At 50.1% G+C, this 238,050-nt stretch overlaps 3 protein-coding genes and 1 long non-coding RNA gene across 9 annotated transcripts; 2 read left to right on the plus strand and 2 right to left on the minus strand.

Moving 5' to 3' along the window:
- Positions 1 to 22,179: 22,179 nt before the first annotated feature.
- Positions 22,180 to 29,761, plus strand: LOC309793106. 2 transcript variants are annotated; one of them, XR_014291881.1, is made up of 6 exons: positions 22,180 to 22,699; positions 23,531 to 23,705; positions 24,348 to 24,622; positions 25,349 to 25,422; positions 25,685 to 25,784; positions 28,180 to 29,761. It is a non-coding gene; the product is annotated as an uncharacterized lncRNA (long non-coding RNA). The 2 variants fall into 2 exon arrangements; XR_014291880.1 differs by having other exon boundaries at positions 23,531 to 24,622.
- Positions 25,780 to 49,453, minus strand: DOC2B (double C2 domain beta; the record flags this gene model as incomplete). Its single annotated transcript, XM_082603362.1, has 9 exons — positions 25,780 to 26,631; positions 27,222 to 27,318; positions 28,102 to 28,183; positions 32,709 to 32,866; positions 35,471 to 35,597; positions 35,740 to 35,849; positions 38,260 to 38,334; positions 41,337 to 41,416; positions 49,081 to 49,453. 9 exons carry the CDS (start codon positions 49,451 to 49,453, stop codon positions 26,495 to 26,497), a joined length of 1,239 nt encoding a protein of 412 aa, XP_082459488.1. The 3' UTR covers positions 25,780 to 26,494.
- A 26,810-nt stretch (positions 49,454 to 76,263) lies between these two features.
- On the minus strand, positions 76,264 to 232,740 carry RPH3AL (rabphilin 3A like (without C2 domains)). Of its 5 annotated transcripts, none has more exons than XM_082603702.1 (9): positions 232,605 to 232,740; positions 164,316 to 164,427; positions 160,429 to 160,572; positions 157,596 to 157,725; positions 127,952 to 128,038; positions 101,816 to 101,990; positions 81,282 to 81,395; positions 79,694 to 79,838; positions 76,264 to 77,403 (listed from the first exon to the last, which is right to left on the minus strand). In XM_082603702.1, exons 2-9 carry the CDS (start codon positions 164,390 to 164,392, stop codon positions 77,373 to 77,375), a joined length of 903 nt encoding a protein of 300 aa, XP_082459828.1. In that variant the 5' UTR covers positions 164,393 to 164,427; positions 232,605 to 232,740; the 3' UTR covers positions 76,264 to 77,372. The 5 variants fall into 5 exon arrangements, with proteins under 5 accessions (XP_082459828.1, XP_082459825.1, XP_082459824.1 ...); XM_082603699.1 differs by lacking the exon at positions 232,605 to 232,740 and adding an exon at positions 218,896 to 218,923; XM_082603698.1 differs by lacking the exon at positions 232,605 to 232,740 and adding an exon at positions 190,713 to 190,756.
- On the plus strand, positions 231,379 to 234,471 carry LIAT1 (ligand of ATE1; the record flags this gene model as incomplete). Its single annotated transcript, XM_082603911.1, has 2 exons — positions 231,379 to 231,562; positions 233,764 to 234,471. 2 exons carry the CDS (start codon positions 231,379 to 231,381, stop codon positions 234,165 to 234,167), a joined length of 588 nt encoding a protein of 195 aa, XP_082460037.1. The 3' UTR covers positions 234,168 to 234,471.
- Between the last annotated feature and the right edge of the window lie 3,579 nt (positions 234,472 to 238,050).

Consider the following 238,050-nt stretch of genomic DNA (forward strand, 5'->3'; position numbering starts at 1 on the left):
TGACTGAGTTTTCCAGATAACCTAAGTCTTATTGTTCTTTAAAAGTTCATTGGGTTTTGGACATTTGTTTCTCACATAATTGATGTTAAGAATGTGTACTTGCACAACCCATGCGGTATGAGTCATGTCCGGAAGCTTTCTTCCTCTGTCTAAAGCTATCGTTGACCATTTTTTTCAGTTGTGCTGAAAAGTCTTGGAACTCATGCTTCCACCCCATATTGCTTGTTTCTGAGTCTTCCATGAAGACCCTTTTCCATTTAGAATTCTGGAGCTATAGGGTTGTGGTAGGGCTTATTTCAGCACCTAAGGCTTCTTTCCCATTAATTAGTGGTACATTTGTAGCGTTAACAGGCCACAATAACTGCTGAACTCCCTCAGAATTTGCTTTCAGCAGAGTTCAAGTAATAAACGTTTAAAAACTTTTTTCTTCACTTAACCTCATTCGTCATGAAGGATATGTAAGCGAAAACGAGATGCTAATTTCACCTTGTTTAAGATTATAATTATAGTTAGCAGTGATTAGATTTATAGAATACTTTGTTGTGGTGAGGATGTAGAGAATACATAAGACTTGTTGGTATTTTTTTAAGTAAAGTTTTTATTCAAGTATAAAAAATACATCAAAGGTGTACGTCTTAGAATTTTTACAAAGGGAACACACCATTTAACCACCACTCATATCAGGAAATAGGACAGGACCAACATCATAGAGCACTCCATGCCCTCTTCATTAATTTACCCCCTGTTACCCCTACAACTGGAACCAGTATCTTGATGTTGCCATTGATTAATTTTGCTTAGTTTTTGAACTTGGTGTAAATGGCATATATACATAAATGGCTTGTTGTTTGTTTCCTCTTAACATTAGGTTTGTGGGATTAGTCTGTATTATTGCCTGTAATAATAGTGTATTTTTATGGCTATGTAGTATTCTGTTGCATTAGTATACCACTACCTGTTCTATGGATGGACACTGGATTATTTTCAGTTTTTGGATATTACAAATAATGTTGCTGTGGCCATTGTTTTACATGTCTTTTGGTATATACATGTATGAATGAATGTTGCATGTATATCTAAGAATGGAATTGCTCGGTCATAGGGAACACATGTGTTCAGCTTAGTAGATACTGCAAAACAGTTTTCCAAAGTGGCGGTACTGTTTCACAGTCCTCCCAGCAGTGTATTAGAATCCCAGTGGCTCTACATCCTCACTAGCATTTGGTGTGGTCACTGTTTTTTGTTGTAGCCTTCTGGTGGGTGTGTACTGATATCTCATTCTGGATTTAATTTGTGTTTTCCTGATGACTAATGAGACTGAGTACTTTTTAATATGTTTATGGACATTTGGATATCTTTTGCCTGTTTTTCTGTAGGTTGTCATTTTCTTATTGATTTGTAGGACGTCTTAATATATTTAAGAATAGAGTGTGTCTTTGTAGTTATTGCAGTTATCTTCTCCCATTCTGTGTCCTGCTTTTTTATTATCTTAATGATGTCTTTTGATGAGCAGGAGTTCTTAATTTTAATATAGTCCAGTATATCTGTACTTTCCTTTAAGGTAAGTGCTTTATGTATGCTATTTAAGAAATATTTGTTTACCCCAAGATTGTTCATCTTTTGTTTTTCTAGAAGCATTGTTGGACCTATCATATCTAGATCTAGAATCATCTAGAATCTATTTTGTGCATGGTAATAGGGAGACGTTAAAAATAACACTTTTCCATATGGATATTCAGTGGACCCAGCAACATTTATTGTTCCATTGGTCTATTTGTCCTAGTGCCAGTGCAACACTGTAGGAATAAAATAATTCAATATTCAATATCTGGTAATGTAAGTCCTCCAGTTTTTTTGTTGTTCACGATTGTACTGATTATTCTTGGCTCTCTGCATTTCCATATACACCTTAGAATCAGCTTGTTAATTTCAATAATAGAACAGCAACAACAAAAACCTGCTGGGATTTTGATTAGGATTTTACTGAATCTATAAATAAATTTGGGAGAATGAACACAGTATTTACACAATTATGTTCTTTTAATCCATGAACATAGTATTCTTCCATTTATTTAGATCTTTAATTTTTTCCAATAATGTTTTTTCTTTTTTTTTTTTTTTTGTGGCCGTGCTGTGTGGCTTGCGGTATCTTAGTTCCCCGACCAGGTCTCCAACCCAGGCCGCAGCAGTGAAAGCACCGAATCCTAACCATTGGACCACCAGGGAATTCCTGTGTTTTGTGGTTTTCTATGTAGAGGTCTGGTGCTTTTTATTGGACAAATTTCTAGGTATTTGATTTTTTGTGTGTGTTATTTTAAATAGTATTTTTTTCATTTTCTGGTTGTTGCTACTTATAGTAATACTCTATTGACCTTGTTTTCCATGACCTTGCTAAATTAACTTATTAATTCTAACAGTTCTATGTAGATCCTGAGACAGGACAATATAAATGAAAGTTTTAAATGAATGCACCCTTTGCTTGTGTGTGTATGCTTACAAATAAATGTAAAATATGTTCACTTTGACATTATAATAGCAAATTAGAAATAACCTAAATGCCCATCAATTTTGGTTCACCCTTACTATGTATACTATGTTGCTGTTTTAAAAAAATGAGGCTAAAACATTTCTGCTAATGTTGTAAGTTGTTTGCATACAATGTTAGATGAGAATAGTAAGATACATAACATGCATAATCTTAATATGTATAAAACAGGACAATATTCTGTATGTGTATTAGCCTGTCTTTAGGAAATTTCTGAAAGATACAACTTCTTTTCATAAAACAGTTTTATTTGACTTAAAAAGTCATGTATGTAAACTATACAGTTTGAGAAGTTTTGGGATATGTATGCACTTGTAAAACCATTATCATAATCAAGATAGTCAATATTGCCTTCAACCTCAAAAGTTTCCTTGTTGTACTTTGTAATTTCCTCCCTCCTGTTTCCCCTTTCTTTCATCCCCAACCAACCACTAATCTGCTTTTTGTTATTTTACATTAGTTTGCATTTTCTAGAGTTTTATATAAATGGAATCATATAATTCATGTACTCTTTTTTTAGCGGGGAGGTGGTCTGGCTTCTTTCAGCATAATTGTTTTGAGATTCATCCATGTTGCATGTGTCAGTAGTTTATTCCTTTTATTGCTGGGAAGTATTCCACTGTTACGACATACCACGGTTTGTTTATTCACCTATTGATGGACATTTGGGTTGTTTCCAGCTTTTGTCTGTTACTAATAAAGCTGCTATGAATGTGACAAGTCTTTATGTGGGCATACATTTCCTTTTTTTTGTGCATAAATAGGAGTGGAATGGTTGGATAGTATGGTGTGTATTTAGCTTCTTAAGAAACTGCCAAACTGTTTTACAAAATGATTGTACCATTTTACATTTCCACCAGCAGTGTCTGAAATCTCCTGTTCCTCCACACCCTCTGCAGCACTTGGTATAGTTAGTCTTTTTGCAAGTCCAACACACTATCCATTGTACTGTAGAGCTGGCTTAGTCTTTTTAATTTTTCCATTCTAGTAGGTGTTTTTTTATTTGTATTTTCCTAATGACTAATGATGTTGAGCATTTTTTTATGTGCGTATCTGCCATCTGTATATTTTCTTTAGTGAGGTGTCTATTCTAATAACAGTATTGAGTCTTCTGATCCATGAATAAGGTATATCTCTCTAATAGTTTAGGCCTTTTAAAATTCCAGCAGTGTTTTATACTGTTCAGTGTACAGGTCTTTCACTTCTTTTGTCATATTTGTCCCTAAGTATTTCATAATCTTTAATGTTTTTGTATGCTTTTTAAAATTCAGTTTTTGATTGCTCATTGCTAGTGTATAGAAATAACATTGATATTTGTGTATTGATCTTGTACCCTGAAACCTTGCTAAACTCATTTAGTTTTAGTAGTAGTGTTTTGTTGTTTTTGTAGATCTCATCAGATTTTCTTCATAGACAATTATATTTTCTGTTAATATAAAATTTTAACTTCTTTTCTTCTCCTGCTCTTATTTGTTTATCTTGCCCAATTGCACTGGCTGGAACCTCCAGCACAATGTTATATAGAAATGGTAAGAGCAGACATCATATTTGTATTGTTTCTGATCTTACGGAGAAAAACATTCTTTCACCATTAAATATGATGTTAGCTGTAAGTTTTTCATAGATGTTCTTTATTAGGTTGAGGAGTTCATTTCTGTTCCTTGTTTGCTGAGAGTTTTTATCAAGAATGGATGGATGTTGGATTTGTCAGATGCCTTTTCTTCATTTATTGAGAAGAGCATGTGTGTTTTCTTTTTTAGTTTAATATAATGAATTATAATGCATATAATGAATTACAATGATTGCTTTTTAAATACTAAACCAACCCTGCATTCCTGGTATAAACCCCAGTTGTTATATATTGTCCTTTAAAAATATTTTTGGATTTGCATTGCTAAAATTTTGTTTAAATTTTTTTTTTTTGCATTTATGTTCATGAGCCTGAAAGTTCTGGAGTGATGAAATGTAAATAGCACCAAAAGTTTTTCTTCTGTGGAATTAAGGACAAAATAGAAGAGATGGATGGTCCTAATAGATCTTCAAGAAGGAATGGAAGAACACTTGAAATGGTAATATGAAGGTAAGTTATAAGAGACTTATTTCTCAGTTTCTTTGAAAATCTTACAAGTGTTTAAAGCAAAAATTATAACTATATTGGGGGATTATGTAGGTGCATCATATATATGGTAACTATAGCATTAAGAGGTAGCCAAGGGATGGTAAATGGATACATTTTATTGTAAATTTCTTATATTTTACTTGAAGTGATACAATATGAATTCTCAGAAGACCTTGAGAGGTTGAGAATATATATGGTAATACTTAGGGCAAGCACTATATAGAAATAATGCAAAGAGGTATAGCTAAAAGTCAGTAGATAACAAAGATAGAATTCTAAAAATTATTTAATCCAAAAGAAAGCAGGAGAGGACAAGAGCAGTTGTGCTCCCAAGTCTTCTCTCAGGGAGAGGTTGAAAGCTCAGTAAGACTTAATTTTGAGATTTGGGAACTTCTATTAGGTGGGTTTTTTTTGTTGTTTTTTTTTTTTAATGGCTGGAAAATTCTCAGCAGTGTTGACATTTGGAAATGAATCTTCTGAGGAATTCACAGAATTGTTCTGCAGATTATACTATGTTGTGCTTGAAATGTTAAAGTCAGCTTTTAAAAATATGCCTAATAATTTTCTCATTTAAAAGTCTCTTTGCTGACTGAACTGACATTTCGGCTGCCACCCATCATTGCTAGTGAGGCAATTTGCAATTTGATTTCAGTTGGGTAGCTGCCTGATAAAAATTAATAGTCTTCAGAGGAACATAACAATCTAGAGTCCCATTCTTTACAATAGCATGGATACAATCCAAAACTACTCAGCACATGAAAAAACAGGTAAACGTGACCCATACTCGAGAGGATCAATGGAGATTATCCCTGAGAAAACCCAGATAAGTAAATTAGCAAAGTCTTACTGTTATTCTTCCACCATAGCAGATAAGAATTTTAAAGTTTCTCGTGTAACTGTGTTCAAGGATGAAAGGGAAAATATGTTTGTGCAAATTAAAAGAGGAAATTTCAGTAGAAATACTGTAATTATAATAAAGAACCAAGTGGACGTTTTGGAACTATAAAAAATACAATGTCTTGGGAAAAAATAAGAGTTAAAAGGGAATTCCCTGGTGGTCCAGTAGTTAGGAAACAGCGCTTCCACTGCTTGGGGCCCAGGTTCAATCCCTGGTCAGGGAACTAAGATCCCACAAGTACAGTGCAGCCAAAAAAAAAAAAAGTTAAAAAGTACAATATCTGAAATAAAAATTCACTGGATGGGCTTCACAGCAGAATAAGGAAAATAACAGAAGGATTCGTGAGCCTGAAGTTAACTCAATAGAAAGCAAAAGATTAAAAAAGAGTACAGCCTCAGGGGAACCTGTGAGATAGTATACACATCAAAAGGTCCAGCATATGTGTAGATGTAGTTCCAGAAGGAGAGAAGAGAAAAGGATGGGAGGGAATTCCTTGGTTGTCCAGTGGTTTGGACTGTGCGTTCTCACCGCCAAGGGTCAAGGTTTGTTTCCTGGTCGGGGAACTAAAATCCCACAGGCTGCGTGGTGTGGCCAAAAACAAAAAGAGAAAAGAAAAAAATGGGATGGGAAAAGTATGCAAAGAATGACTAAAATTTTCTCACATTTTGTGAAAGACAAATACATAACAAGTCCCGTGAAAATAAGAAAAATACAAAGAAAATGAATACTTGCTCACATTATAATCACACTGCTGAAAAATCAAAGGAAAAACATTGAAAACAGCATACATGTATGTTGACAAATGGACAGATCATATACAAGTGAGTATCATTTCAAATCACTGACTTTTCATTCGAAATAACAAGCCAGAGAACAGCAATATTAAAGTGCTCAAAGAAGAAAAATCCAGCCCAGAATTCTATACTGCTGAAAACATCTGTCAAGAATGAAAGTGAGGGCTTCCCTGGTGGCGCAGTGGTTGAGGGTCCGCCTGCTGATGCAGGGGACACAGGTTTGTGCCCCGGTCTGGAAAGATCCCACATGCCACGGAGCGGCTGGGCCTGCGAGCCATGGCCGCTGAGCCTGCACGTCTGGATCCTGTGCTCCGCAACAGGAGAGGCCACAACAGGGAGAGGCCTGTGTACCGTAAAAAAAAAAAAAAAAAAAAAATGAAATAAAGATTTTCAGATAAAAGAAAACTAAAAATTATTTGGGAGCAGATTTTACAGTAGGGAATGCTGAATAAAGTTCTTCAGGCTGAGACGAGATGATACCAGAAGTGAAGATATTTAAGGAGTGAGTGTTTAAAAGAGTAATATAGAAATATTACTTCTTTAAGAGAGCATATGACTTTAAAGCAAAAATTGTAACATTGTACTTTGGGGTTAATAGCGTGTAGCTGTAATAAATAAGACACCAATAGCATAAGTACAAGAACTGATACGCTGGAGGGGTTCAACAGAAGGTTTGAGCAGGCAGAAGAAACAATCATTGAACTTTTGAAGATAAGGCAATTAAAATTATTTAGTCTTTACTTCCCTGGTGGTGCAGTGGTTAAGAATCTGTCTACCAATGCAGGGGACATGGGTTCGAGCCCCGGCCCGGGAAGATCCCCACACGCCATGGAGCAGCTGAGCCCGTGCACCACAACTGCTGAGCCTGCGTGCTACAACTACTGAAGCCTGCGCACCTAGAGCCCACGTTTCTCAACGAGAAGCCACCTCAATGAGAAGCCTGCACACAGCAACGAAGAGTAGCCCCCACTCGCCGCAACTAGAGAAAGCCCATGTGCAGCAACGAAGACCCAGTGCAGCCATAAATAAATAAATAAATTTATATATATAAAAAATTATTCAGTCTTAGGAGCATAGAGAAAAAAGAATGGAGAATAATTAGTAGAGCTTGAGGGACATGTGGGATACCATCAGACATACCAACATATGTGTACTGGAATCCCAGAAGAAGAGGAAAAAGGGAAAGGGGCAGAAAAATCATTTGAAGAAATAATGGCCTCAAGCTTTGCAAATCTGAGGGAAGACATGAATATACATGTGCAGGAAGCTCAGTGAACTCCAAGCAGGATAAACCCCAAGAGATCAAATTGCTGAAATCCGAAGACCAAGAGAATTTGAAATAGGAAGAGAGAACTGATTCATCAGTATAATGGATCCTCAATAAGATTAGCAGCTGATTTTTCTTTAGGAACCATAGAGGCAAGAAGTCAATGGGATGACATATTTAAAGTCCTGAAAGAAAAAACTGTCAAGCAAGAAATCTGTCTCTAGCAAAACTATTCTTCAAGAAGGAAGGAGAAATTAAGACATTCCTAGATAAACAAAAACAGAAGGAATTTATCACCAGTAGACCTGCCCTACAGGAAGAGCTAAAGGGAGGTCTTCAGGCTGAAGTGAAAGGACAGTAATTCACAGCCACACAAGAAAATAAAGAACACTGGAAAAGGTAACTAGTAGGTAATACAAAAGTTAGTGCTATTGTACTTTAGATACGGTTTGTAACTTCTTTTCCTTTTATATGACTTAATAGGCAAAAACATAAAACAATAATTATGAATACATGCAAATAGGCATTCAGTGTACAGAGATGTCATCTGTACCAAAAATAGTATAAAGGGGAGGGACAGAGGTTTTTGATTAAAATGTGTATTTCTGAAACTAAGTTGGTATTATTCAAAGTAGATTGTTAGTAACCCTCAAGGTAACCACTATGAAAATAACTTAAAAATATATAGGAAAGGAAAGAAGGGAATCAAAATGGTACACTACAAAAGATTACATATATATTTGAAAAAGCAGTAATGGTGAAATTGAGGAACGAAAACCATATAAGATATATAGAAAACAAATAGCAGAAGTAAATCCTATATCAATAATCACATTAAATATATGTGGATTTTTTTTTTCTTTTTTTTGCTTCACTGCACAGCTTGTGGGATCTTAGTTCCCTGACCAGGGATTGAACCCAGGCCCTCTGCAGTGAAAGCGCAGAGTCCTAACCACTGGACTGCCAGGGAATTCCCATAATTGTAAGTGGATTTAACTCTTCTATTAAAAGGCAGAGATTGACAGATTGGATTAAAAAATCCAATAGGACCCATATATGTGCCATCTATAGAAGACTCACGTTAGATACAAGGACACAAAAGAGAATGAAAATAAAATAAAAGGATGGAAAAAGATATTCCCTGCAGATAGTAACCATAAGAGAATTGGGATGGCTACATTATTGTCAGAATAAATAGAATTTAAATATAAAAAGATTACAAGAGACAAAGGACATTATATGTTGATAAAAGTTTCAATATAACTAGAAGATATAACATTTATAAACACATGCACCTAACAAATGAGTCCCAAAATATATGAAGTAAAAAATTGACAGAATTGATGGGAAATAAACAGTTCTACAGTAATAGATGGAGACTTCAATACCCGCCCTTTCAGAAATAGATAGTACAACCAGACAGAAGATCAATAAGGAAATAGAGAATTGGAACAACACTATAAACCAATTAGACCTAACCAACCAACCACAGGAGAATACACACTCTTCTAAAGTACATCGGAACTTTATAGGATAGACCATATATATTGGGTAACAAAGCCTTAAGAAATTTAACGAGATTGCAGTCATACCAATAACCTTTAAGCACAATGGAGTGAAACTAGAAATCAATAACAGAAGGAAAACTGGAAAATTCACAAGCATGTGGATTTTAACACTATTATGCAACCAGTGGGTCAAAGAAGAAATCACAAGGGAAAATAGAATACACCTTGAGATGAATGAAAATGAAAAGACAACATACCAAAATGTAAGAAATGAAGGAACTGCAGTGCTATGAAGGGAACTTATAGCTGTAAATGCATATGTTAAAAAAAAAGATGACACCATAAATTGCTTATTTGAAAAGATAAAAAAAATTGACAAACCTTTACTTACATTGACTAAGAAAAAGAAGACTCTAATAACTAAAATCAGAAATGAAGGAGGATGTTACCAATTTTACAGAAATAAAAAGGACTATGAGGGTACTGTGGACAACTGTACACCAACTTGGATAATCTAAATGAAATGGACAAATTCCTAGAAACATACAACCTACCAAGGCTGATTCATGAAGAAATAGAAAATCTGAATAGACTTATAACTTGTAAGGAAATTGAATCAGTAATTAAAAATTTCCTAACAACAACAAAAAAAGCCCAGGACCACATTGTTTCACTGGTGTATTTTACCAAAGATTTAAAGAAGAATTAACACCAGTCTTTCTCAAACTCTTCCATAAAATTGAAGGGGAGGGAATACTTCCTAATTCATTCTATGAGGACGGTATTACTCTGGTACCAAATACAGACAAAGAAACTAAAAACTACAGATCAATATTTCTTATGAATATTGATGTAATAATCCTTAGGAAAATACTAGCATACTGATTTGAGCCTCACATTAAAAGGATTATACACCATGACAAGTTAGGTTTTATTCTGGAATACAAAGGTGGCTCAACACATGAAAATCAGTTACATACAAAACCCCAAATAACCCAATTAAAAAATGGTCAGAAGACCTGAATCAATGTTTTTCCAAAGAGGGTATGCATATGGCCAACAGGCACATGAAAAGATGCTCAACATACTAATCATCAGGGAAATGCAAGTCAAAACCACAATGAGACATCACCTTACATCTGTCAGAATGGCTATCATCAAAAGAACACAAGTGTTGGAGACTATGTTGAGAAAAGGGAACCCTCTTAAACTGCGGTTGGAAATGTAAATTGGTGCAGCCACTGTGGAAAACGGTATGGAGGTTTCTCAAAAAACTAAAAATAGAATTACCATATTATCCAGCAATTCTACTCCTGGGTATATATACGAAAGAAGCAGAAACAATAAACCAATTCAGCAAAGCTGCATGTTACAAAATCAACATACAAAAATAAGTTGCATTCCTATAAAGTAGCAATGAACAATCTGACAAGGAAATTAAGACAATTTCACTTACAATTGCATAAAAGAAAATCAAGTACTTAGGAATACGTTTAAGAAGAGTGTGACGGACTTCCCTGGTGGCCAGTGGTTAAGAATCTGCCTGCAAATGCAGGGGATGTGGGTTCAATCCCTGGTCTGGGAAGCTCCCACATACCGCAGAGCAACTAAGCTCATGAGCCACAACTACTGAGCCTGCGCTCTAGAGCCCTTGAGCCCTAGAGCCAGTGTGCCGCAACTACTGAGCCCGCATGCTGCAATTACTGAAGCTCACGTGCCTAGAGCCTGTGCTCCGTAACAAAAGAAGCCGCCTCAATGAGAAGCCCGTGCACTGCAACAAAGAGTAGCTCCCAAGAGTAGTCCACGCTCGCCACAACTAGAGAAAGCCCGTGCACAGCAACGAAGACCCAACGCAGACAAAAAAAAAAAAAAAAAGAGTGTGAAAGACTTGTACACTGAAAACTATAAATATTGCTGAAAGAAATTGAAGACAGATAAATGGAAAACATCTCCTTTTCATGGATTGGAAGACTTAATGTTACAGCGTCAATATTATCCAAGGTGATTTCCAGATGCGATCCAATCTCTGTTAGTATTCCAGTGTCTTTTTTTTTTTTTTTTTTTTTTTTTTTGGTAGAAAAACCCATTCTAAAATCCATATGGAATCTCAAGGGACTCGGAATAGCCATAACAATTCTGAAAAAGAAGAAAAACTTGGAGAAATCAAGAATCCCTGATTTAAAAATTTATTACAAAGCTACAGTAATCAAAACACTGCTACTGGCCTAAGGACAGCCCTATAGACCCATGGAATAGAATAGAGAGCCCAGAAATAAGCCTTTACAGGTATGGTCAGTTGGTTTTTGAAAAGGGCGCCAGACAGTTCAGTGGGAAAAGGACAATCTTTTCAACAAATTTTGCTGGGAAAACTGGATATCCCCATGCAAAAGAATGAAGTTGGAACTTTACCGTATATTATACAGAGAAATTAATCCAAAATGAATGAAAATCAAACTTAAGAGCTAAAACTATAAAACTCTTAGAAGAAAACATAGACGAAAACCATGACATTGAATTTGGCAATGATATCTTAGATATGACAGCAAAAGTACAGGAACAAAAGAAAAAATAAATTACTCTTCATCAAAATAAGAACTTTTGCACATCGAAGGACACTATCAAGAGTAAAAAGACAATTCATGGAATGGGAGAAACTATTTGTAAATAATATATCTGATAAAGGATCGATATCCAGAACATATAAAGAACCCCTACAACTCAACAGAAGAACAACTCAATTCAGAAATGAGCCAAGGAGTTGAATGGACATTTCTCCAAAGAAGGTATACAAATGACCAATAAGCAGATGAAAAGATGCTCACTCAGCATAACCAGTCATTAGGGAAATGCAAATCAAAACTGCAATGAGAGGGCCTCCCTGGTGGCGCAGTGGTTGAGAGTCCGCCTGCCGATGCAGGGGATACGGGTTCGTGCCCCGGTCTGGGAGGATCCCATATGCCGCGGAGTGGCTGGGCCCGTGAGCCATGGCCGCTGAGCCTGTGCGTCCAGAGCCTGTGCTCCGCAACGGGAGAGGCCACAACAGTGAGAGGCCCGCGTACAGCAAAAAAAAAAAAAAAAACAAAAACAAAAAACTGCAATGAGATACCACTCCACACCCGTTAGGATGGCTATTATGATAACAGAAAACAAGTTTTGGTGAAGATGTGGAGAAAGTGGAACCCTTCTGCCTTGCTGGTAGAAGTGTATTATGTTGTAGCTGCTATATGGAAAAGTTTTTGATTCCCCAAAGAGTTAAACGTAGCTTTACCATATGTTTTAACAATTCTACTCTTAAGGTATATACCCCAAAGAATTGAAAACTGGACTCAGATATTTGAATAAAAGTGTTCCTAGCAGCATTACTCACAATAGCCAGAAGGTGGAAACAACCCAGGTGTTCATCAAAAGATGAATGGATAACCACAACGTGATATATTAATACAATGGAATGTTATTCAGCCCTAAAAAGGAACAAAGTTCTGATACATGATACATCATGGAGGAAACTTAGAAATATGAGCCTGAAATAAACCAGACATAAAATGACAAATATTATGTGATGCCAATTATATGAGGTACCTAGAATAGGCAATTTCACAGAGACAGAAAGTGAAATAGAGGATACCAAGAGCTGGGGTAAGGGGGAAATAGGAAGTTACTGTTTAATGGATACAGAGTTTCCGTTTGGGGTGATGAAAAAGTTCTGGAAATAGTGTTGATGGTTGCACTACATTGTAATATACTTAATGGCACTGAATTGTAAACTTAAAAATAGTTAAAATGATAAATTTTATGTATGTTTTACCACAATGAAAACATTGACAATGAAAAAAAAAATTGCATCTGCACTGTTTTAATCCTTTGTTCCCTTCACTCTCTATCACACATTTCCATGATACCTGTGTTCATAATTAAAAATGGGAACAGCTGCATGATAGTCTAGCCTTCAGATGGACCATAATGGAATTTATTCACTCTTTGTTGATCACTTAGGTCATTTTCTTGTTTTTTTAGTGTTTGCTCTTAGCTTTTTCTTTTTGAATGGTTCCTGTCCTAGGATACTTTGGCACTGCTCTTTGGCTTCTTTCCTTTCTTTCCCTGAGCTGGCATCTCTCCTTCCTCATTTCCCACTGGCTCAGGGACTTCTTGTGAAAGACACATTTGACCCTGTGTGCCTTGCCCACAGGCATGGTTTTATCCTGTGACCTCACCCTTGGGCTCTTTGACCCAAGGAGGTGAGTCATAACCTGGACTAAGTTGTTTCTGTCCAGAGAAGCTAAACTAAGAGTCAGAAAACATTCTTCGGTACCTATGGAGACCCAAGTTGAAAGCCACTACAACCTGGTGCTAGGCTACTATTTTGGATGATTTATGTGTTGATGCATCAGCTGAGAAAGTGAGTGTGCTGAGAGAGGCAGTAGGATGGAGGAGAGTGCAGAGGAGTGGAGAGGAGGCTTTGAGAGATCTTGGTTTCTCAGTTTTCTGTTTCCCATAATGCAGTAAATTCACATTGGCTCACAGTTAGCTCCTGGGAAGCCACACAAGTGCTCCCCAGTTAGTTCCACATCTTCTCCAGATGAGAGATCTTGCCTGGCTGTGGCCAGGAAACCCACAGAGGGGAATTGGGGCTTGTGACAGATGGGAATCCATTGGGCAAAGATGAGTGGTGCATTCGGTCGAGACTGACAGCAAGGGCCATGAGGGTGAGCCCTGGATAATCTTCCTCAGCAGAGTGAGACCCTGCTAGTTTTTGGAGCTTGGTGACGAGTGGGACCTAACCTGCAAGGGACCTGGTGGGACCTGAGAGTCTTCTACCAGGTCTGGCAACACCATCTCCCTCATCTAGCTGCATAGTATAGAAATAGGGTATGGACTGTGGAGATACAAGTCTTCAAATACCAGTTCTACCCCTTAATTATCCTTGGGCATCCTCCACTGTTCCTCAGTTTTCCCATCTGTAAAATGGGGATTGAGATATAATTATGAGGATTAGATGAGTATAACATGTAGAGCAGTCTGCATATCTTACTGAGATACGCAGTATATAGATACAGATATGCACTCTATATATGGGTGTTATTGCTGCTGATGCTGCAATTCTGGCACCTCCTGTCTGGTCAGTTATCTTCTTAGTGTCCTTAAGGACTCCTTTGTTTTTGGCCGTGCCACTCGGCATATGGGATCTTACTTCCCTGACCAGAGATCAAACCTGAGCCCCCTGCAGTGGAAGCGTGGAGTCTTAACCACTGGACTACCAGGGAGGTCCCAAGGATTCCCTTCACGTTGAAGTCACACAGGAACAAATTGCCTGCCCCCAAATAGTCCTTCTCTTTTTCCCTCCTCTTGTGCTCAGGGCTTGTAGGGGCAGTTGTGTGGGGTTGCTGCCTTTATTGTCGTGGAATATTTAGGGGGAGAGCAGAGTCCACCATAGCCTCTGCTGGTGCTGGAGCACCCTGGAGATTTGGGGGCTGTCCAGGGTGCCCTTTTGAGGAAACAGTGCCCTGACCAGGCCTCAGTGTCCATGGAGGGTGGTCCCATTCCCAGAAGAGCACGTCTGCCCACGTTCCATCTGTCACCTGTCCCTGCCTCATGCATCCCAGGGGCCTTTCACAGCCTCTGCGCCTTATGTTAGTTTTGCCATCAGTGCCTCACTTCCATCTCCAGACTCGTTCTGTACAGTTTTCCTGACCAGGAGATGATCTGTTCTAACAGTCCCATAAAGAGCCTAACACATTGCCTGTTCATGCCCCAATTAATCTTAGTGATCAGGATGTTTACTACAACCCTGGCTGCACTGGACCATGAGTCTGCTTCCTTATGCCCATTGCTGCTGGCCATGGTTGTGGAGACATGACCCTCCTGGTATGATTTGTTTCTAGATCCCCCTTCAGTGTCTGCCCGGAGCACTCTCCCCCACCACCGGATAATAAGGAAAGCCATATCTTCTGCCCATCCTGGGCTGCCACCTCCCCTGGGGCTCTGAGTATGCAGTGGAGCTGGCCTTCCTCACCCCTGCCTGTTTTCTCGGCCCTTCCCAGGCCCATTTCTGCAACCATTCCCTTCTTTTCCTCCTTAGTCCCCCTTAGCCCTCCTCCTTTCTCTTTCTCTTCCTCCTTTCACTCTTTTTCTTTTTCTGTTTTTTAATTGAAGTATAGTTGATTTACAATATTGTGGTTGTTTCAGGTGTACAGCATAGTACCTTAGTATTTTTGCAGATTATATTCCATTATAGGTTATTACAAGATAATGCATATAATTCCCTGAGCTGTACAGTATATCCTTGTTGCTTCTTTATTTTATATATTGCAGTTTGTATCTGTTAATCCCATACCCCTAATTTGTCCCTCTCCCCTTCCCCCTCCCCCTTGGTAACCACAAGTTTTCTCTGTGAGTCTGTTTCTGTTTTGCATATACATTCATTTGTATTATTATCATTATTTTTTGTTGCACTGCACGGCATGTAGGATCTTAGTTCCCTAACTAGGGATCGAACCCACACCCTGTGCAGTAGAAGTGTGGAGTCTTAACCACTGGACTGCAGGGAAGTCCCCATTTGTATTATTTTTTAGATTCCACATACAAGTTATATCCTATAGTATTTACCTTTCTCTGTCTGACTTACTTCACTAAGCATAATATTCTCTAGGTCCATCCATGTTGCTGCAAATGGTCCATCCATGTTGCTGCAAATTCTTTTTTATGGCTGAGTAATATTCCATATATATACGATGTATATATATATACGCCACATCTTCTTAATCCAGTCATCCATTGATGGACACTTGGGTTGCTTCCATGTCTTGGCTATTATAAATGGTGCTGCTGTGAACATTGGGGTGATCTTTTCAAATTAGTGTTTTCATTTTTTATGGACATATACCCAGGAGTGGAATTGCTGGATCTGTTTTTAGTTTTTTAGTTCCGTTTTTATTTCCCATCAGGGAAGTAACTTCTGTCCATTTTTTGATCAGATTTTTTTTTGATATTGAGTTGTATGAGTTGTCTGTATGTTGGATATAACCCCTTGTCAGTTGCATCATTTGAAAATATTTTCTCCCATTCTGTAGATTGTCTTTTCATTTTGTTTATGGTTTCTTTTGCTGTGCAAAAATTTTTAAGTTTAATTAGGTCTCATTTGTTTATTTTTGCTTTTATGTCTTCTGCTGTGGGAGACTGATCCAAGAAAATATTGCTACGATTTATGTCAGAGAGTTCTGCCCATGTTCTCTTCTAGGAGTCTTACAGTTTCAGGTCTTACATTTAGGTCTGTAAACCATTTTGAGTTTATTTTTGTATATGGTATGAGAGAATGTTCTAATATCATTGTTTTACATGCAGCTCTCCAGGTTTCTCTGTGCCACTTGTTGAAGAAACTGTCTTTTCTCCATTATATATTCTTGCCTCCTTTATTGTAGATTAATAGACTGTAGGTATGTGGGTTTATTTCTGGCCTCTCTATTCTGCTCCATTGAACTGTGTATCTGTTTTTGTGTCAATACCATGATGCTTTGATTACTGTAGATTTGTGGGTTTTTTTGTGGTATGCAGGCCTCTCACTGTTGTGGCCTCTCCCGTTGCAGAGCACAGGCTCCGGACACGCAGGCTCAGCGGCCATGGCTCACGGGCCCAACCCCTCCGTGGCATGTGGGATCTTCCCAGACCGGGGCACAAACCTGTGTCCCCTGCATTGGCAGGTGGACTCTCAACCACTGCGCCACCAGGGAAGCCCCGATTACTGTAGCTTTGTAAGTATAGTCTGAAGTCTCCAGTTTTGTTCTTTTATCTCAGGATTGCTTTGGCAATTGGGGGTCTTGTGTGGTTCCATATAAATTTTAGGATTGTTTGTTCTAGTTCTGTGAAAAATGTCATGGGTATTTTGATGGGGATTGTATTAAATCTGTAGATTGCTTTGGGTAGTATGGTCATTTTATATTAATTCTTCCAATACAAGAACACAGGATAAATTTCCATTTCTTTGAATCATTTTCAATTTCCTTCATCAGTGTTTTATAGTTTTCAGAGTATAGATCTTTCACATCCTTGGTTAAATTTATTCCTAGGTTTTTTATTTATTTTTGATGTGATTTTAAGTGAGATTTTTAAAAAACTTTCTCTTTCTGATGTTTCATTATTTGTGTATAGAAACGCAACAGATTTCTGTATATTATTACTCTTATATCCTGCAACCTTGCTGAATTCATTTATTAATCCTAATAGTTTATTTTTAGGTGGAGACTTTAGGGTTCCTTATATAAAGTATCATGTCGTCTGCAAATAGTGACAGTTTTGCCTCTTTCCTTACAACTTTGATACCTTTTATTTCTTTTTCTTGTCTGATTGCTGTTGCTAGGACTTCTAATACTATGCTAAAAGAAGCAGTGAGAGTGGGCATCCTTGTCTTGTTCCTGAATTTAGAGGAAATGCTTTCCTCTAAGTTTTTCCTCTAATGCTTTCCTCTAAGTTTCTCAGAGTGGTCTGTTGTATCATTTAAGACCTCTGTTGCCTTATTTTGTTTTTTGTCTGCATGATCTGTCCATTGATGTCAGTAGGGTGTTAAAATCTCCTACTATTATTGTATTATTGTCAATTTCTCCCTTTATGTCTGTTAGTATTTGCTTTATATATTTAGGTGTTCCTGTATTGGGTACCTATATGTTAATGAGTATAACATCCTCTTCTTGTATTCATCCCTTTTTCATTATATAATGCTCTTCTTTGTCTTTTGTTATAGGCTTTTTTTAAAATTTATTTTTTTATATTTTTAAATTTATTTTACTTATTTTTTTGGCTGCGTTGGGTCTTTGTTGCTGCACAGGGGCTTTCTCTAGTTGCGGTGAGCAGGGGCTACTCTTCGTTGCGGTGCGCGTGCTTCTCATTATGGTGGCTTCTCTTGTTGCAGAGCATGGGCTCTAGGCACGTGGGCTTCAGTAGTTGTGGCACGTGGGCTCAGTAGTTGTGTCTCACGGGCTCTAGAGCGCAGGCTCAGTAGTTGTGGTGCATGGGTTTAGTTGCTCCGCAGCATGTGGGATCTTCCCAGACCAGGGCTTGAACCCATGTCTCCTACATTGACAGGCGGATTCTTAACCACTGAGCCACCAGGGAAGTCCCTAGCCTTTGTTTTTTGTTTTTTTTTTTTTTTAAGAAGATGTTGGGGGTAGGAGTTTATTAATTAATTAATTAATTTTTGCTGTGTTGGGTCTTCATTTCTGTGCAAGGGCTTCCCCTGGTTGTGGCAAGCGGGGACCACTCTTCATCGCAGTGTGCAGGCCTCTCACTATCGTGGCCTCTCTTGTTGCGGAACACAAGCTCCAGATGCGCAGGCTCAGTAATTGTGGCTCACGGGCCTAGTTGCTCCGCGGCATGTGGGATCTTCCCAGACCAGGGCTCGAACCTGTGTCCCCTGCATTGGCAGGCAGATTCTCAACCACTGCGCCACCAGGGAAGCCCCCAGCCTTTGTTTTAAAGTCTATTTTGTCTGATATGAGTGTCACTACCCCTGCTTTTTTGTTGTTTCTATTTGCATGAAATATCTTTTTGCATCCCCTCACTTTGTCCTTTTTTTAAAATTTATTTGGCTGCGTTGGTCTTAGTTGTGGCACGTGGGATCTTCACTGCAGCATGCAGGATCTTTTGTTGCTGCACGTGGGCTTCTCTAGTTGTGGCGCATGGGCTCCAGAGCATGTGGGCTCAGTAGCTGTGGTGTGCGGGCTTAGTTGCCCTGTGGCATGTGGGATCTTAGTTCCCTGACCAGGGATAGAACCAGCGTCCCCTGCATCGGAAGGCAGATTCTTTTTTCTTTTTAAAAATTTATTTATTTATTTATTCTTATTTTTGGCTGTGTTGGGTTTTTGTTGCTACGCACAGGCTTTCTCTTAGTTGCGGCAAGTGGGGGCTACTCTTCATTGCGGTGCGTGGGCTTCTCATTGCAGTGGCTTCTCTCGTGCGGAGCACAGGCTCTAGGTGCACGGGCTTCAGTAGTTGTGGTGCACGGGCTTAGTTACTCCATGGCATGTGGGATCTTCCCGGACCAGGGCTTGAACCCATGTCCCCTACATTGACAGGCAAGATTCTTAACCACTGCGCCACCAGGGAAGCCCCTTATTGTAGGTTTTTGATTTGTGGTTACCATGGGGTTCATATATATTGACCTGTAATTATATCTAATTGCTTTAAACTGATAATCATTTAAGTTCAAACATTCTAAAAGTTCTACATTTTTTGCTCCCCTCCCCCACATTTTGAGTTTTTGATATCATTTTACATCTTTGTGCTTATCCCTTTACTGTTTATTTTAGTTGCTTTTTAAATTTTTTTAAAAATTAAGTACTGGCTTATTTAAGTGATCTTTAATCCTTACTATATATTTGCCTTGCCTATTGGGATTTTCCCTCTCCTATAGATTCTTCTTTTCCATTTAGAATAGACCCTTCAACGTTTCTTTTAGGGTAGGTTTAGTATTGCTGAATTCTTTTAGTTTCTACTTGTCGGAGAAATTCTTTTCTTCTCTTCTAAATGATAATCTTGCTGGATAGAGTATCCTAGGTTGCAGGATTTTCCCTTTTAGGGCTTTGAATGTATTATGCTACTTCCTCTGCCCTGCAAAGTTTCTCCAGAGAAATCCCTTGTGGGGATTCCCTTGTATATGACTGTCTCTTTTTCTCCTGCTGCCTTTAGAATTCTCTCTTTAATTTTGCCATTTTAATTATGATATGTCTTGGTGTGGACCTGTTTGGGCTCATCTTGTTTGGGACTGTCTCTGCTTCCTGAAATTGGATATGTTTCCCTCTTTAGGTTTGGGAAGTTTCCAGCCATAATTTCTTCAAGTACATTTTTTTTTTTTTTTTTTTTTTCTTTTTGCGGTATGCGGGCCTCTCACTGTTGTGGCCTCTCCCGTTGCGGAGCACAGGCCCAGCGGCCATGGCTCACGGGCCCAGCCGCTCCGCGGCATATGGGATCCTCCCAGACCGGGGCACGAACCCGTATCCCCTGCATCGGCAGGCGGACTCTCAACCACTGCGCCACCAGGGAGGCCCTTCAAGTACATTTTTGATCCCTTTCTCTCTTCTTTTTCTGGAACCCCTATAATGTGAATATTGGCACATTTTATATTATCCCATAGATCTTGTATGTTGTTTTCTCCACCCCCCCCTTTCTTCTGTTTTTATTGGGTGATTTCTTTTATTCTATCTTCCGGATCACTTACGCATTCTTCTGTGTCATTTAGTCCGTTGTTCATTGCTTCTAGAGTGCTTTTTATCTCAGAGATTGAATTATCAATTTTTGATTGGGTCTTTTAAATTTCTAGTTCCTTGGTAGAATGATCTGTGCTTACCTCTACTGTCTTAATTCAGTTAGCATTTTTATTACCAACTTTTTGAATTCATTGTCTATAGACGGATTATCTCTTTTTCATTATTTCTTCAGGGGTTTTCTCTTGCTCTTTCAGTTGAGACTAGTTCCTCTGTGTTTTCATTTTACTTAACTTTCTCTGTCTCTATGAATTCAGGTGCAACAGTTTATCTGTTATGGTCTTGAAGGGATGTTTTTATGTGGGAACATCCCTGTGTAGACTGTGTGCACCTAACATCTTTGGTGTGTGGGTTGAATTTGATGTGGATGCCAGCCCACTACTTTCCTCAGGATGTGATGACAGCTATCACCTTGATAGGGGGGTACGGCTGGCGTTGGAGGAGCCAAAGACTGTGCAGGGTGTGAGGCGAGACTTCCTGTCTCCTCACTGGCCGCAGTCGCCCTGTTGGGTGGGGTCTGCTCCCAAGCTGCTGGAGTGGAAGCCCTGAGGGTCGGGCTGGAGCTGGCTCTGTTCCCTTCAAGTGCGTGTTTTTCCTTCTCCCCACACTGGAACCTTTGCCCCGAAGGAGGGGAGTGCTGAAATAAGCAGGTTTTGTGTGCTTACAGATGTCCAGTGTGCTGCTTGTGTAGGTATCTGCAGTCACGCTCAGAACCAGACCAGGGTTGTCTTTTCCCCTATTGCGGTGGTCTCAGCTCTAGTGTTAGGTTGTGGCATGGAGTGGGTGGGGCTGGAGCGTTTGCTTGGGGATCATGGCATTGTGGTTTCAGGAATCGAAGTCGCTGCACTGTCATGAGAAGTCTGGGCTACTTCTGTGGTGCTGAGTAAGCGCCAGCAATGGCCGCCACTCAGCCTGTACCATATCCCAGGCCTGTGGGTCACCTCTGTGTCCCTAGATCGAGTCTTTTTCCAGGATGTGGCTGCCCTAGATTCAGTGCCAAGCTGTGGTGTGGAGTGAGTGGGGCCAGGGGGTTCACTCAGCTTGGGTCAGAGAGTGTGGCAAGGTGACAGCTGCTAGGGCAGAACTCTCTCCGCCCTGTTTGTTGGCAAGCCAGCACTGCGTACTCCTCACCAGTACAGCCTAGGCTTCTCCAGCCTTTCTTTGTGTCCCAGCTGTTCTTCAGGCAGCCAAAGGGTCTTGCCTCCTCTGTATAAGACCCCAGGACTAGAATGCCCAGTCTGTCTCTCAACCTGTTCACTCCCCAGGGTGAGTGTCCACCTGTATGATCTCCCTTTCCCTCTTAGTTCCCTCCCGGGGGCACAGGTCTCGACCCGGTGCTTTTCTTCCTATCCTACCTGGGATGGGATTATGGGGGAATCTTTCTTGCAGCCTTGGTTGTATAGGAGTTGTTCTGCCAGTTTCCACTTAGTTTTTGGTGTATTTGGATGTATTTTTTGATGTGGCGGGAGATGAGCTCTATATCCTCTTACTCTGCCATCTTGATCACCCTCCCACTCTTTCTTTCTCTCTCCTTTCCTCCTCTCATTCTCTCCCTTTTTCTACTCAGGGGACTCTGTGGTACTTGGGGTCATTTCTCATCTGTACCCCAGAAGTCTTTGGAGCTAACAGGAGTCTTGTGCATACTCACCTGGGCTTGGACCCGCCATCTTCATAACCACATGCTCCAGACTCATGGACTTGGCTCCTTTCAAACAGTGTCCATATTGGCAGCTTTCATCCATTCATTCAACAAATACTTACTCGAGGCCTGCCTTATGCTCAGTCCTGGTCTGGGGCTACTGTGGTAAACAAGACAGGTGTGGCCCTTACTCTCATGAAGGTTAGTGAGGGGAGAAAGGAATGAGCAAATACACAGGTGATTTTGGTGGTGCGTGCCGTGAAGAAAAGAAAGCAGGCTGATGCGGGAGAAAGTGACTGAGGTTGTCAAGACAGGCCTTACAAAGAGGTGACGCTTGAGACCTAGATGATCAGACTGCACCAGATCACCAGCAGGTTTCTCTGCTGAAAATAACAGGATCCGACTCTAGTTAACGTAAGCAGAAAAGGAATGCACTGGAAGGATATTGGGTACTTCAGAGAATGGGCGGGAGGCCTGGAAAATTAGGCCAGCACAGAGGCGGTTGCTAAGGGAGGTTGGCCAGAACACTGACCAAAATCATGCTACAGCTGGTTCTTGTTAGGACCCAGCCACCGCTGCTCTGGATACTGACCTCAAACCCTGGACCCACAGGCACACCACCACCACCAGAGGGACCTCCAAACTGGGCCTGATCACCACAGACCACAGGTTGTTCACAGGTAAGCTGGGGTTGCTCCCATCTCACACAGAGTGAAAGCCACAGACTTTATAATGTCGTCCTTGATCCGGTCCCCCGTTCCCTATGCTCTCATCTACCCTTCTCTCCTTGCCCCAACCTGCTCCACCCACATCGCTTTCCTTGCAGTTCCTGTCACACCAAGCCTGCCCCCACCTCTAGGGGCACTGGCTGTTCCCTCCACTTGGAGCACTTTTCTTCAAGTCTCCCCAGAACTGCCCCCTTCACCTCCTCCAAGTCTCAGCTCAAAAGTCACCTTCTCTGGAGGCCCACCACATCTCCCTATTTAAGCCCAGCCTCCCCTGCCCACAGGATTCCTTTATGCCTTTTTTTCCCTTGTCATCTTTTAACATGTTATGTTTACTGTTTATTAACTGTCGTGCTGATTAATCTGCCCCAGGTGCCTAGACCAGTGGCTGGCCTTGGAGTTAACATTCCACAGCTGTTGGTTGGATGTGTGGATGATAACATGGCATAAAATGTCTTGGGAGGCATAAGTTGAATCCTGGTCTGTCACTAACCAGCTGTGATTGGACAAACATTTTACCCATCTGTAACATGGGCACCTACCTCAAATGGATTCTTGGTGAAGAGTAAATGAGACAATGTGCAGAATAAGCCCTGGTTGCTGGGCTCTCGTTCTTTCCTGTTCACCCATTCAAATCTATTAAGATGAGTCTTCCAAGCCCATATGATCACAATGAACGTTTCCATTTACTTTGGATTATATGTTATTATAAATATTAACAAGACTTAAAAAGGACATCTTCGGGTAGGTCAGACAAAAGTACAAAAATTGTGTGTGGGGCTGCAGTTTCAGGACTGTATCTGCAGCCGTCACATGATAGCAAAACGGTGGTAAGCAGTGCACGAGTCTGCGTCGAAGACAGCCAGAGTCCATGCATCGGGAGGTTCTCTCGGTTGGAGAAGGAACAAAGGGAGGACATGCTTGGGCCAGGAGATGCAGTTCCTCGCTCTCGCCACTAGAGGTCAGGAGGTTACCGCTTCAGGGTTGGAAGACGGGCCCGTGGGGGATTAGCTATTGGTGGCGGTGGGTGCTGAGACTAGGCAGGGGGGTGGGGATGGCGGTGGATGCCACACCTGGTGACCCCCTGGTTATTGACATCTGACTTTGGAATGACTTTTTGTTTTGTTTTTGTTTGGTGTCAAATTCACCATCTTTGTGGGGCTGAGGGACCAGAGGAAAGATGCCAGCTTGGGGTCAAAGGGAGAGCTCACACTGCAGCTTCTCAAAGCGCCTTTTTCTCTAACAAACAGATACAACCTGTAAGGGGTCCAGAACAGTGCCAGGGTCCTAGTGAAGGTTCTCCCTGGGAGGTCTTCTACCCAAGTGCCCCATCCTCCACTCGGGCTAGCTGTCCAGGAGCCCCACCTCCCAGCCTGACTGTCCCTGTGGTCAGCTGGGACCATGTTTAAGGACCAAATCTGCTCTTGCACAGTCTAGGGCAGTAGAAGGCCTTGGACTAGGTGCCAGGTGTCCTGGGTTCTTATCCCAACTGGGTCCTGTGTAGGCCTCTTCTGCTTGCTATGTGTCTAACAAGGAAGTTGTACTAGGTGACGCTCTAGGTGTACTTCTAACTTGGCCATTCAGCATTTCCGTGTGTTTACAGGGAATTCATGAAGCTCCTCTCTGAATGAGAAACCTGCCCCCCGCCCAAAAGGCAAAGCTAAGACGATAACCCAGAGTTCACCCAGACACAAGGTTCCTCATAAATAGACTCAGCCTCTCTGAATCTCCTTCCTCATCTGTCAAGTGGCGATGGCAATTAAACCCATCTCACAGGGCTGTGAAGATTCATCAAGACAACAGTGGTTGTAAAACCCCTACCACACACAAAGCCTCCTTAGGGAAAACCAGGACTCCCTGACCAGCAAAGTTTGCCAGGTACTGTATGGGGGCTGGAGTCCTATTTCCCCTGCAAAATGGAAAAAGGCTGATGGGCACTTGGTGGGATTCACATGATCACCCCAGGCCTCAGATGGTAATGTGCTTTGTGTCTGCAGCATAAGGTCTAGCCCCAATGCCCCTGTGAGCCCTGTACAAGCGTTGGTGTGGGTGTGGTGTCCAGAGCTCTGGGCTGGAGGTGGTGGGGTAGGGGCCATGGAACCTGGTCTGCCCCAGCTGTGGTAGGGCTGGAAGGCCTCAGGTAGATCACTTTCCCTCTCTGGGCTTTGTTGCCCATCAGTGCAGTGATGGGTTGAACACAGAAATTCCTGGGTTCTGCATTTTGCTCATCCAGTGTTCCTGAAGGCCCCTTAGTCGGCAGGAAAAGTTCGGGGCTTAAAGCCTGAGCCCAAGATTCTGATGCCCTCAACCCCCTCCTGGAGACCTTCACCCAGGGTGCAGGGGGCTCTCTCTTAGCTTCTGGAAGACAGAACCAGCCCTTCCCAGAAACGAGGCCCTGGACTGCTGCTGAGTACTCCTGAAAGGGATCTCAGTAGGGCTAGGATGCAGGGGCAGCCACCTGGGGCTCCCACTTCCCAACCCTGAACCCAGAAGGGCCCTGGGTGGGGGGGGAGTGGGGGAAGGGGAGAGGAGGGTAAGGACAAGGAGGACTTTTTGCTTCTTTTCATGCAGAGAAAAACAGACTCTTTCTCTTCTTGACTGCAGCTGACCTGATGCTTAAGCTTGGAACGAGAGGCAGGATCCATCCTCCAGCTTCCTCAGGAGGAGAAAGATCAAAGGTAGGAGAGCTGGGTCTGAGAACTGAACTTGACCGTGCACCAACATCAGTTTAAGCCACTTCCCCTATGTCTACAAGCCCAGTTGGCCTGGCAGCCAGGGGTGGGAGCAGGACTGAGTGCTGTTGCCCCTAACAAACCCTGCTCCCTCTCCCAGAGAGACCCTGGGTCCCAGACAGTGCCCCTGGCCCAAATCACCTTTCCCCTCCAGGCCTTGTATATGGTTCCCACTGCTTACACTGCTCTTCCCCCTTTGTCTGCCTAGAAACTCCACTCACCCTTCAAGACCTTGCTAAAGCATCACTTCCTCCAGGAAGCCCTCCCTGCTCTCCCAGCCGAGTCAGCAGAATCCACAGAACATGCAGGTGGGTCAGGCTGGCCTTGGCATTCCTCACAACCCCATTGTAATGGTTTGTTTCCAGCTCCCTGACTAGATGGGGACCTCCCTGAGGGCAGGCCCTGGGTCTCATTCATCCCCAGGGGCCTGTGGAATCATTGAGTGAAGCGCTTGGCCTGTGCCCACATGCACTGGGAGCTCCAGGATCTTTACCAGACTCCTGGCTCTCAGGTCAACTTTTTTCCACCCACCCAGTCATGCCAGAGATGAACAGATGTAGTCAGAACCTCCTTTTGGGAATGAACTTTCTTCAGAGTCCTGTCTTGCCCCTGCCCAAACTCTCCTTCTCTTACTGCCCTTCTCCCTGATGGCACCCCTGCTCTCTCAGCCTGGGGTCCCCTGCGACTCACTGCTGACCTCTAGTAGGGTCCTTGTCTTCTGGACCGCCCCATCTACTTCCTCCAGGTGGGTGTTGAGGCCAGGGTCCTCTTCTTCCACGTCTGGCCCTCTCAGGCCCCAGGGGGCCGAAAGCAGGCCCAGCTCTCTGCCCCCGCTGTCCCTCGGAGGGGCTGGGCCTTCCATGGCCTCTAAACGGGGGCTGCAGTGGCTCTGTGTCCAAGCAGGCGTCCTGGATCTCCCCAAACTTGGGGGCGAGGCCCTTAGTGGCAGCTGAGGAAGCCCAGGGCCAGGCCTGTGCTGGGCCGGGCAGGGGTGGGTGCAGTGAGCAAGTGGGGTGGGTCAGTCGCTGAGCACGGCCCCCGGGAGCTCGTTGGTGAGCGTGTGCCAGCGCTCGATCCGCTTGTCCTTGTTCTTCAGGCAATCAAACCAGTGCTTCAGGCGCTCGCCCTTGGCATTGATGCCCAGAACCACGCCGCCTGCAGAGGGGAGCCAAGAGGCAGCCGGGACACGGTGACCTCTGACTCTCAGGGTCTCTCTGGAACCAGTACCCCCTGGCACCCCTCCCAGACTTTGTGCTCCAAGGCCAGACTCTCTTCCCTGCCCACCCACTCTGAGGGTGGACCGTGGTCTGACTATCACACTCTTGGAGCCCCCACCCCCCACTCCCCCAATCAGGGCCCAGGGATCCTGCTCTTCCTTTACCCAGGACCAGAGCAGTACCTGCGGAGCAGCACAGTGGCTTGTGTTGGTGCCAGGGCAGCTCCACTGTGCACAGCCACCAAGCCCATCAGAAATTTGGGGCCACAATGGCTCAGAGTCCAGCCTGAGGGGCTGACCATCACCTCTTACCCCTGCTCCACCACAGACTGCTGTGTGACTCGGCCAGGCCTCTTTCCCTCTCTGGGCCTCTTTCTCTGTCAGATGGGGTCAGGCTGGATCATGTCTATGGCCCCAACTTTCCCCACAGGCCAGGAAGGCAGGACTGTGGCCTAATTCAGGGCCCCTGCCCTTTGCTGAACCCAGGCTGGGCATGTTGCTAAAGAACATTACCATCGTGTCCTCTCACCGATGAAATCGTTGGATTTTCCAATGTCATAATCCCAAACGGTGATCTCCAGGGTCTTCTTGGCCAGGTCCCCGTGCTTAATCTCATAACAGAATTCCTAGTGGCCAGAAGGGGAGTGTCAGGACCAATGACACGGCCTGTAAAGTCGGCCGGTGGCCAGTGCACAGCAGTGGATGATAATGGATTCTCACCCATCTCACCCACTTCCAGATCCTCGGGGTCCCCTTCCCTCTGACCCACCTGCCCCTTTATCACTGAAGCTGCTTTTCTCAGGATCCTCAAGAGTCTCCTTATTGCAAGTCAATGCACACTTGGCGGCCTTGGCGTGCTTGACCTCTCTTGGGTCTGATTCTGCTGACCACTCCCTTCTTTGTGGAACCCTCTCTCCCACCAGCTTCCAGGATCCTTCAACATCTGGTGTCCCCCTCGCTCCCTGGCAGCACCTCCTCGGCCTTCTCTGCCTGCACCCGAGTCACTCAGGCTCTGTCAGAGGCTCCCCTCCCTCATCTCGTCCCTCGGAGCTCCTCTCCAGCTGCACCCACCCCCTGGGCTGAGGACCTGGGTATCTATCTGCGCCCACCTTCTTGGGGCCACTCACATCCTCACACCACCCCCTCCACATCCAACATGGCTACATCCCATCAATTCAATCCTCCGAAGAGTTTTCCAGGCCTCTCCTCACTTCTGTCTGCACCACCTTGGCCTGGTTCAGCCTGGCCTCACTTCTCCCACCAGTCCTCCTACCCCACGGCTGGGGGCTCTCCTGTCAGTCCCTCCCCAACCTCCAGCTCCCACAGTGACCCTTGAAAAACCCAGTCCTTCCGGGGTCCCCTGTCCTCAGGGAGAGTGAGTGGCTCAGGGCTTCACCAGCCTCTCGTACCTCGTTGAACTCTGGGTTTAGGGTTTTCTTCTTTACCGCTGTCTTATGTTTGGATTTCTTGTCCACATCTGGCTTCAGGTATCTGGAATTATAACCAATCAATAGGCAGAGGGTGAGAAGACACTCTGAGTACACATGGAGCCAGCAGGGCTTGGAAGAGAGAGATTCCCAGGCCTCCCGTTCATCCTAACCATCGGATGTCCCCAGCACTACTCTGTGACAAAGGTGAGCGGTCAGTGCAGTGGGAGAAGCAAGTGGGTCCTTCATCACCTGGACCTCTGTTCACAGCCCGTTCCTGACGTCACAGAGCCCCTCCATCCCCTAGGAAAGAGGATTTTATTTCTGGAAGTCTAATTTTCACAGCTCACATTTCCCACCAGAAAAACATTTTTAGCAAAGTTGGTCCCTTGCTAGAGCTCTTCTTTTTGTAATAGCAGATTATGGAGATAGAATTCACACACTATAAAATTCATCTTTCTCAAGTGTATAACGCAGCAGTTTGTGGCATAGTAGCTGGGCTGTACAGCCACTGCCACTACCTCACTGGAGCTTTGAGGAAGGAAAACAGGTCTTTTGGGCAGTGACAGCAGGGCTTCCTGAAGGGAAGGAGGGAAGCCGGCCAGCCCCCTCCACGGGCATCAGTCAGCTCCTTGGACTTCGATGCACAACAGCAGTCTTCATCTGGGGCTCAGAAAGGGGGAGGGACTCACCCAAGGTCACACAGCTGCTCAGCACAGGGATGGTGCTCAGAAGCCAGGCCCTCTCCTTTGCGAAGCTTCTTACCCTGTCCCTGCATGGACACTAGTGACAATTGCCCTGCTCCTGCGGACAGGACCACATCTGTCTCACCCACCACCAGCTTCCTGGTACCCAACTTGATGCCTGGCACTGGGTGGGATCAGTGAACACAGAAAGTGGCACCTCATTATTGCTTTTCTGTGCACTTTTTTAAAAAGTTGTGATTGTTATTACATAAGAAATACTGGTTCATTATAGAAACACTAGAAAATATGTATTAACAGAAGTTGGGGGTGGAGAGAGAAATGAATACACAGGTCTGCACAAAAACCTGTTCTTTAGCAGCTTTATACAGCCATCAGAAATTGGGATGACCTGACGGACGACTACTTGGCAATGCAGACCTACAGACCGAGCTCCAGGCTCAGGCACCACGCAGCTGGCTCCCCAGAGCGTTAGGTTATATAGGAGTTGCCTTTGTAAGTCAGTCTGGAAAAGGCAAAACTGTCGCAACAGAAAACAAATCAATGGTTGACTGGGGCCAGGGGACCTTTCTCGGGTGATGGTATCTGGGTCTTAACCATGGTGGTGGTGACAAGCTTGTATACGTCAGTCAGTCACACTTCAAAAGGGGAGAAACCGGGCTTCCCTGGTGGCGCAGTGGTTGAGAGTCCGCCTGCTGAGGCAGGGGACACGGGTTCGTGCCCCGGCCCGGGAGGATCCCACGTGCCACGACGCGGCTGGGCCTGTGAGCCATGGCCGCTGGGCCTGCGCGTCCGGAGCCTGTGCTCCGCAATGGGAGAGGCCACAACAGTGAGAGGCCCACATACAGCAAAAAAAAAAAAAAAAAAAAAGGGGGGAGAAACCTACTGGATATAAATTATACCTCAATAAAGATGACTATTTAAACAGGTTGGGGGGGGTTCCCTTAAACCCTCACCCAGAGATGGTGAATTTCTGCATTCCTTACAAGCTTCCATGCACTTCTTGTCTCGTCTTTGCCTGTTTTACTTTGGGGGCGAGGAGGAGGGATGGGGGCGGTCCTGCACAGTGGGAGTGTCTCCCAGCCCTGCCTCCGGAAGGCCCTGAAGGGACGCTGTCCCAGGCTCCCTCAGCGCTGCACAGCCAGTGTCCATCTAGTGATCCTCACGAGGCCCCAGCTAGGGGTCATCCCCTGTCCTGCCCCCAGGCCTTTGTCTATGCTGTCTCCCTGCCTGGAGTCCCTTCTCGCCTCACCTCACCACTGCAGGGGAGCTTCCCGAGGGAGTGTGGCCTGTGTGGGCGAGAAGTGCACCCTGGCCACGCTCCAGGGGCCCGCCCATGGCTGCTCACCCTCCCTAGCAATCAGCACTTCCTCCTGCCTTGGCCACCAGGGCTCATGGAGCCTCCCTACCAGTGCCACCGCTGGTCCCTTCTGCGCAGCGACTGCTGCTCACCTGAGGCCCCTAGAAGACAGCAGAGGGCTGGAGAAGGAAGGGGTTGCCTAGGGCAGCACAGCAAGTTGCTTTGCGCTTTCTCAGTGCCCCTGGGTGTGAGATGGAGATGGTAACAAGTACTGCACAGGGCTGCTGGGGGGCTTCAAAGAGGCCTGGCACAGCCCTGGCACCCAGCAATTACTCGGTATGTGTTAGTGATGATTGTTAACCATCATGAGACCCTGAAGAACTGGACTTGGGGTCAGCTTCCAGCCTGGGGAAACTGAGGTAGCTGTCATCTGGGGTGAAGTTTATAAAGATGATAAGGGTGCCAACAAAAGACCTTGGCCCATCTAGCTTTGCTCCTCAGCATCCCCCACCTGGCACTTCCATGTAGCTCTCTTCTCGGGGCCCCAGATGCTCTGCTCGGAATCTTACCTGTGCCTTTATTTCCCCTACTTTCAGCAAAGAGAAGGCCCATGGTCCATGAAGGGGCCTTTCAGAGATAGGGAGCTCTGAGCAGTAGCCCGTGCAACTCACCCAGGGAATTCCAATCAGATGTAGGGGTTTCTAAGCTGCTGGGGCCTCCCTCTGATACAGCGGGACACCCACAGAGCTGTCTGTCTGAAAGGCCCATGGCTGGAGGGTGGGCCCAGCAACTACCGCACCTGTGGCAGGGGAAGCCCCAGGCACGGTGGACAGGCCCTGCCAGGGCTGCCTCTCCCTGGCTGTGGGAGGTGGCTGGACCCTCTGTTGTACCAGGTGAGACCCTATTTTCTGGATAACCCAGCATGAGACCCTGGAATTCCTATCAACTTGGCAGGTGGGAACTGAGCCCAATTTAGAAATTTCACACCAGCCTTCCCTTGTGGCACAGTGGTTAAGAATCCACCTGCCAATGCAGGGGACACGGCTTCGAGCCCTGGTCTAGGAAGATCCCACATGCCGCGGAGAAACTAAGCCTGTGCGCCACAACTACTGAGCCTGCGCACCTAGAGCCCGTGCTCCGCAACAAGAGAAGCCACCGCGATGAGAAGCCTGTGCACTGCAACGAAGAGTAGCCTCCGCTCGCTGCAACTAGAGAAAGCCCAGCGCGCAGCAACGAAGACCCAATGCAGCCAAAAATAAATAAAATAAAAATTAGGAAAAAACCCTCTAGCATCACAGTTAGAGGGGGAGGCACCGTCCTCCCTCCCCAGAGACAATCACTACAGTATCACACTGGTGCCCCCCACTACAGTTTGCTTTGGGCTCAGCATAGCTCTGGCCACGTTCATTCACCTGGTCCTCATTTATTCACTTCAACCGCATAGTACTCCACTGTACACAGATGCCACATTTTATTAACCTGCTGATGAACACTAGGCTACTTCCATCTTATCGCTGTCACAAGCAATGCTGCAAAAGCAGCTTTACGCCAGGGCCTGGGTCTCTAGGACACAGACCTGGAAGGGAAGTGATGCGGCCACAGGGCATATGCATCTTTCTAGGTTACCGAGTATCACTTCCCTCCACTGTTTTAAGAGTCTAATTGTCTTCTGAGCTATTACAGCATTTCCGTTCCCAGTGGCCTCTGATCCACTGGAAATCACTGTCTTGCTAAGGGTTGAAGTTGGGGCCCAACATTGTTTTTTGAGCAGAAAACCAGTAGTCCTTGTGGTGGCCTCTGTCACCTGGGCCTCCTTACTGTCCCCTGAGGCCAGAGCCATCCCTGCTTCTTAACTATCTTAAACCCTCTGTCCCTTTCCCTGAGCAGAAACACCTCCTTTCTGCTGAGCCAAATTCCTCCCCAAGTCCTACCCTTCAAGACAACCTCACTACATCCATCTTTTGTTTGTGGAGCGCACCAAAGCACAGATGGTGGTCACCAAAACACAGGCTTTATCCCTCTCCAAACGGGATTTATCCCTCACCAGCTCCTGCCTGAGCTAGGATCACAGCCTGTCCTGACCCAGGTTCACGGCTCTGGGGCCCCGAGTTAAGTCTCTCCCCAGTGCTACCAGAAGCCCCACCTGGCAGGGCTTGGTGGACCCCTATCTGCGTCTGTGGTACCATAGAGCACTGCCCACATGTGCCCAGCCCTAAGCCCTGATGGAGTCCCTTCACTGGATCTCCTGGCCTCCTGTCCTCCAACCTGCACACAGCCTTTCCTGGGCCCCATGACCACAGAGAGACCTGCCAAACATCAGGAGATAACTGCTCTCTATCTGCGTGACTGGGCTGCCACTCAACTGCTATGGACGTCAGTTTCCTCATCTGAGAAATAGGTTTGGCCAGATTCAACCCACAGAGTTGCCCAAGGAGCATAGAAGAGTATGACCTCGTGGGCACAGCACCCCCGGTGCTTCACACAACTACTTGCCACACGGACCACTGATCTCGATGCACAGACCTCCCAGTCCCTGGAGGTGAGGAAGTGAGGAAGGAGGCGGCTGGCCTGGGCCGCACACTCACGTTTTCACGTAGGGATCCGAGTAGCCGTTGGCGTCCATGGCAGCCAGGTGTGCGCAGCGCACAATGCCGACCAGCAGGCCCTGCTTCTGCGAACTGTACTTGAGGGAGATGAGGATGCGGCCCCGCTCCTCCAGGGACTTGTCTTCTGTCTTGTCCACCTGTGGGGCAGGTGGGCGGTCACTCAGCTGTCCTTGCCTGCTCCCACCTCTCCTGCAGCCACGGGCCCAGGCCAAACGGAGCCCGGTGGGTGGTGAGGGGTCTCCCTGGAAGGTGCTTCTTGGAGCTTCTTAGGCACATTCCCAACCCCAGGGGGAGCTAGGAGGCAGGTGGGGTGTGGCCTAGGCCTGCCCTGTCTAGCGCCTGCCTCGGATCAGACCTCAACTCTAGGCCTCACTGTGTGGCCTCCCCACCCCAGCCAGTCCACTGAGACCATTCCTCACCCTCCTGAGACCACCTGTTTCTACCTTCCAGCTGCTACTCACCTGGAACCCCTTTCCTTTACCCTCTGTCCACCCAGCCTGAGCCCTATGACCCCCAAAGGCCCCTCCTAGGTTTCTCTGCCAGGCTCCTCTTGCACTCGGTCCCTCTGCTCTTGACTGTTCGCTGCCTGGCACTAAAACGGCAGCTTACGTGGCCCCTCATGGGCAGGGGCCATGCTTGCACCTCTCTAGAGATGGAGCTCCTGTTAGGTGAAGGAAGGACTACCTTCCCCAACTCCCACACCCAGAGCAGACATGGCTAGCTGATGACTGCGTTCACCCTGAGCTCAAATGCAGCCTCAGTATCTTCTCAACACAGCGCTCAGGCAGCCTGTACCCGTGGCTCAGAGGAGGCGGGTGAGATTTAACTACCTGCCACTCGGGCCTGGGGCTTTGTGTATATGATAGCCCCACTAAACCATGGCTCTTGTGGCAGTTGTGATGTGTGAAAATTAAACAGTATAAATGAGCCAGGATACTTTCAGCTGTTTCTTTAGGGTAGGATATACTTTGAATTGTTTCACATGAAGACCATTGAACTGGGCATCGTTCAGTATTTACGGAGAACGAATAGGGTTTACAAGGCTAAGTAAAATCTAAAAGGTATCATCAAAATTAAACTTTACTGCCGATTGATTATCCTGAACTGCACCCTTGTCATTGTGGGTCCCTGAACTGGACCAATGAGATCCTAGCAAATTCAAGCAAGGCTAAGCAAGCCCCTGATCACACCTGGTGCACAAGCATGCATGCTTTCACGCACCTCCCCGTGCATGAAACAGGTGCTCACACATACATTCCACGCTCACACACGATTCACACACCACACAGGTGTTTGTTTACGTCAGGGATCAAAACTCAGAAACACAACTCCAGCAGGAGTTGGTGTTGCCTTTTATAAGTGACATATATCATTTGGAGAAACTGGGTCACCTATGGTTAGTAACTAATAATAAAATTAAAAAGGTTATCTCCATCACACTAATATCTATGAGTGGGAGAGAATGTGATAATGGAATACAATTTGCTCAACTTATGCAAAAAGACAGAGCTGGGTTTCTGGGAGGGAGGTCTGACCTCAGGTCACTTGTTCCAGGCCAGGCTGCGCTAAGCATGTGTCTCAGGGCCCTGTGGAGGAGGGGTACAGGCACTCAGGGGACAGCCGCTGGACTCTGTCCTCTTGAGCTTTCCCATTGCCCAGACCTCTGGTAGGGTATCGTCCTGGGGAGGGGACTGTGCCCTGAACACCATGCAGTCCCTGAAGGCATAGGTTTCTTAGGGTCCCGGGCCTTGGACCTCTTGGCCAACCCCTCCCGGCCCTTCTGAACTGGGTGAAGGGAGGCCTGGGGAGGGGAAGGAACGGGGAGGGGAAAATTGCTCAGAGACTCTGGGAGGGCTCAGCTGCTGCCGACGACCAGGGGGCAAAATTGGTTTTGACGTTTTCAAACAATTGCAATTTCTAGGAAAGAATGATTTTGTCTCCTCTGGGTATCTCACAGGCACCTCACGCCTAACGTGTTCCAGCTGCGCTCCGAGCACCCCCAGCTGCTCCTCCCATGGTCCTCCGCATCCCAGTTAATGACCCTTCATCCTCCCAGGTGCTCGGGCCCCAGGCCTGAGGATGCTGATCTTCAGCCCTCCTCCTGCCTCCACTGCTGCCCCGCCTAGGCCTGAGTCCTGCTCCTCCCTCCACCCTGCTGGTCTACCCACCCTGGCCTTCCACTCCCTCCCACTCTGAGGAGCCTGTTAAAATGTCCTCAGATGCCTTGGCCCCTGCCTAGCACCCTCCTGTGGCCCATCTCACTCAGGGATAAGGCCAGAGTCCTCCCAGCCTCCCAAACCCCCAACCTCTGCTCTCAGCTCCCAGGACCCCCTCCCCTCGCTTGCTCTGCCCCTCTCATTTGACCTCTTGCCTGTGCCTCCCACAGGCTGGGCGCTTTTCCATACAGGGCTTTGCAACTGCTGTTCCCTCTGCCTGGAATATTCCCTGCTCGCCGAGTGAGCCCTCCCAGAGCACCCGTCTAACCCACTGACCCCTCTCATGCTTTCTTTCTCGGCCCTGATCCCTGCTGAACAGACTATCTGTTTGGGTCGTTTATTTCATTTTTGGTCTGTCTCCCACCCAAACTTCATGAGGGCAGGGAGATTTATCTGTCTCCCCAGCACCTGCACTTGTGCCAGGCACATAATAGGTGCTCAATAAATGCTCCTGGCCCTGCGCTCATGGCAGGGTGGGCCCTAGACGGCTGCAGAGCCCATGACTGGAGGTTGTGGCCCACTCACCGGCAGCTGCTTCTCCAGGCAGATGCTGAACGTCTTGGTGTGGTTGGGCTTCAGCTTCTTGAGGGGCACCCGCGTCTCCCCGATGAGCTCGTTGTGGCGGAATTTGTCCTCGTCACACACGGAGATCCTGGAGGGCAAAGGGGCCTCTCAATTTGCTTCCAAAGTCAGTGCGGATTTGCAGGTGGTGGGCCGGGGGGGTGTGGGGAGGGCCTGCCCTGTGGACAAGGCTGGGTGGGGTGGGGGAGCCGGCGGGCCGGGGTCTCACCCACCGCAGGGTCTTTCGGATCATGTCTTCATCTGTGATCCCGTAGTAAGTGAGGGTCTCGTTCCACGTGGGGTTCAGAGTGTTTCGGAGAGTTTTCGTTCTGAGCTTATTTGCCTGGAGAGAGCAAAAATGATCCTCTGAGTGTCAAAGAGGGTGACGGGCAATGTAATGGCCCCAAACACATCCCAATCCCCCAGATCCCGTACATAAGCGCTCTTCCCTGGCAAAGGGGGATTAACGCTGTTGTTAATCAGCTGACTTTAACATAGGCCGACTGGGGACTTCCCTGGCGATCCAGCGGCTAAGATGCTGCACTTCCAATACAGGGGGTTTATCTGGATGATGTGGGTGGGCCATGTCCCACGTCATCACAGGGCCCTTAAAAGTAGAAGAGGGAGGCGAGAGAAGAGTCCAAAGGAGCATGACAAGGGGAGAAAGTCAGAGAGGCGACACCGGCTTTGAAGATGGAGGAAGGGGCCACGAGCCAAGCAAAGGGGGTGCCTCTAGACGCTGGAAAGGAATGGCAAATAGCTTCTCCCCTCGAGCCTCCAGAATGGAACGCAGCCCTGCTGACACGTGATTGTAGCACAGTGGGACCTATGTCGGACTCGCACCCTGCAGAACCGGAAGGTATATGAGATTTGTGGTGTCGTAACCCAGCCAGTTACTGGTCATTTGTTAGCGCAGCCCTAGGAAACTACAACAGGAGAATCCTGCCTCCCAGGTGCGTGCCCAGGTGTGTGGCGGGGGGAGGGTGTCTGCAGGAGGCGTGGTCTGGGCAGCTGCGAAGCCTGGCTTGGACCTAGATTCTCTCCCTCAGCCTCCTCGCCTTCGCTCAGGCTGGCCCCTGCCGGGAAGGCACCTCTCCTGGAGGACGCCTGGGGGCTGCCTCCCCTCCTTCCTCAGTGCTTCCAGAGAGCTTGGTTCTCAGACTCCTTACCTGCCTTGCCCCCTTCAGACCCTGACTTCCGTAGCCGATTCCCTTTGATGTCCGCCACAAACCGGCCCAGGCTTTGAGGTCAGACAGCCCTGGGTTCAAATCCCAGCTCCACCACTTACATAAGCTCTGTGGAGCCCAGTGGGTTACTGACCCTTTCTGAGGGTTAGGCTCCGGGGCGTAACACCACATCTCTCTCAGCCTGGTTTTTACGACCTTCTCTATAAGGTGCTCTATGAAACTGCCCTACAAAGGAATCTATCCTATAGGGGGTCCCTAGGATTCAGCAGCCAGGTACTGCCGACTTGAGGTCCCAGGAGTCTAGAGACGCATGGTCACTGAGCCCCCGAGTTGGGCCCCTTCCACTGGTCACATGGCCTTCACAGCCCTGGGGGTCCCCCCTGCAGCATGAGGACAGAGAGGCCTGGAGTGGGGAGCCTGCTCCTCCAGGTGTAGTGGGAGGTCCACTGCCCTTTCTCCTGCAGCCCTGCCTTCCCTTCTGGGATGGCGCCCCTGGACCAGGGGGAGCCCGGGCCCCAAAGTTAACTCAGGCCCCAGCAGCCTGTGGCTCCTCAGCCCGGGGTGGCCACCTGGGGGTGGGACCCCCCAGTTGGTCTGCAATTGTCCTGAGCAGTGGTGGGGGAGGCCCTCTGCTCAGGGGGTTGCCCCCACTGCTGATTCTTCCTCTCTATCAGGTCACTCGAGGGCCAGGAAGGAACTCCCCAACTTTGGCTTCTAAGAAGGAGGCCAGGACAAGAACACCAGCCACTGGGCTCTGCTGCTCACGCTCCTGTGTCCTGTGTCCCCTGTCCCTCTGCCTCCGCCCAGGTCTCTACTTGGAAACAAAGCTGCTGGACTCCAGTTGAGTCCCCTCTAGCATGGGGTCTGCCCTACTCACCCCTTGAGATATCTGTGGGCTAGGGAAGGACCCAATTCTGAAAAGATGTGATCTTCCCTCCCATGACATTACAAATAAAACTACACTGAACTGTAGGACGTATGAAAGGAAGTCTCATCAAGTTCTGATCTTCTAGTGCTGAAGGCCACCTTGATGCTTTTCATAGAGAATTAAAAAAAAATTTTTTTTCCCTCTCCTTTCATAGATGCACCTGTTGGGCTGGTCTGCTTGTCAGGTCATCTGGTACAGGAACAAGGGTTCTGTAGTCAAATAATTTGGGCAGTTGCTGACTACCCCATCCCCCTTGTGGGGCATCACAGAGCAGCCCATCAACACATTAAAGGCTCTGGTAAGTCCTGCAGTAAAGAAACCTGTTTAACAATGTTTCCCAGTGTTATCTGGCCACAGAACCCTTTGTTTACACACAGTATTAACGTCCAGCTGAGAGTGTTTCTTATAAAACGCTAGCCTAGAAAGTCTCCCAGGGAGTTTCCCCAACTCAGTAGGCAGGTGGTGCTGACTCAAGGTCCCTGGGAGGCCTAGAGGGTGTGGGGGTGACTGGGTGCTCTGGGTGGAGGTGGAGTGAACCCCTCAACTTGCTTGGGCTCTGAGTGGGTGTGGGAGCTGTAGGCCTCCCTGGGTGCCCCAAGCCCAGCCTGGGCCCCAGTTACGACAGGCAGGCCCCTTACCTTACTGGCTCCTGGCAGCAGGTGCAGCTTGACATAGGGGTCTGCCAGCCCATTGTGGTCCATTGGCTTCAGGCCCTGAGCAGAGAAGAATGGCAAAGGGTGTAACTGGGGGCTTGGGGACACAGCTGCCAAGGCCTCCAGGCACCTGGGTCAGCAGGCATCCCTGCCCCCTGGGCCTCCTGGCTGGGTCCATTCACGACCCTCTTCACAGAAGCAATCCTGCCCCACACCCCCAGAATGGGGGGTGGCGAGGAAGGCTCCATGCTGGTGCGATCTCCCCCCAACCCCCCACTGCCCCAAACGTCTGGCCCTGGGCAGGCGACACGGGGTGCCTTTGTCAGATCAGCCTCTTTCTGTTTTCCTTATCTTGGAGGCCAGGTGACTCACTTTCTCTGAATGAGGCTCTCGTTCTCCTGCTGTGGTCAGGCCTTTCCTTCCTCCCGATCCCCCTTCTCCCTGCTCCCCATGCACTGCGACTTCCCTCACAGACCCTAGGCCCTTGTGACCCTCTGTCTGCTCATCCACACGCTTCCCTCTGCGGCCACGGGAAAACGTTCTGTGTCCTGGAGACCAGGCTCAAGTTCTCTCTGGCTTTGCCACAGCCCCCTGCCAGTCTGTGTCCCCAGAGGCCACACAGGCTGGCCGGCCATGGAGGGTCCCTCCACAAGGTGGCACCCCTCACTCACTCAACCACCAGTCAAGTGTGCACAGCCAAGGAACTCGCGGAACCATAAACAGACAGGGGCCTAGCTGACCTCACGCTCCCGGGACGGCACACGGGGATGGAGGAAGGCTGCTGGGGCACGTGTGGGGTAGAGATGGCAACCTCACAACCTCATTCAAAGATGAGGTACAAGTTGGCTGCTCATGACCAGCCCACCTCCCCCACTTCCCAGGGGAGCTGAGGCTCTTCTCCCCCCTCCCCACCTTGGTTCGGAGAAGCTCCCAGGTAGGGGCTGAGATCTGAGGTGGGGTCTTCCAACTTCCAACCAGCACTGCTCCGCTACTGGGAAGGGGCCCACGGGTTTTAGAGCCAGGCTGGCCGGGGTTCAGGTCTCAGCTCCTGCACTTATCAACTGGGTAAGTGGATGACTTCATCTGCCTCCTGAGCCTCAGCTTTATCATCTGTAAAATGGGTTAATAGTCCCCACATCTCAGGGTTGTTGGGGGAGCTGAGGAGGCAATGCTGACACGGGGCCTGCTGGTGGGGCATTTGCTTCCCCCTTCCCCTAAATGCCAGGCCCCTTGGAAGATGCCGGAGAAGCGGCTGAGGGTGGAGGCATCTGAGCTGTGCCGGGAGCTACCTGGGCTCCAGCTCTGCCCTGCTCCGTGGGGCCGGCTCCAGGAGGAGGCTTGGCCGGGTGGCCCTGCGTGCACCGTGGCAGAGAGGCAGACCTTCCCAACACAGGCCTCTCATCCCACCTCTCATCCTTTCGCACAAAAGTGGAACTTTCCAGTTCTGCTGTGGATATGAGTGCCCGTATGTGCGTGCGTGCGTGCGTGCGTGTGGTGTGGGGTGGGGGGTGTCTGCCGCCAGGCCCTGTCCTGCAGGACAGGATTAGGTACTGAGCACTCACTCATTTAATGCTCACAACCACCACATACGTGGGGATGATTAACCCTATTTTACAGATGAGCAAACTGAGGCAGCTGTGCTCACCTAGAGGGAGGGTGGCTCACCTAGAGGGAGGGTCCAGTGCTGGGGCATCTGGCATCCTCCCAGAGGATGCCTGTCGGCCTCAGCCTTCCTACCCGCTGGGGCTCCTCCCCACACCCCACACCCCAGCCCAGCCCCAGCTCCTCCGATGCCTGCACCGCCCCCTCCCCTGCAGAACTGGATCTAAGCAGAGGATGAACTGGAGAATGTGGGAGCGACCATGGCTCGGGGTCCTCCCATCCCCCATCTCCAATGCATTGAGTGATACAAACCCAAGTGGACACACGCGTGTGCACACACATACACACACACACACAGTACACCCCCATAGCCCCTCTAGAGCCTGGGTAGGGAAGGCGGGGCACATAGCACAGGAGGGGCCTGGAGTCTGGGTGGGGAGAAGGGACGGCTCTGGCCCGAGCAGCCTGGCAGCCAGTGCCCATTCCCAGTCCCCAGGCCTGGACAACCTCTACACAGCTGGGTGGAGGGAGAGGGGAAGGGGTCTGCCGGGGCCGTGCACCCTGCCCTCCACCTCAGCACAGCCGGGGGTTATCAGATTCCCAGCTCTGTACCTAGGGCAGGTCTGGAGCCCTTTCGAGGAGGGCAGGGAGGAAGGCAGGGCGTGCCCTGTCACAGCCCGAGCAGCTCCCAGAGGAGAAGGCAGGGGCGGGGGTGGTGCTGGCCCAACAGGGACACTGCTCACCCCTGCCACGGCGGCCCAGCCACGGCGGCCCAGGCCGGGTGGGGCACAGCCGGGCCGAACCAGGCAGCCTGCCCCTCTGGGTGAGCAGAGCCACGGGCAGGGCGGGAGGAGGGGCGGAGGAGCTCGCGGGTTGCGGGGCTGGTGGTGCGGGGCTGGGCGCGGGCAGCGATGCCGGAAGCTCCTCGCTCTGAGCCGGGCCCAGGCCCTTCCACTGCTCTACCGGGAGGTCTACCAGGCCGCACGGCTGCCCTTACCTTGCGGGAGAGCATCAACTTGGGCACCTTCCTCCCAGGGGGAGCGTCGCGGTGTGGGGACGAAGGGAACAGCGTGGCTGAGAACAGAGCTGACGGGGGCCAGGACCAGCGTGGGGTTTACAGACGCTCAGGCCGGTGCGACCAGAGACTAATCCCCCGCCTGGCGCGGCGTCAGCGTCCGGAGCCTCCTCGGGGAGTCCGGAGCACCCAAGTCCAACCCTTCCTCTTGGCCTGCAGGACAGGCCTGTCACCTCCCCGCCCGGCCTTCCCTCCTTCGACAGCTCCCCAGCTCTGGGGCCTCTGTCTCCTGAAAGCTGCCCCCCACCCCCGTTCTCTCCGGCTTCTCTGTTCTACTCTTTCCCCTGAAAGCCTCGCCGTAGGGGAGGCAGCTTCACCTCAGGAGCAGCTGAGATGACTGAAGCCAGAACTCCCTCCCCACCGTCTGCACACAGGTGGGGCCTACCTTGGCCTTGCTGATGGTGCAGTGGAGAGCGTTGTTCTCCTGGTCGTAGAGCAGGCTGAAGTCCAGCGTGCCCAGGGCGGCTGCAGACAGGGAGGGCTCAGGTCACGCCGGGCCCACACGGCGGAGAAGCGTCAGCCACCCCTGCGCGGCCGGACGGGGTGCCACGGTGACCGCGCTGACTGCCACCAGCAGAGCACCTGCTGCATACCGACCCCCCAAACCCTGGGGAGGAGGCTCGGGGGCGGGGGGGTTAGGCCCGTCACCTCCAGACACCGCGAGCGGTGAACTGAGAGTCAAAGCCGGGCAGCGGGCCCCTGACGCCTGCGCCGTGCCTCGCGGCCCGTGGCTGGTCCAGGGTGGGGCCACGTGTGCTGCGCGCTCAGCTAAAGGGGTTCCTGTCCTCCTGCTGCAGCCACCGGCCAGGGCTCTAGACCCCAGCTCCCCCTGCCTCTTAACGGTCCCGGGGTGTGCGAGAAGGCAGAGGGGTCAGGCTCTGCAGCACTGCAGGCCCCGGCCCGGCCGACTGGCTGGCCCACTCACCACCCGCCAGCAGCACTTGGGGTTGCGGCTCCCTCGTCTCCCTGGTCCCTCGGGAGCCCTGGGCAGGGTGTGAGGAGCGAGCCGGGCCCGCATGCTGCTACCCTCAGCCTCTGAAATACAGTGAGTGATTCCCGAGGGCGGGAAGAGGGCGCTGCCACCCTCGGGCGTGATCACACGCGGCAGCTGTGGCTTTTCTCACCGACACGGTTCCCGGCCTGAAGGCTGGGATTGTGGGTCGGAGCAGACCTCAGGGGCAAATCTCTCCCCTGCGAGGTACACATTCACAGCATGTCTTCAGAAGCCCAGATCCTCCTTGCAGGCTGCTGGGCTGGTCAACTGGCATCTCATTCATTCATTCATTCATTCATTCATTCATTCATTCTTTACCAAGTGTTTACAATATGCCAGACTCCGGGAACGAAGGTATCAATAAGACAGGGTTCCTGCCCCGAGGAAAGCACAGCTTAATGGGAGGAACAGATGAAAAGGGTTGGTCAGAACAAAGCCTAGTGGGCCAGGACTGATGGAGGGCTCAGGGGGGACGCCTGGCCTGGATGTGAACTGGGGCCATCAAGAAAGGCTTCCTGGAGGAAGTGACGCTTCACCTGAGCCATGCAAGACAAGTAGGGCTTGGCCAGTGCACCTTGGGGCTGGGGGAAGGGGCATTCCAACCACAGGCCAACCCAGAGGGTGGGGGGCGGAGTGGTTGGAGTGATGCTCTGGGGGAGGCCAGGGATCCCCAGTGTGGGTCTAGAGCAAACCACAGCCTGCTGGCCGAGCCCAGCAACTACTTGTCTTGCACCCCAGCTTCTAACACAGGGTCAGGCACACAGCTCACTGTCTCTGTCATTGTCTCGCGGGGGCACCCGTAGGGTGCGAGACCTGCCCTCTGACGTCTGACCCTGGGTTCATATCCTGGCTCTGCACTTCCTTGCTGTGTGACCTTAGACAGTGTATCTAGCCTCAGTGTGCCTCAGTTTCCTCATCTGCAAAATGGAGACACAACAGCATCCACCTCATGGCATTGTGCTTTAACACCATGCCTGGGGTACAGAAAGTACTCAGTAGACAATTATAGAAAGAGCAGATCCATTTAGGTGATTCTTCTAGATAACTGTACTTGCCCCTCTGAGACACTTTCTGGAATGAACTCATTCCGAATTGGATCACTCCCCTCCCAGCCTTCGTGAGCAGAATACACAAATGGTCACACTTTTCGGAATAACCTGAGTCATTGCTATGACTACGGTTACTGTTCTGTGTGTCAGAGTCCCAGCCCAGACACAGAAGGGCATGTGAGATGATTCCTCCACCGAGGGATCCCAGGTGGCCACTCTTTTTTGAGGTTTTCTTCATTTTTTCCGCCTCCTCCTTTGCCATCAGTTTGAAAATCCTGTTAGAGTACTTGCCCCTGGAAGCACAAACAGCTCTCTCTCCTATTCACTAGTTACTTGTTTCGTCTATGAAACCAGGTGAGAATACTTGTTAAAATTGTGTCTAAACTAAAAGTCAATAGGCCATGGGACTTCCCTGGTGGTGCAGTGGTTAAGAATCCGCCTGCCAATGCAGGGGACACGGGTTCAATCCCTGGTCCGGGAAGATACCACATGCCGCGGAGCAGCTAAGCCCGTGCGCCACAACTACGGAGCCTGCACACCACAACCACTGAAGCCCACACGCCTAGAGCCCGTGCTCTGCAACGAGAGGCTACCGAAATGAGAAACCCATGCACCGCAACGAAGAGTAGCCCCCGCTCACCGCAACTAGAGAAAAGCCCGCGTGCAGCAACGAAGACCCAACGCAGCCAAAAAAAAATAAAAAAAAGTCAATAGGCCTTGGGTGGAGCCTAAAGTCCTTTTCCCTGAGCAGAGCATGCGTGCTTTAGTCCAGGTGTATCTGGCCTTTTGCTGCCTGTATCTTAGCTCCCCTCTGTGCGGGTAAGCAGGTGAGGTGCTGTAAGACAGTGATCTATCACCACGTCTGTAACAACTAACAGCCAAGCTTCTCCAGGCCCAGGCTTTTGTAATAATAGTCTCTAAAGCTCTTGGCTTTGCGCGACAGTAAATCAGTCTGCTGTTCCCTTCAGACCTAACCTGTGGCTTGTGCCCCCCAGACATTAGCCTCCTGAGGGCAGGGACCATGCCTCGGCCACACCTCTGACACCAGCAAAGAGCAGATGTTCAATCCACACGGCCAGTCCATCCAAACCAACTCATTCTCCAGCTTCGCATGGGAGCAGAGATATGGTGTGATGCTCATCTATTAAAACAACACAGTCCACGATCTCTGCCCGGTTCCCAATTCCAGAGAAGGACAAGCCAGCAGACAGAGTCCCCACTGGGAAATTCAGCTCCAGGAGGGGAGAGGGGTCCCTTCCACTGGCTCTACAGACATCCGTGTTTAAGGAAGGCCCAATGCTGCTCAGTGAAACCAACACGGGACCAGTATTCGCTTCCCAGGAAGGAACAGCAAGCCCAGTGCTGCCCCAGGATGGGATTGATGAATTTCTTTGAACTCCAATGCAAGTTTTATAAGAAATAATAGTTTATAAATAGAAGCTCAGTCACCATTTTTAGAGACTTGCCGGTGGTGGAGCTCTCTGAGAGGGCTCATCGCCCAAAGTCTTTATTTCCTATTTGGAGAAATGAGGCTCAGAGAGGGGAGGTGATTTGGTCAGGGTGGCACAGCAGAGCTGGAAGCAGAATCCAAGCCTCTTCACTTCCATCTTGATAGCTCCTGCCTTAAAGCTTAGTGGCTTCCAAAAATTTTTTTCTGCTGCTTTGTTTAGCTGAACTCTTGAGAGGGTGCAACGGAGAAATGAAAGAGAGAATAACAGAATTGCTTTTGGGGTGTGGGGAGCGGGAAGGGCTCAGCCACCGCCCTGGAGGAGCCTCTGAGTTGAAAAACCCCCAGGCTTGTGCAGGCCAGGCGGGCCCCGAGGGCAGGTGAAGGTGCTTGTCTGTGTGAGCCACAGGGTCCTGTCCTCCAGCCACTCAGATCACACCTCCTGGCTGAAGTTAACAGCCTTGGATAAATAATGAGGCTTGGTCACTAATGGGCCTTTGAGAGTTGTCACCAGCTTGTTGATAATTATAGAGCTTTAATGGGGCTAATTCAGAGAAAATCAAGCTCCAGCCCCTGTCAGGTCCTCTAAGGCAGCACATCCCTCTGCTCTGCTGATGGACACTGACAGCATCATGTTGACCTTGGTTTGCACCTGGACTTTCCTCACCTGTACACCCTTGGGAGCAGGACACCAGCCCTGGTTTTGTTTTGTTTTGTTTTTTTAAGAAAAATGTCAGCCTCTGAAATAGTTTAAAAACAACAACAACAACAAAACCATGGCAAGAACCACAGAAAATGATCAAGCCTGCGTCGAAAGCGTTTCATAGCTGGGGAAACTGAGGCACTGACCAGGCGCTGCAGGGGGTACAAAGAGGAATGAGCCACACATCATATAGCCCTGCTTCTCGGGAGCTCAGAGGCAGAGGGTTAGGACTTTTATAAACCTATTAATTCCCCTGCTTTACATTGTTCAAAAATTTTCCACTGCCATCTGGACTCGGTTCAACCTCCTTGGTGTGGCATTCAAGGCCCACTGTGATATGGCCGCTTCGGCCTCATCATCAGAGGCCTTTGCCCCTTGCTCCAGCCACTGGACTCTTCCTCCTTCCACTAAGCCAGGCTGCGTCCTCCCTCCTCCCAGCCTCAGAGCACCCTCTCTGTGGGGGAACTCTGTGCAAGCCGGTGCTTCCCATTTGGGTTCCTGACTCCCTGTCCTCACTGCTGGGCTGCTTGTGTGTCATGGTTTCCATGAACTCCCTGACGGCAGAGATCATGTCTCAGGCATTCTGGAACCTCCACACTCAGCAGAGTGCCCGACACCTAGTTGGTCTTATAAGGTTAAATGCATAGAAATACGGTCCGGGTAGAATATGACTTGGCTCCAAGGAAAGGGAATCACAGCCAGTGGGCAGAGGGAAATTATTCGAGCTGAGGGACTTCTGGGCAGGCCTAACGGCGATTCTTCCCCTCCATCCTTGCTCCAGGCCTCTGTGGGGATCAGTCCTGACCTAGCCCAGGGTGAATCATGCAGGGGCAGGTGTAAGCATGGGCAAGAGATGTAATTCTGGCCAACGAGACAGAAGGACAGATCTCCTGGGGACTTCTGGGAGAGGCTTCCTCACTTTTAAACTGAGACATGGGAGAGGAAACTGATCCTTATCAAATTTAGGATCTTACTGTTACATGTGATGTCTGGACCTGCAGCAGCCACCTTGAACCATGAGGGAGGTCAGCCTAAGAGGAAAAGGGCATGGCCATGTGGAAAGATAGAACCATCACCACTGACGCTGCTGATGAGCAGCTGCATGAATCTACCCCAGTGCCACATGACCTCGACACTCCTCACTGTTTAAGGCACTCTGAATTTTTTTCTGTTACCTATAACCCCCAAATATCCTAGTCATTACAGCTTTGAAGAATGGACTGTTTCCACAGGTGGAGATTGGGTGGGAGGGCATCTCAGGCAGGGGAGCAGCACATGCGGAGGGTGGGACATAGGACCCATTAGGAGGGCAGCAAGCAGCAGAGTCCAGCTTAGCCAGGCTGCACTGTGGACCACTGGGAGGGGAAGGGCACTGGGGGGACACTTCTAACTATAACATTTCTGCATCTTCTCCCCATCAGCGCTCCTCTATTAGATCAATTTGGAACCTGTCAATTTTGTGCTTATGCCTTGAGGTGAATTAATAAAGGATGGGCTTTAAAGAGAAGGAACAAAAGGCCGAATAAATAAACAGCACTTCACTCTTGGCCTTGGACAACAGAGCAACCGTCCTAATTTCTTTTTGTTAGAACAGACATAATCCAATAATTAGGGCAGCAAATAGCATAACCCTGGCTAAAGCTGTAATGAACCATCTGGCTTGAATCATTTAGGCTTATTGTGGGGATCTGGTTGTCAGAGCTGAGACGGGGGTAAAGCCTGGAGTATTGGGCAGAGAGCAGCAGTTCTACCCCGGAACCTGGTCCCCCCATGGGCAGGAGCCAAGATTTCTGTGCTCCCATGGTGGGATGTTTGTTCGGCCACTGAGGGGGTCTAAGCCCAGGGTGGCTGCCCCTTGAAGGGAATGAGGGGGCCAAGCTGGCCCTGGCTCAGCCACACCCCGTCCTCCTTGGCTCTTTTCAGCAGAGTGCCCTGGTGACATGGGTGTGGCCAGCCCATGGTTCAGGCTGGCAAGGCTGTGTCGGACCTTGTACCGCTGACCTCAAGTGCGTCTGTCCCCTGGCAGGACAAGGAGCTCTCTGGGTCCGGGGCCCCAGCCCTGTTCCCTCTCTGCTGCTAGGAGAGTGTTCTGTGAAGACTGCTGAGTGGATGGACTGAAGATGGGGCGCTTTCGGGTCCCCTCCTTGCCTGTGGGTTCAGGGACAGCCAAAAGAAACAACCAGATTTCTCACCTCTTAGCCGTATGTCATCAGAGGGCCCTGGGTGGCACCAGGAGGGCCTGAAGCTCAGGCAGAAGCCCTGCCCTGCTCGCTTGCTCCCTTGGCATAGCGGGAAAGATGCTGGAAATGGGAACAAGTTCCTCACCCCTTCTTCTGGAGCTGGCTGAAGATTCAGGACATGCCAAGGGGTGACCTGAGTCTCAGTTAGGGCCTGCCCAAAGGCACAGCAAGTGAGGGGGTGCACCTTGCCCAGGGTGCCAGGAGCTGGGGGTGGTGGTGAAGATTAAGGGCACAGCCCGGAGGGCAATAGACTCTCCCGACCCAGTTTCCCCAGGCCGGCAGGAAAGTGGACGGAGAGGACTGCTTCCCATCCCCATGCCCAGAGGGCAGGGCCTCATTATGCCAGACTTTGGCCAGAGGGCTGTGGTCCAGGCCCAAGAAAGTGCAGAGCAGGCAGCTTCCCAGCACAGGCCCGGCTCCGAGCGACCCACGGTCTGACAGGCCTCCTCCCACTTGCACCTCCTGGGCCTCCCTAGGTAGGGTGATGAGAGGTCGGGCCCCACCTCTTCCCGCAGTGGTCACCCCCACTGTCAGCTTCCAGAGGCACATTTTATTCTGGGGGAAACTCCAGACCCCCAACCTGAGGCCCATGTGGGCATTCAAGCCAGACGCAGCCACCCTCGCTGCGCTGCGCGGGGGATGGGACCCGGGGAGCCTGGGGGAAGTCGGCGAGCGACCCCTGCCCCGGGAAAGGTCCACCTCCCAGGCAATGCCGGCGTCTGACTAGGGTTTTCCACCTCTGAGAGTGACGCGGCTGGGGCTACAGCTGGGCTGGGGGTCTGGCGAGCAGCGCTGCCCCACCCCCACCCCAGTCCCGCGTAAACCCCTCCCGCACCGCCCGGCGACCTCTTCGTTCTCGGTTTCCCCTCCAGTCCCTGCGCGGGCACCCTCAGAGCCCAGAAAGGCGCCAGGAGCGCCAGCCGGCTGGGCCTCGGCCCCGGAGGCCCCGGGAGCCCTGGTGCTTGCCTACTCCCTGGGGCTCGGGGCTCAGCCCCGGAGGAGGAGGCGCGGGCTGGGGTGGGGGACCCTTCCCGGCCGGGGAAGCGGGTGTAACAGGTGGGCGAAGGTCGGCGGCCCGGTCGAGCGCAGCGGCGGGACCAACGGACGCGGGAGGAGGAACCACCAAGGTTTCTCCAAAGGACAAGCGGCCCCGCGGTCCCCTGGCCCTCGGCCCCCACGCCAGCCAAGCCGCCGCGCTCTGCGGCCGCCGGCCCCACCAGGGAGGCCGCCCGGACCGGACCCCGGGCGCCCTCTGCCTCTCGCCCAGCCCGACCCTCGGCCGAGGGGCCGGTCCGCCGCGGGCTCAGGAGAGGGGAGCGACCGCGCGGTCGGCAGCAACTGGTGTCTCCCCGGGGCGCAGTTCCGCCCTGCCTGGGAACAAAAGCCGCCGCCCTCGCCGGGGCTCCCAGCGGGCGGGCCGAGAGGGGGCGCGGCGCGGGCTCCGGGGAGCTGGGCCCCGGAAATGGGACACCCCCGGGGGGCCCCCAAACTTCCCACCTCTCCGATCTTCTCGGGGGCTGTGTCGGGGCTGTGTGTGCCGGGCGCGCGGAGAGCGCACATCGCGGCCGGGGGTAGCGACACAGCGAGGGGTGTGCCGGGGGAACCGAGATCGCGGGGGATCCGAGGGCGGGCGAGGTCGGGAGCGCGAGCAGCCGCGCAGGGGCGGGGGCGAGAAGCCGGCGGGTGGGAAACTTACTGCAGTCGTCGGACTCGTAGCCGTCGGCGTCCGGCTCGTCCTCGGGCAGCTTGGCAGGCGGTCGCGCCGTGCTGCGGCCGGGGCCGGGGCCGGGGCTGGCGCCGTAGGCTCCAAACAGCTGGTCGACATCCTCGTCGTCGTCGCGGGCGCCGTCGGAGGGGCTGCGGCGGCCCGCGCTGGCCGCGGCCGGGCGCGCGGGGGCGTCCGGGGGTGCAGCGGCGCGGGGCCCGGCGGCCGGCGGCAGGCCCCGCGGGAAGCGGGGGAAGTAGTCGGAGATCTGCTTGATGGGCCGGATGGGGCCGGGGCACACGTCGATGGCCATATGCTCCTGGATGCTGATGGTCGCCTTCTCCCCGCGCCGCCGGAGGGTCATGCAGGCAGAGCGGCCCCGCCCGGGCGCGGCCCGGCCAGACTCGGCGCGGCCCCGGCCCGGGGGCGTTTCAGCAGGCCCGGCTGGGAGCGGCGGGGGCTGCGGGCATCGCCGGCGGCGCCCCCGGACGGCCCTGACGCGGCTGCTGCCTGCTCGGCGGCGGCCGGCGCGAGTGAGTGCCAAGGGCCGGCAGGCAGGGGGCGGGCCCAGCCCGCGTCACCGGCAGCCGCCGAGCAGTGCGAGAGTGCGGGCGGCGAGGGCGGCGCGGCGCGGAGCGAGCTGAGCGGCGCCGCACTCACTCGCACTCACACCGGCGCGCACGCTGGCCCGGGACCCCGCGCGCGCACAATCGGCGGGCAGGGCCACCGGGCGCCTTCCACTCACGCACCGCAGGACGGGCGGGGAGCTGAGCAGGGACCCGCACCTTCCCGCGCGTGCCCGCACTTTCTGGGCTCCGTTCACACAGGACACATACCGGTGTGCAAGGACACTCCCAGCGCACAGAAACGTGTGCAGACCTGGGCGGAAGCTCCCACTGCTCCCACCTGCAGGACACACGTACCCGTACAGAGTTGCCTGAGGCGGCGGTGGCACCGTATACCCCCCAGTACACACACATCCCTAACAGGACACACAAACAGCACTCGTCGAGGTGGTCAGGGGACCCAGGGCACCCCTGTCCCCAGCACACCTAACAGGACATACGAACACACCCAAAAAGTGATCAGGGGACTCAAGGCACCTCCCAACCCCCAATCTAGCAGGACACACAGCCACACTCCTAGGAGTGCCGGACAGGATGCTCACACACGAGCAAGACATCCACAGCTGTACAAGGTCACTACTGGCACAGTTTGTTCACCCTTCCTCTCAGGTCACATACAAACACACTCTCTGTAACCAGGAGTCAGTCTCTCACTTGGTCCGTGAGTAGGTTGAGGGACCCAGCCCCCGCCCGCCCCGCATGGGGACAGGGTGGGTGAGGACCTTGACCATAAGCCGTGGTCAGGAGAGGATGAGGGCAGGCAGGGCTGGGCATCCCCAGGGAATGATGAGCGAGGCAGAGGTGGAACGGCAGGGCGTGGCCAGCCCACAGGCTCAGGCTTCCCACATGGTCGGATAACCAAACAAACGCCCAGCCCTGGCCGCTGTCCTGCTTTCCCGGGAACAACGCTCTGTTGGGAACGGCTGCTGCTTATACAGGTGTGTCCCCAGAAAGCCCTGGGCACAGACGGAATCCTGCTCACTCTCTGGTTTCCACTGAACATCAGAAACGCTTATCTTCTTGGCTGGGTCCCTTCCAGGAAAACTGAACGCAGGACCCCAAGCCTGTGCCCCTCCACCCACCATAACCCCTGTGGAGGTGTGGAGAGCAGAGAGAAGAGAGAGGAGGCCTCACCTTCATCACTTCCTGTTGCATCATTCTGGCAGATCACTGGCTCTCTCTGAAGCTCAGTTTCCTCAGCTGTGAAATGGGGCTTCTTCCAACCCCACAGCATCGTGGGGAGGCCGCATCTAGCACAGAGCATGGCAGATAAGAGGTGCTCACCAGCGTCGGCTTTCTCTTCACCCTTCCCTTCGGGAGATGAGACTCATTGGTGAGACATGTGATGGAGATCCGCAAGTTGTTTCACGACAAGTTCTGAAATGGATGGTGAAGGTCACCACCCACCCTTGAAACCTACGGTATACTCTGTCAAGAGCCTTCAACAGCTGTTATCTCACTGATTCCTTTTATCACCCCACGATGTAGGCAGGGTACAATGTTCCCATTTTTCAGGTGAGGAGATTAAAGCTCAGACACAGTGACTTGCCCAGGTGACTGCTGGCTGGTGGCAGAGCTGGGGTCCTGACTTTTTGGAGGCTTCCACTGCCCCCATCCCCGCCTTTCCCTCCTCACCCCTAGAGAGCAGAGCTGGAAACACAGGTAAACTCTTGCTCCCCAGAGCTCCTCCTGAGGCTTCTTGGCTGGGGACAGCCCGAACTGAGGAGGAAGAGAGAGGGGGCCAAGAGTCTTAGGGGTTACAGTGGGAATGAACCAGCCTGGGGGCTCCCTAAGGACCATCTGGGATCCTGGTAGGAGAGAAATTCAGCCTTCCAAGAGTCAAAGGCCAAGGGAGGGACAGGAGAGCCTGGAAGCCTAACACAGTGAGTGGGTTTCCCATTTCCAGGAATGCTTAAGGGGATTAGTCCTTAAATAGGCACGGAGTGACATCTTCTGTGCTAGAGGTGGCTGCTTCACAAAGCGATTATGTAATGACACAGGGTACTAAAATACAGGCACTGAACCATCATTTCATAATTCATTCACTTGAGGAGCACGAGAGTGTTGTCTTACAGATGGGGAAACTGAAGCTTCAGGAGGTCGAGTGACTGGGAATGAGAGCCTGGATGTCCTGACCCTGTGCCCTTTTGATAGCAAGGCTCTGCCCGTGAGTTCACTGGGAGTGGGGACAGAGGGGGCTGATCACTTCCTCCTGGCTTCTTGACTTTCTGTGGGTCTGGCTTTCTGGAGGATCAGCCCCCGGCTCTTGGCTCGGCAGGTGCTGGCTCTAGGGAGGGTCTGGAAGAAGTGGGAGTGGAGGGCCCAGCCTCCAAAGCATCCAGTCAGTGAATGCCAGGATGACCACTGGAGAAACACGTGGCATATCTGAGACCAACCTCCCAACAGGGAGTCTGAAACACCCCACGTCAGGCATTGTGACTTCTTTCCTGGCTGAGAGCGACCAGTTAAAAGCCTTTCCTTCCAGTAGGTGAGAGGCATTTAGAGGAAATGACCTCGACCCTGCACTTGGCTGGACGTCCTTGGTTGGCGTCTCTGCTGGTGTCCGTGTGCCCTGGGAGGAAGGACCCTCCCTGGCCCTGGTCTAACGTGAACCCCCATTCTCCACCCTTCCCTGATTACTGGAGGAGCTCTAGGCTTGCTGTGCTGATAGAAGTTTCTCTGTATTGATAGGAAATTTTAACCCAAATTTAAACCAAACGAGGGGCTGTTGGAAAAATTCCAAGCACTTGCTGTTTGATGGAGAGGGGACTTCTGGGGGCCCTTGTCCATTCATTTCTCTAAGAATCCACACTGCAACAAATATTTATTGAGCACCTACCCTGTGACAGGCTCCAGGCTGCGTCCTGCAGGGGGCCTGATGGTGAACAAAGCCCCATTTTTCTTTCGATTCCAGAGGACAGAGAGCAAATCAGGAAGGGACGGGGAGCCATCCACTCTGGCCTCCCCTGCCTCTTCCTCAGCCCACGCCGGGGCCTCAGCCCGGGAAGCGTGTAAGTTGATGCACAGTGAGTCGATGGAAGTGGTTGCCATATAGCCTGTGGCTGCTGAGAGGCAAACTGGATATATTAAGCAATATTAAAAATGCAGCTCTTTCTGATAATTTATTATACACATTTCATCAACACATTATACTCGTCACAGTACATTTACTAGCACTGGGCCTACCTGTGAGGAAAAGTTAACACTTACCGAATGATGTTATTTCACAGATGTCAAATGTTCTTGGAGCTGTCGTGATGGGCTAAATGGCTCAAAGAGATGTCTCCTTTTCCTCCTGGGACACCTGTTCAGTGGTGTGCAGACCACAGGTCTGTCAGCACCCACAACTCCCACTTTCTGAGGCCTGGAGATGGAGGACCTGGCCCAAGGTCACGGGAGGCTGACCCAGGACTTACACCCAGGGGCTGAGGGGAGGGACTACGCTTCTCTCTCCCTCTCCACACAGGCCATGGTCTGGGCTGCTGGATTGGAAAGAGGCCGAGGGGAGAAGCTCACCTGGCAGGAGGGGCTTAGCCCAGGATCAGGCTGCCTCTGGCTGGAGATCAGATGGCAGGGAGGGATAATGCTGAATCCTTAGGGGAAGCTCCAGAAGTAACCTGCTGAAGGACAGGGTGTGTAGCCTGAGGCTTAGATGACAGCAAGGATGAGGCAGCACTCTCTGCCCCCACCCTAAGAGGCCTGGGGACTGCTGGAGCCCAGGGGCTGGCTCGAGTGTCTTCTAGAGTGGCGTGAATGTTTCAGCATTATGCATGGGCTAGAATGGGCAGGAGCTCTAACTGGCCATTATGAAACTGAGAGCCAATAGCCACGTATGTTCCCTCAAAGAGCTTTGAATTATGATGCAGTTCAGAAGATATTAACAATGCAAATGGTGGCTTCCAATTTTATTTATTTATTTATTTATTTATTTATTTAATTTTTGGCTGTGTTGGGTCTTTGTTGCTGTGTGCGGGCTTTTCTCTAGTTGCAGCGAGTGGGGGCTACTCTTTGTTGTGGTGCGCGGGCTTCTCATTGCAGTGGCTTCTCTTGTTGTGGAGCACAGGCTTCAGTAGTTGTGGCACGTGGGCTCAGTAGTTGTGGCTCGCAGGCTCTAGAGCGCAGGCTCAGTAGTTGTGGCGCACAGGCCTAGTTGATCCACGGCATGTGGGATCTTCCCGGACCAAGGCTCAAACCCTTGTCCCCTGCATTGGCAGGTGATTCTTAACCACTGAGCCACCAGGGAAGCCCAACTCATTCTACTTTTGAAATTTTTAAAATATTTCAGTCATAGAGAAAAGGCCTAGAGTATAACATAAAGACCCACAAGCCAGCCTAAAAACAAAACATTTCAGGTTTCTCAAAAAGCTAAACATAGAATTACCATATGACCCAGCAATTCCACTCCTAGGTACACACCCAAAAGAACTGAAAGCAGGGACTCAAACAGATACTTGTACACTAATGTTCATTGCAGCATCATTCACAACAGCCAAAAGGGAAACAACTCACCTGTCTACCAAGAGACGAATGTAGAAACAAAATGTGGCATATCCATACGATGGGATATTATTCAGCCCTGAAAAGTAATGAGTTCTGCTCTAGGCTACAACCTGGATGAAAGTTGAAAACATGTTAAGTGAAAGAAGATAGACACAAAAGCACAAATATTATATGACTTTCCTTATAGAAAATGTCTAGAATAGGCAAATTTATAAAGACAGAAAGTAGATTAGAGGTTACCAGAGTCTGGGGTGAGGGGAATGGGGAGCTTAATGGGCACAGAGTTTCTGCTTGGGGTGACGAAGGAAGTTTTAGAAATAGAGACTGGTGATAGTTGCACAATATTGTGAATGTGATTAATGCCACTGAATGCTACACCTAAAAATGATTAAAAGGCAAATTTTGTGTTTTATATATATTTCACCACAATTTTAAAAATTACAGATGCATTTGAAACCCCCTGATATTCCTCCTCCATCCCATTGCTCTCCCCAGGGGCCATCGCTGTCTTGAATTCCATAATTATCATTTCACGCATTCATTTTTATGTTACTCAATATGGATGCATCCATAAATATATGATATTGTCTTGCACATCTTAAAGCTTCATATAAATGGCATCATACTGTACACATCCTCATTCAGCTGATTTTTTCACTTACCATGGTTTGTGAGATTTATTCCTGCTGATGTGTACACTATAGTTTGTTTTCATTGCTGTGTAACATTCCACTCTGTGACTACACCGCAGTTTATTTCTCCTTAGTGTCATCATTGGACATTTAGCTTGACTCCCACACTTTGCTATTGCAAACCTGTTGCCATGGATAGTCCTATCTCCTGGCCCACACGGGAGGGTTTCTTTGCAACTTCCTGGATAGGGAATTGCTGGGCTGAAGGATATATGTATCTTCAGCTTGACCAGATAATGCCAACTGCTCTCCACAGTGGTTACGACCCTTTCATTCCTATCAGCTGTGTCTGAGGGTTCCGCTTCCTCCACAGCCCCATCAACACTGGATGTCGCCCACCTTTGGAAGTTTTGCTGGTCTAATTGGTGTGAAAGGGCATCTCATCATGTTTAATTTGTTCTTCTTGCTAACTAGGTGCTGTTGCATTTTTTCCCCACTAAGAGTGGGTGTGAGCTGACAATACATAAACGTAGTAAATTGAAAATTGAAGCATTTCTATTGATAAGGGGTAGGTTAAATACAGTATGACTCACCTTTACAATGGAATATTATTACGTAACCATTAAAAAGGACAAGGCAGCTCTGTGTGCACTAATATGGAGGATATATTGATATTCTGATGCACTAAAAATCTTTTCATCACAGATATATTGTCTAATAAAAAAGGAAGAGGGGGGCTTCCCTGGTGGCACCGTGGTTGAGAGTCTGCCTGCCGATGCAGGGTACATGGGTTCCTGCCCCAGTCCGGGAAGTTCCCACATGCCGCGGAGTGGCTGGGCTCATGAGCCGTGGCCGCTGGGCCTGCGCGTCCGGAGCCTGTGCTCCGCAACGGGAGAGGCCACAACAGTGAGAGGCCCGCGTACCACAAAAAAAAAAAAAAAAAAAAAAGGAAGAGGCATAGAACAGTGTGTTCTCTTTGTACATAAAGATACATATACACATGTATTTATATATGCATAAGACACCTCTGAAAGAACAAACAGGAAATTGATAAAAACAGTTCAAGGGAACTGTAGGGTCAGGGAAATTTTTTTGCTCTGTGCATTTACACTACACATATGTATTACCCGTTAAACAAGAAATTCATAGAGACAGAAGGTAGAATAGAGGTTACCAGAGGCTTGGGGATGGAGAGTGGGGGATTATTATTTAATAAGTACAGTTTCTCTTTGGGATGATGAGAAAGGTCTGGGAATGGATAGTGGCGATGTTTGTACAAAATTGTGAATGTATGTAACCCACTGAATCATACACTTAAACATGGCTAAAGTGGCATATTTATGTTATCTGTATTTTGCCACTATAAAAAAGTAGGAAAAATGTTTTTTAAAAAGTAGGAAAAGAATAAGCCCATGATGAAAAAAGATTTTAACTGTACACTTTAAAAATAATAATTATTTAAAATTTTGTTCCTTTCTGAATCTCCGGCCCCTGAAGATAAGTCCTAACCCTGGCTCCACAGCAGGGATGGTGGGAGCTGGGAGCCAGGACCTGGATCTAGCGGGCAAGGGTCTCCACTGGACGGGAGTTGAGACTTCCAGAGTCCCCCAGAAGACAGAGATGCCAGCTCCTGAGGCCTCACCTTGGCTGAGCACTGCCTAACTCCCCATCAAGACTCTGGTCCCATGAACTTGGTGGCCTGGGTGTCCCATGCAGCTCTGAGGTTCCCCAGCCCCACGCTTCCTTCCACTGCTGCTTGCCTCTCAGCCCCGTCCCCGTGGCTCGCAGATCCCTGCTTCTCTGTAAACAAGACCTCTGATGACCTGGGCCTCACCATTTCGCCCAGCTTGGCCCTCTTTCATGCCTTGGCACTGGAGTCTCCCCAGATCCTTCTAATGCTCTGCCCACGTATTGTGCCCTAGCGCCCACCCCCTCCGTGCCATTCTCACGGCCCCTGATGCCTTCGCCCCTCAACACGACAGCCCCAGCCCGGTACCCCTCCACCAGCAACCTCCCTCCCAAGGGCTTCACGTCAGCCACCACTTCCCATGGCCACACCCTGGGCCCTGCCGTGCCCTGTCGCTGCGCTACTTCCTAAATCACATCTGCAGCCCAGGCAGGGTGGGGGGATCAGACACCAGAGAAGGAAGACCTGGTTCACAGGGCGGAGCAGCTTCCTTTAGTCTCCCGGCTGCTGCGGACACCCTCGCCTGCTGGTCCCTGCATTTCCACCTGAAAACCTCCGAGGGTCCCAAGCCCCCAGCAAAAGCCCAAAGCACAGCCAAACAGAGGACACCCTGTAACCTGGCGTTCCCCAACCTCTGTCACTTATGCACCAGCTTCTCAACTGGGACCTGCGTTATTATTTACTTTAAATCAACGTGCATTAAAAAATGCTTTAAATACCCAGGTTAGCTCTGTTCTAACCATAATATCTGGGATGGGAATTGACGCGGTGGTTATACTTCTCCACTGCACATGGAAATAAACATATAATTATTATAATAAAATTGTTTTCATTAAGTAAATAAGGTTACGTCCATTGCCCAGGGTCTCACAGCCAGAAAGAGGCAGAGGTGACACGTGGCTGACATCACTGTTCTCCCAGCCCCCGTCAACCAGCCAAGTCTGCTACGCGTTGAAGCTGAAGACGACAGAACACAGCTCTGTGCAGGTGCGTTGCAGGGTGGGGCGAGCCTGTCTGAGGTTTGCTTGGCATCCTCGTGGCACCTGCCAGCTCTGGGCTGGCTCCCTCCCCACCCCCGCACACACACACACACACACACACAGGGCAACGGCCCAGGGGCCTACGCTCCCATGGGGCCAGGCCTTGGTGCTCACCTTCTACCTCATTGGAGAGCCCAGGGTCTGAGTCAGTTTAGCAGCATGGCAGCCCTACACCCCCTGCCCCCAGCTCTAGATCCCCAGCGACCGGCCGGCCCACGCAGGAGGCAAGGCCTTGGCCTCAGTCCTGAAACGTGAAGGCTGAGAGTTTGGTCAGCAAAGGGGGTGGACGGAGGAGGAAGGGGTCCCGGCAGAACGGCTGGCGGTCGCGCAGGCTGCAGCTTGGGCTGTGAAGCGGGGCCCTCCAGGGGCCGGGGGTGGAGGCCTGATGGCCCTGCTGAGCCTTACACCGCCCGCCTCCCTGGGGGCTGCTTTCCCGCGGGCTCCCCTGCCTCCTGGGTGAGTGTGTGAGCACTTTGCTGCATCCGCATTTAGAGTCAAAGACTCCAGGACGGTGCAGGGTCCTCACAGCTCCTCCAGCCTCCCCTCGCACTGCCAGCCCGGTGCCCAAACACGGTGCCCAAACACACCCATCGCCCAGCCGGGCTGTTCCACCTCTGCCTGCTGCCCTCTACCTCCCACCCCCGCCACCGCACACACCTGCGCTGTCCCGATGCTCAGGTGTTGTTCCTCCGAGGCCAGAAATTCTTTTCAGGATGCCCCCTCGTGGCTGGGTCTGTGCCGCATTAGAGAGCTCATCTCACTTTCCGTGACTTTTGTTCCAGCGTCTGTCTCCCCGAGTTTCTTGAGGGCCTCGAGGGACGGCTCCGTCTTTGTGACCCTCAAGCTGTGTGCTCAAAGTTGACATGCCTCGGGCCTCCCTGGTGGCGCAGTGGTTGAGAGTCCGCCTGCCGATGCAGGGGATACGGGTTCGTGCCCCGGTCTGGGAGGATCCCATATGCCGCGGAGCGGCTGGGCCCGTGAGCCATGGCCGCTGGGCCTGCACATCCGGAGCCTGTGCTCCGCAACGGGGGAGGCCACAGCAGTGAGAGGCCCGCATACCGCAAAAAAAAAAAAAAAAAAAAAAAGTTGACATGCCTCTGGAGCCCCGGGGGCTTTCCCAGGACTCACCCCCAGGAGACCAGGTTGCAGGCCCAGGGCAGGCCAGGAATCGCCCAGGGTCCCAGAGTTCAGAAGCTGGGGGCAGGCAGCCTTCCACAACACAGCCAATGTTTGTTAACATGGAAACCTAGGCCCAGAGAGGTGACCTGACCTGTCCAAGATTGCTCAGTAACTCTGAGGCAAGCCAGGGCTTGTGGCTCTGTGCCAGCCACTGTCCTGGGGACAAAGAGGGTGGTTTTACCCTCTCCTGCCACTTGGGATCCTTTGGGCGCAGCCTCCAGCTCAGGACTTGAAGCACATCCCAGATATGCCGGTGGGGTTTTCCTGCTCCCTGGGCCCTGCCTGGGTTCTGGTGGCCCTGGTGGTGACTGGAACTTGACCCCTTCCCACAAGGCTTTGGCAGAGGATGCTTAGTCCTGAAGAGGAATCCATTTCCTTTCCTTCATCCTATCCTCCTCTGCCCAGGCCCATTGATGCAAGCCTAGGTCTGCCTCAGGGCCTTTGCACTACCCAGCAACTCCTCCAAAATATCCTTGTACCACATCATCTCATGGGGGGCTCATTCCCACCTCTTAGATTTCAGCTCAAGGCCATCTCCTCGAGAGGCCTGACAACCCGAACAAGCCAGCTGAGTTCAGGTCCTGTTTACTGTTCATTGTGGGTGAGCTCATTGGAGGTAGGGACCCAGCACAGTGCGTTGCCCATAGCTGGCAGGCACTCAATTCACAGTGGCTGAAGGAAAGAATCAAGCACTTTGACAGCCGGGCCAGCCAGAACCAGCCGAGGTTGTTGGGGAGAACCTTGGGGTTACAGGCAGGGCAGCTGTGGAAGGAGGGAGGCAAGGCCAGCAGAGGCCTCGCCAGCCCACCCGGCTTCTCCCTGCCGCACAAGCTCCCACCCTGGGCAGGCGGTGGCCTTGGAGACAAGCAGCGTCCAGAGGGAGGAGGGAGGGAGAGCAGAGGGTCGTCCATCAGCCAGAGACGTGGAGAGCCTGATAAATCAGGGAGGCTGTCTGAGGCTCCTCCACCAAATGTCTGCCTGGTGCTCTGGACGTCTGGGAGCCTGGTGGGCAGGCGGACGGGCTGCTTCAGCCCAGCTCCTATGGGGACTGTGGACAGCCAAGGCAACACCCTGACTGAGGAAGAAGGACAATGCCCTCCCTCTCCCTGAACCCCCAGGCACCTCAGTGTATGGCCAATGGCCTTATACAACTTTCACCCCATCCTGCAAGGCAGGTCATTATTTTGTTTGACTTATTTTGAATTTCAATATGCAAGAGTATAGAGGTTGACATATCAAATCCCAAAACATACCCACCAAAATCAACATGTTCCTCTTTTTTTAGAGACTTTTTTTAGCTTAAAAAATGTGAACTATAACAGAAAATTGCATAAAACGCAGATGCACAGTGTAATGAATAGTTATAAAGCAAACACCAGTGTAATCACCACCATTTCATCACAGAATCATGAAGTAGGGAGTTACAATCCCCCGCCCAACCCGAGCTGTCCATGATGTGTCTCTCTCATTCCACGCTTCCCTTGCCCCCTACAAACTCTGATTTTTATGACACCACTGCCCAGGTTTCCTGGTCTTTTAAATATATAAATACAATAAAACATTACAGACAAAAATTTCCCTTCCTGAGTCCCACTCAGCGGGCAAACATAATTATGATACATCATTCCAGGCTCTGTCTGATGTTCTTACTATGCATACTTGTATTAGAGAAATACTGTTTTATATAGTCTAAAACTTTTCACAAGTGGCATCAATACTGGGTGTATTATTCTGCAACTTGCTTCTTCACTCATCTCTAAATGCTTTACCAAAAAACAGCTTTATTGAGGTATAATTTATACACCATAAAATTCAACTGTTTCAAGTGTATGATTTAATGGTTTTGAGTAAATTTACAGAGTTGTGCAACCATCTGCACAGTCCAATTTCAGAACATTTCCATCCCTCCAAAAAAGTCTAAATGCTTTCTTGTTTTCTCTCTTTTCCTCTAAACGCTTTTTTTTTCTTTTTTCTTTTTTTTTTTTGCGGTACGCAGGCCTCTCACTGTTGTGGCCTCTCCCATTGTGGAGCACAGGCTCCGGACGTGCAGGCTCAGCGGCCATGGCTCACGGGCCCAGCTGCTCCGCGGCATGTAGGATCTTCCCGGACCAGGGCACGAACCCGTGTCCCCTGCATCGGCAGGAGGACTCTCAACCACTGCGCCACCAGGGAAGCCCTCTAAACGCTTTTTAAAAAAAATAAAATTATTTGTTTTTATCTTTGGCTGTGTTGGGGTCTACATTGCTGCAAGTGGGCTTTCTCTAGTTGCGGCGAGCGGGGTCTACTCTTCGTTGCGGTGCTCAGGTGGCTCTCTTGTTGTGGAGCATGGGCTCCAGGCATGCGGGCTTCAGTAGTTGCGGCATGCGGGCTCAATAGATGTGGCTCATGGGCTTAGTTGCTCTGCAGCATGTGGGATCTTCCCAGACCAGGGTTTGAACCCGTGTCCCCTGCATTGGCAGGTGGATTCTTAACCACTGTGCCACCAGGGAAGCCCTCTAAATGCTTTTTGATACACATTTTAATAGCTGCCCTCTATAAAGCTCCTACTACGTGCCATGCGTTCTAAGAGCGTTACCTATGTCACTCATTTAACCCTTGCAGAACCTCTGTAAGATGAGTTCAGAGAGGGTGAGGAACCGCCCAAGGTCCCTCTGCGAGAAACCGATGGAACAGGCCAGGAACCCAGCCACCTGAGCCCAGAGGCTGCAGAGCAGTTCTGTTCCCCGGTGCTCTGAATTCCACGTTTTTCCTACTATAAGCTACGTTGGGCGAACTCACACAGATGAGACACTGCAGCTCAGAGGGGCCAAGTGACTTGCTTGATATTCCCGGGGTGGGAACCGGCAGAGCTGGGATTCGGATCCAGGTCTGTGTGATTCCCAGGCTCCCCCTTTTCTGGTCCCCTCTGCTGCTTTTCTCTTTTCATTACAGCAAAGGGAAAAGGGAGGGAAAGGACGGGGAGGCAGGGTAGAAAAGGAGAGAGAGATGTCAGAACCGACTTCTAAATTCGTGCATGTACCCACAAACACACTGACACAGCCGCACATGCGCACAGAGTGCTGCACACACCTGTACGGGTGCACATCCACCCAGGTGCATACGCACAGCTGCACACACACTCACCTGACCAGAGTCAGTGTTCAGAGGCCCCTTGTGCTCAAAGTGAAGAGAATGTCAGAGTGTGTGTGTGTGTGTGTGGAGTGGGGGATTCAGCCTTGCCGGGTCCCTCGGTGGCCCCTGTGTCAGGGTCCAGACCTGGGAAACGCTCCATCAGGGGCAGGGCCCCTCCCTGTGGGGGGGCTGGGCCTCCGTTCCTGCAGCCCCCTCGCCTGTCCCGGTGTCTGCTGAGGGTCTTTGCTAACTAAAGTCTCAGTTCCAGGGAAACGGAGCTGGGCGTGATCTCCGGGGACTTCACGGAGCTGTTGGAGCCACCGGGCCAGCCCGGCTCCTGTGCTGCCACGAGCCGAATCCACCGTGTCTCTGCTCACTGGCCTAGATGCTTCCTGTCCCCAAAGATCATTCCCGTCCCTGGACTCATTTGAACCTACACAGACATGTGAGGGGCATGGGAGCCCCGCTGAAAAAGCAAGAGCAAACACCGAGTGAGCATGCGCTGTGTGCCAGACATATGGCCTCGACGCAGGTCTGTGAGGCGTGCACGGCGACCACTACCACTTCAAACATGGGAAAACCCAGGCACTGGGGGCCTTCTGCAGGACCCTACAGCTAACAAGAGGTGGGCTCTGGATGCAAACCCGGGCTGTGTGTCTGTTCCACTTGGCACGGGGAATACCCAGCCCCCCAACCCATGCAACAGCACAGTGAGTTCTGGCATCCAGCCCCCAAGCCTTGGTCCTGCCTGGTGATTTGCAAAAGCTGGTAAGCTGACAGGTTCATGATGAGGTTTTTACCCAGCTGTGGCAAAATGGGAAAAACAGAAGATAATGTAGTTACTTTTTCACAACGTTGAATTCCCTTAATTCAAAAAAGATGGTCTTTTCTTGATTCTTTTTCCTTTCTTTTCTGAAATGAGAGTGATCTCATATGATGGTTATGCTTTTATATTCTTATTCGGCAAGATAAAAATGTGAGCAGCTGCATGCCAGCCCCCAAATCTGGGGGAGGTTTTGTTTCTGGTTGATGGACCCCCGAAAGTTTGGGCCTCTTCAGGGTCCCCCCCCACTCGGCCCACCTCAGCCTGGAACTGGGACTTCTCCTTCTGTAACAGTCCTCTCCAGTTTCATATTTGCATTTGCCAAAACAATCTAGTTGAGGAAGGCCTGTCCAGGATGTTTAAAATCTTTATGCCACCAGCTCAAACTCTGGATTGAGTTAACAACAAAATAGAGGAAAACTTTTTTCTTCTTTAGTAGTCAAGCTTCAAGGCAACTTCAACCTGGGAACTCAGCCAGTTCCTGGGAAGTGAAGGATCAAAGACCTCTGAGCAGTAAAAAAAAAAATGTCTTTAGAACAGAGCTCAGCTCGAGTCCAAGCTTTGGCCTTAATGGAAATTAAGAACAATCGTTTGGTAAAGCTTGTTTATCTCCCTTCCCCCAGCTAACGTGGCGCCCCCAGGGGCAGCGGGCAGGAGGTTGGAAAGGAGACCCGCAGGGCTGTCTGGGGCAGGTCTGTTTAGGGCAAGGCAGCGGCTCAATATACTGGGGCCATTTAGTACCGGGGGCCAAGGGATCTCCTCACATCCACAGCACCCTGAGTAGTCAAAGTTTACACGACACTTATATGTTGACCTGGAAAAAAAGGGGTGCTCCTAATACACCTCAGAAAGATTTCCGTGAAAGTGGCTAAAAAGCAAGCACAAAACCCAAACCAAAACCAAACAGACAAGGGAAAGGATAAACTTCAGCTGTCTGGAAGCTTCGGAGAGAGTGGAGAACACTATAGGGTGAGTGCCTGGGCTGGGTGGGGGGTGGGGTCAGACAGCCCTCCCCCACCCCCTGCCAAATTAGCAGTGCTGTGCAGGGGCCAGAGCTTACCTGGGGGAGCTGCCTCCTGGCACGGGCCGGTACCTCAGATGGTCCCAGGGTCATGTGTCCAACTGCAGTTCCCAGCCTCCCCTGCTGGAGCTTGCACCCGGAGACTGGGAGCCAGTCTGTCCCCCCACTGACCATGTGCAGTGGGCGCAGCCAGAGAGAGCAGGCGAGGCAGGGCATTTACCGCTGTTATCGTGACTGAGGCCCCAATCCGAGCAGGTGTCGTGCATTACTTCGTGTAATCCTCACTATTGTCATCTTCAGCAGACTGAGTCTCAGAGAGGTTAAGTTATTTGCCTAAGGTCACACAGCCAGCAGATGCCAGAGCTGGAAATAGAACACAGCTTTGTCTGACTCCAGGGCCTGGGCTTTCTGCCCCTGACTCTTCAGCCAGCTGGTGGCAAGTCCTGCCACCTGGGGCTTCTAGGGAGGACACACCTGCTTGGGCCCGGCTGTGCGCCAGGCCTGGGATTAACCTCACGTTCTCTCTCACCCCTGGGGCTGCGTGGACAGCGGCAAGCAGAATGCTTTCATTTCCCCTTCCCCAGATACCAGCTCTGACACCTCCAATTTCTACTGCAATCACCGTGTTTGCTGAGTCAAGCAGGGTATAAGGAAAATCGCTCTTTCCCTGGAATAATTTTTCATCTTGTTATTTCCATTAGCTGACTCTGTTTGAACCTGTTCCACACTGCACTGTTTGAATTCCCAGCTTGGAAATCCCTGGGCTGGGCGGGAAATACTGCTTCCCTCCTAGGAGTGGATGAGGGAGGTGCTGCCAGCAGATGGGGGGCAGGGCATGGAACACAGTGGGGAGGGGGACTGATAAAAACCAGGGCAGGAAGGAGGGGGCATTTTTGTTTCTTCTGACTCCAGAGGAGGGTGTGTGGTGGAGTTCCACAGGGCTCTGCTGGGCTGATGGGTGTGGGTGGCAGAGGCCTGCTGGGACCCACAGCCAGGGGGCCCAAGGAAGGCAAAGCCATTGGCAGGAAGGGGTGGGTGGTTCCAGAAAACTAGAGGACTCTAGACCCATGCCCCGGACCAGGGCACAGAGTAAGGCTGCCTGAGGATGCTGATTTCAGTTTTCGACAAGTTGAGAATCCTCAGGGGACCATGTAGATGAGCACAAGCTTAAGAATAGGGGGCTGGGCTTCAAATCCTCACTCCGCCACTTGCTAGCTGTGTTATCTCGTGCAAGTGGCTTAACCTTTCCCAGCTTCAGTTTCCTCATCTGAGAAGTGGGAGGAATATGTCTGCCTCCCACTGTCGTGAGGACTAATGGGGGTGAAGTGTGTGAGGGGCTTAGTCTAGCATCCAGTGTGGCCCGTGGGACCCAGATGTCAGCTGTTTACGGTGAGCAACCCTTCCCAGTGTGCCTGGGACCTTTCCAGGCTTTGACACCAAAAGTCCTGCATCCTGGGAAATCCCTTAGGTGTGGGGACACTGGGATGGGTGGTCATCCCGGCTGCGGTCTCCATGCTCCTCAGATCCAGCAGGGGAGCCTTCAAAGTCCACTTAGGTGCTCTGGGAAAGGCTGAAGCCTTTGCTAAGGTTTCTGCAAAACCTGGGGTGTTTGCATCCCCTCTGGCTCGGGGGTTTTGCTTTGGCCGGGTTGACTCCATGTTGTGGAGTGGATACCATTTCCACACTAAGATTCTGAACCACAGAGATTCAGATATGAAATTCAGCCCCTTCTTCCCCCAAATCCATTTCCGCAAGGTATGTGGGTGTGCAGGTGACACTGTGGATGTTTCAGGTGGGGTGGGAGTGGCTTATATCACTGCAGAGGAAACAGCATCACAGGGAACAAGACAGGCCAGTCCTCCGGCCCCCTTGGGGGCATGTGGCCATGTGGGGGGCAGTGGTGGCTTCACTCAGGGATCCCCAGCCTCACCCTATCTCTCTGGCATCACTCTCTGACCTCTCTTCCTTCCTCTAAATTCCTGTTCATTTCTATCTCCTCTGGGGCCTTGGGCACCGGTTAGACTATGTTCTCAGGATCTTCCACAATCAGCCTTAAAAAGTATTTTCCTAAACGAAGACTGTTCCTTCCCCAAGAAGAATGGTGGGGCCAACCATTCAGATAACAGCAGGTTGTTGCACATGAACTGTGTTGAATGAACTGTTTAGACTGGGAAGGACCTCAGAGTGGGGAAAGGCCACACTGGGGATCTGTTCCTGGTTGTGCAGGGCTCCCTTCCCTGGCTCTTTCAGAGACAGTGCTCCTGGGCTCCCACTGATTTCCCTCCTGGTGCTCCAGCCCCTGTAGCGGAGCTGCTGCTGTTGAGGGAGCCCTCCTTCCCAGGTGACACCTGCCCCAGGCTGGCTCTCACCCCGGAGCTACAAAGTCACCACCTTCAGGGCCAGAAGACCCTGGAGCACAGCTGGTTCAACCTTTTATTTAATGGGGAAACCGAGGCTCATGCTGGCAAAGCCAACCTGTCTGTACCCACACGCTCTGGAGGCAGCAGAGTCAGGGCAGTGAGGAGAGGGGTGCAGCCAGATGGGCAGCCGGACTTGCTTCTGCCACACCCCAGGCAGCAGCTGCTTTGGGGCCTGGAAGCCTGGCGCCCGGGCAGGGTACTAATGGAGGCTCCAAGGACCAGGTCCTCAGCAGCCCGGGTTTGTCTCAACATCGGCTCTTCCCTGGGAGCCTAGCAGCTGCTTGGAACTGAGTGAGCCCCAGGCAGGGGACCCCACAACTTGTGGAATGTGTAGGCTCCTGATCTGCTGGCCTTTCCCTGGGGATGGAGAACAGATGGGCCCTGGACTTGGGAGTGTTTCTATCCATCCATCCATCCATCCTCCCTCTGGACAGCAGTCCATCCTTCTGTCCATCCTCTCTTGTCTTTCAGTACACTGGCCCACACACTGGTCATTCACTTATCTTCCCATCCATCTGCACAACACTCCACCCATCCACCCCTCCCTTCCTCCCTCCATCCTTCCTCTCTCCCTGCCTCCCTCCCTCCCTCCATCCTTCCCTTCCTCTCCCTCCCTCCCTCCCTCCCCCTTCCTCCATCCATCCTTCCCTTCCTCTCTCCCTGACTCCCTCCCTCCCTCCCCCTTCCTCCATCCATCCTTCCCTTCCTCTCTCCCTGCCTTCCTCCCCCACTTCCTCCACCCATCCTTCCCTTCCTCTCTCCCTGCCTCCCTCCTCCCCCCTTCCTCCACCCATCCTTCCCTTCCTCTCTCCCTGCCTCCCTCCATCCTTCCCTTCCTCTCTCCCTGCCTTCCTCCCCCCTTCCTCCACCCATCCTTCCCTTCCTCTCTCCCTGCCTCCCTCCCTCCATCCTTCCCTTCCTCTCTCCCTGCCTCCCTCCTCCCCCCTTCCTCCACCCATCCTTCCCTTCCTCTCTCCCTGCCTCCCTCCCTCCATCCTTCCCTTCCTCTCTCCCTGCCTCCCTCCCTCCATCCTTCCCTTCCTCTCTCCCTGCCTCCCTCCTCCCCCCTTCCTCCACCCATCCTTCCCTTCCTCTCTCCCTGCCTCCCTCCATCCTTCCCTTCCTCTCTCCCTGCCTTCCTCCCCCCTCCCTCCCTCCATCCTTCCCTTCCTCTCTCCCTGCCTCCCTCCCTCCATCCTTCCCTTCCTCTCTCCCTGCCTTCCTCCCCCCTTCCTCCACCCATCCTTCCCTTCCTCTCTCCCTGCCTCCCTCCCTCCATCCTTCCCTTCCTCTCTCCCTGCCTCCCTCCCTCCATCCTTCCCTTCCTCTCTCCCTGCCTCCCTCCCTCTCCCCCTTCCTCCATCCATCCTTCCCTTCCTCTCTCCCTGCCTCCCTCCCTCCACCCTGTCCGCCCACTTACCCACCTCCCTCCCTGTTTACCCATCTCTCCACCCAGCAATATTTCTTGACAGCTAACCAGGACTCAAAGATGCATAAGACATGACCCTGCCTTTAAGGAGACGGGGGTGGGGGTAGGGGTGGGGGGACGGACTCTAGGGAACCCAGCTCAGCTGCACCTCATCTAGAGGCAGCGCCCAGGCGGCAGGCGCGCTGATCCGAGCAGGCTCTGCCTTGGGCGGGGGGCAGGGATGACAACACCCAGCTTTAGGTTCCCTTTTCCCCATTAAAGAGCCTGGGCAGAGGGGTGGAGAAGCCAGCAGTGGGGAGGGAGAGGCTTCACTTGTCAGCTGCTCAGCAGGTACAGTCAGATTTAAAATGTCCCCAAAGAGTGTCTGCTGAGAGGCAGGGGGTGAGCACGCTGAATTATTTCTCCAGTAATTGGCACTGAAGCAGCTGCAGACATCCTGTGGTCTGCATCAAAGAGCTCGGAGCTTGGCCTGTCTCCGTGAGGCCTTGGGGGCAGCTTGTCCAGGTCTCCCAGGGTTCTTCCAGCTCCCACCCGCCTCTCCCCTCCCCATCTCCTGGTACTGAGGAGCCGCCAGGCTCTCCCTGGCTTTCTGTACAAGGCAACCTGGGGGGCGGGGCTGGGCGCATGCAGGTTGGAGCCCTGGTCAACTGCTGGTGAAGGGACAGGGACGAGGACACTAGAGCACCGAGGCCCTTCACTGCAGGGGACAGCCTTGTGGGGGGGCTCTGCCAGTGTGTGTCTGGCAGGGTCCCTTTCCCCAGATGGTCTGGGCAAGGCCAGTGCCAGGTTTTCCTTTAGTCTCATCCCTCCCGTGTGCAGAAGAGCCTTTGCTGGCCCTTCAGATGAGCAATTTGAACCGACTTGTCACACGTTTTGTAAACGGTTGGACCTTTCTGTGTGTGCGTGTGCGTGTGCGTGTGCATGCTGTCCATCTCCCTTGGCAAGGGCCCCTCCCAGTGCATTTCTGGCTGGTGCCTGGGGCACCTCTCCCACTGCGGGGCTCTCCACCTGGTTTCCTTATGCCGGAGGCTTCTCTCTCTCCCTGGGGGCAGAGTGCAGGGCTGGGGTGGCCTGGGGCGGAGGATCCAGACAGCTTGGTCAGTTTCCAGAGGCTTCCTTCCTGCTGCAGAACCAAATAGAGAGATCAGGTCAAAGGGAGCCCCTAGGTTGGCAGTAGGGGTGGGGATGGGTCCCACCCCTGCCCCTGGGACTTCCCATCTCTCCACTCCCTCCCAAGGGACCTCTGGGGAACAAACTCAGAAAACTATTTAGTCCAGTTCTCTCATCTCACAGATGGGCTGGCAGCAGAGCCAGACAACCGGTGTCCCCAGGCTGCCCCTCAGCAGACAGTGTGAGGATCCTCCCCGTCAGGCCTTGACTGTGGATCTGGCCATACTTACAGGGTCTGCACACAGAAAGAACAGCCAGGCCAGCCAGGACCAGCTACATAATTTGCGGGGCAAGTGCCAAATGAAAACGTGGGGCCCCTGTTCAACATCATTGAGAATTTCGAGGCAGTGACAGCAGAGCCTGAAGCTGAGTGTGAGGCCGTGTGTGACTGTACGGGTTGTGCAAGTGCCCGTGGGGCCGGCTCCGAGGCCGGTCAGGTGCCAGCCGTCGAGGAAGCTGTTGAGGTCCCTGGGTGGCTGCTGTTCCCCATGCCATGAGCCACAGCGGGCAGAGAGATGCAGGACAGCATCCTGCATTAGAAGGAAAGGCAGAGCCTCGTGCGCTGCTGGTGGGAATAGACAATGGTGCAGCTGCCGTGGAAAACAGTGGTGATTCCTTAAAAAGTTACGTGTAGAACTACCACATAATCTAGCAATCCCACGCAATCCAGCAATACACCCAAAAGAATTAAAAGCAGGGTCTCGAACAGATACTTGTGTATCAATGTTCATAACAGTCTTACTCACAATAGCCAAAAGGTGGAAAAAACACAAATGACCATCAACAGATGAATGGAAAAACCATGTGATCTACCCAGTGGAATATTATTCAGCCATAAAATGGAATGAAATTCTGACACAGGCTACAACGTGGATGGATCTTGAGAACACTAAGCTAAGTGAAATAAGCCAGACAAAAAAGAACAAATACTGTATGAGTCCACTTACATGAGGTACCTAGAGTAGTTAAGCTATAGAGACAGAAAGTAGAACAGGCGTGCCTGGGGGTGGGGAGGGAGGAATGGGGAGTTAGTGTTTAATGGGCACAGGGTTCACTCTGGGATGATGAGAACGCTCTGGGGATGATGGTGGAGATGGCTGCATGGCAATGTGAATGGATTTAACGTCACTGAGCCGTACACTTAAAAATGGTTAAAATTTATGTTATGTGTATTTTACCACAATAAAAAAAAAATAAAGAGAATAAAGGAAAGAGGGGCAGGTGGTGTGGGAAGACAAGACAGTTGAGATGGGTTGGGGGCTGTGGAATTGCAGCTCCCAGTCCTGGAGCTCAGGGGTCATGTTCAGGTGCGGCTCCCACAGCCCTGGGAGGAGTTGCAAGTCCAGAGACAGGCTCTGGCTCCAAAGGTGCTGAGAGGCTATTTGATTGACGGAAGCTCCTGGAAACCCTCTAAGCCAAATCCTCCTACTTATACAGGCCTGAAAAGACACTGCTTCCCTGAACCTACCCTGGGTCTCCCGATAAGGGAGGATTCGGGAGAGCATGGCGTGTGCTCAGCCTCACTGGGCACGAGACAGCGTCCAGCGTGGGGGCAAAATCTCTGTGCAGTGACTGAACTTTATTCTCATTTGTTAATTAGCAGAAGGAAAATACCCCAGTGGGACAAGGGGCTGACTTTACCCTACTCATCTAGACATTTTATGATCTGTGTCTTTCTCTGCCTGCACATACCTCCCTCCCCGCACTGAATCCTGATTTGTTCTCACCAGACCACCCCCCCTGCTCAACCCAGCATGGTCTTTGGCATCTGACTGCTCTGCATGCAAATACAGGCACTCTTGACCTCCCTGGGCCTCAGTTTCCTCTTCTGTAAAATGGGAACATTAGAAGTATCTGCTGCATAGGTGGGTGAGGATCCCTAAAGCATGCAGCAGGTGCCTGACTCAACAGATGGTGGCCGTGACTATTATTACACAGCAAAATGCTTCATCTCTCCCAGGCCCTGGCTCAGTGGAATTGAGGGCTCTGTTTGTTGTCAGCAAACAAAGTGGTGTGAGGAGGCGGGAGCTGTGAGGGAAGCGAGGGAGGGCACCGCCTGGGGTCCTTGATGGGCCTCCAGCCGAGCAGCTCTCCTCTCCACTGCCTGCTGCTCCCGGGCACGGCACACTCGGGGAGAACACGTCAGAGACAGTTCACCGGAGAGGCAGGAACAGGAAGAGATAAGAGATTTCAGGCTTCTGGGAACCTAGGGATGTGATGCCAGAAAGTGGGCGTTTTCTCCTTTGGGAAAGGTACCAGCCCCCATCTTTGTGGGTAGAAGTGACTCTCACCTGCTGGGCCAGTGGATGCTCTTTGCTCCAGGGCTAAGGAACAGCTGGGGGCGGGGCCTCTGTCCAGGGGTGGGATGTGGCAGCAGGACTCGGTCCCAGGCTTGTCTCCTCTTCCAGTGGGGCGCTGTGTTTTCTCTGCCAGCCCGGTCCTCATCACCCGCCCACCGCTCCCCTGCCTGGGTCGGTCTAGGGGTGTCATCCAGGGAGACACAGGTAAACTGGTTCCACTAGATCCATGGGTCTTCAAAGTTGGTCTCCTGCACTTCCCTGGTGGCACAGTGGTCAAGAATCCGCCTGCCAGTGCAGGGTACACGGGTTTGAGCCCTGGTCCGGGAAGATCCCACATGCGGCGGAGCAACTAAGCCCGTGCGCCACAACTACTGAGCCTGCGCTCTAGAGCCCACGAGCCACAACTACTGAGCTCGTGTGCTGCAACTACTGAGGCCCGCACGCCTAGAGCCTGTGATCCACAATAAGAGAAGTCACCGCTCGACACAACTAGAGGAAGCCCGTGTGCAGCAACGAATACCCAACACAACCAAATAAATTAAAATAATAATAATAATAATCTGCCTGCCAATGCAGGGGACACGGGTTCAATCCCTGGTCTGGTAAGATCCCACGTGTCGTGAAACAACTAAGCCCATGCGCCACAACTACTGAGCCTGTGCTCTAGAGCCCACGAACCACAACTACTGAGCCTGCGTGCCGCAACTACTGAAGCCCGCACACCTAGAGCCCATGCTCTGCAACAAGAGAAGCCACCGCAATGAGAAGCTCGTGCACCGCAACACAGAGCAGCTCCTGCTCGCCGCAACTAGAGAAAGCCTGCGTGCAGCAATGAAGACCCAATGCAGCCAAAAAAAAAAGTTGGTTTCCCAATGGGGAGCATCAGCATCACCTGGGAACTTAAAAATGCATGTTCTCAGCCCCACCCTGGACCTCTGAGCCAGAAGCTCTGGGGTGAGGTCCAGTGACCTGTGTTTTAACAAGTCCACCGGGTGACTCTGATGCTGCAGAAGGGTGGGGGCCACTACTGAACCTCAGCCTCTAACACTGCGCTTGACACTTCAGCAGCTGCCCAGTCAATACTGGATAGATGAACCATTATTCCCCGAGGGGAAGAGCATGACCATCTGCTGTGTCCCAGGCTCCACGCAGTCACTGCACTTACCTTCTTACGTCAACAACTCTTGAGGCAAGGGCCACATCTGAATCCTACGGGAGTCATGACTAATAGCAGTGGTAGGAGTTTTACAAGTGCTTTCAAGTTTTTAATTTCCACAACAATCCTGTAAAGGAAGTATTATCCCCATTTTACAGATGAGGAAGCTGAGACAGAGAAGTACCCATAATTTCAGGTACTAAGTAGTAGAGCTGGGATTCAAAATCAGGTATCCGAAGTTCATGAGCATTCCACCTGTGGTCTCTTTTAAGGACTACTTGGGTCATCCAATATTTGGAACAAATCAAGTCATTTCTGCACTCCATGATTTTTACAGATGACACAGAACATCCTCCATCCCTGTGAGAATCTTAGGTTCAAAAGTTAATTTGTAAGTTGGATGCTTGAGACTCAGAAAGCAAGGATTTCTTGGTTCCCAGAACCACCATAAAGAACCCTTGACTCCTGGCAGCTCCCAGACCCTGGTGGGGGTATCTGCATCCCATCTCTGCCCGAAAGCTGAAGGCTTCCAGGGTTAACACAATGAAACTGCTTCAGAACCCCATCAACCCTGGGACACACCTCTAGGAAACACATTTGGAATTCACCCTGGAGGCTGTAAGGATTGGGTCCTTCTCCTAAGCTAGGTCTGGTCCAGGCACGGGGTTCTAGTGGGAGGTGAGTGTGGTGGCTTGTGCTACATCAGGTCTGAGGAGTCTAAAGCGGGTGTCGGTCCCAGCACAGAGGCTCCTGAGAGCCGGGAAGCAGAGGCAACAGCCCCTTACAGGCTGGGCATTTGGATGTAGGGGCCTCTGGAGCTGTATTTTCTCTGCTCGGCAGGTCCTCATCGCCTCTTTATCTTACTTTCCTGCTATGGCTCCAGGGCTCTCACCCACATCCCACAGGTTTATCCTGTTTGATATATATTTTTCCAAAAAAATTCCATGGTTAGAAATATAATTTGGTACAAAGTTAAAAACTGTACTATAAAGTTTATAACATAGGGCAGCAATCTCCTGCCCTCCCCATCCCCAACCCAAGTCCCTCTCTAGGCAATCCTTAGAACTCAGCCATTTCTGCTGGTGTTTACCTTTGTACTGAAACCTCATGCTGATTCTACTTCTTGATTTTTCAGTTTTATATATTATATGTCATGATATAGAATATCATGATATCATATTCAATCTCTCCAACACAGGTATGCTTCTTATCCTGTTTGTACATCCTTGGGTATCTCCCCTGTCCTCATGCTCCAATCTGGGTTGGCTGGCCTTGGCCTCTGGCCCACACACACAGCCACTGCCAACATCCTGGGGACTCTCTTTGCCCCTCTCCTCTGTTGGATCCTCAGCTTCCTGCATTCCTGTGTCCTGGTTTTCTCCCTTGTTTGGTTGGAGCACATCCTGTAGTAGCTGCCTGAGAAAGAATGTATGGGAGGTAAATTAAAACAAAACAAAACAAAACTTCACAAGTCTGAAAATATCTTCATTCTACAGTCATTAAGATTTGGGTGGATATAAACCCAGATTAGAAATTATTTCCTGCCAGAATTTGGAAGATACTTCTTCACTATGTTCTGGTTCAAAATTTGCTTTGAGAATTTCAAAGCCATGTTAATCCCTGACCCTTGGTATATGACGTGTTTCAAAATTTTTTTTTTCTCTTTGGAAGGTCTTAGGATTTTTTTTCTTTAGGATTTTTATCCTGGTGTCCTGAAATTTCATGATAAGCCTTGCTATAATTCCCTAAATTTTTATTCTGAAAGATTTCAGACATATAAAAATAATTCAAATATGACATATAATGAAATATTATAAATATTACAAACCCATCTATCCATCACTGAGATTAATGAAACATTATCAGTAAAGTTGAAACCATTCCTTGTGCCTCTTCTCAAGATGTATCTTGAAAGCTGTTGTTTATCCTTCCTATGCATTTTTTATTCTTCTACTGCATAAAATATATGTTAATATATAACATTTTTGCATGTTTAAAATCTCTATATAGATGGTGTCATAACATATTTATTTTTTCTGCCATCTGTTTCTTTGCTCAGCATTGTTTGTGAGAGTCATCTATACTGAGCGTGGCCTGACTATATCACAATTTATGGATCTCGTCTTCTGTCGATGGTATTTAGGTTGTTACCAGTTTTTAGCTAATAAAAAGGTACTGCTCTAAACATCCCGTGCACATCTTCTGGAGCACACATAGAAGAGTTTCTATAGGGAAATGGTTCTTGGTTCTGCCAGCACGTGGAGTCATCTGGGGAGCTTTACAAAATCCTAAAGTCAAGGCTGGGCCCCACATTGATTAAACCAGAATCTCTAGGGGTGCATCCAGCATGAGTGTGTGTAAAGCTGGCCAAGCGATTCCAATGAGCTGTCAGTGGTGACCACCACTGCTCTGGACCAGTGTTCCTCAGAGTATGTGGTCCTCCAGCCAGCAGCCTCACCTGGGAACTTGATAGACGTACATGCTCAGCCCCTGGCCCAGACTTGGTGGGTGAGAATCTGTTTTAGCAAGACTTCAGGTGATTGCACTGCACCTGCAGGCCAGGTGCATCTTCATCTACAGGTATTGCCACATGGCAGCTCACGATGGTGGTGGCCCACCGCACGGCTGTGGTTTTATGTCACTGTGCTCAGCACTTGGTGGGTTCTTGCTCTATGAAAGCTCCTTTCCTTCAGTCCTGGGAGATATTCTTGTATCATTTCTTCTACAATTTTCTCTCCTCTCTTTTCTGTTTCTTGGCTTGAAATTCCTATTAGTTGGAGGTTAGACCTTCTGCATGGATCTGATGTTTTAGTTGTCCAATGGTCTTGACTTTTCCTTCTTTGTTTCGGTGTTTTACTTTCTGGGAGATTTTCTCAAATCTTCCATCCCTTCTAATGCCTTTTAAAATTTCTGCTATCATACATTAAAAAAAAAATTTCAAGAGCTTTAACACTTCCTTTTAAAAAATGACACTCTTCCTGTTTCATGGGCAAATATCTTCAGAGGATTGTTCTCTGACCCCTTTCTTCTGTGTACTGGAGCCTCTGTACATTCAGCTGCTGGTTTTGGTCAACTGCTGGTGCCCCTGGCTGTTGCCACTGTGACTGTAACACAGCAAAGCTAACAGGAAGCTCTGTACATGTGTGTAGGGCTTGGGAATGGGGGCCTCATAGTGGTGACTGGGTAGAGACTGGGGAATTGGCAATTTCAGGATCTGTCCATCTTTTCTCTTTGCTCAGTTTCCCAGAGAGAAATTCAATAATGTCCTGCCTTGGGGTGGCTGGATGGGAACAGGCCCAGCTGTCAGCAGAGGAAGGGGGCTGAGGGTCTCCCTATTAACCATCGCTTCACCCCAGCCTTTGGCCGGTCTTGGGGTTCCCAATCCGGAATCCTTCTAGTTCAGCCTTGGCCAGCTGTACACCTGTCTTCTACCAGGATCAGAGAAGGGCAGTCGTGTGCCATCTGGGCTCGGGTCAAACCACTTCTTCCAACCAATACTATTTTCACACCATCTTGAACTTCCACCTTAGGGATACCTGGTCCCTCCATGTTCTGAGCATTTGGGGGATTCTGCAGAGAAAATGGGCCTGTTAAGGGTTGCCAGCTCCCTTAGACACTTTGGGGAGTGGGGGAAGCTGGCACTAAACAAGTTATATGCTTCCATCTTCCAAAGTTTTCAGACCTCTCTTACCTGCTGCCATCTTTGCAGTTCATGTCATTTTCATTCCTTTATGTCACTTTGGTGGGGTTTGGGGAGACGGAGGAAATACAGATGTGTTCAGTCCACAGTGTTTAACCACAAATCCTTGCCCATTTTACACGCATTTTGACACATTTACATATAAGTTCATATAACTCATTTTGATTATTTGTACTTTTTATTTTTACTTAGATGGCCTTGTTTTTCCCATTCAACGTTAGGTTTGTGAACCCTTCTAACCCACGCAGATCTAGCTCATTCCTTTTACTGTGGCTTAGCAAGTGTTCCAGCAACCAACGTACCACATTTTTTCCATCCATTTCTCTACTGATGCATCTCAGAAACACAAGTGATTGTGGCCTTTTGATCAACACGCTGGCTCAATGCAAATTCTCATCTTTATTGTTTTTATTCTGAAGCATAACTTGTCACAGGGAAACAGTGTTCTTATCACTTTTTTTTTTTAACTGTCTGCCAGCGACTAGGGCAAAAGAGCTAATGGTGGGGGCCCGAGAGCCTGGAGAAGAAGGCCCTTCGAGGACCAGGCACGGGGTGGTCAGGAGGGAGGGTGTGGGCGCCGTACACACAGAATCACGCATTCTCTCTCCTCCAGGAAAGGTCTTCCAGAAGCATCTGCCCACACTTTGAATTAAGTGTTTTTCTGCCAAACTGAGCCTACTGAAGAGGAGTGAATTAATGGCTTAGGGAGCTTCACGCCCAGCAGGGGGCTCAGCTGAAGGCTGCTTGCTCTCCAGTGAGTGAATTCACAGTGTTCACCAGAACCCTTTCCAGCTCCAGCAGCCCTCGGGGAGGCCAAGGAAGGCTTCCGAGAAACCTAACAGAGAGCCAGGTTCAACAGCAGCTCCTGGGCCGGGAGGGAGGAGGCTGCATCCATGTGCAGAGCCGCAGGGGAAGGGGGAGGATGGGTGGACCTCTCATCCCACCTGCTCTGGGTTCCTCTCTGGGGGCCACGCTCAGGTGTGAAGGGTCACGCTCAGGCTCTGATTTCTTTTTCCATGAATACAAATATGGAGAAAGCCCTGCCTGGCACCCTCTGAAATTGCAGTGCGTAGGGGAAAGCCCCAGAAGGTGGGTCTGAAGGCCCTTCCAGTCCAACTAAGACGAGAGCAAACTTAAAATGAACATAGGGGTAGACTGGAGGTGGGGCTGGGGGCAATAAATAAAGGTCACGGCTGAGGGGAGTGACTGGGGTGGCGGTGGAGAGGGGGGCTCCCAGGAGAGAAGGGGTGCAGAAAGGCACTGGGTGGGGGGAAGCAGACTCAGCCCCGCAAACACTGGTTTGTTGAGTCAGAGGTCACGTCCGGCAGGGCTGGCGGTGGAGGGCCCTGGGACTGGTCAGGAAGGAGCCGGGTAGGGTCTGGTTCCAGCTCTTTCTCTCTCTCTCTCAAGCTCTTCCACTGGAAAGTCTGCCCCATGCACCAAGCACGCCTCTGCTCAGGGCAGGCAGAGGGGACCGTCGGAGCCCACGTCAGCAGCAGGGGCTCACCCAGGTGTGCCTTCTACCTTTGGGGGAGAGAAAAAAAGGCCACTATAGGGGGAGCAGAGGCAGAGTCCCACCCCAGTGACAGTGTGAACTTTGGGAATGAAATGCAGGGAAGGCTGACTCCTTGCTGGAGCGGCCTGCACCTGAAGCAGCTGCCCCGTCTGAAACTAAGCAGGGGGCTGCCCGGGAGGGCCGGCGGCTGAGAGCTGGGCAGGGGGTGCCTGCATGCTGGGCCCAGCCCTGCTCCGCTGTGCTGTGTCATTGCAGGCAGGTCGCCCAGTCCCTGTGCTTCAGTGTGGCCATTGATACCTGGGCTAGTCAACACAGGTGATCTTGGGACGCCAGCAGGAGCAAATGGACATGGGAATATACAACCTTCCTCTAGGCCAGTCCTTTCCAAGTAACAGCTTAAGCCCTGGAACCCTGTCTATGTGCTGGGCCACACAGCCTGCCCCGTGATTACTGGACAGTTCCTGAAGACCCACTCAGGTAGGTACCCCACATGGACCCTGGATCTTACCCTCCCTGCAACCTGCAAGGGACACGATGTGGTCCCCATTTCAGTGATAATGGAACTGGGCACTGAGAGATCAAATATGAGGTTGAATCTTACGGATTTGCCAATATTTAACTGTTTTTGATCTATAGAAATGCAATTTCATGTGGTTCGACCTGATGGTTTGCCCAAGTTCCCATGGGTATGGGTGGCAGGGCTGGGACTGGAGCTTGGGCCTGCTTGATTCCAAACTGCCCTCTCTGGGGGGATTGCAGGAGGCGAGGGTAGGGGGCAGAGGGCGCACACCCATGGTGCCTCCCTCCCTGAGACCTGCCCACCCAGTGTCACAGTCTGTCTCTGTCCCTCATGACCATCAAAAGGGGAAATGAGGGAGGAGGAGAGAGGGGAGGGGAAAGGGGAGGGGAGGAGGGAGGGGAGGGGAAAGGGGAGGGGAGGAGGGAGGGGAGGGGAAAGGGGAGGGGAGGAGGGAGGGGAGGGGAAAGGGGAGGGGAGGAGGGAGGGGAGGGGAAAGGGGAGGGGAGGAGGGAGGGGAGGGGAAAGGGGAGGGGAGGAGGGAGGGGAGGAGGGAGGGGAGGGGAAAGGGGAGGGGAAAAGGGAGGGGAAAAGGGAGGGGAAAGGGGAGGGGAGGAGTGCTCCCACAGGGTTTCCTGGTGGGTACTCCCCAGCCCAGCAGGCCTGCAGCCGTCCCCGTGCGAGGCAGGGGCACCAGCTGCTGCGCTGACCCACACAGTGTGCACCGTGGATCCTCTGGTTGTAGACGCACTAAGCCCAGCTGGGGCTTCTTTCTGGAAGGAGGCTAGGCGCCGATCGTGCACCTGCACAATTTTCTCCCGCTTGAGTGTGAGGACTCCCCTGTCCCCCAAGTGCAGGGTGACCTCAGGTTGGCCGGGGCAGGTGGGAGCTTGGACTCTTGCCCTCGGCTTCCACACCCATCACATGGGGATAATGAGCCTCCTGTCTATTTGGCCAAGAGAATGAAAGTTGACCTTGGAAGTGCAAGGGCAGGCCGGCCTCCATGCCGTCAGCTCTAGGGGTCCTGAATCCTCCCCCTCTTAGGATTTGGGCCTGCCCTGGCCTGGGCTCTGTTTTGGGTGAGTTGATTTGCCTTCCTCAGCTATGCAGTAGGTTTCTGGAGGTCAGGGACTGTCCCCCACCACACCCGGCCCAGGCTGGGCACGCACTGCCTGGCGAATAGCAGGTGCTCTGAAAACGGAGTTACTGTGACTGTTAGGCAGGAAGGGAAATGCTCTGAAAGATGATACATTTCATAAAGCAGAGGATGGCAACAGCCATTGTTACAGTTACCGAGAACGGATAGGGAAGGTCACCACTGTTCTTTTGGGTCCCTCTTTCTGTTCATTGTGGGCACGGATGGGTCTGGCTTGCCTCTGTTCAATGGGCACCTGGCACAGGGCTCGAAAATGCAGAGAACTGAAAACACCCCCTAGCGTTCTCCAGGGCAGAGAACTGAAAACACCCCCTAGCATTCTCCAGGGCAGAGAACTGAAAACACCCCCTAGCATTCTCCAGGGCAGAGAACTGAAAACACCCCCTAGCATTCTCCAGGGCAGAGAACTGAAAACACCCCCTAGCATTCTCCAGGGCAGAGAACTGAAAACACCCCCTAGCATTCTCCAGGGCAGAGAACTGAAAACACCCCTTAGCACTCTCCAGGGCAGAGAACTGAAAACACCCCCTAGCACTCTCCAGCGCAAAGAACTGAAAACACCCCCTGGGGGTACAGATAGAGAGGAGGTGGGTACGTTGGAAGGAGGAGCTTGGTACTCACTGTGGCCTTTTGTGTCCGGCCAGGGTGGGGCCCCCACTGCGGGTCTGCAGAGCCGGTCCTGTCTCGATGGCCAGGCTGCTCTGGCTCCCTGAGAGGTGGCTGGGTGGGCGGGGAGGCCCCATCTTTGATGACTCCAAGCTGCCACCTGCAAGAAACCACATGAATGATTCAGGGTTGGGTCCTTTGGGCCTTGAACTGAGACAGGGACCATCTCAGCCTGACAAGGAGCTGATCTAAAGTCTCCTCATTTGGAATTGTGACCTGTATCTATGGGACCGTCTGCCAGAGCCCCTTCCCCTGGGAACCGCCACCCCCTTTCCCCATCCACATGGCTGCCATGTTCTAGCGGGACCCCACCCTCTGGCCACTGCCGACTGGCCCACAAGCTACAAAGGCAATCGAATGGGCCCTCAGGTCATTTCACTAAGGAACAAGTAGTTACCCACATGAAAACTGGCAGTGGGGACGAGTCTGTCCTGCCCTCGGAGAAGGAGGGTGTCGTGGGGAAGCGTGTAAATTTCTGTTAACCCAACAAGAGGGACATTCACTGCTGCCTCTGCAGACTAAAGAATCCTCACTCAGACATGGTTGTTAGCCCCTGCTCGGCCCAGAGAGCAGAGATGGGGCCTGCAGACTGCACTCCATCTTCCCATCTCCTGACCCGCTTGGCCGCAGCTGAGAGCCGGTGTGAAGAGAGGGGACAAGAGCTGCGGTAGTGGGAGGTGAGGAGTGTAAAACCTGCCATAGCAACCAAGGCTGGCAGGTAAGTGTCCTCCACACTTTCCTAAGAGAGAATCTGCAGCCTGAAGGGGCCTAAGAGATCATCTAGTCCAGGGACAGTTTTCACCTCATGCATCATCCCTGCCTACTGATACTGATCCCTGGGAAAACTGCATGGAGGAGGATTCCGAAGCCATGTCAGGCTCTGTGGGAGAGAGTACCATGATCAACTGGTAATGTCTGCCATGGGCGCAGGCGTGCCAGGCATTGGCATCTCTGACCTAGTCCAGACTGCCACCCCCGGCAGGAATTCCTTCTGTATCAGTTCTGGCAGAAGATCACCCAGCCTTCCATTTCCTTCCAGTTTGAGGCAGTTATTGAAAAGCTTTCTTCTTAGGTATTAAATTCAGCCTGAAATGTCATGCAAGTATCCCAGTTCTAACCTTTGGAGTGACTCTGAATGAAGCTGGTCCTTTTCCTGGGAAGGTCCTTCATGTGTCTAAAGGAAAGGAAAATGTGCCCCCAGTCCTTCTCTGCATATGTACCTGAGCTTCCCTTCCATATATATATGTATTTTTGGCTGCTCTACACAGCTTGTGGGATCAGTTCCCCGACCAGGGATTGAACCCAGCCCATGGCAGTGAAAGCCGGAATCCTAACCATAGGCCGGCAGGGAACTCCCCTTTCCATCTGTTCTTGAGTGGTGCCAACACTTTAGCTCCTAGCCCTCCCAGCTGAAGGCCCCTTTTGCCTCCCGGATCTAGAACAAGTCCACAGACCCACCCACTAGGGAGCGGTAGCCTGAGGAAGCAGCAAAGCCACTGCTCCGGGGGCTTGGAAAACAAACAGTGCTGCTTCCCACACTTACCTGATTCCCCCCGGGGTTTGTCGCCTTTCCGGTTCCTGACCCCAGTGGGTGGGAGTCTGTCCTCCAGGCTGGCGGAGCTGAGGTCTGAGTCGCTGTCACTGTCGCTGGAAACCACTGGAAAATAGACACCAGCACAGGAGGTCACCCCCCCCACCCCGGCCATCACCGGCAGGCGTGTCCTTCCAGGACAAAGTGGCATAGGACCTCCGCCGGCCCTGGTGTTTGGGGCACGGGGACGGTGGTCCGGGGATAGGGATGGCAGGGTACTCCCTTCTGTCAGTCAGAGAGGTGAGTCCCGGTGCGAGGAGGCTGGGACTCGGGGGTGCGGTGCCCAGTATGACCAGCACCGGCAGGGAGGGCTCAGTCCTCAGGCAGCCATCTCCACCCATCACCCCCTCCCTGTGGCTGAATCAGAAGCCTCTTGCTGGGAGCAGCTGATTACCCCCTTTGGTGCAGGCCCAACTGCACCTGGCAATGTTTAAAGGTGCCCGGCCATGCTCTGCAGGGATAATTCCAGTCCTCGCTGACCCTGATGGAGGGCTCCAGGGCCCTGACATACACTAACCCAAGGAAGCTTCAGAACAACCCTGCAAGATAGGAGATAGCATTGTCCCCATTTCACAGGCAAGGAAACCGAGGCCCTTGCCCACAGTGGGATTCTTACTCTGGTGGGCTGGCTCCACAGCCTGTGTTTGTAACCACTCTGATTCCACCAGAAGAACTGAACTGGGAGCCAGCAGGCCTGGGCTCTCATCCCAGCTCATCCAGCAACTCCCAGTGGGGTCTTGTGAATGCAGAAGGACCAAGGCTGGTGGGGCTGGAACCCCAGGAGAGGGAAGGGGAGGGGGAGCTCCCACAGGGAGCACCTGCTGTGGTGGAAACCCTCTTTTCTGGACTAAATGCAACCATATTTGGCTGGTTAATCAACAGTGGGAGTCATAAAACAGGATCTATTCATACATTAAACACTCCATTTTAATTTTAAGCATAGAAATGTACATCCATTCGCCAATCTTTTTTTTTTTTTTTTTTTTTGTGGTACGTGGGCCTCTCACTGTTGCGGCCTCTCCCATTGCAGAGCACAGGCTCCGGATGCGCAGGCTCAGCGGCCATGGCTCACAGGCCCAGCCGCTCCGCGGCATGTGGGATCTTCCCGGACCGGGGCAAGAACTCGTGTCCCCTGCATCGGCAGGTGGACTCTCAACCACTGCGCCACCAGGGAAGCCCCATTCGCCAATCTTTTGATGAAGGGCTTGGGTGCTTCTTTGAGATCGACCCACATGGTCTTTTGTGTCTAAACTGCATCCATATTGCATTGTGATTCTCAGGTTCAGTTTCTTTAAATTGGAGCAGATCTTGAAGACATGGGCAAGCAAGAATCCTCTATTTTTCCGTTTCTTTCTCCCATTTTTTTTTTTTTTTTTACAGTTGTGCTGCCTACACCTAATTCAATAGCTTTTGTAAGCAAGTGACTTCTACCAAGTCTTTCCAAAGTCTTGGTTTTAATGAAACGACTCTGTGTCTTTTCTGACTTTTTTCATCAATTTATATAACATTTAATTAAATGATGTAATTATAATAGCAAGTATAACCGCTCAGAAAGGTTTGGGATCACAGGTAACCAGCTTGCATAGGTGACTAACTCAGCGGGTGGGGTAAGAGTCAGTGTGTCTTCCCCAGGAATGTAATATGCTGGTTACAGAGGGAGTTGAGTGCTTTCTGCCAGGCACTGTGCTAGGCACCTGGGAAGCATTATCTTACTTGATCTGTAGAACAAACCTGAGCCATAGGGACATGTTTGGTGGGAGATGATACTGGAAACAAAATCAATCTATATCAAGGGCAGCTAATGGGTTTCATCTGATGCTCTAGGCCCCTCTGGAGCAGTGTGCAGAGGAGAATCCTGAAATTGCATTAAGGTCCAGCAGGGAGAGAGTCTGGTCAGTTAGGGAAGCCCACAGTGGTTACAGGAAGGGAAATGGCAGGACCTATGCCATGTAGCTTCCACCTGGATCTAGAGCCTTCTGGAGAGTCTTCATGCCTTCAGCCGGTGTCACCTTTCAGCTAAGGAAGTCACAAGTCATAGAACCAAGCAACGAGAGGGGCTGGAGCTGGCTGACCACTTCAGCCTAAGAGATCTTTGACCCTGTGCTTCCACAGCAGAGCAGCTGTGCTTCGAAAGCTTTAATGACTAATTGGTTCTTCTCCCTCCCTCATCCCCACATCTTGCCAGTTTCATCTAAGCGGTTCTTGAATCAGTGGCCTCCTCACCCTGGTCGCTGCCCTTGCTTCACTCAAGGCCTCATCGTCTCCAGCCTGGATTGCTGTGACACCTCCCAGCTGGGCCCCATCCACAGGCACCTCCTTTTGTACAGGCTCCGCTAACACACAGATCCTGGCTCACCCTTCTTTACAGGCTCCCCGGGACCTACAGGATCAAGCCGGAACTCCTGCCCTCCACTACTTCTTCAGCATCATCCTGCACAACTGGCTCTCCTATCTGAGGCTCCTCTGGCCCCACGCGGCCTGGAGCTCCTGCCAAACTGCCAGTCAGCACCTCCCGCAGGGACTGGCTTCCCTCTACCCAGAATGCCCTGCCCACCCCTCTTCTTCTGGCTTAGTTTGGGTACCACCTCCTCCAGGAAGCCTTCCCTATGGCTCCCACCTGTCTGGCTGAACGCCTTGTGTGTTCTGCTACACCTGCAGCAACTACTTCCCGCTTTAAGTGTTCTGTGTATGTTTCCCCCAGCAGACCGAGAGGCTCCTGGAGGGCAGGGGACAAACTGCACCACAGTTAAGGCTGGCGTTCTTCTCCTGCAGAGCCTGATCCGTGGGGGTGGATCAAGAACGATGCTAACAGGATTGCTTCCAGCTTTGCCTTCCTCTGTCTGCTCAAGGGTTTTGCCTCTTCTGCTGTTTCTTTCCCTTCTTGCCCTCAAGGAAGAGTTCTGCTTTGGCTTTCTGAGCTTTTGTGATGAAGAATCTAAAAGAGATGGGGACAGGAGGGGTTGTGGTCCACATGCCCCCTTTACAATATTTGAGAAACACAAGTAAAGGCCTGATGTATTTTGCAATTGCTTTTTAGGTCCCAGACTGGGTTTCTTTGATTATGAATCCGCCGAGACCCGATTTTATGGGCATCAGTTTTATAAGCATTTACATATTTTTGGCTCATTCACTGACTGACTAAATGCCAACTCTGTGGGTCCCCAGACAAAGGGAGTGGGAGGTGGCAGGAGGTAGCAAGCCGCTCCCCACGTCTCCCTTGGGGCAGATGCAAAGGAACTGGGGAGGATTCTTCCCCCTCCCGCAGCAGGAGGAGGGGGTGTCCAGCAGCCTGTTAAGCAGTGGGAAATCCCTGAGGGGAACACGGTTACTGTTCTCCACACTGGTTTCCCCATCTCTTTGGCAGAGATGCTTATGGATACTTTATTCCTTTTTCCTGACTTGGAATGTTCCGTCTCCCCCATGTTTGATATGCAGGACCTTCAAAATTCTGGGGCAGGGTGGAGAATATGAGGCTGAGGCTGAAGCAGTGCAGGGTAGGGGACATGACATGGGGCTCCATGGTATGGAAATAATGCCTGGATTCTTTGGTGCTAATGAGCAGATGCCACAGGGCACGACGTACCAAGAGCTTGAAAGGAGACGATGGGAAAGGACATGCCAGGACTCGGGTTATGGTGGCTACTCACTCACCCTATGTCTTCACTCTGCTCCCTGTTCTGTCATCTGTGGTACATGGTCACAGTGCTGAGCTAGGAGTGGGCTTAAGCTGCAAGAAGACTGCTATGCTATGTTGCGAGATCATTTTTTGTTGGGAGGGGTATGTGCTGTCCAAGCACCAACGCTGGAGGTGGGGTTCGGGGGCCATATTACCTAGTTCCCACTTGGTGCCTGTGCTGTGCAAGGTTTAGAAAAAATAAACCTCCCCAAGTGACACTCAGTTGTCTTGTTTTTTGTCTCCTTTTATAGACAAGGGCCACAGCCATGGAAGGGGGGGAACAGCCCCAGATGACAACTGAGCTCACAAAGACATCACAGAGAAGCAGCCAGCCAACAACTCATCCCTTTCGGATACGTCTCCCTCGGCTCAAGCATCCTTGCTCACTGTGTCTGCGATTTCAAGCAGGGGGCCAAGCCTCAGCTTAGAGGTCTCTGTGGTGCAAACTCAATCCCATCTCTAGTCCACTCTAATAAACCCCACTCGAAAGGAATAAACCCAAGGAAGTCGGCAGTGTGGACACCTGGCCTCGGCACTTAGGTTAGTGGGAAAGAAACGCACCAAGGAGACCCTGCAGAGAACATCCCTGGACACAGCCCAACGCAAACGCTGTTTATCCAAATACTCCTCCGGCAGCAAGGGAAGAAGTTTTTCTTCTTCCTCCCCCTCCAAATGTTGCTGGAAAACCCGAACCTTGGCTAATTTGCCATTCGATTGCGCTGCCACCTTTTTCCCTGCACGGCAGCTGCAATCGTAAATCTTCCAGGTTTATTAACAAAGCTTTTAGGCTCATAAATCTTTTGGCTCTTGCTCTTCCACCCTCAAGAAAACACTCTGTGTGTCTGAAGGCTGATTTTTTCCCTCTCATTCCCCAAAGGCTGAGTCTAGGATGGTTCGGTCAGTGATGAGCACTTGTATTCTGCCCACGTGTGATTTTCAGATTGAAAATGGGAAAACACCAGGGAGAAGACGGTCCCGAGAGCTTCCCCAAGAAGGAGGTGTCACTAAATGGATTCACCCGGGCTCTGCCAGGAAGCAGGGAGGAGGGGGGCCTCCCCCTCTGCAGTGGCCTCAGCCCCCGGAACGCTTGCTTGGGGACCTGGCGTCCCTGAGATTTTCCCATCATGCCGCAGCAGGGCTGCCCCACTCCGCCCAGCTCTCATCCTCAGAAGCGGACAGCCCCGGCACCAGCCATGCCCGCTTCTCTGGGGAGAGGCCAGCTTCTTTTTTTCTTCCCCCCGGCTCACTCTTGGATGGATTTGCAATTTGACTGTCACCATGGAAACTCAGAGTTTTGGTACATGAAGGTGGGGGCAAGTCTTCCCTTTTGGAAAGTCTTTACTGACTGCCTCAAAGAACGTGTGGCAGCTGCTGGCTTGTGGAGATACCTTGCCTGGGACGGTCCAGGGGACAGGCAGGATGCTGGCCACTGGACCTCACAGCACTGCACTGGGATTTGGGGGACCTGCTTCCTGCCTCTGCTCTGCCACCATCTCTCTTTGTGACCCTGGGGACACCTCTCAGGGCTTCATCACACACAAAAAGAGGCCAACCTAGACAGCCACTCTGGGTCTGAATCCTAGGATTCAACTTCAGGTCAGGTTTGTTCCATCAGTGGAGAGACCCCAGTGCCCAACTCTGGTTGAGAGGCGGGGAGGTGTGACTTCTGGGCCACACAACATCTGCCTGCCTGGCACAAGGACAGACAGCAGCCTGTAAGCTTGGGAGGCCCTTGTGAGCAACTGCTGCTCTGCTCGGAGGCTCCCAAAGCCCCAAGAAATTACGGGAATTAGAGAGGAAGAGAGATATTTTCAGCAAACATTCTGCCAAAGGCAAAGCAGATGGTGGAAAATTTTGCATACTAAAAGCAAAAAAAAAAAAAAAATTTAATGTAAAGGAAAGATAAGGCCCTGGGGAATGCAGAGACGTCCCCAGTTAGCCTTACCCAGCCCACCAGGCGGGCACAGCTGCAGAGAAGAGTCACAGAGCTGTCCCCAGGGGGACGGGCGAGGGCTGCCCCACCTGGGAGTAGGGCCAGGCTTGCAGCCTGAAATCCCACCAAGGTGCCTCCCGAGTCTGGGGCTCTGTCTGGTAGCAGCAGCACCGAGGTGCAGGGGTGGTGCAGAGGCTCCAAGTCACCCAGTGTCCTCGCTCTGCCACTTCCCAGCTGTGGGACTCTGGGTCGGTGTCTTCACCTCTCTGTGCTCAGCAGGCCCACCTATGAAATGGGGCAATGATGGATCCTTTCCTGGGTTGTTGTATTAATAGAGATAACACAGGCAGTGTCTGGCACATGGTAGGTGCCTGATAAATGGGAGCTATTTTATTTGATGGGGGGCGGGCATCCTGAACTCATGGCCCACACCATCTGGCACAGAGCTGGCCTCTGCACTCACCATGTTCGGTGCCCGGGCCAACCTCACAGGGGTGGACTCACCTTTTCCAGGGGAGCTTAGATTTCCAAGTTGTGTTTCATAAGACACTGGAGGCACTAGGTGCCTTCAGAGGCTGTTTGGAGGCCGAGCTGGGATTTGAACCCAGGCCTAACTCTTGTTGGAATCTCTGCTCTTTCCTCCTCACCTAGGATGCAGGGCACCCCATGGTCTGGCCTCACCCCAAGGGCTCTGGGCCCCTGCAGGCAGGTCAGTTAATCCTCTGTCTCCTCAACATGCCTTTTCCCCCCAGAGGCAGGGGCTGCAATGTGTGTGAGAGAAACGTCTAGTTCACTCCCAACATCTAGGGTTGAATTCTAGCTCTGCTTTGGACACTCCTGGACAAATACCTTCATCTCTCTGACCTCAATCTTCTCATCTGTAAAATGGAGCCGATAACAACTACCAATAAAATAAGACCAAGAGATCAAGTAGGACATAAAGCACTGCAAGTCTAAACAGCTACACGAGCCTCTACATAGTTTTGAAAATTAGATGCCAATTCATCCTCCAGGAACCCGTCCAAACCGTGCCTCTGTTGGAAAATTTCTCCAGCCCAAGGACGGAAGACAGGCCCTCCTTCACTCTCCCCACAACTGCTGGGGCAGCTCTTCTGGCCCCTCTCAGACGACCCCTGGCATTGCATTTCTTTTCCTACAAACACCTGCCTCGACTTCCCCAAATGTACCAGGAACCCCTTCAGGGCAGGGTCACGTCTTAACTGGTGTCTGGCTCCTTCCCTCAGCCCCCATCACTGGGCCTTGGGCCAACCGGGCACTCAGCAAATCCGTGCTGACTGCTTTCTGAAAAAGCCTCCCCAGGAGAGATCGCGGCTCTGTGTAGAGACAGCGGGACTGATGGTGGTCAGCAAGGTGGTGGCGAGCCAGCTCGGGCTGGGCTGTCCACCGGGCAGGCGCCTCCTTGCAGCCTCTCCCAAAAGGACACTCGAGTGGGATGAGCGAGCCAGGCGATGGTGGCCTCAGCCTGAGCTAGGCACAGACTAATGGGGGGAGGGGCTGTCGGAGGCCGGTTGCCATGGACACGGGATGAGTGAGCTCTGGGGAGAGGAGTGCACTGTGTTCATGCAAAACCTTCTCTTCTTCCAAACCCCAGGCCCGAGGACGAGGACGGGCTCTTCCTTTGTTTTGGAAACTCCCTCCAGGGTCCCAGAGAGTCAGGGTCTGGACAATAAGAAAGGGAGCCCCAAGGCTAGGGGGCCTGTCCTCATAGGGATGGGCTGGGTGGAGCCAGAGAGGCTCAGAGCCTGCCTCCCTCCCTCCCTCCTGGACTCGGAGTCAGGAGATCCGGGTGACCCTCCCTGTCCAGCTGCCTGATCACCCTGGGCCTCATTTCCTCATCTCTGAGGTGGGGATAGTCACAGGACCACCACAGAAGGAGGGGTGAGGGAGTGGGACCCGGAAGCTCTCCTTCCTTGGTCCCCCTTCCAGGCTGCCACCTGGGACCTCAGCAGGGACAGCACAGACCAGGCCAGGAATTTAGAGTTGGGGAGTGGAGGGTTTCCTATGCTTGCTTATTCATTTGCCATTGATTTTAATTAACTTCCTCCTTGGGGCTTGCAGACAGACAGGAGGTACCAGATACTGAAGGCGAATCTTCAGATCAATGGTGATATGGTCGCCAGCACTGAAATCCTGTGGTCCTGCCCTGGCTGGAGGAGCTCCAGATGGAATGGGAGATGGACGGATGGAAGATAAGAACAGCTCCTTCCAGAGAGAACATGATACTCTGTAGGGGAGGTGGAGAGTGTTCAGGGAAAGGAGAAGTCAGGAAGGACTTCCTGGAAGAGGTGGAATTTAAAGATGGGCATGATTTTGGCAGGTAGAAATGCTGGGACTGGGGTGTGCCAGGCATCCCTGACAGAGAACAGGAAACGCAACGGCCAGGTGGTGGGCTTCTCCAGGGCCAGGATAGGCTCAAAAGGAAGGCTCCAGACTCAGGCATCTAGGGGACGAGGGGCTGGTCTGGCTTGGATGTGCTCTGCACTATTTCTCTCTGGCAGGTAATTGCTTCTGATCTGTGGCAGAGATGAAGCAAAGTGGGTGAATACAGTTCCTGACAGTTCGTTTGCTGGGATGCAAAACGCATCTTCATCCACTCCATGACGTCAGTGCTCTCTCTCTGTCCTTCTTTCGGTCTCTGTGCCTTTGTCTTTGACTTCATCTCTTTGTGCCTCTCTTGTTGATGGTTCAAAAAAAAGCTCTCTCTCTGCCTTTGCTTCTCTTGTCTTTCTTTCCCTCTCTTGTGTGTCTTTGTGTCCCTGTGTGTTTTGAGTCTTCTTGGGTTTGTCTCTTGATCCCTATTTCTGTTTTGGTCGGTTTCTCTCACTCTCCAGTCTCTGCACATGTCTATCCATCTGTCTCTGGGTCTCTGCCTCTGTCTCTGTCTATCACGTCCCCTCAGAGTCTGGCCTCAAGGTGTATCCCTCAGGTTCCCTCACCAGGGCTGGAATCTCAGTCCCTGCTCAGGCCCATGGCATCTGATCTCAGAGCCTAGGTGGGGGGCTGGGCTGCCAGCTTTGCTTGGACTCCATGTGGACCCCAGGAGTAACTGAGGCAGGGGCGGCCCGGCCCCTCCTTCCTGTATGGAGATCACCGGACAGACAGCTTCTCCCAGCCTCTGCCGCCACTCCTGGACCAGCGAGCGGAAATCATCCTGGCCCCATCCGTGGGGCCGGCCTCCACCCCGTGATGGACAAGAGGCCTGGGGAGAGGACTGCTGAGCTGAGTGGAATCAGCACTGTTATCTCCGAGGGCTTTATTGGAGTCAGATAGGGCAGGCGGGCCCAGATTTATTCACTTCACCAGGTCCCCAAAGGCCGAGAAATCTAGAGTGGGCAGAATTAAGCTGCAGGTCCACACGGCGAGGCAGGTGAGCGGCTGGAGAGGGGTGTGCTGTATTGCACGTGGCGAGAGTTCTGCAGTCATCTGCTCAGCTGAAGCCGGGCTGCCTGGGGGTGGGGCCTGTTTCCCCAGTTTAGCTCAGATGGGGGATTGCAGGGTTGGCAGGGGGCAAGGAGTCCCAAGACCTTATCTTGCAGCTGGAGTCACCCAATCAGCTGAGGCTGTCATCGGGTTGGGACAAATTAGAAGCGATAGCCATGCCCCTGACCTCTGTGGTGTGGCTAATGAGGGCCTCCTGCTCTTGGAAAATCAACCCCCAGGCCAGCGAAGATGCCCAGGACAGGCAAGAGGGCTGCAGGGGGCAGGGGTAGGGCGCAGCAGTGGGGACAACGGTGGCTCCTGGAAGCTCAGGGCTTCTATTCTGGGGGTGGCCCCTCCCTTCACACACGCCAGCACCGAGCTAGCCCTTCACCAAGGGCTCCGAAGGTCACGACAAATTAGTAACGCATGGGCTTCTCTTTCAAAACACAGCCACGCAAGACATGGCCAGGCCTCTGTTTCCCTGAGACTTGGGAAAAGGGAAAAGTTTCCCGAACACCATGGGGATTTCTCATTCTGCGCACCCCGACATTCCCATGTAAATTATCTGCCTTAGTTTCCTCTTCTGTAAAATGGGACGACAGTAGTACCCCCAGCACAGGTGTCGGGGGATTACACAAATGCACAGAGCCTGGCATGGGCTGCGGTCCATGGCAGCTGAAGCCTGAGACCTGCCTCTTTCACCTGCACAGACCAACAGGCAAGTGGCACCCAGGCCCTCAACTGAGCCTGGAAGAACGGTGGCCGCATAGAAGACTGACTGTCAGTGTTTGCCCAAGCGGGGCTCACAGTGGGCTCGGGCAACTCAGCACCACCACCCCCTCTCCTGCCCCCAGTGGGATGGATGGCATTCCCATCCCTAAACGGCTAGTGGGAGCCACAGACAGGATTGTCCAGCTATGACTTGTTTTTGTTTATTTATTTTTTGGACCCAAACAGCAGACCTACACCATGAAGACCGGGGTCAATGGCCTTCAGGGTGCCGGGCTGGACACACAGCACCCTCCTCAGGTGGTTCAAAAGCAGCCTCTCCTCCCTCCTCTCTGAGCAGTCCTGTCTGGTTCACATCTGTGTGTGTATTTGGTGGTTTCTATTATATTTATGCATTAAAAAAGCCCAGGTACTTCCAGCTGCCCAGGACTCTAGAACCCATGCAGTGTGTAAGACGAACTGAGACAGGGAAGGTGATAATGAAGCATTAGGGACAATCCTGGGGACAGGACCGTGAAAGGAAGACTCAGGAAGTTCATAAGCGCTTAGTGACCGGTTACCACAAACACAGGGCACGGGGTGGGGGGAGGGGGATGGCATTTCACTGGCAGCACATACCCAGAGTGTGTGTATGTGTGTGTGTGTGTGAGTGAGTGAGTGAGTGAGACGGGGCCACTGCTGAAATGGGGCTGGTCTTTCTGGTAGACGCAGCCTCAATGTACAGTCTGGGAGCTGCTTGCCTGTCAGAAATTCCTCCATAAAGTCTCATCCCCTTGGATTTGGAACCATGAGATATGAAAGCTGGAAGAGAACGGACTCTCTGTCTCAGTCCTCGTCATCCCCATCCTTCTCATGGGGAAACCAAGGTCCAGAGAGGAAGAAGGACTTTAAAAAACTAAAGTTTTCCTGCCCGGGGATCCCCTATGAAAACACAGGAGCTCTGCAAGGCCCTGGGGGCGACAGTGGTGGGTCACCTCCACAGAAGGCACAGAACCACCGTGGGCGGGATTTGTGGGGTCAGGGGAGGAGAAAGGACGCCCAGGTGTGCCATGGTCAGGCTCCTGTCTCCCACTGGTCAGGTGAAGGGTCAGTGAGTGAGGTGGGCTGGATATGAGAAGCCTTCACTTCCACAGAGACGTGCACCCACTGTTTTTGCAACAGGTGTCCCTGTTGGTCTAACTTCTAGTCTCTCTCTTTCACTGGGATGTGGAAACAAGAGCTATTTCACTTTCTCCTTAATAACCCAGCAAGGGTGATGATCAAAGAGCGTGAGAGACAACAGGGAGGGGTGGGGACTGCAGCGAACCAGAGACTGCAAGGCCTGTGTGAAGGGGGAAGCTGCCACTTAGCCTGTCCAATTTTTCCAGGGAGGGGCAGTATGCCAGACCTTCTGATTTTCAAAAAAGAAGACAGAACTCCATATTCTTTTTTTTTTTTTTTTTTTTTGCGGTACGCGGGCCTCTCACTGTTGTGGCCTCTCCCGTTGCGGAGCACAGGCTCCGGACGCGCAGGCTCAGCGGCCATGGCTCACGGGCCCAGCCGCTCCGCAGCATGTGGGATCTTCCCGGACCGGGGCACGAACCCGTGTCCCCTGCATCGGCAGGCGGACTCTCAACCACTGCGCCACCAGGGAAGCCCCTCCATATTCTTTTTAATGAACATTCTCTACCTTTAAAAAAGTTGTCAATGAATTTAAAGCAGTGAGTCGGATCGAGTCACTGTTCCATCAGTTTGCGACCTGTAATGCCGGCAAACGTCCAACCCACCCAGGACAGATGGCGTCCCACCTCCAAACGATGAAGCCCTCCTGCTCTACACTGCCTCCTCCTCCAAGCCTCGGCCAGCCTGCCCCCCGCCTGCCCCCTACAACACACACTCCCAGCTGCTCTGAAGGCTGCAGGGAGTTCATGTACCACGTCCAGCCTGGTGTGATAGAAACGGCAAGTCCTGAGTCTGCTGGGGAAACACTGGGGGTGAGTAGGGAGTGGGGGAGAGGGCAGCTGAGCGCCCCGAGGAGCTTCCAAAACACTCATGTCTCAGGAACAGAGAAAGAAGGAAGGCGGCATAGCACCAACCGGCTCTGGGCAGTGAGCAATCCTGTCTGAAAATAAAACATTTTACAATCCACAACCGTGGCTCATTAAGAATGAATGGATGTACTGGTATAAATAGCATGCTGCGTTAAGAAGTCAGGAAACAGCATATGCGTTTGATGGAAAAACGGCTGCCGCGAAACTGCTGATTAGCTCAGTCGGCTGCAGCTCTGTGCTAACGAGACAGAGGTCTCGGGTTCAAAGCCATGTGGCTTTCTCAATCTTGGGCCATAGACTGTGTCCCCATCCCCCCAGCCCTGGTCACAACATGGGGTCATAACTCTGGATACATAGTAACAAGCCCCATAGTAAGCTTCCCCCAGTTTCTGAGCCATGGTATCCCTACTATAATATCCAGCCGCTGCTTGAATGCTCCCAGTGACAGGGAGCTCACTACCCTGTAGGATACAAAACACCCAATTCTGTGATTCAGTGGTTATTGAGCAAGAGATACAAATTTCTCCCTGCTGTCCCAGCTCTGCTTTTGGGGAAAGCAGCCGCAATTGGGCGTAACGGGCCACACCATCTCTAATGTCTGACAGGTTACAGGCTTGATGCATAAAGGGCATCCTGAGCAGGAGGGAGTTGGGCCAATCATGTCCTCCCCAAGTGTGGACATGGGTCCTGAGAGTGGGGGCAGAGGCTGAGACTGAAGGGCATGCAGACTTGCAGCTGAGTACCAGCTGCTGGACGGGCAGAGGCTGGGGAATGGAGCTGATCCAAGAGTTCCCTGAGAAGCAGAAGAAGATGCTGCCATATCCCTCCATCCCCACAGGCCTCGAAAGCCTAACTCTCCATCCCTGCTTCTGGCAGAACTTCCTCAGCAGCCTGGCAACCGAAAACCCTTGAACCAAGTCCGAAAGGGGAAAGCCAGTGTGTGTGGCAATTTGGGCAAGAGCTTTACTCCGAGCTACACTCAGAGGGGAGGAGAGTGGGCTGGGATTCAGAAGCCTGGATCCCAGGCCCTCTTAGCTGCAGCCTATGTGACCTTGGGCAGACATCCCACCCCTCATCCATCACTTAGAGTCAATTTCACGTCCTTAGCTGCCCCATAGGCTGTTCTGAGCATCAGATGAGATAATGGCTGAGAGTCAAGGAGCTCTGGCTGAGGCCAATGCAGTACCAATGACTCGGCTTCTCCAGGGGGACAGGAGATGGCGGCGTAGGGGCGGGAAGGCTGGCTGAGGGTTCATTCCAGAAGGGCGGCCCCAGGAAAACATTTGCAGCTGAGCTGAACCAGACTGCTTAACCCAAACAACCTCGAAGCTTGCTTTCACTGGACTGCAAACAGAACCACAGTGCAGGATTTAAAAAAAATTTTTGTATAAAACCTAGTGAACCAATAAAGTGATAATGAAACTCTGATTTTTCTTAAAACAACCCAGCTGGAAAAAATCCAAAACCTCAAAGTACTTTTCCAGAACAGACCTTGAAGTGACCAGTGTGTCATTCTGTTCAGTTCCACCCAGGAAGCCTGTGCTCTGCTCAGGGGGATGACGGAGGGTGGGAGGAGGGAGGGTTCCTGTGGAGGGTCCTGGGGAGGGATTGCACCCGGGCCTCAGTGGGGAGGGGAAAGGGAGTTTGCCTCGTGGCTACTGGGCGCTCAGGGCACCTGCCTGTGCTCAGCTGGGGCTTTTTGGGGTCTAGCGGGCCGGGCAGAATGGAAAGGCCTCCCTGGTCTGGCCAGTCCACAGGGCAGTGACGAAAGCTTTAGATGGCGATGGGCCCCCGGTCCCCAACCCCTGCCTGGCCCCAGGCTCCCTAATAGAGGTGAATACAGCAAAGCCTCACAGATCCAGGAGTCGGTCTCCTAGGAACCTCGGCTCTCTGGCTCCCATCTGAGAAAAGGACACACATCCTAAAATACCCCCGGAGCACTGTATGGACCCGAGACTTGGGGCTTCAGCGCTGCCCCCATCCCATCCCAGGTGTACAGCCACAGCTGGGAAAGGCGGGGCAGGCCAGCCACAGAGCAGACCCAGGGCAGTGCTATCTCCCAGTCACAGCACTGGAGGCTGAAGAAAATAAGCGCCATCACATTAAGTGTCCTCGGCCTTGGAGGCAGAGAAGCACAAAATCCTATCTGAGAAAAACTGCCACATGTAACGACTTCAGTCAGATCAATTCAGCTCTCCATCAATAGGGCATCAGGCTCCTCCAGCATAAGTACCAGCCTGCTTCTATGATAATGCAAGGCTGCAGAAGGGAAAAGCTTAATTTTCCAGCCTCCTCTTTCAACTTTCTTCTTTTCCTTATAGTGATGGCTGGAACTGTAGCAATCATCTTGTGACCATGAGGGAAAGAGCAAGAAATATCAAGACATCTGCCCTGACCTCACTGAGCTGCTGAACCAAAGCTGCAGTTGCCTCCTCTAAGCTTTCAAGTATATGAGAAGGGCTTCCCTGGTGGCACAGTGGTTAAGAATCTGCCTGCCAATGCAGGGGACACAGGTTCGAGCCCTGGTGTTAGAAGATCCCACATGCTGCGGAGCAACTAAGCCCATGCGCCACAACTACTGAGCCTGCGCTCTAGAGCCCACGAGCCACAACCACTGAAGCCCGCGTGCCTAGAGCCCGTGCTCCACAACAAGGGAAGCCACTGCGACGAGAAGCCTGCACACAGCAACAAAGAGTAGCCCCCGCTGGCTGCAACTAGAGAAAGCCCCTGTGCAGCAACAAAGACCCAACGCAGCCAAAAAAAGAAAAAAAGAAAAGTATATGAGAAAAAAATGTAATCTCTTATTACCCAAATATGCCAGATTAATATCCCTACACCCAGCAAATATCTTTCCACACACTGCCCGAGGGTGGGAATCCAGCTGAGAGGAAAGATGCCTGCAGAAGGGGTGGGTCCAACTTGAAAGAGATGAAGACCTAAGAGCCCACAGTACTGGTTCCACTATTTACACCTTATATTTCACAAGGGAACAAAGAGGCCTGGGAGTACACAAAAACTGACTATATTTATTGCTGCCATAAACTTGGAGCGACGACCTGCCAAGGGAAAGTAGCGTGGAGCACGCAGTCCAGTTGGATTGATTGGGTGGGAGGGTGGAGCCCTTTCCCCAGAGGCAGCCAGGTCAGACCCAGGGTCGTCACAGGAGGAACTCAGGTCACACTGTTTCCCTACCCCATCCTGGAGAAAGAATGAATGTCCTGCTATGAGCAAGCTTGTAGGGGGCCCACCAAGGGGTCTGCATGCAAATCCTGGACCAAAGTCAACACCCAGTGTCCACAGGAGAGAGAGCATAGCCAACTCAGGTAGTCAGCCTACCTGTCCTGTAGGCGCCACAGTATCTCTGAGTTTGACACAGAGGAAAGAAACACTTCTAATCTTTCTCTAATACGTTCACTGTGTTATTTCTAACATTTAGATCTTTAATCTGTCTGCAGTGTGTTTCTGGATACAGATGGAATGGGATGGAAATCTAATTATGCTAGCCCTGGTTGATAAATAAACCAGTTATTTTCCCATTGAACTGAAAAGCTACCTATGTTTAGCTTCCATACATCCTTAGGTCTATTATTTTTCTATTCTGTTCCACTTATCTATATAAATATTCTATTTATTCTGGTGACAATACTACACTGTTTCTCTTGACTATAGTAACTTTAAAAAAAAATTGAAGTACAGCCGATTTACAATGTTTTATGTGTACAGCAAACTGATTCAGTTATACACACACACACACACACACACACTCTTTTTCAGATTCTTTTCCATTATAGGTTATTACAAGATATCAAATATAGTTTCCTATGCTATACAGTAGGTCCTTGTTTATCTAGTTTACATACAGTAGTGTGTATTTGTTAAACCCAAATCCCCAATTTATCCCTCCCCTCCTTTTCCCCTTTGGCAACTATAAGTTTGTTTTCTATGTCTGTGAGTCTATTTCTGTTTTGTAAATAAGTTCATTTGTATCATTTTTTAAGATTCCACATATAAGTGATATCATATGATATTTATCTTTGTCTGACTTACTTCACTTAGTATGATAACCTCTAAGTCCATCCATGTTGCTGCAAATGGCATTATTTCATTATTCTTTTTTATGGCTGAGTATTATTCCGTTGTGTGTCCTTTGATAAGATTCTATAATTTTCTCCATGTTTGACCTATAATTCTTTTTTAAAATTTGTTTCTGGGCATTTTACAATTTTTGTTGCAATTATGAATGGATTTTTCCAGTTCTAATTAGTCAGTATAGAGTAAAACTGTTGATTTTTTGGTGTGAACTATTGATTTACTTTGTGTCCTGTCACTTCCCAAATTCTCTTATTAATCCTGGTGGGTTGTTTTAGTAGACCCTCTTGGGTTTTCTTGGTATACAACTACATCACCTGCAAATAAGAGAATTTTTTCTTTTCCAATAGTGACAGATTATTTTATTTTCTTGCCTTGTTACATTAGCTAAATACTACAGAATACTGTTGAATGATGGTATTCTTCACTTGTGTTTTGATAGAACATGGCTTCAGTGCTTTATCAGTTAATATGATATTTGGTGTTACATTTCTGTTTTTGGGTAATTTCATCCTATTTAAGTATTTCCTTTTATTCTCATACTACTTAAACTTTTTATTTAACAGATTTTTTTTAACCTTGTAGAAGAAGACATTTCAAAGCAAGATATGAAACTTATGAGCCACAAAGCAAAAGAAAGACATACTTGACTTCACAAAAATGAAAAGAAATTGTTTTTAACTGGCGAAATACTATAAGTAAACACTAAAGTTAAACAAAATATAGTCAAGGAGAAAACGGTTTGCAACCCATTTAATACCCCTAAGGAGCATCTACAAATCAGTAAGAGAAAATAAACAATATAATAAAAAATGAGCAATGAGTTTAAACAGGCAAGTTTTAAAAGAGGAAGCTTAAATAATCAATAAATAATAAGACATGAAGAGACGTTCAAATGTACAAATTAGAAAAATGAAATATCATTTTTCTTCTAGCCTACTGGCCAAAATGATAAACACCAAAAATATTCATGGCAGGCAAGGATGCAGGTATAGATAAGTATAAAAAACTATAACAGGGCTTCCCTCCTGGCGCAGTGGTTGAGAGTCCACCTGCCGATGCAGGGGACACGGGTTCGTGCCCTGGTTCGGGAAGATCCCACATGCCGCGGAGCGGCTGGGCCCGTGAGCCATGGCCGCTGAGCCTGCGCATCCGGAGCCTGTGCTCTGCAACAGGAGAGGCCACAACAGTGAGAGGTCCGTGTACCGCAAACAAACAAACAAACAAACAAAAAACTATAGGGCTTCCCTGGTGGCGCAGTGGTTGGGAGTCCACCTGCTGATGCAGGGGACACGGGTTCGTGCCCCAGTCTGGGAAGATCCCACATGCCGCAGAGTGGCTGGGCCCGTGAGCCATGGCCGCTGGGCCTGCGCGTCCGGAGCCTGTGCTCCGCAACGGGAGAGGCCACGGCAGTGAGAGGCCCGCGTACCGACAAAAAAAAAAACCAAAACAAAAAACTATAACATTTTCAGAATATAGTTTGGTAATGTCTATTGAAATTTAAAACACACAACCTGTTTTTGGAAACCTGCCCTACGGAAATAGAAGCATCATATACATATAAGGATGTTTCAGTACTGTCTGCAGTGGCAAAAAGCCGGAAATCATTTGAATGTCCATCAATAGGTGAATAATTAAATCACAATATATGATATGATGGGATTTTACTCAGTCATTAAAAAGAATAAAGTAAAATCTATATATCTATTGACCTGGAGGGATGCCCATGATATTCTTTTAAGTGAAAAAAAGCAACATGCAGAGTTATGGGTAAGAGGCTATTTTTGTTGTTAAAATAAAAACAAAAGAAAACATAACCCTGTATCAAGTATACGTTGGTAGGAATAGGGAGAAAGGGGTTTGGAGATGATGGCAGGAGAGATTTTAATTCTTCATAGACTTTTGAATTGTTTAACTTGTTAAAAATTCATCAGGTATGCTCACGTAATTAAAAATTAACCAAGACAATTTAAAGGAGGAAGAAAAGGGACCTGCCCCCAAAACATCAATACATTTCACTTGATTGCTCTGTGGCCTGCAAAGTTCTTGGCTTCTATCTATTGATTCCCCTTCCTGTTCCAAGTGAAGTGAGCTGGGATGGTGCGGGAGAAGCTGGGAGACACAGGTGTCCCTGCCCAAGAGGGAGCGAGGGAGAGAAGAAGGTGGTGGGGAGAGAGAGAGAGTGAAAGAAAGAGGAGAGAGTGTGGCAGAGGCCGGTGACGGGGGGTGGTCAGAGAGAGGGAGCTGGTGTCAGGATCAGCTTCCACATCAGGGAGCAGGGACTGTGCGGCTGGCCCTGGAGACAGGGACGCGGGAGGAGAGCTGCCTCAGGAGAGCAAGGTGGTTTTCACAGCCTCCTGGGCTGTCCACCAGACCCCTGACACAGGGGAGCCTGAGGTCCTAATGAAAATCCCTCCATAGGCCTTTCAAACATCCCGGAGCAGGTGGGTAGTTCATTCCTTCATTCTTCCACTCAATCACCTAATAAGCATCTACCTTGTGCCTCTCCCATGCTATGTGCTGAGGAATCGGCCTGTTCAGGACAGGCACGGCCCTGCCTGCAGATAGCTTCCAGCGTGGTTGGGGGAGCCCACACCCCAGTGCTGGTCACTCTGTTTCTGTCTGGCCTAAGCTCAGTTGGGGCTGAATGGGGTGCTACGAGGGCCAGGCTTAGCAGACAGGCTCTGATCTGGACCACAGACCGCAGCTCTGACCCTAGCCTGCTGCCTGGCACCCCGCACCACTGATGATGGGGCTGCAGATGGTGGGGGAAGCCACTTTCCAGCGGCCTCATGCTCTGGGGGCCTGGGGGGCTTCCAACCCAGTCTGCAGAGGGAGGCCGAGTTCACACCGGGGTCGGGGGGCCTCCACATTGCCTGGCCCGGCCTCACTGCAAAGTCAGTTAACAACGGCGCCAACTCCAAGTGTGTGGGCTGCGGGCCTCCTTGCCCACGTAATTAAAAGGGCATCTGTGTGTCTGCGTGGCTGAGGAGGAGACGAGAGAAGGTCCTGCCCTTCCCTAGGGATGTGTGTGCGTGTGTGCGTGCACGCACGCGTGCTCACATGTGCCGCACTGGTGCTGGAGCAGACAGGGCACTGAGGCTCCTTGGGGTGAGGCCTCAAGGTCTCTCCTCCTCAATCTACGGGAAACAACATTCTAGACCCGCCAGTGTCCCCCAGCTTCAGCCTCCACAGCTGTATCTCTTCCCTCGGTCTGAGGGACACAGATGCACCCCAACTGGGCTGGGGCAGGAGAAAGCCCCAGCGCTGAGGGTGGAAAAGGGACTCCCCTCCGGCCGGCCGCCCGCTGCCCCCTGACTGCCCAGGTTGCACCTGCACTTGCCGTGGTCCCCACCGAGGCTGCTCTGTGGCAGTGATGGCAGGGAAGGTGAACTCATGGGAATTAGAAGGGCAAACAGAGCCCAGGAGAACTAGGCGGGAAGGCTGGCTGCAAAAACCCGAGTGATGCCGAGAAAAAGTATCTGGAGAACAGACGTCAAGCTGTTAATGCCAGTTATGTCTGGAAGGGCTGACCTACGGGGGATTTTTACCTCTAAATCATATGACAACTTTCAAAACTGTATTAATAAACATGCCTTACTTTTGTAACAAGAAAACCAAAGTCCAAATGACATGAAGATAAATGCCAGGTCATAATCCAAACATGGAGGTGTTCGAGAGCCCCTCAGAAGCAGCTGCCATGTCTACTCTCTTGGGTCCATCGTCCCCAGTAACAGGATAAGCCCTCATCCCTCTGGCTGCCATGTCTCATGTAGGACCCTCAGACCCTGAGCCTTGGGCTGAAACTCCGACATTTCAGGGCAGAAGGAGCTAAAGCCCCAAGGGCAGGACCCCACCTTTTGGTTCCAGCTCTGCCACACCGAACTGAGAAAATCCCTCCTCTTTTCTGGGCCTCAGGCTACTCATCTATAAAATGGGGCTACAAAATACCTGTTCTGTCCACCTCCAGAGTCTGTTGTGAGACCAGGAACTTTGAAAATAAAATCACAAGCACTAAAGCATCATGCAAGCAGTGGAGAGCCGTCCACCACCCCAAGCACTGTTATCATGACCCATGGGGCACGTTCCCCTTTTGATGGTGGCCACTTAGGACACACCCACATCAGTGCAGTCACCACAAACACCAAGGGGCCCTGGGCACACCGTCACTTTGCTTGTTAAGACCAGGGAAGCCAGGAGTCCCCCTTCCTGAGACAGAGACAAGCACTGAGAAGACGTGGTACAGACCTGCCTTAGAAAGATGCATTTTCATACTTTGCAAAAAACCTCAACTGACATCACATTTCTGCACAGATCCATAGTGCTGTCCATGGCACTGCCGCCCCCAAATTAGTGCTTGCTGGTGAAACGGCCCCCCGGGGATCCTCCTGATGCAAGCAATCACCCTGCTGAGGACCAGCCACCCACGTGGTGCAGGCGGGGAGCCAAGGGCACAGAGAGGGACAAAGACCAGTGTAAGCCCCATGGAGGGGTGGTGGGCCCTGGCCTGGTGCGTGTGGCACTGCTCGGTTGGCTGATGGGTCAGATGTTGGTTGCCATCCCGGAGAGGGGGGCAGTGGGGACTTACCTCTCTCTCGGGCCCACGTGTAGACGCGGCTGCTCTCAGGACTTCTGGGCTCTTGCTCTGCTGGCTCCATGGGCAATGGTCGGAAGTGGGGGTGATCGGCCTGGCCGGGGGTCTTCAGGGGCAGGATGTACTTGGGGATCCCTTTGTAGAACCAGGCCCCCGACCTCTTCCAGACCTGGAGGGGGAGACATCTGCTCAGAGCCCAGGATGCAGAGCAGTCCTCCCTGTGCCCTGCTCCCAGCCGGCCCCGCCTCCCAGAAGGCGCCCAAGAGGCCACTGCAGTCCTCCGGCCTGTCCCTTCCCCTCTGGGCAAGAGGTCAGAGGAAGGGCTGGGCCGGCCACGGACTGGCACTGACCATGGTCTTGGAGAGCTTCTCGGGATGTGATTATCTCTGTGGGGAGCACAGACGGCCCGGAGTTTAGTGAGAGCCACAGATTAGAATTCAGAGCAGCGAGTGCAGTAAGGCTCCTGAACCCTTAACGCCTGCTTCCGAAAACGCCAAGTGCTCTGTGATCTCTCTCCTGATGAAGGAAGTGTGTTCAGGGTATTTATAAGACGAGTGGGAGCATGTGAAGGAAGGAGGCGACCTTTTCTGAGAAGAGGAAGCCTTGGTGGCTCAGAGCAGATGTGTGGGTTTGAATCCTGATCTGTCATCCCGCAGCCGGGAGATCTGGACGCATCAACCTTCGTGACCCTCAGTTTTATCATCGGTAGGTGGAAGGCAGGAACAGTGCCAGCTCCCAGGGAGGCCATGAGGGTCAGGCTTGCAAGTGAATGTAAATTCCCGTAGCCTGCTGCCAGGCACAGAGCAGCCACTCGACAGACAGGGTGCCCACTATCGGCACTGTCACCCTCCTCTGTCATCTGACAAACGTGCACAGCTTTACAACCAGGGGACCAAATCCCCTACTCAAAAGGGACAATTTAAAATCAAAAGGCCAATCATCAAAAAGTCTACAAACAATAAATGCTGGAGAGGGTGGAGAAAAGGGAACCCTCTTGCACTGTTGGTGGGAATGTAAATTGGTACAGCCACTATGGAGAACAGTATGGAGGTTCCTTAAAAAACTACAAATAGAACTACCATATGACCCAGCAATCCCACTACTGGGCATACATCCTGAGAAAACCATAATTCAAAAAGAGCCATGTACCACAACGTTCATTGCAGCTCTATTTACAATAGTCAGGACATGGAAGCTCTATTTACAATAGTCAGGACATGGAAGTCAGGACAAGTGTCCATCGACAGATGAATGGATAAAGAAGATGTGGCACATATATAGAATGGAATATTACTCATTCATAAAAAGAAACGATATTGAGTTATTTGTAGTGAGGTGGATGGACTTAGAGTCTGTCATACAGAGTGAAGTAAGAAAGAGAAAAAGAAATACCGTATTCTAACGCATATATATGGAATCTAAAAAAAAAAAATTGTACTGATGAACCTAGTTGCAGGGCAGGAATAAAGATGTAGACATAGAGAATGGACTTGAGGACACGGGGTGGGAGGGGGAAGCTGGGGCGAAGTGAGAGTAGTACTGACATATATACACTACCGAATGTAAAATATGTGGCTAGTGGGAAGCAGCAACATAGCACATCGAGATCAGCTCGGAGCTTTGTGACCACCTAGAGGGGTGGGATAGGGAGGGTGGGAGGGAGACGCAAGAGGGAGGGGATATGGGGATATATGTATTTGTATAGCTGATTCGCTTTGTTATACAGCAGAAACTGACACACCATTGTAAAGCAATTATACTCCAATAAAGATGTTAAAAAACCCAAATCAAATCAAAAGGCCAGAGTCTGCCCTGATTCTCTAGAGGACAGTGTTTCCCACTCCCCAACTCCTCTACAGCGACTGGATCTGCCAAAAAAAAAAAGAAAGAAAGAAAGAAAAGAAAAAAGAAGAGTTCTCCATCATGTCCCTCAAGAAGCACCAAGTTAAACCAAGCTCTGTTACTGCAGGACTTCTCAGAGCCTTTAATATACCAGTGTGCACAGGGCTCTCCAACAGAGCAAAAGGACAGACAGTGCTTCCCACTTGGAACCTACCCAGCAAGTTTTCCTAGAGGAACTCAACCTTAGTAATGGGTCTGCAGAACCTTAAGTGTAGCACTTACTGTTCCCTCGTGGAGTGAGGTGTATCTATTTCTCCAAGTAGATGGCAGTCACCTCCTTATGCTCCAGAGTGCCAGGCACAGGACCACTGAGTCCAAACACTGTCCTGGGCACGAGTCACTCAGCCCTCCCCACCAGCTTCCCTGTGCAGAAGGGCCTGCTTTTGTGTGTGGCTCTTGAATAATGTAGAGATGAATGCTTCTTGGAGCTGCCTTGGAAAACCCTTTCTGATCCTCTCGCAGTCCTCCTACGATATGTAGTTATTTCTTTGAATCAGTAATACATGCATATGATCTAAAATTCACAAAGTGCGAAATTAAAATGTCTCCTTTCCCATTCCCAGAGGCATCTGGTGATAACAGTTCCTTGAGGAAGCTCTATTATTATTCCCACTTTCCAGATGGGAAAACTGAGGCTCGGACAAGTTAAGCAACTTGCCCAAGGCCAGCCTACCATTCTATTGGCCTCTACTCCACACTGAAGCTTCCCAGAGTCTCATCCCAACAGTTTACAGATGTGAAGTAGGGGCTTGCTAGATTGTGGTTGAGCAGGGGGTAAATCCTCAGGGGGTCAGACATCACCATCATGGATGATGCTAAGTGTCTAGATGCCTAGAGGGCAGGGAAGTGCCATATAGGGAGAGGAAATAAACACAAACAGCCGCCACCAAGGCTACCCTGTCCTTATAGAGCTGCTGTGTGGCTCCTGAGACCAGGTGTCCAAGCCCAGGGCCATGGGGGGCTGGTGAGGGGCTCACTCGGCCTCCCTCTGCTAAGCGAAGGCCTGGGCATCCATTGGTGCTGGCTTTGCCTGCCCTCCCCTGGGCATCCCAGACTCCTGCCCCCAACATGTCTGGGCCTTGGGGGTACCAAGTGAAGCAAGCTCTCGAAAGCCATCTATGAATGGTGGGGTCTGGGTGGGCTTAGGAACCGCATTGCACTGCCTCTCTGACCCCCACCATGGATGTTGCTTTGCCTTTTTTCCCGAGAAATACATACATACCATGCAAAATTAGGACAATAACAAAAAAGCAAAATGAGGAAGGTCACACAGATAGAGACCTGCTTAACACTGTGTTGTGAATTTTCTTACACCCTTTCCTGGGCATATATACAATCCAGTTTTCCTCCCTCCCTCCCTCCCTCCTTTCCTTCCTTCCTTTTTGGAAGAATAGGGTCATGTAGATGCTATTATATGATACTTAACTATATATCACAGCAGTTGTACTGTGTTAATAAGTAACGGTCTCCACATGAAACTATGGTTCTATAGTTTGGATTTATTAAACTTAATTAAATCAACCCTCCACTGATGGGAGTTTAAATTGTTTCCAATTTTTCACTCTTCTGAACAGTGCTGCAAACATCATTGTGTCACACCCGTCATCAGACGGCTGTCGGTTACTGCCTTAGGAAATATTCCCAGGAGTGAAACTGCCAGGTCAAGGGATATGTATACATAGATGATGACGTATATTCTCAGACTGGCCTCAGGAAGAAAAGTCAAATCCCCAGCGGTGCACTAAGTGACTTCAGGACAGGGACCCCACATTACACTCTCAATTATGTTAAAATACACACACTATAAAATTTACCATCATAACCATTTCTAAGTGTACAGGTCAGTATGTTAAGTACACTCACATTGTTGGGTAGCCCATTTCCAGAACTCTTTTAATCTTGTAAAACTGAAACTTTACCCATTAAACAAGTCCCCATGCCCGTCTCCCCCAAACCCCGGTGACCACTGTTTTACTTTCTGTCTACGAATTAAGTGGAATTGTACAGTACTTGCCTTTTTGACGTACATACAGTATTTGTTATTTCACTGAGCATAATACCCTTAAGGTTCATCAACATGTGTCAGAACTTTCTTCCTTTTTTGAGGCTGAATAATATTCCATTTTATGTATACACCACATTTTCTTTATCCACTCATCCGCTGATGGGACACTGGGTTGCTTCCACCATTTGGCTGGTCCTTTATTTTTGTCTGTCTCTCTCACCGGAGTCTACCAGCTGGGAGGGAGGCCCAGGGCGTCTCTGCTCACCACTGGATCTTTAAGCTCCTAGCACACGCCTGACACACAGTAGGTGCTCCGTAAACACTGGCTGAATGACTGAATTGGCAGCCGTGGGTTGTTTGCTGGAGCGTGACCCAATCCATATAGTCTGTCGCCTTCCTGGGGAAGTGGCTGGAGGGTTTCACCCAAGTTCTTGTAAGTAATCAAGTGGATTTACCACTTCAGATTAAAAGGGGGATAAAGAGGGAGTGCCTAGCAGGGCGTGCCAAGGTGCACATCCCTGACCTTGAACTTCAGGGCACAAGGCAGCCATGTGCTCCCAGTCTTTCCTTGAGCACCAGTGAGACCCACAGCCCTGGCTGCCCCTGCCCACCCTGGCATATCACAGCCAGCGGGCCCCATGCCATCAGCTTCATTTCCTGTTGCAACAATCCACCTCCACCCCTACCACCCACTTAAAAAACACTGATCAGTCAAGTGCTTTTGGGAAACGGGATAAAGAGCACAAGATCCAAAGTATTAGGTTGAATTGCATGAAACTACTGATATTCAACCTTTTGTGTGTGTGTGTGTGTTCAACCATTTTTGACCTATAAAACCCCGTCAGTTTCATACAATTCACCCCGATATTTATGCGCAGCAGGGGCCATGGCCCCACGGGTCTGCCAGGCGTGCAGCGCCTCCCTGGGGTCCAGAAGGCAGGTGAGTTCATTGTAACGGGGCCTTGGTCTGTCTGTTTCTCTCGTGCTGGCGCTGCAGTCCAGGTGGAAGGCCGGATACTGCTGTGATGGGCAGAGACCAGACCAGACTGGCTGGTGATCCCGGACCAGCTGGAGGAGCAGCATTTTCTGAGTCCCCAAGGCAGAGGGACGAGAGCACACAGGTGCATCACTTGGTATGGGGGGCACACCGTGTAGAGGTGCATTCCAGACACTGTCGGGTGTTTTGGAAAATGCCTTCCACATGGGAGAGTCAAACTGGTGAGGCGAGGGGTGAGGGACTCCCAGTTCTGAGCAGCCATCTCCCCTCCCCCCACGCCAGTCCCCGCATGTCCTCAGACCTTCTCCCGCCTTGCTGCCCCCCCAACCCCGTAAAATGCAGTAGCTTTTAATCACGTGATTTCTGCTGTGGGCATCCAAGCCTATCATCCACAGCCTGGCATCAACACTTGACCCGTCCCCAAGAACAGCGGTGGGAAAAGCCCTCCGTGGAAATTAACCCCCAACCATCCTGTCTAGGGCCGCAGATGGGGAAAACCTTTGCTTTTTGGAGAAGCCGTGTGATTCTGCAAAGCCGCGTTCTGCTCCCCACGGGTGGTTCACTGTGATAAGGCCAGCAAAGCAGCTAGCCTTGAAAATGCCATTTAATGAGAAAAAACCCACACGGCCCCCATGGCACTGGCGGGAGGCCAGGGTGTGGGATGGCTTCAACCTTAAATCCTCCCCTCGCTCCGCCTCGCGCCCTGTGCTTCGCCTCTCGCGCTCTGTGCTCCGCCTCGCGCGCCCTGTGCTCCGCCTCAAGGTTTTCATTCCAATCTCACCTCGCTGCCAACCTGACAGCAGATACTGATGGATATTAGCCAAGCTGTTCCCAGGGAATTTTAATTACGATAACAATCGCTAATCATCGGCATTTCCTGAACGGCTGTGGCTGGAGAAGGTGGTAATTGGCAGAGACTGTTGGACAGAGGGCAGGTCTAGGGCCCTGGCCTCCAGGGAGGATGTGGGAGGGGCGGCCTAAGACCTCTGCCCCTGCTCACCACCGCTCTGCCTTCCGTGTGTTACCACCTCTCCCCACCTCCCACGCCACTCAGGAGTGCGCCTGCGTCAACTCAGGGGAGGCGACCACGCTCTCTGCTCCTCACCCCAGGGGTGGGAGTGGGGGGACAGTCTGGCCTTCGCACATGCTGTTCCTTGCACCTGGAGTGCCCTTCACCCTTGGCTCCATGAGGCAGGGACACTTCCCCCAGGAAGCCTTCAGTGCCACTTTGTGCATAGTCAGAGCAGCTCTGCTGCCCCGTGGCTCTGCTGACCCAGACCCTAACCCAGCTAAGAAGCTGTGAGCTCTTCCAGGGCAGGGCTGTGCCGGAGCCATCCCTGTATTCCCAGGACCCAGCTAGGAGGCTGTACGTGGCAGGAAGGTTGCTGACTGAGTGACTGAATGAACAAACCAAGTTGGCAAAGCAAAGGAACTGTCCCCGGCGGACAGAGCGTGGGACTCTGCCTTCAGGGGGACCATGTTCTGTTTGCTTAACAAGCTCCAGTCTTGAAAAGCCGTGGGAAATGGCCTGTTACTGAATGTCTCTTAAAGGGTCCACCCACCCTGGCAGGGAGACAGCATAGCTCTCCCTACCCAATTACCTGAACACACACACACATACACCCCCCCACACACACAAACACACACACAGTGCTGGCTTCCCAGGAGCTCTGACAGGCAAGCTAGACTCCACAACGTGGCAAATAAGACCCCAGAGCTCTGCCAGCTCCTGCCTCTCTCCCCAACACTGGGGATCAGCCAAACATAGCTGCTCCCACTCCCGGATCACACTAAGCTGTCCACGCCTCCAGGCCTTTGTACATGCTGATTCTTCTTCCTTCCCTGGGCTGGGAGAATGAAATCCAGCCTTTAGGAAATTACTTTTATCCAGAAGTTTCCACAGAACCATGCAGGTCTCCCACTGCAGTGCACACACATTGTCATGAACGCCTATTTACATGTCTGTTTCTTGCACCAGGTTGAAAGCACCATGACAGCAGGAGCCCCCCAGGCCCCCCAGCACCTGCTAGCACATGCTAGATGCCTGACAAATACCCATCAGCTGAGATTACTGAACACATATCCAAATTTCAAGGCTTTAAGTAACTCAGCTTACTTAACAGAAACACTGGCTCTTAGAGGGTGCTATGGACTGAACTGTGCCCATCCCCAAATTCATATATTGAAGCCATAAACCCCAGGGTGATGGTATTTGGAGATGGGGGTCTTTGGGAGGTAATTAGGTTTAGATGAGGTCATAAGGGTGGGGCCCTCACAATGGGATTAGTGTCCTTATAGGAAGAGATACTGGAGGACTTGCCTTTCTCTCCTCTGTGTAAGGACACAGTGAGATGGCCGTCTGCAAGCCAGGAAGAGAGCCCTCACTGGGAACTAAATGTGCTGGCACCCTGATCTGGAACTTCCAGCCTCCAGAACTGTCAGAAATAAACTCCTATTAAGCCCCTTGTGTATGTTATTTTGTTATGGCAGCCTGAGTTAAGACAGAGGGAGACATTGCCTGGGAGGTTGTAGTAGATTAAACATGGTGCCAAATTATTTTCCTCTTTTCCCATCAAGAGGTGGAGTCTATTTTCCCCACCTCTTGAAGCTGGTCTAGGCTTGTGACTTGCTTTGACACATAAAATGTGGCAGAAGTAACATGTGAAAACTTCTGACCAGTCTGGAACACTGCTGCCATCATGAGAGAGCCTAATCCAGTGTATGAAGGACAGAAGGCCACACGGAGAAGAACCAAGACACCCCAGCCAACAGCCAGCACTGGCTGCAGAGGAGTGAGGCTTCTTGGACCCTGACCTCAGTCAAACTGTCAGATGACTATGGTCCATGAATGACACCAGGAGACACCAGCAAAAGAATCACCCTGATGAGCCCAGCCCAAGCTGCAGATGAGCAAATAAATGATTGTTTTTTTAAGGCATTTAAGCCTCCACACCTCTGGTAGGACATCCAACCTCTACACACTTCTAGAAAAAGGAAACAGTTGGATAGGTTGGTAATTAACTGAATAAAGTAGGAAAGTTAAATTCAGGAACTTAAAATATATATAGGCTCATTCATCAAATATGAACAACATGCTGCAAAAAAGGGACAACTGGAGAATAAGAAAAGGACCCTAGAAATTAAAAATATAATGCAGAAATATAAAAATGTAAAATAAAGACTGGAAGATAAAAATGAGAAAATTTGGAATGTGGAGCACAAAGATGAAGAAACAGAAAAAAGTGGAAGAAATGATGAAGACAAAAATGCTCAACTTGAGGGATCAAATTCCTAATAATAGGCTCCTCAGAAAGAGAGCAATAGAAAAACATTTCCAGGAGCTGAAAGAGGACATAAGACTTCAGATTAAAAGGTTTTTAATTGAATTTAAGGCAGAAAAAAAGGAAAGTAAAATACATACTCATAAAATCACTTAGTTATAAATATAAAAAGATCCTAGAAGCTTCAAGAAAAATAGGTCTCTTACAAGGAAACCAGAATTAGAACAGCATCAGACTTATCATCGGCACACTGGATACTAAAAGACTTTGCATCTAGAATTCTACCAAACTGTCAATCAAACAAGAGAATAGAGACATTTTTAGACTTGCAAGGACTCCAATTTTCCTATACATGGTCTCTTTTTAAGAAGTTACTTCAGAATGAGCTCCAACAAAACAGAGGTGAAAAACAAGAAAGAGGAAGACAAGATCCTAGAAACAGTGTCTCCAACTCAGGAGGTGAGTCAAAGGGAAATGCCATGAAGACGGCTTTCAGTAAGTAGTGCAGGATAGAGCCAGAAAAGGGTCTGCAGGGGTTTCTGACAGGAAAAGAGAAGGCTCCACGCAATAGAAGGTAAAATCCAGGAGCTGCATAAAAGGACATAGAGTTTCATTATTTTTTTGTCAATGAGAACAAAGGGCAATAAAAAACTCCAAGGGAAAACTAAAATCATACCAGAAAGTCACGGTCCAAATATTAGGGAACTTAAACTGTGATGTGGCTTAAGATATAAAGAGTTAAAAAGAAGTCCATTTGATCATGATACTAGGAATGTTTTCCTTTGGATGGTCCAGGGGTCGAGGTGTCACAAATTACCAAAATGTGATCTTCACATATCATTTGACCCTGAGGTGTTTAATGTTTACAAAATGATAAAAAACTTAAATCTCTAATAATTATTGAGCACTTTGTATGTGTCAGGCACCATTCCAAGAATTTTGTATATAACTTATTTAACTCTCACGAAAATCCGATGAGGTGGGTAGTATTAACAGCTCTATTTTACAGATGAGGAAATCAGGCACAGAGGGAACACGTGACACAAACAGGGAAGAACAAAATAAAAACGGGACCCCAGGCTGTATAGCTCCAGAACCTGCCCTTTTCACCCTCTTACAAAATCATATACAGGTTTGTGAAATTAAATGCTATTTATTGATTTTCAGCTCTTCATTATTTATTATTTTCAGCTCAGAATTAATTAACCTAGAGACAAAGTGTTGTTTTCTTAGATTCTGTATTTGTCTATTTGGCATCCATTAATCACAGGGCCAAACCAATGGCCAACGCTGTTTACATCTCCCCTGTGATGCAGCTTTTGCAGGCATGTGAAAGGCATATTACAAACCCTCCAACCGATCCTGAGTCCACACTCTAACCACCCCCTTTACCTAACTCTCGCTCACCAAGCCAATATTCCCCCTACCCTAACTCAACCCAGGGCCAGATACCAGGCAACCAGGGCCAGCCTCTATGCCCCAGCGGCCGCTGAAACTATTCAACCTAGCCCACCCTAAGATACGTACCCTGCCCTGCTCTGCCTTTCCTGTAGAAACCCCATTAAAGGCTGTGGCGCACGCTTTCCCTTCACTCCTTTCTGCCTCTGGTGCTTCCCCATGTGGCCCTGAGTGGCGTGGAATGCCCCCTTCTTTTGGGAACTGTAAGCAATAAATTCTTCTTTCAATGGCATTAGCCTCTTCCCGTCATCACTCAGTCACCTTTGTAAACTAAGATTGAGGCGTAAGTCACAAAGCATGGAAGAATTAACAACAGCAACAGAACAATCTAAACGTACAATCCTGGCAATCTGTTAGTAAGGGTGTCATCTAGAAAAGGAGGGAGGTGAGAGTAGGGGAGGGAAGAATGGAGGCATTCGCACCCACAACTCATGCAGAAGGAGTGGAGGTGTGAATGTTAAAGCTGATGGAAGAAGAAAGAGGCAAATAGTATAGAAAGTTACAACTGTAATCAAAGAGTTAAAAAATGGTAAAGTATCAAAAATTAGGAGGAGAGAGGGGAAGCGGAGGAGTCCAAGCTAGCCAGCTCCTCATCTTTCACAGCATGGAATCGAGTCGATAGGGAGTACCTGAAGTTGATAAATCAAGAAAGTCAGGGCACTGTTGGGTCATATGGTAGCTCTATATGACCCAGCAATCCCGCTATTGGGCATATACCCTGAGAAAACCATAATTCAAAAAGAGCCATGTACCCCAATGTTCACTGCAGCACTATTTACAATAGCCAGGACACGGAAGCAACCTAAATGTCCGTCGACAGATGAATGGATGAAGAAGATGTGGCACATATATACAATGGAATATTACTCAGCCATAAAAAGAAACAAAATTGAGTTATTTGTCATGAGGTGGATGGACCTAAGAGTCTGTCACACAGAGTGAAGTAAGAAAGAGAAAAACAAATACCGTATTCTAACGCATATATATGGAATCTAAAAAAAAAAATGGTACTGATGAACCTAGTTGCAGGGCAGGAATTAAGACGTAGACATAGAGAATGGACTTGAGGACACAGGGTGGGAGGGGGAAGCTGGGGCGAAGTGAGAGTAGTACTGACATATATACACTACCGAATGTAAAATATGTGGCTAGTGGGAAGCAGCAACATAGCACATCGAGATCAGCTCGGTGCTTTGTGACCACCTAGAGGGGTGGGATAGGGAGGGTGGGAGGGAGACGCAAGAGGGAGGAGATATGGGGACATACGTATGCACATGGCTGATTCACTTTGTTGTACAACAGAAACTAACGCAGTATTGTGAAGCAATTATACTCCAATAAAGATCTATTAAAAAAATAAAAGTCAGGGCAGGAGTCAGCATGTGAACTAAAGCAAGCAGTCCATACGTGATGGGCTGGGTGAGGGAGGGGTCGGACAGGCTACCGCCATCCTCCAGCATAAGCTCTTCAGAACAATTGGAATTTTTCTTAAAAGCACATGCATGTATTACTTTGATTTAAATTGAAGTATAACAGATTGGTAACTGGAGGTCAATGTTATTAAATCCCTGGGCTGCTTGGCAGGTTGACACATGGTGTTGGAACGGTCTGGGGCTGGTATGTGGAATCTGGATGTGCTGGTAGGGAAGGAAAAGAAAGAAGTAATTAAATTTTTTGTAGTGGAGCAAGATAGGAAAGGCTTAGTCAGGTGGTGGTTAGTTTGAAAACACCAGCACGAGTTCACAACACTGACATTTCTGCCCCTGCAGAAAGATAAGCTCCCCCTCTAATGTCACTGCCCACCCCTAACCTCCAGGAGTCAGAATTTCGACAATGGGAAAACCCTGGACAACTTTTCAAAGGGAACCAGGGCTTCTCAGCATAAAGGCAGGCAGAGCTGGATCCCTTTGAAAAGAGAAAGGGCCCAGGGCATCATGCTGTTAGTTGGAAGAGACGCTTCTCTCAAGACTGCTGGGCAGTACTCAGTGACCAGGTTTCCGTGGTGACAAGCTGAGTATGAAAAGCCATGGTTACTGCTGAGGGCAACAAGCTGATACTGAGCAAGGCCAGTCAACACAAGATGTGCTAATATAACGTGCACATGTATTTTCAGCATTACTTTTTGCCAGAAATGCTATCTGTCCAGTCCAACCAGATTAGGACCATACGACTTTACAGCTGGATTATCTGCTACCCTATTTAAGCAGGATGGAGATGCGGCATTTATACGACGTGTGTGACTGTGGCACGGATGTGACTGTGCAGGTTTGTTTAGGGTGAGGAGCGAGCGGGGCAGAAGCGGGTCACAAGCCTGTGTCACACGTGTGTAACCAGAGGCAGCCTGTGGAGACGGAATCACCTGCCGTCCTATGTGCCTAGGATGGCGCCTCCACCTGCCTCTGTAATCAGAAAAGGGCTGTGATCCTCATCCCCCAAAGGTGCGTGGATCCTATCAGAAAAAACTGAAAACAGAGGTGCATCCAGTCTTCCTGAAAAATTGCTCAGTTGACAAACAGATGAATTAAAATAAAAAGCTCCAGAATGGGGGGACTCAGTGGTACCAGAAAACTCACCAGGATCGGTGAAATAAATGAAAGGTAGAATTCAGTCTAGATAACTAATGTAAATATAACTGAAAAATAATAAAAATGTGAAAGAAATGATGCTTAAAAATAGGTAACAATAATAATCTGTCCCCAGATTTCAGACTGTCTCAACAAAAAGCAAGAAGTGGCTGGAAAGAAAAAAAGCATTGGGTTCCTCATTTTTCAGGGCAAGTGGAGTTAATAGGCACTGTTTCTACTGTAATGTAAGCAATTAGACAAATATTGGTTGGAATAATTAAAAAGCTATATATGCGTATATACACCTATCTGTCTGCCTGTCCATCTAAGACAACTAGCAGAATTAAAACTAGAGAGTTTTTCATACTGAAATACTTGATTTTCTGACAGTTTTATTTTTCTTCTTTCTTTCCTTCATCTCTTCCTCTCTCACTTTCTTGTTTTGTTTTAAAATTTTTTCCTTTTTCTTCTTTCGGTAGGAATTAAGTTTAGAGCAGTCGTCTTTCCTCACGGCTTGCTTCCCCTCCCTCAGAAAGGCGAAGCTTACAAACAACTTCTGAAGAGCGAGTCTGCAGATGTTCATTCATTCGAACAGCATTCATTCAGTACCTCCTATGTGTTAAGACTGAGCAATGGAGAGAAAAGATCAAATGTCCGTGCAGGTGGGTGGCCCCAGGACCTAAATCCACAAAGGGCTGGGGTCTGAGACTCTGTTTTTCGCTGCCACGTGAGAGTGTGTTCATGGCCTGCCCTCAGGAGCTATTCTGTCCCGGGAGGGTTTCCCTGTATCCATCCCCCCAGCACCTGCGGTGGAATCCTCAATCTTGCGGTGTAGAGCACAAGTAAGCAATCTAGGGGGAAGCCAGGGCAGCCGGGCAGAGCTCCCCTCCCAGCCCAGGCACCCACCAGCCACCCACCAGGTTCTGGCTCTCCACTAGTCCCTTCTAAAGTGCTAACTAAGAATCGGGGTGTTAGGGGAAAGCTAAATGAGACCCCTCCCAGGAATATTTGCATATTTGTAATTTAAAGGATAACACTTTAAAACACATCAGGCAGGGCTTCCCTGGTGGTCCAGTGGTTAAGACTCCATGCTTCCACTGCAGGGGGACGTGGGTTCGATCCCTGGTCGGGGAACTAAGATCCTGCATGCCACAACTAAAGATCCTGCGTGCCGCAACTAGGGCCCAACACAGCCAAAAAAAAAAAAAAAAATCAGGCGTGTGTGTGTGTGTGTGTGGTGCTGGTGAGTCGGTGAGAACATCTCCACCACCCTCCCACCCACCCTAGGCCCCGGCAAAGACAAGAGGGCACGCACCTGCCTCTTCTTCCAATGCCCGGCCCTGCCCGCCCTCCCCCAGGAGCCAGAGCCCTCCCCAGGGCCTGAGCGAATTTCCCCTTCAAGTGTTTTTTTTCTTTTTTTGCCTTTATTTATTTATTTTTTTATACAGCAGGTTCTTCTTAGTTATCTCTCTTTTTTTTTTTTTGCGGTACGTGGGCCTCTCACTGTTGTGGCCTCTCCCGTTGCGGAGCACAGGCTCCGGACGCGCAGGCTCAGCGGCCATGGCTCACGGGCCCAGCCTCTCCGCGGCATGTGGGATCCTCCCGGACCGGGGCACGAACCCGTGTCCCCTGCATCGGCAGGCGGACTCTCAACCACTGCGCCACCAGGGAAGCCCAGGAAGGCTGATTCTTGAAGGCAGTGGTTGCCAGCCTGGTACAAATCAGGAGGAAGCTGGTCTAGTGGCAGTAGCCTTTTAGACAGCCCAGGTTCTGCATGTCCTGCTGTGTCACCTTGGACCTGTCACTTAAGGTCCCAGAGCTTCCATTTGGTGGGAGGAGTGGGGACACAGGGCCCCACATCTGGCCCAGACAAGGACCCCAACAAAGGCTGGTCCTCTTCTTCTTCCTGTTTTCACAGAAGGATTTTCTGGCACAGCAGTAGGACACGTGTCTTGAGTTATTTCCTTAGGAGAGGGGATAGTTGTGTATTTCCAGGGCTGGGCACCACCTAGGAGCTTAATAAATAGCTCCTAAAGGATGGAGTCTCACTCTACTCCCTAGTCCCCATCTGCCAGACAGCTGGCTAGGGGAAGGGGAACAATCGTGCCAGCCAATGTCATTTGGCATCTGGAAAACGTGCAGGAAAAGCTGATTATCCAAATTTTTATTCCAATTAATGCAAGAAAAGGACCACATTCAGATGCTTTCTCCCTAGCTTTTCGCCTGCCTCCCCAGGGCCATGTAGAAGAGGGTATCATCGCAGGGAAGGCCAGGTTGTGCAGGCGCAACAGGGAGGGAGAGGGGGGTAAGCAGGCTGTGGTGTCAGGATGGTGTCACACCAACTGATCACAGGGTCGGTGAAGCTGGTCCACACCTTGTTATTCTCAAGCCTGGTCATGGGGACCACAGGGTTCCCGACCCTGTGGACCGCTGAGCACACCTGGGTGGCTAAGTAAGTGGCAGCCGGGAAGCTGGTGGTGCAACAGCCAAATGCTCGGACCTGTGGGCCCTGTTCCTGTGGGCCGAGGGCTTAGTGTTGGAGCACATCGACTCCCCTCCCTACTCTCCGTGGCTAAAGAGCCTCCGGGGACCAACCCCTCCCCCCACCTGCCTCAGGGGAACCCAGGACCCCGTCACGTGGAAGGAGGGGAGCCTCACTGGCTCCGTGCTGTCCTGTGAACACAGGGCCCTGGGTGTGGCCCCATCCTGGGCTGCTCCTTCCCCAGAGAGCCACTGGCCTCCCCGCTATACCTCCTTCAAGTCTTTGCTCACATCTCACCTCCTCAAAGAGGCCTACCCTGCCAGTCTCCACCCACACCCTTTTTTTAAACTGTGGTAAAATATACATAACATAAAATTTACCTTTCTAACCATTTTTAGGTGTACAGTCCAGGGGCATCAAGTGCATCCACACTGCCGTGCTCCTGTCCCCATCATCCGTCTCCAGACCTTTTTCATCTTCCCATACTGAAACTCTGTGCCCATTAAACAATAATCTCTCATTCTCCCACCCCCAGCCCCTGGCAACCACCCTTCTACTTTCTGTCTCTATGAATCTGACTATTCTTTGGACTTCATATAAATGGAAATCCTAGGGACTTCCCTGGTGGTCCAGTGGGTAAGACTCTGCACTCCCAATGCAGGGGGCCCGGGTTCGATCCCTGGTCAGGGAACTAAATCCCGCATGCTGCAACTAAAACACGCCGCAATGAAGATCACACGTGCCGCAACTAAGACCTGGTGCAGCCAAAACGAATAAATAAACATTAAAAAAAAAAAAAGGAAATCCTACAATATGTGTCCTTTTGTGTCTAGCTCATTACACTTAGCATAATATACTCAGGGTTCATCCATGTTGTAGCACGTGTCAGAATTCCATTCTTTTTAAGGCTGAATAATATGAATAATAACAGGCATAGACCACATTTTGTTTATCCATTCATCCAGTGGTAGACGCTTGGGTTGCTTCCGCCTTTAGGCTGTTGTGAATAATGCTGTAAGGAACACTGTATATACCCGGAAGTAGAACTGCTAGATCATTAATTTTTTTTTTTTTTTTGCGGTACGCGGGCCTCTCACTGTTGTGGCCTCTCCCATTGCGGAGCACAGGCTCCGGACGCGCAGGCTCAGCGGCCATGGCTCACGGGCCCAGCCACTCCGCGGCACGTGGGATCTTCCCGGACTGGGACACAAACCCGTGTCCCCTGCATCGGCAGGCGGACTCCCAACCACTGCGCCATCAGGGAAGCCCTAGATCATTAATTTTTTGAGGAGCTGTCACACCGTGGTCCATAGTGGCTGCGCTACTGTACTTTCCCACCATCAACGCACAAGGGTTCAAATTTCTCCACATCCTCACCGACACTTGCTATTTTCTGCTTTTTAAATATTAGCCATCCGAATGGGTGTGACATGGTGGCTGGTCTACTTTCAGCACGGCTACCTCCCTCCCCACCCTGCACGCCACACTCCTGATCTCTTCGCTCTGTTCTACTCTCCTCTTCCCGTGAACATCTAATATACTGGATAATTTGCTCATTTATTAGTTTGGTTATGTTAGGGGAACCACTGACTGAAACTGCCCACCCTGGCCAGGCAAGATAGTAGCCATTTGCATGAGTTATCTTAACAACAGGAGGTCCTGGTAAGGAACGGGGAACTAACAAGCTACCACCAACCGGAAGAATTCAGGAAAGGTCAAAAGGAGAGAGGAGACGCCAGCCCGTATGTCCTACCAACCTCCCAGAATCCTTCTCGCTGGACTCCATCTTGGCTGAGTGATGCGAGCGCCACCAGGAAAGACCCTGAGTCAGAATGAGTGGCCAGAGACAACCCGGAAACTAACCCCATGACCATAAAACCCGAGTCTGCGAGCCACATGGCAGAGCAGTTCTCCCGGGTTCCCCGACCCTCCTGCTCTCTGCCCGGAGGCCCCTTCCCAATTAAGTCTCTTGCTTTGTCAGCACGTGTGTCTCCTCGGATAATTCATTTCCGAGTGTGAGACCAGAGCCCGCTCTCGGGCCCTGGAAGGGGTCCCCCCTTCCTGCAACGGTTATGTTTATTGTCTGTTCCTTCTCTCCTCCCCTGGTCCCTGCTAAAATGTAAACTCAAGGCAGAGATAGTTGGCTGATTTGTTCATCACTATTTTCCAAGGGCCTAAGACAGTGCCCAGCCCATAGTAAATACTCAATGACTATTACATGAATGAATGAATAAATGAATGAATGCATGAATAGACAGTAGAGTTGTCAGAAGGAGTTTTGGAGGCAGACACACCTGGCTTCAACCCCTGCTCCGTCAATTACTACCTGGTGTCTTTGGGCAAGTGACACGAGGACAAGAGTGAATACCTCACTGGGCTCCAGTGAGGGTGAAGCAAGATACTGACTGGCCTACAGTGGGTGCTGAGTTAATGCCTGCTACTCAGAGCCAGACTGGACTCCCAGCTAGGACACCAGGCTCAGCGGACTGGAGTGCAACGGTGAGAAAGTCAGTTCCCTCTTGGATCAGGCAGCACCTGAGAGAGGAAAGTTCTTTCTCCAGCGCATGGACATGGGCCCAGGTAGGCACCCCAAATAAGGGGCAGGGAGGGGTGGGAGACCACTCTGCCTCCCCACAGGAGGAAGGGGGGCTGCTGGGCCCCAGGACCCTCCTCCTCCTGCTGCTTCCGCCTGTGTGGGAGGCCAGGAGCCTGCGCTGATAGCTGCTCCACTTGGCAAAGCAGGGCACGTGGGTGGTGGCCGACACACTGAGGAAGTGTGACCATCCGGGTCCCCTGGGGCCGCAGTGGCAGCAACCCAGAGCGAGCCAGACACAGACGGCGGGGTGCTCAGGCAGCCGCCCGTGCACCAGCCACCCACTCCTGAGCGCACCCCCGGGCCTCTGGAGGCGACCCTCTGGCAAAGCTGTTTGCAGCAAAAATCCAAACTGCAAGTAACAGCAGGGCCAGAAGAGAACCAGCGTGGGGAAGCAGATGGCAGCTTGCGGTGAGCACGGGCTGCCCTCCTGGGAGCCAAGTGCCACGAGGATGCTGGGCTCGGCTGGCATGGCTGCTTCCCACGGGCTCCAGCTGGGAGCGAGGGAGCCCCTGATTCTCCCAACCTCCTGCAGGCTTGTGCCAAGGTGGACCCTCCCCAGGGGCCCTAACTGGGCTACTGGTTACCCGCCAGCCTGGTGGGGGGGGGGGGTTGAGATGATTTAAAAACCGCCATGTGAAGCCACTTTCCTACTCCACAAATTCCCCTTTCAGTCAATCAAGAAGCAACAAGGAGGGCTTCCCTGGTGGCGCAGAGGTTGAGAGTCCGCCTGCCGATGCAGGGGACACGGGTTCGTGCCCCGGTCCGGGAGGATCCCACATGCCGCGGAGTGGTTGGGCCTGTGAGCCATGGCCGCTGAGCCTGCACGTCTGGAGCCTGTGCTCCGCAATGGGAGAGGCCACAGCAGTGAGAGGCCCGCGTACTGAAAAAAAAAAAAAAAAAAAAGAAGCAACAAGGAGAGAGGGGCCGGAAGCAGGAATACAGACCTAGCATCCATGGGCACCGTGGGACGCCAGCCAGGGCCATCTGTGATAAGACTACAGGAAAATCAAAAGCCCCCGGATGGGAAAAGGTTCTAAAGTGATCTAAACAAGGAACCCGCTTTCCTCTTTTGCAAATGTCTCTTTCAATCAGCAAACCTTTCCCGAACACCTTTTATGTGAAAAGCACTGCAGGAAACACAGTAAGTGTTGGTGCAGCCCGGTCTCCACTGAGCTATCATCAGGCTGCTGAGTGAAACAGGGAAAGCACAGCGGCCGCCGAGCGGAGGAGAATGCTCTAATTGTATTAATCAGCTTCCAATTACTTACAAATTGGCCTCTCCCCTTTCTAGCTCATCCCCCTCAGAGAATGCCTGCATCCTCAAAGAAGCCTTCCTACTCCAAAGGTACATTTTAGAGGCTGAAGGAATGGTTTCTAGAATCCTGGGGAATCTGGATTCCAATTAACTTTCCCCCTGATTACAGTATAACTTTGAATGAGTCACTTTTTTTTTTTTTGAATGAATCGGATTAAAGGCTAAACAATCAATGACGTGAATTTCTGGCTTGCAACATCATGTGTTTAGAAGCCCCTGATGAGGTCCTTCCCAAGCTCGCACTAACACACCCAAGAAAGCTCGTGAATAAAGGGCACGCGAACACCAGCACAGAAGGGATCTGACATTTCACCTACAGTCAGTCTCCCCTCTGAAGACAGGCGAGTGGGATGGATGAAATGGGTGTCACTGGTCCACCCACCCTTGCCTGCCTAGCAGGGATCAGGGTGCAGGATCAGGGCTGTCCCTGGGCAGCCTTCCTGGCGTGGCATGACTACGGGTTTCTGGTGCTGCTCAGGGGCTGTCCTCCCTCCTCTAATTCTGTCTTTATGGATGGGAAATAGACTCCCAGCAAACAACCAGGCAGGAGCAGGAAGGAGCTGGCAACAGTGAACTGCATCTGGGAAGGTGTGTTTTCTTAAGTAAAGCTCAATCGTGGGAGAGTGGGGAGAGGTGGGAGAGCCAAACTAGGGGCTACAGATTTCCAAGTCCTCCCTAGTTCTGATGGCCAGAGGGCCAGGTCCCAGGAGAATCAGGGTACCTCCTCCATGGAGCAGAATCCCAGACAAAGGAAAGGGGCTGTGAGCAGTGCTTGGGCTGCTTCTGGTAAACCCTGGGCCTGCAGCTCTCACAGCATCAGGAGGGGGATAAAGGCACGTGTGCAACCACCAAGACCAAACACAGGAAACCACCAAAGTCAGACCAAAAAAGAAAAAAGGAATCAGTGACATGGAAGAAAAGTTTTAAGATTTTTTGGAATGGAGGGAAAAATGAAAAGAACTTGAAAATGACTTGGTAGAAGATGATAAATACACAAGGCAGAGAATGGAAATGCACTCTTCAAATTACAAATGCTCCCAAGAAGAGACCAGACTAGTTCAGGAACAAAGCAATAAGCAAAAACATAATTGAAAAGCTTTTCTGAATGGAAGATCCAAATATGTTTGTCCTAGACAAAAATCAGTGAAAATGACCTAGGCATATCCAGATGACATTATTAACTTCCAAATATAGGCATAAATAATACTACCAGGTTATTTAAAAGGGAATAAAAGCATACACCTGGCTTCAGACTCCTCCCCCACGTCTCTGTTCTTGCCTTCAAAACTACTTTATGGGGCTTCCCTGGTGGCGCAGTGGTTGAGAGTCGGCCTGCCGATGCAGGGGACACGGGTTCATGTCCCGGTCCGGGAAGATCCCACATGCCGCAGAGCGGCTTGGCCCGTGAGCCACGGCCGCTGAGCCTGCATGTCCGGAGCCTGTGCTCCGCAACAGGAGAGACCACAACCGTGAGAGGCCCGCGTATCGGAAAAACAAACAAACAAACAAACAAAAACTACTTTATGCTGAGCATCAGATCTTGTCAGCCTGCCTTCTCCTGTTCTCAGTTTTGACTTCACGGGCTACATCTGCTTGTTGCCTACACTGCATCCTGGAAACTGTCTCTGGTTCAAAAGTTCCTTCCCTGGGGTTCTGCAGGTGTGCCTGATGTGCTATTTAACCAGTCCACTGAGGGATGTCTCATTCCCTTTTCTTTCTTTCTTTCTTTTTTTTTTTTAGATTTTTTTTTTGATGTGGATCATTTTTAAAGTCTTTTATTGAATTTGTTACAATATTGCTTCTGTTTTATGTTTTGGTTTTTTGGCCATGAGTCATGTGGGATTGAACCTGCACCCCCTGCATTGGAAGGCAAAGTCTTAACCACTGGACTGCTAGGGAAGTCCCTTATTCCCTTTTCTGTGTCTTTAAATCTTGAACTTATATCAGAGTTTATTAATTTGCCGACAAGGAAACCAGGAAAGTGACCAAAGAACGTGCCCATCCACAGAGGGAATAGAAATGAGGTGGGACAGGGAGCTGGGAGGCCGAACACTTATATAAGCAGCTGGTTTAATTAGGTAAAGACTGTAGTTTCATGTGGTCACAAAAAACATCATATTCATGGCAGTCAGTACAGTGGATATCAGGGGCCAGGGACTCCAAGCTGTTGGGAGTGCCAACCAGGGATCAAAAATAAAAAACAGGGCTTCCCTGGTGGCGCAGTGGTTGAGAGCCCGCCTGCCGATGAGGGGGACACGGGTTCGTGCCCCGGTCTGGGAGGATTCCGCATGCCGCGGAGCGGCTGGGCCCGTGAGCCATGGCCGTTGAGCCTGCGCATCCAGAGCCTGTGCTCCGCAACGGGAGAGGCCACAACAGCGCGAGGCCCACGTACCGCAAAAAAAAAATAAAAAATAAAAAAATAAAAAACAATGCATAAGAAGCAAATGATAAGAAAACATCTGTCTCTGTTAATGGGAATGACAAGGTTTACTGGTCTAAAAAATTACTGAAGTATCATTTGATTGAGTTTGTGAATTCCTTAATAACATTTTTCATTTTTAGAAATGAAAATGGTTCATTTGCTTCTTTTTCAAAATTGCTCATTCTTTTTTCAAATGTCCTGTTTGTTCAGTTTGGCTTTTATTGCCTCTCTTATCTCTTTTACTTAATTTAAAAACTTATTTGGACTTTCCTGGCAGTCCAGTGGTTAGGACTCCGTGCTTCCGCTGCAGGGGGCACGGGCTCGATCCCTGGTCGGGGAGCTAAGATCCCACATGCCGTGCAGTGAGGCCAAAAAAAAAAAAACTTATTTATATTTCTTTCACAGTTTCACTATTATCTCTAGTTCCCTGGGCACTGATTCTGCCTACTCTCCCTCATGGTGGTTCTTTTCACGTGTGGTCGGTTAGACAACAGAAGCCAAACTCACAGAATTTTGAGTGGGAAAGATTATGATCAATTGCATTATCAGTCAAGTCACTGTGTTTTTTGTATAAAGGCAACAGCTATTACCAGATAGCAAAAGACTCAGAAAATACACTGTCCACATGTCATTATTTAAGATCACATAGCCAGCTAATTATAAGTCAAAAGCAATAACTCAAGGGTCTATAGGTAAAGAGGGACTATAAACACTGATGTTTAGTTTTCCCTTCTAAGTATCCATTCTGAGGACATAATCTCAAATGTAGGCAAAGAGCTATGTACACAGATATATAAAGCAATTAGCAATGAGAAGGAAAAAAAGGAAATAACTCAGATGGCTTAAATTAGCAGAATACCCATATGACAGAATGTTTACAAAGAGTTACTGATTACACTGAGAACTGCTTACGATAAAATGTTAATTTTAAAACAGAGGTTCAGGGCCTCCCTGGTGGCGCAGTGGTTGAGAGTCCGCCTGCCGATGCAGGGGATACGGGTTCGTGCCCCGGTCTGGGAGGATCCCATATGCCGCGGAGCGGCTGGGCCCGTGAGCCACGGCCGCTGGGCCTGCGCATCCGGAGCCTGTGCTCCGCAACGGGAGAGGCCACAACAGTGAGAGGCCCGCATACCGCAAAAAGAAAAAAAAAAAAAAACAGAGGTTCAACAATATAAAGAAAAAAGACACAGAAAAAAGAGAGAAAGTAATTATGCCACAATGTTAACAGTGATTGTCTCTGGATGATAAGATCATGCATTTTGGGAGAGTGTATATTTCTTTATGCTTTCTATACATTGTGAATGTCAATGATCCATACTAATTTTATAATCAGAAGAGAGTAAAATGTATAAAATATTTTTTAAAAAATGAAAACTTCTAAGGGTAACAACAGTCAAGAATTTAAATATCTGGGGTAATATTAAATAAGAAAGATGAAATATCATGGTACTAACTCTGACATTATAGTCTATAATTTATACTCAACACAGTAGCCAGAGTATCCTTTAAAAACTGGGGGAGGATTCAGGTCACGCTTCTCCTCTACTTCAGACCTTCGGGGGCTCCCCATTTCACTCAGAGTAAAAGCCAAAGTCCTTCCAAGGATCTACAAGGACCAACATGATCTGACCCCCTGCCACGTCTCTGACCTCCTCTCCTGAACTTGACTTTGCTCCAGTCACACTGTTCTCCTTGCTGTTCCTCAAACCTACGAAGGACACACCTGCCTCAGGGCCTTTGCGCTTGCAGTACCCTTTACTTGGAATGCTTTCTGTCCACACAGCCATATAGTGTGCTCCACACCTCAGCTCAAATGACATTTTATCAGTGAGCCCCTTCCTGACCCCTGTATAAAATAGCAGCTACCCCTATGTTCCCATCACCCCGTCCCCTTTACCAAGTACTTTTTCACCATCTGTGACATGGCAGAACTTACTTTATTGCATTTGTGGTCTCCCTCTCCCATGAGAAGAGTTCTTTTGCCTGGTGCATAGAAGATGCCCAATAAATAAGCACTGAATGCCTGAACAAATAAATGCGTGAGATTGTAAGCTCCTCAAAGGCAGAGGGGCTGAAGCTGACACCACTGCATCACTGAAGTGCACAAAACAGGCAGCAATGCCAACCTGATGGTCCCAGGGACATGTAACCAACATTCGACTCACTCCAGAAAAAAATACTTATAATCACAGCCAAAGATGACAGCAGAGAAGAGTCAAATGGAAAAGGAAGATAAGCGTGTTTGGGCACAGAAATATGAGAGTTTCCACCAGAAAAGGCAAGATCTTCCATCAGGACATGGTTTTTGCTGCACGACTGAACTCCACATTTTTATCACAGACTCAGAACCAGCTCTATGTGGCACTTAAAATGACATTTCAAATGCTCTTTCCATTTAGCTATCTCTTTGTTGCGATTAGATATTTTTCTACGGGAAAGAAAAGGCAGTAGGAAACCAATTTCCCTGGCACTCTCCCACCCCAAAAGCAGGCAGGAAAATGCAGCGCTTGGGTATGGTATCCACAGGCACCCAGACAGACACACATACTTTTAGGGCCCGTCCACACCTCCTAAACGCCCACAGTCTGCCTGGTCCTGCAGAGAGGGAATACAGCATCCTTGATCTTGCTCAGTTTTATCAGCCTCTAGAAATTCAAGGACAAACTGATAGCACAGTGCACTGCCTCGTATTCTTTACTCTAGGAAAGATAAGAAAATTCATCCTAAGCTATTTCAGACTTTTCTGGGCATCGGAGCGCTCGGAGATTAGGACGGGCTGCTGGTGGACGCTGCCTGTGGTAGCTCAGGACTATTAATGAGCGCGACGGTAACTCATGGTAGGGCTGGACGGGGGCAGCTGACTCCCACCCAAGCCCTCCACTAAATTATTACATTTGCTACATTTGTCTTTCCTCTCATCCCCCTCCTTTTCCTTGACAATTCCTTCATCTCTGTCCTCCCCACAGCTTGGCCGTGTCTTGTCATCCTGCTCAGGAATCTCCTACAAGATAGTATTTTAGGGAATTTTCCTCTCTCATGGATGCCTGCATCTTAAAAGGGACCCCTTGAAGCCCAGAAGGACCCCAAGTTCAGAGGGGGATTTCCAGCTGGGTCAGAGAGGTAGGCTTCTAATATTGATGGAGTGCCTATTCTAGGTTGGACACTTTGTCTACTGTAAGGATGTTGCTGAATTTTCACAGTATCTCCATGAAATACGTATTATCGTCTCCATTTCAGGAGGAGAAATCAGGGACCTCTGGGCAAGACAGACTAGAGTGTTAGTTCATGCTCGGAGGCCCTGCCTACTAACTTCCCTGTTCCAAAGACACGGCAGTGATCCATGAAAAGATTCCAGCAAGGAAGCTCAACTGTGCTCAGAAGTAAAATATATATCTTGATGGATCAGAAGGTCCAAATATTTACTATTTTGAGGGGCTGAAGGCACAGCCTGCTGACTCAGAACCCAGAAGCAGTTGGACGGAGTTGGAAGATTGGTTTTCCAAGGGTACAGGGACTAAAAGTCTCCCATGGGGGGTGGGGGACCAGTCCCTGAAATGGGGGCTGGTGAAAAAGCACTTTCCATCTGAGGGAGGAAGCTGAGAAAAGCAGAGGTACCACCTCCCCACCCTCCTGAGACTAAAGCTTATCTGTGAATGTGAATAGTGAGAGAAGCTGGAAGAAGCACACACGTAGCCAGGGCCTGGCCAGACTGCCTATGGCTTTGACGATTGGCTCCAGGAATAATCCCGTTATTGCTGTGAACATGCAGCTCATCACTAACCCAAGACAGCTGGCCCTGCACCGGGGGACCCAGGACCTGGGTGGAGGCAACTTGAAATCACTCGGCAAAGGAGAGCTGGGTGGAGGTGGTGAGCAAGGAGAGAAAGAGAGAGAGACGGACTCCCACGCAAGATGAGCAGACAAACCCCAATTCCAAAAACACCCGAGGAAAGCTGTTGCTGAGAGAGACAACCAACAAAGAGTCTCAAAGATTTAGCGAGCTGGAAAGCAGTACTGAAGAATTTACCCAGAAAGTAGCTCAGAAAGGTAAAGAAGAAAAATGAGAAAGCACAGTTGGGAGCTGTGGAGAATGGATGGAGAGGCTCAGAACTGTATCCCACAGGGTTTCCAGGAGAGGAGACTTGGAAGGGCAGGGCAGCAATATTCAAGGATATCATGGCTGAGGATTTTCCCTAACTAAAGACATTTTATGGATCCTCAGATGAAAGGCGCATATTAATCACCAAGCAGACAAGTAAAAAAAAATAAATCCACATCTAGAAAACCTGGGGCATCTTCCCTCTACCCGACTCCTTCTCTTCCTGAGATCCCTGGCCCACGACCTTCCCCAGGAGCTGCCTGACAAGGTCCTCCACTGTTTTAGCCCCACTCCTGACCCTGGCACAGTGAGGAAAGCCCTGGGTTTGGGGTTGGGAGACGTAGGTTCGAGCCCCCCATCTGATACTGCCTCAGAGTCCTTGCTGAGCCTTGATTTCTTCCCTTCAAATGGGATCAGAAGTAGAATGATAGAAATTTAGAAACAGAAGGGACTTTGGGGGCGGTGTCATCACAGCAGACCACGGCTAGACCACGGCTAGACCACGGTCAGACCCACTAACTAGCTCGGTGCCCACAAGATACTAAACCTCCTGCGTCTCCATTTCCCCATCATTAAAAGGGGATGATAACCGCACTGGCCTGTGGGGGTGCATAAGGTTGAAATGAATTCATTCGTGTAAAGAACTTAGCACGGTGCTGCGCGCAGAGTGAACCTTCAACCCGGGGCAGCCATTTCTGTTATGATAATAATAGATGCCCATGAAATGCCACCTGCGACCTATACTCAGTGCAGGGGGCTCCCCACTGAAACCATGGACCCCAGGCAGAGCAGAACCAGGGCCCACTGCCCCCCCTGCACTGGGGAACGGGCAAGCAAGCCGGCTGCCCTCCCCACCCTCGTCCCGGGCTGCCCCTGGTAGGCCCTCCTTGGCCTTCTGAGAAGCCCCTCTCCGTGACCAACCATGAACTTCCCTGAATTCGTGCATGCCTTGGCCCCGCCCAGGCCCCGCCCCGGCCCCCCCCAGACCCCGCTGCCCCGGGTACCCTACCTCTCTCTGCTCACTGCAGATCTTACACAGCCACAGGGGCCGCTTCTGGCCGGGGGAGGCCTCGATCCCGCATTTGGTGCAGACTTTCTACAAGAGAGAGGACACGGGAACGTAAACACTCAGTCCCTTCCTCCTCAGCTGAGGGGCTGGGAAAACTATAACCAAGGAGCCCTTTGGCACCTTCTGAGGGGATGGCTTTTGCTTCAGGCCCCAAGGGGAGATAACCCAAAGGATACAGATCATCTAAAACCCGTAGCTGGCTTTGGGGCACAATAGGTGTGCCCATCCAAGGATCTCCAAGAGCATGGAATAGTGAAAGGAAGGGAAGACCAGGAACAAATAAATAAATAAAAAAAAAGAAAAACAAAAAAAAAAGAACATGGAGCAAAGAAAACAGTTTGTATATAACCATGCAAAAAATTCACTTGTGTGCCTGACAAGGTAAGACCATGATATGGTGAGAAATACCAGTGACCGCTTGGGCACTTCCTTCATGCCAAGGCCCTTCATTGAACGATCCCAGGACCCCTATTATATAAGAATTAGGCCCATTTTACAGGCAGTAGTTTGAGAATTGCTCAAGTTCACGCAGCGACTAAGTAACAGACTCAGGTCTGCCTCTAGAGCTGCTATATAACTGCCCCTGGACACGTAAGCAGCCAGAACCTAGTCTCTGCAGTGTTTCTCCTACAGAGTTGCTGAAGATCATATAACTTCTTGGTGCATATTTTGCTTCCCCGAGATGCACAGCCACAAGCCCTGGAGGGAAAAGCACCAGGAGGCACAGGGGCACTTGGCGGGGCTGAGGCCGCTTCTGGGCTAATCCAGGCAGAGTCTGGTTCAGGGACGGCGGGTCCTCCTCAGAGAACAGTCACACCAGCTAATCAATCCATCTTTCTGCCGCTGCGTGGAGGCTGCCCGGTCCCTGCGGGGCTTGGGGCTCTCTCCTCTCTCCTGTCGAGGGAAGGCTACATTTGCGGCTTGGCCTTTTCTGCAGGCTGCCAACTGAGCAAGGAGCACACCTCTCCACGGAGAGGGAAATGTCACCAACTTGGCTTTTCAGAGCATGTTGTCGCCGCCTGATTGGGCAGTGGAGCCACAGGAGGTGAGGAACCAGCTCGTGGCACAAGGGAAGCTATGATACATTTGTGGGGGGTATGCATTCGCTTCCATCAGACCCGCAGGTACAAGAAATGTCATTTTTCTTTTATTTCTCCAAATAAATCATAATCTGCTCCAAGCTCCTGTCCCTCTGGGTTGGCAGGAAAGTCCATCCCAGTCTGTTTGGGCCCGGCTCTCGCGAAGGTCCCAGGCTTGGGGTCTTTGGTGGCTCAGTACGTCTGGGAAGGGTCCCCTGGGTGCTGCCGGACTGCTCGCTGCTGTGCTGCTCTCCCTCTGAGCCCCCACTGTCCCTTGGAGGGGGAAGGGGCCTGGCCACTTCTGTGTCAGGCCTGGGTTTGGGATCTGTGCCAGGCTGGGGTGCCGCCTCTCTGGGGGCCAGCGGCCTGTCCCCCTGGAGCCCCAAGCCACCAGTCTGGAGACTCTCCCTTCCCCACTAGAGCTGCCTCTTGCTACCCCTTCCAATGCTCACCCCAACCCTTCTACCTCTAGGACAGGGGCGCCCATAAGATGGGCCTCAAGAAACACACATGGGGGGGGCTTCCCTGGTGGTGCAGTGGTTAAGAATCTGCCTGCCAATGCAAGGGACACAGGTTCGAGCCTTGGCCCGGGAAGATCCCACGTGCCACGGAGCAATTAAGCCCCTGCACCACTACTACTGAGCCTGTGCTCTAGAGCCTGCGAGCCACAACTACTGAGCCCATGTGCTACAACTACTGAAGCCTGTACGCCTAGAGCCTGTGCTCTGCAACAAGAGAAGCCACGACAATGAGAAGCCTGCGCACTGCAACGAAGAGTAGCCCCCGCTCACTGCAACTAGAGAAAGCCCGTGCACAGCAACGAAGACCCAACACAGCCAAAAAAATAATAATAATAATAAATAAATAAATTTATTTTTTTAAAAAAAGGAAACACGCACGGGCCCCTCCTTCCTGGGGTAAAGAGAAGAAGGAGGCGCTGAAGCCAGTTGGCTGTTTTTCCCGCTTGTTCCCATGATCCCGTATAGATGATACACATGGGAAAATTAGTGGAGCCATCTCAGAGAGGTGAGATTTTCCTCTTGAGTTTTCTACATGCTTGTACGGTTCAATGACAGCTCGTCCTCCAAGTGCGCAGTGTGCCTTAACCCCCTCCCAAGGTTGCTGAATCAGACAATGCTGCTGGGAATCGGGAGAGAAGATCAGTTCCTCCCATTATGGAGCACCAGGCCCTGCCACCCTGGCAACAGAGTGTGAAGGGTGTCATGATGTCCATCATACAGGTGAAGAAAATGAGCCTCAGAGATGTTGAAGACTGCCCGCAGTCCCACAGTTAGGTAGCGACAATCAGGATTTAGGAAGCTCCCCTCTCCTGGACCTTAGGAGAGCTGAGCACCCACGTGGAGCACAGCCCTGTGTTGGGAGGGTGGGGCCCGGTGAGGCACCCAATGCTCAGTCCCAGGCCGGCCTGCCTGCCAGGCCAAAGGGCATGTCTGGCTGCCTTGAAGGAGTGACATTTAAGCAGGGTTTGAAGGATGGGCGTGCACGTGCCCTCGATAAATAGCATCTGATTGATTGATCATCAATGCTGTTGGGCGGCAGAGAAAGAAGCTAGGAGAGAATGCTTGAAAGCTGTGTCCTGTCTTCTACCCAGAGAACACAGCACACGGAACCACCTGACCTGGGGGCAGGAGCCGTGTGGACCAGTCGCCTTCCAGAGGCAGGGTCAAAGGCTGTTGGGTCAGCTCCCAGTCCTGGTGGGGGAGGGATGGAGGGCATGTCCCAAATGTTCTCTCCTCCCCTTGTCCTGTGGGGTTCTGGAGGGAGTTGCGGGTGACATGTCAGGGCATACCCTCCCTGGCTCACGGGCAGCCCTGTTTTCAGGCTACCAGCCATCATTAGTGGAACCCCCAGTCAGTCCCGGCCATCTCTTGGTCCGTCTTTAGAAGCTCCAGCGTCTCCAGCTGGGGAACCCGGGCCAGCAAAAAGATAACACGCCCCAGTTCAAATAATACATAACTGCTGTTCTATTAAATCTCGACCAAGAAGAGAATAACGAGCCTTTTCCCCTTATGGTCTTGGTCTTTGTTCCAGGTTCCAATAAAGAAAATTAAGCAGGTGGTATTTTAAAAAGCCAGTGAGAGAGAGTGTGAGCCGGCCACAACATCAACTCAGTGTAAAGGGAACGCTGCACAGTCGTGTCAAGGACAGCCGGGCCTGGGGGTGGCCACCAGCTTCCCTGACAAGTGGGTTTCCATTGAGCGGAATTGCCCCGGGTGAGTGAGCGCTGGCTTCCCAGGCTTGGCTCTCTCATGCTTCCAGCAGCCTCAAACTGTGTCTGAGCATTAAACAAACCAAGTCTAGCTTCTGGGCCTGACTCAGACGCTCCATGCATTCCTTTTGCAAATGTACATCTCATCCCAGAACACGCATGGGGAAAGGGGGTGGCTCAGGGTGTAGCCCACGGGACACAGGCTTTGGGGCAGGGGAGTGCAGCGTCTGTCATTTAGATGCAACCTTGGACTTGTTACTAACCTTCTCTGAGCTTCATTTTCTTGTCCTGAAGACGGTTGTAACAGGTAGGCTCATGTCACAGTTAGGAGGGTCAAGGGAGATGACTGACGAAAGTGCTCAGCACAGTTCACGGCAAGGAGCAGGCAGCAACCACAGTCCTGCACAGCTGCCTCAGTGAAGGATGCCACACGCATCAGTCATACAAGCCAAAACCCCAGAATCATCCTCGATCCCCACTCTCCCTCCTGCCCATCCGAATAATCCAACTCCAAGAACTCTAAATCTCACTAGAACTGTCCACTCTCCTCCAGCACCCTCCCTATCCATACTGCCATCTCCGGGGCCTGCACCATGGCCCCACCCCACTTTGGCCAGCCTCCAGTTGGCTCCCAGCATGGAAGCCAGCGTGATCTTTTCAAGATGCAAATCTAATCACGTCCTGTCTACCGTCCTTGCCAGCTTAAGAGCCTCCAGAGACTTCCTGTTGCCCTCTGGATGAAGACCACACCCTTTCACATGATGCACGAGGCCTGCTCAGGGTAGACCTACCTCCTTGTGACCGCAGCTTGCACCCCTCTCCCCTACTCCACTGCCTCGTTCTCCATCTCAAGCCCCAGCCGTGTTGGCCTGACTTCAGTCCCTGGTCCTCCATCTGCTTTTCCTGCCACTGGACCTTGGCATGTGCTGCTCTCTCTGTCTGGGATGTACTTGACCACATGCTCTCCTTATTAGCCTATGCATCCTTCAGACCTCAGCAAAAGCAAAAGCACTGCTTCTTCAAGGAAGCCTTCCCTGCCTTCTTACCCGGTTGGAGCTTCCCTAACGGGCTCTTGTCTCTTCTCCTCCACTAAGACTTACCCTCATTTGTGTGGCTGTGTAACTACGGTCACTTCCCCTATTAGGCTGTCAACAACCAGAGGGCAGAGGCCACGTCTATCTCTGTTCACCTTCCTGTTTCTGGTATCTGGCATATTGAATTTTGGGGGAATAAATGAATACACAAATGAGAGCTACTTTTAACATTACACCTGAGAAGGCAACATGTGGCCCCTCCTGGAATGTGCCAACCTGCTGGGGGGGAGAGACGCACAGAAACAGGAAACACTCACTGGGCAGCAGGGGGCAGGGGGTGCCCCGTCCACACTAAGTGATGCTGATTGGTCAGGCAACGGGAGACCAGACAAGGAAGAGCCTCCTCTGGGGTGGGGTGTCAGGGGTGGTGGGACTGCTGCCCAGTGGGCCTCACTCTCAGTGGGCAGGGCATGAATCCAGGCCGGGCTGGCCACAGAGGAAATGACACTGAGGGTCCTTTGCTAAGGGTGGGGGCAGAGATGCGTGCCCCGTCCTCCACATGACCACTCCTGCCTGCCTCCCCAGGGGGGCATCCTGCAGGCTGCCTGTGTGTTCAGACTCTTTCCAAGGTCTGTGGGGTGCCCTCCTGAGCATCCTCATGCCCTAGGCCACTTCGGTCACCCCAAGACTCCCTGGAACCCCGCCTCTCCGTCCAACATCATCACCTTCACCTTCCCACACTGTAGGTCAGAGTCAGAGGCACGACAAGGTCTGGGAGACCACAGAGCTCGGGCACCTCACTCCCAGGCCGGGCTTCCCATCCTCACCGTGAGCCCCTGACTCATTCCACGCGGAGCCCTCACACTCATGGCGGAGTCCCCAGGCTGCCGCCGACTAGAAGGGAGCAGGTGCGGTGCCCACGCGGGGGTGGGAACGAAACTGCTCGCACCCCTCCGGAGCACTTAGTACCCGGGAATCAGCCACGTCCTCCGTGACAGGCCCTGAAGCCTTCGCTGCATCATCCATCACACAGAAAGCGGTGTTCCCGACACTCAGCCAACCAAAGAGATGAAATTGTGCTTAAATGTTCCATACAAGGAGGCCAGAAAAACGTACGCTGTGCTGCAGAAATGAATAATGGAGATGGTTAATTTGAAAATATTTGGTGCTTCAATTCAACAAACGTTTACTCAATACTGGATGGAAGGTGCTGTTCTAGGAATGATGAAGATGAACAAGGCATGGCCCTTTGTCCTCAATGAGGGTTCCATCGAGCGGAGGACTTGATGAATGAGGAAAACTCATCTGGAAAAGGACTCGCCCAAGAGCTTGAAGACTGAAACTGGAAAAGGACTTGCCCAAGAGCTTCAAGACTGAAACTGGAAAAGGACTTGCCCAAGAGCTTCAAGACTGAAACTGGAAAAGGACTTGCCCAAGAGTTTCAAGTTTCACCACTGAAGTTTGTCAGTGAGATGGTCTCTCCTTAGGAACCAGGCAGCAATGAAGCTCATGGAGCGGTTGCCCCCGATCCTCACCCCAGGAAAGCAGGGTAAAGAAACGGCTGTGTCCAGACAATCACAGCACAGGCACGAACAATGTGAAGAAATCAGCCCACGAGTGTGCATTCCACGCCACCCAGTGTGTTCCCCAGGCTAGAACTCAAATCTTCAGCAAGGAAAAAAATCCGATTGTGTTTTGGAGAAAGGTACTTGGCAATAAAAATGCCGACGTAAACAGACAGAATGAAAACAATCACGACGGAACTGTGTATTTACTGACATGGAGCAATGTTCACAATAAATTAAGTTAAAAAAGCATGTTATAAACAGTAAGCCTAGTGTGATTCTCTACCATATAAATATGTATATGTGCCTATATCCATTTAGAAGTAGATATATGCACAGAAAAATATCTGGAAGGAGAGCGGCCAAAACATAAATTGAATTGTGCTAAGTCGAAATCTATTTTAAATGGGTAAGCAGAATTCCTATTTAAAGGAAGGCTATGCTAAATGTTTTGGGAAATCACTTGCTCCGACTTCTTTTTTGTTTGTTTGTTTTGCGGTACGCGGGCCTTTCACTGTTGTGGCCTCTCCCGCTGTGGAGCACAGGCTCCGGACGCGCAGGCTCAGCGGCCATGGCTCATGGGCCCAGCCGCTCCGCGGCATGTGGGATCTTCCTGGACCGGGGCACGAACCCGTGTCCCCTGCGTCGGCAGGCGGACTCTCAACCACTGCGCCACCAGGGAAGCCCCCGACTTCATTTTTTGACCCTATGTGGATTTTTGTGGGTCAGGATGGATTAAAGAAGCTGAAGGCATAGGCACAAACGGGAGGGAGACTGGACTTGCTGGTTGAGTGTGGCTCAAATGTAGATAGTCAGCCTTGCCTCCACCCCCCTCCACCTCTGCAGGTGGTGTCCACAGGTCACTGACCCCTCTGATCACAGGATCAGTCCTGCTCAACCCCAAGACATCAGCCAGGCTTGGAGGTGCATCACCAGCCCTGGAGGGCCAGGAGGGCAGGGGCTAGACATGGCCTCCTTGCTATAGACAGACTCAGTATCTGGAACCCAGGTTCTGCTGCCAAATGACTTTCAGTACGTTAGATACTGATGTACATATTAAAAATATTTATATACTTTAGATATTGATGTACATATTATAAATATTTATATACTTTCTTGAGCCCTGGTGCTACACCAGGCATCAAGGTAGGTGCTTTATGTAGAATCTCACTTAATTTTCATAACCACCCTAAGGAGTGGGTATTACGGTCCCTATTTTATCAGCTCAGGATCTGAGGCTTGAGGCTAAGTAACCTGACCACAAGGAGCTGGGATGTGAACCTTGTGCTGTTTGAGCTCCAGGTTTCCGCTCAGAGAAGAGACGCATCCAAGCCTTCCTTCTCTACCGGTGGCTCAAGTGAAGGCAGGGCTGGCTCCCTGGGCCCCGGCTCCCCTTCCAGAACACCAGACTCGGTCAAGCCTCAAGTGGGAGAGGGCACAGCCAGGGCCCTCCTCTGTTCATTAGGACACAGTCTGGGGCCCAGCAGGGCTGAGGAGGGCATGCTGACCTGAGCCCTGACCACTGCAAATACTGAGTCACCCAAAGACGCACGGCCTTAAGAATGCCAGCCACCTGCTGCTTGGCCTGAGACAGAAGCCAGGAGGCGCCCGGAGAAGAATTTCAGAAGGAAGACAAGTCTCTCTGTGCTTCCAACACTGGTGCCTTGCCGGGGAAACGCCAGCATTCCTGTGTCCCGGCTGCGGGTGGCAGGTGTACTACCCCACGCAGGGCCACCCTTCACCTCGGTCTCTGGAAGGCTGCACCGCCTCCTTTGAGTGAGCCCTCCCCAGCTCCCCACCAGATGAGTTGCTGATGCTATTTGGGGACCACCTGCAGACCCCAGTCCTGGGCAGTCCCCAGCCACCTCTCCCAGCTGAAAGGCAGCACTGCAGATTTCAGGACTAGCTTCCAGAGCACTGCCTTCTATCTCCTGCCACTCGCTGCCGTCAGCCCTGCATCCTGAGCAGAGAGGAGGGTTAAAAAGGCAATGGAAGGAGCTCGAGATGAACATTCATAAGCGCATAGTAAAAACGCATGCCTAGGGCTTCCCTGGTGGTGCAGTGGTTGAGAGTCTGCCTGCCGATGCAGGGGACACGGGTTCGTGCCCCAGTCCGGGAAGATCCCACATGCCGCGGAGCGGCTGGGCCCGTGAGCCATGGCCACTGAGCCTGCGCGTCCGGAGCCTGTGCTCTGCAATGGGAGAGGCCACAACAGTGAGAGGCCCGCGTATCGCAAAAAACAACAAACAAACAAACAAAAAAACCGGAGACTCCATGCTCGGTTTTGGCCTCTTTCCCAGGCAAACGTGGGAAGCAAAGATTTGAGCTGTCTCGACGGGGGGCACGCACGGTGGGTGACAGGAGGGCCAGTGGATGCACCATGGCTGCAGATGAGAGTCTGGGCAAAGGAGCGGAGACGGGTTATTCAGTATGAAGCTGAGAGGGAGGTTTTAAAGACCAGCGAATCTAATAACGTACGATCAAAAGGGGACCGCGTGAGACACAGCCCTGGGTCTCGAGGAATCCATTCATTCCTTCAGCAAGCGTCTGTGCGGGGCACGGTGGGTACTCAGCCCCTTGGGGTGAAGAGACATACAAACACTGGGCTGCGCAGACGGAGCACTGACTCCAGGTGAGACTGAAGCGCGACAAGGCAGAAACACTTGGTGGAAGGGAATTATGCACAAATCATGGAAGGGATGAGGGCTGAGGGGATGGCCGGGGGAGCCGATGCGTCTCAGGCGAGGGCCAATGTCGACCCCTGAGGCTGGGGTGTGCCCCTCTGAGGGGGTGCCAGACCCTCCAGGGCCGAGGACAGGGCACTTGTAGCGGGAAAAGCACATTCAACAGTATGCTCACTTTTTTCAAACATAAAATATTATTCTGAAATTTCAAACAGCATTAAAAAAGGTGGAAGGTTTCTACATTTATCTAAAGGGAGTCTGGGTTTTGAGAGGCTAAACGAAACTGCTCTGCAGTCCCGATGGGACGAAGGACAGCTGGGGACTCCACACTTCTCTGTCTCAACCTCTAAGGGGACCTTGGGTCTCACGGGGCCTTGAGTGGGGACAGGCGATAGCACTGACTCTCCCCAGGGGCGAATGAGGGTAGAAATCAATGGGCGTCACACATAGAAAGAAAACTTATGGTTACGGAAGGGGAAGGGGGTGGGAAGGGATAAATTAGGAGTTAGAGGTTAACAGACATACATTACTATGTATAAAACAGGTAAACAACAAGGACCTACTGTATAGCACAGAGAACTTTACTTAATATCTTGTAATAACCTATAACGGAAAAGAATCTGAAAAAGAGTATATCTATATATGTTATATGCATATATAATATGTGTATATATAACTGAATCACTTTGCTGTACACCTGAAACTAACACAACATTGTAAATCAACTATACTCTAAAATAAAATTAAAAAAAAAAAAAAACCAAGGACCTACTGTATAGCACAGAGAACTCTACTTAATATCTTGTAATAACCTATAACAGAAAAGAATCTGAAAAAGAGTATATCTATATATGTTATATGCATATATAATATGTGTATATATAACTGAATCACTTTGCTGTACACCTGAAACTAACACAAGGTTGTAAATCAACTATACTCTAAAATAAAATTAAAATTAAAAAAAAAAAACCAAGGACCTACTGTATAGCACAGGGAACTATATCTGATGTCTTATAATAACCTAAATGGAAAAGAATCCGAAAAAGAATATATCTATATATATATAGCTGAATCACTTTGCTGTACACCTGAAACACTGTAAATAGACTATACTTCAATTAAAAAAAAGAAAGTAGGGCTTCCCTGGTGGCACAGTGGTTGGGAGTCCGCCTGCCGATGCAGGGGACATGGGTTCGTGCCCCAGTCCAGGAGGATCCCACATGCCACGGAGCGGCTGGGCCCGTGAGCCATGGCCGCTGAGCCTGCGCGTCCAGAGCCTGTGCTCCGCAATGGGAGAGGCCACAACGGTGAGAGGCCCGCATACCGCAAAAAAAAAAAAAAAAGAAAGAAAGTAATCAGTGAATGGTCCTATAAGGGGTTCTCGGGCACAACCCTCCTAAAGTCTCCCAGGCCTGGAGTGCACCCTAGGGCCCCCTGTCCCTGGGCCAACCTGCCGAGGGGGAAGACTCTGGGGTAGATGGAGTCCAGTGCACGCGAGGGCTCCCTGACCCGCGCTGAGTTTTCCTGAAGCTCTGAACATGGCCGGCTCCTCCCGGCTTGGGTCCTGCCGGTCCTTCGGGGACTACTCCTGGAACTAGCTCCTTCCAGCCCTAAAGGAAGAGACCCCTCGCTCCTGGAACTGACGGGGCCTGGGCCATGGTTGAGCTCATCAAGTCCTCTGGCCTCTCAGTCGCGGGTCCACGTGGCTCCATCCAGATCCCTGGCCCAGGGGTCTCCGGGGACCACCCCGTCACACGGTGGCCTGCAGCTCTCCCACCCCACTCTGGCCGGGAGGGAGTCAGGGCAGAGGAGGGCCCAGGTGGTGGAGGAAGCGGGCTCGCATCCTCTTGCTCCCTGCCAGGTGGTTACTTAGAATTACAACTCATAATAATGAAAACAGTCACCGTTTACTGAGCACTTACTCCATGCCTGGCACCCAGCTCAGCGCTCCACACACGTCATCACATTTAATCTCATTTATGTTCACAACGGCCCTGTGAGGGGGTTTTTATGATCCGAATGCCTTGGATGAGGAAGGCAGCCTCGTCCTCAGAGATCTTGGGTGGCTTGGCTAAGTTCGGGTCACCAGGAGGTGGCAGAGCCAGGATGGGGACCCAGGCTCATCATCATAAAAAGCAAGAGCTTATGTAACACGTACTGAGGTGCTGGGCACGGCAGGAACGCTTCACACAGATTACTCAGATGACGGCCCTGGGGCAGACAGCCCAGGTAACTTGTCCGGGGCCACGCAAGGAGAGTAAGTGGAGGGCCGGACTGGGGTCCCACTCCCCATCTTGCCTCTCACTCATGCCCACTGTGACCCCCACCCTAGTGGAGAAGGATGCCGATGGGGCCAGGAAACGGATGTCCTGAGAGAGAGGAAGTGGATGGGGCTCTCCAGTGGACAGTGGTGGTCTGAAGACACATGGCCAAGACAGACACTGGCCATCCTGGGAACATGAACTCAGGGAATTAAAGGCCCCAGACACAGCCAGCTCCAGCCTCCCCCAGCCAGGCCATGGTTGCATAACCAACCTCTGTGGGCTGGGGCCTCCCACAGATAATCTCTCACCCAGAGGCATGCCTGCCACCTGGTAGCCACCTGGTAGCCACCTGGCCCAGGCTCTGTTACAAGAGCACAGCCAAGGGAGAGGCTGGATCATTTTGGTTTTCTGTCCTCACAACCAGCATCCTAAAAACACCCTGCCCCTATCTGCAGCCTCCCAGCTAAGGCTACAAGTGAGCCTGGCTCCTCTGGGGCTGCCGCAAAGCCATAACTTGGACGGAGGGCCAGGCAAGGAGCCCCTGGCCAGGTGTGCTGAGCAGATCCTAGCTCCGAAATTCTATGGCTCTAGGGTGTGCGACCAGCCTGTGGGACGGATCCCCAAAGATACTGAAGTCACAGCCTTGCTTTTGGAACGCTTGAAATCTCCATGGGAAGGCCAGGTGGGGGTCTCCGGTGGACCTTCACCATCCCTCCCCCTAGGATTCAGTGGGCAGCAACTTTAGCTGCAGGTTGGGCCAATGACGTCAAGAGCATTCAGCAAACACTTCCTAAGGCCCTGCTGCTACCAGGCCCTGGACTAGGTGGAGAACACAGCGAGGCTCACGGGCTGAGGGCACAGAAACAAGAAGATGGATGCACACATATGTGAGAGCCTTCCTCCTCAGCCCCTGCCTAACTCTCCAGCCTCACCAAGCCCACCATGCCAGCCCCAAACGCCTCATTGCCTGTTCCCAACACTCTAGGTACTTCCCTGCCTCTATGCTTTCACCCAGGCTTTGCCTCCTGACTAGCGAACTCCTATGCATCCTTCAGGAACAACTCAAATGTCTCCTCCTCTGTGACTCCTTCCTTGATTTCCCCCCAGGGGAAGCACTAGTTACTCCCTCCTGTGCGCTCCCAATATGGGTCAACATCTCTAGAGGAGTGTTAGTTGCATCATATTGAAATTGTCTATCCTGTGACTATGCTCCCTCTAGAAAAAGGACATTGTGGTTCTTGTTTAAATCCCCAAGTTTAGCAGGCATCTGGCATGTAGTTGGCTAGGAAGGAAGGGAGGGGCTGACTGACAAGCATCATGGACTGTGGGGTTCGGATTCTGCAGACATCTGGGGGCCGATGATGGTTTTTAAGGAGGGGAGGGGCACGATCAGATCTGAGTTTCAGAAAAAGCACCTTTGCTGAAAATACAGATTCAGTCACTCCCGGTCAATTTGTCCTCTGTATTCTTAGCAGAGGCTCTTTTTCCAGAACATTCCCAGATGCCTATGGAATTCCAATCCTAGCTGGGTATGGAAGGTGAGGAAAAGGAAGGACTCTGGTTCATTCTAGAGGCTGCCAGCTGGCCAACAGGATGGACGGTGGTCATGTTAACAGAGTGGGGACGAGCGGCCGGCAAAATATTCGGCTTTGGACACATGGATACTTGCAGTGCGAGTGGACTCCTTGGAAGAGTTGCCCCGCCGCAGGTGACACCCAGGGCCAGAGCTTGGGAGGAAGGCAGGGGACAGAGACGAGGGAGGGCCAGCACACGGCGTTGTCTGAAGCTTGGGAACGCAAGGCAAGTGAGAGGCCGTGTAGATGGGTGAACTTTCGATATTGGTCCGAGCGCATCTACTGTCAGTTTCACCACCCTTAGAACAGGTGCTTCAGGAGGGGCCGAGGCTTGGCCTGACTCTGAGGTCACTCTGGAACCTGGACTGGTGCTTGGCACACTGTAGGTGCTCAATAAATGTTTGTTTAGGCTGAAGGAGATATGAGCTTTTGGGTTCTGATGGAGCTGGTGGAGGGGGAGGGCATAAGAAGGGGGAGGGGCCTCCGTGGGGGTGGGGCCAGGACCTGGGTGAGCAGAGGGGCCCCAGCGCAGAGTCAGAGGAGCGGGGCTGGATGCAGACAGTCGGCCAGACAACAAATTCAAGCTGCTGGGCCGAAGAGATCAGGGTGGGGAGTGGGGAGGGCTTGGGGAGACTAGAGAAGGCCAATCCGGGGTCCACAGGAAGCCAAGTTAGCGCAGATCCCCCCACCAGCCCAGTGTGGACATCCAGCTCCTCGGCAGCCTCACCTGTCCCAGGGTCAGCACCGTCTTCTCTGACTTTCCGGGGTTATCCTAACTCTCAAAAGGTCAGTTTATGTGAAAATACCCTCTCCCTTCTCTGTGCCCACTCCAGTGCCTGGATGCAGTAAACGCCCTCGAAGCCAGTAAGTACCTGTCACTGGAACTGATTTTTTTTTTTTTTTTAAAATACAGCGGACTTGACAAACACCCTAGGGCTTCTTAACATTCCAGGAGCAACAGCACTAATAATCAGCTAAGGACCCTGGTGATGTGCAGGAACAGAGCTCCAGGGAGCGCGGTGACAGGTCTAGGCCAGGTAGAGTCAGGTCTGACCCTCAGGCCTCGGAACTCCCAGCCCGGTATGCAGTTTATGCCGCTACGGTCAGCAGCTTGTGCTCAGGCCATGAATGGACTGAGGGCCCTGGATACCAAGTGGCGGCGGTTAGACTCTATTCTGGGCAGTAGAACAGAGTGGCAGTCGACTGCCACTGAGATTTCAGCCGGAGGGAACAAGCCACACTTGAGCAAGACGAAGAAGCAGAGAAGCAGAGCATGAGCTGGAAAGCAGATGATACTCCACTGCAGGCAGTCGGGAGCCGGGTGGGGAGGCCCCGCAGTGGCAGCCAGGTGCTCGGACCTCACTCCCTGGGGGCCCCAGACGACACTCCTGTCTGCGCCTGGAAACTCAGCAAGGCAGATGTGGTTCTTGGGCAGAGGGGTCTCCGGAAGGCTTGGCAGATCATAACCCCTCTCAGCCTCAGTTTGTGCATCTGTAACCTCGGAGAGTCATCTCTCCTATGGAAGGCAGGATGACAAGGGTGAGGAAAGGATTTGGAAGGAGAGAGCTCAAAAGCCCCCTCTGGGGGCTTCCCTGGTGGCGCAGTGGTTGAGAGTCCGCCTGCCGACGCAGGGGACACGGGTTCGTGCCCCGGTCCGGGAAGATCCCACATGCCACAGAGCGGCTAGGCCCGTGAGCCATGGCCGCTGAGCCTGCGCGTCCGGAGCCTGTGCTCCGCAACGGGAGAGGCCCGTGTACCGCAAAAAAAAAAAAAAAAAAGTCCCCTCTGAGAAAGGCCCGTCTCTTTCCCGGTTTGGAGGCCCAGGCTAAAGGGTGCCCTGGCAAGGAGCCAGCTCCCGCGCTCCCCTCCGCCCCCTCTATCCACAAGAGCAGCATCCTGGTTTCCCGGCGGGGAAACAGAAGGACAGGCCAAATCCACCTCCAGTTAAGGTCAGTGAACAGCAAACAGCTGTGCGGGAAGCGACACAGCAGGAAAAACAGGGGCAATTTGAGAGCGATGAAGAATCGTAGGGCCTGCAAACGGTGGCAGCTTGCGGGGCGCAGCTGGCGAGGTGAGGGCCACGTGGGTGGCGCTGGCCACAGCTTGGACTGGAAATGTCATTATCTGTTATTTACTGCAACAGAGGACAAGAGGCTGCACAAAATTACTGTTCCTGGTAACAGCCACTAAACAGATTTGCCAACACGGCTTCCTGCTGCCGGCGGGCTTGCTACACTGACCAGATCCCGGGAGAAGAGCCACTGAGGGGTGTAGCGAGGGGCCCAAGGGGGTGCCAGACGGATGGATGTCTCAGTGGGGAAGCCCGGCTGGTGTCCCCAAACCCAACCCAAGCCCAAGCCTACAGACAGTCTGCCCACTCAGTGAGGGGCTGGCCTCACACTGACTGGTCCATGACTCAACAACCACAAACACCCCACGTGTGTTCAGCTGCTGCTCAGCCACCTTAGGGGTGTGACAAACTCTGGGGGGTAGGGTCCTGCCTCAGGGGTGCTCAGGGTGCCACACCCCACTATGGATGGTGAGCCCTAGTGTTGGGGCTACCATCCCTTCCCCAGTGTTGCAGGCACTTAGCCAATGGCCTTTGCACTCCATGGACAAGCTGGCACCAGACAACACCTTCCTTTGGGGGTCTCCTGCGTGCCTTCAGCTCTCTTTACTTCCCAAAGGGCATGTGGGTAAAGTTCTGAACCAAGAGGTAGGAGGAACTCCAAGGCCCTGGCTGTGCCACCAGGAGCAAGTTATCCCTCTGGGCCTCAGTTTCTCCATCTGGAAAATGGGTATAATCACTGCCTTTTGCCTACTGACCTCCAGGGGGCTCTGAGGGACTTATGGCATCACAGGAACATCAGGGGCAGAGGGGGCTTTAAGAAGCACATGCTGACCCCCACCCTGGCTTCCTCCTGCTGAGAGGACACAGACTCAATCACAGCCTGAGCCAAAGCCAATTGGGAAGCAAACCTGCCGTGGCTTTAAAATAACAACAAACCGAGCTGTGTTCTGGAGATGCAGAGAAATGAGCTTTAGCTCACAGCTGTGGCTGCTGCTGCTCCCTGATCTGTGCAGGCCCCTGGGGAGCAGGTTCTGGGGTGGTGATCCTGCAAGGACTGGGCTGACCTGAGCTTCATGGGAGGAAACTGCTGGACAGCCCAGGAGACCCTCTCCTCCAACCCCTCCAACTGCTTCCTTTCACAGGGAGCACGAGAGGCCCAGAGCGGGAAGGGATTTTAACCCGAGGTCACAGGGGGAGCCCAGGGCAGAGCTCTCCTGCACTCCTGACGCCTGGTCCACACAGCGCAGGTGCAGGGGTGGCAGTCAGTATGAGTTTCGGGAACACTGGCCCCGCCCCTATCCCACCCCACCAGCTACGTCCATCCTCTGACATACACAGGGACCCGCGCCCTCAATGGGACTTCAGACACGGGTAGGACGTGTGTATCGGGGGAGAGTGCTGAGCAAAGGAAGGCAGCAGAAGCCAAAGTGCAGAGAGAGAGAGATGCAGCCCTGGGAGAGATGCAGACGAGGGGAGAGGCCAGGCCTAACAGGGAGCAGGATGGAGGGCGTCTGGTGCAAGAGAAGGTGGGCCCAGCCCAGTGTCCCCACTCCAGTCCTGCCCCTGAAGGGTGTGTGAGCAGCCTGGAAAAGAAGGAGTTACAGGGAAGGGAAGGGTGGCTGATAACTAAGCAGGGGCCTGGCCCGGAGTGAGCTCTCCATCACTGGCAGCTTTTGTTATTTCTGACTCTTAACTGTCTTTGAAGTCCCCATCCTGGGTGTTCTTGCCTGAATTCAGGCCTTCGTTATTGCTAATTGGATAATTCAGCATCCGACAGGCTCTCTCCAACCCACTACACGTTCCCTCCTCCAAATCCACCTCTGGACTTAAACTCCCCAGAGACCCACCTGACAGCCATCACCTGCTTAGCACCCTTTGATGGCTCTGCCGCCAGATCCTCGCTTCACTCTCTCCCTCCCTCAGCCTGCCTCTCACCATCACCCCCTCCTTCTCCCTCCCTCCCCGACATCCACCAGCTCTGCCAAACGCCCACCAGTCCCTGCACTTCCTCCTGAAATGCACCACCCCTGCCCCCTGGGTATCCACCCTTCCAGGCTCAGCTCAAAGTGAGCTCCACGCTGCAGCCTCCCGTACCTCTCGGGGGCCAGCCACCCCTGCCCCTCCACTCTGGGATCACTCCATGCCATCTGCATCTAAGCACTTGTCACACCGAGCTGCATTATCTGTCACCAGGTGAGTTCCTAGAGGGCAGGGCTTGGCTGGAAGGTGAGCTAAGTGGGCAGGGTCTCCAGATGGCCAATGACCATGGCGCTGGTCTCTCTCCAGGACACTTTGGGCCTTGCCACCGGGAGCCCAGCCTGGCTCTCAGCAGCTCCTCCGCTGCCTTTGTCCTGATGACCCTGAGTTGGAGGTCAGTGTCAGATCGGGCTATCAGAAGGGCTCTGAACTGCACAAAGTGGAAAGAAAGAAGCTACTTTGCGGGAGGAAAAGCCACGGCACAGGCACCAGGGCAGCAAGAGAGAAGGGGGCCTTGACGCAGACGTTCTGTTCGTCAGACTCCTGATCGAGGCAGATGTTCCAAGATGCTGTGTGGGGTCTGGTCCAATCCTCCCATCCCAGCAACGGCAGCCAAGTCAATTCCTGCCAAGCAGTCAGAGAGGGCCCTCGGGGCAGACGAATTAAGTGACTTTTTCCGGGAATTTAGGAAACATCAGTAGCTGAATGAAAAATCCATCTTCGTAATGAGGCACAAACACACGTCTCCTAACATCTGAATTAGGTCGAGGAGGGAAAAAGACATTGCAGGGCCAAGGTGGAGGCAGCTCAGATGAAACAGCTGTTGCTCAAGAAGCTTGCTGTTTTTGTGGCCGCACCTGAGGGACAGAGATGCTGAGCGCTGGGTCTGGAAAGGGAGCAGGGGGCAGGGAGCCAAGGATGACTTTCACCGCACCTCCCATTCGGGAGGGAGGCCCTGCAAAAACCTGCCCCCCCAACCCTCGTGCACTGTTGCTGCGATTGTAAAATGGTGCACCTGCCGGGGAAAACCGTATGACGGGTCCTCCAAAAATTAAACACAATTCCCCCATGATCCAGCAATTCCACTTCTGGGTATACACCCACAAGAACTGAAAGCAGAGTCTCAAAGAGATATTTGCACACCCATATTCACAGGAGCACAATTCACGAGAGCTAAAACGTGGAAGCAAACCAAGTGTCCATTGCCAGGTGAATGGATCAGCAAAACGTGTTACATACACAATATTATTATTCAGCCTTAAAAAGGAAGGACGTTCTCACACGTGCTACCACATGGATGGACCTTGAAGATATTATGCAAAGTGACAGAAGCCAGTCACAAAAAGACAGATACTGCCTGAATGCTTATATGAGGTACCCAGAGTAGTCAAACACATAGGGACAGAAAGAAGTGGGGTGCCAGGGCCTGGGGTGGGTGGGGATGGGGAGTTACCATTTAATGGGTATAGAGCTTCAGTTCTGCAAGACAAAAAAGCTCTGGAGACGATGGTGGTGATGGCCGCACAACAGTGTGAGGGTACTTAACGCCCCTGAACTGTACACGTAAAAATGATTTAAATGGTATATTTTATGTTTGTACATTTTCCCACAAATTAAAAAGTAAATAATTTTTTATCTTGCCTCTGATTTGGGGGAATCCAAATTAATCCAAGGAGCAGGGTGGGGCAGCTGCCAGCACACAGACCCAGCAAGGGCCAGGCTACGGAGATGTGAAGGGTCATGGGTGGGGCCTCCCCCTTCCCTTGCCTCCCTGGCCTCCTTTCTGGTCCTCACTTACGCTGTGCTCTTTCCCACCCAGTGCCCCATCCACGCCGCTCCCCCTGCCTGGGATACTTTCTGCCAGATCTTGCGTTTCTTCATTACAGTCCCAGCTCAGACGTCACCTCTTCATAGAGGCCCGTGCTGCGCATCCGAAATAAAATAGCTGCCTTCCCACGTCCTCCCCACTGGCTGATCGAGTGCCCCCCACCTTCAGTTTTTATGTTTCTGCCTCCCACTTTCTGGAATTGTTCTATTTACTTGTTCTTGTCCATCTCGCCTTTCCAGCTCATAAACTCCATGGGGGTGGTGTGGTACAGCGGTAAGGGCAAGGATGCTCGGAACCGGACTGCCTGGGGTCAAATCCTGGCTCCCCAACTGACTGGCTGAGTGACCTTGGGAAAAGTACTTAACCATTCTGAGCCTCAGTTTCCCCATCTGTAAAGGGGGGATGATAAAGGTGCTGAGCCCACTGGGTTGACAGGAGGATTGCTGGGTTGACAGGAATGAGCTGACAAGTGAAAAGCCCTTAGAACAGAGTCTGGCACAGCACTGAGAAGAGGGAAGTAAGGGGTCTCACTGTGACAAGTGGTGGGTACAAGGACAAGGCCTACCTTGCTCACCACGGTACCTGCAGGGCCTGGCATATAGTCAGCACCCAGTAAAACCTTAAAGAATGAATGAATCAAAAAATTCTGCAGAGAGATAAGACCTTCATGAAATTCAATTTCATTTTCAAGGATGGGCCTGTGGAGCTGAGTCAGCTCCCAAGGAGGTAAAAGTCCCCCAAGAGGGCTGCTCCGTTCTCCTGCCCACACAGGCCTGGGCCCCTGGAGGTGGGCTCAACCCAGCCTCAGGTGCTTAGCTTTTGCATTGGGAACATCCTGAGAACATTCAGGCTGCTTCTGAAGGTCTTGGGAAAGGAGGTAGAAAAGCTGGTTCCCCCCAGTGGCGGGGAGGGCAGCTAGCCGGCCACTGCTGGTATCAAGGGAATCCAGGGGGAGGGTGGGCTCTGGACAAGGCCATGTGGGTGCACCTGGGGTCCTCAAATCTGCCACTGCTTCACCTTAAAGTGTGTTCTTTCTTTGTTATTTGTTTGCTTATTTATTTATTCTCCCAAATATTATTTTACCTTTCACATTTAAATGTGAAATCAAGCTGAAATTGACTTTTGTGCCTAGTGGGAGGTCAAAGTCAAGATCCATCTTTTCCATATCAGTATCCAAATGACCATGCGTTATTTATCCAAAAGGCCATTCTTTTCCCACTGCACATCCGTGTCTCCTTTGCCATACATTGGAATTCTTATTTTCGCTCATTTTTGCAGCAGGCGTGTAGAAATACAGGCACACCTCATTTTATCGCGCTTTGCTTTACTGTGCTTGGCAGATATCGCATTTTTTACAAATTGAAGGTTTGTGGCAACCCTACGTTGAACAAGTCTATAGGCGCCATTCTCCCGACGGCATTTGCTCACTTTGTGCCTCTGCATTACCTTTTGGTGATTCTCACAATATTTCAAATTGTTTCATTATTATTATATTTGTTACGGTGATCTGTGATCAGTGATCTTTGATGTTACCCTATTCCCTGAGACACAACAATATTGAAATTAGGCCATTTACTAACCCTCCAATGGCCTCTAGGTGTTCATCTGAAAGGAAGAGTCACGTGTCTCTCTCTTTAAATCAAAAGCTAGAAATGGTTAAGCTTGGTGAGGAAGCCATGTCGAAAGCCAAGCCAGAGGACTTCCCTGGTGGCACAGTGGGTAGGACTCCACGCTCCCAATGCAGGGGGCCGGGCTTCGATCCCTGGTCACAGAACTAGATCCCACATGCATGCCGCAACTAACAGTTTGCATGCCACAACTAAGGAGCCCGTGTGATGCAACTAAGGAGCTGGCAAGCTGCAGCTAAGGAGCCTGTGAGCCACAACTAAGGAGACTGTGAGCCACAACTAAGGAGCCCACATGCTGCAACTAAGGAGTTGGTGCTCCGCAACTAAGGAGCCCGCCTGCCGCAACTAAGACCCAGTGCAACTAAATAAATAAATAAATAAATATTTAAAAAAAAAGAAAGCCAAGCCAGACTAAAGCTAGGTCTCTTGCACCAAACAGTTAGCCAAGTTGCGAATAAAAAGCAAAAGTTCTTGAAGCAAATAAAAAGTGCTACTCCAGTGAACCCATGAATGATAAGAAAGTGTAACAGCCTTATTATGAATATGGAAAAAGTTTGAGTTGTCTGGATAGAAGATTAGACCAGCCACAACATTCCCTTAAGGAAGGGCTTAATCCAGAGCAAGGCCCTAACTCTCTTCAATTCTATGAAGGCTGAGAGAGGTGAGGAAGCTCTGGAAGCTGCTTCAGAAGTCTGAAGCTAGTTGAGGTTGGTTCATGAGGTTTAAGGAAAGAAGCCGTCTCCGTAACATAAAAGAGCAAGGTGAAGCAGCAAGTGCTGATGCAGAAGCTGCAGCAAGTTATCCAGGCGATCAAGCCAAGATAATAAATGAAGGTGGCTACACTCAACAGCAGATTTTCAACACAGATGAAACAGCCCTCTACTGGAAGGGGATGCCATAGCCAGAGAGAGGAAGTCAATGCCTGGCTTCAAAGCTTCAAAGGGCAGGCTGACTCTCTTATTAGGGGCTAATGAAGATTTAAGTTAAAGACAATGCTCATTTACCATTCTGAAATCCTTGAGCCCTTAAGAATTATGCTAAATCTACTCTGCCTGAGCTCTATAAACGGAACAACAAAGCCTGATGACAGCACATCTGTGTACAACATGGTTTACTGAATATTTTAAGCCCACTGTTGAGACCTACTTCTGAGAAAAAAAAGATTCTGTTCAAAATATGACTGCTCATTGACAATGCATCTGGTCACCCAAGGGCTCTGATGGAGATGTACAATGAGATTAATGCTGTTTTCATGCCTGCTAACACAACATCCACTCTGCAGCCCATGGATCAAGTCTTATTATTTAAGAAATACATTTCAGGGCTTCCCTGGTGGTGCAGTGGTTGGGAGTCCTCCTGCCGATGCAGGGGACGCGGGTTCGTGCCCTGGTCTGGGAGGATCCCACGTGCCGCGGAGCGGCTGGGCCCGTGAGCCATGACCGCTGGGCCTGCGCGTCCGGAGCCTGTGCTCCGCAACGGGAGAGGCCCGTGTACCGCAAAAAAAAAAAAAAAAAGAAAAAAAGAAATACATTTCATAAAGCTATAGCTGCCACTGATAGTGATTCCTCTGATGGATCTGGGCAAAGTCAATTGAAAACCTTCTGGAAAGTATTCACCATTCTAGATGCCACTAAAACATTCATGATTCATGGGAAGAGGTCAAAATATCAACATTATCAGGAATTTGGAAGAAGTTGATTCCAATCCTCATGGATGACTTTGAGGGGTTCAAGACATCTGTGGAGGAAGTAGATGTGGTGGAAATAACAAGAGAACTAGAATTAGTCGTGGAGCCTGAGGATGTGGCTGAATTGCTGCAGTCTCACGATAAAACTTGTACAGATAAGGAGTTGTTTCTTATAGCAAAGAAAGAGCAAAGAAATTATGAGCAAAGAAAGTGGTTTCTTGAGATGGAATCTACTCCCGGGGAAGGGAGTAGATTGTTGAAGTGAAGATTGTTGAAATGACAACAAAGGATTTAGACTATCACATAAACTTAGTTGATAAAGCAGTGGCAGGGTTTGAAAGGACTGACTCCAATTTTAAAAGAAGTTCTATTATGGGTAAAATACTATCAAAGAGCATCGCATACTGCACAGAAGCTGTTCATGAAAGGAAGACTCTAAAGTGTAAATGTAACTTTTATATGAACTGGGAAACCAAAAAATTTGTCACTGTATTGCAATATTTGCTTTACTGCAGTGGTGTGGAACCAAACCCACAGTATCTCTGAGGTACACCTGTCCGGATTTTTTCGTATGTATATTAAACTTGTATACAACCACCTTGCTAAATTCACCAACTAATACTAACCATTTGTATTTAGAGTTTTTCAGATTTTCTAGTTATATAACCATGTTTTCATGATAATGAGTCTTAGCTATTCTCTAATCCTTATGCTACACATTTCTATTTCTTGCCTGATTGCAGTGGTTAGGCCTCCAGCACAATGTTGGATAGAAGTGGTGATACAGATACATAGAACTTGTCTTATACCAGACTTTATGAGAAAATTTTTCAATAACTATTGAGTATGATGTTGCTTCTCCTGTGTTCTTTACTAAGATATCCCTGCTTCTCCAAGGAAGGGGAAGCATGAGATAATGAATGCTTTGGTCTGAAGCAATGGAGGGGCAGCATGGCACAGCAACTCACCCTGGGGGACCCAGCTCCCCACTATCTGGCCAGGTGACCTGAGCAGCCCACATCACCTCAGCTGAGCCCCTGTTCTCCAGCTGTGACTGTGGAACAGCCTCACCGACCCTGATTCCCTTATGGCTTTGCCCTAAGGACCCAGAAGGATGACTTTTGTGAAAGTGCTTTATAAACTCCAAAGGACATTACAAGGTGAGACAGTGACCTCCATGTTCACTGTTTGCAAGAGCGAGGATGGCCTGAGGGAGGAGGCAGGAGACTCTAAGCTGAGGGTTTGGGGGTGTGGTGCAGGGGAGAACATGGGGAGGGCAAGGGGAGCAAGACAAGCAGAGGGAAGGCGGTCACTTGAGGTCCTTCACCACCACCCTGAGCCAGGCCTGGGGCTGGGACCTTAAAGCAGGGTTGTTGTTTTTTTTTTCTGGGCTATGCCATGCAGTTTGTGGGATCTTAGTTCCCCGACCAGGGGTTGAACCCAGGCCCTCAGTGGTGAGCGCACAGAGTCCTAACCACTAGACCTCCAGGGAATTCCCAGAGCAGCCGTTTTCCAGCCCAAGGAGGATCAGAATCCCCAGGAGGGCTGTTTGTTAAACACACTGCCTCTGTTGGCAGAGTTCCTATTCAGTAGGTGCTATGGATGAAGTATTTGTGTCCCCTCAAAATTTGTGTGTTGAAGTCCTAACCCTCCATGTGATGGTGTTTGGAGGTGGGCCTTTGGGAGGTGATTAGAGTTCAATGAGAGGTCATGAGGGTGCGGCCCCCGTGATGGGATTAGTGGCTCCAGGGTTACTGCCTGCTGTGGGTCTAGGATGACCTCAGCAGGATACCGCTCCTCAGAGCCTTGAGCAGGGTTGGGGACAGGCATCAGGGTCTGGCCTGGCGCCTTTCCTCCAATGGCCCCCCATCCTGGGTGGGGGACGCCTGCCCACCCCACCCCACCAGCTGGATGTCCCCTGAAGGCTTTGAGCAAAGTGCAGGGCTGCCTCACTGTTTTTGGTTGGTTGTTTGTTTTTTGCAGTATGCGGGCCTCTCACTGCTGCAGCCCCTCCCACCACGGAGCACAGGCTCCGGACGCACAGGCTCCGCGGCACGTGGGATCCCCCTGGACGGGGGCACGAACCCGTGTCCCCTGCACCGGCAGGCGGACTCCCAACCACTGTGCCACCAGGGAGGCCCTGCCTCACTCTCGTTCACCAGGACTCAGCACACGTGACCGAGATCATCAGTTCACGGGCAGGCTCCTCTGTTCCCACACGTGGAGCACATTGTAGCTGAGACCAGAGAAAACTCTGATTGCTTCCCCCGCACGGTGACAATGCCATCCTGGGCTCAGGTGGGCTCTCCAGCAGCCCTGCCCAGCCTCCCTATTATTGGTGAAGCCAGACTCTCAATTAAAGTGAGAGCTGGCAGACTCAGATCCTAAGCAATTAGGAGTGCCAGACCTCTCTAATGAACCAGCCAGCCCCTCGCCCTTCCCACCACAGCCTTCTGATAATGAGAGCAGGCAGCCTGGGCATGCAGGCCCAATTAGAGGGGACGCTGCTCTGAGGACCAGCATCATGGGTTCCACCCTCACGCTCATTAGCTTGTGGCCGCCAAACACTGCCAGGGCTTTTGCTTGGGACACCGCCATGTGGCCAGGAGCACCTGAGGATCTGCCCCCCAGACATGGATCTGGATGCTTCCCATGTCAGAGATCTCCCCAGCATCCCTTCTCTGCAGCCTGCCCTTGCCCAAGCACCTCCTGGGAGCCAGTGCTATAGCCATTGCAAAAGGTGGGGAGGTGGAGAGGAGAGATAGAAATAAATAGGGAGGCACCCCGGAAATTGGTGAGCCCAGAGTGGAGGGATCCTGATACCCCCAATTTGGTCACTACCTTGTTAGATCTCTCTTAGCCCCCGAGGGCTGCCTCTGTAACCCCAAACCCAACTGTAATTAATTACCCATAATCATTTAACACCCACTGCCTAGAGGGCAGGCATCTGTGTGTCTTTACACTGTATCCCCAATGCCTGCCCCAGTATATTGTCATATTTATATGACAACACATATTTGTTGAAAGAGTGAATAGATGACATTGTCTACCCCTCCCAGACACCAGAGAGCCCCTGTACAAGGGCTAAAGCTTTGCAGGGGGCTGTGAGGTTAAGTCTGGGCCTCCCTCCTGACTCTCCAGAGACTTGGCTCCTAAGCGACCACCACCTGGCAGAGTGGCCCAGGGTGTCCTCCCTGTCTTCTGGGCCTGAATCCTCGTAGTCAGGCACTTGCTCAGCCCATTTCCAGCTGTATGCCTCTGCTGTGCTGTTCTCCCATCCCTGGAATGCCCTTGGCTCTGCTTTCAGCCTCTCAGAAGCCTAACCAACTTTCAGGGGCCAGCTCCTCCAGGCAGCCCTCCTGATTGTTCTCAGTCCTGGAAACCCTGGTCCCAGCCATAGTCAGCATCACTCTAGAGGGTACTGTCTGCCCACCTTGACCATGAGGACCAGAGGGAAGTGGCCGTTCTGGACCCTTCTCCTTTTGGAGTTCCCTAACCCAAAATTAACCCAAGAACAGGCTGAATAAGTGACTGAGTGTTAGGTTCACCTGAGGAACTTGCACAGAAATCAAGTTTGGTTTCCCTGCTTAAGAAATCCAATCCTGGAGAGCTACAAAGGCTTCCAGAGGCTTTTATCTAAATTACAAAAACTTTGGGACTAACTGTGGGAACTCCAATTTTCAGTTCAAGAAAACATGAATTGAAATGGCAGTCCAGTGGTTAGGACTCAGCAGTTTCACTGCCGGAGCCCAGGTTCAATCCCTGGTGGGGGAAGTAAGATCCTGGGGAGAGGGGGGTGGTGGGGGGAGAGGGGGAGAGAGAGAGAGAGAGAGAGAGCGAGAGAGAGTGAGAGAGAGCGAGAGAGAGAGAGGGAGAGAGAAAGGGAGGGATGAAGGAAGGAAGGAAGGAAAGAAGGAAACAAGGAAGGAAGGAAGAAGGAAGGAGGGAAACATGAATTGTAAAAAGGAGAACATAGGTTGCTATTGGCTGAATTGTGTCCCATCAAAATTCTTGTGTTGAAGCCCTAATCCCTAATGTGACTGTATTAGGAGACAGGGTCTTTAGTAGGTAATTAAGGTTAAATGAGGTCATAAGGGAGGGGCCCTGATCCAAATAGACTAGTATCCTTATCTGAAGTAGGAGAGAGACCAGAGCTCTCTCTCCACCATGTGTGGACACAGTGAGAAGGTGGCCGTCTGCAAGCTAGGAGGAGAGTCCTCATCAGAAACCAGATTGGCCAGCACACTGATCTTGGACTTCCCAGCCTCCAGAACTATGAGAAATCAATTTCTGTTGTTGAAGCCACCCAGTCTGTGGTCTTTTGTTATGGCAGCCTGAGCTGACTGATCCATGGGATATCACGAAACCTCTTCTGAGATGTATGTGAGGTTGGTCCTGTTTTTGTGCCACCTGGGCAGTCTGAAGAGCTAGGACCTCGACGTGAATTAATCATAATAGTGGTAATAATCATAACAGGAATCCTTTACTGAGTGTTTGCGATGGACCCGACACTAAGGGCTTCCCTGCATTAGCTCATCTACGCCTCACACCCACCCAGTGATGACGTAGTTCTATTCCCCCGTTTACAGATGAAGAAACAGAGGCCCGGAGAGGTTAAGTGGCTCATACAAGGTCACTGCGCTGTGCCCAAGCTGGAGCACAACCCAGGTCTCTCTGCATGGGAACAGCACTTACTGGCAACCCAGGAGGACCTCTGTCCCCTCACCGTGCAGGACCAAGTGACCTCTAGCCCTGGCCCATTTGGAATCTAGGACCCGCTTTCCTTCCTAAGACCCTCAATCACCCCCCCTAACCCCTCCCTATTTGCTTAGGATACATTGAAGAAATTGATTCCCTTGCGGTATGGCCTTTGTCCCTATGTTGCCTCGTCCCCAACCTCATCATCTTCCAATGACAGCCATCGCCACCTAACTCACCTCCTGCTTTCCTTCTATGTCCCCCTGTAACGCACTTGCCAGACAGCAGCTAGGCTCACCTCTTCAAAACACAAACCAGATCACATTACATCCCTGCTTAAAACGCTCCACTGACATCCCATGAAACTTAGAATTACATCTCAACTCCTGACCTTGACTTACAAAGCTCTGTGTGATTGGCTATGCCCACCGCTCGCTCCCTCTGCCCCAGATGGCTTCATTAGTTCCTTGAACATGCCCAGCTCATTTCTGCCTCAGGGCCTTGGTGCCTGCTGGTCCCTCTGCCTGCAACGCTCCTCCACCTGGATCTTCCTGGGGCTGGCTCCTGCTGTGGTCAGGTCTGAGCTCACAAAGACTCAACTTGAGCACTTTGTTTTAATTCACTACAGAGCCCTAGGTCTACTTAACGTTATTTTAAATTTGTTTATTGTCTATCTTCTCCTACCCCTAGAAAACAGTCTCCATGAGAGCAAGGACTTTATCTTGTTCATGGTATCGCCAGAACCTAGAACAGGGCCCGCACACAGTAGACCCTCTACTATTTGCATAATGAGTAAATGAATGACTGAATGAATGACACAGTCTTCTCAAGGATGGATGAAGATAACCCCCCCAAATGCCCATCATTCAGCTGTGGCCCTAATTGGCACGCTCTCCTCCCACTCTCACCCAAGCACAAGTCCCCTCAGAAACTCAGAGGGCTCCTGATCTCACCATCCAAGCCAGGACCAAGTCTTCAGCCTGCTGTGAAATAAGGACATTTTCAAATGGAAATGTCCTCCCGAAAAGCTACGGGGTGGGGGTGGCGAGAGTATCTGGAAGAGCATTCCCCCACCCCCACATTCACGGAGGTTCTCCCCTGGGACTCCCACTGTTGCCTAGGAAATGGCTCTGCAAGGAGCAGCGGGCATTAACCCTTCAGCAACCAGGGGCAGCAGCCTGCCTCTGCGGCAGAGGCCCCAAACTTTTCCGGGGAAAGGAGACAAGGCTCTGACAGCCTCTTCATGGTCCCGCAGACCCGGACATTTATGGTAGTCATGGAGTTGAGGGGTAGGAGGAGGAAACAGGCTGTTGGGCCTCATTCTCCCAGGCAGAAGCCACATACTAGAACCCCACCTGCCCAGGTGCTGGGAGCAAGACATTCCTGAGTCCCTGTGCCCAGTAGTACCTCGTTGGTATCTATCTAGTCTAAGCCTGTGGAGGCTTGCGGAGGAGTGGCACCAAAGTGCCCAACCCCTCCCTGACCCTCAGGCCCCTCCCACACCTCCACTGTTCTTGGGACCCCTCACCAGTTGATCCACATTCCTCAGCCCAGTTCACCACATGCGACAGAACGGGGAAGAGGGACCTTAGCGGAAATCCTGGCTTTCCCTCCTATTCATTTGGTACATTAACTTCTTTGCACCTTGGATCTCTCATCCAGATTTTGGACATCACTGAAAATGCCCTAGTCAAGGCTGCCAATGGCCTCTGCTGCCAAGTCCATGTTTACTTCTTTGACGTTCCCAAATTTTACAGTCCTCTCAACTCTTAACGCCCCACACCACCCTCAGTCTTCTATTCCCTGTTAATTCTTTCCAGAACTTATTTCTTCCTGAAATCTTTTTTTTTTTAATTTTATTTATTTATTTATGGCTGTGTTGGGATTTCGTTTCTGTGCGAGGGCTTTCTCTAGTTGTGGCAAGTGGGGGCCACTCCTCATCGCGGTGCGCGGGCCTCTCACTATCACGGCCTCTCTTGTTGCAGAGCACAGGCTCCAGACGTGCAGGCTCAGTAATTGTGGCTCACGGGGCTAGCTGCTCCGTGGCATGTGGGATCTTCCCAGACCAGGGCTCGAACCCATGTCCCCTGCATTGGCAGGCAGATTCTCAACCACTGCACCACCAGGGAAGCCCTTTCTTCCTGAAATCTTCTTATCTATTACTTTACTATTTACTATTTACTTTATTTATTTACTTTACTATTTACTATTACTTATGATCTATTACATTACTTTTTTTGGGTTCCCTCAAGAGAGAAAGTTCTTTCTCTGCCTTGTTCACCAAAATAACTCCAGGCTTAAAATAATGACTAGCACATGGAAGTTACTTGAGAATGGGTTCTAGTAAAACTAGAGTGAAAAACAAAACAAGAAAAAGACATGGTGTCTTGGGAACAGTGCTTCTAACCTAGGAGGGCAGTAAAGGGAAGTCCCATGATGACAGCTATGCAGTAACTACTGTAGGCTAGAGCAGGAATAAGAGTCCAGAAGAGTTTCTGGCAGGGAAAAAAAAAAGTAGGCTTCACGCAACAGAGAGTGAAATTCAGATGCTAAATAACCTTGAGGACTGGAAGGCACATTATTCTTTGGTCAATGAGAAAAGAAAGGCAATTAGAAACTCCAGGAAAAACAAAAAGTTATTTTAAGAAGTCTTGGACTCAATATTAATATGTGGCATAATTTAGAACAATCAGTGGGGTATACGAAAAGGAGAAAATCCACTTGGCCTTGCTGCAAAGATCATTCTCATTTGAGTGGCCAGGGATCAAGAAAGCAGACCAATAGAATTGGAAGTATAATCTTAGCAAACTGTTTGGCCCTGAGGAAAATTGTATTTAATGACAACTAATAACATATCCTGAATACTTATATGCCAAACAAGGTTTTAAGAGCTTTGCATATAATACCTAATCCTCACAACTCTCTAAGGTACATATTATCATTATCTCTATTTTATAGACGAGGAAGGTGAGGCTTGACATAGTAAATAAGTAAATAAGTTTTCTGAGGTCATACAGCTAGTGGAAGAGCTGAACTCAGACCCAGGCCTGTGAGACCCAGAGGTCCACTCCCCAGAGCTGGCACTAGAAGCCTGGCCATTTGACCTTCAGGCCCCAATCCTTCTTGTCAAGAAGCATAGGATACCATGTGTGCACACATGTATGCACGAATGTACACACACACACACACTCCTGGGAGCCAGGATGCAAAGCCACAGAGTAACAGGGCTGGTCCAGGCTGGGAAGCCAGAGCAGGGCCTTACCTTCCTGCAGTCTTTGCAGAACACCGATGAGCTGCCCAGGAAGCCCAGCACCTCCCCACAGAGCAGACACTGGGAGAGGCCATTCCCCATCACATTGCGCCTCATGGTCTCCAGCCGCTCCACCAGCCGCCTGCAGCACAGGACACAGAGTCAGATGGCATGTGCTTCCTGTCTCCAACCAGACCCCTGCCCAGGCGCGGCTGCCACGGGGCCCCAGTACTATACCACTTCCTGGGGGTTGGTTCCCTCACCTGGGGTACTGTTCCCTGCCCCATCCCTTCCCCTGGCTAACTCCTAATCATTCACTCACTCACCAACCATTAACTGGGCACCTACAACATGCCAGACACTGGGAATATTGTAGCAAACAAGCCAGAGATGGACATGGTCCCTGTTCTTATGGAATTTATGTTCAATGAAGGGAGAAAGTCCACAAACAAGCAAACTGACTTCAGAGGGGGGAGTGTTATGAAATAAAATAAGTGGGGCTGGGAGGGGGCAGGGCATGTTAGATGGTGATTCGTGAAGGCCTCTCTGAGGACATCTGAACTGAGAGGTAGAGGATGACAAGGACCAAACATGTGAAGAGCTGGGCGAGCAGCAAGTACAAACAGCAAGGCCCTGGCGCATTAGAACGGTAAGAAGGCCGGGGGGCTACACTGCCTGGGATAAAGGAGGCTGGAGGGGCGAGGAGGGGCCAGGTTACACGGGGTTTGTAGGTTGGATTGGTTTTTGAAGTTTGGATTGTTTTCTAAGATCAACGCGAACCCACTGAAGAGTTTTAAGTAGAGGAATGATCTGATCTAAGTGACTTTTCTAAAAGCTCCCTCTAGCCGTTGTGGGAAGCTGGGATTACAGGGGGAGTCCGGGGAGGAAGCCGGCAGGAGGCGGCGGGAGGGCTGGGGAAGGTGGACGGAGAGCAGGACGGGCTGTATTTCAGAGTCATTGTGGATGGATTTGGGGGAAGAGAGGTAAGAGAAGGATCCAGGAAGGAATAGAGGCTTTTGGCTTAAGCATCTGGGTGGACGGAGAAGCCAGAGGGAGAAAGAGAAAGAGGTCCTCTTTGAAACCTGCTGAGCCCAGGATAGGTGCCTTTCCTTGAGTCCCACGGCGCCCCAGCCCACCGTGACCCCTGTTTCATGACAACCTGTCATACAACACTGCCACGCCCACAACACGCGGCCACTTCTGCTTCGGTTTTGTTGGCCGCTGTGTCTCCAGTGCCCAGTGGATTCCCAGTGAAAATTCTTGAATGCATGGAAGATGGGGTGGGGGTACGTTATGTCCTGTAACTCTCACAACGGCCCAGTGCAGAGGATGCTGTTTCCCCCCCACTTTAAAGGTGAGAAGATTGAGGCTCCGAGATGTGAAGTCACTTGCCAGCATTGCACAACTCCTCAGAGGTAGAGCCAGGGCCACACTCAGGCCACCCCAAGTCTCATGGCAACTCCACCCTCTCTCCTGGGGTGGTCAGGCCCTGCCTGGGGGCCGACGGAGGGCAGACTGGGCGCCGAGGCTGCCTCTGCCCACCTGCCCTCCAGCTGGCACTCCTGACTTCCACAGGAATCACCGTCCCTCTTCCAGGGACCTGCAGGGTTCTGGGAGCAAAGCCGAGTTCGGCCCTGGCCTGACCCACTTGTTTTTTGGGGACCCCCTCTCCGTACAGCCCTGTGACTCCCACTCATGGAAACACACAGGATGCACCTCCTCCCTCTGGGATGATTAACTGCCTCCTGGGCCATTCCTGCCCCAGCCAAACCCAGCGCTCACAGCCAGGGCCAGACGATGTGAGCAGCACAGGGAAGGCAAAGATGGCAGCTCAGATGGATGGGAGGGGGGCGCAAATGCTTCCCACAGCTGCGGGGAGCCCACGGGGGACACCCCTCACCAGCACCCAGCACGCCCTCCTGGGGGAGCCTGAGGGATGTGGTGCTGGCCCATCAGCACAGGCACCTCGGAGACCTGCAGAGCTTTGCAGGACCCTTGGGCTAGGCCTGAGAGAGGGAGGGGCCCCAGCCAGGTGTGGCGGGGAGAAAAGAGCAAAAGACAACTAGTCTGTCAGATACAAACCCTTTTTGTAATGAAATGGTAGTAATATGTCAGTATTACGCAGGCACAGACAACAAACTGTTTGGACAGCAGTGGTCTTTGTAGTGGTGCTTTCACTTTCTAGAACTGTGCATTTCTACAATGTCTGACTTTTTAAAAATGATCATCTATTTAATAGAAAAAGATAAATAGAAAAAGAACAAGGAGACCAGAATCAAATTAATTCCTGCCAGTGCCCTGCATTTATGTTTTCCTCCTCGTGCCTGCCTGTGTTTTTCAGATTGTCTAGGAAGTATGAATTGCTTTTGTAATTAAACAACAAAAAAGATACAACAAAACTGAAGACTATGTAGGAGACAGCTCTGGATGCCGGAGGCCGGAAGAGCTTAGAATAAGCTGGAGAGCGGCTCCTGTGGGTCTTTGATGAGAGAACCCCACAGTTCAGCCTCCACGTCAATCCCTCCCCTGGCTGAACCACAGTGACCCTCCTTTGTGCAGAGCTAAACAGACCTTAACGTGTTTGACGGCACTCATTCATCCTCCCCACAGCCTGGGGCCCATACATCAGCCGCTATCCCCATCTTACAGAGGGGTATACTGAGGCTTGGACAGGCTGGGTTAGGAATCTCACGCCAGGGGTGTTCAGGCAGAGCTGACTCACTCCCAGTGAAAAGCTGGAACTAGAAGCCAGGGCACCAGACGCCCAGCCCACTGATCTGGACTAAATGCCCTTGCTTCCCTCTCCACGGCCTCACTCCTGCCCCATCTTGGGAGCAGCCCTTACCCGATTCTCTGCTGTTCCAGGACATCAAGCCGCTCGGCCCTCTGGATGACTTGCAGGATGGCCTCCACCTCGGCTGGGCTGAGGCACTGGCTCTTCCTCTGCTTCTCTGTCTGGTAGGTGTGCACAGACCAGCCCGTCTGCAACCTTGAGAGAGAACAACACAGAAGTGCAAGCCTAGTGCAAACTGGCATCCCCACCACATCCACAAAGGTCCCCTGAGCACAGTCTGTATGTCAGGGGCAAGGGGTTCAGACACCGGCCTCCAAACGCTGCCTCTGCCACCCGCCAGCTCCCGGGTCCCACAAGGATAGCAGCACCCCCTTAGCACCTCGGGGGGGCTGGGGGGAGACAGGAGCATGGAATGTGCCGAAGGCCATGGCCACAGCATGAGTGGTTTCAAGGGAACAGCACCGAAGAGGACCAAGAGAAGAATGAACACCTGGATCTGAGTTGTACAAGACAGTGAGATGGAGTTTACTGTGGGACAGGAAAGACTGGTAATTAGGTTAAAAACAAGCGCTGAGGATAAACGGATATTCATGCAGCATTTTGAAAACGAGAGGGATCCAGGGCAGGAGGGTAACGCAGCACAGGAGGAGCGGTGAGGGCTGGCCAGTGTGGCGAGGCGGGGCTGGGGCCCGGCCCAGAGCCCCAGGACTGAGGGGAAGAACTCCAACGCTTTCTGTTTTTCTGGATGGTGAGAGTAGCAGCAGTGGACCAAGCCCCAACTCCCTGCCCTGGGGCCCAGCTTCTCCCAGACTTTCTGCGCCAGGTGGTGGGAACACAGAGACGGACAAGGTGGCAAGGTCACTGCCCTCCAGAACTACAATATTCTGGGGGAGACGGATGCCCGATCAGTTACAAAAATATTTATTTACTGAAAAATTCGGAGAGCGATTCATTCGATACCTATTTATTGAGCAACCACTGTGATGCCAGGCTCACTAGGTGCTGGGACGAGCCACTGGGCAGGCCACGCAGGTGGGCGTGAGGAGGATGTGCAAATAAGGGGAATTGACCCAGGCAGGGGAGCAGCTCTAGAAGGGCTCCACTAGGGCTTCCCTGGTGGCGCAGTGGTTGAGAGGCCGCCTGCCAATGCAGGGGACGCGGGTTCGTGCCCCGGTCCGGGAGGATCCCACATGCCGCGGAGCAGCTGGGCCCGTGAGCCATGGCCGCTGAGCCTGCGCATCCGGAGCCTGTGCTCTGCAACGGGAGAGGCCACAACAGTGAGAGGCCTGCGTACCACAAAAAAAAAAAAAGAAAAAAGAAGGGCTCCCCTAAAGAAGAGGTAGCAGACAAGAGATTGTGACACAGGATACAGGGCAGGAGGGTGAGGGTGTGGACGCCTTCCTAGTGGTTCCCTGAAACGGATGGACACTGGTGGCCTCACGTCACCACTCAGTGCAGCTCTCGCATCCAAGCACTGCCGACGCTGTATAAGTTAGGAGAGCTACAAAGCGTGTCCTTTCTCTGTGAGTAGAGAGAAAGCCATCCCAGGCTGGTTAAGGTGAAGGACTCAGATTCTGAAGCCCAATGGGTGGTCTCATCTTATGGCCCTGCCCTTTCCCAGGTATGAGAACTTGGACAGCTGCTCATCCTTGATTGCCTGATCTGTCTCTTAAAGGGATGCCAGGAAGGTGAAAGAAGGAGGGTATATAAAGTGCTCTGTACATAGCAGACGCCCAGTTGCTGAGTAAGTGGCAGTTAGTGATGGTTTTGATAATGATCGTGGGTGAGACCATTAGGAACAGCTTAACCAAAGAGGTAGCATTTGTGCCGGGTTTTGCAGGATGAATAGGAGCTCCCCCAATGGAAGCAGGGAGTTGGCATTCAGGCAAAGGACACTGAACGGGCAAAGGCATGAAGGCATAAAGTAATGTGCTGCATTGGAGAGGTCCAGACTTCTAGACTGCCTATTTCTCCAATTTAAAAAAATGCCTTGGCACAAACTACTGTGTATCAAATAAATAAGCTACAAGGATATACTGTACAGCACAGGGAATACAGCCAATAATTTTTACAATAACTTCAAATGGAGTATAATCTATAAAATATTGAATCACTATATTGTACACCTGAAACAAATATAATACTGTAAATCGACTATACTTCAATTTTAAAAAATACCTTGCCCTAGACTAATACTTTTTTAAGTGACCCTCACAGAGCTGAGGAAAGCAAAGAATGGGAACGGGGCAGGACTGGTGGGGACAGGAAGGGAGGCCAGGCCTTGGAGTGGGCAGGGGTACACATTCACCTGTCCCTGGCTGCAGGGATTTGTAACACTCTCCTTTAAGGAGCCTGGCATTACAAGGCAGCACACCCCGGGGAGGAGATAAAAGGTGCTACGGGCTTCCCTGGTGGTGCAGTGGTTAAGAATCTGCCTGCCAATGCAGGGGACACGGGCTCGAGCCCTGGTCCGGGAACACCCCACAAGCCGCGGAGCAACTAAGCACGTGCGCCACAACTACTGAGCCCGCGTACCGCAACTACTGAATCCCACGCACCTAGAGCCCGTCCTCCGCAACAAGAGAAGCCACTGCAATGAAAAGCCCGCACACCACAACGAAGAATAGCCCCCGCTCGCCGCAACTAGAGAAAGCCTGCGTGCAGCAACAAAGACCTAACTCAGCCAAAAATAAATAAATAAATAAAAGGTGCTACAACCGCTTCTGGCTGCTGCTGAGCGCAAGACCAGGTCACGGAGAGCCAAAGGGAGTGCCGGCGGGATCACCAGGGGTCACACTGGGCCCTCCTACAAGAGCCCAGCTCTCGTCAGCTCCTCACATCCAGCCACGGAGGACGCATCATCTCGCCTAGTGTCAGAGGAGAGAGGGAGAGAGGACGGTTCCACCCCTGGTCTCTCCCCCACAGGGGTCACGTGGGGGCTAAAAGAGCCGAGCCATCCCAGTGAGCGGGACAAATTAACTGTGGTGCAAAGAGTCCTGCAAATCACGCAGGCCTCCACTCTTCTTGGGCATTTCAGATTCATTTTTCTACCCTCTTTTGATGTTTCAGCTCTGTTCCCTGCAGGCTCACAATGTTTAATCGCAAATTTCTTGAACTTGGTCTCATTTGGGAAATGCTGGCTCCTGTACCCAGCACGACTTGACAGATGAAGAGGCACTCTTGGGCTTATTTGACCCCAGGGACTCCCAACTCCCTGGAGGGACAGGAAGAGACTGGAAGGCTGGAGAGGCATCTGGGAGCCCCTGGTCTCCAGCCACGGAGGGGGGCAGTGGGTGGAGATGGGCTGATCTAACTACAGCCGAGGGGTCACCAGGCTGAGAGATAACAGGAACTGGGGGCAAACCAGAACAAGAGAGACCCTGACACGAGCACGGCAGAGACCTGGGATGCTTCAAGGCTGGTTGTGTGTTTCAGCCCAGAGGGCAGCTCTTCATAAATTAGACAAGCCTTTGGTCTGTCAACTCAACTATGAAGTGGGCATCCAGAGATCAAAGGCTCCCCGCTGCCAGGGACTCAGGGGCTGAAGGCTCAGTGATGGGGGATTTATACTCTTAACAGAGCAGGTAAAGGAAATGGCCTGGCTCCCTGGAGCCTATTGTGATCGAAAGAACACAGGTGTGGGGTCAGATGGACCCAGGGGAGTCCCAGCCCTGCCACTGACAAGGCGGGTGACTTGGGTGAGGACCTCAGCCTCACTGTCCTCATCTGAGAAATGGGAACACATTCCATACGGCAGTTAAATGAATGAATGGCTGTTAGGCGCCCAGCTCAGCGCCAGGAGTGTGGTGTGTATTCGATGGGCACTTGTCTCCAAATTGCTCTTTCTGGAGGCCTGGGATTGAATCTTCTCAAAGAAAGGAGGGGATTTAGGAGGGGGGAGGGAAGGGAGGGCCCGGCCAAGCCCTAGAGGTACTCACTTGGCTCGCAGGGCAAGCTGCCGATCATTGGGGCAAACCCACTGATCATTCCCACTGCCGAAGATGGTGTCGGCCATGACTTGGAGCACCCAGCCAGGGTGTGGAGTCACATCTGAGGGGAGAAGAGGAAAGAAGAAAGAGCGTGTCATTGGCTGGGTGTCACTGGCAGACAGGGTCCCTCAGACACCCAAAACCGGTACTTCCAACCTATCCCTGTCGGTTGCCAGCCCCTGCCCCATCCCCACCCCGTCCCCGAGGATGTCTGGAATCTCACCAGCAGAATCACTCCTCCAGCTAAATGCTATTCCCTCAAAGCTCCTCTTTCAAAAGACTCGTGATTCTGGGAGGGGTAGCTAGGTGGATCACGCAGCTCAGTGACAAGGTTGGACTTGATTGGCAGGATGTCAAAGGGACAGAATTGGAGAGGAGAAAAGAGGCACACCTCAGCAGTTTTCAACGTAGCGGGCAAGCCCCAAGGGCGCTTGATCCCTGCACCCTCCAAGTACTTCCCCTGCTTTACTTCATGGGGACCACGATGAAAATGGTCCCCTTGGGAATCCTGCAGGGAGAAGACCCTGCTCCAGAGCTTGCTGGTGGCTTAACTTGTGCAGCCGAGCTTAGCTGGCTTTCTCCTTGCCACCAAGGACGTGTGTTGGTGGGGAGAGTAAGGAGGGGAAGGGAGAGGGAGGAGTTTGAGGGAATCCCAATCCCAGAGCAAAGACGAGGGGCAGCACTGAGTTATCCACACTCCTCTGGTCTAATCTCCTCCAGACCAGTGGTTCTCAAACACAGGACTCCTTTACACGCTTAAAAATCACTGAGGTTGGAAATTAGTCTGGCCGTTCCTTAAATGCTACACAGAGTTACCATAAGACCCAGAAAGGACTTTGAAGTATAAACACAATAGAACAGAAAACGTATGTCCACATATGAAATTGTACATGAATATTCACAGCAGCATTATTCATAACAGCCAAAAAGTGGAAACAATTCAAATGTCCACTAACTGATGAATGGATAAAATGTGTACAATGGAAAATTGTTTGGTCATAAAAGGGAATGAAGTGCTGACACAGGCTACACAACATGGATGAACCCTGAAAACACGCTAAGTGAAAGAAGCCAGTTACAAAAGACCACATATTGTATGGTTCTATTTATATAAAATGTCCAGAATGGGCCGATCCATAGAGACAGAAAGTAGATTAGTGGTTGCCAGGGGCTGGGGGTGGAGGGGAGGGAGGAATGGGAGTGACTGCTAACGGGCTCAGGGTTTCTTTTTTGGATGATGAGAATGTTCTGGAATTAGAGAGTGGTGATGGTTGCACAACTTTGTGAATTCACCGAAACCACTGCCTTGTACCCTTTAAATGTCTGAATTTTATGGTATGTGAACTACATCTCATTAAACTGTTATAAAAAAATTCTTGAGAACTCCAAATGCTATGGGCTATAGCTATTGATATTTACCATATGAGAAATGAACACTGAGAAAAAATTTTAATTGTCAATGCATCAAAAAATAATAAACCCATGAGATGCTCACATATTTTATATAAAAACTATATGTTCAAAACAAAAACAGTTAGTGAGAATAATGGTATTGTTTTGCATTTTTACAAACCTATGTTTGGCTAAACAAAAGTCAGTTTCATCTCTGCCATTTCATTCAATCTTTTGTGATATGTAGATTTGTTAAAGTACATGAGGGACATCCAGACTCTCACAGATACATGCTATAGCTGGGCAAGGGTGGAGTATTTTAATAGCCTTCCCAGGTAATTGTGGACATGCTTATTTCATACTGTACCCAAACTCAACAGATGGTAGTTTCTTAAAGATTAGTTCCAATGTGGCATTCATGCCAATGAACTTTTCACCTGTATATTTGTGAGAGAACTTGACCAAGTGTATTATTTTTATTACTAAAATAGTTTTTACTTTGTGGACCCCCCCGAAAGGCGTTGGGAACACCCAGAGATCCCTGGACCGTGGTTTGAGAACTACTGTTCTAGACCAATGTCACCTATTTCTGTGATGACCAGCAGGGGGCAGCGTGCAGACTGCAGCTAACTGACCCACTCAGGGACCAAGCCCACTACCTTGACCGCAGTGGGCTCTCTATTCCACTCGGCTGATCCAGGCACCCACTCCCCATTGTCAGCCACCTTGAGAGCGAGACCTGAGTTAACCCAGGCCCCAAAGAGTCGCGTGTGGAGTCCCCATGGCCAGGCCCCGTTCTGGGAGGGCTGCTGGTGCCACCGTCACCAAAGGCCTCCCCACATTTAAAGTCTTGACCTTCTCCCAAAGGAGACTCACATCCAGTCCAGGAAAACACAGGTGGGCTCAAAAATGAGACGCTCATCAAACAGCTTTAAACCAGTCCCATTTCAGCTACAATTTGTTTTGTTGTTTTTTTAATAAGTTCTGTTATCTCGTGAATAGCGCAGTCACATTGCTGCATGGGCGTGAAAAGCATAACCCTGTTCCAAGTAAACATTTAAAACACACTCATCTCAGTAGCCCTGTTTCCTTATTATTTTAAAAAAATATTCTGGGAGCTTCAAGAAATGGAAGTGATGCGGTGTCCCTAATGGGGACAGGCTGTGCCCAGGGTTAACTAGGTGTCCATCACCTCATAGGCACTGCCATTCCTGCCGTGGCCTGCAGGGGGCACCGTGTCTCGGGCCACTGCTCCCAGCACTAGAAGGCCCTGAGCCTTCCTGCCCACCAGGCACCCTCACAAAAGCAGGGATGCGCCAGTGGTGACCCAGAGGGAGGGGCAAGCCGGGGAATCTCAGGGTGGGAATTCCATCATCTGCAGAAGCTTCTGAACCAAAAGGGAGCGGAGCGGAGCCGGGGGAGGAGGTGGGAAGAAAGGAGGGACCCTGTGCTCTCGTGCTCGAACCTTCACCTCCTTTACAGCGGGACAGGTAGGGACGTCCAGGAGACGGCAGCAAACACAGGTGGAGAAGCAGCAGCGCCTCACGGCCCCAAACACGTCGCCCCCAAGTGAACCTCCAAACAATGAACTTCGCTTGTCCCCTTTGGGTCACTTCTGTTTTTTTTTTTGTTTTTTTTTTTTGATGTGGACCATTTAAAAAGTCTTTATTGAATTTGTTACAATATTGCTTCTGTTTTATGTCTTGGTTTTTGGCCGCAAGGTATGTGGGGTTTTAGCTCCCCGACCAGGGTTCAAACCCATACCCCCTGCATTGGAAAGCAAAGTCTTAAACACTGGACCGCCAGGGAAGTCCCTGGGTCACTTCTTAGGGGGCCAGAGTTTTGGGATCACTGACAAGAGAACCCCCAAACTAACATTTATCTGTCCTCTGACCCATGTGAGGTCTGTTCCTTTTCTTTGTTTTTTTAACTTGAGCCAAAATGACTCTGCAGCCACCCACAGGCTCTGTTCTGTTCTTCCTCAATCTAATTATTTTTTGTTGGGCAGAAGAAAAAAGAATGAGGATGAGAGACTTGAGAAAAGGTCACACCTATGCGGGTCTGCTAACCCTTAACCAATACTATTTCTGCATCGGGTCACGTTGCACTGTAAGTATGAAGGGAAAGGTTTCGTAGCAGTGAGGATCACTCAACTAGGAGAGAAAAGACCTGGAAAGTCCGGCTTTTATGCAAACTTACTGGAAGACCAGGAACCATCAGTTATTTTCCCTGGGCCTCAGCTTCCCCATCGGTACCCGATGGAGCTGAGACAGACAGGCTGGAGGGATTGCCCTGGGCAATTCCAACAGATTCCCACCCGCTGAGTTGCAGGAGGGATGCAGGGATAGCAGGCGGGGGACTGGAGAAGGATCCTGGGGTGGGAGGTTGGTCGCTGCTCCAACGTGGTGGGGGGATCTGAGTCCCCACCCCAGCCTGGTCCCCGGCGCAGGGAGGAAGAGGCATCCTGGGTCCCCCACCCTTCTCGCTTCTGGAGCTTTGAGGAAGGAGGAAGATGAGCCCACGGAGCCAAACACCTCAGAGGGGTCCAGGGAGATGAGAGAGATGTCCCCTCCCGGGGCCTGGGGCCTTGGGCACTGGTGGCAGGGTCTTCGACGATGGTAAGCTCGCGGCCGAGCATGTCCACAGTGGTGGCTCCGAGCAAGAACTCAGGTCCCGTCCAGGGACTGAGGTGCCTGCCCCGGGCTGTGGCTGGCCCCTTGGAAGGCACAGCTGTCCCTCGCCCACGTGGAGCAATCGCGGGACAGGTGGTGGGAGGGGAAGGGTAGCCTGGGGAAACATGTCTTAGGAAACTGCGGACAGAGTCAGCTTAGGCTCCCCAAACCTCTGCAGACTGAGCTGGCTGCCAGCTCCTCGCCCGCCAGTCGGCCTCTGTCCCCGGCTTCCCGCACCCCCTCTTCTGCCAAGCTGTGTGCTCACTGCCACCCAACACACCTCCTGGGTTCTGCTCCGCCTCCGGCAGGGGCCTCGAGGAGGAGCAGGGCAGGAGGTGCCCTTCCCAAGGTCCAGGCCCTCTTAAGAGCTGGGTCCTTCAGACTTCCAAAGAGCAGTGCATGTGAGCTGAATACAGACCGCACCCTTGTACTGACACACTTCGATCTGTCCTGGACAAAAATCAGATGATGAGGTGACTTCCCTGGTGGCACAGTGGGTAAGACTCTGCACTCCCAATGCCGGGGGCCCGGGTTCAATCCCTGGTCAGGGAACTATATCCCACATGCATGCCGCAACTAAGAGTTCGCATGCCACAACAGAGGAGCTGGCAAGCCGCAACTAAGACCCAGAGCAACCAAATAAAGAAAGAAATTAAAAAAAAAAGAAAAAAAAAGAATGGGGTTTTTGCATAAGAGAGGTAGAGATCCAACTTGGAAAAAAAAAAAAAATCAAATGATGAGGGACCAAAACAGGGGCTTAAAGAAGGTAAGTAAAAAGCAGGAAGGCGAACCCACACATTCACAAGTGGAAATGGCCCAGAGCCTGGGGCGGAGCAGAGGCAGCGGGGGCTGCAGGCGGAGGGCTGCAGGGGGCTCTAGCCTTGCTCTAAATGAGGGGAGAAGCGGCACCTGGGGCCCGGCCTGTCTCGGAGGTCCTTCCAGCTGTGAGAGGGGAGAGGCTGAAGGATGGGTGTGTGTGTGTGTGTGCACACGCACGTGTTCGTGCGCTCCCGGGGGGGCCTGCATCCTCTCTCCATCCCTGCACAGGGCCGGCTACAAAGTAGGTGTTTAGTGAATAAACTGCAGTGGAGCTGATTTCATCAGACAAATCGCCTTTCCCAGACAAGCAGGAACTCAGACAACAAGCCAGACATGCTCGGAGCAGCGCGGGGCTCTCACTATGTTCTGTGGCCTGGTCACTCCCAGGCAGTCTGTTCCTCAGGATTCCCCACGTGGTAGTTAGCACCCAGGTGCTCTGTCTGAGCCGCCTCCCTGCAGAGGGGCCCACCAGGGCCTCCGGGTGCTGCCTGCACCCTGCTGGGCAAGACAAGCTGAGCAGCACCCTCCCCAGCGCTTCTAAACCCTGCAGCACAAGGGCTCAGGGGACCCGCGGGGAGACAGAATCACAACTTGCCTGGTGCTGGTTTCCGGAGAAAGTTCCTAGGGGGCAGAGGTTTGTGAGCCCCAGGAAACTTTCAAGGCAGATCTATGAAAGCGAACATTCTTACTGGGAGATCAACTCTCCGCTCCTTAAAGCCAAAAGCGTGTCACCCTGGCGTTAGTTGCTGCAGGCAAATGATGGAGTCACAGCCGACTCCACTGGGCAACAGTCAAAATGCAAGCTCCCGCGGTCTCTCCCGGGCACTGCCAAATATGCGCCCTAAACGCACTCAGCACCCACCCCCAGATGAAGACTCACCATCTTCGTGTAAGATCGTCCCATGTTTTCCTAGGTGTCTGTATACAGATTTTAAATAAAATTGGGTTCTTACTACACACGCTGTTTGCTCTGCTTTCTTATCATACTGCACTTTCTCACCTTATTAAAAGTCCTCAGAAACATGATTCTTAATTGTAACTTAGTATTCTGGATATATTTCATCATTTTCCTCCTGGGGGAGGCACATAGATTGTTTCCAATTTTATTCTATTATATTCAGCTTTAAAATGGATATCCTGGGAGAGAAATCTTTGTGCCCACTTCTGATTATTTCCTTAGGATAAATTCCCCAAAGGGAAAGGAAGTGTATTTTTTTTTGAAATGCACCTCCAAAGCACATCTAGAATCATTCACTACAAAAAGTTCTGCTGCAGGCAGCTGTGTCCGGGCGGCCTCATGTGGACTTTTGTATTTTCAAACTCAGAACTCAGAGATGGAAGAATCTGTCTGTGAATCTCCAACAAGTTGCTTTTAATAATGTGTACAGGGGGCTTCCCTGGTGGCGCACTGGTTGAGAGTCCGCCTGCTGATGCAGGGGACATGGGTTCGTGCCCCGGTCCGGGAGGATCCTGCGTGCCGCGGAGTGGCTGGGCCTGTGAGCCGTGGCCGCTGGGCCTGCGCGTCCGGAGCCTGTGCTCCGCAGCGGGAGAGGCCGCAGCGGTGGGAGGCCCACGTACCGCAAAAAAAAAAAAAAAAAAAAAAAAAAAAGACCTCTTCTCTGCAAACATTCAAGTCTACTTAAAAGAAAGCTTCTCCCTCTTAATGGACTTTGTGGGCTTAGAATCTGGTGAAGCCACACCAGCCTGAGAGCCCGGTGACCCAGTGGTCAGGTAACACCTCGCCAGCCGAGTTCTCCCTACAGAGGGCTGGGGTCTCCACCTCCACACAGGCCCGCAGAGAAGAGGAAATGAAAACACAAGCCTGTAAACTCTAAAGAACAGCTCACATTACTAACCCAGGAAAACTCTGCCGTTTGACCCAACCTTCCAAATCTTACAGTCTCTTTAACACAGCCTGGAAAACGTTTCTAGCCTGCAGCTGTCTCTGAGATGTACCAGATTCTGAAAAAGATACCGGAGGGCAAAACAACCTGCCCCTCGAGAGGATCACACGAGAGGATCACATCCACCCACGGAGGCTCTGCCCTGCCTACAGGACCACAGGGACAAGGACAGCTTGACACCAAGCAAGGACAACTCCTCATCGCCCACACCTTCTCCTGGTGGGGTTCTCTTTCCACCTTCAGACCCTGGTGTTTTCACCTCCTTGGTTTTATTTCAGGGAAACTTTCACTGGTACATACAACTGAGCCATGTCTGACGCCCCAGGCTGGGATGTGAATGGAAGAGCGTTCATGGAGCCGTAGGGTCTGACCTCGTGGGCAGGGCAGAGATGATACAGGGAGAACGGCGAGAAAGAGGCAGGGGGGATGGAAGGGCTGAAAGAAGCCGCAGGGTCTAGGAGGGGACACCACGTGCAAAGGCAAACACAAGTCACCAACAAGTGCAGGACGCCGGGTCCAAACAGCCACTGAGAGAACAAAAGTGCATCTTTCCACACAGGTGCAGGTGGGTCTTCTGGGAGTGGCTGAACCAGGATGAAGGAGACGTGAGTCCCAGGCAAGAGCAGCAGCCATCCCACAGACTCAGAAGCAATAAAGAAATGTCATAAACCACCCAGTTAGGGAATGGATGTTACACGGCGTTACCATGGCAATAGATAACTGATACAAATGGCATTTGGTAGACAAAATCCCAACCCTGACCTCAATATCCTGCTGAGTCCAACCTCCCAGAGCCGTTTGGAGTTTGATTTGTAAACTGTGAGCAGTGGAAAAGCCAAAAGGCCAGATGAGGGAGGCAAAACAGAAGGCACAAGAAGCAAGTAAAACCCATTCTGCTCCCCACCCACGTGCCAGAGGAAAAGCTCGGAGGAGAGGGGGCTGGGGGAGGGCCCGGGAGCCACCTCTGGTGGCCTGTACAGGGCTGGAAAAGGGGTGTCATCCCAGTGCCAAATCTGAGCCGATGCCTGGAGAGTCACGCAGGAAAGGATCTGGAGCCGGCATCAGCTCTGGAAAGAACACTGTGATCCTTTAGTCATGTCTGCCCTGGGTGTGGGAGGGGAGGGTGGCTGCCCATTCACTGCTGCTGCTGGGTTTGCCATTCGGACAACCAACTGTGCCTGGGCAGGGGGGGCGGGGGGGTCAGGGGGAGGAAATGAGGGTCTAAAGGAGGGAGAAAAAGCAGGGACGAATATAAAAGCATACTGGCCACCCAGCCCGTGCTTCCCGAGGCCTCAAAGACACCGTTTAAGAGCCTGCAGTTCTACACCCAGGGTATTAATATTCCAGGGAACCCTTAGCAACAGGCCCTGACATCTGCTCTGTTACTATGATTCGGGAAACATGATAATAGCAGCAAAATACGGTGAGCAGAGACATCAATGTTTCCTCCACCTGTCACACTGCACTCGGAGGATGAAAGATTCAGACAGGAAGCCTCAAAGGCCTGTCTGAAACCCGAGGGAACCTCTCTTGGGCTAATTATGCACGAAGCAAGGCTGCAGAGGATTCAGGAGATGAGACAGGAGTCCCGGGGAAGCTACTGCCTGACAAACGTCCCTAGGAGTCACCCTATCAGCGGGCACCATGCCAGATTTGCTTCCTCGGGTGACTTCTCTCCCCCTCCCCATTCGATTCTCCCCCTATCTTTGCCCAGACTCTGGCAAAAGCTTCCCAGTTGGCTTTGGACCTCCTGAGGCTCACCTCACCCCCTTCACTTGTAGCCAGAGAGATCATCCTTCAAGTGTAGGTCAGACCATGCAATTCCCTTGCTCTAAACCTTCAATGGCTCCCCAGTGCCAAAGGGAAAAACCCAAGCTGCACTAAGGCCATCCATGATTTGGCCCAAACTATCCTCCCAGTCTCACCTCCCACCACATCCCTCCGCAAGGTCCATGCTCTCGTCACTGGGAGCCTGGATGTGTTCTGGCTGCTCAGCTTTGTTTCTGGAAGTTCTCCCGTGACCCCCCTTCCCTGTACACTGTCTACCTGCAGAGGCCCAGCACCAACCCTCTGGGGATTCTCCTCCCCACTGAACCCCAACTCGGAATTGACCCCCTTTGTCTCCCCTCAGCATTTCACTCCACTCTGTGTCCTGCAGCGGGTGGGTCTTTACTTCTGTTAACTCCACGAAGAAGGCAGCTCTCAGGACACAGGATGCAGGTCCCCCTTTACAGAATGAATACTGTCCTTCGAGAGTTTACCACAGCCCATGGGATAAAGCCCAGCATCCCTAGCCTAGAATTAAAGGCTGAGCACTGTGACCTCCCCCTGCCCCTTAACCTTCCTCCCAGCCACACGCAGGCCCCTGCACTGAGCTGGTCTCACCTATCCTGCCTCAGGCCCACTCTGCAAAGCAGTTTATACCAACTAAAACTGTGGGAAGGGACTTCCCTGGTGGTCCTGTGGGTAAGACTCCACACTCCCAATGCAGGGGGCCTGGGTTCGATCCCTGCTCAGGGAATTAAGATCCCGCACGCATGTCGCAACTAAAAGGGCCTGCGTGCCACAACTAAAGATCCTGCGTGCGGCAACTAAGACCCGACACAGCCAAATAAATAAATAAATATTAAAAAAAAAAAAGTTGGAAATCCCCAAAGGGCTCTAACTCTTGAATGGTCAACAGTAGCCCGTCCGGCACAAAGTCACAGTCCATGTTACAAATGACAAATGACCTGGAAAAGGGTTTACAGCAAGAGTAAGTGCAAGACGTGTAGACCACATCACAGACACATTGACAGCACAACATAACAGTCATGGGCCCACAGGGAAACAGCAGAGTTCATGTGTCAGAGAGCAGGGTGTGGGATTACAGGTGAATTTACTTCTGGAGCATTTTTCTAAGGATGACTTAGGAAGAGTCAGACAAGTGAAGGCGCCCTACCTGTCCTCATGGCGCACTCAGGTTCCTCGTCTCGGGTGGGGCTCTCTAAGACCCCTCAGCCCTAGCTCAGATTCCCGCAGCCTTTCCTGTCTGTGCCCTGCAAAAAGCAGTCCATCCTAGACGCCCCAGGGCACATCCCCGCTGAGGCACAGCGCCGAGTGGGCCGCTGGCCTCAGAAAGACAAGTGGCGTTGCTTTTGTCTTCGTTGTCCTCATTCATTCACTCAACAAACAAGCTCTGAGTGTTGACTCTGCACCAGGCACGTGCCACATCTCAGCTGACTGCAGGGTGAGCCGGGGAAGCTCCCTGTACCCCCAGCAGGCCTCACAAGGTGCACAGGTAGGAGCCCCACATACTGCTGCAGGGGTCTTCTCCCCGGGGAAGTAAATCCTCACCCCGAACGCCCACTCCAGTGGACCCAAATCCCTGCCCGTCTCTTTGTCTCGCTGAAACTGTTTTCTCACTTCCAGGCTGAAACAGTACTTGCAGCCTCCAACCGAAATGAGATGCAGAGCATCCCACTTCTTACCCCTCTCACTTCAGGTGCCAGCCCTCCGATTTTAACAGCCACAGGCTCTGCCTACGTGTCCCCAGAGGCACAGCTCACTTCTGTCATTTCTAAAAGGCCTGAAACAGAGCAGGTGGAGGTCCCAGATCAAGACGACCACAGAGTTGATGGCGGCCAACTCCAGGGCAACCAGACTCCTCAGGCAGGATTCACCCTTGAACACACGGGAAGGAGGGAAGTCTCGTAGGCTGGCTGCCGGGCCCAAAGCAGTGCTCCAGTCCCCGTTGGACCACGTGGTATTAGTCTCCGACAGCCTCTGTAACCAGGTACCACGAGCTGGGAGGCTTACAACAGTCCTAGAGCCTGGAAGTCCCAAACCGAGATGTGGGCAAGGCCAAGCTCTCTCTGCAGGATCCAGAGAAGAATCTGTCTAGAGAAGCATCTCCCTTAGCTTCTGCTGTTTGCTGGCAATGCTGGGTGTTCCTTGGCTCATGGCTGTTTTGCGCCAGTCTCTGTCTTCATCTTCACATGGCATTCTTCCCTCTGTGTCTCCACGTGGCCGTCTCCCTGTGTTTCTATCATGTTGGATTAAGACCAAAGGAGATTCCGATATGACCTCATCTTAACTAATTACATCGGCAATGCCCCTATTTCCAAATAAGGTCACATTCTGAGGTCCTGGGCATTAGGACTTCAACATGTCCCCTTGAGGGACACAATTCAACCCATAATACATGGGGAAAAGAGAACCCAGAGCCCTACTTTGGGGGTGGGGACAGCAGACATGGTGGGCCCTTTATGTATGCATAGATGTTTAAGCTGGTCTGAAATGCCCCCTGGAGTTCCTGGGGTCCTCAGGACCAGGAGAGGGGTTTACATCTAAAACAGGGAGTTGTCATGGTTGATGCAAAAAGTGGATTCAGGAAAACAATCTCCTTTGGTCATTGCTTGTCTTGGGAGTTCTTAACAAGCAAGCCGTGAACTTGGATGGGAACAAACTGTATCTTCATTTTCATTAACCTATAACTGAAATTACCTATTTCCTTTCATTATGAATATAGGCAACACACCACAGTCATTCTAAAAGTACCTGGGTCTTAGTCATTGGTAGAATCACAGATATTTTCATACCACAATACTGAGCTGCAGATACCTCGAAATATTGTTTATGCTCACCACTACTTTAAAATTACAATAGTTATCAGACCTACTGCAAGGCTGTTTACTTAATGATTCAAAAAAGAAGCACAGGGACTTCCCCGGTGGTCCAGTGGGTAAGACTACATGCTCCCAATCAGGGGGCCTGGGTTCAATCCCTGGTCAGGGAACTAGATCCCACATGCATGCTGCAACTAAGAGTCTGCATGCCACAACTCAGAAGTCCGCAATGCCGCAACTATGAGCCTGCATGTTGCCACTAAAAGATCCTGCATGCCACAACTAAGACCTGGTGCAGCCAACATAAATAAATAAATTAAATTAATTTTTTAAAAAAAGTACATGGGTTACTGTATCAAACGCTTGTTTTTTAAAAAAAATTCTGATAATGATAAGTCAATATAATTGGCATCCTCTGTAATACAGTTTGTGCATTTAGAGCCATTATTTTGAGAAACATTCCATAGCATTCACCAGACTGTCAAAAAAGAAGTCTATGGCGGGCTTCCCTGGTGGTGCAATGGTTAAGAATCCGCCTGCCAATTCAGGGAACACGGGTTTGAGCCCTGGTCCAGGAAGATCCCACATGCCGTGGAGCAACAAAGCCCATGCGCCACAACTACTGAGCCCACGTGCCACAACTACTGAAGCCTGTGCGCCTAGAGCCCCGTGCTCCGCAACAAGAGAAGCCACCGCGATGAGAAGCCCACACACCGCAACGAAGAGTAGCCCCAGCTCGCTGCAACTAGAGAAAGCCCGAGTGCAGCAACGAAGACCCAATGCAGCCAAAGATAAATAAATAAATATTAAAAAAAAAGAAGTCGATGGCACAAAAAATAAAGAACAGGAGATAGAATTGAAACTCAGCTCAAAGGTTACCAGAATAAAATCAAGCCTTCAGGGTAAGCAGGTGTCCGTGGCTCGGGGGACTCTGCTCAGAAAATGCCCGAGTCGCCCATCCCAGGGGCTGCCAGGCACCTGGCTTGGGGTGCACACTGAGGGGTGTGAAGGCTCTTTGTCTTTTCATGCAGAAATATAAGCCTGTTTCTATCTTAGCAATTTGTGTGGAAAGTCCCAAGCAAACAGAGTTTTTGCAAAGGAAATCTGATTTCAGCTCACACCTGAGAGCTGCTTATTGGAGGAGCCCAAGAGAAACCTCTCCATGAAGCGGAGAAGCCTCTGGAAGGAAAAGAGGCCCACCCCTTCTCACCCAAGCCTCAGGTGTGACGACAGGGTAGTCCTCCGTGTGCTCAGGTCCCGGGAGCAGTGGCCTCTGACAGCCCTGCCAGGATACCAGCTCTAGGTGGCTCTTCTCAGGCTCTGCCAGGTCCTTTAGCCCACTTCTTCCGCCTACTTCCCCAGAGCCGGGGCGGGGACCCTGGCGCTGTTTGCCTAAAGCCAGGAGGCAAGGCAACCCCTGCTGACCTCGCTGCTATCTGTGGCCAGCTGTCCTCTCTCGTTCATGGAAACACAAACAGACGGTTCCCTGTTCCAGCTCCAAGGTTAAGTACGTGCTGCCCAGGTGCCAGCTGTCAACTTCTCTGCACATGCCCTGTTCCTCTGGCAGAGGCTAAGACCCCAAAGAACTGGGGGTGCCCATCACGAACGACCACGGTGAGGACTGCCAAAGACTCAAGCCAGGCAGAGGGCCATCTGAAAGTGAGAGAGGGGACCACCCCCAGAATGTGGCTTGGTACAGAGAAGGCGAATGGAGAAAAGGCCAAACAGGACCACCGGCATTTTGCAGGTAGTTTTGGAGCTTTTCGAAGGAGCCCGCAAATCAAAATTCGCTGCACATGCGCAGCCTGGCCCTGAGCTGCCTAACTGGGAAGGGAAGGCAGCCGACCTTACAGGGCACTGCCTACCTGCCAGGTGCTGGCCACAGGCTGACCAGGTGAAACTCATCACAATCCCGAGGGGATGGCATGCCGTCATCCCCTTCCAGAGAAGAGGCTCGAGACCTGATGCTTGAGAGGTGCAGCCACTCGCTCAAGGCCACGCAGCTGGCTCCTGGCACTTTCTGTCACCCTCTCTGCCCCCAAGGAGCCCTGGCTGCTGCGTGTGGCACCTAATGAAAGCAATAAGCCAGGGCGCATTCTCCAAGCCTCTCCCATGCTCCCAGCGCTCAGGAGTGTGCCAGGAATTCACAGAAACCGAGACCTGCAGGAACTGGACGAACAGGAGTTCTGAGAAGGCTCAGAGTTACCTGGGCTGAAGCAGAGCTGGAGGTACCGCAGAGGGTGCAGGCTGGCGCGGGTTTCCCAGAGCAGGCAGCCAGTGGCTGGGATTAGAGGTGCGAGGCCCAGGAGATGGGCGGCAGGTGCTCAGGCGCCGCTGAGCCCCACCTATGCCCACAGGGCAGAGTGGCTTGAAGCCACAGGTCTCTGACAGCCCTTTGTTCCCCACCATTCCCACTGCCTGACCCAGGAGCTCACCCAGAGCTCAGTCACCCTACGATCCTAAGTGGTTCCCCTGCATCCTGGCTATCCTCCTCCCCCGACCCAGCCTTCCCCACCACCAGAGGGGCCCTGCAAAGGCCCGGCTCTGCTCAGACACTTCCAAATCAAGCCCAATGTCCTCACTTGGGAGTGCGCGGCCATCCACAGGCTCTATGCCACCTTGCCAGATTTATCTCCAGACAAACAGAAATACTTGGCATCATATCCTGTGACTAAGCTCAGGCCTCCTCCCGGCAGCCCCCCTGCTGCTCCCCAGCCCACACCCAGTGCCCCAGCCTGAAGCAACGACTCCCTCCTCGGCATCTCCACAAACACTTTTTACCTCTTCCCAGCACTTCCCAGTTTTGGGTGGTTTATGAAAGCGGCTGACCTCACCTTCTGGACCAAACACTCCCTGAGAGCAGGACAAACCTCGTGCCCAGATGACACTCAAAACACGTGCACCGGAATAGAATTGAGAGTCCAGAAATAAACCCATACATCTGTGATCAACTGATTTTTTTTTTTTTTCCATACGTGGGCCTCTCACTGTTGTGGCCTCTCCCGTTGCAGAGCACAGGCTCCAGATGCGCAGCCTCAGCGGCCGTGGCTCACGGGCCCAGCCGCTCCGCGGCATGTGGGATCTTCCCGGACCGGAGCACGAACCCATGTCCCCTGCATCGGCAGGCAGACTCCCAACCACTGCGCCACCAGGGAAGCCCGATCAACTGATTTTTCAACAAGAGTGTCAAGACCACTCAATGAAGAAAGAAGAGTCTTTTCAACAAATGGTGCTATGAAAACTGGGCAGCCACATGCAAAAGAATGAAGTTGGACCCCTACATCACACCATTTAAAAAAATGGACTCTAAATGGATCAAAGAGCTAGTAAGAGCTAAAACTATAAAGTAAGAGCTAAAACTATAAAGCCCTTAGAAGAGAGGGGCAAATCTTCACGACCTCAGATTTGGCAGTGGGTTCTTAGATATGAGAATGCAAACCCAAACCACAATGAGATACCCCTTCACACACCAAAAGCATAAGCAACAAAAGAAAACAAATAAAGTGGATGTCATCAACTTTCAAAAATTTTGTGCACCAAAGAACCAATGCTAATCCTAAATGTTCTCCTGAACATACGTCTATTTCAATATTTTCATGGTATATTTATAGAAAAATATTAAAAGAACAAAGGCTCACCATCCACACCTTTTATTAACTTTCATAAACAGAATTATTATTGCTTTCCATCTCTTACTTCCTGTAACTTCCCTACTTCTGTAAACCTGATTCAAATTATTGTCCTGATTTTTATAGCTCAGGTCTATCTCAGGTGTTTGAGAGAAAAATACAAATGTCTATTAATACATGTTGCCTTTCAAGATTTTGAACAAAATGGGTGGCTTCGTTGCCGGTACTTTGCTACCCAGGCCCATACAGCCAGCACAACCCACCTTTTTCTCATGGGTGTGAATCTTTAAAGTTGAGTATGTGACTATGTAACCCTGGAAGGTAAGGATGCTAAAAAAGCTGCCACTCTGGTCTTGGAAATGTTTTCACCCCTCAAGATGTGTTCACTTGTGCAACAAAAGATATGTATAAGTATGTTTGTAGTTAAATTGTCTTTAATGCACCCAAACAGGAATAGTTTCAAATGGCCGTGTAGAGTGCAATAGAAATGATTCATAAAATGGAAAAAAAGAAGGTGAAAAGATAACTCACAGAACGGAAAAAAAATATTTGCAAATCACATATCTGATAAAGGGCTAGTATCCAGAAAATATAAAGAACTCCTACAACTCAACAATAAAAAGACAACTCAATTAAAAAATGGGTAAAGGACTTGAATAGACATTTCTCCAAAGGAGATATACACATGCCTAAAAGCACGTGAAAAGATGCTCCACATTAGCCATCAAGGAAATGCAAACCCAAATGCAAACCCAAACCACAGTGAGTTCACACCCACTAGGACAGCTATACTTTTAAGAATGGAAAATAACATGTGTTAGCAAGGATGTAGAGAAATGGGAACCCTCATTCATTGCTGGTGTGAACGTAAAGTGGTGCCGCCACTGTGGAAAACAGTTTGACAGTTCCTCAAAAATTTAAATATAGAATTACAACACGACCCAGCAATTCTAATCGTAGTTATATACCCAAAAGAACTGAAAACAGGTTTTCAAACAAAAACTTGTACACAAATGTTCATGGCAGCACTATTCACACTAGCCAAAAGGTAGAAACAACCCAAATGTCCATCCACTGGTGAACAGATAAACAAAATATGGTGTAACCAACAATGGAATATTATTTGGCCATAAAAAAACAAAGTGCTGATTCACGCTACAACCTCTATGAAGCTCAAAAACATTACACTAAAAGAAGCTGGCTGCAAAAGGCCACATAGCATATGACTCCGTTTATATGAAATGTCTAGCACAGGCAAATCTGTAGAGACAGAAAATAGATTAGTAGTTGCCTAGGGCTTAATGGGGAGGAGGACAGGTAATAGCTAAGGGATATGGGGTTTCTCTTTGTGGAGATGAAAATGTTCTAAAACTGGCTGCGGTGATGGCTTCTCCCATCTGCAAATATACCAAAACCCACCAAGTTGTATACTTTACACGGGTGACCTCTGTGGTATATGAATTATATCTCAATAAAACTGTTAAAAAACAAAGCGTGGGGCACGGTGAAGAATGAATCGGGGGTCTGGACAGGGCAACCAGCTACACAGTCTCCAGGGGACAAGGAACTGGCCACTTACATTTTACTGTCACCCTCTGGTGGCCTGGGGACAGATTAACTGCAAATTAACCTCAATAATAAAAAACAACAGATGGTGCATTTGTGAAAACACTGCAGGAGAGGGGCAGGGGAGAGAAAGAGAGAGAGAAAGCAAATATGGTCAAATGCTAAGAATGACTGAATCTAGGTGGAGGGATATCTTTATACTGTTTGTCCAGCTTTTCTGTAAGGGTTGAAAACTTTCACAGTAAAACTTCCATAATGAGCTCTCAAAGGCTAAAGCTGGAACACTTTGCACAACAAAAAAATAACAGTAGTGTTGGATTATAACCCATAAGATAAAATAAATATCTGTGAGTCTTTATGACATAAGTAATTGAATAAATATATAAATTAATAGGGAAAGGGGACAACTCTCTCTTACAGAAGGGCACCAATTAATAAATACAGGCACACCTCATTTCGTCGCGCTTCACTTTATTGCGCTTTGCAGATACCGTGTTTCTTAACAAATTGAAGGTTTGTGGCAACCCTGCATGTAGCATGTCTATTGGGGCCATTTTTCCAACAGCATTTGCTCACTATGTGTCTCTGTGCTACATTTTGGTGATTCTCACAATATTTCAAACTGTTTCATTATTATTATATGTGTTATGGTGATCTGTGATCAGTGATCTTTGATGTTACTACTGCAAAAAGATTACAACTTGCTGAAGGCTCGGATGATAGTTTGCATCTTTTAGCAATAAATTATTTTTGCTCCGGACGCGCAGGCTCAGCGGCCATGGCTCACAGGCCCAGCCGCTCTGCGGCATGTGGGATCTTCCCGGACCGGGGCACGAACCTGTGTCCCCTGCATCGGCAGGTGGACTCTCAACCACTGCGCCACCAGGGAGGCCCCCAAAGTATTTTTTAATTGAGGTAGGTACATTTTTTTTAAGACAAAATGCTATTGCACACCTAATAGACTACAGTATCATGTAAACATAACTTTCATATGTACTGGGAAACCAGAAAATTTGTGACTCACTTTATTTCGACATTTGCTTTATTCCAGTGGTCTGGAACTGAACCTGCAATATATCTGCAGGCTGTCTTGTACAGAAGGAATGAAAGGACAGAAGAATCAGCATTAAAACACCCCAGTAGGGGCTTCCCTGGTGGCACGGTGGTTGAGAGTCCGCCTGCCGATGCAGGGGACACGGGTTCGTGCCCCGGACCGGGAGGATCCCACGTGCCGCGGAGCGGCTGGGCCCGTGAGCCATGGCCGCTGGGCCTGCGCGTCCGGAGCCTGTGCTCCGCAACAGGAGAGGCCACGGCAGTGAGAGGCCCGCGTACAGCAAAAAAAAAAAAAAAAAAACACCCCAGTAATAACTGTTGTAGGCCAGATCCATGGATGGACACTAAAATTAGTAAGCAAAAGTCTGGGGAGAAACAGGACACTTACATAGTCTCAAGGTATCTCTCCTGGATATTTATTAATTACAAAATAAAAAAACAGTAACTTTACAGGGGAGAAAGCTGGCCGACACGACCTTAACCAAGTGATCAAGACTAATATCACCAGTGATAAGACGTACGGACATCACATCCCTCCTGAAACAATGTACTGAGAAAGACATAACATCGTTTGGGTGGTATTCTTGCCTGAAATGCTAACTGCAATCTAATCATGAGAAAATACCAGACGAATCCAAACAGAGGGACATACTATAAAACAAGTGACCGGGACTCTACAGAAACATGAAGGTCATGAACGATAAGGAAAAATGGAGAACGGTTATATTCTTATATGAGATGTTAACAGGGCAAGCAGGGTGAGGGGTATGCAGGAACTCTCTGAACCATTCTTGCAACTTTCATGGAAGCCTAAAATAATTCCAAAATAAAAAGCTTTAAAGAGTTTTCATAATTAAAAAGCAGCAGTTTTGATGCAAGGTGTCTGTTGTTTGGAATCCCATATACCAAGCAACACATGATGTGTTGTGGCCTCGTAGGACGGTGCCAACTGGGGTAACATCCCCCCCCCTGACCAAAGCAGTAGCTGAGGTCCACCCGGGGAAGGTGAGAGGGGACTGAAGGGGTGACCGTGAGGGCCCCCACTTCCCCGCATGGGATCTGGGCTGGAGGGAGCAGGGGTTGGTGGAGGAAGGGGTGAGAGTATCTGCCAAGGTCTTTGCTTATTTCTGAGACAAAGGATGCTCCACAAAAGGGAAAGAGGACGTCATCTAGAATTTCACACATGTGGCCTCCTTTGTGTGTGACAATTTGTATGACTTTTATTGTTTGAAATTATTGCCCTTGTAGTATTTCTATACTTTCAGATGGTCTGGATTAAATACTTGACATTTTTAACTAAATAACTTTCCAATCTACTTACTAACTTGTTTTCACTAGTTTTGCTTTAACAGTGAATAGGGTCATCCACGACCCTTTAGCTCCCCCATTAACCTGGTTAATGAGACCATGTTGTCTGATTACCACTGTCTATGTTATGAACGTGTTCTCCTCATGGAGAGTTTACAGTGTGTTCACTGACCCACCAGCCAGAGATGACACTGAACTGGGGTCCAGACAAGGGAAACAGAAGTGTGATAAAATGTTAATAGTAGAATCTAAAGTGGTGGGCATATAGGTGTACACTGCAAACTTCTTTCAACTTCGCTTTATATTTTAAATTTTTCATAATAAACCAGTGTTAAAAAAAAAGTAAAATTACAAATGAGTATTTTGGGCACACAAACTGTAAACCCAGATTTACAGCCTCAGTGGGAGGATGTGCCTAGGAGGCTCCATTTGCAGAAAAATACGTGCACACCTGTTCCTTCTCCCCGCAGGTATCTGCAGGCGACAGGGCTGTGTCTGAAGGAAGGAGAAGCAGTGGGATGTCCCTGTCATGGCCAAGGCTGGAGGCCTGTAGACACAGGCTCCACATAAATACATTCAGCTCCTTGGGTTCAAACCAAGTCAGAAAATGGGTAGCAGCCACAGGTTTTGTTAGCTCTGAATGAATTTGGCAATGGATGCCCAGGCTGACCAAACAGGTGCCAACCTGGTCACATACCCTAGGTGGCCCTGCCAATGGCTGATGAATTCTCTTCTTCTGCCAAAAAATAAAGGGCGGTGGTTCCTTCTGAGTCTGTTCTTTGGGGCAGGTATCTGGGATCTACATTTTCGCCCTGTGTGAATTATTAGCTCAGTGATCTTGGGCAGCTTCCTTCATTTCCCTAAGCCTTGGTTGCCTCACCTGTAAAATGAGTAGCAGCCTCCCGGCCTGTTGGGAAGAATAAATTAGATCAATGGCTCTGAATCAGGGTGATTTTATTCCCCCATGAGACATGTGGCAGTGTCTGGAGACATCTCGGGGGCAGGGGTGCCACTGGCTACAACCCAGTGGGTAGAGGCCAGGATGCTGCTAAACATCCTACAATGCACAGCACAGCCCCCAACAACGTAATATTATCCAGCTGAAAATGTCAAAGTGCCAAGTTAGAAAAACCCTGATTTAAATGGTGCAGGTAACCCACCTAGCACAGGACCTGTAACACCGTGCACTCTCGGTGCAGGGCTGCAATAATCATCATCGTCATCATCATCACCATCACCACCACCGTCACCATCATCACTGTTATCATCACCATCACCACCATCAGTATTATTAGCCTGGAACTCCCAGTACCCAGAAGAGCACAGGTAGGGAGCATCAGTGACAGCATTTTACTAAACTGAACAAACAGGTCATTCCTTTGAGTTAAGGACATTCCAAAATGTCCCTTCAATCCCCTAAGCCAGTGGTCCCCAACCTTTTTGGCACCAGGGACCGGTTTCATGGAAGACAATTTTTCCATGGACCGGGGGTGGGGTGATGGTTTCGGGATGATTCAAGCACATTATATTTATTGTGCACTTTATTTCTATTATTATTACATCAGCTCCACCTCAGATCATCAGGCATTAGATCCTGGAGGTTGGGGACCCCTGCCCTAAGCTCACCTGAGGGAACTGAAGCATGTAGGAGCTGTGAGATGGGTAAGGGGAGTGGCGGTGCCCTGGGGACAGGGTCCGAGCAGATGACGGCAATACCACCCGACAGCCTTATTTAACATTGAATGTGTGTGAGTTCTGTTCTAAGCATCTGACGTGTATTAATTCATTTTACTCTCTCAGTGACCAAGGAGGTCAGTTCATAACAGAATAACATATTATAATAATATTCTATTATTACTCTCCACTATGTTCATAACCACTGAACTGCTGTTTCCCTGATGGGAGGGAGCAGTGGCTTTGCAGAGTTCACCCTCTGCCTGTGGCCAGTCCTGTCGCTTGCCTGACTGCTCTGCAAAGAACCTTAGAAGGCACGGTCCTGTCTCCCAGCAGCCTGCAGGGAACGTGGATGGTTTCCGGGCCTTCCATTCAGTACTGTAGGAAATGCCCAGACAAGGTCATTTCTGGGCAAGGCAGATGCCTGGTGAGCAGAATGCGTGTCGACTGGGAAGAGAAGCCAGCATGAGGGGAAAGACCACGTGGCTTTCCGGAGAGGGGTGGGGGACATATTGGTGAGGCCACCTCAGAAATCAACCCCAAGGCCCATCTCTAAAGGAGACAGGAGCCAGCAAGTCTAGAGCCACTGCTGGGAGGACCCCACCAACCTGGTCATTTTCCTGCCTCTCTGCCTTTTCCTCACTGCCACCAGCAGGATCTCTACTGGGCCTACGGTTCATCCTCAGAGAAGTCAAAATGGGTAGTAGCTGGGGTGCCTACACTTATAGCCAGCCTTGGAGAAACGGGAGCCCAGGGGACATGGTGATAGAAGGAGCGACCAAGAAGAGATGAGTGGAACACATCTGGGGCTCCTGACAGGGAAGTAAGAGGAGGCTGGGGAAGGGCTGAGGCTGAGAAGTGGGTACCTGCTGCGACATGGCAGGCTCCCCACATGCACACACACCCCAACTGTTCATTGTAAGCACAAATAGAATTCTAGTGGGTTCTGGGGTCTCAAAGACTAGGACACAAGGGAAACCCAAAATGTCACATACGAGAAGCAAAAAGCATGTCTGCTAATTATCTATGAGAAGACCCACCATTTACTGAGCATTTACTATTTGTCAGGCTTGGTGCCAAGTGCTTTATAGAATCACCTTCATTTTTCACAGTAGGTTTTAACAACTCCATTTTACAGGGGAGCAAACTGAGGCTCAGAGAGGTGAATGATGTACCCAAAGCCATAGGAATTGAGTTAGTAGGTGACAACGCCCAGGATTTGAACTCCAAGCTCAAGCTCTTAATTTCAAGGGTATCCCAACTTCTTGGCACTAAACAGAACTATGTGTGTTTTGGGGCCTTATCCCATGCCAATCACCCCCACTTACCCACACAATCTTTCCTTATCCTTTCAGCTAAGTCAGAGACAATGAATAAGATTCTAAATAAGGAAAACACTATTTTTCAAAAAATAAGAAAACAAACAACCCAGTTAAAAATGGGCAAGAGACCTGAACAGAGACCTCACCAAAGAAGATATACAGATGGCAAATAAGCATAAAGATGCTCAATGTCATATGTCATTAAGGAACTGCAAATTAAGATAGCAATGAAATACCACTACAAACCTATGAAATGGCCAAAATCCAGAACACTAACACCAGCAAATGCTGACAGCGATGCGGAGCAATAGGAACTCTAATTCATTGCAAAATGGTCCAGCTACTTTGGAAGGCAGTATCTTACAAAACTAAACATGCTCTTACCATATGATCCAGCAATTACATTCCTTGGTGTTTACCCAGAGAACTGAAAACCTACACACACACACACACACACACACACACACACACAACATGCCACCCTAATATTTATACCAGTTTTATTCATTATTGCCAAAACTTGGAAGCAACCAAGATGTCCTTCAGTAGATGATTGGATAAATAAACTGTGGTATATCCAGACAATGGAATAAAATTCAGCAATAAAAATCAGCCACCAAAAAGAAAAAAGAAATTTAATAAATAAAAAAACGAAAATGAGCTACCAAACCATGAAAAGACATGGAAGAACCTTAAATGCATTTTGCTAAATGAAAGAAGCCAATCCAAAAGGCTACATACTGTATGACATTCTAAAAAAGACAAAATTATGGCGGCAGTAAAAGGATCAGAGGTTCGGGGGAGAGAGGGGAGGATGAATAGGTGGGGCGCAGGGGATTCTTAGGGCAGTGAAACTATTATTCTGTATGGTGCTGTGATGGTGGATACATGTCATTATACATTTGTCAAAACCCACAGAATGTACACCACCAATAGTGACCCCTTACTGAAATCCATGGGCTTTAGTTAATAATAATGTGTCACTATCAGCTCATCACCTGTAACAAATGTACCACATCAGTGCAAGATGTTAATAGTGAGAAACTGGGGTAAGTAGGGGGTACATGGGAACTCTGTACATTTCAATTTTTTGTCTGTAAACGTAAAACTTTTTTTTAAAGTCAAAGGCTACCAATACAATGGAAGAAATTTGTTTTAACTTTCTTCTACAGAGAAAAAAAAATATTGTCCTAATCTTCATCAGTGGGAAAGAATCTTGAGATATTAATATTATTACAGCTAGATTTATATAACGTGTCATACCCTTCAAATTGTTTTTGTGTTGATTAACAATTTGATCTCATCCCATCTGCAAACAAGGAAAGTGCATGTTGTTCGGGTCTTTAGTCTACAAACGTCTTGTCTATCCACACCACGTGGCCCTCATGGGTGGGGGACACAGCCTAGTGCTGAAGGTGGATAGGCCTTCATTGCATGTATCACAAGTTGAACGTGTGTATTTACTTCTTTGTTTACTTGTTAAGCTCTGGAGAGGGGCCACCTCTGTTTTGTTGGCTGTGACTACCCAGTGTGGACTATGCATGAGCGAGATGAATTCTGAATGAATCAGACAATGGCTCTAATAGATGCTGGGACTGCACAAAGAACAGAGGGAGCAAAGAGCAGTCTCAGTTAGGATTTCTCTCTGTGGCAATCCCAGAGGGCTTCCAAGTGGAGGAGGGTCTGGCAGAGAGCTGAAAGGAAAAAGTAAGGCCTTGGCAGGCATTAGGCAGGCATTCCAGGAAGAGAGACATCCTGGTAGAACTGCTGGAAAGGAAGAAGCCTGTCTGGATGTTAGAGCTGGAAACTAACTCAGAGAATGGCTAGTTAAGGTCATAGGCAATTAGGAACCAGCTTTCGGGCACTAATTTAGGGCAGGTGAGATCACAGACCTGGGTCCTCCTTGGAGTCAGGGGAAACAACAAGGTGCACTTTTATTCTCAAGCTTTCACCTAAGTAAGGCTAACAACAGAGGAAAGAGAACACAGATTTCCCCTTCTCTCTACACGCACATCCCCTGACATCCCGGGACGCGGAGTGTGGCCAGAAACAGTTAGGCCAAAGGCACAATGTCTCCAAGGTCAAATTTTCCCATTCTAAGCCGTATGTATTAATTATTTTAAAATCAAAACAATGCTTCTCCCCCACCCTAAGTGATATCCTCCCAAAAATGTCTCCCAGGAAAACTGATGTTCAGGATTGCAACTCTAGTTTTCTGTCTCACAGCGGTTAAGAGCAGCTAACGCTTACACAGCACCTTAGCTATATCATAACTCATGCAATGCCTGCAGCAACACTGGTGGGTGCCAGCACCCCTATTTTACAGACACAGCCCAGCACACTGCATGGAGCAGCCCCACGCCAGACAGGGGGGCACAGACAGTGAATCTTTCTCCCAGGTGGCATATCTGGCCCACAGTCTCATTCCTACAACGACACAAGTGTGTGAGTTTGGAATCAGGCGCTGCAGTGAACCAACTGTATAATTTGGGACAAGTCCTATTTCCCCACACCTTGCTTCGTTCTCTGGACAATGCAGGTTTTGTCCAGAGTGAACACAGTGAAAGTTCCAAACACAGTGCCTGGCACACAGTAGGCCTTCAAAGGGAAGAAAAACAAAAGCAACCCTGTTTTTTAAACCAAGCCTGTCTCTGAACTCCTGGGGAAATTCTCTGCACTAGAAGGAAAAAAAATGGGAGAATTAAACAAACAACAACAGTCTGTAACCCAGTTGACCGCGGGTCCAGCTGATGAATGAAATCTTGGCCCAGGGCTGCCAGCCAGGCTGCCTGGGGCTAACTGTAGGGCAGGAATCAGCGCTCTGACCCAGAGAGGAGCTTCCTTCAGCCGACCCCACCCGCTTCCCCCAGAACATTGCACACTCAGCCAGGAGACCCCAGGAACAGGCCACTGGGCCCAGCGGGGAGAGGCAGGCACCTCCCTTACAGGACTCTATGCACAACCTCTGAGCCGCACGCCTGCCCGGCTCCCACTGCTTCCCTGCAGAGAGACCCAGAGCTGGCTCCTTTGCCCCAGACCTGCCTCTCTCCAACGTCTCTAGGCAGCCAGCCAGAGCCAGCCGGAGACAGGCCGGGGGCTGAGCCGCTGGTCCTCAGCCATGGCTCCAGTTTGGCCGCTTACGCTCTCCTTCCTTAGGCCCCTGCCTGGACCTCCTGCCTCCAGTCCTGGTACCCACTACAAATAAACGAGTCTCTTCAGATAGTCATGAAGCACTCCCCGCCTCAAGCACCTTCAATGGCTCCCACTTCTCCCTGAATTAAGTTTGGAGTCTGTATCCTGGGATTCGAGACCCTCCACGATACAGTCCAAACCCACCCTCCTGTCCCGACACAACTCATACGTCGCAACTAAAATGGATTTTACAGAGATTTGCACACACGCATTTGCACACTCGCCAGTTCCGATGCACCCTCTCCCGCCTCCACCTAGCTGGATCCTGCCCCTCCCCCACCCCAGACTCTTCCAGGAGCCCTTTCCTTTCCAAGCCTCTGAATTTCTCCAGCACGCTCTTCCCAAACCTCAGGCGTTCCCATGCCAACTGCCATCCGTACTACTCTTTACTTAGTATTTTCCTTTAAACCAACACACTCTTTTACTGAAATTTATTTTCAAAGGAAACTTTATATCTCCACCATAAATAGAAAACCGTATCATTTGCTATAAATAGAAGGGAACTTTAAAAAGTTATGTTCTAATGCACATGAAAATACATAGTCATTAAAATGTTTTAAGTGCTCCTCTGTAGAATACACTTAATATTACTGTATAATATACTTAAAAATCCTCTCACACTCTAAGAAACGCCGCCTTGGCATTTCTTTATTTTTGCCTCCTTCTGGCCCTTGGTTTTTCTAGTCCTGTCCCACAGTTATCTGAGGACTTGTCACAGTCTTATCCTAGTTGACCCCAAACAACAGCACTTGGGGGGCTGTAGCCCCTCTTCCAGTGCCTACACACAGCGTGACGTGCAATAAAAACATTTAACGAAAGTTCCATTTGCTCAGTTACAGTAACATGGCCCCTTTCTCCACCCGGCCCTGGGCCGATCCGCCTCTCAACTTGCCAAAATACACATCCCCTCCTCCAGCCACCCCTAAACCCATCCCTGTCCACTGGGGTCTCTCAGAGGATGGTACAGCGAGTGTGGCAACTGTCAGGGAGGTGCTGGGGGGCTCCCCCCATTCTCCGACCCCTGCCACCTCTTCCTGGGAAGCAGCAGGCCCTGGGGTAACCCGGAAAAAGCAAGTCTACCATTAACGACATTCTCCCAGCACAGACACACCCTTCCCGAGTGTTAGCAAAGTTCTGGGGAAACTCCTGGCTCCAGAAAATACAAAATCTTCCCGTCACCTCGTTGCCAAAGACCCCAAAACACCTACCAGGAACCGAAGGGGCCTGGGCCCGGCCCTGCTGGCACCCCAGGCAGAGGAGGTCCCGCCCCCGCCCACCACGCGTTGTCAGGGGCGACCCTGATGAAGATGAATCACTGGGACTTAAGTCAATAAGCGGCAGCTGCGGGAAGGCCCAGCTGGAGCCAAACCAAGGCCTGGATTCTCCTCTGTGGAGGGTGGACGGAAGCGCAGCTGAAGCCCGCCCACGGCCAATCATGGGTGACCAAGTCCCCCTAATGACATCTTCTAAAACTGAACAGATAAGGGACACTTTCTATTAGCGGGAGGTCTCCCTTGGGAACGTTTGCATTCGTTTGGTTTTTTTCTTTTTTTAAAGTCTTGCCACTTTTACAAGTTTCAAGGATTTTGTTGTTATTTTATCTATCTACTTATTTATTGGTTATCATTTTATTTTATTTTATTTTTTGTTGTTGTTTCTAAAAGGGGCACTTTTTTTTTTTTTTGCGGTACGTGGGCCTCTCACCGCTGTGTCCTCTCCCGTTGCGGAGCACAGGCTCCGGACGCGCAGGCTCAGCGGCCATGGCGCACGGGCCCAGCCGCCCCACGGCACGTGGGATCTTCCCGGACCGGGGCACGAACCCGTGTCCCCTGCATCGCCAGGCGGACTCTCCACCACTGCACCACCAGGGAAGCCCCTAAAAAGGGCACATTTTATGGAAAGGTATCAAAACCATTCATTCCAGGCAGTGGTCATACGTGGGGTGTCAGCATCTCATGACTTCCTGAAACTTCAACTGCTGAGGGTGAGGCATCCATCTGGGTGTAGCTCCCCAGGAAGAAGGTTTACCGAGGCCCAGACAATGTGACGAATGCCGCAAATGGAGTGGCCTCCCACATGCAGCTCGAGGAGGACAAGGGTCATGGAGGGACAGCCTGACACCTGCCTGCAGGGAGAAGGAAGGTGACAAGGGTCCCCTTCTTGTCCTTTTCATAGTGCTAACAAGCTAATGACAGAAAAGAATGTGGTGGGGAGAAGAAAAACACCACATCTACCAACTATCCCTCATGGGGGACAAAATCAGGTGCTACAAAGAGGGATGGATGGACGTAATCACGAAGAGGTTCTCCAACTGGGCTCCCAGGAGCCTTAGCGGGGTGCCATGTACCTCAGTGGGGCTGCTGATGTGGAATGAGAGGGAGGTGGATAAAGGGGATGTAGTCCAACCTAGCCCAGGGCAACACTGCTCCTGTCAGCTTTCTCCACTGGATTTTCAGGGAAGACAGCCTTTGAAGAAAAGATTCAGTAGCTAAAAATGTTGAGAAGTGCTAGTGTATGATCCCGGTTGTATCACGTAGGAGAATGTGATGTGAGTCTCTCTGAGTCTGTGGAAAGCAGTCGCCACATACCCAGGTGTGCCGGGAACCCACTGGTCCTTCATCCTGAGTGGGGGCTCTGACTTTAGGAGAAGCGACAGGTCCAGCCTGGCCACTCTGCCCTTCTCCTGGCAGGACCACAGGCTGGAAACTGCAGGCACAATCAGGCCAAGCCTTGAGCTGAGTCAAACGTCCAGATAAGAGACTCCATAGCGACGGGGGCCCAATGCAGACATTAGAGGCAGATTTGTGGATCCAGGGACCAAAGGCCAAAGAGAAGTGAAAAGTGGTGTCCGTGACGGGAGGTGGCCTCTGGGACACACACGGTGGAGAGGGGTTGGTTTCCACGTGCTCCCAGCAGCTTGCTGCACAGAAAGGCCGACTCTGTTTGAAGGTCCAGGATGGACCAGACCTGAGGATGTGAAGATACCCGGGGGTACACGCTCACTCAACAGAGAACAGCGGGTGGGCTGCTGCCCTGCTATGCAGCTGGCGCCCTGAAAGCTGCCTCCAGACGGCCGGGGCCTCTGCTGGCCTTTCACAATGGACGTACATTCTGTCTGCCCAGCATCCCTGTCTTTGAGAACGACTCTCCCTCAGGGCCAAGGAAATCCTGCCCAGTTCTTCTGGGTGGGAGGAACAGGCCCTTCCGTCCTCTTCCTCAGGGTGAATGTGACTGGGGCCGGCTGATTAGAATATCCCCACCCACTGGGCACAGTGACCGACTGAGGCCCAGCTTCCCTGGGCTCTCACCAGAGTTACTGAGAAGTACCCTCTTTCTCTGTGACAGCAAGCTATGAGAGCGATGTTGGCCTGAGCTGGCCAATGGCCATCTTGCTGCCACTTGCAAACAGCCTGAGAATAAAGCCAAGCAGAGCTGAGAGATGGAGATAATCGACTGCTGGATCCAGCCATGCCTGAACCGCTCTTCTGCTTCCCAACTTGCCAGGTCCACAGAGTCCCCTTTTTGCTTAAACTAGTTGAGCTGGGTCTCTGTCATTTGCAATTAAGTGTCCTGGGTATGTCACCTATCCAGGAGCGGGAAGGGGTAAGAATGCACCACATGTACTAACCTGAGTGAGCCTGATGTCTTAACAGAAATGACAGGAGCCCTGGAAGTAAGCTTCCTGCTCCCATGCCAACTACCCCTTTGGAGCCTGTGTCAGTAGCTGCCCGGCTCAGGGATGTCAGGGCGGCAGTTGCTTTCCTCTGAAGCACCCAGGGCTCATTCCTAGGCTTACTCTGGTTTCTCTGCAGCAGTCACGTGGTCCACAGGGAGCCCCTCCACTGGGGGCTTCTTCCCCGGTCCCTAGATGATGTGGCAGCCTCCTCTGTCTCAGCATCCACCAGACCACTGCAGGAAGTGGACGCACTTGTTCACACCCCCAGGGACACATGAAGCTGCCCCGGGTCATCCCAGACCCTTGGCTCATCTCCCAGGTTCCAAGTTCGGGCTCCATTGTCCACCTCTGGCCACCCCAGGTTGGCCGGTCTTCTGGGCTAATGCAACCAGAACGAACGTGGAAAGGAGGCCTCGCGTGCTGGCTCGAGAACCTTCAGCACTGACACGTGAGGAGCGTGTGCATCCAGTAGCATCTCTCCACCCTGCGTCATCCTGGGATCCAGGAACCACAAGCAACAAGGTCCCATTGCCACTGCATCTCCTCACGCTCCAGTCAAAACCTCACCGGGTGGGCTTGAACAGTGAAAGCAGGCGCCAAACTGCTTAACAAATCCACGCATAAGATGTGCAAGAAGGAGGCCAAAAGAAGTAACCTGAATGACCCATACGTGAAATGGAGTAATTTGATAATTAATATAAATAGGAAATAAAAGTTCCCTAGGTAAGCGACAGAAAACACACCTTAAAGAGTTCAAGAGGAAGGAAATTAGGAGAACAAAGCTCTATCTGGAGGATCCAAGACTGTGCTCAAGAAAACATGCTAGGGCTTCCCTGGTGGCGCAGTGGTTAAGAACCCACCTGCCAGTGCAGGGGACACGGGTTTGATCCCTGGTCCGGGAAGATCCCACATGCCGCGGAGCAACTAAGCCCGTGCGCTACAACTACTGAGCCTGTGCTCTAGAGCCCGCGAGCCACAACTACTGAAGCCCGAGCGCCTAGAGCCCATGCTCCGCAACAAGAGAAGACACCGCAGTGAGAAGCCCACGCACCGCAACAGAGTAGCCCCCACTCCCCACAACTAGAGAAAGCCCACGCGCAGCAACGAAGACCCAACTCAGCCAAAAATAAATTAATTAAAAAAAAAAGATAATATGCTACACGTGATCAACGCACATTCTGTTTAAAATTAGAAATATGTTGGCCACAGTGCTACTGGGTAAATCAGCTACACAGAGCCCCCTAGAGAGCTGGGCCAGGCTGGGGGCGGGGGAGGGCAGAGCATGGCTGGGGCTGAGTCCTGGGACCAGAACCTGCAGAGCGTGGTCGCCAAGGGTCAACAGGCACAGGAGAGGAAGGAAGTAAACAAAGTCCAGGGAGCCCAGGCACTGCCTCCACCACCCCCAGGCCAAACTGGGGCCTCCGTGATTTCCCCAGCTCTCCCGCCAGCCTGCCCCTGCCTGCCTGGGGCCCCTCCCACCCCATCCCTGCTCCACTCACAAATCTGCTGCCCAAATCAAGCCTGTGGGCAAAGCTCCAGCAGCTGGCCCAGACTCACCTTTCCTGGTGTGCTCCCTGCCACTGCCCTAAAAGCACCCCAAAGTCATTCTGGCTCTTCTCTCCTCCAGATCCACCTCTCTGCCTCGGCTCCTGCTACCCCCAGGGCCCCAGATGTCCCCCCCTCCACCTCATCCTTCCAGACCCAGCAAAGGGTCCTGCTACACCATGGAGCCTGCCTTGCTTTCCCCTTCCCTCTGGTAGCAACCTCTCCTCCCCTGAAGGCCCTTAGCTCCTTGCCTGTCCCCTCCCTGTAGCACTGAGCATTTGACACCTTATATTTATGTTCTATCTTCTACTGGGCAGTCTGCAACCGCTTCACCTCTGCACCCTCTTTATTCTTTCATTCATTCATTCCACAAATATGTATCGAGCACCTACCATGTGCTGGACCCTGTGCTAGGGCTGAGGATACCATGATGAACAAGACAGACACTGTCCCTGCCACCTTGGAACTCACATCTCAGTGGGGGAAACACTAAACAAACAAACGTAAATAAATATATCCATATGTGCTGTGATACAGGCCATGAGAGAAAGGTGCAAGGGGGCATGATTTGTGAGCTCTGATGCAGAGAAGAGTCAGGAAGGCATCTCTGAAAAAGTGATGTTAAACTGGGATGAGGCGGGTGAGCACAGTGGGTCAGGCATTCTTTCTAGGCACATAATAGGTGTTTTCTAAATATCTGTGGAACAAGTAAATGACTGTAATGAGTCAGAAATTCCTAGTATGTCCCCTGTGTCCCTCCAGACACACTTACGACCCGTCATCACCCTGATGGGTCCCTCCAACTGGCACCTAGAGGCGGTTTACAGCAAACACACCTCCTATGGACAACAGGACATGGTGTCCACTCATGTCACCCCTGCAGAGGTGCTTACCACGGCTTCCTGTGGCTCTCCACTCAGAATTCTCTCATGACTCCCAATACCACCACCACCCCCAGAGCTGGAATAGCAAGCAAGTGGTTTTGTCCTGTATGCCGACTCCACATTGTTGGTAATAGCCGCCTGGAACACCGTGCTTGAAGAACTGCAAGGCTCTCTCTGGCCTCAGTGGGAAAGGACCGTGATTGATTAGTGATGTCTAGCATGGGAGGAGGAACAGAGAGCAGTGGCACATGTGCCACATATTTCCCTTGCCCCTCAGGGTCTCGTGGATGACCACCCAGACAAGAAATTCCCTTCAGATCTAATTGCCTGGAAAAGCACTCAGCGTCTAGTCTCTGACTTCTTATGGACCCCATGAACCGTGTAAATAATACATTTTTTTTTCCTGCTTTGATCACTCATTAGCTCAGAGCTAAATCTGTGGTTCAACCATAGTAAACTGGGCATAGCTCTATGGCCTGAATATATGTCTTAACTCTCTCCCTGGTTGTGACCTTCCAGTTAATCTATGTTTTTCCTGAGCTTATTTTTATGGGTTTCTATTTAATTACATACACACACATATACAAGCATATCTAAAAAATATCTATACATAGCTCTGGCATTAAGTATCTACTTTATACCTTTTTATTATAAATACACATTTCTCTAATTTCTTATATAGTCAAGATATATAGAGAAATATATGTTCTTGTTAGTATCTCAATTCCTTTACAGAACAAGACGGAGGCATAAATGGAGGGACGGATGGATGACAGACAGGAAAACCAGGAAGAATAAGCTACAGACTGTGCCTGAGAGAATTCTGAAGATCGTCCACTCTGTTGTGAACAGAGTCCGGGATCCGAAATCAGAAGGCAGGCTTTTAGTCCCAGCTCTGACCAGCTGTGTGGCTGTGAAGGGTAAACCATTACTCACACCCCCGCTCCATCCCATGCCCAGGCAACCTGAGGGTTTATCAGCTATTAAATGCATATAAAACAATCTGCCCTACTTCCTTCACTAGGATATAACAGAAGTTAAACGCAGAGGTTTGTGACTGCTAATCAGAGGTAAGGCACCAGCTGCGTGCATGCCACCAGCATCATTATTAGTATTGGAAACAACATTCCAGGCAACCAGCACATGGCTGTGAAGAAGAAGACACCAAACCGCTCAGCCTCCTATAAATGCTGCAGGAATTCAAAGAGAAATGGGCCTTTGGAACTCACATCTGCATGCAGTGTCCTTCCTTGTCCCCCCCCACCGATGTCTGAGACAGTATCTGACTAAAGGACTTCAATTCCCTGCTTCTCACAGTGAGAGAAAAAGCCCCGTCCAGGATCAATCCCCCTCCTTAGCACTGGAAATAGCTGTCCCGTGGTGAAGGGCCTGGGGCTCCCAGTGTCTCCCCGCCCCCAGCGGTCTCCCTTCCACAGCATTCCCTGCACAAAGGGCTGGCGGCACAGCACGACTTACCGGCAGGCCTGCTGAAACTAATGAGCTGAGGCTGGAAACGGTGGGGCTGGGGACGTGACTGGCGGCTGACCCTCACACATGCTTCCCACTGGACCTCACAGACACCTCCTGTCCCCTCCTGTCCCCAATCAGAGGCCCATTTATTCCGCAACCACCAGGGCTTCCAGGCATCCGATTCAGCGCCACTGAGTTTCAAACAGCAGGTGAAAATGAGACAATGACAGTAACTGGGGTCGTTTTCAACAAGTTTTTCAGCAGGGCATGAGCTAGACCTTGCTTTTCTGGGAGAATGGACAGAATTCACAAAGGTAGTAAGACTAATTCTAAATTCTGGAATGTTCCCTGCCCAGTTAAGGGCTGAAAGTGGAGGCCCAAAGGGGAGGGGAGATGGATAGTCAGAGGGCTGTTTATAAGCCAGTTCAAGTGATAAAATAAGGTCTCGTGTGGTTTATCCCTAGGGACAGACCCATCTTAGGCAGTGAGTTCTCCGAAGTGGCGGGGGAGGGACCCTTGACACAAGGTCGTTTGCATCCCATTGGACACCCCTTCTTCTCCCTGGTCTTACCAGCTGCCCAGCTGCCTTCAGGCGTGGGCTCCAGAAGCCTCAAGTTTACACTGGGACCAGCCTCCTCAGGCCCAGCTGACTCTTCCAGGGGTGCACTCAGCCCAAGCTGGCATGTTGAGGTCCCTTCCTTGAGAATCTAGGAAATGGGCTAAGAGACTTAAGTTTTAACTCAACTGCTCTCTGGAATAATAAGATGCAAATTTAGGAGCTGATGGAGGGGCCATTTTCCCCAGGTGGGAACGCCCAGGGAAGAGAAAGGTGGTCTGCGGTGAGAGAAAAGAGAGAAGAACCAAAAGAGAGGATGAGCAGACACAAGGCAGAGGGAGGGCTCCTGGGTTTTCCTCTGCCCCATGTGCTTCATCCAGACTCTTCCAGGGGCCTGGGCTTCTGTGACATGCTCCAGTGTCCTGGCAATAAATCGCCATTTCTACAGTTTAATGTCTACTGTTTGCAGCGAGGCCGGCCCTAGTTAGCCACAAATCCTACTTAGCCTGATTAATATGATGTCCATTTCCCTCCCCCTCTCTCATTAAGCACAGAGATCTCAGCCAGTCTCTAGGCTGATTAGAAATACCTGGGAGGATGCAAATCAGTGGCCTGTGGAGAGCAGAGGTTGTGTTGCCAGAGGGACCCAGGTCTGGCTCCATCTAATGGGGTGACCTTGAACAATAACCTCCCTGACAGGTAGGTTCCTCTCTCACCTGGGCTACTGCAGACGCCTCCCCAAGTCCACTCCTGGCCCTTTCCAATCTGTTCACCAGGGCTTCGCTGGTGGCGCAGTGGTTAAGAATCCTCCTGCCAACGCAGGGGATACAGGTTCAATCCCTGTTCCGGGAAGATCCCACATGCCACAGAGCAACTAAGCCCGTGCGCCACAACTACCGAGCCTGTGCTCTAGAGCCCGTGAGCCACAACTACTGAGCCCGTGTGCCGCAACTACTGAAGCCTGCGTGCACCTAGAGCCTGTGCTCCACAACAAGAGAAGCCACTGCAATGAGAAGCCCGCACACCATGATGAAGAGTAGCCCCCGCTCACCGCAACGAGAGAAAGCCCGCGTGCAGCAACAAAGACCCAGCTCAGCCAAAAATAAATAAATAAAATAAATAAATTTATTTGAAAAAAAAAGTCACAATGAGCTCTTCAAAATGCCAGCCCTGCAACGGAGCCACCTACAGAAATCCTCCAGTGACTTTCTACTGCTCTAATGATAAAACCAAAGGCATCCCACCCCAGCCCAGCCCAGCCCACCTGGGGCCTCTGGTAACACACCACACTCTTTCCCCTTGGGGCCTGCAGACACCCTGATACTCCTCCCCGGGGAATGCTTCCCCTAACTCTACTCCTCCCAACCTCCTTTGCCTAGTCACCCGCTTTGATTTTTTTTTTAATTAACACCATTTTGAGATTTAATTTAGGTACTATAAAATTCACCCTATTAAAATGTACAATTCAGTGGTTTTAGTATATTCACAGTTATGCAGCCATCACCACTCCCTCATTCCAGAATATTTTCATCTCCCCAAAAAGAAACGCTGTACCCATTAGCAGTCACTCCCCATTCCCCCCTCTCCCCAGCCCCCAGAAACCACTAATCTTTCTGTCTCTATGGATTTGCATATTCTGGACATTTCATATAAATGGAATCACACAATCGGTGGTCTTTTCTATTCTCTATTTCCCTTTTTGTGCTCTAATCTTTATTACTTCTTTCCTTCTGCTTGCTTTGGATTTAGTTTGCTCTTCTTTTTCTACTTTAAGGTGGAAGAAGGCTATTGATTTGAAGTCTCTCTTCTTTTTTAATATAGGCATTTACAGCTATAAATTTCCTCCTGAGCACTGCTTTAGCTGCATCCCATAAGTTTTGGTATGTTGTATTTTCTTTTTCATACATCTCAAAGTATTTTCTAATTTCTCTTATGATTTCTTCTCTGACCCACTGGTTATTTAGGAATGTTTTTACTTTCCACTTATTTGTGAATTTCCCAAATTTCCTTTTTGTTATTGGTTTCTAATTCCATTCCACTGTAGTCAGAGAACATACTCTGTATGATTTCAACCCTTGTAAATGTATTGAGGCTTGTTTTATGACATAATATATGTTCTCTCATGTGAACATTTAAAGAATGTGTATCCTGCTGTTGTTAGGTGGAGTGTTCTATAAATATCCGTTAGGTCTACTTGGTTTATAGTGTTCTTCAGGTCTTCTATTTCCCTATTGCTCCTCTGCCTACCAGTTCTGTCCATTATTGACAGTGGAACCTTGAAGTCTCCAACTATTATTATTTCTCCCTTCATTTCTCTTAGTTTGTGCCTCATGTATTTTGGGGGCCTGTTGTTAGGTGCATCATGTTTATAATTGGTATGTTTTCCTGATAAATTGACCCTTTTATCATTACAAAGTATCCTGTTTGTCCGTAGTAAATCTATTTTGTCTAATATGAGCGTGGCCACTTCAGGTTTCTATTAGTTATCACTTGCATGGTATATCTTTACCTTTTTACTTTCCACCAATGTGTATCTTTGAATCTAAAGTGTTTTGTAGATAGCACAGAACTGGGGTTTTTAACTTATTCTGTCAATCTCTGTCTTTTTATTGGAGTGTTTATCCATTTGCATTTAATATAATTACTGATAAGATAGGATTTATGTCACTTTGCTATTTGTTTTCTATATAGTCTTATGTCTTTTTGTTCCTATACTCTTCCCTTACTGTCTTCTTTTCTGTTAAATAGGTATTTTCTAGCATACCATTTTAATTCTTTTTTTTAAAACTTTATTTTATTTATTTATTTTTGGTTGCGTTGGGTCTTTATTGCTGCGCGTAGGCTTTCTCTAGTTGTGGAAAGTGGGGGCTACTCACTGAGGTGGCTTCTCTTGTTGCGGAGCACAGGCTCTAGGTGAACAGGCTTCAGTAGTTGTGGCACGCGGGCTTCAGTAGTTGTGGCTCACGGGCTTCAGTAGTTGTGGCGCATGAGCTTTGTTGCCCTGCGGCATGTGGGATCTTCCTGCAGGGCTCGAACCCATGTCCCCTGCATTGGCAGGTGGATTCTTAACCACTGCGCCATCAGGGAAGCCTTTAATTCTCTTTTATTACATATTTTTTAGTTATTTTCTTAACAGTTGCCCTGGAGATTACAACTAACATTTTAACTTAAAAAAATCTAGCTCTGATTAATTCCAACCTAATTTCAATATATACAAAAACTGTGCTCTAATATAGCTGTTTCCTCCCCCTTCTTTTATGCTATTATTATTATATGAATTACATCTTTGTACATTATAAGTCTGTCAACACAGTTTCATAATTATTGCTTTATGCAGATAGGAGAAGAAAAGAGTTACAACAAAATACATTTACACCTTTAAAGATGCTCCTTATTTCTTCTTGTGAACTTGAGTCACAGTCTAGTGTCCTTTCATTTCAGCCTGAAGGACTCTCTATAGTATTTCTTGTAGGGCAGGTCTGATAGCAACAAATTCAGGTTTATTTATACAGGATGTCTTGATTTCTCCTTCATTTTTTTTTAACATCTTTATTGGAGTATAATTGCTTTACAATGCTGTGTTAGTTTTTGCTGTATAACAAAGTGAATCAGCTATATGTATACATATATCCCCATATCCCCTCCCTCTTGCATCTCCCTCCCACCCTCCCTATCCCACCCTTCTAGGTGGTCACAAAGCACCAAGATGATCTCCCTGTGCTATGCAGATGCTTCCCACTAGCTATCTGTTTTACATTTGGTAGTGTATATATGTCCATGCCACTCTCTCACTTCATCCCAGCTTACCCTTTCCCCTCCCCACGTCCTCAAGTCCATTCTCTACATCTGTATCTTTATTCCTGTCCTGCCCCCAGGTTCATCAGAAACTTTTTTTTTTAGATTCCATATATATGTGTTAGCATACGATATTTGTTTTTCTTTCTGACTTACTTCACTCTGTATGACAGACTCTATAGGTCCACCCACCTCACTAGAAATACTTCAATTTCATTTCTTTCATGGCTGAGTAATATTCCATTGTATATATGTGCCACATCTTCTTTATCCATTCATCTATCGATGGACACTTAGGTTGCTTCCATGTCCTGGCTATTGTAAATAGTGCTTCAATGAACATTGTGGTACATGTCTCTTTTTGAATTATGGTTTTCTCAGGGTGTATGCCCAGCAGTGGGATTGCTGGGTCATATGGTAGCTCTAGTTTTAGTTTTTTAAGGAAACTCCATACTGTTCTCCCTAGTGGCTGTATCAATTTACATTCCCACCAACAGTGCAAGAGGGTTCCCTTTCCTCCACACCCTCTCCAGCATTTACTGTTTGTAGATTTTTTTGACAATGGCCATTCTGACCGGTGTGAGGTGATACCTGACTGTAGTTTTGATTTGCATTTCTCTAATGATTAGTGATGCTGAGCATCCTTTCATGTGTTTGTTGGCAATCTGTATACCTTCTTTGGAGAAATGTCTATTTAGGTCTTCTGCTCATTTTTGGATTGGGTTGTTTGTTTTTTTGATATTGAGCTGCATGAGCTATTTGTATATTTTGGAGATTAATGCTTTATCAGTTGCTTCATTTACAAATACCTTCTCCCATTCTGAGGGTTGTCTTTTCATCTTGTTTATGGTTTCCTTTGCTGTGCAAAAGCTTTTAGGTTTCATTAGGTCCAATTTGTTTATTTTTGTTTTCATTTCCATTTCTCTAGGAGGTGGGTCAAAAAGGATCTTGCTGTGATTTATGTCATAGAGTGTTCTGCCTATGTTTTCCTCTAAGAGTTTTATAGTGTCTGGCCTTACATTTAGGTCTTTAATCCATTTTGAGTTTATTTTTGTATACGGTGTTAGGGAGTGTTCTAATTTTATTCTTTTACATGTAGCTGTCCAGTTTTCCCAGCACCACTTACTGAAGAGACTGTCTTTTCTCCATTGTATATTCTCGTCTCCTTTGTCATAGATTAGTTGACCACATGTGCGTGGGTTTACCCCTGGGCCTTCTATCCTGTTCCTTGATCTATATTTCTATTTTTGTGCCAGTACCATACTGTCTTGATTACTATAGCTTTGTAGTATAGTCTGAAGTCAGGGAGCCTGTCTCCTTCATTTTTAAAGGACGTTTTTCTGGATATAGACTTGGTTGATGGTCTTTTTGTCTCAGCACTTTGACTTTCATTCCATTGCCTTCTGGCTTCCATGGTTTCAGGTGAGAAGTCAATTGGTAATCATATTAAGGATCGTTTGCCTAATTAGTCTTATCCTTCAATTCTGAGCTCAACCATCTCTTCCTCCCTGGACTAGGTCAGACCCTTTCGTACATGCCCAGCGCTCTGTACTTGTCCCCTGTAGAGATGATCACAACTGTAATTAAATAATTAATCATAGAAGTAGCTCTCCAGTTTGTTTCTATCACTAGACTGTAAGTTCTGTAAGGCAAGGACCAAGCTTGCATTTTTCACCACTCTATCCCCAGAGGTAACACAGTACCAGTCATACTGCAGCCTTTCAAAAAAACATTTACTGAGCGAATAAATGAAACTCATCCTAAAGTAGGTTGAATTATTGGTGTCAATTCTTCTCTCTGTAGGAGTATGTGATAGCCACATTCTGCCATGGCTCAATGGTAGGCAGGGTGATTCCCTGCCCCTTGGCTTAAGATTGGCCATGTGACTTGCTTTGGCCAAATGATGCAGTGGTGATGATGTAAGCAGAGGTTTGAAATGTGCTTGTGCAACTGAGCTTGCACTCTTGCACTCCTGCCTGTAACTATGACACAAACATGCCTTGGTGGTCGTTGGACCAAGTGGGATAAGAGACACATGAAACAGGCCTAAACCCAACTCACAGCTTAAAGCCAACCAAGTCCCACTGAGAGCAGCCTAGGTCAGCCAAACCCCACCCAACCCACAGATACATGAGGGATGAATAAATACTTATTGCCAAATGCCAGTGGGTTTGGGGTTGGTCTGTTACACAGCAATATCGTGGCAAAAGATGACTGAGACATATGCCCTGGCAAGTCTGAAGAGTGGGAGGAAGTCCTGGGGAAGGTCTTGCACCTGACCCTTCATATGGCCCACAGTTGGGTCTGGGTTGACTCTACAATCGGATGCACATCCCGGCTCTAACGTACAGACTAAACTTCCCCAAATTCTACAGTCCCACAATGGGGATACTCATCTACCAGCCTCCTGGAGCCGCCCAAAGTGTATTAAGCACCTACACAGTGACAGGTGCAGAGTGGGTACTTGATAAGAGTTAGTCTTCATCCTCCTCCACCTCCTCTACCTTCTCACCCATTCCACCCCTGGGCCTGAGAGTGACCTTCACAGCCAGAATATCTGCAGCCTCTTCTCTGCTGTGCACCCTAACCTGTCCCAGGGGCTGGCCCTTCTTATTGCCAACTGATCCCCCAGACTCAGGTAAGACGAGGAGACAGGGATGTGGCAGGTACAGCATAGCTCCTTACACTGTAACTCTGATTCCATGTATGATCTAAAATTATATTTATTCATTGGCAATTTATAACTGCCTATTTCAAGGAGGGCTTGAGGCAGCTTAGGGGCTGAACACAATAAAAAATAAACTATTTGAGGATCAAAGAGAACAGAGGCCAGGCAGAGAGCAGAAAGAGGAGGTGGCACCAGAAATCTGATGCAATACATCAGACTGCGATTTCCAGCAGCTGTAGAAACAAGACAAGCAAGTGGGCTACAAAATTCAATATAATGAAAGCAGCAGCCCTCAAGCCTGGGTGTGAACCCCGTTCGCAGGCAACTCTGAGGCCAAAGGACATGCATCAGGCCAAACTGGGGAGACCTCAACACTAACAATAATACCACCATCCATGCACCAAACACTGTTCTAAGTGCTTTGTACATGACTTCTCACGGAGTCCTCTGAACAATGAGACAGATACTATTATTATCTCCATTTTACAGATGAGCAAACAGAGGCAAAGCAACTTCTCAAGGGCACAGGGTGAGGGAGTGGCAGAGCCAGGATGAAAGCCTGCAAGTCTGAGCCCAAAACCCTTAACCACTAAGCAAGTCAGCTTCTGCTTTGCTCACGCTGGGCCCAGCCACAACCCGGAGACCCTGATCACTGGGCCTCTGGCTCTGAGTTGGTTGTAGGCCGACCTTCTTCCCTGTTGAGGCCTCATCCCCCACGCTTCTGAAGATCTGTCGCTAGCCTAGCCTGTTTGTCAGGACCCTATTACCTCCTGATAAGACCCTGCAGATGGCCTGCCTCGGTTCCCACCTGCCACCCTCTGGAGATGTGCCTTATCTCCCTCCCCACCTAAACCTGCACTCCCAGAACATGCCCCTTGCCACCCAGCCCTCCCCAAAGTGTATCAACCTCCAGCTCCTCCGACCTGCCACAATTCGCCATCCATCCACACGTCTGTCCCAGGTTCCAACACAAACTCTAAGAGTCCACGTTCTACACCTGTCAGCAGAGACCACCGTTGAGAATGATGTACAGTGAACGTCCTCTAAGGCCATGACCCCTGAAGTGCAAGCCTTCAGCCCCTGACTAGCTACCGTGTGAGCCCATGCTCCGGACACCAGGTCTGCACCAAGAGAGGCCAGCCCACAGTTGGGTCCTGCCTGCCCCCTGGGCCTGTCCTCTCTGCCCTGACCTCAGCGTGTCCTGGATGCAAAGTCTCAATTCTGTAAAGGCATTTTAGATTCCAAACAGGGAACCCTCACTCCTGAGTTACCCCCTTTGCTAAATTATCCCCCTTCACCCTGTCAGGGGGGACCCAGGTCACCACACGACACCCGAACCTGCAGATGGGTTTGGGGAAATCGGAGGCCGTCCCAGCCCACGAGGCCCTTTTACATGAAGAGAGAAGAGGCGACCCTTGGTGGAGGCATGTCTCTTCCACCTGTTGGAAAATCGCTGTCATAAACTGATAATGCTAAAACAAGGTGCTTCACAGCCATGTGTGAGAAAATCGCCATCATAAACCACAATGGAAAGCCTCTTCCATGCAGTGCCCTCGTATGGCTCCCAACCCGCAAAAATGACTTTGACAGACCTGCTGCGTCCCCAGCCATGGCAGTCCTGGCCAAGCAAGATACTCAAAGCAGCTAGTTTCCTGCTCCGCAGAACCCTGCAGACACGGAGACCACGTGGTCAAGAATCACGCCCACTGTCTGCTGTGCTCACATTAAAAGTGGAAGGTCCTAACAAGCCCCAGGAATGGGAGAAAGGTCTTCGTGTCCAGGCTAGGGTCATCGGCCCCCAAGCAGTGGCTTCTGCAAATGAGGAAAACCGCCAGCAGGATTAGAACTGGCGGGGAGAGAAGGTCACCACAGGAACAGGCTCTCAAGAAAAGCCAAGGAATGAGACCTGGGAAACATGGAAAGCAGCTCCGTGGCTGCTCCAAGACACGGCCTGGGCTGATCACTACCATTTGGGGTTAGAAAGAATTTCACAGTCATCTCTGACCTTTTCTTGGCGAGCCTCACCCATGGCACCGACCCCTGATCAAATACCTGCCCAGACCCTGACATTAATGAGGACAAGCACTGACAATGCTGAGACCAGTTGAAATTGGGTCGTTACCTGTCACTAACCCGTGTGATTCAATGACATTAAAAAAGAAACCAGAAGAGAATTCATTTCTTTTTTTACTTGTAAATGAGGCCCCACTTAGAGCAGACCAATTTCAACGTTGAGCCTTCTTAGGCAAAGGGTCCCTGAGGGATGGCGCTAAAGAACTTGGGGTCTAGCCCTTGTTTTCTGATCATGGCACCAAACACGCCTTCATCCAACCCCCCTGTGCTCTACATCGAAGAGAAATAAACCTGGTTTCCAAAAATGAAGTCTGGAAAATAATATAGACTCCTACATTTCACCTTCTAAATTAAGCCAGTTACTTAAGCCATTAACTTTCCACTGGGGACCGAGAGAAAACTGTTTCAAAACTGGGAACTAAATATAAAGTTAGGGGGAATGGGACTTCGCTGGTGGTGCAGTGGTGAAGAATCCGCCTGCCAATGCAGGGGACATGGGCTCGAGCCCTGGTCCAGGAAGATCCCACATGCTGCAGAGCAACTAAGCCCATGCGCCACAACTACTGAGCCTGCACTCTAGAGCCTGCAAGCCACAACTACTGAGCCCGTGTGCCACAACTACTGAAGCCCACGCACCTAGAGTCGTGCTCCACAACAAAAGAAGCCACCGCAATGAGAAGCCCGTGCATCACATCAAAGAGTAGTCCCTGCTCGCCGCAACTAGAGAAAGCCCGCACACAGCAACGAAGACCCAACGCAGCCAAAATAAATAAATTAATTAATTTATATTAAAAAAAAATAAAGTCATGTAAAAATTCAAGGATTAGCTAGACGCAGCTTCTACTCTGGGTTTTTAGCAATAGGAGGGGCACACTCCACCAAACTTTGGTGCTAACAGTTGGGCGCACTGTATCCAAAAGGATTCTTCGATTGCAAGCAATAGAAACAAGGTGTGGCTGACTTAAGCAGAAAGGGATTTACTGGCAGGATACCTGGATGCAGAATTGATGGGAAGGCCAAGGTCCTGATGTGGAAGAACACAGGAACCCCGGCAGCTGCAGAGTCTGAGCCTCAAGGTCTCATCAGCTGCCACATGGGAATAAGTGGCTCCAATACCGTTTCCCTTCCTGCTTCACTCTGCTTAGATTTCATATCTCACAAAGAACAGCCCAGCGGAGTAGCCCAGCTTGGGCCAACATCCCACCCCTTGACCTGGGTGATGGCTACATGGCTGTGTTTACTCTGTAAAAATTAGACAAGCAGCACATTTAGAATTTATGCCGTTTTCTGAATGGATCTACGTGTCAATAAAAAACAAAGATAAACCTAATCAGTAATTCCACGCCTAAAAGAAGTCAAACATGGAAGAGAAATAATACACATAAGAGAATGAAAACATATGTCAACAAGAAGACTTATGGCCACTCCATTTATAATAGCCCAAAACTTACCATATGACCAGCAATTCCATTCTTAAGTATACATCCAAGAGAAGTGAAAACATATGTCCACATAGAAACTTGTACATGAATGTTCATAGCAACATTTTTTATAATAGCCCAAAGTGGAAATAATCCAAATGTCCATCAACAGATAATGAATAAACAAAATGTGGCATAACCATACAATGGTATATTAGTTAGCCATAAAAAGGAATGAACCTTGAAAACATTACAAGTGAAAGTTAGGGAAAACCACATATTGTATTATTGTACTTATATGAAATGTCTAGAATAAGCAAATCCATAGAGACAAAAAATAGATTAGTTGTTTCCTAGGGCTGAGGAGGTTGTTGGGAGAATAAGGGGAGTGAATGCAAAGATACAGGCTTCTTTTTGGGGTAATGAAAATGTTCTGGGACTAGTTCATGGTAATGGTTGTACAATCTTGTGAATATACTAAAAACCATTGAATTATATACTTAGAAATCGTGAAGTTTATAGTAAATAAACCATTGAATAAAAACAGGGACTTCCCTGGTGGTCCAGTGGTAAAGAATCTGCCTTCCAATGCAGGGGACACGGGTTCATAGGGAAACTAACATCCCACGTGCTGCGGGGCAACTAAGCCCTCGGGCCTCAACTAGAGAGCCCGAGTGCCGCAAACTACAGAGCCCACGCGCTCTGGAGCCCACGTGCCACAACTAGAGAGAAGCCCACACACCACAACAAAGATCTCGTGTGCCACGACTAAGACCCAATGCAGCCAAAATAACCTCCCACAAACGCAAATGGATCTATTAAAAAATGGAATACAGTGTGACTCCATTTATAAAAGTTCAAAAGTATACAAAATTTTAAAATGTATTGTTTAAAGACATAAACCTACATGGTAAAGTTATAGAGAACAGCAGGCTAATAATGATAACAGAATTCAGGTTAGTGTATCCCCTGGGGATGAGAAGAGAGGAAAACCCACCTAAGGAGAGGCATAAAAACAATTTCTAAAGGGCTGTTGATACTGTTTCTTCATTTGGCTGGGCATATATCTGCTTTATTACTCTTCTTTAAACTGTACATATTTGTTTTATATGCATATATATCTATTTCACAATAATTTTTTAAACAAATACTTCCTTATATTCCAACAATATCCAGTTGAAGATAAGACTGGGGGGGAAATGATCCTATTCCCTAGCAACAAAAAACATAAAACACCTAGGAACAAACAAGAAATGTTCACAACCCCCATAAAGAGATCTATGAAACTTAAGCGGGTGCTATAAAAAAAGAGAATGACAGGAAGGAAGACACGAATCAGTAAGGGACAGACCATATTTCTACAGAAGAAAACTCAATATCGTTATTATTTTAGAAATTTATTGTCATTCCAAATTAGATTCCAATGATATGTGCAGAAGAGCTATAAAATGATTATAAATATCATAGAGAAGAATGACTAAATGGGCAAGCATAACCAAAGAAAAGCTGAGAAAGAATCTGCATGGCCAGGGGTTAAATTTATAAAGTCATAATTTAAAAAATGTGATAGTGGAAGAAAAAGAGATCAGTTAATGAAAAAAGAGAAAACCTGGAAGCTCATATGTTTGTGCACAATAATAAAGCTAACATTTAGAGTCAGTTGGAGGAAGGCTGAAGGAAATCTAGTCCAAGACCAAAATCTATTAACCTAGTAACACAGGTTACTGGACCTGGGAGGCTAAGGGAGAGGGGGGAGGGAGAATCTCATGTTTTGCCTTTTTGAATTTTGAGCAACATGGTTGTAATGTACAGTTGACCCTAAACATGGTGGGGGAGGGTCAAGGGCATCAACCCCCTCGTAATTGAAAATTCCCATATACCTTTACAGACAGCCCTCCATATCCGTGGTTCCACATCCTCAGATTCAACTAACAACAGACTGTGTAGACCTGTAGTACTTATTTAGTGAAAAAAAATCCATGTATAAGTAGACCCACAGAGTTCAAACCCGTGTTGTTCAAGGGTCAACTGAATAGTCCAAAAAAATTAAATTTCAATTTCAAATGTAGTTGGTAGGAAAAGAAATTGAACTAAAAGAACTGAGGGACAATTTGAGAAGAAATAAAATCAGGCTCTAATCTTATACCATAAACCAAAATAAATTTTGGTAGGATTAGAGTTGAATGTAAGAGAGAGAGCTGAGTGGAAAAGCTGACACCAAATAAAGAACGAGAAGAAAATATAGGTGAATATTTATCTGAACTTGGGGTGGGGAAGCCCTTTCAAACCCAAAAGCAAAGGAAGAAATCACAAAATGAAAGGACTGATAGACTTAACCACATGGATCAGTCTGCTGGAGCTGCAAAAACAAAATACCATAGACTGGGAGGCTTAAAAAACAGAAATTTATTCCTCTCAGTTCTGGAGGCTGGAAGTTCAAGATCAAGGTGTCAGTCAATTCAGTTCCTGGTGAGGGCTCTCTTCCTGACTTGTAGACAGCAGCCTTCTTGCTGTGTGTCCACATGGCCTTTCCTCAGTGCATGTGTGAGGACGGAAAGAGAAGGAGAGAGAGAGAGCTCTCAGCCATCTCTTCTTATAAGGGCACTAATCCCATCATGCGGGCCCCACCCTCAGGGCCTCATCTAACCCTAAATACCTCCCAAACATTCCACCTCCAAATATTATCCAACTCTTGGAATTAGGGCTTCAACATATGCATTCAGGAGAACACAAACATTCAGTCCACAACACCACATAAACATTAGAAACTTCTCTATGTTTAATAATAATAATAGAAAAACAAACACTGAACTGAGAAAAAATGTATTACCTATATGTCAGTCACTATTCTTATGGATAAATAAATGTTAAATAAAATATAGGTTATAAAATTATTCAGGGACTTCTCTGGCAGTCCAGTAGTTAAGACTTCACCTTCCAGTGCAGGGGGTGCAGGTTCAATCCCTGGTCAGAGAGCTAAGATTCCACATGCCTTGTAACCAAAATAAAAAAAAAACCCAAAACGTAAAACAGAAGCAGTATTGTAACAAATTCAATAAATTTTTACTTTAAAAAAAATAAAATCATTCATATAGAATGATCTCTATTTTTAAACATTAAACATGGTTATCTCTAGAGGCTGAGAATCACAGATGTTTACTTTCTCCTTTGTGTATTTTCTAAATTTTCCATAATGAATATGAATTACTTTTAAGATTCAAAAAAATTACCATTATTTTTAGAAAGTGTTATGTCATGTTCAAGCAACATTGGGGACATAGGGTCCAGTTCTGCAAAACTTTAGGAGGATGTTTGATGGGCCAGGTGCCCAGCACGGCCTGGAGTGTGATCCATATCACCCTATAGACTCTACAAGGAACCCCTGAAAGAGGCAAGTCCTTCTCCCTGGAGAAGGCAGGCATGACGGGGATCTTGCACCAGCGAAAATCCTGCCCCATGGTAAAGAGACTTATTTGAGATGGCTCGAAACGGACAGACCCAGAAGCGAAGTGACAAAGAGACAGATCTCAAGATCTCAGCTCAAAAGAGGGAATAATTTCTACCTCTGTGAGCTGCCCCTAAATGCAAACACCATACAGTGAGCTTCATGTCATGGTCCATCCATGACTCAGGCGTAGATGGAAGAAGGCTTCTTGTATGAGGAAGGGGGTTAAATTAGACATTAATTTTTAATTATGTAATTACTTTTCCTTTTAGAAATTTAAAACAGATTGTATACTTAAAATGAATGACTTGGGCTTCCCTGGTGGCACAGTGGCTGAGAGTCCGCCTGCTGATGCAGGGGACGCGGGTTCGTGCCCCGGTCTGGGAAGATCCCACATGCCGTGGAGCGGCTGGGCCCGTGAGCCATGGATGCTGAGCCTGCGCGTCCGGAGCCTGTGCTCCGCAATGGGAGAGGCCACAACAGTGAGAGGTCCGCGTACCGCAAAAAAAAAAAAAAAAAAAGAATGACTTATTTGAAGTATATAAATTATACATCAATGAAATTATCTTTAAAAGTTTAAATATCACAGAGAAGGCTAAATTTCTCTTTGATCTCCCCCCCACACACACACGCACACAATCCTGATGCCCTTCCCCCTTCCCTGGAGATAATAGCTATTATAAGTTTGGAATGCCTTTTTCTAGACCTTTTCATATTCTTTTACATGTAGGTATGTGTTACTTATATTTGTATTCATATAAAGTATGAAGGACTATGTGAAAACATTTCTATGAAAGGCATCATAATGTATTCATCACTTGGAAACTTGCTTTCTTCACCTTATAATCTGAGAGATTCATCATTATTGTTATAGAGAGATCCAACTAATTCTTTCTCAAAGCTGCATAGGACTCCCAGGTATGAAAATGTGAGCTGATGTAGCGGGTGCTATTCCACAACCAGCAGACATTCAAACTGTGTAGAGTTTTTCACCATGGACGGCACTGCCACAAAGGCTGTCCCAGAACTTTCCACCTGTGTACACATGCCAGGTTTCCTTTAGGGCAGACCCTGGGAAGTAGAATCCTTATGATGTAGGGCAGATGCTTTTTAATTTGACAGGTCCTGCCAAATTGCTGTCCTAGCCTCAGATCCCATGGCTTTAAAGACCTGATACCTGTGAAATGTCTTCTTGTCAGTTTCAGCTCAGCGTTTCAACCTACTTGGCATATTCTGCACCTTGGTTTTGTTCCATTGCCCTCCATAACTATTCAAGTCATCATCCAACCATGAGATGGGCTGCCCTGGTCACTGGCACCACTCAAGCCAATGGCCACCCTCCTGGCCACTCACGGAGGGGGACCTCTTGAATGGGGAGGCGGCCCTTCTAAGCTTCTGTGAATCAGAAGATGCTCTACCAGTAAATGAGAAGGGGATGAGGGCTGAGCAAGAAGAAACTGTACAAACCCCGGCATCAACTCAACTGCTTGGGTGGGCTGGGCCTAACGAGGAAAATGCAATCAACACATTGGGAAAAAAATAAAAAATAAAAAAGCATCAACACGTAAATTAGGTGTGAGTGCAGCCGAGTGAGTCAGGCAGGCCTGGATATTGACAATCGTTCACCCTCCTCACCAGGCAAGCCAACCACCAACTCTGTGGTGATGCCCACCAAGGTCACCGAAACACCTGACCAATTGTCTGCGGTATACTAAGTGCTTTTACATAAGGTGCTAACTATGTAACTGTGGTCTTACATAAGGTGCTCCAGGATTTTTAGCAGCACATAACCGCCATGTGAAAGGAGGAGCTGATCTCCCAGTGAAGGCCGCTCACTTTCCAGGCGGGTGCTGTCCTTGAAATGCTGATGTTTTGCAGGCAGCCCACTGCTGTTGGAGGGCTGAGGATGTCTGTGCGGAGGTTGGCAGCACCAGCCATATTCCGCAGTTTCTCCAGGCCAACCTGACACCCGCCGACCAGCAGAAGGCGATCCACGTCACCTCCTTACCCCCAGGCCTCACGGCAGGCAGAAAAGGGCTGCTTCATGGGCAGAACCCAACCAGCCACCTCCGAGCTTAGCAAGCTGTCCCCAAACCCCACGGAGTAGAGGGGGACGGGAGAAAACCAGAGCTGGCCCTGGCCCTGCTCCCACATCCCCAGGGCCGTCTGCCCCAGAACCTGGGTGCCTACCCTCATGTCACCTCCCACCTCTCACAAGAAATCTAAGATTCCGGGTTTAGTGTCAAGTGTGTGGCCCCTATAAGGGAGTGGAGCATCACTATTCATGTCCTGGGTTGAGGGTCACTGCTGCCTTTTTCTCTGTTTCAGTAAATTTTATTGAAGTATCACACACACACAAGTACACATACTAAAACTGGCGAATTTTGAAAATATGAGCACACGTATGTGACCAACACCCAGATAGAGAAACCGAACATCACCAGCCTCCCAGAAGCCTTCCTTGTGCCCCTGGGAACTACTACTGACCTCTAACATCTTATATTCATTCTGCCTTTTTTGCACGTTATATAAATGGAATCCTACGGTACACACTCTTTTTCGTCTGGCTCCTTTGCTCAACTGTGTCTGCATGATTCCTCCATGATGTTCCATGTGGCTGTGGACTGTTCTGTGGTACAGTGTTCTATTGTATGTATCTACCCCACTGTATCTGTCCATTCTACTGCCAAAGGATGCTGGGTGATTTTCAGTTTTGTGGCTATTAAAAATAGTGCTGTGAACACTCTAGTACATGCCTTTTCACCGCAGCCTTTTGCCTCTCATGAGATATAAAAAGTTGAAAACGACTGCTTTAAATCAAATCTTGAGAAAGCCAATCTGCTCTCTCTCTCCAATTCACCCTCTCATTAAACGCAGTCTTTCCACTATCTACATGGTACCAAGTAAAGAGCACTGGCCACAGGAGTCAGACTTCCTAGTACTAAAGCCCAACTCTACCACCTACGTGCTCTGTGTCCTTGGGCAAACACTTAACCTCTCTGTGCATCATTTTCCTTACCTGTAAAATGGGGAAAACAATAGTATTTCTACCTTCATTTGGTTGAGGATTAAATAAAGGAATAAGGGCTGCACAAAATAAGCACCCATCAAAGTTAGTAGCTATGATTATAGCCAAAGGCACCCTGTCTCTCTCACCCCTGAGGCACCCTGTTCTGGGTGGCCTCTGCCAGGATAGCTGAGCAAGGCTCTCACACAGGAGGAGACAGCAACTAAAGACAAACAATTTCACCACCTCCAACTGGAATGAAGCTGTACCAAAAAGCCCTCCCTAATTCCCTGGTGGTCCAGTGGTTAGGACTCCATGCTTCCACTGCAGGGGGCACAGGTTCGATCCCTGGTCGGGGAACTAAGATCCTACATGCCGCGTGGTGCAGCCAAAAAAAAAAAAAAACCACACAACACAACTGTTCTAAAAAGCCTTTTATTTTTCTGTTCTCTGTTCTTGGGCTTCTCTGTTACACCAGATCGCGCTCTTTCCCTCTGTCTTTCCAGCCATCAAGGCTGTGTGGAGGCCACAGCTACTGTCCTTTTACCCACAGGGCACTGGATTTCATTCAAAATGTGACCTAAACCAGAGGCACCGTTCGGGGTCATTATTTAATGGTGTGCCAGCAGCCTGGTGACAAGCTGCTGGGGTGTTAACAGTGCCCAGAAATCGCCGCCTGAAAAAAACAAATGTTTTAAATGTCCCCGCAAAAGGAGAGTCAAATGGAGTATTTCATTTTTTTAGGTGACAAAGATGGAAAAAGCCCCTAGAAGCATATGATGCAGAGAGCTAGGAGCAAGACTCCAGGCCTCGCATTACTGGTTGCCGTGGCAACTGTATTTCACATCAGGAACTCATTTTCATATGACAGTGACCTGTGGAGGGAAGGGGAGTATAACTCCTAAGGAAACTTAGTTGAAGGTGGTACTGTTGGGGATAGGGTTGATTTTGTTTACAAAAAAAAGCATTTAAAAGTGCCCTAAGGGGGACTTCCCTGGTGGCACAGTGGTTAAGAATCCGCCTTCCAATGAAGCGGATGTGGGTTCGATCCCTGGTCAGGAAATTAGATCTCACTTGCATGCTTCTACTAAGAGTTTGCATGTCAAAACTAAGGAGCTGGTGAACCACAACTAAGGAGGCTGCCTGCCACAACTAAGACCCGGTACAGGGGCTTCCCTGGTGGCGCAGTGATTAAGAATCCGCCTGCCAATGTAGGGGACATGGGTTCAAGCCTGGTCTGGGAAGATCCCATATGCCATGGAACTAGGCCCGTGCGCCACAACTACTGAGCCTGGGCTCTAGACCCCGTGAGCCACAACTACTGAGCCCACGTGCCACAACTACTGAAGCCCACGTGCCACAACTACTGAAGCCCACGTGCCACAACTACTGAAACCTGCGTGCCACAACTACTGAAGCCCGCGTGCCTAGAGCCCGTGCTCCACAACAAGAGAAGCCACCGCGATGAGAAGCCTGTGCACCGCAACAAAGAGTAGCCCCCGCTCGCCACAACTAGAGAAAACCCACACGCAGCAACGAAGACCCAACGCAGCCAAAAATAAAATAAATTTATTTAAAAATAAATAAAAATTTCGGTGCAACCAAAAATAAAATAAATTAAATAAATTAAAAACACTTACTAAAAAAAAAAAAAAAAAAGTATCCTAAGGGACAGAAATGACCTGAGGGCTCCTCGGGCTTCTCTGTTCCACAACTCTTACTTAAGACACACACACATTTGCACACATACACACGGCCCGTTTTCAAAGGCTTCTGGGGCAGCTGTCACAGCCTCCCTTAGTCACTGGTCCCACCATTAAGCATCTGTTCTGTCACAAAGTCCTTTCCTGGAGTCCAGTGGGGTCCCAAGCAACCAGCTGACCACACCACCAAGACATCCTGCACATCTGGGACAGGTGCTAAGAGGACCTGTAACACACTCCCTGGACTGAAGCGTACGCCTTCCTGGACAAATAGCAACCCCTACTATCAAAAAACAGTCTCAGGAGTCAGACAGACTTGAGTTGCAACCTCTGTTCCACCCACCTACAAGCTGTGTGGTTTAAGCAGGTCCCTGGACCTCACGGGGTTTATGTCTTCATGGGGAGAATGAAAACAAGAATCCTAGCTCCTACCCCTCTGGGGGCTGTGCGAATAACACACACGAGGGATTGCTTGGAAAGATCAGCACATGCCCAGCACATACCGACCACTCAACAGCTGCTATGATTAAGAACCGGAAAAGCATCTCTCATACCCATGATACAACTGGAGGCTAATAGCAGAGAACAAAGTATTAAGTTGGGTGGCACAAATGGTAATGAATCCATCCATGAGCCCAGAAGTGCAGGCCAGTGGGAATCTGGGACTCGAACAGTCCAGGAGGGAGGTGGGATTTGAACCAGACTCTGAAGGATGGCCAGAGGTGTTCTTTGAGGTTAAGGGGAGGAATTCCTTTATCGAGAGCCAACAGGATACCCAGTCCTGGAGATCCGAGAGGAAAGGAAGAGGCTTCAAGGACACAAAGGGGCCTGCGATGAGCAGACAGACAGCCGTGGTCCTGAGGGCATGGTGGAGTGGCAAGGCCAGGAAAGAGGCCCCTAGGGCAGCTGGGAGAGGCAAAGCTTTCCCAGGGAGACAGCTCTGAGCTGGGTCTCTAAGACTAAGGCCAAGAGGGCCGACCATGGTAGGGAGGGAAGAAATCTCAGGACTGGAAAGTGGCTCTGGAGGGTGAGGCCACAGGACTGAGGAGCTACAGGAGGTGGCGGAGCTGAGCTTTGTGTGGGAGGAGACCAGGAGCCTCTGAAGATTTCCTAGGGGAGAGGGCTCAACAACAGGGTAAAAGCAGTAGTCATCCAGAGACCATTGGTCTAGAGGTGACATGCCAGATGGACTGTGGGAGCTGGAAGGGATTCTGGCATCAGGCCAGCGAAGGGGCCTCTGACCTCCTGCCTGAGACATTCAAGGCCTGGAACAGTAGCTTGGTCACAAAGGGGCAGGGAGAGGCAAGACACTTCAGGGAAAAGTCAGTGTGACAGAAGGGAAGGAAACCCACTGCTGGGGAGTAAGGAGGACATGGTGAGTTTGGGGTGTCACTGGGCATCCAAGGAGCCAGGACTAGAGCTAGAATGGCGGGGGGGGAGTTCCCTGAGGGATCCCGAAGCAAGTTCTCTGAGAAGATAAACACAGGGCCTCACAAAACATCCTAGAAAAGAGGGAAGGGGCGTCAGAAGAGGAGAAGGAATGATGGAGAAACAAGAACAAAATGAGGAGAGAAATCACAGCAGAGAAGGCTGCAAAGAGGGGCCTGCTTCCCGGGCAGAAGGACTTGGCAGCAGGATGAGGCCGACAAAAAAAATCGGTGTTTGGAAACAAGCTGACTTTCAGGGAAGCAGTTTCAGCAACGTGGTGGAGACAGCAGCCCAGGATGCGCAGGAGTAAGCGGGGAGGCGTGGAGCCAAGAGGCAGGCAGCAGGTGCAGAGCCCTTGCGGGGAAAATGTGACAGTGAGAGAAAAGAGGAAATGAAGCTTTCTGCTCCAGTGCATGGGTTTTTCCCCCCAAGAGATGGGAGGCCAAGTGGACGTCAGAGGCAGGAGGATGGAGGGGCACCCGGAGACGGGCACGATCTCTCAAGGTGTGTGTGGGGGGGCAGAGACTAGACTGCAGCCCCGGCTCGGCCAATGCTCTTACCAGGGTGTCCCGGGACACTCTGACTCCCCCAGACCTCCAAATGCTGGGGGATCAAAGGTTCTCATGCAGCTGCACAGATGGAGCCTGATCACCACCACCCCCAGCCCTGAACTCACGGAGGATAGGTGCCCACCTCCCACATCACACCTCTCCCCAGGGCCACCTCCAGCGGTGGGCATGTCACAGCCCACGCAGGTAGGAAAATCAGGTCCTCAGCCTTCTGAGCCCCAAGCAGGGGACAAAATTCCCAGACTTCCCAGCAGAGCCCTCGCTGCAGCCCAAGAAAGGGGGCTTCCACACCCACAGCGCAGGTGTCACGGGCACCACTGTGAGTCCAGAGCCTTCATCCTGAAGGCAGGGAGCCCCCCTGGATGGATTGCTACACTTCAAACCTGCGGCTGAGAAAAACAGAGCTTGGCCCTGGAAAACAAACCCAGGGCAGGATTCTCAGGCTGAAAGAGGTGCTCAGGGTGAGGAATCCTGTCTGGCCAGTGAGAGCTACCTCCATCCCGCCCTCCTCACACCCTCCTGGGCACCAAGTGCTATTCGATTCCCACTCCTGACCACCTAACTGGGGGCGAAAGCCCCGACGGCCAGGGCCCAGGCCCACCATCTGGAGCGTGGGATCCTCACCGAAGGCCAGGCCGAGCACGGAGAGGAGGTGCGCGCCGTCCCCGCGGGGCCCCTCTCGCGCACGTGAGCGCCCCGCGGGTTGTCGGTAAACACCGCGCTTGTTGACGCGCTCGCCCGGAGCGCTCTCCCCAGCGCCGCCCGCAATCCGCCGCCGCTCTCGGCTGCCCACTTGCTCCCCGCGGCCCCCCAACGCGGGCGCACGACGCCCCCCACCCCCCGAGGGCCCCAGACAGACTAAGGGCCGGACACTGAGCACCAGGCGCTGTCCCGAGCCTCTCGAGACCAGCCCCGGTCTCCAGGCCAGGCGGGCGGCGGGCACGGTGGGAGGGAACGCGGCTCGGGCCCTGCGCGCGCCCCGCGGCCCCCAGGCTCGTCCCCACCCCGCGCGCAACAGCTCCCCGGACCCACCCGCCGCTCCAGGGCCGCCCCACGCGCCCCCGCAGTCCCAGCCACCGAGCCGAACGCACGCCCCGGCGCTCGCAGACCGGGCCCCGAAAGGGGGGCCGCCCCCGGGGCGCCAGACTCACCCGGGGTCCGGCCAGCCTCCGGCACGCTCCCTGGCTGCCCTCTGGCGGCGGCCGCGGGAACCCGGCGCTCGACCCGCCCCGCCCCGCCCCTCCCGGCCCGGAACCTGAGGCCTCCGGCGGAGGACCTGCCTGAGGTCACCCTGTAGGCCAGGAGCCCTCTGGGTGACTGTCCTCGCCGCCCCAGTCGCAATGGCCCCTTCTTGTTTCTGGGTAACGAACATCACTGTCTGTTCCCTAAGCAGCTCCAAGTCCCCAACCCCCCAAATGAGCCATTCTAACCGCCCAAGTTGCAAAAGCAGGGCAGGTATGACTTCTGGGGCCTAAAACAGCTCAACGTGTATTTGTTGAATGAATGAACGCTCCACTGACGGACGCCGGACCAGCTGTGGCAACCTGGCTCAGTCACTAAAGGAAACGGCCACAAAAAAGACCCATCAGCCCTGTGTCTTAGCTCCCCCGTTTCAAGAACATCTGCCACATTCTCCACTTCCACCCACTCGGAGCCGTGGTGCCTGGCTTTGTATGCAGGTGGGGTGGGAGCGCGAAGCTTGGAGGGGCAGTGCTAGAGCCCTGTTACCCTTCGTTCTCTATCAGGAAAACGATTCGACCCAAAACCTGTTTATGAACTGATTTCCTGAGATAACTCCAGGATCAGTTGCTGAGTGATGACCAAATCTGGAAGTCCTGGTTTCCAGACTCACACAGCAGCCTCCACCAGTACCTGGGTCAGACCTCCGTTTGGGTTCTGGATCTTGCCCATGGGAGAGATGCTCTTGGGTAAGTGAGCACATCTCTCTAAGCTACCACTGTCCAGTAAACTTCCTGCCATTTTGGAAATGTCATACTGCCATGCTGTCCCCTAGCCACCGGTCACATGGGGTGAACTTTTTAATTTCATTTAATTTTACTTCGTTTAAATTTTACTTCGCCGGTGTAGCTAGTGGCTAAGCCTCAGTTTCTTTATGTGCAAAAGGGACGTGATAGTCCCACTGGGAGGACTGAATGAGATCATGTAGGCGAAGCCCCCGATTCTAGGCCTGGCTCACTGGAGGGGCTCAGTCCAGTCATCAGCATCAACTTCACCACCATCATCACCTCACTCAGCCTGAAATCTCAAGGCTGTAGGGAATCTACAGGCTCTAGGCCACCTACCTGCCCCACAGCCGCCCGTGCAGGCAGGAGTCGCTCACATCGCCGCTTGCACAGCCCGTGACACAGCGCTCACCACCTCTGGGGGGTGCCTAGCCTCTCTTTGGACTGCTGACCATGGGAGAAAGATTTCTACACTGACCTGAAGTGGCCTCCCTGTAGCACCTCTTCCTGGCTGAAGTTGTACCTCTTTGGGGCTCAGAAAAAGTGAACCCCGCTAGCCTTCATCCCTTCAGTATCAAAGCTTTCAGCAAAGCACTGCTTGTCCTCTGCTCTGTGCCAGGCTCTGGCTAGACTGGGGATTCGCACTCATTTCACTGAACTGTTGTTTCCCCAGGCCTCGCCACATTGTCCCAGTGACAGTAACAAAACAGCATTTGTCTGGCCCTGCCCCATGCCCCGGGGGGTGACTCACAGGGGAGAGAAGACACAGCCTCCCAGCTCGCTTAAAAAGCCACTTCCTCCTCTCCTGGCTCAGTGTTTATTCCCTTGGCCCGCAAGGCAGTACACTGGTCCCGGCCCATTCCTCCCCCGACGCCCTCCACCATAACCTCCTCCTCCTCTTGGTGTTGGGTCCATCATGCTCACTGCAGAGGGACACACGCTTCCACACATGCGCACACACCGACACACACAGGGACCTACCGCCCTCAAGCAGCCACGAGCTACTGCACAGCCTCTCACTCCAATGTCATGGCGGGAGTCTGCTGCTGAGGCCCTTTCTTTTGACCAACTCCTCTTCCCATAGCTTGGGGAACAGCACCCTTCCTGCACCACCTCCGCAGCCAAATTCAGAATGGCCTCCTGTCCTCTCTTTTTGCGACTTGGTCCAAGTAAGCTCACGTCTCCTCTTTCTTCAGATGGATTTACGGGATGACGGAACAACAAAAACAGAAAACCCCTTCAAGAAATCAAGGGTGCCTATGAGAGGGGCAGCTCACTCCCCAGGAGGATGCTGGCTGAGCTGGTGACTCTCTGTAGCTCCAGGAGCAGAGAATGGTGAGAGAAGAAGTTTTGGGGAGTTGACTCTGCCTCCTGGACTTTGGGGGCCAACGTGAACCTAGAAGAGGGTCACTCAACCATAGCTCTATTGACACTTGGGCCAGTTAATCCTATGCTGTTGGCCGGGGGTGCTGTCCTGTGCCTCGTAGGATAGGTAGTGGCATCCTTAGCCACCTACTCCCCAGTCATGACAATGAAAAATGCCTCCAGACCTTGTCAGTTATCCCCGGGTGGGGGGGCTCCACCCTCCTATCTTCCACCCCCCATCACTGAGAACCACTGATCCAGAGCCTGGTGTATCTTTTTAGCCTAGAGAATTATGGAGGGGAGGGCAGGAAACTGCTCTGTGCTTACAGTAGTGGGACAAACAGGGTAGGGTACGTAGGCCTGCATTTCCACTATTAGGCCAGGGGAGAGGCCAAGAGGAAACTGTGGAAGAGAGCTGTGTTTGGTCTTGAAGAAGTTCCTGTCCAAGAAAGTGGCTGGTGGGACAAGGGAACCCTAGCTGTCAGAGGCTGCAGGATGTTGCTTGGGAGGCAGGTGCTTAGAGGGAAGCAAGAGAATGCATCACATAGGGGCTCCTGGAGAAACCCTCAAATGCCCTAATCCGGAGGAGATCAAAGCAGAAGAAAGGTAGGGAGAGAAGAGAGCTCTCCTCCTTCCTCCCTTGAGAAAAACAAGGCTATTTCCTGGATTGACGTCATCAAGTTGAATTTGTTCAACAAATTCATTACACAATTAAATAAGAATATTTTTACCCAGATTTCTGCTTCGTTCAAGATGGAGCAACAGGGACCAGAGTTAGCGTCAGGCCTGAAACCACTAAAATGTCAGACAAAATATATGAAACAACAATACTCAAGACATTGGACATCAGGCAACAAAGCAAAGTGATCCCTGGGAGAGAGGAAACAGCAAGGTGAAGCCTGCACTGCTCAGCTTACTGCCTGGAGAGTTTCCAGACCATGGTTCAGAGAAGGAGAAATCTACCTGAATGGAAGAGACAAAGCTGGATTCTGAGGAAATGAAACCAGTTAGAATTCTCAGGGCAGAGGACTAGAGAGGAGAGAGATACAGAGAGAGAGAGAAATCTAGAGATCTGCAGAAGTTCCCCCTCAAGTATTCAATGAGTACTGCTCAGCACATGTGTGTGAGAAAATTATGCAAGGCTGGGGGATGAACCACCCAAAAGGATTAGTGGGAACAGTGCCTGGTGCTCACACAAGGCTGGAATAATGCCTGTTCCCAAGAGCCAAAGTGGAAAACATCACAGTTCAGGGGCCACTAGTTAGAATACTAAGAAAGGTCTTGCTTTGAGGTTAGAGAAAAATTAACCCTAGACTAAATCCAGAAATCTAGTTCTGGTCCCACTTAAGAAAGCTTAAATTCAAGATCGGAAAGGATAAAACTCTTTCCAAGTAAGTTAACTGCCACAACCAAGTTCAAGAATGTTTATAGGAATTCAGAAATATAACAAGGTAAAATTCACAGTGTCTGGCATCCAACAAAAAATTACCAGAACACAAAAAAGAAGGAAAATACAACTCATAAAGAGGAACAAACTCAATTAACTGAAACTGACTCAGACATGACACAGATGATAGAATCAGTAGGCAAAGGCATTGAAACAGTTATATGTTCCAGAAGCTAGAGGAAGGCTTGAATATATTAGGTACAGATAATGGAAGTTTTTTGTTTTTTTTTTTAAAAGACCCAAATTGAACTTCCGGACATGAAAACTACAATGTCTGAGATGAAAAATACACTGAATAGGATTAATGGCAGATTAGACGTTGCAGAAGAAAAAATGGGTAGCTCCCCTACAAAACCCTCAGTGAAGTCTACTTAACTCGCTGACACTTTTGTGTGAGTTGATTTTGGTGGACAACTCAAAGAAAGTGTTGAGGTTTTTAAAGAAAGTGTCCTTGCACAACAGGAAGGACAGGGCCCAAGGCAGGGAGCCTTAAGAGAGTAAGTGCTTCACATTAGGGATGGGTCCTGCTTTGATTTCAAAGCAGCCTTGGAGGAGCCCCCCCAGCTGACATCCTAGTTATTAAGAGTTCTTTCCCAAATTTTCTTTGGTTGCTTCTGCAAATTCCGCCCCCGCCCCCGTGCTGCCAAAAAGGCCCAGTGTTCCTGCGACCACAGCAGGTGTGTGACTTGGAGGAGCATTGAAATCTGCTACGTGAGGAAGATGGGTAAAATACTGGGTCTTCAAGAACCTCATAGTTCAATTGGGAAAACAGAAACATAAAGAAATCATCTCTGGGACTTGCCTGGTGGTGCAGTGGTTAAGAATCTGCCTGCCAATGCAGGGGACACGGGTTCGAGCCCTGGTCTGGGAAGATCCCACATGCCGCGGAGCAACTAAGCCTGTGCACCACAACTACTGAGCCTGTGCTCTGGAGCCCGCGAGCCGCAACTACTGAAGCCTGCACGCCTAGAGCCCGTGCTCCACAACAAGAGAAGCCACTGCAATGAGAAGCCTGTGCACCACAACGAAGAGTAGCCCCCGCTCGCTGCAACTAGAGAAAGCCTGCGCGCAGCAATGAAGACTCAACGCAGCCAAAAATAAATAAATAAAATAAATTAATTAAAGAAAAAAAAGAAATCATCTCTGGACAATGGCATGCAGGCTGTAACATGCTGCCTATTGTGTACTGATCTCATGGTAGACAGGTGCATGGAAGTAGGACATTGTTTATCTCCATTTTACTGCTATGATAGTTGAGACATAAACACCTTAAGGAATTTTCCCAAGGTCATACAGCAGGTAGTAGCAGGGCCATTACGCTACCTTGCCCCTGTGGCTACATAAGATACAAAAGAAACACAGAGGAGTGAACTACAGTGTGGCAGGCTCAGATCCGGCTTTTCAGAGGAAACCCTTGTTCAGCCTCCCAAAGGAGTAGGATTTGCCAGGTGGGCCAGATAGGGAAGGACATTGCAGGTAGAAGGAACAGCAGGTGCAAAGGCACAGAGAAGGCAAGAAAGGGGATGTTGAAAGGTTGGGAGTGGTGAATGGTGAGGCAAAGCAGAAAATGAGCCCAGGGTGGTAGGTAGGGACCAGTGGGAGAAGGGTCCCGGGCACCTGGCCAAGGATGTGGATTACAGCTGGCCAATCATTTCCAGTCTCATATCCTTGAATTCTGAGGCACCATCAAGAAGTACAGAGAATCAGCAATCTATCTGTGTGTGTGTAAAGAAGACATGCCTCTTTTCTATTGAGTCTAAGAGACAAAGGTAAATAGATAGTGGCTTACACAGATTCACTCCCACAGATGGGACTGCTTGCTAATGGAAGACTTTATGAATAAAATACATCCTCATTATAGAGTTTTATATATTTCCAAGTGCCACGGATTGATGTAATAATCTGTGGCATAGACATTCATGTCTTCAGTTTATAGACGTGCTCATTTATGTGCCCAGAGACACACTGGCACAAATTAGTGATTAAAGCTCAAACTCTCTTCTTACTTCAAGGCACGTGGTGTTCTTTTGGTCCAGTAAACCACAGCCCTTCTGTATGTCTCCTATGACACTTTCAGAAGATTGGAGATGGGGAGCAGGCAGTGTGGACAAGTTAGGTGGCAAGACACCCCCAAGAGCCCGAGAATTTCTGGGTGTCTGTAGTGATCCAGGACCACATTGGCTGGCACCCTCTGGCCACCTAATCAGGTGGAAGACCCAGAAACCCTCACTCTTGGCTTCCCAAACTACAGGGATGACCTCATTGACTTCCATCTTCCATTTGACAAAGGCTCTTTCCTTGACCAAACTTCCACCAGGTACCTCTGAGCCCACTTCTCAACTAGGCCTCAGCCTTGGCCTGTGAGAACTGCAACTCCCAACACAAATGATTTTGTCCACTCTCCCACACACAGAGACTTGAAAAAAAAAAGTCTAGCCTGGCTTCTAGCAGTCTAAGGCCACGGTGTCCCTGCAATGACCCGGTCCCTCCCTCCCTCTTGAGTTTCTGTCTGAGAAAGCTCGTCTGCCAAGGGAATTTACCATTTGTTCCAGCCAATGCCTGCTGACAGGCTCCTGGCTTCCATTTCCTTAGAGCATTTATTTTGAAAACTTATTGTTGTAAATCCTTTCTCTGTGCCTTTGAGATGTACATGTATCTCCTGGAACCCAGGAGTGTCTTTCTCATGGACCTGGGAGCTATTCCTCTGGACTATAACCATCAGGGACGATGGGGCCCCTGTGTCTCAATCTCTTTAGGCAGGTATCTTGGTTGAGTGCCAGTCATCAGACTAAGATAGCCTAATCCTACTGACATTGACCACTTACTTGCTTTTTGTAATTTTTCACGGTCTTGACGCTGCTTGATTCCTCACTCTCTCCCCTTCCCTACTCCCTTACTCTCCCTTTAAACGCCAAGTGCCCCCTACATAGATCAGAACCAAGCTCGGTTCTATTCTAAAGAAGTCTCTTTCCCCTGCTGCAGTAGTACTGAATAAAATCTGTCTTCACCGCCATTAACTATTATCCAGCTTTGTTTTTCTTTAACACTTTCTAGAAATGTTCCTGGTGAGTCGGAGCCTTGGGGCTCCCTCATCACCTCAGAACCAACAGGCGTCCAGGACTGGGAGTTAAATAGCAGCCCACAAAGGCAAACATGGAGGCAGCAATTTAGATCTTTGAGTTCCGGAAATAGACTGGGGGCCAAGATGTAGAACAATCAACGAACGTTCTGAAGGAAACTAAAGTCCCAGGAGAGGCTCCAGCATCCTCATCAGCGTAGCACTTAACTACAGACAGTGTGGGGAAGGGGCTGTACAAACAGAATTGCCTGTGTACGTCCCAGCTTCCTGGGGTTTGTCATATGAAGAGACAAGCAGAAACAGCCCAGACGTGAGGAACAGACCATCACATCTGAAAAGCACCCAGACCCTGTGCAAAGAGGCATATTTGGGGGTGACATATTCTTCTACCCTTCAGGGTGAAGGCAGGACATCTAGAGCAAGAGTGTTCAGGGGGAGGGAGCAGGAAGTCAAAGACCTAGGCTGAGACGTTTGGACATGTAGGAGAAACAGCTAGGCGGTCAGCGGGTCAGTGTGGTTGGGGGGGAGTGAGGAGAGGGTAGCAGGTGTTAGCAGCCCCTTCACACGGCTCTACTTCTTATCCAAGGACACTCTCTTTGCCTTTGTCCCAAATCAGCCTAAACCAGGCTGCCTCATTCTGTTTTAGAAACTCCCAAGTAGTCTGCCATATGGCTATAATGCGATTTACTTAATAGGCTGTAGGATTTTTCTTTTCCTTTTTTTTTAAGGTAACATGAGGTACGAAGTGAAAATCAGGAAGCAGTTGGAGTGGCTTATAAAAGGAGGAAAAATAAAGAGCAAGCCTGCTCTCAACAGCTGCAAAGCCCTGTTGGGGCAAAAGTAGATGGAGGCCCACATACCATGTGTCTAAATATTAAAAGTGGTAAAATAAATGGACATACTGTTAAATAAAATAAATACTGTCTTTCTACCTTGACAAATAGACCTTCATACCAGTCTGGGAGGCCAGGTTTAAATTTAGAATTTCTGGCTCTTTGGGGTTCTGCACCCAGCCCACGGCCTGCCCCCTTCTCTTCCAACACCCAACTCCATCCTGCACTGAGAAGGCCCTTGAATACATAGGTCTGGACACCTCAGCCTGCCTATTGAGTTTCCATCTATGCTGCCCTTGGCCTAGGGCTACTCAGGAGGATGGACTCAGGAGTGAGGCCCAGATACACCCTTCAAGCAGGCAGGGGTCATTTGGGCAAGAAATTCCAAGGTGCCAGGTGCTCAGACTGTGGGCCACAAGTTGGAGGAGGAATGTGAGGTGCTGGGTGGGAAGGACCCCTTGATTCCACAGACTTCCTGTCCCTTAGGGAAGGATATAGTCGTTGCGGGGGAGAGTCAGAGCAGTGTCCTGTGAAGCACAAGGCCCAGGGCAGGGACCCCACTTGCCCAAGTCTAAGGCTGGTGCTGCTAAAGAGTGGGCACTGCCTGTCTACCCTGGGGAAGGAACTGACAGCATGGAGAAAGTGGGCAGGAAAGAGCAAAGAGCTGGAACCAGCAGCCCAGCCAGCTGGGGGGACCAAGGCTGAGCAGGCATCAGGGAGGGACAAAGCTGGAAGCTCCACCCAAGCATGCCTACGTCAGCACTGGCCAAAGGGGACAACCTGATCCTTGCAGAGAAAGAAACCTTAGCTCCTACCAGCTCAGAACTATAACAGCCACTGAAACCACAAAGAGAAGTACAAACAAGGAAGCTGAAACAAACAATGAAAACACTATCACCTCTTCTGTTGGTCAGCGAACATCTTTGTAAAGTCAACTGTTTTCCTGCAAGAGGCTAGATGTGTAAAACTGGGGAGGTGGGCTCCAGGCCCAGCTGGGAGGCTGATTAGCATTGAGAGGTGAGCAAGTCACTTTGCATCTGTCTGCTTCCTCATCTATCAAACAGGTATATACTTGCCCTATCTCTCTCTACTTGCAAGGGATTTTTGTGATCATTCCAAAAAATGTATTCCTTTGCTGGATGTGAATTTTGTCTCTCGAAGCTGATTGGCTGGTTCAACATAACCTCGATGCAACCTTCACAAAAATCGGGAAGAGAAGTGGCCTAGCTGCCTCCTGCCAGATAAGCATCCAGGCAAAGAGGACCAGCTGAGAGGGAAGACAGGCCAGCCTTTCTTGGAAAAGGAGGGCAGCTGGTCTTTGTAAGCACCCGTCTGCGAGCACCAGGGTCAGCAGGGTAGGGTATCTGGAAAGCAAACCCCAGACCTCTCCATTAGCAGGTGGTCACCTGCACAAAGGACCTCTGTGATTTACATTTCACTTAGCTCCTGGGGACAAAAGCAGACAGTCAAGGGGCAGATTACAAGCACTCGCTGTGTGCAGAGCTGTAGGGGATACTTTAGGGAGCTTGACAGCAGGTGAGAGACGGAGGAAAATAGAAGAACAGAAAAGTCTTTTACAGAGCAATGTGTTCACTCATGCCTGTGTATGGACCGGTACTAATGACGCTGAGTACTAAGAGTGCCAAAATGTATAGATTTGATGCCATTCCCATCAAAATCCCAGCTGGCTATTTTGAAGAAACAGACAAGATGATTTGAAAATGTATATGGAAAAGCAAAGGCTCTAGAGGAGTCAAAACCATCTTCAAAAAGAACAAAGTTGGAGGATTTAACGTTATTTAATATCAAGACTTACTATAAAGCTGCAGTAATCAGGACACTGTAGTATTGCTGTAAGGAAAGACAAATAGATCAATGGAACAGAATAGAGCCCAGAAATAGAGACGCGCGTATACAATTAGTTGATTTTCTACCAAAGTGCCAAGTCAAGTCAGTGGGAAAGGAATGTTGTGGTGCTCCAAGGACAATGGTGCTTCAAGGACAAAGGACGACCCTGCCTGAAAAAGTGTCGGTGTCACACCCCCTACCGGACTCTTACTCGCCCTCCCCACCATGTTGCGATGGTTACGAAATTCCTGAGCCCACCTGGGTGACGCCCACCTGGGCAATGGGACCCGTCCCAAATAAGGAAAGGCATCTGGCCTGTCCCACTCCCACTCTATAGAAGGAAGGTATATGTGCCTCGACCAATCAGTAAACAAAATTTTCACCTCGGACCGTTCTTTCATTTTCTGGCTATAAAAACTGATCAACAGCACACGTTCGGGCTCGACTCTCCCAGACTACTAGGAAGTCGGGCCGCTGTTCTGGCAGCGACCCTTCCCTCTAATAAATTCTATCTTCTTTACATTCTGCCTTGTGTCTGGAAATTCTTTTCCAACCCGCATTCGGACCACGACAAATGTCTTTTCAATGAAAATTTCTAGAACAACTGGAAATCCATTTGGAAAAAAAATGAATCTCGATCCCTATCTGACTTTATTCATAAGATGAGTTTGAGATGGATGGTGGACCTAACCCAGAATCATAAAGCTTCTTGAAGAAAACAGAAGAGTACTTTTGTGATCTCAGAGTAGGAGAAGATTCCTTGGCCAGTATACAAAAAGAAAAAAACGTATAAAATGGCTTCATCAGAATATAAAAATTCTGCTTACCACAAGACACCACTAAGAAAATGAATTGACAAGCTACAGACCTGGAAAAAAAAATCTCTGCAGCAATATATGTGACAAAGGATTTATATCCAAGACATGTAAAGAGCTTTTACAAATCAACAATAAAAATATAAATATCCCAACGACAAAATGGGAGCAGACGTGAACAGACAATTTACAAACTAAGTTATACAAATGGCCAATAAGTAGTTTAACAAGTGCTCAACCTCATTCGTCATCAGGGACATGGCACTTAAAACCACAGGGAAATACTTCATACACACCAGAATGGCTAAAATCAAAGACTGATGTTTCAGTTATCTATTGCTCCATAACTTACCACCCCAAAACTTAGTAACTTAAACAGTTACAATCATTTTATTATTTCTCACAGTTTCTTTGAGTCAGGAATTCAGGAAGGGCTTGGCTTGGTGGGGCTGGCTTGGGAGTCTCTCCTGCTGTTATAGTCAGACTATGGCTGGAGGTGGAAAAGTGGGGGCTGGAGCAGCTGGGGCATCTCTCTCTCTCTCCTTTTACATAGTCTGGGGGTCTCTCCATGTGGTCTAGCTTGGGCTTCCTCACAGCATGGTGGCCTCAGGGTACCCAGACATCAGATGTCTTAGCAGGAGGCTCAGGTCTCCAGGAGCAAGTCTTCGGCTAACAAGGTGGATGTGCCGTACCTTTTATGACCTGGCCTAAGAAGTCACATGGTGTCACTTTCACCATATTCTACTGGCTACATGTGGCTCCACCAAGCCACCCCGATTGAAGGGGAGTGGAATTAGACCGTGTCTCTTGATGTGGGAGTGGCAAGATTCTAGAAGAGCCTGGGGAATAAAAGCTGTTACTGCAGCCATTTTTGGAAAATACAATCTGTGGCGGATTAACCTGGAAAGAAAAGCTGACAGATCATACCAGGCCTTGTAAGCCACACTAAAGTTCAGTCGTGTGATGGCCCACTCCCCACCATCCCCCCGGAGGGTTTTAAGCAAGAGAGTGAAATTGTTCATCATCTTAAAAAGTTCTGGGCTTCCCTGGTGGTGCAGTGGTTAAGAATCCACCTGCCAATGCAGGGGACACGGGTTCGAGCCCTGGTCTGGGAAGATCCCACATGCCGCCGAGCAACAAAGCCTGCGAGCCACAACTACTGAAGCCCGCGCGCCCTAGAGCCTGTGCTCCACAACAAGAGAAGACACCGCAATGAGAAGCCTGTGCACCGCAACAAAGAGTAGCCCCTGCTCTTCGCAACTAGAGAAAGCCCGCACGCAGCAACAAAGACCCAATGCAGCCAAAAATAAATAAATAAAATTATTAAAAAGGAAAAGTTCCTCCTAGCAGCTATGTGGATTTGGAAGCAGAGACCATTTAGGAAGGGGGTGCCAAAGTTCACGTCCCAGACACGGTGGTCAGCCCCAGCCTAGGTGAGGGTACAGGGAGAGAGTGGGGGTAAGGGAGACTGCCAGGGCTCTGGACTGACCAGCTGTTTTTGTTCACAGAGATGAAGAATGATGGAGAAATGAGTTTGGACACAGTGGGCTTAAAAGGCCAGGACAGACATGAGATTGGAACTCGGGAGATAAAAATTTAGGAGAGAACACACAGCATTTAAAAGGGCACAGGGGACTTCCCTGGTGGTCCAGTGGTAAAGAATCCACCTTACAATTCAGGGGATGTGGGTTCGATCCCTGGTCAGGGAACTAAGATCCCACATGCCACAGGGATGCAACTAAGCCCGCAGGCTGCAACTACTGAGCTCGTGTGCCTCAACTAGAGAGCCCACGTGCTGCAAACTACAGGGCCCACGCGCTCTGGAACCCGCACGCTACAACTAGAGAGAAGCCCTCGTGCCACAATGAAGAGCCCGCATGCCTCAACGAAGACCCTGCTTGCCACAACTAAGACGGGAGGCCGCCTAAATAAATAAATAAATATAGATAGATAGATAAATAAATAAATGCTTTAAAATAAATAAATAAAAGGGCACAGGAGGGGAAAATGAGTGTCAACCCATCAGAATCTCGGTACCCACTCTTCCTCTTATCACCGCCCACCAAGCAAGCTCGCAGGATGAAATGCGCATGCGCACATCTCCTCCGCCAGTAGCTCCTGGGCAGCAGCCTGCGGATTGCGCACGCGCGCGGTGTGCGGCGGTCGTCGTGGAGACGCGTGGCCCTAGCCTGGCCCTAGCCTGGCCCTCGGCGCCCGGAGCCTCCGGCTCAGCCGCAGCGGGTCTCGTACTGCCCCAGGCGCGGGGGGCGGCCCCGCGGGCGGATGGACTGCGGCGGTGGGGGCGGGGCGTCGGGGGATGGCGAGGAGGAGGAGCGAGAGGGCTGCATGGCGGCCTCGCAGGGGTCTAGACTGCCCCCCATCTCGGGCTGCGCCAAACGGAAGGTGAAGAAGAAAAAGAAGAAGAAAAAGAAGAAGAAAAAGACCAAGGGGTCTGGGAAGGGGCACGGTAAGAGGAGCAGCTAACGCGTCCGCCTCGCTCTCATACCTGAGATTCTTCTCCGAGGACACCCACCCCACCCCTCAGAGACCCCCACCTACTTGGGGACCTTAAGCCCAGAAACAGAAACTCGCCAGCCCTACTCAGAGGTCCTCCCTCTCTCCGCACGATGATGATCCGCCCTCCGCACAAAGACCATCCATGTCCGCAGAGACCCCAAATCCTGCGTCGAGAATTCCCAACATCAGTGGAGACCTTCAGCCCCACACAGAGACACGCCACAGAGCCTCCCAGCCCCACACTGTGACTCCTAGCTTTACACAGACACTCACTCATCTTCCTCATCCCTCAGTCCAAGCTTAAAATCCTGAACATCTATATCTTCCCCACAGAAATCTCAAGCCCTCCTGCAGAGATGCCCCCATCCTCACACAGAGACTGTCCCCATCCACAGCTACTAAGGCACTAGTGACAGACGCTCTCACTCATACACAGAATCATGGGCTCCTGCCTTCCGCCTGGACACCCTCCTTTCACCCTCCTATGTTAGGGGCACCTGCCTCTGGTTGCTATGTAGACACCCAGGACATGCATATAAAGTATGCTCCCTGTACAGACCACCCTTCCTTTTCCCTCATCTACCGAGGCCACCCTTTGACTGCACACAAACACCATCACACCAGTCACTGCTACACACTCTTATAATCCCTGACACCCTCAACAACACCCCCTTCTATCAATATAGTCACCAAATAAAGCTAAAGCACAGATACCCCAGCAGGCACACACATTCACAGTCTGCACACACAAGCAGACACTCTGCTACATACTCACACGCCTAGACCTCTGCAGTACACGTATGACCATATACGTGGGGTTCTCACTCCAGGCCCTCCTGTGGACACTTCACAGACGTACACCCACTAACAGCTGCCACAAAAGCACAGAGCCCTACGGCTCACCGAGCCCCTCTCATAGAACGCCCTGGGAGCTCGACAAAGGCCCTGAGCACCCATTTGTGGAGAGAGTGCAACAGTGACGTAGAACGCACCTGTCCACGGGTGCTGTAAGTCTCCACTCTCCTTGTGTGGTTCACCTCGGTGGCTCTTGTCTGTCAGGGAGGTGGCTCTCGCCGACCCTGGCACAGTTGCCCTGACCTCCAGCACGACTAGTCCTGGGTTCACGTTTCTGGGTCCTGGCCCTCTTCATGCAGAATCAGCTCCCCTGACAAGCTGAAGGCAGAAGGCGCGACGGGCAGGTTATAATTACTTCTCCAGCTGGGATCATAGGCAAAAGGCAAGAAAACAATTCTGGAGTTTAGGTCAATAAGCTCCATGTGTATCTGCCAAACCAAATGAGGAAATTTATTATCTTTTTAGCTTAGCTTCTGCCTCTAAAGATTACAGTGGCATGTACCTCATACTGTCAGCTGGGGACACCAAATAATTTTCAGGGAGTAGGAAGGTATAGGAATTCCAAGAGAGGATTTTTTTCTTATTTTCTTCTCTCTCTTTTTTTTTTTTTTTTTTTTGGTGGGGGGAGGGAGATTCCTCTATCCCAAAGAAATAGGATGAGCTGATTAAAGAATCATAAGTTGTAGTATTGTATATGCATGTTATATAATGCAGAAGGGCTGTTAATATTTTTAAAAATCAGTATAAGCCACACAGAAAAAGTATTTCCTGGCTTGGCAGAATGCTTTCCACAGTCAGATTTAGGAAGCTTTTCTGTTGTTCTTCATTTCTTCCATCATAAAGTGTCTAGAATAGGGGTAAGTCATAGGCTCCCAGGACTGGCCAGTACCTTGGCGAGCACGTGGGTAGGTGAGGTGGGGGGCAGTGTGGAAAGGACAGGACCCCGGCAATCGGGTGTGTGTTCAAATCCCGGCTCTGCCAGCTGCTTTGTGACATCAGCAACTGACTGAAACTTTGGGAGTCTGTTTCCTCACCTGGAAAATAGGGCTGACAGCCTTTACCCAGAGGACCTGGCTCATAGTATGTGCTCAATAAATGGTTCCTCCCTCCCCAAAATGACAACCCAAAGCATGTAGGCAGTGGATGTGTACGGGGCTGGTGGGCTTGGCCACCTGAGGCCCCAGGTGAGGAGGGGCCTCCAGGTCCCCCCTCACATCTTTAGTGGTTTGGGCATCACCCCCAAAGCAGGCTGAGGGCAGGCATCACAAACGCTAACACCACCCATCTGCTCAGCAGATAAACATCAGAGTCGAGGCCTGAAGACTCAGCAGCTGTCTCCATCCTTCCATGGCATCTTAAGTCCCAGCAAAGATCACGGCCCGGGGCCAGAGCACAGACAGGACAGGGATGAAAGCAAGCTCACCCCCTCTTACTCCTGCGCCGTATGTCTCCCCTGCTTTGCCGAAATAGAAGAGACCCTTTCCAACCAGATCAACGAAAGTCTGCGTTGGGATGGCGTTCTCGCCGACCCAGAGGCAGAAAAGGAAAGGATTCGCATTTACAAGCGGAACAGAAGGAAGCGGTACCGGGTTTGGGCCCTGAGGGGCTTCCACTCTGACCCCGGTGACGAGGAGGCCCCAGAGAACCCAGCCTCCCTCTCTGACCAGACGGCGGCCGCGGCGGCCGGCAGCCCTCGCTGACAACCAAGCGCCCCCATCACTGCTTTGAAGGAAACCTTAGCCCGAAGTAGCAGCTCCACCTGAGTGAAAGCCCACCTGTGACACGGACAAGCTTATCATTTATCCTTACCACACATTTATGTGTTAAAAAAAAAGAATAAAAATAAAAGGAAATCAGACCTACCTCTGAAGGAAGCATGTGTCTGGTGTGTTGATGAGCTCAACTCACCTTCCACCAAAACGCTGCTCGAGGCCCCGGAAGCCACAGCTCCTTCCTTAAGAGAGTAAGCGAGTTAATGAACAAAATTCTTTTCCGAATATCCTTTTTTTCTCAACTAAGCTGGCATCTCTTTGTTATTTAATTTCCCATCACAATTAGATGTGTATAATCTCCCCCACCCACAAAAAAAGAGAAAGTGTGTAGACAGTATCAATTCTAAATTTTAAACTAATTTCATGGGTAAAATTCCTCACACAGCATGCTTTCAGAAGCCCAAGGAGAATGCCCCGAGTTCCCTAAAGCCTTTTTTTTTTTTTTAATTAAATATACTCCTTGCCCTATGTGGCCTTCAAAATAAGTGAGTTCCAGAACATCATCTTTGGGAGGTTATAATGGAAAGTCTCAAAAGGAATATTGCTTCTCTTATCAACAGGGGCCTCCTCTAATCCCCCAAGACAGCATTTCAAGCAAAGTTCTGGAGCATTAAAAGGGCCCTACAGGGGCTTCCCTGGTGGCGCAGTGGTTGAGAGTCCGCCTGCCGATGCAGGGGACACAGGTTCGTGCCCCGATCCAGGAAGATCCCACGTGCCTCGGAGCGGCTGGGCCCGTGAGCCATGGCCGCTGAGCCTGCGCGTCCGGAGCCTGTGCTCCGCAACGCGAGAGGCCACAACAGTGAGAGGCCCGCGTACCGGGAAAAAAAAAAAAAGTCCCTACAACACTACGTGTCCTAAGTTAATATTCTTCCTTTTCCACAAGTATTGAGTGAGGGCCATGTGCTGCCTTAGCTTGGGTTCTTCCAGAAGCAGACAAAGACTGCACTGTAAGTAGATTATCTCAATGGAGAGGATGCAGGGGAGAGGGCCAACCCAGGGACACCGTTAAACCAGCTTCCATACCGGGCAACAGGGCCTCAATCCCACAGGGAAACACTGTCAGGATTATCCCCGCAGAGGGTGAGGGAGCTGGGGTGTTATACTCCCCAGAGGCATTGGCTGATGGGTCCTGGGGCTGTTGGTTTCCTGGCATTTCCAGCCTGCCACACCCGGACCAGAGAGCAACCTCAGCTCGGGCAGGGGGTGGGGGGGGAGGAAATCGCCCTCAGGCACAAAGCAGCAGCCTGAAAGTTCCAAGAGATAGAGGTGGTCTCTGGGTAGCATCGGACACCTGTGTCCAGCACAGTACAGGCCCCGAGGGGGACAGAGTGGACATTTAAGATGAGGTTCCTGCCTTCCAAGGAGGTAAAGACATACAGTGTACGCAGGAGAAGTTGAAAGCCAACACAAAACACCACAGAATGCCTATTTGAAAGTCAGGTGAAAGTGGTCCTCTTGGTCTCCGCTAGCCCCCAGCTGACAGAGCAGCCCCCTACCCCTTCCTTAAAAGGACAGTGACAGTTTTCACAGCGGCCACCAGACCCTGGCAAGATAGACTGAGGGGCTTTCAGAAGAGCCCTATCCTCCCCTGGAGAGGAGGTTAGCAGCCGGGCCTGGCAGGGGCCCTCCCTGTGCCGAGGCTAGGCCTGTCCCCTGCTGCCAGGTTGGGGCACACCCATGGAATCAAGCAAAGGGCACTGAGGGCTCAGGCACAGCTCCATGGGGAGGAGGAAATGGGAAGTATGCTAATACTCAGACCTCACCCAGTGATCTGGGTTCAAGGTAAAGACAGCAGAGGGTGGGGCAGTTCAGTTGGCATTTCATGTGCCCTCTGGCTCCACCATGGTGGCTGGGGGTGCGGTGCATGTACCAGTCGGAGGGCACACCTGCCTCGGAGTACCTTGGTCTCTTGGTACCATCTTCCATGGGGGGTAGGGATGGGGGTGGCCTGTGGCCCCCTTTCTGCCATGAGATATTCTGGGATAATGGTGAAAATGATGCACTTTGACCTCAGAGCTACATTCTTCTCTTTCCCACCACGTGCTAGCTGTGTGACCTCAGACAAATTGCTTAACCTCTCTGAGCCTTAGTTACCACATCTGGAAACAGGGATGCAAATACCTATCTCAGTGTTGTGAGAATCAAATGCAGTAATTACATAAAGCATTTAGCATAGCGCCTGGCCCCTAGGAAGCGCTCAATCTATTGTAGGAGTTTTGAGCAATGATGTTTTAGGTGGGGTGGTTACACAGCCACCTCATCAAAGGGTGAGCTTCACAAAGAAACCTGGCTTCAGTGACTGGCTGATAGAATTCAAACAAACTGCAAAACAAATTACAGGGGTCTGGAGCAAGAGGGAATGTAGGAGGAATGAACCGAGGGTCTCAAAGTCCAGTGTTCCGGGGAGGGGGCTTTGAGCCAAACAAGAACGTGCCTACTTGTAGCCTGGAACTGAAGGGGAGTCTGTGCTCAAGATATGAACAGAGGAAGCAGGTGGGGATTAACTCTTCCACAAGCACAGAAGTGGCTCCAACTCAAACCACGCTGGGTTAGAAGTTTTAAGTATCTTCTCATATCCAGACTGTTTCAGTGAGGACTCTTTACCCAATGAAAACTGGCTTACTGACAAAACGGAGTGACTGATTTATAAGGCCAACAGTCCAGGGTTGGATATGGCTTCAGGCATGGCTGGATACAGGAGGTCATACTGTGTCATCAAAATTTGTCTCTTTCTCCACATCTTGCCTCTGCCTCCCTGATTAGCTTCATGTTCAGGCAGGTTCTCATAACAGGATTGCAAAAATGGCCACTGACATCCTTATAGTTCATCGAAGAAAAGAGAGTCACTCCTGTATCCATATCAACCCCAGAGAAGATCTCTGGCCTGGCACAGGTCATATGCCCATCAATGGACTAATCACAGTGGTCAAGGAAATGCAAAGACCTAGGGTATGGTGGGGACGTGGCGGAGGGAGCCAACCCCACTAGACACATGTTCTGAACAGACTGTCATAGAATCTATATAAAACCTACATAGAATACAGAGTGACTCCCTAAAGAGATGCCAAGTAGATTTGTCCATTACCCTCCAAGTGAAGGATGATTCATTTTTTAAAGAACTTGAGGAAGGGTCATGGGGGTGGATTGCATAGCATGAGTTAATCTCAACGACCCAGATTGACTGCACACTCATCTCCAGAACTACTGACCCTTGCCCAACACTATGGAATCTATTAACTAAAGATGAACAATACTGTGTAACCATGGGTCCCTGAGCTGTTCTGGAGCAGAATGTTATCAGCTGGTCAGCACAGTTTAGTAATGATTGGGTTTATGATTTGCACCTGGTTTTGGTGGCGCCTAGGGGGTGGATTTCAACCTTTAAGGCTAGAAGCTAGCCTTAAGGTCAGGTAGCTAGAATGTGCCTACATGACCAGCTCACTCTAAGACACTCGCACCCTAAGTAGCCCCTGGGTCTCCACGCTAGTAGTGGTTGGAGACTCGGGAACAAAGCGCTACTGTTTGAGCCTCGTGAATATCCACTGTGGACACTGCAGGAAAATTCCAGGGATGTTACGACTTCAGTGTGGACTGGCGTGGTAGATACGGCAAAAGTGATGGAATGTCTCTTCCGAGATGAGGTTACAAAAAGAGAATGTGTTTGCAGGAAGGAGGGAAGCGTGAACAGGTGGAGCACAGGTGGAGGGAAGGGTGAACAAGGCTGTGAAGCTATTCTGTACGAAACTGCAGTGGTGGATACATGTCATTACACAGTTGTCCAAACCCATAGAAAGTGTAACACCAAGATAGA

The sequence above is a fragment of the Mesoplodon mirus genome (assembly GCF_964341445.2).
Source record: "Mesoplodon mirus genome assembly, chromosome: 18".
NCBI lineage: Eukaryota > Metazoa > Chordata > Mammalia > Artiodactyla > Ziphiidae > Mesoplodon > Mesoplodon mirus.

Excerpts from the sequence above, each read along its gene's own strand:
- RPH3AL (XM_082603702.1), bottom strand. The coding sequence starts at position 164,392 with ATGGCCGACACCATCTTCGGCAGTGGGAATGATCAGTGGGTTTGCCCC. Across the intron at positions 157,726-160,428 it reads CTGGAACAGCAGAGAATCGG|GCGGCTGGTGGAGCGGCTGG; the intron begins GTAAGGGCTGCT and ends CCTGTGCTGCAG. Across the intron at positions 101,991-127,951 it reads TCTGCAGTGAGCAGAGAGAG|GTCTGGAAGAGGTCGGGGGC; the intron begins GTAGGGTACCCG and ends CTCCCCCTCCAG.